Source organism: Temnothorax americanus, unplaced genomic scaffold (genome assembly GCF_048541705.1).
Source record: "Temnothorax americanus isolate GAGA-0224 unplaced genomic scaffold, ASM4854170v1 Scaffold5, whole genome shotgun sequence".
NCBI lineage: Eukaryota > Metazoa > Arthropoda > Insecta > Hymenoptera > Formicidae > Temnothorax > Temnothorax americanus.
Genome location: NW_027509657.1, coordinates 4,297,496 through 4,537,084, shown reverse-complemented (window position 1 = coordinate 4,537,084; position 239,589 = coordinate 4,297,496). Strand labels below are relative to the sequence as shown.

At 38.0% G+C, this 239,589-nt stretch overlaps 9 protein-coding genes and 1 long non-coding RNA gene across 20 annotated transcripts; 7 read left to right on the top strand and 3 right to left on the bottom strand.

The window, feature by feature from the left end:
- Nucleotides 1-1,676: 1,676 nt before the first annotated feature.
- On the bottom strand, nt 1,677-4,671 carry LOC143903773 (vesicle-associated membrane protein 3). 3 transcript variants are annotated; one of them, XM_077417666.1, is made up of 6 exons: nt 4,464-4,671; nt 4,180-4,226; nt 3,808-3,858; nt 2,898-3,130; nt 2,123-2,214; nt 1,677-1,832 (listed from the first exon to the last, which is right to left on the bottom strand). In XM_077417666.1, the coding sequence occupies exons 1-6, from the start codon at nt 4,527-4,529 to the stop codon at nt 1,818-1,820; spliced, it is 504 nt and encodes a 167-aa protein (XP_077273792.1). In that variant the 5' UTR covers nt 4,530-4,671; the 3' UTR covers nt 1,677-1,817. The 3 variants fall into 3 exon arrangements, with proteins under 3 accessions (XP_077273792.1, XP_077273793.1, XP_077273794.1); XM_077417667.1 differs by having other exon boundaries at nt 2,123-2,198; XM_077417668.1 differs by lacking the exon at nt 2,123-2,214 and having other exon boundaries at nt 4,464-4,670.
- Nucleotides 4,672-5,253: 582 nt separating this feature from the next.
- LOC143903758 (uncharacterized) lies at nt 5,254-48,955 on the bottom strand. Of its 3 annotated transcripts, none has more exons than XM_077417643.1 (8): nt 48,696-48,955; nt 46,480-47,747; nt 44,244-44,387; nt 35,886-36,063; nt 17,198-17,397; nt 14,170-14,282; nt 11,448-11,640; nt 5,254-11,095 (listed from the first exon to the last, which is right to left on the bottom strand). In XM_077417643.1, exons 2-8 carry the CDS (start codon nt 47,462-47,464, stop codon nt 10,824-10,826), a joined length of 2,085 nt encoding a protein of 694 aa, XP_077273769.1. In that variant the 5' UTR covers nt 47,465-47,747; nt 48,696-48,955; the 3' UTR covers nt 5,254-10,823. The 3 variants fall into 3 exon arrangements, with proteins under 3 accessions (XP_077273769.1, XP_077273772.1, XP_077273770.1); XM_077417646.1 differs by having other exon boundaries at nt 14,170-14,261; XM_077417644.1 differs by lacking the exon at nt 48,696-48,955 and adding an exon at nt 48,430-48,650.
- On the top strand, nt 27,991-30,616 carry LOC143903847 (uncharacterized). The gene is made up of 2 exons (XR_013258809.1): nt 27,991-28,151; nt 29,731-30,616. It is a non-coding gene; the product is annotated as an uncharacterized LOC143903847 (long non-coding RNA).
- Nucleotides 48,956-51,225: 2,270 nt separating the features above from the next.
- LOC143903716 (arrestin domain-containing protein 17-like) lies at nt 51,226-55,560 on the top strand. Its single transcript, XM_077417571.1, has 8 exons — nt 51,226-51,782; nt 52,832-52,987; nt 53,471-53,685; nt 53,829-54,017; nt 54,328-54,533; nt 54,665-54,852; nt 55,177-55,303; nt 55,386-55,560. Exons 1-8 carry the CDS (start codon nt 51,665-51,667, stop codon nt 55,393-55,395), a joined length of 1,209 nt encoding a protein of 402 aa, XP_077273697.1. The 5' UTR covers nt 51,226-51,664; the 3' UTR covers nt 55,396-55,560.
- A 1,174-nt stretch (nt 55,561-56,734) lies between these two features.
- LOC143903715 (arrestin domain-containing protein 17-like) lies at nt 56,735-62,157 on the top strand. The gene is made up of 8 exons (XM_077417570.1): nt 56,735-57,245; nt 59,300-59,455; nt 59,635-59,849; nt 59,977-60,162; nt 60,253-60,461; nt 60,673-60,914; nt 61,200-61,328; nt 61,397-62,157. The coding sequence occupies exons 1-8, from the start codon at nt 57,128-57,130 to the stop codon at nt 61,411-61,413; spliced, it is 1,272 nt and encodes a 423-aa protein (XP_077273696.1). The 5' UTR covers nt 56,735-57,127; the 3' UTR covers nt 61,414-62,157.
- A 1,185-nt stretch (nt 62,158-63,342) lies between these two features.
- On the bottom strand, nt 63,343-210,302 carry Lolal (longitudinals lacking protein-like). Of its 4 annotated transcripts, XM_077417579.1 has the most exons (5): nt 210,212-210,302; nt 164,046-164,092; nt 65,353-65,586; nt 65,043-65,256; nt 63,343-64,579 (listed from the first exon to the last, which is right to left on the bottom strand). In XM_077417579.1, exons 3-4 carry the CDS (start codon nt 65,539-65,541, stop codon nt 65,062-65,064), a joined length of 384 nt encoding a protein of 127 aa, XP_077273705.1. In that variant the 5' UTR covers nt 65,542-65,586; nt 164,046-164,092; nt 210,212-210,302; the 3' UTR covers nt 63,343-64,579; nt 65,043-65,061. The 4 variants fall into 4 exon arrangements, with proteins under 4 accessions (XP_077273705.1, XP_077273702.1, XP_077273703.1 ...); XM_077417576.1 differs by lacking the exons at nt 164,046-164,092; nt 210,212-210,302 and adding an exon at nt 66,276-66,433; XM_077417577.1 differs by lacking the exons at nt 164,046-164,092; nt 210,212-210,302 and adding an exon at nt 66,028-66,172.
- On the top strand, nt 66,454-177,519 carry LOC143903717 (cilia- and flagella-associated protein 276). Of its 3 annotated transcripts, XM_077417573.1 has the most exons (5): nt 66,454-66,653; nt 140,415-140,501; nt 174,492-174,709; nt 174,812-174,952; nt 175,041-177,519. In XM_077417573.1, exons 3-5 carry the CDS (start codon nt 174,503-174,505, stop codon nt 175,278-175,280), a joined length of 588 nt encoding a protein of 195 aa, XP_077273699.1. In that variant the 5' UTR covers nt 66,454-66,653; nt 140,415-140,501; nt 174,492-174,502; the 3' UTR covers nt 175,281-177,519. The 3 variants fall into 3 exon arrangements, with proteins under 3 accessions (XP_077273699.1, XP_077273698.1, XP_077273701.1); XM_077417572.1 differs by lacking the exons at nt 66,454-66,653; nt 140,415-140,501 and adding an exon at nt 165,172-165,250; XM_077417575.1 differs by lacking the exons at nt 66,454-66,653; nt 140,415-140,501 and adding an exon at nt 173,007-173,136.
- Nucleotides 69,605-73,320, top strand: LOC143903769 (CCAAT/enhancer-binding protein). The gene has a single exon (XM_077417661.1). The coding sequence runs from the start codon at nt 70,197-70,199 to the stop codon at nt 71,259-71,261; it is 1,065 nt and encodes a 354-aa protein (XP_077273787.1). The 5' UTR covers nt 69,605-70,196; the 3' UTR covers nt 71,262-73,320.
- Ptx1 (pituitary homeobox homolog Ptx1) lies at nt 194,801-226,960 on the top strand. Of its 2 annotated transcripts, none has more exons than XM_077417569.1 (4): nt 194,801-196,978; nt 208,735-208,929; nt 214,360-214,592; nt 226,148-226,960. In XM_077417569.1, the coding sequence occupies exons 1-4, from the start codon at nt 196,660-196,662 to the stop codon at nt 226,955-226,957; spliced, it is 1,557 nt and encodes a 518-aa protein (XP_077273695.1). In that variant the 5' UTR covers nt 194,801-196,659; the 3' UTR covers nt 226,958-226,960. The 2 variants fall into 2 exon arrangements, with proteins under 2 accessions (XP_077273695.1, XP_077273694.1); XM_077417568.1 differs by having other exon boundaries at nt 194,802-196,978; nt 214,342-214,592.
- A 233-nt stretch (nt 226,961-227,193) lies between these two features.
- On the top strand, nt 227,194-229,945 carry LOC143903719 (uncharacterized). The gene has a single exon (XM_077417580.1). It carries the CDS (start codon nt 227,198-227,200, stop codon nt 227,501-227,503), a length of 306 nt encoding a protein of 101 aa, XP_077273706.1. The 5' UTR covers nt 227,194-227,197; the 3' UTR covers nt 227,504-229,945.
- The last annotated feature ends 9,644 nt before the right edge of the window (nt 229,946-239,589 follow it).

Here is a 239,589-nt window from a genome sequence, read left to right as displayed (position 1 = left end):
ATGATTTTTTTAATTACTCACATTTTAATAACAGGAATGTACTGTTATGATATGTCACGTGTCACAGGATTAAAGTAACATAAAATCGTTTATCTAGTCTTTCTATACAGCTTAAAAGAAAGAAATAGGAATTTTACGCATCGTAAACTAATAATTGATAATATATTTAATATATTTTGCTGATCAGCATCAATCGGCAACATTAAGGTATTCAATAAACGTATCTTTAGTTACTGATAAAATAATATCTATATATATATAGTCACGATAAAATAAAAAATAAAAAAAATAATGAATGGTAGATCAGGAACATTGAAAACATTTTGTTCTCGTTTAATACAAATTTTGACGGCTGAGTAGTCTTCGATAAATTCAGAGGAAGATGATTAATTAAAACGTGCGTATCGTGTTGCTGATATGACAAGAGAATGCTCGTCACTGCGATTCATTTGGCGTAAACAATGATCACGATGAGCAAATCATTTATTTTCAACGGATCATAGGTCGTCTCGCACGCCTATCGCAATTTATAGGTCACACTATATAAAGCTTGTCACGTATAAAATTGCTCTATAAAATGATCGCTTTCCGTTGCGAAATTGTAAGCTTTTAATTCCGAGTGAAGTATTTTTCTTTATATTAATATATCCATATTTATTCAACGTCCTATTTTAATACAAAATGATGTTAATTAATACAAAAAGTTTGATTAAATTTGATTTTAGAAAGATACGTATTAAACCTTGAATTTTCTATACCACATTTTTTCTTCAAAAAGATAAAAATAAATAAGGAAAGATTAAATATTTGATATTAAATTTTTGATAATTTGATAAAAATTTATTAATATTAAGAGTATATAAAAAATACATAAAGTATAAATAAAAAATAACTCATGCGCGATATTATAACTGTTATCTCAAACAACGTGAATTCTGAAAAAGTCACTGCGCTTTATTTCAACTGATAGAAAGCAGTGAGTGAAAGACACGTACGAACACGTCATTACATTAATACATTTACGTCATTACATTCACGATTATATATATGTATAATTTCTTTGTATAAAGACGCAAGCCATAAGGTATATAGATATTAATCTTATTTACGTAATACACGTTAATATTTAAGCATGTATAAGCTCTACTTTGTGTCTCATAAAATGTGTATGTAAAATTATTACATTATAATAAATCATACAAATAAAAAAATATACAAGCTTGCTGGAACTTACCGACGCAGTATAATTACGCGTACGTGAAGTATGCCTGTTTGTTTCTCGATAAATACAATATGGAAAGATTACCGACACTTACATTATTCTACAATTTCCATTACAATTCGATATTGATCAGATTGTACAATTAACCTATTAATGCCGAAAAATATACGCAAAATTATGTTACGCATTAAGAATTTGTATTCAAAGAAAACACTTGTGTTAAGCAAAAAAGAAAAGCAAAAATAAGACAGAAGACATAATTTTATTATATCTATAAAAATCTAATAAGAATGTTAAAAATTATATATATACATTTTAATTCAAATTTACTGACACAAAGAATAAACTTGTGAGCAACATATCATCATCTTAATTTTAATCATTTGTTTGCATAAGATAAACATAGGCAGTAGTACAAGTTTTATGGTGACAAAATGTACAGAAACGACACATGTTTACACAAAAATAATAGAAGAGATATATTTATACAGAAAAACTTATATAACTACAATACTTATAATTGGTTCGTGAAAAGAAGGTCTCAATGTACAACATGTGCAACATGTATATTGGTAGTCTCTCAGTCAGGTGTATTTCACAATGATGGATACTGAAAAGAAAGAAAAAGATATTGCCGTTGTTTTTTGCATCGTAAATATATTAATGATGATTATGTGATGGAAATACAGCTATCAACGCAGAAAATGTGTAAGTAAAAAGAAGCGAGTGAAAACAGGAAGATTTAATAAATACGCGCAAAAAAATTGCAAGTGCAGAAGAGTACTGAGCAGTACAATAAAAATGAATTTTAATGACTTCCAAATAAACCCGCGGCTATTGTGGTTTTTGAACATAAACATTACTGCGCAGCGTTCAAGGAAAATGTGAAAGATCATGTACCTTAATTTGAATGATCGAGACTCGGAACATCATGCTTGCTATCTTAGAACCAGGTAAAGTACTATGATGTCCAGAACTGAAACCGACACGCGCTAATCTAACTAGATAACACTCCAAAAACTGATTGATTTTACGTTAATTTGACACTAACACTTCGAGACCTTGGTTTAAATACATAAGTAACAGCGTCATTTAAATTTAAATGGAGTTGTGTCAAATATATGTCGTAGTAAAAAAAATGGAATAGTACTAAATGGAACGAGTAAATAGTACGAAATCGAACGAGATAAAATAAAAAATAAAATTTTTTACTTAAAAATAAATAAAATAAATTTTTTTAATTAATAGAAATTTTTAAAACTGTGATGAAAATTCGCATTATAAAAAGTCATATTATAAAATTAAAATTACAAAATATATAGTTTTAGAAATCTAGGATTCACATTTGTGAGAAGCAAACATCTCATAAATTATTTTTAAAAATTTACAATCTATTTTATAAAAATACTCGTTCGTTTTCGAGCCACAAATAATCAGTTATTCTAATTAGTAATCATTAACAATTATATTGCACTATCTTATGCTAACAAATGTCATGAAGAAAAGAAAAACCAAAGGGCAAAACATGAATGAGCAAAACTATGTGCAAATTGCGAAGTACAAGAAAGCTTTAGAAGTAGTATGAGAAGAGATAAGACGTAGGACATTACATAACTTGTTCTGTTTTATCGTGCTGTTATCAGGTCTTATATAAATGCGCAGTACGATTTCTTACCAACAATGAAAAGTACGATGGTCACGGTGATGCTGATAATAATGAACCTCGATTTCACGTTCTGCAGCCACGCTCTCCGTTGCGCTCTCTTTGCGGTTTCTCTAAACTCATTTCCGGCCATGTTCAAACGATCGCTCGCCTCCTGTAAATCCTCCAGCCTCTCGCCGCGGTCCATTACTTTTTGGACATTATCCCGCATCACATCCTGCACCTCCTGAATCTGCAGCTTGACGCTTTAAATATAGACGTTTAAACCAATATCAATTACTTGCATCGATAATTCCGCACGCGACAATTTACATATAATATCCCACCGAATAATTAAACTAATTCAACAAATGTAAAGTTCAATTCAAGGCCAGTATAAACTTAAGCGTAGATGCATGTATAATAGTGACTACATTTTTCCATTTCTGGTTTGGTTCCTTGTGCATACAAAATATTCCTCTGTTGACGTGATTGAAACCGGTTTCGACCTTACTAAATGAATATTTATGGCCAATAATTTAGGAAGACCTTAGCGTTATCGACAATTCAATCACGTTCGTATTTGGCCATAAATTGACTTCTATAGTTCTATAGACAAGTCAATTATCATCCTACTTGATTAATTTTATTAATTTACTCTAATTCAACGAAATTGCATTTTAGCTACAAATATAATAATATTTAAATAATAGAATAATATTAGTTGTAAAAAATGTAATATAAAATAAATTATAATAAACACTTGTGTATAAATCATAAATAAAGTAATTTATAAATAAATAAAATGTGATTAAAATTACATTATACATAACACAACCGCCCGAAAGTTTTAAATTAAAATACATGTTGTGTCTTTAATACATTAATATTACTTTAATATATACACAAATTATTAAAATGTAAAAAATTTATCACCACTCACCTATCCATTTTGTGATCAACATTTTCATTTCCACTGGACGTGCTGGGTTGGCTGTAATTACATGTTCCACGTCAATGCATTGCAGAATTTCGGAAAAATATAGCAAGAGCCGAATAGGAATAGAGTAAACTATACATATCTACTTTTGTAGATATGTAAACTGATAATTTATATTAAAATGTAAAACTAGTTCATATCAAATGTCAAAGTGTCATAACAATTTTTATTATTTTGGTATTTTATCAAACATGTTTTTTATATTAATCTCTGTATAACTTTTTCCAAAAATTGGCGCTTGCAATATTTTTACAGAAATTTTTTTTAATTAACTGTAGCCGATTAATTGTAGCAGAAAAGAATTATCTATCTTACCTAAACAACATCTCCTCGAGATCACTGTCGTGTTCCAATAGCGCCTCCTGCGAAACAACAGTTCAAACATATGTCAGGTTTCCCGCCAAGCGTGACGTCATTTTCGAACGCTGCGTATTCCGCAGCCTTTGATGTATTGTATGTATAGCAGGCGTCATTAATGCCTTCCACCTGAAGCATAGTACATGTCACGTGCACTATAGAAATCCCAAGAACACAGCTATGAAGTAGGAAGGCATTAATGACGCCTTCTGTACACCGATGCGACGATGAGGAATACTCACTCTCTCATCTTTGCCCGCGGCTTCGAGGTCCTTTTTGGATAAGGTGCGTATACCGGGTGACAACATGCCCTTGGGAAAATGGGCCCGCGCGTTATTCGCGGCCTTTAAATGATCGATTCGCACACGCGGATGATATTTCGCGGCGATCAGAATTTAACCTTCCACGAATACTCGGCCATTTTGACAGAAGCCATTCTGTTTTACCGGCCTCGTGATAGGCGAACCGCGGATCAATATAGCGCAGAGGGCAGTATCGTGTAGCGATTTACACGTGTAATAAAACATAATTATTTTTCGTTAATATACCAAAATATTGTATATTTTAAGAGATAATAACCTTGAAATGCTTAAAAATGCGTATATATTGTTAAAAAACTTTTTTTTCTTTAAATAGTATTTCTAAATAATAATTTTATTATTAGAATTTCTAATAGTTCTAATATTAGTAATATTTTCAATAATTCTCTAGTAATAGTATTTTTAATAATTATTTTTAAATAATTATTTTTAAATAATAATTTCTAGATAATTTCCCATGTATGTATATATATATATATATATATATATATATATATATATATATATATATATATACAACACGATAAGTATTGAATAAATATGTATAGATTTTTTATCTTTTACATCTATTTTAATATTTTATACAAAAGCGTATATATATATAGTTATACATTAATCGACTTATAAAATATAATATGACAACGGTAGAATATGTATACGATTTAAAGAATAGCGCGAGACCTAAATTAAATTGTAAAGAAAACCAGAGCTATATCTCGCATATCGCTTTTATTTCGGCATAAACATTTAAATCTATAATAATTACAGATACATAGTGTAGCGCGAACAATAGAAAAATAATTTGATTGTCGTACGTATGGACGCGCAAGGGTTCGCAGAAAACTTTGCAATAAGGACTAATATTCTTTTTATAAATCTTGTGTGGATTTTCTGGAGAGATAATATTAAAAACAACTGCAACAGAAAAGCACAGTTTCTACAAAATTATACGACCGTGTATTAAATACTACAGTTTGGGAATATTCAGAAAATAATTTTCATGTTTATACATATATTAAAGAAGAACAGAAAACGATTATATTATAATAATCGTACGATCTTGAGGTTTGTTGAAAATGTCCATGTAAATTATCACTTTAGCATAATTAACAACCATGTCTTCAGAAATTAACAAATAGCACATTCAGCAATATCTGCACTCATCGGTATATATTACAAAAATGTAATGTACGACACATATTCGAAGTTTTCCAATAGAAATATTCTCTTATATAGTAAAAATCGGCACCATAGATGATAGACAAGATTATGACAAAGATAGAGTAGGGATATATATATATCTATACATATTTATAAAAATAGGCCAGCTTTGGCAGGGATATTCATGACGTTGTGAGGTACGTTTACAGTTATAATAATAATTTCGTGAAGTGACAAATGATATACCTATATACTTCGATATTATCGACTTATATTAATCGACTTATATTGTTAGTCTGTTTTTCACTTGCATGGCTTTCTTTGAGAATAAGAGATTGATACATTTTGCAAGATTGCATATTATGTGTTAAAATATAACTGAAAACTCTGGAAACTGTCCTTTGCCTTTGCATCGATACATAAATCATTGGAATCGAGTTTCCCTCTCTCAGTGCACGTTAACGTATTGTACTATACAGGTGGTTTTCCATTCGTAAGATTAATTCATTCTCAAAAAAACTATCGTATAAATGCAAAATCTCGTAAGTAATGGAAATTTGAATTAAACTTACTTAGACCAAATATCTCATACACTGTATTCAAAAATAATTGAATAATTTTTTGCAAAAAATTGATTCAATTTTGATAAATATAAAGGAAAAGTAAAAAAAATGTGCTTTAACCCGGAAATAATCATCTAGTTTTTTTGCGCAAACGCGTAATCACTCGATAGAGTGTCTTTTACACCTCAATTACAAATCACTATTATTAATTACATATTGTTGATTGTTCTACAATTTATTAGTATTTGAGATCATTATGTATATATATATTTACTTAATATTTTCTTTAAGAAGAGTAAGAAGAAATTAAAAAAATAGATATGAATTCTTAATCAAAGAAAACTATCGTGTTGAGCTTCATTTTCTCGCTGCTGGGATGTAAAAATCATCCCAGGATTATTTCCGGGCTAAAGGCTGGAAAATAATTCAATATTTTTAAAAATTATTTATTCTTAGTTAAATATAATAGTTTATAGTTCTCAAAATTTCAAAAACTATCTATGCAAACTAATAACTACCCGTTTCTCACATGGACAATCACAAATGCACATTCATCATCAGTCGACATGTACGAGCCTAGGACCACAGTAATCGAGAAAAGAAGAACGTACGCGATAGAGAGAACATCTAAACCTGAAGTTTAAAGTGCATTTCGTTACATATATCCGCCTATACTGTAATTTCTTCTGAACGTACTCCAAACATGAAACGTGACTCTTGATAGGAGTAGCCAGGTAGATCGATATGTGTGTAATATCATTTCACACTGCGTCTCTTCGATACGCATAACGTTATCGCTACGCAGTTGTAGATATACGCTTATCTCGAAATAATATGTCCGCTGGTGATAATTGTGACGTTTATATATGTATATATTTAAGTGTTTGTCAGAGACACTTGAGTCTCTGACATATGTCTTTACACATTCCTTAGGCCGCGTCTACTTGAACGCATTGTTTTCCATTAACAAGCGTGGCGAACGATAGGAATTATACGTCAAAATACGCATTTATCTTGAGAGGAAGATAAAAAGCGATATCGGATTGATATTACGTCAATAACCGAGACCGATATTACTTTATTAACGAAACATTCCAAACTACAAATTTTTATATATATGACAAGAAATCCAATAGATAAATTTTCCAATGTTTAATTATACTCAACAAGAGACTTTTAGAGTGTAGACATTCAAATCTCTGTTAAAAGGTTATACTAAAACAATTTACACATATAAACATGTAAAACATATATTACATAATTTATATTATTTACATATATAAATCTAAAACAAATATGTATAACATTTATAAATTAAAATGGAATTTATTTGCAGGTTGGAAGTATATAGCATTTATATAGCGAATCATAATAGTAAAATGTCTCGAGAAAAATGTGTTGTCACATTTTTCAAACTCGAGAGCTCGAGATGGTGAGACAAAGTCTTATTTGCTGCTGCACTTATCCTATTGAAGGAACCAATTCTTTAGAATCCTAAAGATAATAAATCGCATATACTAACTGAAGTTAGTGTAATAACAAACTGTAAGGAATTTAGATTTGTTACATGAACAATGATATAACTTCCGTTAACGAACTCCGATTAGCTGTTCGTATCTAGGTCATAGTCGTATTTATAATGTATATCCAGGCAGAGAATGAAAATTTAGGTAACAGCAGTAAATTAGAAGATAATACGGCGAAAGTGTGATCATCACACAACGAACAGTATTTTATTCTCTATGAGACATGTATCACGTACGATAGGTTACAATTTATAAAGTAGAAAGACGACCAGCGTCGCAATATATCGGACGAATCCTGCGTCCAATGAGTATTTTTTATATATAATAAATTATTATATATTATATATATCTATATATGTGTATGTATATATACATATAATATATATGATTTATACATAATTTAGCTGAATAAGTTATCAAATATCGTACAATCGCGTAATATTGCTATCAACAACGAAAAGCGATTTTTACTTTATCTCCTCATCCCTTCAGACTTAATTGATCAATTACGACGGACAATAGTACTTTTACGTAGAAATTGTGGATACGTTTATATAAATATTTGTTACCTCTTTTTATAAAACGCTAATACAACTATATACTTTAAGTCAAATATTATAAAGTTCATGCAAATTCGACTTAATAATTGAAGTATTCGTGTACAAATAACAGTAAACGACATTGTCGAATTAGACATTTAAGGATTAAGTTGGCTAGAAGTAATAGATAAAATAGTTCTTAAATTGTTTACCGTTATTTAAATTCGAATTTTATTTCTCTATCTGTATTTTTGCGATCCATGATATTCGACTATTAACGCGCGTGCAGATATCTCAAGAGAATTGCGTGAATACTGGTGATCGTTGACGCCATTAATTATGATACGTTTGTTTGCCAAATATTTACTAAATACGAATTTCAGTATACTCGACTTGATATATAAACGTTCGTGCTAATTAATATTTTAAGTATATATTCTGTATGTTTTACTCATCGTATACACACAATATTATTACGTGAATATATCTTACAAATTATTTGGCATTTATAAAACGGGATAATTTAATAACAAAATTGGGATCTGCAACTGGTAGTTAAAAAATTCGGTTAATTAATCATACCTTCTAAATCAAACTAAATTAACATTTTTTTCTAGAAATAAAGCAATTTTGTCGAGCATTAATAGTTTTCATCATTTCGCCAGTTCTGCGCTGTAGAGAGTAAGCTTTGTTTTGGAATATTGAGAAACATTTAGTCAGCGGATCACGTCGTTCAAAGCCGGCTTTATTCGCGAAATGCAATTATCGGAGCACCGCGCGGTAAGCATCGTAGAGAGTAACGCGTAGGACCGAGCGCACGTGCGACTCATTAGGCTCTAATAAATAATCAAATCGCTGCATTGCAGACTGACGGCGCGCCAAATTTACTTGCGCCGCTATTCGTCTCGCGCTTGTGAACGAAAGAGATTCCGTCTAAGATCGTTAATCTTAAATTCTAATTTCAAGATCGCGTGCACATACATACCATACATACACGTGCTAATACACACACACACACACACACACACACACACACACACACACACACACACACACACACACACACACACACACACACACACACACACACACACATATACACACACACACACACACACACCCACACACACACGCACGCACGCACGCACGCACGCACGCACGCACGCACGCACGCACGCACGCACGCACGCACGCACGCACGCACGCACGCACGCACGCACGCACGCACGCACACACACACACACACACACGCATGTTGCATCTTGTATTTGTAATCACGATAACGATATATTGATGATCGGCACTCATTTCGTGCTTAATCCGTTCTTGCCTATCTCCTGGACTGTCGGCTGAATGAGTAAAAAGAAGAAACGATGAAGAAACATCGGATGACGGCGAAGGTTAAACCGTTCGTGAGAACCTTTTTAATCCTTTAATCAGGTATATCCACCTGCGGCCTTTTTCCAGAGGCACGTTCTCAAGGAGTACGTTGATCGGGCATTACGGAGGTTTAGACTTTAATTTGTAATTTACTAACTCTCTCTCGGTAAACACAAACATAGACTTGTCTACTACAGAAAGTAATATTAAATACGAGAAAAGAAATTGACTCTCTAATATTATCGAATAGTCAATATTCTACCTTGTGCTTGTTTATTGCTAAAGAAATCGAATTATTTTATTATAAAAGTAAAAATATAAAATAATAATATAATAATACAATATTATTCAACAATTTTCTTATTATTACATAAATATTATATTTTTAAATATATCGGTAATTAAATAAATTCTTAGTATTAAAAACATGATATTCCTTGATAAATGCAGTAACACAAAAATTGCTTGATATTATTAAATTTAATCTCCTCCGTGTAATGTAAAAAATGAAAAAAAGATATATAATGAACACTTTTTTATTCTTTTGCATTCATTATCTCGCTGTAATGCCTGTTTAAAAAATTTTTATAATTAACAACACTCCGAGCCTCGCAAACGTTTTAAACGTGTGCCTTAAAAAAGATTTTTTTAATTAATAGCGTCCAGAGCGAAACCTTGCGAATATTTTAAACCGGTTCGAATTGACGCTCCGTTACCGCATGATAGAGATACCTACATCGCGTAATGTCAGAGCTGCTACGGGAACAAAAGTCCGCGCAGGATGACGAGCGGTGAACATGAGATACGTAGGTAGTAACAACGCACTCCTTAGAGGAACGCCGACACGCGTAATCAGTGCGCGAATCGTAAAATCGTTACGAACCTGTTAAAAAGGTCTCAGCCACGAGCTAACGCGACTCCGTAATATCCGCGTGGATGAGAAAAAAAATGAAAATGTCATGCAAAACCCTCGCGGCGAAGCGCCGCTTAGCTTCTCGATCTTGATTACCGTCATGTTTCCGTACGGTCGGGAATTGATTCTCGAGTGTAAAAGGGATCTCCCGCGTATTTCTTCACCGCCATCCCCTTTCCTTTCCATTAATGCGACACATTTCACAGTTTGTGCAGGTTTTCGCAGCTCTTGCTCTTGTTGTTGTTCAGGCATATCTTGTTAAGAATTTCTCTGGCAGTGATCAAGACGGTTTTGCTATTGTGCTCTTCTTTCAGTTTGCTCTTGCTACCCTGGCGTCGAAGCTTCTTTTCGCGGCTCTCTCTCAGACGGATTTGCTTCAGAACGCCGACCAGAAGCTCATCCACATTGTGCTTAAGCCCACTAGACGTTTCGATGAACTTGCACTCGCGCGACGTGGCCAAATGCTTTCCCTCTTTAACAACGATTGCAATTTCAAATTAGTCGAAATCGCACTGCAAAATACTAACAAGATTAACTGAATGTTCAATTATATTCGGTCAATTTTAAAACATTTTTTCAAGATCTAAATCTAATTGAACAAATTTAGCATTAATGCAATAAAAAACGACTTGCATTATTTTTAATTACAAATAATTTTGAGCTTTTGCGCAATTATTAAAGTATTATATAAATGTTATTTAATGGACATTAAACTTTTAATTTTTATTCTGTAGACAAAAAATTGTGAAAAATAGGAGAGTAAATAGAAACAGCATGAATTACATATATTATCTGCTATTTTGTTATTCGTACTATTGTTTTACCATTTGCCGAAATTATCCGGCTTCTAGCGAGGTCAGACTTGTTGCCAACGACGATGACCGTATGCTCCTGAGTGTAATGTTCTTGCCACAAGTAGTTGAGTATCTCTTCAGCCACTTGGAAGCTTGTACGTGAAACGATCGAATAAACCACGATGCAGGCATGTGGCTCGTACGTCGACAAAGAGTTTTCAACCTGAAGAATTTTCCAAAAGTTTTTCTATTTGCACTTAATCACGTAAAATTATATATAGATTGATATTAAATGCTTTATAAATACAAGGAGAATTTTATTCGTAATTTTCTTTTATAAACTTACAAATAAAATATAGGTATTCATAATGTGTTCTTTTTTTATTTTTACATTATTTTCTTAGAGAATTTCTGATAATCAAATACTAGCTGCGTCACAAATAATAAAAATTGCACGAATGTGTTCTCTTTTTCTTTGTACGTTCTTTTTCTAGAGAGAATAATTACTGATAATCGAATATTAGCGGCACGAATAATAAAAGTTGTCAGTTAGATTAGTCGTTCGCATGATGTAAGATAATTTGGAACACATTTGCGATTATATTGAAGAAAATGAACATCATTATAACTTTGACAATACATTCACCAGTTCTTGACAAGGAAAGAATGAAAAAGCGAGAAGATGTATGAGGCTTTAAAGTCTGACTGAGTTAAAACTTTGACCGAATAAAACTCCGTAATCGAGAAATAGTGCGATGAGTTGCAACTGCAGACTTCGTAGGCAGGAGAACAAAATCGATGCTAAAGTGCTTTAAATGTGGAAGAATTTTCATAAGTTTAATAGTACTGCGATTGTTGATTACACACATAAAGCATCGACGATAAATTCTGTTCAGTGAATTGTGGGGAAGAACTTTAAAGTAATCTAAAACTCTTGCACGTCATTTATAATTCCCATAGTATAAGTAACGTTTCGACAATTTAATTAGCTAATTAAAAACTATCTTCGAATGTTCTTCTCAATATTGCTACTTACAATATTCGTATCGTGCGTATTCTTTGCAAAAACAGCAAATTGTGCGAATACCAGTAACTTAGCAAATTTTATAAATGCGATATTAAGTTACAATTCTCGTCGACTGCTTCTACGACTTGGTACACGAAATTCGCATTATCGCACGCTGAGCAGACCTAGTCAAGTAGTTTAACAAATCCCGTGAGTGCCGAGCGGTTCAGATTTCAGATTAAGAAAGTCGATTTAACGTAAACTGGATGTCGAAGAATCTTTCAAAATGGATTTTACTCACTTCTATGACAGCAAACTTCGCGATAAAGCTAATCCCGTTTAAAACTGAATATTGATACGTATTTATAGACGTGCGCTTATAGTTAGCTTTATAGAAGTATATTTATTGATAGCATTATGATGTAAAAAAGTAGCAATATAATAAAAATATATCAACAATAAATTTCTTTAAAAAAGTTTTAACAACTTGATATAACGCTATGTAAAGGGAACGATGATTCTTCAATATCATTTTAATCACTTAATATATGTATATATATACATGGAAATTATAACTCATGAATAAAAACATAATTTTTTGGGAAGTTTTATCTCACGTATACTTTGAATGTAAATTATCAAAGTTCGTTAATAATTTCATATTCAATTGCATGGGTCATCAACAGATTAGAAATTAACAACACTAAATTGCTCTTTGAAAGCAATTAGCGAGCACTTCTTTTGTCTCAAATTGCTTGCAACTTCTTCTATGAGTTTCTTTGAATAAAGTACAGGACTGTAGCATATTTTATATTATTCTCCATCCTTTCCGTTTTTCTGAATTCTTCGTGATAGCTTCCAGCGATATTTAGACACATTGTAATTATCGGGTAACAATTACATTGTCGCGATAATACAAGGAATAATTAAAATATCCTGTCGCGAACAGCAAAATAGCTTTCACCAATGTACATAATTATAGCAGCTTTGATTTGCACACAGATGAGTATGATAATGACGCAGAGATATTACATATCTAATCTTAAATTTAATTGTGAATTAAAGGAATAATTTCAAGGAATTGAAATTATATTATAACGAAAATTATTTAAAAAATCTGCATGTGATAAATTTTAAGTTTGAGACTAAAACCAAGAAAAGGAATCTAAAACAAAAATTACTTTGCAATTATATTTTTCCACATACATACATACTTCATTTAATATTGTCAGTTTATATATAAAATAGTACACAAATAAAATTGATAATTGAAAAAAAAAGAAATGGATAAAAAGGATGGAAATGCAAATTATAAAACATGCTCAAAATTAGCATTTACATGATATAAAAATCTTCAAATGTCTTTCTACATTCGCATTTATAAACAAATTTATCATGTCAGACGAACTATATACAACTTACCGATCCGATAAAAATATTTTATGTTACACGAAGGGAATGTCTAAAATAGCCATTAAACTATTAAGACCATAGATATAGTTTAATATACCGGTAACCAATGTTTATTCAAAATTAAAATTGTGATAAATACAATGGCGTACAAGACCCTTATAAGCTGCATAAAGCTCGCTAAATTCATGCATTATGCGTGTATCACAGGTCCTGCACTTTATTACATAACTTTATTACGTAACTTTATTACGTAATTTAATTTAATAAATTTATATATAACACAATCACTAATCATTATTGTCTGTACAATATTCCAGGAAATTTAATACTTACGCTCATTTCCACATGTGGATGGTCAATGAAGATCATTTCTGATTCCTCGCTATCTAACAAAATGGAAACGGTTTTCTCGCCGAACTCGTCGTCTGCAATACAAAGGCGAAAGTCTGTGCTAAATGTTGTTGAATATTGTTAAACTCGTAAGTATTTACGGCCTGTAAGTACTCCATCCATAAACATTACACGCTCACTCTCAATCTTCGAGCATGTGCATAAATATGTATTTAAGAGTACATTATTATTCATCGTATGGTAATTCGATATCTCTAAATTAGATATGCTTCATTAATCAATAATAGTAATTAATATTGATGTTCAAATATTTTTCTTATTCAGTTAAAATTATCTGATTACTTTTAAAATTACTTTTCATCCATCAAATCTTATCTAATTTTTCAATATATTGTAAGGTTACAACATACAGTCTCGTTTTCGATATAAAAATTTTCTAAAATATATAATTACCTAACAACAAATATTCAAAAAGAAAAAAGAAAACGTACATCACATATATCTATGCACAGAGAGCATGATGTAATTGAATATAAACTTGAACTAGCAAGCTAAATTTTAAGGAGAAATGTTAAGTTAACTCAGTGGCTAATGCAATGTACAAACTCTGTAATTTATCGTGCAAAAGTTTGGACATTAGTAACGATATCAAACTATGGTCTTACATTTATAAATGCGCGCGTTGGTCACTTCTGAGAGATCTAAATCAACGAATTATTCGCGTAATCCGAAACATAATAGATTCTTGTATTAATCAAGCAGCATTAACGTATCGAGTATTTCAAAATACTTGCACATCCCTGAATAATTAAAAACTCATCTGTTGATCAAACGCGATATATGAAAAAATATATCCTCTTTAAAATAATCAATAAAAAGAATTATTGCTAATATATAACACAAATTTAATACATTATAACATTAAAAATTTTTGTATAAGAAATATGATTAGGACATATTAAAGTTGTATTTTAGAATTTGTTACCAACTTCTATATGTAATATATAAAATAATTTTCAATAATAGGTGTCGATTTCGCAAAATACAAATCAAAACTATGTGAAAAAAATTAATAAATATTTCCGTCCATAAATAAAAATGATTTTTGAGTGGCTGATGCGCTTTTTATTTACGTGACCTTAATTAATAAATAAATTAAAAACTATGGCACATGCGGAATGATAAAAATAACAGAACAGCTATGTGTATATATGAACGCGTTGCAAAATAAATAAATGTTAAAAACCATCAGTGTTCTGTGACGCCGCAATAAAACGCTACGAAAAAATTCGCTGTTGCAGTTTCACAAGAATATTATGATTCATTGATTTTTACTTTGCTAAAAACCGAATTGAAACTTCGCGCGATATATTATAACGCTTGCATTTGTTTTTTTTACATTAAAGTCCTTTCGTTGGAATGTTCGTCATATAATCATAAAAGTCAGATCCTGACAAATTTTTGGCCATTTTGGTATATATAGTATACATATGTTAGTATATTCTGTTTCCCCCTTTATAACATCTTTACCTCGAAAAAGTATATCCATCACTACCTGTCATTTTTTCTTCCCTTTTTCCCTCCCTGTGGCATTGTGAATTGAATTCATTTATGACAGACTATTTGAGGTATTTCGAGCGTAGAATAGAAGATAGATGAACATAAGAGAGAAAACGCTGTGTTTGGCAGAAGAGGTTGTGTAAATTTACTTTAGACGAAATAGTGAATGCAATAGAATGAATGCAACTGAACACGCGATTTCTGCTAAGTAAACGTTGAATTAAAGATAAAGCTAATTCTTCATCTTGGAAAAAATGTTTTCTGATAAATTAAAAGGATTAATCTATCTTCTTTTAATTACTACAATTTTTTTTAGTATTTAGTATTTTAAAATAAATTCAAGTTCAAAAATGGAACTTTTGAATAAATTTTCTTTAGAAAAAAGAAAAAAATATATACATAGTGCTTCTAAATCCCTTGCCCAATTTTCCTCAGTAACTAGTAAACAAAATTAAAAAGAAAAGAATCAACCCCAAGGAAAAGAAAGCAAAAAATTAGAAGACTAGCAAAAGACAAGAAAAAAAGGGTGCACATTACAAACTTGCACATTGCTTCCTCATTATTACAGCTCGCTACCATTGCTCCTATTTTATTTCGCTTATAAAGCTTCTTGAGGAAGCTTTTATTTTATTTAATGTATAATTATTAGTATTTATTTTTTTGGCTTCCTCATAGAGGAAGCTTTGTGAGCAAAGGGTTCTACTTGCACACTTAAAAACTATAAAGAAGCAATGTTCAATTTCTCAATATTTGCGGAAATTAGAGCAAATTTACCGAAATTTCTATAACTCCAGAACTAATCAACCAAATCTTAACGAATTATATATGAAATAGGGGTAGAAAAGACGGAAAATTATAATAAAATTAGAAATAGATCGATATCTCCAAATTTGCGGAAATTAAAGCATAAACAAACATTTCTGCAAATTCAAAATTTTATTAAAAAAGAACCCCTTGATTATTAGCAATTTTTATTAATTCTATTATATTCTTCAGTTTCTTCTACCCCTATTTCATATATAATTCGTTAAGATTTGGTTGATTAGTTCTGGAGTTATAGAAATTTCGGTAAATTTGGCACATACATACATACATACATACATACATACACACACACATACATACAGACAGACATTTTTTAAAACTGCAATTTTTCGACGTTTTAGAACATTCTAAACACATTCAGAAAAACAAAAAAAAATTTTTTTACGAAAACAAAGCTTCCTCTATGAGGAAGTAAAAAAGAACCCTTTAAAATTATTCCAATGCGTAGCCGTACTTCTGTGACACACTACGTATGGAATTATGACAAGTGTCGTAATGTAGAATTCCATACCAAAGATGTGGAATAATAATCAATCCTTTTAATGGAAACTAATCTTAGTTCCCACACGTTTTGTTAAAGGACATGTCGCGGCATTGTTGGTCGTGCGAGGGTGCACAGACTTACCTAGACTAGCGTCGTACGTGTTGATATACTCGCTCGTCATGAATTGCGAGACCAAAGCGGTCTTTCCCACTCCGGAATCTCCCAGCAAAACAACCCTGTACTTTGAAATACTTTCCTCGCCGTCGCTCTCGCTGCTAGCGCCTTGCCCGCTGCAGCAAGAACCTTCAAATGGCGATCTCTCGCCCGATACGTTGCTGTTTCTACAAGCAGAAAGAACAAATATTGAAAATTGCGATATATTTAATATTGATATAGAAAAGTTGCATATTTATTGCATATCTTTCCTTTACGTGTCTTATATAAATTTATCAGCAAATTTTTTTTGCAAATTTATAATTGCATGTATTCTTTTGTGTGTATATATATATATACGTAAATATGTTAAATAATAATTAAAACCAGTACAAAACCAATTTTTTATTTGTGATAATTTTGCGATAATCATTGCGAGATTTTTTTTTTCAAACCTCAGAATATTTATACACGTCTCTACGTGTATTCATTAATGTTTGTTACAACACGAACATATGCAGTATGCAAATTGCAGTTGTAAGGCCGAGTTTCACAAGTGTCGGTTAACTTTTAATCTTAGATTAACTCACTCTTCGTCTCCTTCTAACGTCCCCCTTAGAAAGAGACGAAGAGTGAGTTAATCTAAGATTAAAAGTTAACCGACACTTGTGAAACTGAGCCTAAATCGTATCCATCTGTCATAAGAATACTCGATTAAATATCGCGATTTTATATATAAATTAGAGAGGAAAGAATAAATTCCTTTTCCGAAAATTTTAAGGATCATCGTGTTATTCTTTATATCCATTCTCCGGGAGTCTTCACGGTTCTTGGAGCTCCGGCGAACTTGCATTTGCCTTGACGACAGCTTCGACGACGAAAGCGTACCATGATGATGACAGAACCTCATCTAATCAACAACGTGGGACAGGAGCTGCCGCAACAATCTTATTTCTGAAAGACGCTATGTCTTTTTCAAAACTGATTTGAAGACTACAAAAATTTCTCGCGACTCTTATCTTCAAAATTGTGTGTGTGTGATACATTGAAATAACAAAGTATATATATATACTTTGCGATTTTTGCAATAATTAATGAGATAATAAAAATCAGTGAATTAGCGTGCATCTGTGTGATTTGACGAAAAGACACAGCATCACACGACAATTACGGTTGATATTCGCGCGAGGCGAATGAGGCATTGGGAAGAGAGCATATACGTCTAGCAATCACAAATAATGCGTAACGGGCTGTTTTTTGTCGCTGAATCGCGCGAAAACACGCTTATTCGCGAATCTTATTTTTTAATTATTGCAAAAATTATTTTAAAATTTTTTGATTTAGTTTAATTGTCTAGGAGAGATAATCCGCGAATTATGAGACACCTTGTATATAAAACGTATTGGCTTTCGTTATTAGACGCCGTAATATAATACGTTTGGCATAACGTCGGTTTGACCAGTCGTACGATAAATACAGTTGGCGTAAGCCACTGACGTGCGTTATTGCGTTTACGTACATAGGATGCATGTAACGTCATTGTGCGAAGTGCGAACAATACCTCAACTTCGAGTGAGCTACCGGGTTTTGGCACGCTGTAATAATTATCGCGTTTCACCCGCCTGCCCGTGTACAATATCAATCTGCTGGATTTCGGCGTCCCATAATGGTCGACAAGCTGATCCAGCTTAACTTTGATAAGTTTGCAGATTACGAATGTCAACCATAATACTCGTACAGTAATGATACACAGTTGTTTGAATCAGACTAAAATTTTAACGCGGCATTGTGTGTGCCTGTACGTGTATATATATATATATATATAATATATATATATATAGAAAATTGAATATATTTAATATATAATCGCGATATATATACACTGCGATATACTTTATAAGTGTGTATCGCTTATCGATTATGCAATCACTGTCATTAATCACCATTACTCCACATAGCAGAGTAAAACGAAATGTAGAAAACCGTGGGCTTGGTTATCGTTAAATCGCTTGCTCGTTAACGTTGCGCACATGTGTATTCCGTTCTGCACGATAACTACCGTTACGTTTAAAATCAGACAAAGGTACAAAAATAAAGCGGAGCAAATGTATCACAGTTTCCACGCTGGACTATTTTCGTTAGTATTGTACGTATGCGCTTGTCTATAAAGAAAGTACAAAAATAGAATTAAAGATGTTAGTTATCGTTAGAAAGACTCTTGCTATAGCGATATCTTGCCCTTCGTTAAATCATTTATTTGAAGACTCGCAGAAATTTATCCTTTGATAGATTCAACTAACAATAAGATGAGTAATATTCACAAGCAAATAGACAATCATTGTTTATTACGTTCTTAGAATCTGATACAATTGTATATTTTTACTGTACGCTATATATATTCGAACATATATTTGAATAAAAATTCTACACAAGTATTGAAGTATTTGCAAATATTTGCTTAATTAATTGTTGTACAACACTCGACATATATATTTACATCAAAATTGCATCTTGCTGCGATACATATCTGTATAGTAATAAACGTGCATACCTTTGAAATTACTGGGTTTCTCTGCAATACGCAAAACATCGTGAACAATGTGATCAATTCAATTACTCTCTGTGAGCAATAATTAAAAAATTCCGTTTCTTTCATACAAGATATATGTAACAAAATATAGATATTTCAAGTTTGATCGATGCAACAAATGAAAATACTTTTAATGAATTTTTTCAAAGTGAAAGATTATATGCTACTTGCAAATATGATATAAAAATAACAAATCTCGAGATTTGTGCAAATGATTTCCAAGAAGATGTGTTCCCCGCTTTATTTTCTGCGATATCCAATTACGCGATTTACATGTAGACAGATCGAAAGATATCCACCACATCTTCAGAAGCTAACGAGACAAGCTCCCTACGTCCCTTTTATTCGTCACAGATGTTATTCCGGGCAAATGGATATTGTGTAATATCTCAAAGTCGCCCTCTCTTATCGTGATTCTCTCTAATGATCCTACCATAGGATCATATGACACGCTATTTGTAAAAAAATATCACGAAATCTTCAGATAAAATATACTTAATAAAAATAGATATAATCACGAATTAAAATTAAGCTTTAAAATTAAAATAAATTTTTGCTGCATAATTTCAAAACCGTTTGCTTTAAATATTCATTATTCGCTTCATGTTGTTGCTTCATTCTTTTCACGGACGGAATAAAACTTCCCCTAAATGACGTAGATTATGTCGAAAGACAATCTGTTTCAGTATAGGAAATGTTTAAATGTTATTTCAGCGAAATGTGAAAACATGCAATCGTCTTTCTAGACATCTTCACTTCAATGCATCCTCCAATATCTTTGCAATATATCTTTTCAAGGGCACAGCTGACACTCTATCTCTTTGTAAAAAATTAATTAAGGAAGGAAATGTAATTCCTCGGAAATTGATATATTAAAATTAAAACGCTGGAATTTTAGAATAAAACCTACTTTCGCAATAACGTTTTGAAAATTGCTTTGTAATTTATTATTTATTCTTTGTGAAGGATAACGTGCCTCTTGTTATAAAAGAGAGTTTCGCAAATTTAACAAAGAACGATATATATTTCAATTATTCGCAATTCACATTAAATCAAAGTCTAATATCGCTTCGGTGAAACATGAAAGCGATGCCTTTCCCGACATTTTTACAATATACATTTCCATCGTGGCATTAACGAAGATCGTGACTGGATCCCACGGAAAAACTTGGAATATCTAATAACATCAAGAATAATGATACGAAACTTTGGATAATTGACGGAAATCAAATCTCGCAGGCAACATGTCGACGGGATCGTTTACCACAGCTGCGGCATCAACATTTCCTACAATATATTTTAAAACCACCGAGTATGCTAAATATCCTCAATTCCCTTGTCACGGGACAAATGAAAACAAAATCAATCAAAAGGAAAAATTGCGAAGAAAAAAAATGTTACGTTATCAGATTATAATGTAAACGCCACGAGATAAAATTTAATAATGTGTTACTGGTTATTAGTTTTTTTATTATTATAAAATATACTTAAATACAGAAATCGTTCTAGATTGAATGAAGTATTTTTAAATGCGAATAAATAAAAGCAAGATGCATTCATAATTAATTATACAACCGGGTTACATGAATATTTACTCTTAATTCCAATACAATCAGAAGTAACGATTTCATCACGCACGAGACGACCGTAAAATAAAATCTACCATGATTTCCCGAGTGTATTTCATTTCGATGAATCCCATTTCGCTACGCGAAACAACGAATAGTTACAATAGCGATTGTCTCCTGGACTCCGACGCAAAACAAAAGAATTCATTTTTCTATTAGCGAAGCCACCAAACAAAAATGTCAGATTTATCGAGTGACGTTGAAAGTAAGTAAAAATGATTGAAATTCTCAAATTAAATTCGACCGGCCTTGAAATTCAATTAAAAATCATTGAATGAGACGTCCATTTCGCTTACAAAATAAGTTGATGCGAATTTTTTGTTCACGCTGATTTTTATCGAATACTATTCTGACACAGAATACAAATTTACACGGTATTTAATTGTTTCAGTTGTGATTTATGCTTTCAACTATTAGGATTATCGAATTTTATTTTTCACGTTGTAATAGAAATAATATTTGGATATTGGAATGCGTAATACGATAAAAAGCAGAAATTAAACTCTTCAAAATAAATTTAGATAAAAACTATTAGGAATGAAGTTTGTGAGCGCATTCTAAACTTCGTTAAAATTTTCTATTAATTTTGAAATAATTGCTTTCTGCAGAATTCGCTACATGTTGTTACAATCATAGATCGCGTACATACAAATCTGAACAACATTCGAGCAATAATTTATCATTGGTAGCGAAACTTAATGCTGTAACTAAAGGGGCACGCGATTTAGTATATAACGGCATTTCCCAGCTAAGCTCGCTGTTCCGTAACAATGGTATGATCTAAAAAGGTTATTACTATGGAATCCCCTGGGCCGAATGGGTCATACGATCGCTAACGTCCGTGACCCGAAAAGGGTCGTGCGATTGTCGAAATCCACGGTCTCGGAAGGTTACAGGTCGTTCCACGTCAAAAAGCAAGCACGAGCCGAACTTTCATGTCACGAACAACTTGTGTATCAAAAATATACACGCACGGGACAAAAACTGCGAATTTTTTTCGGCACGGCGCTGGACAAAATGTAACGGCAAAAGCTTTTCAAAATATCAAACGATTGATCCATTTTTTTTATCGAACGGTCTTCGAGTTCTTCCGCCCGACAACGCAAAGTGCATGATACGTGATTCGCGCGTTCGCGCGCGATAACAAATTATTTAAAAAATTGTATTCTCACGGACGTAGTCGAGCCCATGTTATACGTTCAACAAAAATAATAAGGCATTTATGAAAACGCGTTATGCGTAATTCAAGATGTAGATGGTAAAGAACATTGTTTCAACGTTTCTATTTTCTCTGGCGAAAAAAAGAGGAGCGTACCTTTGAGAATTCCATCATAACGCGGAAATGTTCATGCTCGGATTACAAATTGATTGTGCGCTCTCTACGCGTGTCGGATTAACTTCTTTTGATACATTATCCTTAATACGAACCAACTGTGAAAAATTTCTGCTCATTGTTGTTTTGTGTAAATACTATTAATTTTCATCTGTCTAAGGGACAAAGAAATGCGTAATGACATATTATTAAGTAAGTAGGAAGTAATTAATTATGTAAAAGATCCTCGCCGTTTGATATACGTCCTTAAAACAACCAGCGCCGTATTATCGGGCTGTTTTCTCATACAAGAAACGAGTATGGCTTTCAGTAGTTGCCGTAGGCGTCAAATTAATTATGACTTCTATAGGCATTGGCCACGCTCTCGATGCACTCCATGCACTGCATAACCTTTGACCCGCGGCTTGCATTAAGAGTTTTCGAGTATAAACCCGTATTTCAGCCAAGAACAATTTGCCATGGTAGCTGCATGCTATGCTTGGCACTCATGTAGAAGATATGTGTGCTGGAACATATTGACAGAGAGAGAGAGAGAGAGAGAGAGAGAGAGAGAGAGAGAGAGAGAGAGAGAGAGAGAGAGAGAGAGAGGGAGGGAGAGAGGGAGAGAGAGAGAGAGAGAGAGAGAGAGAGAGAGAGAGAGAGAGGGAGGGAGGGAGGGAGGGAGGGAGAGAGAGAAAGAGAACGAAGGAAAAGAAGAAAACAAGCACAAATATTTACCTCGTCTATTTAGAGAGGCGTGGAATCGCATCGGCAAGAACGGAAAATCTGTGCGATATTTTAAGCTTAGAAATGGAACGGAAGGAGCAGTTGCTAAAAAAAATTTCTTAAATTTCATTAATCCTGGTTATAGAAAAATCCTATTTACGTAAATAAATTTTATCTGGAGTATTTCACAAAATTTTAGCTTTATTTTCTCAATTTAAAAAAAATTAACTTACAATAATTAAAAGCTGATTTATATAAAATTTTGAATCTTTCATTGGAGACAGATCTTTTGTACCATGGTATCTTTTTGATAAAAAAAATATGCGCTCGAGATAAAGATATAAACTGCAAATATTCTCTCGTAAAATAAATATGTAAATAAATTATTCGGCTTGCATTTAAAAAAAATATGCTTCAAATATATTTGTGCATAAATTATTGCGGAATAATTAAGTTTGAATTATTAAATTTCCTTTTTTATTCAGCTAAAGCTATAAAGTTCTTTGAAAAAATATAAAAAGGAATTCCCTGGCATTCAAACGAAGGATTGATGAACGATTTCGACACGAAAGGCAGGTTAATAATAAACGATTTGGACGAGTAGAAGAATTTTCCGTGGAAGCGACTATAATAAAAATGTCTTTTAACGCTTTTTCAGTTAAAAATATTTCTTTTCCGCTTGCACATTTCGCACATACGTATACAACGAGCAAGCCAGCCGGTGCAATAAAACAGAGCTTACAACGAGCACCAACAATGTCGTAACTATTTTGAGAGTCGCACTAGCGATGTTACTCGCTTCGTTGTGAAGTTGGTGATGTTCACGAATCAAAAAAATTGTTTAAAATAATATTAAACAAAGTGGTAACAAAGAGCGAATTAAAATATCTTTAATTATCTTTGCGCACCGAAGAAGTTACAAAATATCGATGTGCTTTTTTTGAAAAATTTTGTCTGAAGCTACAACAGAATAACGGAAATATTGAAATTAGTAAATATGGAAATTAGAAAACAGCGAGAATGTAACAGAATTTCTAACAGAATTTCTGACCTTTAATAATACAGTTCTTGGAAAAAAAAATGAGGTTTGTCTTTCCTTGGAAACAGTTTTAAGAATACATTAACTGAGAGTTTATATTACAACTTCTCAATACTAATTACATTTTTTTTATAATACAAATAAGTCTGTATTTATCTATTTTCAGTGCTAAATTGTAAGATAACACATTGCTATATGGCGAGATAAGTCGAACAATTTATCATAGTGTTACTTGCAAATTTCGAGAGAAAATTCACAGTTAAATCTTAACGCGTCAAAAAATAATGGCTTGAATAATTATATTTGTCGACATTAGCCAACCACGGACGACCTCGAAACTCGTCGTCTGCGTCGTAGCGTTCTTTTGGACGAAATCCACAACGGATTCACTAAGTTAGAATCTCAGGATCTATCTGAGTCATCAATGACAATCGTCAGACGTGATGAGAAAATCAACGAAAAACGCGACGCTGAGTCATTCTTTCTTGGGAAAGAAGAAGGCTGATTATTAAATCTTAAATGGATGATGACTATTATTTCAGGAAGCCGTCTTAGAGTTCAATAATTCGTTAGAAATAGAAAATTGGGTAATAGAAATAATTACTGGGCAAATATCCAAGTTTTCCCGAACAAGAAAAAAAGAAGACGCGAGTCCGACTATTGATTCACCGGTGCCGAGAAAGCTGCGAACACGCGGTATGAATCAGTCTCCGGTTTGAGAAACGATTCTCACTCTCATTCGATAAAACGTACATTTCGCGCGAACAATAAGATTTCGTTCGAAAAAATTCAGTTATCGCCAAACGAACTATTTAAGATAATATTAAAAATTATTCTGCTTCTTCAAAAAGTCAAGTTTACCACAAAATGATAAAAACTTCGCAAAGTGTAAATTTATCATAATCGCATATTTCTCTTTTGCAGATTAAAAATTAAAAAAAAACTCTCTTTGTTAGAAACTGAACTTGACACTTTTCTTCGAGACATAATAATGCGTCGTTTTTGCAAAAAGAAAGATTTTCTTGAATAAAACATCATTCGCCGAGAACTTGGAGCGAACTTCGTCGAGAGTGTTTATAAGTCCGTCGAAATATGCGACAGGTATTCTCTTCGCAGCCGATAAAAGCACGCGGATAAAACTGTGAAGAAGAAAAGCAGTTTGTCATCGTCTCGGTGATGTTTATAGATATAATTTTTCGGAAAACCACTCGTTGCACGATATCTGCATCTGCATGCCGTTCAATTTTAAGCGCACCGAAACCGCCACCGTGTGAATAGAACATCTCACGGCTGTGAAAGCATTAGATCCGCAAACTCCGCGGGCGCAGTTTAATTCCCGTGGATTTGCCACAGTAATGGCCGTTTAGCACGCTGCCTTGCATTCCGTCGACCGACGACGCCGTCACATTTCGCCATTATTCAATGCAGCAGCATGGCTTATCCGCGAGCTTTCCTTTTGCGAAAAGCGTAACAACGCAGCGGCAAGTGTACGTTTGTTTATCGAAGTGATTCTTGCATACATCATATATGTGATACTAGCTTTTATAGCGTGTGCTTATACGCTCTTTTAAAGGTCTTCTAGTCTTTTATTTAAAAAAATATATTAAAATCTGTTATAGAAGAAGAATAGAAATTCTATTGGAAACGTTAAAGTTTAGAACTTTTCAACTTTCGTTGCAAAATTAACGCAAATAAGGCAAATTAATTAAATTTATTTAAAAACGTGTCTCTTTAAATTGTTTTAAACACATACAAAATTTATATTATAAAATAAATATGTCAATTCTAAAAACGTGATTAAAAATTATTAGATAGTACTAAATTATCGTTGCTAAATACAAAATGATCCATCTCTCTTACACACACACATTAGAGAATATCTATTGTTTAATGTTTAATAATTTCCTAAGATAACAATAATTTACGTACTTCATTAAATATTAGAGAGAAAAATACGAGATCATTTGCGTAATATGCTACCCCGAGCTTGATCCAAATTTCGACGAGGATTTTCTACGACGCAACACGTCGGCCTTCTATAGAAATCTACCCAATTTCTTGTGTGAGATTTCCTATTATGGGACAAGCGTAACCTTTCTCATGTTCCTTATTTATTGGTTGATTACTTTTACACAAAATGTTCCCCACGATATTTCCGTAACAATACAACGACTCCTAGCAACAGGACAGGGACTGTGTATTGACGATTTCACGAGGGAGCAAGCAAATCCTGGGCCGTACAAAAATAGACTGAGGTTTGTTGGCTTCAAATTGCAGCTTTGAACAGCTGAATTTAAGAATTCTCCGTTTCTGATATCTGGCTGACAATATATTGTTGCTACAACACATTATCTATCTTTTTCTTATTTTTGACATAAAAAATATTATTTATATTATATTATCAAGATATATATATATATACTATTATCGCAAAAGTATTTCAAGTGCTATGCGTATAAATTTTCATAAAAAGATTCGAGAATTTATTTTAATCTAACAAAAGATGTTATAAAATAATTTTAAAGCTTTTTGTGTTGTATAAAAATCCTCCTCTAGAATTATCCTATACAAGTTTACTATACCCATATCATGAAATGTGAAATATTGTATTATTCATTAATTATCGTGTATATCGTATAAAATTTATTATCATTCAAAAACCCGTTTTAATGTTTTATACTGGAAAACTGTTCATTTATTTGTTTTATTCGACCATTACGTTAATTATCAAAAATTGCGTTGGAGAATTGTGCAAAGAAAGAAAAAACGGAAAACTGCATAGTTTATAAGATACTCGAATAAATATGGATCAGGGTGAATGACTTATAAAAGAGAAATGAGGAATGAATAAAACTGCGTGCACATTAGCGTGATTCATATTTCGAACGGTCGCAGACGCCGCCGTACAGCTATCCCGTATTCTATTAGTAGCAGTAATGTCGATATGCATAATATATATGTTAGAATGGTACAGCAGAAAATGAAAATACAGAGAATGCATTACGAATCAAAATAAACACGCTAATAAGAATTGTCATTTAAAATACATTTTTATTTGTACATCTTATAGATTATTCATAATTATCCAGTAAGATAGATATAGAGACTATCGCGAATTGTTTTGACAAGATTTCACTTGCAATTTCACGTGCGGATAGCAATTATGTGAAATTAATTATGCAAAATGATGGCGACAAAAAGTTCAACAGATCGAGTTAGACGTGTCTCTTTATTTTTCTTCGATTACGTATTCTTGTCATATGTTATCGCTTTGGACGACGAATTCCATTTCGCGATTATTATTTCTGAAAACTCTGACGTGTAAGTGACCGACCGTCCGCGGCGCATCGTCGTCACAAAACGGGAAGAGCATTGACTCAGCATCGCATCTGCATTTCACACCACCACCGGCCGAGATTCCACGAATATTTTGCATCGTAATTTTTCACGTTTCCCCCGCTGCTTCAGCTCTCGCCACGTGATCATAGACTTTCCCTCTCCGCCACATCGTGCTACCAGTTTAGAATAACTCGAAGCTCCGAGCTTACGTTCTCACCACTCGCAATTTCGATCTCGGGTGATTCGCGTCATTGTCCCCGTGAGCCCGATCAAAGGCATCGAAAGCACCGTCATGGAAGTTGCCAAAGGTAATTTCGACGGACTGGAGTTTGTGCATTTGCCTTGAAGTGTCTTATTCAAATTGTTACAGCTGCGCTCAATTACTTCTCATCCAGTTTGCACTCTTATGCACTTTCAATTTGAAATATCTTCTGCGCTTCGTACTTAACATAGTTTAACTTTCGTAGAATTGAAATTAATGATTTTGTACTATCGAATCAAACGGATTTTCTAATTCACAATGGCATCTAATTCACAGAAGAAAAGTAACGTTGTATTAATGGCAATAACAGTAATCTAATTGAAAATAATCTTGTTAATTCAATAACAGTATTAATGAAACACAAATAACATTTTACTAACCCGGGAATAATTACTTGGGGTAATTTACACCATAGTAGCGAAAAAATAAAACTCAGTTACAAGTTCTTTACTGATCGAAAATTTAAACCTGTTTTTCTATTTCTCCTTACTCTTTTTTAAGAAAATATTAACTAAATCTATACATATGATGATCTCAAATACTAATAAATTGTAGAACAATCAACAATATGCAATTAATAATAGTGACTTTTAATTAGAGTCTTTTAAAGAGCACCTCCTGTGATGACCATTTACGCAAAAAAAATTAGGTAACTTTCCTGGGTTAAAATAAGGGCATGACGTATTTCATTAATATTTCATTAACAAGATTATTTTCAATTAGTTGCTGTTGCTAACATTATTTTTTTCCGTACATGCAATTTTAAGTTTATGCATAAAGATGAAGAAAATCGTAATCTCGGGTAATCAATGTAGCTTTCTTTGCCATACACAAATATATACCTATAGTAAAATTACGTATTTTATTTTTGTCTAAATAATTTTTGAATAGAATCTACCGCATTGTTTTAGCGTTGTTGTACTGTAATAGTTATTCATAATACGTCAAATTATTGGTAGCTATTTACAACACAACAGTTAGCCACATCTGATACGTTTATTTAACTAATGTTTATTTATTATAACATTTATTTCTAGAAATTCCCATTATTATTTGAAATTCATAACAGGTTATATTCTGTCTTCTCTCTCATTTCAACATAATATTAACTAAATTATTAACTTCAATCGAGATTAATTAAATGCGTTAATTGCAATGTGCTAAATATAGTATGTACACGGAGAGAATTTTCTCTTAAAAATTTACCCTGAAATCTCATGGTAGTTGCGGGACAACATGTACCACCAAGAATTTTATGCGAGCTATTCTGATTAATATCCACCATAATAAAAAATATTAATATCTATTACATTAAAATATAAAATATGTTTTTATTAATTTTATCTACTAAAATATATCTAGGAAATTTCAATAATTTTTCAAAATTTACCAATCTGATTGGTAATTTTTATCACGTTGTTTGTAAAATGTCGTTTGTATATTTTAAAAATTCCTTGGTTGCCATTTGCCAAGTTGTCCCAAGTTTGTAGTAAATTTAAGGGTAAAATATAACAAAAAATTCTCTCCGTGTAATAAACAAAATCGACCTCTCTCCAACACGAATTATTTAAAAATCTCTTTGAAGTTCGCAAAATCCAATCTACAAGAGTAATATGTTTTTTCAGTAAACGACTCGAGCAGCAGCCTCGTCGAGCAATCGATGAACGTAACATCGGCGACGAAATCCGTCTCGACATCGAAATCTGTGCAGAGCGTCCAGACAAAATCAGTCATGGAGTCGTCGACCTCAGTTAAATCCGTCACTGCCTCCTCTACCAGATCTCAACAATCGATGGAGTACGAGGAGTCGGTCGAGTACAGCGATTAGTGCCATTAAAGTAATGTGAATCCCTCTAATTAAAAAAAAAGACATCGACAAACGGGAAGAAAAATGTAACGGATTTCGGCTCGATTTGATTCGTCGTGTGTTCAAGGATTCATTCTCGGGCAAAAAGTAAACGTATCGTTTTGACGTCGCTTGATTCATCCAATTTCTCCTGCGGCAAGAAGGAATATTCGCATACCAAAAACGGCGGATTATTCGCAATGGTGAGCCTCAGTGGAGGATTAACGACGAAATTCCGGGTGCTGTTCTCCAATTCGACCTCGGGAATCAGGGTCGATGATCATGCGGGGATGAGAAAGTCGAACTGACGGGTCAAGGCGTCCACCCGACGGGATTGCGCACCGAAATAACGTGACCGCACCGCATGCACGCAGTCGCGCTATGCAATGATACGACGAGAAGAAATACGACGAGTCAGAAGAGACGGATGGAGCGGAAGAAATTGAAAACGTGCGCGCGAAGGAACGCTCGCAAATCTCTGGCCCTTATCCAATCGATGCGGTTCGCCGCCAAGTAGCAAACCCGCGCACCTTCCCTTCTTCTTCCGAGAATTTTCCCTAACCGGCCCACCGCCGCTCTCTACTCGAGTACGCAGATCGTTCACGGTCGCGTCTCGGCACCTCACTCGTTTATCTTTGTACAATAAAATTTGTAAGGCAATGATACACCGCGTTTGTTCATTAACCCTTTTCTCATTTTAATTACAGAATTTAAAAGTAACTCTCCAACCCCCCCCCCCCATTCGTGTAAGGCATAAATCAAAGACAAGGCATAAATTGCTCCAATTATTTCAGTGCGTATAGGCGTGAAATTTGTCTCTAAAATATGTATGTGCATACGTTTTAAATAAATTACTTGACGTAAATTAATTAATTAACGTAAAAAATATGAACTTAGCGCAAATTTTAAAAATGATCTTTAAACTTGAATTAATCGTTTCATCATGCATCAGTATGTAATTCAAGACTAATAGCAAAAAAATTAGAAAAATGATGACATTCGTCGAGTACCATGTATTGTTATAAGAAGAAAATAATCAAACATATTTAAATCTTTAAATTAATACACATGAAAATTGAAATGCACACTGCGTCAGAATTCTATACCGGTAACATTTTGCCATAAATGCAATAAAGCGTCTTGCAACATCAGCCAGCGATGCTAATGTTGAAAAAATTCCAGAAAAAAATCATCGTGAACAACTTTTACCTCATGTACCTCATGTACAGAATAACTAGAGTATCATAATTCTCATATCACTTCTCCATCTCATCGTACAATACTAAACTATAAGCTGGCACAGCTGCGCCTACGGCTTGACAGCAGGAGAAAGTACCGTGTTGACCAAGGAAATACGATTTAAGAGAAAAACGGATATCGATGATAGCACGGCGAACGAGGGCGAGCGATAAAGAAAAGTCGCCGGGTAAGTCCGCAGGGACACACACCCTCTATATAAGATTAAAAAAAGAAAAAGCTTCCAGTGCTCTGCGGGATGTACAATAAGCGGTGGTGAAAGTTTTGGAGCTGCGCAAACAATAAGTTCAACGTAACGTAACGTCTTCAGAATTCACAACAAGTAACTGCCTCGCATTGAACTGGGAGGGGGGGGGGAAGGGGATTGAGATCTTGACACGACGAACAGGGAATTTCAATATCCTGTCGCTCAGGCAAATAGAGCAAACATATACTTGTGAAGATATGGGATTTCACGGGGCGTTTCTGCATTTGCGGAGCACGAATCGAATGATCCGCAGGAAACATTTGCTTCTATGTCCTGTGAGTGAATTCCACGTTTTTCGCGATTAATATATCATCTTAAAAGTCCATACAAACTGCAAGAAAAGTGACATCTCTTCGATCATTTAATATTTATCGCATAGATGAATATTTTACACGTGATTTTAACTTCATGAATCTATGATTATATATTGGTCTACATGGTTATTCCAGCTAAAAATTATTGCTTTAAATATTTAATATTAATAAAGAATTTTTTTTAGTCTTCTCGACATATATTTATTCAATTTATACCATAACTTATATATATATATATATGAAACATGAGTCGTCAAATGCAAGTTATTATACAGGAAATGCCTACAAAAAAGATTCTCCAATATATATGTATAGGTATATACATACATATGTATATATATTTAAATATATCATATATAAATATATGTACATATATAACTTGAATCAAATCTATCTTCTCTCTTTCTTAATACACTCAATCATAAAAGCGTGACGCAGATTTAACCGAGATGAATCGCTTACGGGAATCCTCGCAAAAGCAGGTCACATACATCATCGAGGCACATACAATCTTCCAATATCCGTTCAGAAGTCCTGCGTGATGGAAAGAAATAGAAAGTGAATCGTCCGTGACTCGCCTTATTCCACGCGAGAGGTCATCTTTTACGTGACCAAATATTTGGATGACAGAAACGACAGATGTCATTTGAGAAGCTCGACACTTGCCTTAAGTTAATGCGTATAAAATATTCTCTGTAAGAATAGATCTTCGCGCCTGGGATATCTTAGCTAATTTCGTCGTAAGCTAGCTTCCACGGATTTCGAAATCCAATAAAGTTGTATCTAAATAGCGAATATGTACTCAAAAAATACTTCTTTTTCTGACTATATTGCAATTTTTTCCAATATTTACAATTATTTATTCACAGCATAATAAAACACACAAATAAAACATTGCGAGATAATTTTGTATACTTTGAACCTCGAAGGAAATCCGATGACAAGATATCTATCACCTGTTCTCGAATGCATGCATATATATATATAGTCAATCCGTCACAATACATCATAGCTGAACAAGATTGTTAGACGGGTATACGTAATAGAGACAAGATACATCAATTAAAGAAACATCCAATGAAGATGAGATCGATTTTTCCAGAATATCCAATAGCTTTGAAGCTTTCGTTCAAAATTGATTTCGTTAAAAATTTATCGATCCGAGAAGAAACACGAGAGTTAAGTAAGAATTTCGCTAATTGCAAATAGAACAATAACGCTCACTAACCTTATCCTTGTAAAAGCCATTTATCGAAGAACCGTTATCGCACTTTACTTGTAGCTTTATCGGCGTGCCGAAATGTTGCTGTACAATAAATATCCGCCCCAATGTGTACGTTTCTCTTATCGTGGGAATCAAGGGCGGATTACATTTCTTTCGGATATTTACGCCACATTATTTAGCGTAACTTTATTGGAATGCTGGATTCCGTAACTGAAAATCTAGATTTCTATCCTCCAATAAGAAATGTACGTGATATCAGCAAGGGCAGCTAAAATTCTGGAATAGTGAACCACAATCGTGTTTCTTATCATAAATTTTTAAAATATGATTTAGGAAATTTTTTTATGCTAATTTTTTGTGATAATAAAATATATATAAATTCTTAAATATAGTCCTTCTAGAGTTTTTGGAAGACTATTTTATGGTGATACCATTTATCACGTTAGATCTTTTTTCTGCATGCACATCAATATATAAAATGATATAAAACTGATACTGCCAGTCGAGAAGTAAAAGTATCTACATATATAAATCAATACACTCCGCTTTTCTCGGCAGCAGCTTTTAGCAACTTTACTTCGTCATCAATACCGTATGTTATCTATCGACCAACTCTCTATATTCGTGTAACCGATATGATGAATCGCGTACATTCATGCCTGATACGCCGGTGTAAATATAACCTGTGTAAAAATTTCAGGCGAAATTTTATATGCAAATGATTTATAACCAATTAAGTAAAATTTCTATTCTTCGACAATATGACAAATAGGCTCAACACTTTTAATTTTATATTACTTAAAAGACATTAAAGTTATATTATTACAAAATTTATTATTAATTCGTCATTATAACGAATGTAATAGAAAATTTATTTTCGTCACTGTTACTATCATTCTTTTAATTGCTTTATTTCACAAACAAGGTCAACTTTAAGTGATAAAAGACACGTGATAGGGGAAAGTTAACCCGAGAGATATCTCCTAGGAGGGATCACATCCTACATATTTTAAGCATCCAATGCGTCTTATGAAAAAAAACTACGGTCTTCGAGATTCTAAATTCCCGAGTAACATATTTATATTGTCACAGTGCCCGGCACGCATAAAAAGGTTTTCTCAATTCATATAGAAACGAGTTTGCGACCTTTTCAGTTGCATCTTATTTATGAGAGTTATTCCGTTGCCAATGCGATTCGCAAATAAAAATAATCTAGCAATAGACTAGACTCTACGTGCAATTTTCGCGTAACTTGGTAAAGCGGTCCGCTCTTGAACTCGCAACTCGCTTCGTTTCATTTACTAAATGGGGAGACATTAAAATTTGAGTGCCGGAGATTTATTATGAGAAACGTCGGTAATGATACTCGGGAAATAAGAAGCAAATTGATATGCGCACTTTAAGTGGAGTGATTAAAGTTAAATCGAATAAAAAGTTTATCGCAGAAGCAGCAATATGTTTATTTATTCTACTTCGCAAATTAAGTTCGTTAAAATTCTTATAGCGATGCATATGATTCATGGCGGAAACGCGTAAATTGATACTTCATTATAAAACTATTTTTATAAAATTTATATCAGAGTAATAAATTAATATTAACACAGAAACTTTTCGTTAATAAGTATTAATATAATTAACATTCTGCGGTTTCAGAAATAAAAGAATTACAATATAATTACGAAAATAAAATAAAGTTGCAATGATTAAAGTAAACTAAAAGTAAAGTAGGTTGTATACTGTTACTATAATATTAAAAGGCATGAAGAAACTTTGATTCGCCTCCTTTTGGCAAAAAAAAGAAGAAATTAGGCCTGCCTAACAAGATCTTGCAGAATTAAACTCCCCCAATACACCAACGCAAAGAATTTTCCTTCAACTTCGTTTCGCTTGCGTGCTTCCCCAAATTGGTAGATTCAAACAAAGAGAAGGGGAAAGAGAGTGAGAGAGACGAAGTCGGAGGATGCGGGAAAAAGTATTTGGAATAAAATATTTTGTCGAAGATGGTATCACGTATTTGAGATTATTATGTCTTATCATTATTATGTCACATCAATACCCTCCACGCTTTGAAGCTTCTCTTTGTCAACATATCTTCCTCTCCCTGTCGTTGATTTATTTTCTTTTTCCACGCACAGAAAAGCATACGAGACATTCTTCGTTTCGTTCAGCTTCCAAAATCAATATTGACGTGGAAACGAGGAGAAGTGCTCTGTTTTTAATGTAAATATTTGACTTTCCTACATCCAAAGTAATGGAACATGTGTGCGACAAATTTAAATATACATGTCCATTTTTTGCCAAGAATATTCGCCGGGAGATATTATATCGTAATCGTAAAATATAAAACGCGATCAAAAATGCTAAAGTAATATTATTTTTATAAAATGTTAAAATAGTTTGTGTAAACTTTTTCAACAATAGTTGAAAATGTTTGATAATGTTTACATTATCAAAATATTTATGTCTAAATCCAGCTTATGTAAACTAATTTATCTTGAGACAATAGTAGTGTTAGTAGAGATCAAGTTAAATATAGAATAAAACTTCAGAAGTCTATAAAAATTTTTGTAATTTTTTTTTCTTTTTTTTTAAACTTTACGCGAGATATATTGATAAGCTGATTATATAATTCTTACAATATAGATACAGTATTAATAACTGCGTCATGAAAGAACATGTTAAAAGATATCATCATCTTTAAGAGATGAGATTTAAGAGATATTATATGTTCTCATATTTCGAGCTGCATAAATATCCAGCTCTGTGTGGAGCTTAGAGGGAGCAGCGCACAGCGTGAGGGGAGCAAACGAGTAAAGTACAATTTAAAAGCTATAATGTTAATTTATTCCGTGCTTATTGACATCCTGAGGAATTACGGTCTGGCGACTCACCTGCTACTGTTGACGGACGTGTTGCTTCTGCTGCGTTTGGAAATGATGGAATCACCTCGATTTACGACACCCTTGTGAGTGATGCTGAACGTCCTGAGTCTATACAAGTCGTCGCTTTCCCGAGGATTGTACGCCTTTTCCGGTAAACTGTGCACACGAGGTCGTATGTGATTCGGCACTGTAAAACACAATAGAAAAAGAAATTAATTAAAAGAATTTTTAACAATATTACTTACAATATAAAATGTATATATAAAAGAGAAAATATGTTGAACTATTGTTAGCAATGAGTGTAATGACGCTTGATACATTAATAATTGCGTTCAGAGTATTTAATAATACCGCAGCGACAAATTCAAATTATATCAAGATCAAGATATATGATATGTATATCGAACTCTTCATAAAGAAAGAATAATTAATACATGTCTATATTTAATATTTATAGATATTTTTAATAATATAACTATAAATCTCTTTGTTTTTGTCACATCTTGTACGAATGCGCGTCTTGTACGAAAAATAATCGCGAATGATGTTCGTGATATGCCGATAATGGTAATTTTATCGATGTTTAAGAGTGATTACTAGGGAATAATCAAAAGCATATACAGCGGGGTTTGGTCCTTGCATGACAAACGGCTTCTGGTAGAATAACAATCAACGCTGATTGACCTATAAATTGATACACGTTGACAGCTAATCTGCGTCGCGTGTAGCAGACGGTACAGATGTAACTGTTGTAAAATCCGGCACTTAGCACAAAACGTACCTTTCCGTTCTATTCCACACCACGAGCTTGTCAATGCAATGCAATGTAATCACTTAGCTATAAGGCGAACACTTTGCCGGTGCACGTGACAGCGCCGACTTTTGTACGACGTTATTACGCCGCTATAACACGGCTAGATAAACGACAACCGATGGTATAGCTAAACCAATATCGCCCAGTTAAATATTCAATTCCATTACCGAGCGACATCAATTCAACGTCGAGCTGTATATTGCACAGCAATAATTTTAGTATGCAACTCGAGTGCTGTCATTATCGCACAATTACTGGCCAAACGGGAAAGGTAGATTTTCCTCGAAAAGATATTAATGATTAGCAAATTATTCAATGATTCGTTTGAAGGCTCTTCGCGTAATTCATTTTTCTGTATAATACATGACTGACACAACAGAGTATTAATACGTAAACGTGCAAACGGCAGCAGTAATACGAGTAATACCGAGAATAGAGAGAAAGTCAAGAAACGGAAGAGACAGACATACAAATGAGATGCCGTTTCCCGAGTCCATTTCCTTCCAAGGACTGCTATTTCACTTGAATAACGAAGACGAAGGGGGTCAACTGGAGTGAGCGACCACTCACCGTAATTTGTCATCCAAAAGTGTCGACGGATGATTAAACGGATGATTAAACGACGGAGAAAATTGTTGCTGTGGCTTCTTCAACGCAAGAAAAATTGTCGCGACGACACTCGACCATGAATCGTCGCGCAAATATCAACAAATGTTGTAACAAATGTGTAACGTGCGATTATGCATAATCAGTTATCTGTTATAATGAGCTACCCTAAATCCCGGATACAAACAATTTTGCAAATTATATATACCGATCGATACCTTTCCCCAAATAAACAAAATGCATAATTAACAAAGCGCGTAATTATTGAGTTCTTGGACGTGAAACATATGACAGTTTTCGAAACACATCGCTAACAATTTCCATATTAAATTGTACGATGTATTACTAACAATACATATATGCGAGAATACAAAATTAATTGCGAGGTACGCAAAAGCGCCATGGACATATATTCGCTATCCTCAGCCGAACGTAAATGTATTTTTAACAAAAAATCTAGTTACGACTTGAAATATTAAATCTCGCATTATAACTTTTTTGTAACTTTTCAACGTACTATATTTTAGATATCTCTGAAAATGCCTACCAAATTAAAATTCTGTTTGAAAAAAAGTTTGTCAGTTGAAGATCACTCGATGTTACACGGAGGCTAAAAATTTGCTCTCGCATACCTAAAGTTTAATTCACAAAAATCTCCAAGCTTTCATCAAAGATATTTCGCAAGTTACATTTGCAACTGAAGCACGTATTACTTTTTTCTTCAAGGCAATTAGCGCTTCAGCGCGAAATTCGATTCCAATTTAAAGAGTTCTTTGAATTATACAACCGAATGAACTAATCGAGACGCATTTCTCAGGGCTCGAGATCTCGTCCCTTTGTCAAGACCAACCGCTGGGTCAAGTAAATATACTCACGAGGAAGAATCGATCGGCGGCCGGCCCAGCTTCACAGGTATAATTAAACCGCCGCGCGCTTATGACCGAAAACGAGCTTGGTAGATTGCGTTTCCGACTTGTACGGCTTTCCGAATGAATGGTATCACGAGCCGGAAGAACCGACCTGGCGCAAGCGACGTCGGTCATTAGCGATTTTTAACGGAATGATTTACGGAACCGTTTGTTATCTTTACGGACCACGCAAGTTATCCGTTGTGTTACTCCCGACCTTATGCATTCTCGTTTATGCTTTTTTCTGCGCGGTATAAAAGTGACAAGAACAAAGCGATTAATATTAATAAGCGCAACTGGGTTATCCTGCTCATGGAAATAAGCTACTGACTTAAAATCTGCTTGCACTTTCACAACGGAAGCTGCTTGCTCGATTTACTTCGCGCTATTGGCAGCGTGTCAAGATATTTTCGATATTCTCGTTAACCAATAAACAGATATATTGAGTCAATAGTTGTTTCATATAGCATCTACTTTCTTAAAACATTGGGCCGAGATCACGCGATTAAGCCGGACAATGCAATATACATATATATTATTTTTTTTTAATTAAATGTTTCTGTTATTTAAAACTTACGTGTGTGCATGTTTTCGATCATAACATTATTTTCGGATTAATTTAAATTCATGCCCGTCGTTCCAACTGGATAAAATTATTCTGAGCAGGTATTTTGGTTCGTTTACCATCCAAGCTGTTCAAGCTTCTAATAATATCGCACTCATGAAACTCAAACTATAATGCCTGGAATTCTCGGCATTCATCCGACATAATATTTAAAAAATTAAGAGACTGCTCTAATCATACTAATCTGTACATCACGACAAAAAAATTCGTATTAAAAAAGCTGATATATATAACTCGTATTATTTTTTTAAATTTAAAATTATGCAAATAAAAGATTTATAAATTTTGCAACTTATAAAGAATAGTTTTTACTTTATGATTTTTAATGCAAGAAAAAATTACTTAAAAATATATCAAAATGATTTGGAAGAATATCTTTTGCAAGCAAATAATTTTCCTTAAACAGCTTTTATTTTAAATTACTATGTTTATAACAAAATTCATTGTATATGCGATCTGTTATATTTATTTTCAAGCATATACGCTGTGCTGCTCGCCGAAATATAAGTACTTTTATTTCAAGAAATTTCATCGTAACAACGACTTCATGTTTACAATTGCGCCGTGATATAATTTCCATACTTAACTTTGCAGATTTTGCTCAGCAACTTTATATCTGTGAAAATCGCATGCCACGCTTGTATGTATCAAAGCACTTCAACCATTAATTTAATTATAATCAACGAAACACTCAAGAAGTTCCGAGCCTCGACTGGCGGATCTAATTACATCAACAGCATTACTAAAAGTTAGCTTGTTCGAAAGTACTATAAACTTTTTGCCGGAATCAACTGTACACATTATATCCATGACAAGAAGTCTACAGGTTACGCGTGCTCAAATATAAATTAATCATATAATTAGCAAAATTAAGATTAAACATCACGCTCTATACATTCTCTGTTATTGAGATTAAAATATGTGTATGTCGCATTATTAATATTTATACCTATAATATGTAAACAAGATAAAAACTACATGCAGAGAAATCAAATATGGAAAATAAATGGAATAAAACGTTTTGACACACGTTTTTGTATTATATACTGAATTTCTGCAACAGTTCTGGTAAATCTTTAAAAGTTTCGAATAAATCAGTGATAAAATCAATAAAAATTTACCAATTTAATCACATTTTAGCGGTCAGGGTTTCGCATATTATATTTACGCTACCGAACTTTTGTTTCGTGGAAATTTAATCCGAAGAAGAGGGTTCGTGAAAAACATTGAATAATAGAACGGGTCTCGAAGGTAAGGGAATTAAGCGACAAAGGGGATAGAAAAAAATTCTCAAAGATTCTCACGTAGGAACGACAAATCTTCTTAAGATATTTTATTTGATTGTCCTCGTTGTTGAAAGAATTTTTTGCAATATGGAAAAATTCCCTATTTCCTGAAGAATGCGTGTATCCCTGATTTTTGGAAGTTTCACGCGCAAAGTTTTTACGTTCTTGAATTGATTTTAAAAATCTCTTAAGTCTACACGAATCATCGGAATAATATTATATGAGAGATCTCAATATTTCAGAAAATATTAGGACCTGTCATACGCACAAGACAGCCGATTCTTTGAATCTTTATGTCTTTTAAATATTAAATCTTCAAACTTTGTACTCAAATAAGTCTCCCTTAAGATTCACAATTCGGAAATTCTTAGATTACTCTTCAAGTTAGCATATTAAGCCTGTTTTATTAAAAACAAGAATTATACTGTAAATAAATGAAAATTCTGAGTAATCTTCCTGATAAATATAAAAAAAAAGATTTTTATTTTTATTATTTTGTCACTAATGTGTGTGTCAGCAATTTGTCTCATTCTATTATAACTTACAGTACAATATTGTTACAATATGGAAGCGTCACGCTGTTGGCACAAAATGTTTGCTAAACAAAGACAGCGAGGAGGTAATTGATTTCACGTTAATATAGCTGTTTTGGATACCTATAGATAATCTGACACAATTTCATGCAGTTTCCAAATTACACCAGGATGGATGGCATATTATTATCTAGTTGAAAAGGATCATCGGCGACAACTGCAGGCGTATAAAAAACACTCCGGGGATAAAACTCAATAAATTAAATTACTTTCAACAATTTAAAAAATTTTTAATCACTCGCGACTGTTAAATTGATAAGTGCGATAATGATTTATATTAATTGAAAAAGCACGCGGACATTAAAAGACACCGGTAGCTACCAAGGTAGATAAATAGTGAGATAAATCGTTATTTAGTGACGAATTAAAACGATTAATCGCGTGCAATCCGAAGAAAGTAATATTAGCGCGATTTGAACGTTTATTCGTAACACGTCACAATTCACGGAGTTGCCTAACGGCGAGGGATTTAACCAAGCAAAATTAATTTCGTACTTCGCTCACGTATATTAAACTCAATATTACTGCCTTAAACTTCGAATGCGGTGAGCGATTAATTAAAACATCGCGGACGGGGCGAGTGCAACGCGGGGTACACAACTTTTGCCACGGAAAATGAACTTTAGACTTTCAGATTACGCGTCCCGTCGTCGTTTTCTAATTGTAAGAGTGGAAACGCACGACGCGCGCTTTTCCGTCGCACTCGCCCTCGCGAGAAAAAGCCCGACGTTCGCATAAATGAATCTCTCCATTCTCCAAGAGAATTAGCCTCGGAAGTAGGTCACCTTTGGAGACTAATTCCACGACAGCTACGAGACAATCCCTTTATATCAACTTATTATGGCGTGAGTCTGTCGCATATGCGGTAGGCTCACAACGTTTCACACGTCTCACGTGCACACGTTCATTAATACGTAATTGCTTTACTTAGCCGCTGTTGGAACGGAGAGCATAACATGCACTAAGTTTACATTTACGAAATGTAGCATGAAGCTTCAGCATTTTAGTATCTTCATTAACTGCATCAAGGATTAGCGACCATAAAGACTACTTTAAGTTTTATGATATGAACGCGCGGGGGACAATAATAAAGCGATGAAACGCGTAAACGAGAATAAATATCGTATTAATTATCCGTCACGTCGCACTGTTACGTTGCGCCCCGTTCGGGATGCAAAATGATACAGCGACGAATAGAGGTAGTATGTCAAGGGTGATGGCGCGCTCTCTTTTTCTTTTTCTGTATCTCTCCTTGAATCCGCACAGTTGATAACAAGTGAACGGGAATATAAAATTTCAGGAGTATAGATCCATCGTGTATTATTATCGTAAATAAAAATAAAAGTCAGAAGTTTAAAAATTTATTTTAAATAAAATTTATTTCCGTGTAAAATTTAATACATCTACACGATATTTTTGTAAAATATATATATATAATGACATTGACTAGTGCGTTTAATCTAAAATATTGACAGCAAATTTATTAGCATGCAGTCATTGAAAAATAAGTAATGGATTCCAATCGATACGTCAAGCTATTCGCTCGCGAATAGATTAAAGCATCATTTTTAGCAATTACCCAAGTGTCCAATCAGCTTATCAACAGCTATAAACAATTTTATTATCTCGCGACAACTATCTGCGCGTTCAAATAGACAATTAAATCCGACTAAAATCTATTAATAAAATAAAATATCCTTAAAAATGTAAAAATTAATAATGTCCAAGGAATACAAATTTATCCAAGCACTGAAAATAATATAAGACATTAATTGGCCTAATGTATGAATATTATTATAATTTTATTAGTTACATTTATATATATTATAGTTATGCCTGCAAATGTTTCGAACTGTTTATACGTCGCAATTATCCATAAATGTATACCAACAGAAATGTCGTTAATCGACGTGCTGAACAAATATGCAGCCATGATTGATGCTGCAGATTACTCTACGTATTTGGATTTCAAACATAAAAGCTATTGTCAATCTCATATTGAACGAAATCAATTTAGTCGCTTTAAATATGAAGGTTGAGCTAGTTATTAGAAATCCGCGCGCACAGGATCCCACGGACTCTAAATCTGCTGTATACGTGTATATACGTAAATTAAAATATTGCAATTAATTATCCGTGCATATGAATTCGTCTTTTGTATTTTTGAAAATAACATCAAACATCAAACTTGATTGGATTTACATTGAGCGACGGTATACATCGTCGCACTCGTACCCAATGCCCTTAGTATTCGGAGTTCTGCAATTTTTCTACACGGGCTTATTATTGACGCACACGTTTGTCGCAAAACAAACTTTGTTCCATCAGCATAACAACCCGCTGTTGCCGACCTTGCCCCGACAAGCGACTATGCACATTCGAAGTTTTAACCAGGCCAAACGTAACTATCGACGTCAGCGCACTTTCGATAACGCTTTTATACGTATATACACGCAAAAAGTATGCCAAATGAAGTAACTCCCAAAAACTATCGCGAGCTATAGAAAATCGCGAAAATAGCTTCCATATAGCCAAAAAAATGAAACAAATCGCATAAAAAAATTCATGGAAGTTTTCTGTGTATATATAATAAGTAGAAAGATGTATACGTATAAAGAATTGTATTTCTTGCATTAAAAATATGAGCTTTCGAGATTTTTTCTGTTTACTAGCTATAAAATAGAAAGTATCTTAAATTTTGCTAAGAAGAAAACATGATATTAAAGATACTGAAGAAGATTGCGCAAGACAGAGAGATATTGTAATCATAATTAAGTAAAATAACAGCAAAGTTTCTTTGATGCAAAATAAATCTTTACCTTTTAAATTGTCTTATGCAATTTTTTGCCACGTAAGAAAACTAATTAGCAGACAACTTTCTCGTGGCTCTAGAATTTCTATATTATGTCTGACAGTAAATTTTTCACGTAAAGCGATGCCTTCTGCTTCTCTCTCCTTCTCATTCTTTCTTTTGCTTTCTTACAAATTATAGATCAAAGCAAATTTATTGTTATATATATATATATATATATATATATATATAATGTTAAATATTAAATAATTATATTCAATTAATATCATAATGGAAAGGTTAAGTTAAAAACAGATTTCAATGTAGCAATTGTAATAATGAGTAAGAAAGGTCAAGTTATTTACCTATAAAAGGTATATAATATAATGTATACTGTATATAACTATGTAACGCAACGTAACTGCTACACTTCAATATTTACCGTACCATATAATTATAATATCATAAATACCATGTTCAAATCTTTCTCTTTTGGACTGCATTACTTATAACTCATCATGATCGTTGCTTTATTTTTTTGAATTTTCGAAATTCGGAAATTGTTTTCCAAATTTTGAATTATGCAGCTACGAGAGCTGCATTCCGATATTCACTGTCAGTACTGAAAGTTTATATATTTTTCTATATTTTACGTCACATATACTATAGATTTTCAGTACTGACAGCTGCTGATAGTAAATATCGGGATGCAGCCATAAATATAATAATTGTAAACGTACTCACCTGGCAGTTCGAGAAAATTCGAAGTTCTTCGTTGCCGGCCCCTCGGATGGTTGCTGAAATTCAATGGCCCCACATCTTCATTGGTAACATTGGACGCGTTGGAGCACTGGCTATCGCGGGAGCCGCGTCTCGACGCCAAATAAGCTGCAACACACTCACGCACAAGAGCTTTGTGAAATGTCAGTCCAGTGAAAACGCACAACGCGCAATGTTTAAGCGAGATATAGTAAACTGCACCGCGATGCGCTATACCGTCTCTCTATATATATAGTTACATCAGCGTACGCGAATACGAATACGCGGATATATTGTCGGATGAGTTTGGCATTTGAAGAAACTCATCATCGTGCGTGTGCCCGTTAAACTTTCACGACTCGTAATTCGCAAACGCTCGGGAGAATAAATTTTTGATGAGGAAATTATGAGAATAGCGTTTCTTTTTGAATTGATCGTAAGGGGTGAATATATATATTCTTTTTTCATTTTGGTTGCCACGAAGAAATGGATATACTATGTACATATCATATATATATACATGGTAAACCTCAACGAAAACTTTTTACCTCGTTTTGTTTTGTTTTTGTAACCAACTGATTCATGCGAAATATGCCGAAACACGTCAGTTTTATTTTTAAGAGAGATGTATGATTATGATAAATTTAATCGTGCTACTTTATCCCCTTGATTAGGGTAACTATTATACCCTTTTAAAAATCTTAAATGGCAATAGGCATCGAGTGATACGTCATATTAAAGCTCTTTTAATTCTCTTTATAACCATGTTTCTTAAACGAGCTCCAGAATGTATACAATTTCATCGTAGCCCGATCAATCCAATCCAAATCTAATTTTCTTTCTGATAACCGAAATGAATAAAGTGATACATATAGGAACATAAATCAATCGGTATTTAAATAATATTTACAGTTATAACGCAAGGGACTGTAAATCTGTATATATACTGTTATTTACAATTTCACACGAGTGCCTCCCGATCATATTCCCACCCTCCTAATGAAAGTCGAATGAACAATGATTGAAGAGGAGATTAGAGGATTAAGTCTCAAGAGTATATCCCGCTTCTTCTATCCGGCATCATCTGCAGGGAATAGGAAGATCCAGAAAGGCAGAGAAAAGCAAAAAAACGCAGTAAAAGGAACTTTAGCAGGTGAAAAAAATAAAAATACTCAGAGAGTAACCTAAGGACCAGAAAGATTCAGAGAAGGTCTGAGAAAGGAGAGTGTCGAAATGGATGACGCCAAAGAGGGTGGGCCAGTTTCATTTGTCGCCTTTGCATGATGACGATCCGACAGATTCATGTCGAAAAGCAATTATCGGAGCCTCTTGCGCGCGTATGTGTGTGCGCGCACGTAAATTACGGGTGCGCTAAGCGCGTAAATTACAAAACCTTCATTATGTCCATATTAACGCGCGTTATGGATTTTCATCGATAGAAGAGCACTCGGTCGGATTAAAAGAGCAAATGACTCGTAGGCCACGAATTTCGCCGGGGCAAAATCCCAAATTTCGTTTCCATGAAGGCCAATTATCAGCGGCGCGTGTGCACGTGCCCGGGGTTATTCACGTGCCATACGGTCTGTCGCCGTATTTCTCATTTTCATCCGAATCGACCCGCATCCAAATTCCAAATCGCTCGCTATAACGGAAGAAACCTTTAATGCCCGCGATATTTTGCGCAGAAAATATCTTCTACAGCCGTGATATTACGAATCCGATCGCAAAATAATTTATATTGATTGGTCAAAAAAATTGCGTATTATTCAAATATTTTATATTATCATAACACGCTGTAATATTCGCTTGTAAATATAAATATTAACAATTAAAAAGTACAAAATTAATAACAAAAGGAACTTTAATTATAATAAAATAATAATCAATTTTTGAAATTATAGAAGTAATATAATAGCCAAAGAAGTTTTAATCGTTAAGAGGAAAACAATAAAGAGTTATATTAACAAGCTTGGAAATTTTAATGTAAAGGCATTAAACACTATTGCAGAATTACGAAGTTCGAAATACATTTTGTATGTTTAATTTAATACGCTTGACTACACAATAGCATTCTCAATCAACCGACCCTCGTCAAAAAAACAAACGTTTCTTGAAAACATCGATCGTCGTTTATTGCCTTAGGAGATGGAGGAGTATATAGATAGAAGATCCCGTTGTAAATAAAGAAAGAAGTGGTTCGTGAAGAAGAGAAAATACTCACCGAGACCGCCCTTCATCGAGCCTCTTCTTCTAGGGCTGGATAGCAGAGTGATCTCAGTCTCGGCATCAGCCATATCCGTCAGATCGCTGGTGGATCGTCGGGACATGTTCTTTTCGCCCTTTCTGTGTTTCGAGCGGCCGTTCGATCCCTCGCAGTGACCTCGACCAATCTCGTCCAGGCATCCTTGGCTCTTGTTGATGTGCCCACCTGTTTTTGCGTTTCTCGACCTATCGCCGGTTCCTTCGCCGGTTTTTTCCTGCATACCGGGGTGACTTTCCAGAGAAGGAGTCATCTCCGGGCTAACACTCTCGTAGCCCGCGATCTCTCTGCTGGCACTTACTTGAGTGAGTTCCGAGTTTCGACTCGCTTGCGGACTGGTCGCGTTGAGCGACGTCGGAGTTACAATCGTGGGCGACATAGGACTGTTCAGGGTCACCAAACCAATGGAATTCCTTCGCGAGGGATCGAAAAGCGGGCTTCTCGCGCTGTCGGACGACGGGTAACCGCATGACGAATTGACCGATCTACTGCGATCGGTCATCAATGACGAGGTCCTCGATGCCGGATAGCTCGCGGCCTGCCTCAAAGTCTTGCGCGGATCGCAAAACTGTAAGATGGGCGACTTGCGGCTGGGCGAGTGCAGTATCTCGCTGTTGGGAGTCTTGGGACACCTGGGACTCCGCGGTAGGCCCGGCGTGGCGCGGGAGTAGCAATTGGGACTCCTGGAGCCGCGCTGCTGTTCGTGCTCGTCGGCGCGCCCGAACTCGTCGAAGTCGAAGGTCGTGTTGGGTGTCTCCGGGCAGTACTCGGGCGGGAACTCGAAGACCAGCGGCGTACCGGGTGACTTGGCCAGCGATTGACCCTGAGTCGGGCTCCGCTGTTCGGCGATCGGCACCTGCTGCTGGAGGCGAGGAAGCGCCGGCAGCTGCCGCGGACTCCTCGGGGATTTGAGATGGATCGATTGTCCGGGACTGTTGGTTGCCATCTCCGCTACTGGGTCTCTGATGAATTTACCTGCCTCCCGGATCGCGTTATCTCGATTCAATGTGCCGACTGTTTATCGGGAGATGCCCCGCAGCTCCGTCATTCTCACGTCACCGAAACGACAATCGTTAGTTTTGAGGCTACGCCTGTAAATCGTCCTGTAATCGATTACAGCCACTCTTCTCATTTCAGCGGATCTTGCGACGGTTTCAATTTTGATGACAAGCTGTTGCGGGACAAGGTTGTTTGGTTTCGATTATCGCTTTGTATACGAATCTTCCCGACTGTCAAGCATGAGAATAGGATTTCGTTAAGAACTTGCGTTAAATTTTAGTCAAAAAACGCGTATAATTAAATTGTATAATTATCATAATAAAAGTTTTATATGCACATGTATAACACATATATGAAATTCTATAACCAGTAGCTTTTTACAAGAATCAGAATTAAAAAATAAAACAAAGAAGAGCTTTGGTACATATACTTATTTGAAAAATTCTCATTTTAATCTATTTGCACGTCTCGAAAATTTCAGCTTCTCTTACGTTAATTACAATTTAACTCGAACAGAATTAATTAAACGAAAAGTCACTTTCTCTTATATATTGAATCGAAGGCTGATTAATAATGGAACGATGAGGAACGATGCCACTGTGATATAGCACATGACCTATAACCGCGGGGTTAAAACGCACCTATGTCAAATTCACAATCGAGTGTTTGCGAAACGCGTACAATCGATCCAAATAAAACATAAAAAAGCATAAAGCACTTTCAATTATTACGCTCACCCTCTTTCCCTCTCTCACTGTTCGCTACTGAAGTCAAAACAAACTTATCAAACAATATTAATAATTCAACAGTGATGAGATAATAAGCTCATTTCTAAAAAATGGTCGAGAAAAACGATATGTCAAACAAACGTTTAAAAGCATTTTTCATTTCAATTAAATGGCAGTTACCCACTTGCTGCGAGAAGTTATCGGAAAATACTATCGCGATAAAAAATGTGGATCAACGAAATATCGCTCAGTCATCGAAAGCCATTTTCCACACGTCGCACAGCACGAACGATATTCATCTAGACGCAGCCTACCGTGTCTATTCGAATTAATGATTAGGAGATACAACACGCGGTGTATCGACGACATAAAGTAAACAGGTATACGACGCACGGGTATACGAGATTATTGGCCGAAGCCGTTACGCCAGTTAGCCAACTAGGGATTAACCTGTTGATCGTCGTTGTCACAAAGAGTGCCGTCACGCGTTGTCTAGCTGCGCCGAGTCGTCGAACGGTGATGCCGTGATGCATGAAACGACTTTAGCGGCGATATGGACATTCCGCTGTGATTGAGGAAAACTTCGAATCTCTAACAGGTAGGAACGTTTGTTGTATATCCGACCGAATTTGACGTCGTTGAGAAAAATGAAGCGTCGATGCCTCAAGATGCCACCTCGGCGATGGCCGGCGTGCTACTGAGGGGTTGCAATGTAGAAGCCACCCTCGCGCCCGCTTCGCATCGCCCGCGGACCACCCCTCCCGCATCATTACGATCCTGGGGGCTTTGTTACGCTCTCCGCACGTGCTCTTTCAATAGTTCACATTCGCCAGACGTTATAATTTTCATCGCATTCACTGGGCATTGAATTATACGTCGTGAAATATAATTTTCATCGAATCTTAGCGAGATCGAAATATCATATTTTTTATTAGTAGTTATCGTTATATAACAGTGAAATATTATAACGAATAGTACAAGATATATCACCAATATAACTTGTAATAATATCTTTTATTAAAATTACGATCGCGAAGCTATCTCGTATCTTTCTTCTATTTTCGCAAATATATACACTTTAGAAATGTTTTCTGTAGCATTTTTAATTTATAAGTTATATAATAAGTCAATAATTACACATTATATATCTTTGTAATTATTTATGTACCTATATATCTAATTTTTTACGTGGTAATACATATTGCTACTTATACACGCGATTAAATATCGAAATAAAAAATTGAAACATACCATGCCAGTCTTCGAGTCCGTAGCTAACTCTTTTCCCCGTCTATACGTGGTATTTCCTGTCGATAGCATCGAAACAATCTATCAAACGAAATTGCGTTTGTGTTTACGTCGAAGGATCCTACGGAGGCATTGCAAGTCTGATACAGCAGTGTCCAACAGGTAGACGTTTGGGTATGTGCAGGCACACGTTGCGGAATCTAATATTTGCCTCTGATGTTGGTCCAAACCCGTTTACCGAGTATAGCTCGCCCTTTAATCAGTAAGGCACTTTAGAGGCTTCGCGTGGAGGAATTTGATTTGACCTTCTCGTCAGTTTGTAACTTCGACACATCGACGATTAACATCATTTGGTATATCTATAGATACGTCAGTTTTCGACAAAGCTTCTAATTGTAGCAAAGAATCATATTTTAAGAATTTAAGTCTAACTTGTCAAATATGTATAAAATAATTAGTCACATAAAATAGAAAAAAAGAAAATAAAACAAATATTATAATTTCTTCACTGTGCAAATTTCGCTAAATTTATATATTTAGAAAATAACATAAAAATTTAATCAATTAAAAAAAAGATTAGAAAAGATATTCTAACAACGTTGCTTTGTTTTAATTTGTTGAAAAGTATAATTTATGTGAAACAACTTAAATAAGTAGTTAAAATTAAAAAAATTATTAATGTTACTTAGAAACATATATTGTCTTTTTCATTTAATTCAAGTATCATTCGAGTTTATGAAAAGCTAGTAGCGTCAGAGACCGCCAGATAGCAGACACATCCAATGAAAGTACCATGCAAAGATATTCACCATTCGAGCAATAAACATTTTCTTTCTTATATTTAGTTTGTAAATATTTATAAAATAAAACTTGTAACTAGAATTATAACTCAAAATCTTTTAGAAAGCTTATCTCTCGTACAATATTATGATATCAGAAATATATAGAGCGATAATACTATATTCCATGTTTGATATTTACCATGATACTTCCGTATTACTCAAGCCGATTCGAGCTTATCACAATTGAAGAACTAGTAATTTTAAATGCAATTTTAAAAGAATCTATAAATCGTAAATTATTTATTCATTCGTATCGATTAAGACAGCCAAATGCTTTCCAATTGTTTCCAAATGCTTTCCAATTGTTTATTTAATATACTTACATAAAGAGAGAGAGAGAGAGAGTCATAAAACGTACTACATATGATCAATTGAACAAATTGAAATATTTCTCTTCCTCTCGATAGTGAAGTAGTGATGTCTTTAAAATATTTATTAATTTGTGCTAAATAATCGAACGATACACAATGAAAATAGTTCGATTCTTTTAAGTGATTATTTGCAAAAAGGTATGGATGCATATGAACAAATTGATGTTATGTCTTCTTATTATCGAAATTAATAATCATCTGACGAATTGCTAAAGTGAAAAGCTATATAGTTATTTTACGTTTCATGTTGGCAGAAAACGAACGGATTCTAAAGTCACTGAATAATAAAACTGAAATGACGAAAAAAAAAGAATATTTATATATTTTAGAGACTTTCATTTTTGTTCCTAATTGGCGAATGATGCTTCTCCATAATTTTGCTATATGAATGTAAAGAATTTGCTACATAAAGTAGACATTTTCGATGACCAAACTATCCTGTTTTAGCCTGTGACAGTAAGCTATGTGTAACTTGCTATAGGAAAGGCTCATTCCAGTATGTTATATAATTCAATGTGTGGTTTTGGTGCGCAGTTTCTCGTAGCTCGTATCTCAGCTATGATCGAGCTTTAATCTCTGTGATACTCGATTCCTAAACGATATAATAAACCGTTAGATTCCATATAAAATTTGGCGTTTCCTCATTTTTATATCTGCTTCATTTATTTAAAAATGAGTTTGATAAAAATTATATTAAGTATAGTCACATCAAAAGAGATATTCGGAAATGTGATATTTTGAAGAAAATGATATCAACTGATCATGTAACTTGAAGATATAATTTTTATATCAAAGATATAATTTTATTCTTCTGGTGGGGAACGTCGATATGAAATCTCTTGACGTTTTTAAGTTCGTACATCGGTCACGTGTAGTCATCATGCGTAACGTCAACGTCGTCAACTCGATGACGGGGTGATGAGATCCCGACTGACAAGTGCATTAGTGCGACAGAAAAATGCCATCGTTGAACATTTTTCGCATTCAATTTGATCGCGCGGATGCTGTTTACATACCCGGCGAATGTGTCAGCGGCTTCGTTATTATCGATCTGGCAAACGAAAAACTTGCCGAAGGTAAATCATTTATTTAATTTTTTTAAAGATATATATATATATATATATATATATATATATATATATATCGATCGAATAAAGTCATCGCAAAATTTACACATGCCAATAACAATGCTTCATGTATAAAATCACAATAGAGTCGTTTTGCATCAGGTGTACTTTTCTATTTTTCTTTTTTTCTCCAATTTCAAGATAAATTATACATAAAATGTTTTTATACGAGAAAAAAGGTTAGTTGTCTCGCGGCAATATGATCCAAAATTTTATACTCTAAAAGTAAACGCGAAAACACTCGACTACTTGCGGTTAAGTTAAAAGGCTAAAAACTTTTGAAGAGTTCTGTCCTTCCCAGAACAAGTATCTATACAGATTATATCTGTATACGTGCCAGAAACCAGTCTCGGTAACATGTGGAATGAATGGCTTCGGAGCCGCACACAATTAAGTGCGTGCCGTGTACGTGTGGCACTTTCAGCTTTTGCCGATTGTAACACAATTTACATGAATCCAAATTCGAAACTTTAGAAATACCGCAATTTGTATTTGAAGACTTATGCTATCTGAACGGATGTAGAGATTATCAACTCACGGATTATCAGTGATAACAATGTAATGAATATGTTTGCAGAATATATCAGTCTTGGAATAGGATGATTTAATAACTCATCCAGAGTGATGAGATCATTCTTGTGATAACTTTTAAAATGTGAAATATCTTTTTCTGATATCGTTTATATGTACGACATAATAATAATAATAATAATAATAACATTATTACCAAGCATTTTTAAACCCTTTACACAGTCTATATTTTTAAAATACATAGTTTAAACGTAAATATTTAAATATGCTTGAACTAACAGCAAGATTTATATAAAGTCCATCATATTGAAAATAAATTGCAAACAAAATACATATATTGAAATGATTCCAATTGACTACCTGTATCTATTATACATATATTTTTTATATTACAAAAAGTATGGCTTTCTTAATTCTTCATTTAGTACGTAAAACTTTAAAATAATCATTAATCTTTGCTGTTGCAGAACTAAAATTATCGGCTAAGGGAGAGGCTAACGTCAGTTGGGATGAGGAATCGAGTTCGACAGATAGTAATGGAAATTCTACAACTACCACTACTACTTATAGGGCAAATGAAAAATATTTTAAATTGACAATTTCACTGTTAGAAAAATCGGAAGGTATCGTCTATTAAAAAATCATATATCACGACAATCAAAAAGTTCATTAAAATATGTTATTATATTATTATAGTATAATATATAATATAAGGATATATTATATACTTGCGCGCTAATGCTTGATTACTTTCTTTTAAAAATAAATATTTCTTATTCGTGGGTGCACCGCAATCGTGAATTCGCGTAATATAAATGTGCCGTGAATATGGTGTAACAATACAAAAATAAATATATTTATTATAAATATATAAATTAATGGAAATTAGAGTAACACAAATTAGAGTCCTAAAACATATTCATTTAAGTGTAAAATGGCTAAGATAGATACATTTTGCTATAATCCACGTAGAAAGGATATAGTTATTTGTGTAACAATTAAGTGCTTACGCACTACACGTAGCCTGCATAATGGGCTACTTTCCATGCACGTGTTACATAAAATTATATTTAGAGGCTATACATATCAGTTTTTATTAATTTCAGACGATGGAAAAGTGCATATTCCTGCAGGATTGAGTAGATATCCTTTCTGTATCCAATTACCCTGCGATTTACCATGCAGCTTCGAACACCATGTTGGTCATATCAGATATACGATAAAGGCGGTCATTGTTAGATCATGGCGATTCAATCACGAATGTAAAGCTGCATACACCGTAATTACAATCTACGACCTAAACATTCGTCGTGAACAATGTGTGAGTAAAATCGATATTTTAAATTCATATTATGATTTTATTACCTTCATATTCGGAAACCAGAATATACAAAAAAAAATAGCTATTTTATAGTCTCATTCAAACAATTGTATTGAAAATTAATAATGTATTATTTATATTAGATCGGCATAGATGATGAAGTAAACCAATCTTTCTCTTGCCTCTGCTGCGTCAGCGATGGTTCGATAAATGCGCATATTAAATTACCGATGACAGGATTCGTACCGGGACAATGGATTGAGGCAATCCTCGATTTAAGACATAACGCCACTATTACCGAATTACAGAAAATCTGCGTTAAATTACAGCAAGTAGGTTTGTAAATAATTTATGTAAATATATAATATATATTACTCTGGAAAATAAAGATCGGAGCGCAAATCGAATATAAGAGGAGAGTGACAGAAACATAAATGAAACTTCTTTGAAGCATAAATTGAAACTGCTGAACGTAAAAGAAGCATTTTAAAAGATAAACGTCTCTGTCATCCTTTTCCTTTACGCTTAACCTACGCTCCAATCTTTATTTTCGCCGAAGATATCTGAATCAATAGATTGGCCAAAATATAAATTTTATTCTATCCTACAATAATTATCAAATTTTAATTTCTTCTTATAAAGTCCCTTGAGTTCCGCGCGGATGCGCCCTTTGGTAAGAAAAAGAAGGATAAGGCAACTGTGGCAACTGTGCAAAAAATAACACCATTCGATAAACACGCTATCGCATTGCGTTTATTTATTCCACCGATACCACCTTCGGACCTGCAATTTTGCGATATAATTGATCTAAAATATATCCTCCGTATCGTCCTTCATAGTAAAAAAATGTACGTACATATCTCTCCAAAGCTCAGTAATAAACTAAATATATTGTAACTTTATACGATAATATTTTACGCGCTTGATGATCATTCAGTAACAATAGGATGATTTTGCATCAATTCTTTTCACTATAAAGGTATCGTAAGATCGTCAAAGAGTATCCGATTTTAATTGGAACAATACCGCTGCGGTTTATACCATCGGCGCCTGCAGCTTCATCTTCTTCAGATGTATTTCCATCTACATCGAAGAAAGAAGATGTGACTCCAGAATCTAATATTGTACCTTCTCCAAGTACACCATCGCTGAACGATTTTGTTGATGGTACGTAAAATACTCAATTGACAGATTCCACCGAACAATCTTTATCATATAGATAGTAATATTTGTTTTTTCCTTTTTAAATAATTTGTAAACGTAAAACATTTCTATGTTTTATTTTATTGATGAGAATACTGTTCTGTTTTAGAATAATTTAAGAAATATTTCTTTACACATTTGAATCGTAATCATATAAGATTATCTTACGCGCACACCACTATTAAAATTTCAAAATCTAATTCTTCGTTCGCGAAAATTATTACGAGACTTTGATCCAAACCTAAGAACTTGTCAAGGTAGATACAGATTAGATTCTTTTATATATAGCTCCTCCATCATATGAAGAATCCTTGTCGCACAGAGTGTCTTGCATCAGAGATCCGAAGGACTCTATATACGTGCATGGTGTTAACGAACCCTTTGCGCCTAAATATCCAGTCTTCAAATATTTCAAGTAAGGTGACTAATTGTAAGATGATTATACTAATTAAGTCTTATATGATTTCTATCTCGGCATGTATTATCAATACTTGCAGATCCTCCTGAGAAATAGGAAAGTCGTCTAAGTTGACAACATCGAATAAAAAATGATTACTATCGTTTTTAATTATTTCTAATTTAAACCGTGATTTGTTGATTTGTAATCGAGAAAAAAAAACATTCTAAAAAATAAAAGCTGCAAAGACTGAAAAAAATTCTCATAGTTTTTCAACTTTTATTTTTCGTAGAGAACGTACACTATTTCTGTATATATCGTATAAGAAGTGGTACGGTTCTAAAGAGAAATCGATTTTACGCTGTCTAACTTAGCACCATCAGCATAGTATCATACGAGTATGAAAACTTACAATTAATAGTAGTGTCAGAGGCCACCAGATAGCGAATGCTTACAATACGAATTCAACGAGACATTTATTGATGCACGTTAATCTCAGTTAATCTTGTGTTGGAGTAACTCACGTTACGCGCATAGAAGAATTCATTACCTGACGATATATCGCGCTGGATTACCTCCAATTACCCTTATTTGACAATCAATCGCCGAAAACGAGCAATCGCAGAGCCATTGCACAGCAATTACGGCACAGTCCTCAATCGTGGCTTAATAAACTCGCATAGAAATGTTCAACACGCGATGCAATCCCACGTAACATCGATTGACCATTTGGTAGGTCTGACGGATGACGAAAATACCTCATTTGAAAGTAGCGCGTTCTCATGGCGGTCCGACAAGGATTAAAGATACATCACTCGCGGCAGCAATGCGCTCCCAATGGGAGCGGGCGCGAATGCGCAATGCATTAAATTAGTCTCAGTCCTGTGGTTCAATTATCCGTTGTCATAACAGTTTATTGACAATCTGATTTAGACAGTCTTCGACGATTGATAATCTTCTCGTTATTATGGCAAAACGATAACGATAAAACTATGATGTAAAAAAAGAACAATGACGTATATTGTTACACATCATGCAACAGTAATTGGTTTCTCGCAATCCTCCGTCGTCATTTCGAAGAATTATATTTTTATCTAGCAACGTCACAAATGTAATGTGCAAAGTTACGCTCTGAACAATGTGACTCATGCTTTTAATAATTTAGAAACTAATTTCTTACGCGTGGAGCAAACTATTAAATGACTCAGCTGTTTAGAAAAAATTTCATATCGCGTGTTTCAATATTAAATAAATATAAAAATTGCGGTTAAAGTCTATCAAAATTTCTCACAGTAGACTCAGAATATAACATCTCGTTTTTCTTCAAATTCGTAGAAGCAATGTTTTCTAGCTTTTATACATAGAATATTCTTTCACTCGTCAGAGAGCTACTTTCTTCAATCATTAAAATAATATCACGATATACTATTTGTTTGTGCTACTCATTATTCCAATTTCCAATGATGAACGATTGTCCTCTAATTTCTAATAACGTCATCAATCTCTCGTCCGCACATTTTCTCCTGACGACGAAGACCCAGGGAGAAGAAGACTCCCACCACCACCGAACTATCATAAGGGATACATTGCACGCACCCCGATGACGTTCACAGTGAGGTGCTGATACGAACCAACCGCCCACGACTCTCGACGCCTGTTGGCGTCGTCGGCCTAGCGTCTAGCGAGTCAGACCACGCGATACCAAAGTCGTGAGAGAATTCGCGGTCGACGGACGTCCCGTCGGACCGGTTGTATCCAGTCGTGTTCCCCACTTCGGATCGCGTCGATCGCCCGACCTCGATCCTGCTTGATACAAAGCCGAGCTCTCATCACATTCCACGAATGCCGTCGCTCAGGACTTTTCGCATCGAGTTCGACCGGCCGGGCGCTACTTACGCGCCCGGCGATATCGTCACCGGCGACGTCATCGTCGACCTAGCCAGGGAGAAGACAATCCGAGGTAAATAAGCGTCCGGCACGTGGCTGGCACCGCTGGCCGCTGGCAGTGCTGACGGACACGCGGCTCGCAGTTCGCAGTATCGAGCGATCGCGCCGCCGGCCGCCGATGATGCCAGATGCCAGCGACGCCGCGACAAGAAAGAACGTCGGGCGCCAGCAAGCGCGTTCCCCAAGTATATGTGCGCGTATGTATGTACACGTGCGTAAAAATGCGTGTCAGTGCGAGAAACCAGGGCCGTGAAAAGAAGGCGCGAGCACACGGAGAAATTTAAATCGCTCGTGACGAACGAATTACTTCTTCTGAATATCGATTCCGGATAGAAGAAAACCGCAGAAACCGACGAGTTCGATCGAAGATCATTAAATAAAGTAATAAACACAAATATTAATTAGTGTCATGACATAAACAGATTTAAAAGGCTCGAAATCTTGCAATTTGGTAAACAAAAAGAATAGAAATAAACGAATCGAATTATTCTAACAATAAATGAAAATTGCTAATCATAACGAAAAGTGACAAATGCAGAAATTTCTAAATTACAATGCAGTTGTAGCAATAAGATGTAGTTAATTAAATATCACGTGTATTCGTAGAAATAGTTTCTATGTCGATATATTTGCTACCGATTTGACGACAAATATGCCCCCCTGGTATTTTTTATTTTTATAACAAAAGAACTATAACTATCGGAGAGATGATGTTCTCTTTCGTTGGTCGCTCGAATGTGCTAATTGTCCCTGTAAAATTCCTATACGGGTCCTGTCAGCCATAAAAACGTCTTTATCAAACTGACATCACTCGGAAACAAACGCCGAGACCACATGGACGAAACGTGACACGTCGAATGTTAACGCTTTCCGACCTGTGCTTCAATATTATTGACAACATTATGAAATTCTCTTCCGTGTCCAACCACTTTATAAAAATAAATTAACTAAACTGAATGAATGAAACCGATGCGAATGAAAGAAATGTCAGTTGGATAGACAGCTCAATTACCGATTCGTGTTATCGAGAACGACGTCCTGATAGTAAGCAAACAAAGATTCACTGAAGTTATCTCAGTCCCGTGTGCACTTTTTGAACGAAGTCATATATAATTATCAAAACGCATCGTACATTACGTGAGGAATAATAATATTAGAGTATATGCTGGAAAATATTTTTCGAATACTTTCTGTTACAAATACTGATATATATACATACATATATTCACGAACGGTAACAGAAAGTATTCTCTCTCTCTCTCTCTCTCTCTCTCTCTCTCTCTCTCTCTCTCTATATATATATATATATATATATATATATATATATATATAAAATTTATATAATAAGTTTGTAAAATGTGTAATCCTCACACCCCTACGCGTTTTTAGATGCCTTAAGTATACTTGGAACGTGCATTTTGCAATATACATTTCCAAAGTTGTAAACAATCTAAAAATAATTTATCGGAAGATGATTTTCGCGTGGCTGCGATCTGTTGAATCACCGAAAAAGAACGACGTACTTTGGAGCAATAATATGCGAAACGCCGTTTTTTTTCGCGACTATTTTTACGCATCAGCTGTAACTAGTTATGCAACACGCGTCCGTACCACATGCGAGTATTATTGATACGTTTGAAACGACATTGAACTTTGTATGAGGTAAAGCATTGTCACTATAATGCGCAAGCCTTTCCTGTATACCTTGTCTGTATACTAATTTACGTAAAAAATTAGTAGAACTTTTTTTTTACTCCAGCCGAAAGTTTCTTTTAAAAAGAATAATGAATATATATGTTCCAGGATTTCGAGAAATCATATATCATTTTTCGGAAATTGTCTAGAGTTATTTAAATCTATTTTATTTTTATTGTTAATTATCTTGCTTCTTTTAAATGTAAAAAAAAGAATAGATAATCAAATATTATTTCTTTCAATAATAATCGTGAGAAGATAAATAAATAAAAACAAAAAAAGAAATAGATTACATTACTTTTCAATATATTACATTTTACTACTAATAAAAAATATATAAAAATAAGGACACCGATATTTCTCTGTTCGCAGCACTGAAATTGTCAATAAAGGGAGAAGCTAATGTTAGCTGGGAGAGAAGAAGGACTACCAAGAATTCCCAAGGACGCAGTCACACCCACGTTGATCATTTCCGAGCAAGCGAACAGTATTTTAACCTGACTTATTACTTATTGGGAAGTGCAGCAGGTAACACTCACAATATTAATCTATTAGAAATAGATTAGCTACCTAAACATTTAAAAAGTACCTGTAGAAGAATATTACAATAAAATAATTAAATATGATTGCTCGATCAACTAGTTGCTGAAATCGATTAGATGGAACTTCTTGATTTATTAAATAAACGAGATATCATGGCATTTCAGGCAATGGAGAGGTACAGATGCCAGCGGGGTTTCATAGATATTCTTTTAATTTCTCACTGCCATATAATATACCATGCAGCTTCGAACATACGAACGGTCACATCCGGTACACGATGAAGGCCGTCATCGACAGACCATGGAGATTCGATCACGAGAGCAAAATTGCGTTTACCGTGGTCTCATCTTACGATTTGAACTCTCGCAGTCATCAGTGTGTAAGTGAAATCGCTACGCAAAGATCCATGTTTTTTTTTGCCTCTCTATTACGCAAAAATAACATCGAACTCCAAAATGAAGATATCGCCCGACGTCATCAAAATCGAATAATTTGTCTTTTATTAGGTCGGCGTAGATGAAGATGAGATGGAGAGTTTTTGTTGTTTCTGTTGTTTCGACTTGGGTTCGATGAAGATACGTATTAGAATACCGACGACGGGGTTCGTTCCGGGACAATCGATAGAGACTATGGTCAACCTCTATAATACTAGCAGTGTCAATGTGACGAAGATCTGCGTTAAACTTGAACGGGTAGGTATAAGCGCGTAACTATAGCGTAACAAATAAATTTCAATCGATAAAATAATTTTAATTTTTACTTTTTAATTTCTGTTCACGAAGTCATTAGAATTCCACGCGAAATCACCGTATAATACGACCAAGACGGATAAGGCGGTCGTAAAAGCCGATAAAAGTGTGGGACCATTCGGCCAACAAGCCGACATTACGTCACGATTACAGGTTCCGCCAATACCGCCATCCCAGTTGGAATGTTGCAGTATAATAGATCAGAAATATTCCTTGCGCGTTACAATTCACGTCTCTGGAGCGTATGTATACCCAAATAGTAGTAAAATAAAATGCTTAATTCATGCATGCAATTGTACATATGTTATAATCAGTTAAAATTTCGCTTTTTCAATTAAAATTCTTAAAAATTATTTTGTAATTACTTGCAATAAATGTTCCGCAATATATGGAAAATCGTAATTAAATTATATTGGTTAGTGATTTAAGAAATCGGTCCAATTCTTACGACAGGCATTGCAGCATCGTCAAGGTTTACCCGATCTTGATCGGAACAATTCCATTACAATCTACTATTACATCTGCATCCTATATGCAAACCGTGCAGCCTACAGCTCCTATAATACCCGATTATGATCCACCACCGCCGATGCCCACGTCTCCAGACTACGCACCACCAAACGTGCCCTATCCTGCGGCAATAGGTTTTACCTCTCCGAATCAACCCAGCACGTCGACTAACCCGTGGGACATACGTGAGTATTTTTGTTATTTTGTAAATAATTACTTTAGAAATTTTATATTCAATCTTGAAAATACATATTTGTATACATCGGCTTTATCGTATACCATGTAATTGAATATCGATTTTATTTTACTGTCTCCATTAGAAGTACAGTAACTCGGAGCTAAAAGAGAAAATATTTCCAATAATATTTTTGTTATAGAATAAAAAAAATTGAAATATATAATATTTTGTAAGACTTATATCGTAGAAATTTGATCTACAGAAATTTTAAGAAATTATTATCTTCATCTAGCACCACCATCGTACGAAGAATGTATGCAAAGAGCGGATAGCATCAAAGACGAAGACGAGTCAAATTACGTGCATGGTGCCAACGAACCCTTTGCACCGAGATACCCGGTCTTTAATTTCACACCGCCATGTAAGAATGGAACACTACTTGTTACTAAATCCATCGTTTATAACATTACATTTTTAATTTTTTCATAGATTCATCTGAAAAGTAAACAAAAACGAAATGCCTACCCTGGAAAATAAGCAGAAACAAGGTGGACGATACATCAAGTAGTAACTAATTAAGTTACTTCCACTCAACGTGTTTATGATGATGAAGAAGCAAGTCAGGAAATAAAAAAACTGATCAAATCAAGCTCTGATCGCTACTACCTCATATAGTAAATAGTATCTTATGTGAATGTTCAACTTTTTTAGTATATATTCAACTTTTTCAAGTATAAATTAATCACATATATATATATATATATATATATATATATATATATATATATATACACATATATACGTATTTTTATACTTTATATCACACTCTGCTTATATGATTACAAATGTATTATGCAGTTTTATGCGGAACAAATTACATATAATGTACAATGAAGAACATAATTTTGCGATACATATTTTGTATGCAATGTTTGTTTATAATAGCAGTTAATACACTAGAATGGTTTTAAGGAAGATCAAGGAACAGAGATGCGTAAGAATGGATACTTAAGAAGGAGCAATAAAGACAGTTATACAAAAAAATGGCATATTTACACAATTTATTTTATATCTCAACATCATATCATAATCATCATCGAGTCATATAATAGCAAAAGTAACGTTAATAAGGAGGGTTTCGAATTTCAGCTAGAATGGCAGGGATAACGGAAAAAAGAAGGGAGGGAGGGAAGAGAGATTCATCCGGCTAACTTGTGCAAACTAATCGACTTGGAATCGTGAACTTGGAGTCGTGAATACGAAAAATGCAATGTATGGAAGTCGGAGATAAAGCGAGAAACGTAACGAAAAAGGATATATATATATGTATATGTATGACGTAAATGATTTCGTGAATTTAGCGCGAACGGTCACTTCTATATGAGATTTTCTATTCTACAATAATTGTATCCCAAATTTACAGCATAGCAAATGTACATGGTATTATTATTCACATTCAGCCACCAAATGCCCGGTAAACATATCATTGTAGGAACTAAACCCATCCATTTCGACGCTTTTAACGCTGCTTTAAATACTGAGACTGAAGATCGGGTACCTATTACGCGATATTGCTATCGGATGATCGCGAAAGATGATGAAGCCTTCTGATGTTGAAAAAAGCTTGAACAATTGAACCTTCATTCCGAAAAGATGCCAAATATATGCAAACTATTACATCACAAATTTTGCTTTAATGCCGCTTGCACGAGAATGGTCCCGTTAATTATCAGAACTTATCAGGCATCGTTGAAATTTGTATGGAAGCCATTTACTTTTGATACAAAGTCAAGTTCCATAACAAGATCTGGACTTTATCGCGTAGAGTTCAAAGCATTCTTACGAACGACGAGTTCTTTTTGGTGGATCATTCTTACAAACGTAAGTACGATCAAGTCGGTCTCACGTATAATTCACAGAACCATCCGAAGCAAAATCGGTAGGAAACGATCGCTCTAGGGTTCGTAACATTCTGCGGTATATGACTGATCGATACGTAATGTCGATACGATCCTAAGTCGGCATTCAGTGTCCGTAAAAGTTCACTCGTGCTAATTCGGTATATAATCCAAATGAAAGTTGGAATAAATTCATATTAGGCACAAGGACGATTAACTCACAAGGAAAAACTCACGAAACACTAGAGAATTTCTTAATATGTAATTACAAGAGACAGCAAAGTCAGGAATTACGAGCGCGAACTTATCTAACGATGAACGCAATTGACGAAAACTTGTATTGTAGCAAAGTAAAGTTTAAAAGTAATAAAACAGTGAATTCTCTATAATAATAGTAAAATACTTGATTATAGAGGAAAAACACGGCGTTTGTAAAATCAATTTTTATATCCCTGACTCGACAATGTTTCCTGACTTTCTTCCTAGACTTTTCCGAGCGTCCTGATTGTTCGGGAGGGAAAAGGAACTGTGCGCTCCGACTTTACAAAAATTTACTTCGCTTATATTACAATAACCTTCCCTCAATTTAAGACATTCAACCCTTAATATATTATTATCATAAATAAATTTGGTCTATATCGGTAATATTGTGAATACGCCGGTACAAATACTGGCAGTATTTGGTTAAGTAAAAATCATGATCACTAGAAGAGGTAACTTGTACGGGATTGATTATGGTATTACAATTTCTTTCCTAATCTCGTATTTCCTTCCTTTTCATTCTATTTTTTTTTTTACATTTTACATGAATGCAAAAGAGCAGTATTCCAATATCGCAAAATTGACAAAAGAGAAGGATGTAAACGCGCACGTTACTACTTCCAGTAAACCTGATTTGACATTCTTCAAATGATTTGCCGGGGGTTTCGCAAATCTATCCACGATAGAAGCCGAACGTTTCGATTGAGGTCCAACGAAATACTTTCGTTAATTATCATTATCATTTACTTAGCATTTTGCACGTAATTTAGTACGATACAAAATCGTTAATGCCCTGTAGGATCGATTTCCTAAAGAGAAATCTCCATAATCACATCCCTGATATAACCTGCGAAAATTGATAATGAAAATAGCATAGATATTTGCAGAAAAAGAGATTTTCATATTTTAACATGTACAAATGAGTTACGTTATAACTGACACGCAACAAATAAACGAGAGAGATAACGCTACTTCGTGAATAGATCCACTAAATATAATCGATAGGGGAGTGCTATGAGTCAGGTAGATCGGCTTAAAAAAAAAACGGGTGTTGTGTAACAGGTGTTGTCAACATTTCCAACTTGATCCACCAAGACTGCCCCGGTCAGCATGCATTGTAAACTATCGCGACCCACTTATTCGCGATGATTCGTTTTAAAAAAATAATCAATGTTGTTGTTATTGTTGCCACAATATGGCATAATGGGTTCAAGACAAACATCAACATCATTTCTCTACTTGCATGTATGTGTACATACTATCAATACAACCGTTAACATTAACTGAGAATAAGAAAAAGGCATTATTTTACATCGTCACCGCGTGTTGATCCAAGTCATGAACCGAAGGACACCGAGTTGTGCACACGCAGTGTTTCAACTTTTTTTTATACATATGTCTCTATATATTTATAATGTATGTTGTGTCGTGTGTTTATGTTGCGTGGTATGTGTTTTACTCAATCACTTTACATTATTACACTGTTCTTTCAGTCCACACACTTTTCAAATACCTGCAAAGGAAAATTCACATTTTTGCTCCATTTGCATTTTTAAGTAAACAATTCTTATACTATGCATAAAAAATGATGATGTTGATAAATTGTGGAATTGTATTTATCGAAATTGTCAGCTCTTATTATGTACGTTCAACGCGCACGTGGCAGCGTGTAAATCAAAAGTTACATATGCATATATGTATTATATTCGCTCCAAGAATATAAATAGATTTTTGCACAATCAATAACTGACCAATGAACTCTCATGCGGCAACGCCGAAATCAATAATGTTACTAAAGAAATATTGCATTTATTGAATGATCTCTTTTTCTTTTATCTAATATATATAAATATCCTATTAAAAGATGAAATCACCAAACATACTTATAAAGTAAATGTCGCAATAAAATAATAGATTTAGAAGGAATATTTTGTCAAATTCATCTAGAGTTAAAAAAGCAAAAATTTAAAGCGTACCGTATTTATGTGCGTATCTTTAACCTTCTCTCTTAATGGCACCGGGAGCTTCAGCCAGTCCTTTAACTTTAAGCCGGTCTGCTGTTTTGAGAAATGCTGGCAGCTGATCTTGGGAAACGTTTACCTCACCTGCATACATGAATTCTAGGATGGCTTGTAGATGGCTGTACGCAACGTCCTTTAAAATTATAATTGGATGTTTGGACGGATTTTCCTGTCAAAAAGAAAAATTTAATTAGTTTAACTAGACAAAGTCTATATCGATCACTATCGATATCGGGCAATGGTAATATCACTATTAATGCATTACCTCTAATAAAGATTTGAAGTAAGGACTACAGGCGGACAGGACCATTTTATGCGCTTTGCACGTCTGACCATCGCAAGCCAATGTCACATCCGTGAAGCTTTTCTCATCTCGCAGGTGTTTGAACGACGACACCATGTTCGACTGGAAGTCATTCCACTTGAGAAAAAACTGTTGTTGCTCTCCCGCCATTGTGAATGCTGGAATTGCCCTATAACTCTTGCGTGATTGTGCAGTCTGCAAGCAACATTACAAATGGGACATCAGTCAACTTGGCAAAACAAATCGGTGCTGCCTAAGCTGCCTACGTTCGCGTACATTCGCGCAATATAAATTCGGTGGAAATCAAGAAACATGAAATAAGAATAAAACAAGAACAAAAGGATCAAGGAAAAGATCGCGGGTTACCGGAGGTAAATAAAAAATACAGCGACGCTCGCGAAGAAACCTACACCAATTACGTCACAATAAACGCGGAGTCTCGACGAGAGGACGAAGTTCGCGGGAGCGCGCGGGCGGAGAGTCGGGACTCTTTGTAGGTTAAGCCTCGAAGGATGCCACGGCGAGAGCGAGGCAACGGTAACGCGGAGTCGGCCCGCGAAGCGGAGCGGAGCGGAGCGTAATCGTCTCGGCGACGAGCGAATTAGCGCGTACGGCCGTGCGCCGTGACGGATGTACCCGGGTTTACTCCGGATCGTCGTCGTCGTCGTCGTCGTCACAACATGGCCAAACGCGTGCACGCGTCCGTCGGGTGGTCTCGCGTCAAGAGAGGCGCACACGGGTGTCTCCGACACACACAACACACGATCCGCAAAACACAGGGGGGGCCAGGCGGGATCGAACGCGCGAGAGATGCCGCGAGGGACGACGACGACGAGCCTCTCGCGCAACACGGCGTGCACGCGCTTTGCTCTCTCTCTCCTTACTTCGCGCCGTCGACGGGCCGCCGAATCCTGGACGAGACGACGACGTGGCTGACGAACCAGCACCCTTGCGCCGCACAGGAGGGGAACACGGGAGCGAAAAATATATAACGTAGCGCCAAAAACTTTTTGCGCGGCCACCACGAATTTTTTGTTGTGGCTAATATCACGGCGAGGAAAATTCGACTGGACTCGAGTCTTTCCGGCGGCGGTCGGTCGGTCACCCCCCCCCCTCCCGCGTAAACGCAGTATACCGACCCCGACCGAAGTTGCCTCGTGGACGTGCTAACAGATGGCACGACCGGAACCTGTTTGCGGGCGCGTGGCGTTGCGCTTGCGAGCCGATCGACTTGCCAGCTGACTTCAAACTTCGAACGATCGGTAAGCGTTCCGTGCTGATGATTTCTTACAATTTCACGAAAAAGAATCTTAAAATTAAATGAGACTTGGTCGATTCTCTTTCCCTTTGTGGAGGCAAAACTGCAAAGGAGCAAAAAATTGATTAACTTTAACCAGCGTTTAGAAAGTGATTCTTATACACGCTTTTTATTTGACAGCGATATTGTTATTATTATTATACTTAAAATTCGTTTATTATTTAATTAATTTCCGATATGCAAAAAGATATAACGTCTATTTATAAATTTATAGAAAATATTTATAAACTTGTAGGTTTTATAGGATCTCTTTTGATCCTATAAATTTAAAAAAATTGTTAAAATGTTAAATTGGAATAAATTATAATATTTTAATGCTAGCAGTAACGGATTATATAGCTTGCAAGAAAGATACAATTAACGAATTATATAATACGTAACGAAGTATGTGATGCACTTTACTTTTCAAAAAGTATACTATATTCATAATTAATTATTAATGATTTATCGGAAATTAAAGGCCATTGCACGTAACAAAGTTTTAGTTATAATCGTAAGGCCGTAAGGAAATAGACCACGCACAGTCGATTATTCTCGCGCTTGAAGAATAATCGAATGTGCGTGGTCTATTTTCTTACGGCCTTACGATTAAAACTAAAACTTTGTTACGTGCAATGGCCTTAATAAATTATATTAAATTAATTTGATAATTCCTTACGTCAAAAAGAGATATATACAGAATCAGGAATGTTTTCATTTAGAAAGAGGAGAATATGGGCACAGAACAAAATATATGTAAAAAAATTGAAAAGAGAGGAAGGGATATAGAAGATAACGTATCGTTTACAGGTTTCTTATTTCCGTTTCATCATCCACCATTACATAATACGCTTAATGATACATATATATAACATGAATTAGAGCGCGTAAAGCGCTTAATTAGTGATTCCGCGAGAGGATGTTAATTAATGCGATCTCGGTGTCAATTGCGCGCAAAAGTCGCTTCTGGTATTTTTTTCCCCATGCCTCGATAGCGCCAAGATTATCGACGCAAGCGAGTCACTGATATGCATAGAAACTCGTCGTTCACAATCCGCGGGCGATTAATATACGTCAGCGTGCGCTGGTTCGTATAGACGTAGATCAACGCACGCCTAACTACGCTGCGCGCACGATGTTAAGATAAAAAAATCTGCGTTGATAAACAATCGAAACATGACGCAACAACGATTCGTCTATTCGTGAGGACGCGAAACTATTCGTCGGGCTCGATCGCGACACATCTCGCGCGGAAAATCCCACCGGAACTCCTTCCTGCACAAATTATTCGTCAGATTATATGCTGATCTGTCATTAGTGATCTAATAAATAAAACCGAAAGAGGATAAATATTTAAAAAAAATATGGAAAGTTCTAGGAAAACGAGGATAAATGTTTTGAAGCTACGGCAGAGTCGAGCAGAGTGATAAGCAGGTAATGAACGTTAAAACATAAATAAGGAAATATAAAACTTGTTCTAATCTAAAATAATAAAATCTCGGAAAATGGAGAGATATGGTCGAAATAATCGTTTACTGGTCTAATTTGAAGTGAAGCACTGGACCGTTAGTTAAAGTTTTAATCAAGATTTATGATGAAGAGCACGTTATTGTCTCATCATAAATCTTGATTAAAACTTTATTAACAGTCCACAATCATATAATCCTTTTAGGAACTTATTTTATCATTGCTATTCAATAATTCTCGGATATTTGCATACCTCGTTCAGATGCATTTTAAGCAATTAAAGCTACTTGTAACGATAACAAAAATCATTTCACAAAATCTCTAAAAATCTCGACAAGAGAGCAAGTATAACGGCAGAAGATTTTGAATTGATTACTGCCGATTGCGCAATATCGTGCAAACGATGACAATTTCCTGTCGCCTGCAACAGGGTGCTCTCAAAAATAAATACCGAGCGTCGTGATAGGCGCCACGTGACATATACAAAGTCGTTACTTCGCGACGCGTGATGCATGGCTGCATTAATAAGTAAATATAAAAAACAAAATATTAACTTAAGTTGACGGAAGTTCATGAATGGCAATTAGATATACATGATGGTCTCGTATATCCGGAATTTTAATGTCTAATTTAAATTCGATTATTATCGGTTCGGACAATTCATACAGCGACTGACATCCCAAATGACCTGATGAACAACCTGATGACCCACGACAGCTAATTGTTCGAGCGGGAAAATCCGCGCACCCATCGCGAATAAAAGGATGGCCGCCTATCGTACGCACGCGGCGCGGCGTCGCGTCGCCGCGAGAATCATCAAGCGCCGGAAAACTCCCCGCACGGAGCCGTGACGGGACCGACCGCAGTGTGTCAGGACACGAGGGATGGCGAGAAAACGAAGAAAAGAGAGGAAAAAAAAGACGCGCCGCTCGAGGGAACCGCGGGAGTGAAGGGGAAAAAAAGACGGCCGAAATGCGTCGGAAACGGAGAGGGAAATGTGGGAAAAGGATGGGAACCGGAGAGGAGCGAGAGAAAGAGAGAGAGAGAGAGAGAGAGAGAGAGAGAGAGAGAGAGAGAGAGAGAGAGAGAGAGAGAGAGAGAGAGAGAGAGAGAGGCGTGCGCGGATAACGGACAGGAAAAGCGAGAGTGAGAAAGAGTGAGAAAAAGAGAAAGAGAAAGAAAACGGGGCCCGGAGGAGGACAAGGAGCCGGGCGACCGGAGGACCGGAGAATGGCGGAGAAGTGGGAGCTACAGCTAACTCGTGAGCGAGGAGCGAGCGCCGCGGCGGGAGGAGGAGCGCGGTGGACGCTCCGCGGTCGGTCCCTCCGCGAGAGGACTATAGGAGGCGAGAGCACGGAGCGGAATGAGCGGAGGGAAGCGCGACGTCGCGGGCGCAAGCGCAATGAGGCGCGCCACATTGAAAGCTTGCGACATGCCGCCGAGGCGCTCAGTCGCGCGCCAACTCTCGAGTGGGTTTGTTGCTGCCGCATCGAGTTCTCCCCTTTACTCCCGAGCTCCACGTAGCGGTCTCCTTCCGTGTGTACTCCGAGTGGGCCAAGATCGCACGGAGAAGTACCGACTGTGCGCGTGGGCGTGAGTAAGCCGCGTTGACGCGGAGCGGACGACGAGAGTTGAAATAACGTCCACTGGACGAAAAACGTGTGACCGTCGCGTCCTCGGGATCTCGGAATATATAATCCGGGGGGACCATTGAGTAAGTATTTGGAACAGTGTCAAAAACCGCGACGCGCGCCTTCGAGGAAACGAGATCCGTTTGTTATCCATGACGGTGACGGTGTGACGGCGATAGATACCGAAGAGTATCTCGTCTCCTCATCTCCTGCCGGCTCGTCTTGGACGACGTAGTTACGCGCTACGACGGCCGAAGGAGAGGGAGATAGTTAGTAATAGAAGCACACAGAGCGAGGCGAGAACGACAACGCGCAGATCGACGGTTTCTACGCACAAACGGACGCGGATTGGTACAGGTGGTCGCGGTGAAGTCGCGAAAGGATTCCCATCTGCGATGTGCGCGTGAGCGATGGCGTCACCAGTCATGTACGATTCGGCGGCCCATCAGGCCCAGGCCCAGGGTACGGCTGATCTGAAGAAGTCCCAGGTGCTCAACAACAACACCAGCAATCAGAACAACAATAACGCCGCGACGAACAATAACAATTCCGCGCTGCAGATCAACCACAATCACAATCATCAGCAGCAGCAGAACAGCGCGGTGGTGAAGCAGGTCTCCGGCAGCAAGGCGAGCTTGCATCAGCAATACGCCGAGCACTGCGCCGCCGCCGGCGAGCTTACCGATCTCAATGCCCCCGAGATTTCGCTGGATCTCCAAAATCTGATCGACGACAACCAGTTCGGCGAGGGTTTGCTGGACATGCTCGGTACCAATAGCGCCATGAAGCACGTCAGGACGGGCGGCTATCCGCGCACGACACTCGCCTACATGCCGCAGCCGGTGCACAGCGGCGCGACCTACCATCAGAGCAGCAACAGTTGCAGCGACAGTAACAGCTCGAGTTCGGAGTCGCCCAGTATCAAGGAGGAACCGTTGGATCCGACGGACTACAGACGCCACTGCCCTCAGTATCCGCCCGCCGGTTACAGCCCGGTGACGAACAACCCGTTCGCTAACGGTGGCCAGACCTTCACCACCTTGACGCCGTCCACGATATCGGCCGGTCATCCAGGCGCGCCGGTCCATCAGCCACCGCCACGGGGTAACCCCATGAAGGGACCGGTAATGGCCCATCAGCATCACAACGCCGCGAACGTCGCCAGGAAGCAGACCAAGGCCATCGACAAGGCGAGCGACGAGTACAGACGACGGCGGGAGAGGAATAACATCGCCGTGAGGAAGAGCCGCGAGAAGGCGAAGGTGCGATCGCGCGAGACCGAGGAGAAGGTCAAGCTGCTGGTGAAAGACAACGATCAACTGAAGAAAAGGATCGAGATCCTCAACGAGGAACTCAACGTGCTCAGGTCGCTCTTCAACACCGGCATCAACGTCGGCGTCGTACCTGAGCAACTGCACCGCGAGATCTCCAGGCATCTCGACCAGTTCCAGCAGCACGCGTGTGGACCCATGTAGCAGCAGCAGCAGCAGGAGCAGCAGCAGCAGTGCAGCACAGACATTGCCGCGCAATTCGAGATGACACCGTCTTCCGACGACATTGTCGTTGACTCGCGTCCCTGGGCTATCAAGCCGCTCCGATTGTGAGACGAAGTTAGTCGCGTCTTCCGCTTCCTCCCGCGTCTCCCCGCAACATCGCGTATGTACATCTCCGAGGAGAAGCCGTCTTTCGTTCTCCCAGTCTCCCTCTCGCTTGCTCATTCTCATCTTTTCCTACCTCTCATTTTCCTCCTCTTTTCGGCTTCTACGTCGTCCTTTATATCTCACTCGGCTCGGAGCGGCGCGCGAGGCGAACGCACGTGCATGCGTGCGTGCGTCGTCGTCGTTGCGTCGAGAGAGCCGTGAAGGCGCGAACGTGGGAGGAAGAAGGAGGGAGTCGACGAATCGCGTAGGAGGGCGAGCGAGAAGAGCAAGCTACTCCACGCGAGCTTACGACGACCGAGGAACGTCGGCGTGGTTCACGTAAGAACTTCACATTTCGTTGAAAGAGAAGTGCAACTGCCCGCGGTACACGAGCAGCCCTTTGCTCCGGAGTGTCGTTTGGACGCTGAAAAAAAAACGCGAAAGGGACGCGAACGTCGATAAATAAAAACAATAAATGACGTGAGGAATCAATCGCGTGATCCGCAAGCAAGTCATCGTGTCGCGATCTCCCGAGATAATGTCGAGAATCCGACGAAGGATGCGAAAAAGACAGTCCAATTGTTATCTTTCATCTTTTTTCGTCATTTGCGTTATTTCTTCTTGGTACCTTACTTCCTTACTTAATTAATACCGTCTTCTTCCCTCTTAGCACTCATGGACTAAATAAGTAAGACTGGGTGATCCATCGATTTCGAGTCGCCGTCGAGTCCCCGTCGGTGGGCACGAAAGATCGCGACACGTGGGCAAGCCCCGAACGTTACGAACAAATCGTATCTCGATGCGATTCACGCGAGAGAATCCTCACTTTAGTTGTATATTATGTTTCGTACCACACGTAAACGATACACGGACACACGTACACCTAACGCATCTCCAACGCGAAAGACACGTATACACGGCGCTGTATTTAGGATTCGGTTCTTAGATAATGTTAAATTAATGAACTTAGGTTATCACTCTCCAATTACCAAGTACCTAAAAAAAAGAGTCATATCGAAACACGATGATCTGTATCAACGTGGCTCGCATCAACAATCGTGCATCAATGAGACATCCATCTTCTCTCGATACGTATTCGCTGCCCGTACTCGTTGTGTTCGACGAAGCATGGCCAAGCCAACACAGCCGAGCACTTTATCCACGCTCTTGTATTTTATAGTTCTAAATAATTTTATTATTATTATATTTGAGATGTATGTACATAAAAAGCTAATATATTTTGTTAGAAGAGAATCAGAGAGAGAGAGAGAGGGAGAGAAAGAGGGAGAGAGAAAGAGAGCATGAGAGAGAGAGAGAGAGAGAGAGAGAGAGAGAGAGAGAGAGAGAGAGAGAAACTGCCGGAAAGACTGGGGAATCAAGCGGATTGTATACATGCGTGCGTGTGTAAGCCCGTATAACGTGCGTACACGTGTATATATGTGACATCGCGTGCGCGAATGCGTCAGGAGAGACGAATTGTTGTAATTGCATATTTTATTTTATTAGCGACGAGAGTGAAACCGAGATATTCGAGCGGAAGAGTCGGAGAAATCATACGTGAATGGTCGATACAAGCGCTCAGTCGCATTAAGCAGGTTTCATCTTCGCGATGTCAGCTCGTAACGCAAAAATCCGATGCCAGCGACAACAGTCAGCAGCCGGTGTGCACCGTGCGGTCGCGCATATCGTTAACGTGCATGCGCGCACGTTACTTGCGAGCGATTTAATTATTTGCGAGGGAAAACGTACGACCGCATGCAACTGGTGTGAATGCGAGAGAGACGTTACGCACACGTGCCTTAGGTGTATGACTGACGTATGACGTTAGGGTATAAAATTACCTGTCACGGTTGTCTTCTTGTCTATGCACAAATATATTTTGATATGAAACGTATATATACGTAACGCGCCTGCCTCTGTTTCTTTCCTTATCTCTACGCGTCGCCTCGCCTCCCCCGCACTTCCCCCCCCCGTGTCTTCCTCCCGCTCGTGAATTTAATTCCTTATATGACGTACTTAAGACTTTGATGCATAAAGCTGCTTTTCCACGACTGATAACGTTCTCGCGATGTAATCCCGGAATTTAAAGAACTATATGCAGAACTTTTCCGTTACTGTCGACTTATCGTGCTCTACGCTATATATGTTACAAAGTACAAATACATTACATTTATTTATCGTGCGATACACAAATGTAAACATCAATTTCGTTCTCCATCGTAAATCATTAAGTATCACGTTTCGTCTTTGAAGGATTCCTTAAACATACACGCTATCATTACTTTATACTTATATATATCTTCAAATTTTTTGCCAGTCCGTTTTTACACATTGTAAGATTCAAGAATGAAGAAGATATTTACTCAAAATTACGCTGCGTTTAGGGAAAAAATAATGTCATAAATTAATGTCAAAAAATGAAGAAAATCGCATTATAAAATCATCAACTTGTTCAGGTATAAAAAAAAAGTATAAGATTCAAACTTCAAAAGTATCACGAGATAAGGAAACGAACTCGCGCTCGTTATCACTGATAACGTTCTGACCTGAGATTAACGGCGTCGTGTATGCGGTCAAGGCAAAGAGCGAGTCCCGTCGAAGGGATATTTCCACGAGTCCGTATAACCAGTCATTGATCTGCCGAAAAAATCCATCGGCATTCGCCCCTAACGTACACACAGAGTGGACGTATGGCAAGCGATCGGAGCAATGGCGCGCGAATCCATCGCGGCGAGTGAGTCACGAGATAAGTTTGTTGTTAGTCAGATTAAATAGATTAGCACCATTGTGACGAGCGTGACGCGCGTTGTAGCGAGCCCCGCGGAACAGGATACAGCGTTCCACGCGTGTATGTATACGCGCGGGCGCACGTGCCCGCGTCTCGAATCGTACGCACGCAAACGATGCGCACGAGACGCATAAGGAAGCGCATCGCCCGCGTGGCATAATTGACGAAACGAGTTTTTCACGTCGCGATGCAAAATCGGTGATGTCTAATATTTATAATACTTCGTCTGTATTAATTGAGAAGTAATTTAATTTAATGTTTAAACTAATACGGAAGTTGAATGGAGAACCTCTAAATGTGTTGAAATAAAATGCTGCTCTTTAAATGACGCTTCAAGTACTGATTGTATAGACATAGGACAAACGTTCGGGGCATCGTATCAGTTTTATATTTATATAATATATGCATTCTTTCACTTCATCGTATTAAAGATAAAAATGAGACAGTAATGAATGAAAAAGTAAAACTTCATAAAAGTAAATCAATAAAAACTTACAATATAAGATATATTGATATATTAAATATATAATATGCATATACACCATATCAAGCAACTCGATACTCGCTTTTCGGTTTTGCTATCGAGAATTATTTCTAGGGAATAAATCTCTCGGGCTTTGTTGTGCCTTAATCGTGCACGGCCTCGCGTGAACTCGGCGGCTTGGTTTGATGATCGTGGACAATTTATCGCATTTCTACGTGATACAATGCAGAGAATTGTGTTGTATGTATGCACGCGACAACATTGCCCGGCGCAGACTGCACGAGTACGCGAAGAATAAAAATGAAATGTCAAGACGGAATACTTCCGAAGAATTGGAATTGACATTGATGCAAAAGAACGTATATTGCCAAGAAGACGTAGCACAGGATTTTAAAACGATTTAAACGTCGAAAACAGCAGATGGCAATGCAAAGAGAAGTATATTTTTCATAAGACACACATTACCTGACGGTCAACATAAATTTAATTAAAATTATTTTTTATAAAGATATTTCAATTACGAATAAAATGGCAGTTCTTTTTTGCTGAGGTTAGTCAGCTCGTATCATATCTCTGTTAATTTTCGAAAGCTAGACAGCTATCATCCTGAGATCGAGAAGCATTTTGCCAACTTGATCTTATCAAGTGTGTAATACCATTTAAATGATTCATTACTACATTAAATCGCCGATAAACAAAGTATATCAGTATAACAGCGTAATATTTTTACAGATTTGGGATATTTAAGAAGAAATATCAACTTATATTTAGAAGAACTTTGATATCAATACATAAACTAATATTAATTATTTTTCTAGAATTTTAGACAATTTTTAAATTTATGATAATGCGCTGGCAGGTGAATGGCGGGTAATCGTGTAACGCGACTGTAAGTGAATGAACACTGCTCCGTAATAACATTCTTTATGGATTAGGCACGCATCTAGTGGAATTAATTTTATCTTTATCCGGCAAGAATACTAAATGTATATCTGTACCTATACAATTCCGAGCAATCTAATCCCCTCTATAAACTTGTGCTGAACCAGTCATAAGTTACTTTTTTAATATCGCAAACATGCATATTTCCGTCAAAGACACATGTTTGATTAATAAGATAGATAAGTCTTTCAATATCTTGTAATAATTTTTTCACAATCATTGAAATAACCTGCGTAACATTAATTTTGTAAGTGTCTATCATTTTAAAGAGAAATATTTGCGAAATATAACATTTATAGGGTTTAAAGACACGAGAAGGTCGAGAAGTATTCAAATTTAAATTATAATTTGAAAATTACAGAAAAAACGAAAAGTAGTCACCGACATAGATTATGGCATTCTTCAATCTAATCCGATTTCTTTGCCATGTATTGACGCCATAGCTTCCGTAAGAAAGTCTTTTAATCGACTTTCTAGAAAATAGATGCATCTATTCTCAAATAGAGATTCGATAACTTTTTAGATAAAGTTTTTTTCCTCTTAAAAATTCTGTCAAGGGTCTAAAGTCCAAAGGGATAAAAGTCTAAAAATGCTGAATAGGGAACAACAATCCACTTCAATCTATTTATATTGACATCCATGGAATCTGATAAATACACATATCATCTGATACAGTTGATTTTAGAACATTTGTTTACCAATACTGATATTTATAAAATAATATCCCGTACAATAATGCGCCGACCATCACGATTTAGGGCATAAGTGAATAAGCGTATCAACTTGGCCAGCATTCTTTCTCGTTATCAATATTCTCCGCTGGGAATATGATTCGTTCTCGACATTTTTGCTCTTCTTCAAAGACCTTTATACTCCGTTTATACATTGTATATGCATGCTTATGTCCGACAATGTTTCTTTGCCATACTATATTTTTAGGATTTGGTAAATTTTCGAAGGTTTTAGTCCTCCACTGGTAAAAATTTTATAATAATTCTACATTATTCTACTTTTGGATAAATTTCTGCTTCACTCATATTTGTTACTTCTCCGAATTACATGCTAACGGCTCCGATTGGTTCAAAATCAATATACATTTCAGAGCACAACGTGATAGATAGACAGCTTCTGTGGCGTATGCCTCATGATTTAGGCGTGTGATTTAAATTATAATTTAAATTTGAAAACTCCTCGTATTGCAGATATAATCTTAAGCTATTGTGTACTTATGAATATAGATTATCTCGCAGTCTCGAAACGGTGTCAAATGGATTAAACACGCTTTACCTACAACATTTTCCGATGTCCAACTACTTCTATAGTAGCGCCTGTTTTGTTTGCCGCGTTAAATTTCTGACATAATGCGCCAAGTTTTGACGCCGAGGTGTCTGCGTGCACGTGTCGCCGACGATTCCAATTTTAGATGCAAGCTATATTCCAGCATTCTTGCACGGTACGTCTATACTTTTCGAGCATGCCTATACAAATTGAGCAACAACTTCCGATATCACCGAGACAGTCGATTATGCGAGCATTTCGACATTGCAAATTAATGAATTACAACTTTGTGTCCGATAAAATTTATTAACCAGGAAATGTCAAAATTTAAAAAAGACAAATTACTTGGGAGAAAGAGAAAAAGATTCGTTTTGCGTTTCATATTTTAACGCATCGAAGTCCATTTAATTTAAATTTTGTTTATCGAATAATAGTACAATATTATGTACGATTGTTTATTTGCTAATTTTTCTTTCATCTTAAACAAAATATAAGACAAGAACAAAACTAACTCCCTTGCGCGTGTGATATAATATCTGCCACTAGTACTTATTATCAGCGCTTTATCAGTATTATCGACTTCGCTTAATTCCTCATGCTGACGCAGCAAGATGAGCTTCCGTCTATATTTTCCAAGGCGATCATTATAATGCCACCTTTTCATGTTACAATTTTGTCTAATTTATCACAGTTGTTAGCACAAATCGTATTTATTTTTTTACTTACACCTTACTTTGTTACAGATAGCGTTTATACATATCTATTATACATATCTATTTAATATATATTATAGCAAACTTAATTATTGTAATAATTAATTGGAATAAATCTATTAATTCTAATCACATTCTTTGACATATCTCTGCACCACGCAAACTTACATATAGCATATATTAGCAGTAATGTAATATGGAAGATTCTATTTGTGCCGGATGTTCCTTAGCTGCACTCCTATTATCATCCTGGCTTTTTGTTCTACCTTCGGTGGCGTAGCGCCAGTTCGAATTATGAGAGAGGCAGCAGTTGCTAATTTACACTAACATTATCATTCGCTTCTGTCCGTAGAAATTAAGTACCGGTGTCATCTCAGTTTATCTTTCACAGATGTCGCATTTTGTGGGAAATAGCGAGCAGATTTCCGTTACGATTGGAAATAAAGATACGAAGAAAATAGCATTCGTGATAAAATACTTAGTAAACTCGCGGCCAAATTAAGATAGACGTTGAAACTCGCGATAGTTTTTTTTTTTTTTAACCGTTCTTAAGACCGGATACTATTAGGATATTTACAAATTAACGATTTGTAAAACCGTATAAAATGTATTTAAAATTAAGCTTAGGATCGAGAATCGGTCACTTTAAAGTCATTGTAAAAAAAAGGAAAGCCAAACGAATATTTCTTCCATTCGTTACTTATCATCGTCGAAGGTGAGCACGAAAAAAGTGGCCCGTTAAAGGCGCGCCGCCAGCAACTCGATACTCCGTTTTCCCGGCCATGTTTATAGAGTTACCTGCGTTCCTATCCTCCTATTCGCTCGACCGCCTGGTCTCTATTCTGGCTGCGACGTTATATGGGTTAGGGCCAACTCTGCCAAGACCGCCCCGCACCCACGCGCGCCCGCGCCCGATTCTCTCTTTTTGCACGCACACGAACGCGCGAACGAACATGCGTTCCGCGAGCGGCGCGGCGTCGCGAAGCTGTTGTATGCAACGCGAACACGAACTCGCACTTGATCCGCTAAAACCGTTCGCGCATCCCCCGAAAGTTTAGCGAAACTTCGACGCTAATACAGCTGGTGACATTGAGCCGGTGTTTTCGCATCTCGAGCCAGACTCGCGAGATAATCGTGTGTGTGTGTGTGCAGCGGAAACGGTCACCGAATTAATCGCCTCGCATCATCGTAATAATTGCTGGTATTTATGACAGCATGTATGATCTATTAACTTCAGCTATTAATATCCACGGATAATCAAACATCGTTTATTATCAACTATTAAGACATCACGTATATACAGGACAACCTAAAATAAACCTACGTGATACCACCATGGTGTAAATATATAAGGTGAAGTATTTTCCTACGGATGCACAGTGGATGGCCGCATGGCAAAAATTTAATTGGCTTTTGATTAGCTGCTTCAACCGGTTTCAGCCGCCATTATGCGCAATACTTCACCTTATGTATTTATACCATGCATGATACCTGAAAGATTATAAAAAACCAAAGAAAAGAAAACAAGAATAGAAAAAAAAGAGAAAGAAAGTCAGCATTTTAAATCAAATTGTCGAAAAAAATGGTGCTCTTGTATAGATAGAACCTATATATACAAAAGATCGAGATATATTAACTATTCTATATATTAAACACGTTAAATTTTTGTAAAAACGACAAGCAAGGAATTAAAAATTAATTGAATCATGGAAAGTGAAATTTCGTAGACTGCAGTTTCGTAGAAATGTATATACAATTGTAACTCTCGAAGCATATAGTAAATGTTTAGATTTATAGATCTTTCTAGCGCCTCTAGTCTGTTGTTTTCAAACACATACCTACTGTCCAGCAGCGTTTTAAAATAAAATATTAGTGTAAGTAAAATTAAGATTTAAAATAATGTCTTATTTGATTGTCGTATTCGAATAAAATAATGTGTGTGACACATTGTTAATAACTGCTTAAATATGTGAATAATTATACAAGTACTATAATAGAGAAAAATATAAGAAATAATGTAATTATAATGGGATGTTAACATTATGTTATAATAAAACGTTGAGAATTAAGAATGTCATTTTTCTTATTTTTTCCGACTGATTTTAATTAAAAATATTTAATTAAGTGTTAATTAACGCTCGCGCGCGAAAAATTATTTTCATCCTTTTCGATTGCTGTATAATATCACAAGTTAGATGGAAAAGCATCTAACCCGGAGTTAAAAAGGGTCCGCCGTTGATCGGCGCGACTCAGCGCCAGCGAACACGATGTGGGTGTGACCTGGTTTGCGAGAGTTTCACTTTCCTGTAACATCGTTGCACGGAGGAGGTAAGGAGGATTCGACCCCAGAGTTACGTCATGCATTGTTATGCCGGCCGTAACGGCTCGTAGTCGTACGTGCGGAACTCCGCGGGAATGAAAATCAGCGAGAGAGACGAGAAAGACCGCCTCGTATCCCGCGCGAATCGATCGTCGTCGATCGATAGACTCCGGCAATCTTTTATAACGTTATATTGTCACGTAAAACGTACATTCCGATCGGTATTGTTCGGGCAACAACCGTAGCTTCAAACATGTGTTAGAAATCTTCTCTTAAGAGTCGAACGCGAAGATATAATAATAGATTTTAAAGTATTATCGGTAATTCTTTGATGTATTATTGTAATCTTAATTTTAATTAAAAATTAAGGATTGTATTGTATATAATTACCAAAAAATAAAAAATTATCGTCAATTGCAAAATAAAAATTGAGAGATACACACACACACACACACAAGAAATTATATATATTATATATATACAATATATTGTATATATATTGTAAATATATTGTATATATATAATATATATAATTTCTTGTGTGTGTGTGTGTGTGTGTGTGTGTGTGTGTGTGTGTGTGTGTGTGTGTGTGTGTGTGTGTGTGTGTGTGTGTGTGTGTGTGTGTGTGTGTGTGTGTGTGTGTGTGTGTGTGTGTGTGTGTGTGTGTGTGTGTGTGTGTGTGTGTGTGTGTGTGTGTGTGTGTGTGTGTGTGTGTGTGTGTGTGTGTGTGTGTGTGTGTGTGTGTGTGTGTGTGTGTGTATCTCTCAATTTTTATTTTGCAATTGACGATAATTTTATATATATATATCTAGTTGAATTTGTATATAAAATCTTATAATTATTACAACTTACTTATTCAGGAATCCGACACTTTGTCGAATTCTCATCTTCAAGTCAAATTTTCTATATATGGATGCATTTCGACGATAACTCAACTGTTATTTTAATTCGGCAGGCATGATAAGACTCGTGTCGAACTTGGGATGCGTAATGCGTGGTGCTTGTATAATGTACCGGCGCGTGGGTACGCGTATATCCTCGCTACGATCTTCGAGTGTCGGACTGGCAAGTATATAAAAGAGCGTTCTAGCGTGCGACCTATATTCCACGCCTGCATCGCTATATTAGACGCGTACGACGCATCAGGGACGCGCCTGAAAGCGTCTCTCTCTCTCTTTCTCTTTCACTCTTTTTTTCACCTGCTGCGAATCAAACCTAAATTTGAGGGGCAATAAAAATTCCTCCTTTGTCCGCTTTCATGTGTTATACGTTTTAGTTCCTGTTAGATTATACACGATTTATTTACGAACATTTATAAATAACCCAGCACACACGGAAATGATATTTATAAGTCAAAAACTTGATTTTGTTTTAATTTATTGGTTGTTTCTTTCTATAATAAACATTAATAAAATAAATAAAATTCATAAAAAATAAAACAAAAGCAAATTTAAAACTTCAATTTATGTGTAGATCAATGCAAATTTAAAAATTTATTATTCTGACATTTGGCGATGTTTATATGTCTGCCCCATGGATATTGTTGTGAATAATTTCAGGCTATTTTTCATCAATTTCAAAAATAAAATACCAATCTAAGAAGAATTTTTAATAATTCAAGATAAAAGTGTACGATATAGGTACGTTCGCGGCGCGTATTCGACGCGGCATAACATCCGGACGACGAGAACGATGGTCCGTCATAAGCGCATATATTTATAGTGAATTATGCATACGCGTGAATAATGACGCATTCACTTCCCACGAGAAGAGAAGTGAGGACCGGGTCGGTCGATCGGCGCGTATGAAATTCGAACGTGCAGCCAAACTCATCCCACGAACGGACACGCGCGCGTGACAGCACGCGTGCACGCACGATGTGCATTTACGCGAGGAAGTCGGAGGATTTATTTTCGTCGCGGCCGCTTCCAAACGCGCATCACCCACTCGTTCTCGATGAACCGCCCCGCAGCCACTCTAAAGGCCACACACCAGTTTCTTTATACGGTCGTTTACACTTCGGGACAACGCAACGGTAAAATGGTACGGGCGCTGCCTAAAAGTCAATGAAGGCCACTTCCGCGTTCGTAATCTTACGCCCGTAATGCGTCACAATCCAGTCTTGTGATACGCATACATACTCGCGGCAATCTAGGAGATAATGCTCGACGTAATAAAGAAGCTAATTTTTTATATTGCAAGATCGTGTTTTCGGTATCTTCTTTCGAAACAGGAGTGCGTATATGTGCGCTAAAAATATTTAAAAAAATATATGAAAAGGCTATATTTGTATATAACAAAATATGCTCATATATACTTTCGCATAAATATTTATATAAACTATGCCTTTCCAGTAAACTAAAATACAATTTTAAATTTAATATTTTATTAAAATTCTTGTAGAATATTCACGCATATCTGTTTCATTTATATTGTAAAATTTGTTTCAACAAATATTTTTTAAGACTATATATATTTAGTTTGAGCGGATCTGCGTGTATCAAATAGGTACGCCGAGAGATGAGAAAATCCAGTGTCCTTAATTAAACATAATTAAGCAGACTACAATTACAGCTGCTGCGCAATCTGGATAATCAGTACGAGAACATTCCGAAGATACGCAAATCGCGCTGTATATAAAAAGGTTAACGAGAGTGTTCTCATGAGTGGATTATGCCACGCAGCGCCTAGTTAACGCCGCATAAATCTAGCGTGACTTGTGTAGCTCTCTGTGAATTGATGAGGGTATACGATCATTCGGCGTGTCATCACCGTAAAACTTCGATCCACACGCGTGGGAACGCGTCAGCGTAAAACAGGAAATGGAAAGGACTCATTGAAAAAATGCGACAAATTCATAATTTGTTATGCGCCTTTCAATTACATGTGTTTTCACGACCATAGACTAATAATAATTTGTCATTGATCTGACTAATAGAAAATATGTTAGATTTATTTTCGTGAAAAAGAATTTGAAAATTTTTATCTCAATCTTCACTTTTTTACTTCTCAATGCGAAGTTTATAAACCTCTCATTCTTGCACTAAATATTTTATGAAAGAAAAGGTCCGTCAATGGAATATCTCAAAAGCTATCCTCAAAGATATACATAGGATCTGTTTTCTATTGCTGCACTCTAATTCAGAATTTTCCTTCCAATGTGGAGTAAAAAAGATAAACTGTGAGCTAGTTCAGCAATACAACCCATGATGATCGTCGGGTAAGGATATACCTGATGCATAATTTTAAAAAGCGATATGCATATCGAGTGATCGGTTCGATCGGCAGGGCGATCCGCGCGGGCACGACAGCGCGATATTAATAACCAAGCCAAGAAAGAAACGCGACGATTCCGTACACCATATGGCCAACCTAAATTCTAAGAGTCGGGCGTAACTAACATAACCGCCGAGATAACCTACATAAAGCAGAGATATTAGTCGTGATTGGACTAATGATGACACTCATTCTTAGTTTAGCTAATATCCAAAATTGTTAACAAAATGTGTTAGATTTTTTTTTTTTCGAGAAAGAGAACCTGGAAAATTTTTATCTATCTATCGGGAATATCTAACTGGAGAATCGAGATAACGACATTTTCTACGTCATATAGTAAGCTAAAATGATAATCCAACGGGACAAAAGTGTTTCTTTTTTTTTTCGAAGATTAGTATTTCTTGAAATAAGTTATTTCGTTTTTTAAAAGAGAGACGGTAAATAATTTGCTTTCTAAGAAACATTCGTGCGTAAAGTTGCATTACAACAATTGCCCGAACAGACCTTGAATACCATTCCGCAAAACATTAAATCATTGCTCTGACAGCACAGTAACAATAATGTAACAACAAAGGAATATTCCGTTGATATTGAGAAGCGCAGTAAAACTTTAAATGAAATAAATGGAGAAAGGTATATCTCTTTTTAGCTGATGTATTAACAAATCTCGTAATAATTTGTTGATAATGTCGCTGTACTAAGCCAAACATTGACGATTTTTAATTATTAAATTTTTAGATTATGAAACTTAGGAATACCTATATATGAAAAATCTGCTATACGAGATGCAACCGTAATCTTAACAGCACATTATTCTCTCTCGTTGGCCATTCTTATTATTTAAAAATAGATGCCCCGTGAAATAGATGCCTGTTTCATGCATATAACATTTTTAAAATAACAACAGTTTTATTTTATTTTTCACAGGTATTTAGAAAATAATTTACAAGAAAATATCACATGCTTATGTCACTGTAAAAGACCAATATTTTTGTTGGCTCTGGAAAGAAAAATGATAAATGTATTTCTTTTGTGTTCACGATAGGAATAATTTTTATATTTAATTATAAGATTATATGATCTGATTTGACTTGCAATTGATGACGACTTACTTTCATTAACTAGCAAGACGAGCCGAGCGTTCAACTAAATTTTGAAAATAAAAGAAAAGAACAAAACAAACAGAAAAGTTATATCTTCAAGGAATAAAATTTCTCTTATGATTTGTTGTATTCTAAAACGAAAAAAAATTAAATTTTTAAATATACGATTAAAAATCAGAAATAATAGAATTTTACTTTTCTTAGACGTGTATGCAATTATAAGACGTCATCTTTTTTATATCTGGCGGCGTGTTTATTTTTTATTTCGAAACGCTTGTGAACAATTTATTTTAACAAAATTGCCACTTTTGCCTAGCTAGGTTTTGTAATTTTGGCCCACTGTGCCGGCTTCAATGCGCTGGCTGCGCGAATAAGACGAATCGCTTTTACGATCGAAGAGCATGCATTTCTTTTAAACCGATTGAAAAATCCTAAAATACGCCGTGCACTATTCCTCTATACGACTGTCGACGGTGCGCAGTCGGCGTCCTCTCGCAGTCGGACGATCGCGGTCTCTCGACTCCTCTCATTAAATCACAAATGAATGACATTAGCGGTGCTATAACATCGTACTACTATTACTGTGACGGGTATTACGTGTCACGAGGCGCGCGAGCGTTCTCTCTCGCCTTTTCTCTGCCTCTGCCTCTCTCTCTCTCTCTCTCTCTCTCTCTCTCTCTCTCTCTCTCTCTCTCTCTCTCTCTCTCTCGCTTCCTCTCTAGCCGCGCCACTCTCTCTTTCCATCTCCCTTCTCCTTCTCTTCCTCCTCCTCCTTCTCTAGAAACGCTCTTACTGTTGCACGCAAGGAATCAGGTCACTGCGCTGCAAGAAAGCAAAAGCCGCGGCTACACGAGAGAGCGCGGATTAGTATTATCGAATATATACCTATATCCTCCGGAAAGGGACGATGACTAAGGCGCCGTTTCGACAGAACTTTCGCGTATGCACACGCGATCGCGCCGCGTCGCGCCGCGCCGAGCCGAGCCGAGCCAAGCCACGCCGAGCCGCGCTGACGGTGCAACGAGTACGCATTCGTACTGCATTCGTCGCCTCGTGTGTGGAAACTTTATCGGTCACCGCACCGTGCGTGAAATACGGGCTCGTAATTACCTATCTTCATTTTCCTTTCATCGGTCGGGCGCCAGTTTTTGGAGAGATATACGGACATTCGAAAAATAGACACCTCGCGGCGAAGGCGAAGCTATTTTAGCTATTAAGTCAACTTTACTAAGCCGTTTATCATTGTTTTCTTAGAGCTTCCTAACGATTAGACTGACTGTCTATTTTGACATATATCCACTACGCTTCTACAAAAATTTCTATAAAATTTTTCATACTCCGTACAATGTAGCTATTAGCTGTAAAAACTTTTGATAGATACGATTAAATCAGAAGTAGACTAAATCGCGCGATCAGCTGATGTACTCTGCGGATAGGAAGCGAGAGAGAGAGAGAGAGAGAGAGAGAGAGAGAGAGAGAGAGAGAGAGAGAGATTGATTGATTGATTGATTGATTGGTGATAAGTATATTTATGCCCAAGCATAGCTACAGCAGGGCAAAGATAGCAAAATATGGTAATACACAAGATAAAGATACAGTGACACGCAACTTAACTTTAACGCAACTTAATACTAGAAAAGCGCAAAGAAAGAGAGAGAGAGAGAGAGAGAGAGAGAGAGAGAGAGAGAGAAAAGGGTCGTTCGCGCGGGTCATGGTTCAATTATTGTATGACGCTACTCGTACGGTGCTGCGTTTGCACGCACACGGTCATCCCAAATGCTAATGGCATTCTTCGAGTACCTTTCGCTCGCACCGTGTATTCCGTGTTACTTTGCACGCGCTTTTCTCACACGTTTCGTAACACGCTGGGATATGCATCCATTTGTCATTCGAACATCTCGACGATTACAACGGTATCTTGTAACGTCGTTGCAGTTAGTAAACTATTCGATATTGCGGAATAATCTAAATATACATTTGGATGCTCCAAACATGCGGAAAGAGAATCTCCTTATTAAAAAAATATTATTTTATAGCTGCTTTTGCAGTTGCAGGAATTACGGCGTGCGTTCGTCAGACGGCGATGTTTTAACTATAGAAAGTGAAAACGAACGTTTAGCTTCATTTATTATGTTAGTTTAATCACGCAAAGTTAGGATATCGCTTTCGCATAATTAATCCTTATACTATAACCAATAACTATATCGTGTGTAAGTGGTAAAGATCTTTACGAGTGCAGAGAGTTAATTACAGCATAAACTGACCATCTTGAGCGCATGCTAAACAAGTTTCTTAAGCGTGTATACATTTGATATTCTATACGCGCGCGCGCGCGAGCAGGTAAAAATTCGGATAATATTTAAATTCTTTATGTTAACCTATCATCTATCTATTTAACATTCTCGCCACAAATATATAAAAACAAGTAAATTTTTTGGCGTGACCGGCATCGAACGACTGTTCACTCGCGCGTCAATCATTTGAATTTGTTTGTCGATCAAAAAATGCGACCTTTTGGCCTTTCATAAACACTTTCACCGTTTGGCTACCTTATATCGAATTATCACGTTGTTATTTATAAAAGTAATCATTGTCTCGCGCGTATCTTACGAGACGCACGTACGCGCACGAATCGCGTTGCAATATAAATTACAAGCAACTGTGTGAAGAAGAAGAACCACGTAAGAGAACCAACGTATTTTCGCTACGGGGATACTGCGAAATCATTGATGAGATGGGGTCAGTAAAAGTGGGGCCGCTAAGACACGGGTCGCGGTTCAATGTCGTTTAGCTATACGCGTCGTAAATGCATAATTTGCGACGATACCGATCGTGCGTAACACGCTTCACTAGGTGAGAGAGCGAAAGGAATAGAAAAGGAAAGATAGAGAGCGGAAGAGAGGGAGAGAGAGATCGCACTTCATTATTCTCCAACTATCTTATTCTACGGATCGCAGCGTTAATCGTTTGAAAGAAATGTACGTCAAATTTTGTCAATCTTCTTAAAATAGATTCCACTAAAACGTAGAAAAATTCTGTAAAATTTCTTAAAAGAAGGAGAATTACCTCATCACTCGCGATGATTTGTATCCTCAATATACATTGAGAGAAAGCAGAATCTATAATTAGGGGGAATTAAAATTCGAATAATAATATAAAACGCGGCATACCGTGAAATATAATGTGTTGAAAGAGCTTAAATTATTCAATTAAAAGAAGAAAAAACGCCTACAGTTCGGGGAAATCAGTCGACTTATTGCTTAACTATTGTGAATTAATGACGATTAAATTGAATAGATAATTCCGAAGTATCAGAGAAAAGCTAAAAAATCTCTGTGATATAAAATAAGAATTTGATATACCCAACTGTATTCAAATGTTCCGAGGCAATGCCGGATGCGTGCATGAATATATGCGGGTCGGCCACTCTGCCGCGCGAACACTTTAATTAATTAGAGAATTAAAGCAATTGTACCGTAACGGCCTGCCGCGTTCTTACTTTCGCAAAGTCACGACTCGCGTAATCGACTCGCTGTCGCTGACGCTGTTTCAATTAAGCGCTGTACCGCACATTTTCGAGTGTTCGTGTTTCTCATCCTTTCACCTTTCCCTCCGCTCGCATTGTGATTTACATTTCGAAAAAAAAAGGAATGTGAAGTTCGTCGAGCGAGGACGAGTGCGATTTTCCTTCTCAAGGTTTTTTTTGGACAAGTGATGAAATTGAATGAATTTGAAGATTCATACATCTCTACATACATATACGCCAGCTTATGACTTAAAAATGTACGAAAAAATGTTTCGTGTATACGTAACGTTATCTTTCGGTGAGTCACGGAATACAAATTTAATATACAAACAGGACAGGAAATCGAAAAGGAGATTTTTATACTTTTTACATATACAGACTAGCCGTACGTTGCCATTTGCACCGCATGGCACTTTACCTAATGACAAGGAGCAAATTGCATTCACTGCGCCGCATGGCTTATGGAAAATAAATACCATCAAGAGTATACGATTTCACACAGTATATAGCACTTTTCGCGAAATCAATTCTGGGCATAAACCGATCGCATTATTTTTAAATTATTACGGACGTTTGCGTAATAACACTTATGATAATGCACAGTTGCAATTTTCTTCTTTTTATATATTCGTAATTGTCCGTTAAAAAAAAAATTTTACACGAGAAACGTTAGTAAAAAATTTGAAAAAAAAAATTACTTTATATCCTGCTTTCGCAATTCAATGTGATTATAAATCAAAAAAGCTTAATCCCGTCGAGTCGACAGTTTTCTATTCAAGAACGACAGTCAAATATTCTTTTATGGTTCATCGAACTGTCGATCAACGAATGACAAGGTTATCATTTTTCTTCGTGCCGTTTAAAAAAAAAAACATGGAATTTTTGTCGATTATAAAAACAAATTATCATGATCAAACAAATTAAATAATGTAAATTTTGATATATGAAATATATAACAAAAACGATTATCAGTATTAATATATATATTTCATATAATGATTCCTGAACGAGGCTGAAACGACAAAAACGATTGCATATAATATCCGACTGTATGCGGACGAGCGTAAAATATATTTTAATAGAATCGTTAATGAACGTCTCGAGCGACGTAGGCCTATTCCTTCCTGGATTCCACATGCGAGGACGAGAGAGTCTCATCCTTGGAGCCTGATGCCAGATCTTCCTCGAGCGTTTATGTCAAGTCACGGCGATGGCACGAGGCCCGTCGCTTTGTTCCTGTACGTTCGAGCCTGTAGAATGGCCGTGCCACTTTTTTTCCTTAGCCCTGCTACTCGTCAGCAAATAGCAGTCGTTCCATTTTCTCGGTCTTATGCGATTAGCTTGTACTCGACGATTCGCGCGCGGCGAGGACATCGAATTGCATTATTCTTCTCTCTGTTCACATAATATCAAAATCGCGCGGGTAAACAATATCGATTGTTTAAAGAGATACTGATTAGTTCTACGAACTTACGATTGTTCTAGATTTATATACCTAATACATATACTCCATGCGCTTCTCGTTAGGATAAAACTACGTATAATTCATACATGATTATATTGCGATAAAGATTTGTATGTATAAATTATGTCTGTATTATATGTATTAAAGTGATCTCTCATCAATACATTTGTCAGTTTATAAATTTGAATAATATTATTTCAAGTTTCAGAAACAATGTCAAAGATGATACAATAATAACAATTTTGCGTAATTTCAAGTTTAGTAAACTTCGTTCGTATGAATCAATTCTTATCGATGTGAAACAGAAGAGAACCGGTACTGATTGTTACTTTATAAAGAATAACAAAAAATAAACAATTTTGAAGTAAAAAATTATAAAGGCAATGAAAAATCAAGAAAAGTTAAGCAATTTATTTTCTTTGCATTTTTTTTAATCTCTTTGCATAAATATCAGCCTTCAAGTTAGATTCGAGTTCTTAGCACTTTTATTGCTGCTTGGAAATTCAAGTCAAAATCCAAAGCAATAAGTATGTTTTTTTTTTAATTATATATATGTATTAAATATATTTAAAACCATAAATTAAAATTATCTGGGATTAATGTAATTTGATAAAGAAAGTTATGGATTCGTATGCTCGCCGTACACAAAGTATTAATAGTCGAAGGTAAAGAAATCGCACGTCATATCTGAAGTTGCACCCGCAATGGCTCACGTTCTCGCTCCGGAGTCCCTAAGCGTCAATAAACTATTCGCAGCGAATAATTGTAGATTCGTGTGGACACTGAGATTGAGTCGCGCGGAAGTAGAGGAGGAAAGAAAATCCGAAAGAGGCCGGTCTGTTATTACCGTTGCCGAGATTTGCAGCACTGGCGTTAATCACGCGCCTGCAATGCTCGCTCGCTCGCTCGCTCGCGCGATCGCGAGCTCCACGCGCAATTATTTATAATCAAAAGGATAGGTCGGGTTACGATAGTAGCGATACGCGGGTCTACAATTGACTCGCGATAATGACGACGACGAGTGGCGACGACGATGACGACGACGACAACGGTGGCAGCGGCGCGATCATAATAATTATTGCATAATGAATGCCGGAGTAGTTCTACCCACTGGCAGACGCGGTAGCCGGCCACTTTCCTTTTTCAGTGGCCTAGATCATCCCTGTCTTCCTCTCTCAGAGCCGCAGAAACGGCGTGGCTTCGTTACCTTTTACTCTCAGTTTCACCGATTTGTATACTCAACAGCGTAAGAACTTATATACGATCTATATATGCTGCTTAAACTCAGCCGCGTATTGTTCTTCGAATAAAATAAAAAGTCCGAATGGTTATATTCAAACTAATTGTATACATCGGGAATAACACAACACATACGTGCGCGCACATTAGGGATATTCTAATTTATAACTTCAAAACTTCTTACGATATAATAAAAAAATTTTCATATATATTTTTCATATAAATATTATTTACAGACGTAATTAATTCCATTTAACACTAATTAGTTGTCAAATAGTATAATTTCAGAATCATACATCAGTATATTAATTACCAGTCTACATATGTCACATATTCTTATGACTATTTAATGATAAAGTGGTATTGCAAATTAGAACATTTCAGATTTATGGCCTGAAACACTGCTCTTGCTTGTAGATTTCAATTGCACGAACACGAAAGTGACAACAAAAAATTATTAGGTACTCACGATATTTCACGGAAAAGATATTTGGATAGACAAAATCGACTTTCGGTGCCATGGACCGTAAAAGAACCGGCATTCTCCAGTTTTACACATGTACAATTGTACAAGTTTTATGCATGCGATGAAACCAGTACTAAGGGATCAAGGTTCAAGTGACGTCGTACATTCACTCTCATCCACGTGTGCTGGCATAGGTACTTCGCACGCATGTGTACCTAGGCGTGTACGCACACGCATACGTGTGTGCGTACGCCTTCTACGCCGTCGAAGTCTCGGGGGAATGCTAATGCATGCCTCATAGCGGCCGCTTGTAGCAACAGCGACTCTCCAATGAGAGCTTCCGGTCGCGCATTGGTTTCAATGAAAAATCATACCGACGAACAGCGAGGTTTTCTCTCGCAAATAATATCGTCAGTGACGTTTACTATGATCATATTTTTCGCTTTATTATCGCGCTTTCAGCGATCGATTTAAGGCTACGAAATCGACGTTTTCTGTTGCACAAGAAATCTAATCATCGTACGTAAGCTTATACGCAAATATGTTAGAGAGATAGTATAAGAGATAATTTTTTTCTTATTAACATCGATTCATTAAGGGTTCTGATTCGAGTAAGTTTTCTTTAAACGTGAACTTGACGTGTAAAAAGTGCTTGACGCACGTACGTCACAAATAGCCAGGTTGAAAAAGGTTGAAGTCACAAAGGGAGTGTCATACAAAATTCTACCTATATTACATCACGCTAAATATTACTCCGTATATCGTTGGCAGGAAAGGAAAAGGCACGTTACACAATGTAACCATCAAGCTCAAAGAAGGAACCACACCGACACATGTGCCAATAATGTCAGGTGTTTTGTCGCTTTTATCACGCATGAACAGTAATAGATACGTGATGGTAACTGGTGTTTTGTAAATCGGGCAAGATGAAGTCACGACACATTGCACTGGCGTGCGTCTACCTCAGGAAAGCTCTCCTCGCTTTGCAAAATTGAAGTAATTTATTTCACGCAAAGCGACGTCAATGATCAACCAATACAGTTCAATTCAGCAAGCAAAAATTTTCCTGACGTTTCGCCTTAAATAAAATTAACTTAAAATAAATGTTTATAAAATGATTTTTTAAATATTTCAAATATTTCTGCTAAGAAAATAATTCACGTTAACTGTGTGTGTGCGCGTGTGTGATAACAAGTGCGTTAAAATCTCTTAATACAATCAGAAATTGCCAGGATCAGCGGTTAAATGTATTCAAGCAACGAGTACGATTTAAAAACATTCATCGTCGACCTCGATCCCGCGTCGATTTCGTTCTGCTTTATTTGTCTTGTCTGATCGGCAAACAGTTCTATCATCGTTCTCGAAAGATAAAAGTATATAACAAGCAGAAGGACATTGTCCGAAGCTTTCGTTAGGGAACGTTAACAGGGTCGTCGAAAGCAAATAATCTCGTTTTTAATCGCTGAACCGTCATTGTTACTTCGGGAATTTGCTGAAACAGGAGTATTGTTACTCCTTTAAAACGAGTTGCAAACGCAGTAAAGCTGACCTTTCCATAAGACAAGATAGCAATCCCGCGTATATACAATGTACAGAAAAGTTCTTTGAAGTTTCTCTCATCTGCAAAATTCTTTTGGAAATGACCTTTTTTTAAGCGAAACTTTAATTTTACATAATCTCTCTAATAATAAATCCGAGGTGTCCTTAAAAATGAAGCCTCATATCAAGATCCTGCCTATGATAAAGACCGCTCAAATTTAAATCTGTATAGGGTTTCCAAGAGAGCTCGAGACAAGAGTAAACTTTTTCGGGGACGTAAACTCTTCTTTCATCTACTACTCGTGCGGCTTCACGATCGTTATAAGTAACGGCGCGACGAGGAGGTTGCTCGCGCTAGAACGAAGAATAGTTTCGGCTCATCCTTTCCCCGGGTCCCCGCGGTTCTCCGCGGCGCCGGCGGTTTGAGAAGTGGGTCAGCGTTAGATACGAGGGAGCGAGGCGCGTAGGAGAGCAGCGTGGCTCGGCGCGGCGGCTTCGCGCGAGCGTTGGTAGGACGGACGAGCAACCTTCGCGATCGCTCCGACACGGTTCTTCCCGTTCTCGCGGCTGCTCGGAGCTTTAGTTAACTTCCAGATAAGGGTCATTCGCGCTGATCACGTCCATGTCACGATCCACACGCCCTTTCGACTTGCAGCATTTGAGACTAATCGACAATTTCATGAATTTCAAAAAATAGTTAAGACCCGATGCTACCTGCTATCTTTTAAAAGTATCGATAATTATAGCTATAAAAGTACCTTCCGGATATTTAACAGATTTGAAAATTCAGGTATTGATTCTAATATTACTGTAGTACTATATACAGTTTGATAGTAATATCAAACTACTATAATACTAAACTATAATTCAATAATATTTTAATATGAGTATAATAAAGATATAAAATATATAGCCGAAATTATAAAATGTCGATATCTCGATGTTATTTTCAATTGCCTCATATAATAATCGTCTTTTTGCATTCTTTTTCTTAGTTGAAGTTAAAAAGTATAAGAGCACTGACAGAATGCCAAATTATGCGAGTAAAAAGATATCCGAAAGCTTTTTGACATTGCGCACATATAGGTAAGTTCAGTAAAGCTAGCTGCATAGATATACAGAATCGAAACTCATCCTACTGAAAAAGACTAATATGTCTTTGTTGCCTATTCAAACTAAATACTCTTTATACTTAAATATAGATATTTTTCAAATTAATTTAAGTTATTTTATCTTATGTAAAGAAAACATATAAGTAGCTGTAACAGATGAAAGTTGGATTAACAATACACGTAACAAAGTTAATAGACACAAAATATTTTCTTCGACAAACAGATAAAAACCACAGTTACACAGATCAGATTAAATAAAATCATCGCGAAGATATGTAACGATAGGATATTCGTTGATTGTAGGTTTTTTTTGCTACCGGCCAATCATTGTCTTACTTTTACACTTTCATTTGCTATTTTCTTCCTCTAGCTTCTACGTGCCGCAATTTACGATCGTTGAAACATTTATTTGAGCCGCGAAGCAGTAAATTGCTCGATGGCCTTCCGTCACCCTTACTCATATGCTTTCATTTCCCTAGCTAGATCAACCAATATATTCCTTTTACCACTATTAAACCGCTTAAGCATAACACGATACACTTTACATTTATTTATTAATTGCCGCTACGTTTCTCGAGCTCATAAAATCGATAATCAACAATCAATTATTGAAAAATTATCTTTATATGCTATAAATTTTTCACATCGAGTATTTCAAGCGATTCAACGGTTTTAATCATTTGTAAATTCGTCAATCTTTTTATTTTGTATATATGCAAAGATATATAACTTTTAACTTTTAAACTTCGTTTATAAATCTTATTCGGTTAATTCTACGCGTAATGCGCAATATCATTCGAAAAAATTTTCCAAGAATTTTATCCGCGCTGATGATACGTTTGTAAATGATAGTATTAATCCTACGCATAATGCGTAATATATCATTCGAAAAAATTTTCCAAGAATTTTATCCGCGCTGACGATACGTTTGTAAATGACAGCATATCAAAGACTCCTCTGCAAATCACGGGTCGACGTACGATTTTTCCTATCACGAATCTGTGGCATGAATTTTAATTACTGCGCAGTGGCCGCCGGATTAGACTCGTTCGCATGAGAAAAAGACGGAGATCTACGTCAATATAGGGATGAATGAGAAAGATATCTCTCGACAGAGGAATAAAGATGATAAGAACTCGCGTGCGCGCATTTATCATAAGTGATGCGATCACATATGCGTCGTACGACCCAAACTGCTTTCAGGCGATATTTTATTTACTTAATAAAATTTACTTATTTTTTTTTTTTTTTTTTTGAATCAAATAATTTGAGTCAATGCTCTGCATGTCTGTATATCCAAATCTTGTATTAGAAAATATTGATTGGCAGATACAAAAATATAACCGGTGCGTAAACTGACAAACGACATAAGATAGTGGTATGCATAAATAATAGATAACGGTATGCATATTGATAATAGAAACATATATCAAACACTTCTAAATTGTTGTAATTTCACATTGCGATATTATATAACACATTGAAAACAACTTCTAATTAATTCTTATCGATGTAAAAATATGAATCCATCCTACATTAAAAATATATTTTTCCAGCCATAACTTGATACGTCGATCTCGCACTTGTGCGTAAATTTTTCATGCAATGTACATCTCGTAGACATAAATGGTCATTGACGTCATGATGATAATTATATATTGCGCGTTGTCTCGGAAAAAAACCCGAAAACGATATCTAAACTTCAATCATAAACTTCTTAGATCGAGACTGCAACTTTGTACTTCGTCCGCGCGGGTATATATCACGGAGTCAATTTCCTCGCACGTACGATCACTTCTATTTAATGCATTGCTGCCAATTTGCAGCACGATATTGTCACGACCTCGACAAACTTGCACACGTATCGAAAATGGTAACCCAGAAATGCCTGAGAATTTATACAAGTTATGAACATTATCTGTCACAATGTGACTAAGCGCGATAAAATCACAAATGCACAACAGTCTCTTAATGTTTTCTTAATTAATAAGTTTTTTTTTATATAATGATTCATGTGCAGTTTGATTGTCTATAAATAAATAAATTACATTTCGCCCACGAATTGAATTGTTAACATGCATCGCTTATTTCAATAAATCGTTATTCTTATTCGTTTTTTTCGTACACATTTCCTTTACAAAAATTTGAGAAGCAAGTTATCATTTCCTTTTTTCAAAATGACATAATTATTATGACGTCAATAAACATTCATATCTATGTAAAAAATATTTTGTATAAAAAATTTACGCATAAGCATTAGGTTATATATCATATCATAATAAGAAAATATATTTCTGATAGGTTTGATATATACTTAGGATAGCTACATATTTATATATCTATTGATAAAAATTAATTAAATTGAACTATTTTTAATATTATATTTTTATATTATTTTACTACAATATATATATATATATATATATATATATATATATATATATATCGCAATAATTATTAAAATACCATCAAAACTATGTGTTAAAATTTATTGTTATAATGCATCGCATGATTCTGATGTAAATCCAATTTTTATTTGCAATTATCGTATTTTTCATATTTATAGTATAATACCTTTATGTTTATGTGATTTGTCAAGTACACATTACATTTCTAAAATATTTACTAACATACAGAAAGAAGTATTTCCATCTAATTGAAAAATTCCCTATCACTCTTAAACGAAAAATATATTCAAGGAACGATAAAAGTGCCTAATGTGTTCCTTCATAATCATCAATATGCATGGGCTTAATGGGCTTATCGCTAATAATTAAGACTCCGGGTAACTTATTCTTTGACCGCTCTTCTCGGCCTTTATTATTTACGCTGCTCGATATATGATATACGAGGTCCGAAAGATACGCGATAATTTTTCTCGTTCTCGAGAACAGGATCGCGATATCTCCATAAACGTACATGTAGATCGTAAATTTATCGTCCCCGGACAAGGCGGCATGAGTTCGGAAGGTTATCAAAGAAAATCTCGTTCTTGTTCTCGAATATCGAAATGATGTAACACAGAAATATTCAATAGTCAGATCACTTTCAATCGCACAGATATAAGTAATTGATCCTTCAATTGTTATATTAAATTTTTATTTTCGATATGTAAAATTTATTTTTAAAATTATAAATAAAAATAAAATAATACAGTGTAAAAAAATTAATTATTGTAATAAAATCGATGGCAGCAATAATAAGCATCAAAGAGCTAATTGCTATTTATCAAATAAGATTAGCATCAAGAAAACAAGATTCGCAATTATGCACACATATGTTATCATACAAAAATCATGTAAGCAGCTACTTCCAACATTTGTTTAATCGTTACGTTATGTTTGTAACACGTGTGGATAAACATAATTCAGCTGCTTTTAATACAAATGATAAATTTTAGCACATTCAAATATATAATAAAAATATCACACACTTTTTCCCTTTTTATTGATTATTTTTATATACTTTTTATATATAATCAAATAAAAAGCATTGCTATAAAAAAACTTAGAATAAAATTGAATATATCGATCTCTACTTGTTAGAAGAAGTTGACAATATGGCGGTATCGTGTATCCTGCATATAAAAATTCGAGAAAACGAACACAAACGCCCTATCACTTGTTAACCTCCCGCTCTACGTACCGAATATCATACAGATTACCGCACTATCGCCAAAGACTTACTCATTAAGCTGTAGCTGCAAAAATATTATCAATGGTGCGCATATATGATGCATAAGAGATGTGACGTACAAAAAAGAAAAAAATAAACAGCGACGCAAAAATGCGTAATATATCAAATAATCACGAAAAGTAAGGAGAGAAACGGAGAAAAAGATTTAATCATTTTTTTAAACAAATTTTCTAAAATAAAATAATATAAAAATAAATAAATAATAAAAATATTAAAATATAAATATAATAAATCACTATACAGTTATAAGAAAAAAAGTAAGTATCAAATTCGACAGATTTTGATAATATAATTCAATAATTTAGAAATTAGCATACTGACATTTTTGCGAAGAGTGATCGCGTCAGTTGAACTGCAATAATCACCTCGGTTGAATGATTTACCAAAGATAGGCAGAATATTCATTGACGGAGATATTCTGCAGTGAATTAATCATCGCGCGAAAATTGCGTAGATTTAATCGTACGTTGACTAGCAATATTTATCTGCTTCTTCTGATATATTTTAGTAAATAATTCGTATATTTGAAATACATCAACATATCTAAGTGAGAAAATATCCATTTTCATAATCCTTTATTTTTTCTTAGAGATTAATGTAAAAATATATCTTAAATAAGTCAATAAATAAATAAATACCAATTAATTAATTGTAAAAACATGTCTTTGACGAATTATGAGTTTATTCATTATGGAGAGATATTATTACATAAAGAGCCTACAACAGCCTAAACAAACCCTTGTTTTTTGTTTACAAGTATCAGGTATTTATGAGGAGACTAAAGAATCCTAACTGCTGGCAATGCAAGTGAATTAACGCGGGACGATACTAATTACAGGGACGAGATTTAATTACATAAAACGCAGTCATGAATACGCGTGGATACATCATGAGCGTGATTTCCAACGGATTCCTATTGGGCTACAAGCGACATGCTGAACTCACGCGTACACGCTTTTGTACACGCGTCCAATGCGTGTACACATACGTGCACATATATATACGCCTGGCCTGCTTGGGCCGTTATTCGCGCGTGCGGACGCGCATGGCCCGCAAGGTCGCGCAATGTTGCATCGCGAACTGCATTACGTGTACGCACATAGCTCGCATTGCGCACCGTTCTCTCGCACTCTCTCCTTCTTCCTTTCACTCGAGGCCTCCTCCTCTCCCTTTCTCTCTCATTCTCTATCTTTCTTTCTCCGTTGCGTACGTTCTTTTCTCTCATCGAACCTCCTTCTCACTCTGATTTTTTTACATCGTCTTTCTTGCGCCATACTGCATTTCCGGTGCTATGCTCATTTTCTTCACGGCTTCTTGTTTGGCTTACGGTTTTTGCTATTCTCTGGCTTTCGCGGATTTACTTGTGCTTTCGCCTTTTTCAGAGGATAAATCTTCACCCTTCGAAGATTCACATTTATGTGACATGATAGTGATCAACAAAGAACTAGAAATCCGCTCAACTTCGCGCTATTTAAGTTTCTTTAGATTTTGTGAAAAACCGGCATGACACATATGGAAATTTTAGCCAGCGTAATAAACGAACGATTGAAAAATACAATATCAGTCGCAGCTGTATCTCGCAGCCGGGTTTAATATGCCGAGGAGTTACACGTGCCTGTTAGCGCACGTGCTGGAAAATTGGAACTGGATATAAGAGGAACTATCACCGCTTAGATCTGCACAGTTAAATATCCGGTTTGGAAATTTATTCGTATTTAATCATATGCGATGATACTCAAGAAGCACGCGCAAATCGGTTCTACAATAAAATTAAAAATAAAAAAAATAATAATGCTATAAAAAGAACACATAGTAACGGAACAAATTCTCTTTAACGATTCCGATTAACTATATCTAGCACTTTTTAATCCTAAATATTCAAAAGTTCCCAAGGTCTTATAAAACTGAGAGATATATGCAAGTGATAAAATAAATATAAATATAAATTGCCTGCTTATTATAATATATTCATAGCTTGAATAGCCTAATATAACGTACCATCATTAAAAAAAAATTTTTCTTTTATTAAATATCAAATAACTTCTATATATATACGACCTCTCCCATTCATTTCAAGATATGTCAATGTCAATGTTAATTATTTTTTATATGAAATCAAGGGAGATTTACCGTTTAACCTCTTTGCTATTTCCGTGGATGAGAAAATTAAGAGAAATCGTTACCCAGAGTTTCCCTATAAAAAATAAACGCTTTAAAGGATCTAAAGTCGATCCTCGGCACGGATAAGCACACGCGCGCGGAAATACGAGGTGTCACAATACAGAAAGTTGATAGCGCGTTTCTCGGGCCGTGTATAGCGTCAGCTTGATAAAAAAAGGAACTGCATGTGCCGAAAGTGACTCATCGAATTAAGAGCTGTAGGTGCAGCGAGGTCGTTGACTCGCGACGTCGTTGATGACCGGACAGCGACGTTGATCACCTGTCGCGTTTCTCGGACGGCGTATACCGATAACGACTTTTGCGATTATGGTTCTCTGCCGCCCGCCGCGTCATCTGATTGTGAGCGCGCATCGGCGCGCGATATCGATTAAAAAGTCGTCGCGCCCAAAGCAGACACGACCACTGAAAAACAGCTTAATTCTATAACCTATACGATTGATTTATGTGAATCACTGAGTTTTTCAGTAAGCGAATATTTATAAGTAATGCAGAGATATATTCATCTTTTTCTCTTCGATTCTTATTCTAATGACCTTGAATCATCTTAAATTTAATATAAAACATCTTTCCATATTTCAAGAATCTACGTTTAAATTATTGATTTTTGCTTTCATAAAACTATCAGATCCTTCTTTCTCTTTTTCTTTCTTTCTCTTCTTTTTTTTTTTTTTTTTTTGAAAGAAACTTTCCATTACACAACTTATAGTGCTTAAAGAAAAGAAGACCAATGGGACCATTTGGGAATACTACCCTTCTTGCATGTTTCCTTTCTAATAAGAAAAAAGTTGCTTAGAAGATGAGTAAATTATTTTAAAGGACTTAATCCCTCTAGCTTACATACAGCTTTACAGGTAGAACTAAAGCGCGGTGTTGAACGTAATCTACTTAATAGAAAATAGTTGTTGATGGCCCGATACGATAACATTGCAATTAGAAAATATAATTGAAACAAATAACCGTATATACTTGACACACGTTTCAATGAATGTCAGAATAAACTTGCGATAAAGAGATATCTAAGAAAGAAATGTATCGTTACAGTTCGATCGAGGCACGATAAGACACGTGTGTAAGAATTTCGCCTTACTTTTGATATCACATCGTGCGTTATCGCGGACGGTCGAATCTTTTCGCTGATAATGTCGTGTCCGAGAGTCTAGCGTCTACGAATTGATCGCGCGCGACGGAGCAAACGTGCACCGACACCGGCGGTGTCGGACGACCCACGTACTGGCCCACGTGTCTCTTCTATCGTGTCCGTAATTCAGCCATCGCCTCTAACGATAATTACTTGACGAGATCTTTCGCCGTCGCGAAATCGCGGATCTGTCGATGACATCACTGCCATAAGACCAGAGTTGTGTATAATGGCTATATCATGTCTCGTACGAAAGACATCTATTCAAAGCAATAGAAAAAATGTTGTAGAAAGCTACATTATTACTTGTCGTAATAGTTTAACAACAAATCTTCTATAATTATACGAAAAATCTTGATAATTAAGCCTAGAATATAAAGAATTTAGAAGAACAAAATGTGCTTGAATTCACGCGTGAGTGAAAAGGTTTTGTTAACCAGAGTTCAGAATCTTAGTTAAACAAAGCCTCTTTATATATATTCAACAGTTTATATAGTATATATATAATTACAAATTATATTGACGTCCTGACTTTTTTAGTTTATAAAGAATCGAATCTAAATATTTATAGAGAATACATTGTTGAAAAAACCTCGTAGATTAAATACAAAAGACGTTGTATTATACATATGGGTCGTATACCATTTTAACGTATAATATATTTAACTGATATCAGTTTTCTCTCTCAGAGTGTCATAGCATGCGTCACGTGTTGAGATAATAAATAATTGCCTGGTAGAGTTATTCGGATAATTACCATATATTTATGAATGGTTCCGCGACTTCGCGTTACTTCGAACGTTGTCTCAATCAACGACTTCGATTTCGATACGCGACATGTCCGTCTCATTGCATTTTGTATAATTAAGCTGCGATACATCGCGCATAATTGTTGCGCGTCTGATCAATCACACTGCAGCCTCGCGAGGTAGAGCGTTAGGAAAGGATTTGTTCACATTCGACACTGGCGTGACGACTTCGCGTACACGTGTGCGCATAATTAGAAAAAAACACACGTGCGTGAATAATTGAAAACGCAAATATAATACGATTGCTGCGGAGATAATGGTCGGAGATATCGAATATGTATTCGAAACATGGTTAACGTACCGACTCGCAATTGATTCCATTGCGGTTCGTGTCGCTATCGATGTCGCATCTGGCCATTAATCGTAATTCGGATGGTAATGCGTCGCGGCCACGATGACTATCGATTCACAGTAACTGAGCATATTGAAGCATTCGATTCCTACTCGTGTCATCCGATAAAATATGTGTTTTACGAACTTGAGAAGTTGTTTCTGTTGGTTGTCCGTTGTGACAATCATATTTCACATCCTACTTGTTTCTCCATTTTAACGAGCATTTTTTTAACCGTCTTGTCATCACATATATCTGTGTCATATTAAAACTCGAAGAGTGTTATTAAGTTAATAGAGGAACAAGTGTTCTTATTTAAAATAATCTTTAGTGTAAAACGTACCCAAAGCATTATAAAAATTTTGATATCAAAATTATAAATCATTAAAATTATTAAAAATTTCGATGTAATTAAGTCAGCATGATTGTTAACGAAAATAATTAATTTCCATTTTAAGCAATTCTTGCTTTATTCTTACACACAATCACACAGATACATACTTTAAATAAAAAATATAAGGTTTTTTTTTTTTCATTCTTGTTATGCAGAATCAATTAGAAATTTTACAGCCACTTTACTATCAAAAAGGATATTGGGACAATCGCGAGATGCAATTCGAGCTAAGTTTCCCCGTCATCCTTTATGCATGCACGCGAGAACCTGCGCATCTCTGAATATCACGCTGCACGAGCGGATGTGGAAAATGCATACGTCGATTATCTTTATAAAATGATTATCCTTATCGTATCCTTTCGTCGCGGAGTACACTGACTTCTCAAGAGCGACGGTGCGCCGGTAGTTGTTCACCTGTTGCGCGCGACGCAACGATAGCTGAACAAACACATTTAAAACCGTCCCGACGGCAGATTAGCACCGATGTACGAGTCATTCCTTTTCCGTGAAAACCGCGTCGCGACAGTTTACTGCACTTTCGGCCAGCGATAACGACGACAGCGATTATTCACGGGAAAAATCAATGATAGGAAGCGGGACGACCGTTCGTCCTTTAATCCAAGAATAAATATGCGCGATCTTTGGGGATATAAATAATCTCCCGCGAGATGTATATAACTTATTTCCCGCCTATAAGTCATTACCATTACTATAATCCACACAGCATAGACTTTTTGCTATTTAACGTCAAAAAAACAAAATGCATAATGACTAAATTTGAATTTAAGCTGCCATAATATAGTTTTACAGAATAAAGTTTTTTCACAAAACCATTTTACAAAGATAAATTACAAAGAAATAAGTATTATATGCGAGGATATTGCAATAATTATATCAATTTTGCCGGCATTTAGCAGAAATTTACGCAACAGTGAATATTCAATTAATTTGTACATTGATTTAATTCTAGCATGTATATACCGAAGAAAGAAAGATTAATGGTTGATAATGCTGCACGTGCCGCAAAGTTTTAATTTTATACAGAGCATGAATCCGTAATATTATTGTAATAAAAATCGGCGATATACGAAACGTTATAGCGAAAAACGATAGATCGCCTGTCGCGAAACCGTAAGTATTAATAAGTGGAGAAGTTTCGCGCAATTTACGCCGGGACGCGCGCGCGTGTTGTAACGAAACGAACAACCATGATGCAGTATTCGCGGAGATTCTTAACCACAGAATCGTCCCTGTGACTAATGGCGGAAACTGCAACCACGAGCTGCAAATCAGAAAAGCGGCATCGAACGTTGCGCGATTATCGACCGCATTTTCGTTTAAACGGCCGCACGTGCACGCATTTTACATGAGTCGCGACAATATTGAAAGCTGACGTCGCATTGTGTTACACACAGATTTGCTGACTCCTTATTTTTTAAAGTAAATATCGACTGATCTGATTTCGCTTGAGTGTCGTATCGATGAACTCGAATAGATATGTTGTATCTCTCGTATTATATTAAAATGCCTGAAAAGTCGCATCGCTATAAATGTTTATCTTAATTTACGGAATTATCGGATTATTATTCAATTAACCCACAATCGAAGCTACTGATATCATAGTCTGTGGTTTTCTGTTAGAAAAAATTTTTTTTTCTTCAGATAATCGGGAAATTTCCCAACATTCGACGTAAATATTGTACTTCCACGCATTCACTTCCTTCATCCTACCACATATAATGGAAAATTTAATCTCAAACCTAAGAAAGAGATTTTATATTAGCTGAAGATATACCAAAGTCCACAACGATATGATGCAGCCATAATGAAAGTATTTTTCTCTCTAAAAATATTTGTATAAATATACTATAGTCGTTTTAATTATTATGTTTTTAATTCATTTTTAATCTAAAATATCTTATAATTTCCACAAATTTGAATTTTTATTTTTAGAATATTTTTTCATAACTCTCTATAATATGTAATAAACATACATATTGCAATAAATATAGAAATGCTGTCGATTTTTATCACGGTATCTTTGTTTGTTTAAAAAAAAAAGTTGGGATAAACCAAGAATTTAACAATTTTTTAATTTCTTGACAAGTTCAGAATTTATTTCCTTTTTTTGGGCACCTGGCCAATCTTTTTGTTATGTCAGAGTGTCTGTTCAAAATGTAGAATTACTTTTATTTATCGAACGACTTGTATCGCTCGCGCGAACGTACGTAGATATGTGCGTCGTTGTCGCGCACGTGTCACGCGGTAGCTCATGAATGAACTCCGGCGGCACATAAATGCCGCCGCGCCACAAGGCTATTTTTAAGCGGTGCTCAGACGATTATCAGTGATTCCTATACGATAGCCGAGTACTTATCGTATGTGCAGTACTCCCGACTTTGCGATCTGCGTGACTAAGAGAAAACAAAGAGAAGCCCCTCTCTCTCTCAGCGAAAGCTCTGCGTCCTATCATAAAAATGACAAAATTTATTTGATATTTATTCGTTGCGCGGTGTCTTATTGTTTATCGGTAGCGATTACCCCCTCGCTAGGTGTCCCCCAGGTAGAAAACAATTCCTCGACACTCATCGATAGAGAGAATACTCGTGACGATGATTCATATCACTATTCATATCACTATATGATATATATCGATTCCAAATATACCTATACGTATTAATTATTGTAATATTTGTGATATAAATCAATATAATACTAAAATATTAAGCATTGAAAATTGTAATAAAATATAAAAAATGGATTAAGTTGGAAATTAAAAATTAAAAAATGTCTCTAATTAAAATATTCTTGCCTGCTTTTAAATATTAAACTGTATGCCAACTCTAATTAAGTTAAATCTCATCGTTTCAAGAATCTGGCATTTACCCAAAATTCTTCAAACCATATGGATGCATCCCGAACATGTCTGACAGATTGACGGATGTGTAAAGCAGGGTCCACATTATCGAGCAGAACCGCGAGCCGAACTTCGCCGCGAACCGATCATGCGTCCACATTATCGAGCCGAACCGCGAGCCGAACTTCGTCGCGAGCCGATCATGCGTCCACATTGTCGAGCCAACGGGCTCGCGCGAGGCTCGCGAACCTCGAATCGAACATCAGTGCGAACCATCGCGTACTCACCCCACGAATTTACAAGGATTTTGATGATACGCGGTTTGGCTCGCAGTGTCCCACCAAAAGTCGGTATTTCGACGAAACATCAAAAGATGCTATTTATGATCAGATTACACGCTTTGTCGGGTGGTAGACTGGTAGTTAAGCTTCGAGCTAGACAAATAATGACAAAAAACAAAAAATGAACGATGAAAGAAAACGTGAGTAATTGCCCAGTCGCTGTATTTGATTCTATCCACGTATGTGCAGTCTACACGTCTACTGATAGACAAAATGGAATGGTCTGATAAAAAATGTTTAAAATTAATTAGTGATTATGAGCAGAAAAGATTATTATATACGGGACGCTAAAAATCCCGAACATTATAACAATTAAAAAAATGCATATTTATATTTACAATCGTATTTTTAACGTTGCAATATATATTATAAATTTATTGCGTATTTATCATAGATTTAGAGTATGTGTTTATGCAATATTAAATATAGTTGTAACCACTCTAAATATATAGTTTTATGGTTTGAAAAGGAATTAAGCTTTGAATACAAGAAAATAATAAAAGCACGCATATGTATACACATATTTAGTCGTCTTTTCCTGTTTTCATACTTTTTTTATAAGAAGAAATAAGTAAAGAACTCGAATGTGATAGTGACATGTGATAGTGACAAAAAGATGACGACATTATATTGGCATCTCTGCAAAAAGAAAAAGCAAAAATAAAAAAAGTATGGAAACAGGAAAAGAGGTGAGTGAATATATGTATATGTGCTTTTATTATTTTTCTGTATTCAAAACTTAATTCCTTTTCAAACCATAAAACAAAATTTAGAATTAATATTGCATAAACATACTCTAAACCTGTGATAAATACGCAATAAATTTATAATATATATATGCAATGTTAAAAAATACGATTGTAAATATAAATATGCATTTTGCATACATGTATTAAGAATTTATATAAATTTTATTATAAATTTCAATACGAGATTTAACTCCAAAAAATTTTAACTCATGTTCGCGGTTCGCGATGGAGTTCGATTTGAGGTTCGTCTGCAAGTTCTGCTCGAGATTCGGTTCGGGGCTCGGTTCGCGGTTTGGCTCGATAATGTGGACCCTCCTTAACACAGATCCAGAAAAAAAAAATAATCCGTGAGTCGATCGTTGAATCCACGAGATGATAAAAACACAATCCAATTCGATTGAGATTTCGTTGAACGGGGATTACCTAATTCATTTATACGTTGGTCAATCGTGTTGCATAATGATAAGCTTCGTGGCCCAAAAGTCGCCACACGGCAGAACGGTGAAACTCGGTGAAACCACGACCGCTCTAGCCGGCCCCGATCGCGCGGGATCATGGAAATAGTCAAACTATAAGCGGCCAAAACGCGGTGCCATTGCGTACAATGCGACACCGTAGAAAAAAGAAGTGGACTCTGATAAAATAGCCGCGACCGCGTTGACTGTACTTTCACTAGATTAAGCTCGCCGCACCGGACCTCTCTTTCGCTCTCGTTCTCTCTCTCTCTCTCTCTCTTTCTCTCTCTCGTCGGGCCCGACGAAGAGCGGCGCGGGGCACCGTGACGATCCGCATCAGCGTGTATCACGCTTTTTCGCACCAGTTTCTTTTTGCGCGACACGAGTGACTCAGTGATCCATGTCGAGCCAGAGAAAGATAATGTGAAGAAAGAGATTGAGCGCACTTTATTTTACGCTACAATTAATCATGGATCGCAATAATTGAATTTGGGTAACAGTATGATCATGCTGGAATCTCTCAGTTTGAATAAAAGAAACAGCATTGTAATTTATGTCGATGAGTTGCAGAAAGCAACTTTTTACCTTTAAGAAAAAAATATGAGAAATAAATGTGTGCGAGAAAAGGTATGTTAATTTCTATATTATTGATTCATATCTGATAAATCGTCTGTGTTGTAAAGAAAGAAAAGAATTTATCTCAAAAAATCGTGTTTACGTACACACATACGTATGCCAGACATCTCTAAAATACGATAAACTTGATCGGTTCATCAGAATTTCTGCAGGTCCCGCGCAGTTTTTCATCATTATTCGCAAACTTCGCAGTATCACTATGTTATAGCCAGTGAAATGCGATAAGATAGGATGTACGCATGTCCCTTTGTTGACTGATCACATAGGCTTCGCGGGGATTTCTATAGTGGACGTACGGGATTATCGAATTAATCAACGTTCCACTTGCATGACATTTCGTTGAATTAATCTCATCGATACGAATAGATTTATGTATGTTCAGAGAGAGTAATTAAGGAATCGTTAAAACGTCATTGGGGCTTTCCTCTTTCGTACTCTTTCACCTTCACTTTTGCTTTCTCATGCGGAATTATCACAATTGCAGCGGATAATATCCATTATGGATATATCTCACTTCTGCGAAATGTGAATAACGAACATACTTAAAATGTCATTAATGATATGATGAAATTTCCATTTTATATACGTCTTACACATTTTAAAATATAATAATTTACTTTTGAAAAACTCATGCGTCTCTAATTGGATAACATTTCTATTTTATATCATAGAACCTCTTACTACAATTTACAGAACATTACATGTATAAATTTGTTTGTGAATCTAATAGGAGGGTTAATTATTCATGAAGAAGTACACCATTTAATTAATTTTCATAAAATTGAAATAACTGAATAGTAATGATAACATTTCACTTTCATGTCGTCGAACCTCTCACTATAATTTTCGGAACATAGTACATGTATAAATTTGTTTGTAAATCTAATAGGAGGTTAATTATTCATGAGCAAATACCATTTAACTAATTTTTGTGAAACTGAGATAACTGAATAATAATGAAACTACCTTCGACTTTAAGTACACAAGATTTAGTGCTGCTGGACCGCAAATATAAATATGGCTATGCATATAGTTCTTCATTTCCAAGTATGAGATGAGATACAGTGACGAAATGACAGATAAATATTTTCTTATAAATATGAGATTAATTCGGGTAAATGAAAACATTCTAACAATAAGCTCAATCAAAGCTTTTATACTGCCCCTTTGTTTATAAATGGATTATTTTCTGATATCGGATTTTAATAGCAAAAAAAGGTTCGGAATACATCTAAATTTTTATTTAACATTGTAAATTTTGTTACAATTATTTCTAGAATGTAAAAAATAAGCTATATTAATGAATATTTCACAAATTGCACTATGTTTATTGCAATAAACCGCACTATTGAACTTTATGCATAGTGAAAAAAAGAATATAGTATAAACATAAAAAAAATGTTAATGCTAGTTCTTAAATTTTCCGTTACAATAAAACCGCAGATAAATATATTTAAATGAAAAAAATGAGAAAACATCAACAAAGAAAAAGTTCTAGTATTATATATATAAAATTATTTCCTTATAAAAAAGATTATGTTAACAAGTTAAAATAATTTATAATCTAAATTAGAATAGATATAGTACCTATGTTAGCTATTCATCCATTTATAGATTTTTAAATATCACTTTTTCAAAAAAAAAAAGGAACGTAAAATTTCTGAAGTTGAGAAGATTCGTCACCGCGCGCGCACGGTGCGTCGCGTTTAAGCGAAGCGAGGCGAAGCCAGGAAAAGTAAGAAGCTCGCGCGAGCGGAGGAGAAGCGTGCACTGCTTCTGCCTCCGCCGTTATGTAACCGAACGATTCTCGGAGCCAGCAGCAGCCGAGCGACGCGCGAGAGTGAGGTCAATTTGTGCGGAGCCCATCGCGTGCACGTATATAGGCACGTACACACGCAAGCCACGTGTACACGCGCGAACGAACGCGCGTGTATTCGTCGAACGTTAGAAGACGAGAGTGAGCTGGAATCAGGCGTAGAGCGTGAAAGTGAAGCGGCCGACGCGTACGCGTATGTGTACGGTCATGCGTGCGTGCGTGCGTACGTGCGCGTGTTCGTGTGCGTCTCTCTATATGCGCGCGTACGTGTAACGTACAAGACTGGCGCACGTGCACATGCGAGTCATGAAAGTGTATGAGCGAACGGATCTGCGTGGAGCGAGAGCCAAGATCGATTTACACCATTCACCAAGTCGGCATCACCGTTATCGAGGAAGAATAAGGAAAAATAAGAAGGAAGATAATTTATTAAGAGTAATCCCGACACTCTAAAGAGTTTTGGGAATAATTCATCATAAGTGAGATTATTAATGCCCATGTTTAAAAAAAAAGTGGTGTGAGAGTATGTTTTATAGCGTTATTTTCCTCTGCGTCAGCGGCGTGCTGAATAATTGAAAAGTTATATTGAAAAAAAGTATTAACGCAACAAATTAATTAATTAATATAATGTATCTTCCTATAAGAAATAATATGAAAGCAAATTAATGAATCTCTGCTACTATAGTAACCGGCTTGGTCTCTCAATAATATTTATTAAAATTTGAATATTTTCCATTTTAAAAATATATTTAAAAATAGATTAAACACAAAACATTTTTTTGGAATTTGTAATTATCGCAACCGTTGCATTGCTATGATAATAAGTTTCGCTACCAGAACACGGAACTGTTGTTGTTCGCCGATTACCGCGCGCTCCGTAAACAAAAGATATCAGAAAAGAGACGCGGAAGACAAAGGAGAGACAGGGCGGGAAGCCCGGCGAAGACGAGAGAAGACGTAGCTCCGAGGAGGAACGCGCAAGTAGGAACGAGTAGGTGAATCGCCGCGGAGCCGTGTACGGCGTGGCGCGGCGCGGCGTGGGGTTGCGCCGGTAAGTGTGCCAAGGTGCACTTCTCGAGAAAGCCGGACCGGCCGGACCGCTACCGCGCCGCGCCGCGCCGCGCCATGCTCCGGCTATCGCCGGCCGCCACGGATTCGGTCCTACTCCATCCGTGCCGCGCCGCGCCGCGCTAACGAGCGCGATTAGGGATGCCTGCGATGCCTGGATAATATCCGTTTTCCTGTTTTCGAATGTACCGAAAATTTTCAGCAAACCTATGCCGATACACGTGTAATTATATACCTCTGATTATATCGACAACGAGCGATTACATAATGTATCACGTCGGGAAAAATGCCCAGTATACTTTGCAATATAAATATATCATTATAATTATATATCCTTATAAAATAAATTATATATGAATAATATGCAAATTCTTTCTTCTTTATTGATTTTTTTTAATCGTTTTTTTCTTGATGGTTATATATCGTTACCCCTACTCTTTCAAGACACAAGCTTCAATTTTTATCTTGTATAGTACTCTCTGCAATAATTCATTCGTTATCGCAATGTATAACTTCGAAAAGCTAAGCAAGTAAACATAGCGAACGTTTGAACGAATATCTTTCGACGGAGATATAACGGTGACACCTGCGACGTCTCGTAAGCGTCTTCGAGAACTTAGGCAATAAAATGTAGCAGTAAAAGTGACCGGTCGGAGAAATTGATTGAGGCAGTTGCGATAATGAAGATAATAACACGAACGTAATAATAAAGTTGATTGAACGTTATTAGCAGAAACACTAGGAAAGCTGCCGTAACGAAGAGAATACAACGAAAGACGCAACGGCGCCTTGAATCGAACGCGAGTACGGCCGTAAAAGAGTAATGCGTCACTTAATGCGAACAATGGATGCACGTATCTGTCTGCAATATGCAATTCGCCGGTATAATACATATGTCACGTCACACGTTTTCGATCCGTCAACAGCGATAATTAGGAAGCGCTTGGACCTATCACGATGCTAAATTAATTGACCGAACTTCTAAATTAATCGTCGTGTCCTTACGGTTCGCCAGTTCGAAGATATCGTTGCACGGCCTGCACGGGAATCCGGTGGCGAGTAATTTCACCCCACTCTGCAATACGATCGTAAGTCGTATCTGCTATATAATTGCGAGTTTCGTGCTGCACAAGCATAAAAATGCCAATCGCGTTGCAGTTGCTGACGTAAATCGAAATTGCGGTATTCCCACTTGTTGACCACTTGTTTCTCGAGATATTTAAAAAAGAATCAGTCCCTAATACAGGTAGTTATTTGTAGTCATGATTAAATCCTGGGAAAAAGGAACAAAATGCAGGAGAGGCCATTGTCAGTATTATACAAATTTTTAACAGCCCTATGTGAATATATCATATCTTTCCCTTCTACGAAATAAGAATCACGATGACAACATCACCGGAAACAAAATGCCGCTGCGTAATTGCACGCATGCTCAAACTATATGTATCGAAATGATGCCATAGAGGAAAACACATCGACCGCAGATCGAGAACGGGATTCCGACCGATGTCGATTTTTTTTTATCATGAAAAAGATGGCTCACGGGATGATCCGCTTTAATCGTTTCGTAGAGTTAGAATAAAAATAGAAAGAAGATATATATTTACATAAATGTTTCATAAAATCTTAAATGCACGACGTTTCAAGACCTTTTCTGAAATTTCTATTTATTGTTTTGCACAAAGATTGAACAATGTACAACAATAAACGTCAAAAGAAAAAGACACAAGCATGTTTCTAAAAATAAAATATAATAAAAGTGATAATTTTGTTCCTTTATATGAGAAAGGTCGATATCAAGGTAATCATTACCATTCAATATAACTCGTTTTTATTCATCCAGGGGACTTTCGATTATAAACGACGACTTACTGCCATCGTTAACGGCGACAAAAGAACCCGACAATAGCCAGAAATGACATAGAATACGAACGTCGAGAGAAGAGCGAGAAGAGAAGACAAGAGCGGAGGAAGCTGCACTGACCGCAGACTTGGAAACAAAACTTCCGTTGCAAACAAATGCCACTCAATTCCTGAAGTACATCCTCGAGAGTTGATTCCCTTTCATAGCCATTCAGAACCAATTTTACACACAACACTATTTCCCACAACATCTTAAGATAATATTACATTGATTCAATTCAGAAAATTATTGCGAAGCTATAACGATTGATTTTATTGTTGAAAAATCATAATTATCCACTTTATCCGAGAAATCTCAAATGTACCGCTGGTACTTTAAAAGAAAAGAGAGAGAGAGAGCCTCTCCATTTGTTGCAACAGACGCGCAAAATGTGGGAAGAAACTGCAAGAGACCAATTGGAACCGCAGGGATTTCCGTTCCGGTTAAACGACTACAAACTCGATTCTCTCTAAATATAACGACAGCCCGATCGTCAGTTTCGCTTTCCTGATGGTCGAGAGAATCCGTGATAATCCTCTATGATGGCCTAGGCCATCATGTTGACCGTTCGTTCCTTCTGACGGGCCCCTACACGCCCTATACGTATAGGCGCAGACGATGGATGCATGTATACGCACACACGTGCACCTGTACGCGCGCCGAATATAGATGCCAGTATTGAGGGCACTCGCCCTAATAATAGAAACCGAGAAAATTTTTAGCCCTTGATGCCGGCCGGCGGCCGCGTCGCTCCGTAGGGATCCGATTTGGATCTGAGGAACATGTGGAGATAGGTGGCGACGTAGACGAAAGTTTGAATGAGAACATGCCCACAGTTTCCATGCGGAAACTGGAAGAAAGATTGGTGTCGCCGCGATGCAGAGTGACATGCCAGATGTAAATACAATCTTTATAATAGTGTAGATTTTGGTATTGTAACCAACTTGTTTGAAGATTCGAACGAAACTGTTAAAATATAATAATTTTAATCAAACTATAGGCATAACATAAGTTTAAGATTCTAACTAGCCAGACCTATTAAAGCATTAATCTGTCAAGAAATATATCATAATTATCTCTCCTAATAAACTGAATTCTTATATCACGTGCGAACATTAATCACCATTTACTGTTCTTTCAGAAATGTTAAATTATTATCTTAAAATAAATATGTAATAACTGCTTCTCTTATTTTCATTGTTGCGAATGTGTAAACTTTCATATTAGCTTTGATTAACTCGATTGCGATTATATCACATTGCACGTTGCGATATATAATTTCCTGAATATATTAAAGATTATAAAAAATGATAACTATATATACGTAAGCCGTATAACTATATAGCTTAATATTTAATGCCAGAATATCGATGTATTTTTTTCCCGATAAATTTTTTGTGATTTTAAGAATAATTGAATTTACATATATTTGAGTTTTGAATTTATATCTGATATTATTATTTATGAAAATTGGCATATAAATTATTATTATATGATAGAAAATCGATTAAAGATTATTAACCGTTATCCCTTTCTCTGACAAATTAATTTTATAATTATCGTCTTTTTCACTTTGTTATCCTTATTTCAGATAACTTAGCCCGATGCTATTGTATATATATATGTATATATGTGTATGGCGCCAGTATAGCAGTACCTATCTTCTTTTTATCACTCTGACACGATATATGTATGTCATGATAAGGTATTTCGAAAAATTCACTGATTTTCGGTATATTTATAAATATGATTCTTTATGTATTTATGAATACATATAAACCAAATATAAGATATTCGGTGTATTTATTTATATCTTATATAAATACACAGCGTTAGCTAAATAAATACACCAAAGATTATTGAATTCTTTTACATAAGACTACCTTTACTATTAAGTCCTCTCGTTTTAAAGTTTTAAACGATGAAATATTATTCATCTATATGATATGCACAATAATGCAAATTTTTCATTTAAACGACTAATGATGATTTAGAATAACTTTTAATATTGTCGATACTATTAACAATTTTTTCGATTTTTTTAGTTTCAAATTATGGCGACTGAAAATGCTATTTCATATATATATATATATATATATATATATAAACATTAATATAAAAATTTTCAAAAAAAAGACATGTTTATTACCTATTTTTTTTCAACATAAATCTTTTTTAAAAAAGTGCTAATTTTGACTGATCTTTCGTTTATAATTTATTGTTAATGCATAATAATTATTACATATTCATATATGTATAGATACATATATGTCTTAGAAGCATAAAGATATCAAATATATTACAAACCAATTATAAAATGCATAAAAACACGAAAAACTGTAAAAAGATAGGTATCGAACACTATATGTAACACGGAGTTCAATATTTTCTTTTACTACTAATAGCTAGAAGATTATTAGTTGTCAGAGACCAGAGAAATCATACATCAAATAGCGTTGTGTAAATTGACTCGTACATCGATATTAAATTTCCTCGAAACTCACTGACAAAATGAGTCGATTGACCTCCCCTTTGATAATTTTTCAATAATTTACCCGATTAAAAATATCAAATTCTCACCTGCGTCGTTTATTTTGGCTCCAGAGAAATACACAAAACGATAAGATAAAGATAGTAGTAAGTAAGAAAATAAGATAACTGAATGATGATGTTATAGGGCTGACGACGCCATTCTTTCAATTAATCAATGTCATTCAACGAAAAATGCGATCTCCAATTTTTTACAAAATAGCATTATTAATTTATCATTTAGGAACTTATTCTTTATACAATGTAGATTTATTAGTAATAAAAATTTACTATTAATCCCAAATTTTAATTCTGAAATGTTTGTTTGCCATAAATTCCATTGCAATTGTTTACTATAAATTCGAATTAATATTTTTAAACTTTTTGTCTCAGAACGGAATGACGGATCGACGGGAAAATATAATTTGCGCTAAGCACTAATTGTAAGGTGATCGCATGGTCGTTTAATTGGGATACGAGCCACGCGCGCTTGGGCCCTCGCTTGGGCCAAAAGACCTCGTCGTCTATTCATAGTCGTACTAGAACTAGATTCGAGGGTGCCGCTGACTTTGATCCAAAGCCTCGTTCCGGCTCGTATATACACGGCTATCATTCCTTTTTGTTACGGCTCTGTCAACGAAGACATAGCTCACCTGTAAGCCAAACCACCGAGTAATTATACGCCCATAGATCATTCATGCTCATACATTATTTCTTACGCGTGTGCTGCTCGTAGATAACCAGGATTCGGAACTGATTTCAATTAAAAATTCGCCGAACAAAATTTGTTAAGTTCAGATAACATTTTCTCATAATATAATGTTGACATAAGAAAGAGATAATTCTATACAACATTATTATAATTTATTAAAGACATGCAGATTTTAAGAATTATCAAAACACCACAGACGCGCGCTATACATATATTAGAAGTTACAGCGTAAAGATAATAAAAATTTGTTTTAAAAATTTTGTTTTTAAAAGACGTTTAAAATTTAAATGTTTTATATCTAAAGTTTAAAATTTTTTGAAACTTAAAATACAAAAAATTTAATTTTGTAATTTAAAAATTTTTTTTCCAACTTTTTTAGAAATGACTAGTTTTTAACATACAAAATTTTTTAAACTATAATTTAAATTTCTAAATTTAAAATTTAAATTCTAAAATTACAGTCTTAAAATTTGGAATTTTTTAATCCTAGCATTAAAAATTTTTAAATTAAAAAAATGTTAATTTTTATTTTTAAAGTTAAAATTATAAATTTTATAAATTAAAAAAATTAGATATATTATACGTATACTAGAATTATACAACGTCCAGCATTTGCTAATCACTGATTAGTAATCAGTATCAATTTACACAAATTTCTTCAAATTATTACTCTGCTCTTCCCTTAGATTTAGTTCATTATTGCTGAAAATATTATTTTCCACCATGAGTCCTGGATACGTATAAGTGAATAACTGAATAGAATGAGATTTTACAGGTCGGTAGCTTTATAAAAAAAATTTCTAACGATCTTTGCGTCGTTCTTGTGGTGAGCGTCGATTACGACGTGATACGATCTCTCCAAACGACAATGGCCGGTCGTGCTGAGCCTGAATGACTAGTTTTTAAAACAGGCCGAACACACAACGAGAGAGCCGCGCGTTAGCCCTTTCATCGGCCGATCGGCGAGTGCGCGAGAGAGTAAATGAGCCAGCTATAATTCACTTTCTCGTCCTTGATCGTCCCGGCGAGGCACAAAAGCGTCCCGCAAGTTCCGGCTGCCGGCAAACGCGGATTTCGTGAATCATGAGTCCACGATCATGGACGAATCGGATGGATCGACGATGATCAGACGAACCAGCGTGACCAAAGTGGGTCGTGCCTTTGAGATCATTATACGATACGATGACAATGCTTCACAACCGTTTTTGATTGATGATCAGCTTGTTGAAACGCGGATGTAAAAAGAAGACAATTGTTGGTAGAATTACAAAAGTTATTATAAAATACAATACATACATAAAGTAATATTTACTAACTTTTCATTCAAATTAACTCGTCGATTATAACTTAAATAACTGATTCTTTGATTAATTCAAAAATAGTTTTGTCTTAATTGATATATTGAGATATGAGAGTTGAAATTTTGAATTATAAAATTAAGGCTCGATTATAATCGTGAAATCTTATGCTTTGACTTGGCCACCCGTATTACGGCTCTTATAATTAGCATTCTTACAAAGTGGTTTTGCCAAGTTTATTAGAGATCTTTTAGATCTTCCTCTATTGTGAGTCATAGATTTTGCGGATTTTCATAGAATATGCATACAAAAACCGAGATAATGTTACCGTTACTGTTAATTATTTTCCTTTCACCAGAAGACGTTTGATCGCCGAATTATGCGATCAAGGTCGTTGAATAGTACTTCCGTAATAACTTTTGGTGATTTTAAAATAAGTGCTTAAAAATCGTCAATAATTATGGAAAAAGTTTGGACACAGAAGTTAAAAGGGATAATATTATTTGTCAAGAGCATTTAATATTTATATTAGTTTTTCAAGACTAATCGAGATCGTAAAATAAAGAAATTTTGGTTTTAATAAATGTGATACCGAATGTGTTACTGAAAAAGAAAAAAATAGGAATTGACAATCGGAATATGAGGAAGAAGTTGAAACTGTTCTTCGAATTTTGCTTTCATAAAACGAACGATCTCCAGAAGTTGGAGTTACGTATGATATTTTATAACTTAGTATTAACAATATTATATAAGAAAAATATTAAAAATTAAAAATAGATTTATGAGCAATATTGCTAATTACATAAATATTTTACATAAACACACTTCATATAAATCATCATAGAAAGTTGAGAGTGAATCTTCCGCGGAAAGTATTTTTATATTTGCATCTGGGATAAAGTAAACAATCTGTGTACAGCTAGAAGCTCGAAAAGAACTGAGCATACGACAACAAACCCTGGACGAGCTGAAATAATCGCTCGCGCGCTAAATTTACTCGCGATCACCTAAGCAATTCGAGGGTCAAGGGATACCATTCAAGTATTTCCAATTAAGTCACCCTCAGCAAATGAAACCCTTGTGACAAGTCAATCGTCACCGATATCCGAAGCTGCTTGAAGTTACACGCACGAAAGTGAAGCTGCGTATGCTATGCTACGAACGTTGGAAATTAGAAGAAACCTAGCACGCACGGCGACCGAGTGACGAGGAAAAACGTGACGCAGAAGGAGGAATGTTTTTTTCATTAGCACACATATGACAGAACAGTTCACACAGATTGTTCATTGTAACATTTATTGCTTATTAATGTCGGCGTAGTCAAAGGATTGTAGATATGGTATGTTAGTTTAGTATACATATATACATTTAAACAGAGATGGAAAAAAAGATGAACAAGAAAGAAGAAAACAATTAACAAAAAAATTATTTTACAGAAAAAGAGAAGAAAAAGAAAATATATAGAAAAAAGAAGAGTGGCAAAGAGGAAAAGATAAGAACAAAAAAAAGATAAGGTAGAAAAAAGAAAAATAAGAGGAAGATATGAAAACACGAAGTAAAGAGTCGTGCTCGACAGGGAAACGAAAGAAAGGCGGGCGAGCCAATGAAAGAGCACGCGTGAGCGAGCGTGCAATGCATTTCCATAATTTCTAATTAGTAATCAGTCGGTAGCTGCGCGCCTACTTTGCCTTCACCTCATCAACGTCGCTCCGCTCCGCGCCGCGCCGCGCGGTGCCAGTCGGGGAGAGAACTAACTCGCCTAAGGTACGCAGGTACGAAAACATATGCACACACGTAACACGCGCGCGTGTACGCGCACGTAGGCACGTATCGGCGCGGCGGCGGCGGCGACAGCGGTGGCGAGGAAGGCGCCCGCGTACGCGTGTACACGCGTGTGTGGGTGAACACGACGGTGGCGGCGCAGACCATGCCTGACCAGTGTGCCACTTTCACTGGTCCGTATTTGGGTCATCGCATCCACCTCGCCTGCCTCTCTTGTTGCTTTTCTGGAGGGGTTGTTGGAAAGGATCCGCTCCGCGCGATTACCGCGCCGCGTCGCAGCTGTTCGCGCGCCGCATTCGTGGAAGGCGCTTCCTTCCAAAGTGCAGAGGACGAATCGTCCTCCGCTGCGTGGATCCGCGCCTTGCCGCCGGACTACGCTCCCACCTGATGTTGCTCCGCGCCGCGCGTGTTTTACGCACATCGGAAAAGATGGTGACCCGGAGGAAAGCAACCCTCGAGAGTACGCGCGGATTAAGCTCAAATCCCACAGCCCATGGAATTTTTATTTGCTTATCTATATTTATATGCGATACCTTCGTAAATTTGATAATAATTATCTTCGCTTTTTACAGCAGTCCGATGTAAAAAAAAAGAAAAGTAAAAATCTGAAGATTATTTTTCGTAATTTCATGGTGTTATTTATTAAATTTTCTTTGATTCTCTGAATTTACTGGATATTATTTATATAATAGAAAAAATTGTTCACATAAAAACTGTGATTATAATTTTGTGACTTTTAAACGCTATCGACGCACGATTTGAAGTGAAAGAAGTTAAACACGCAACGCATTTGAACAATCAACTTTGAGCGAAGAACACAACCAAGTGCACATTCGCTTCTCACCTGAAAGACCGCGCTTAAATTATCGCCAATTATATAGTTACTTCGCATTATGACGCTGTCTATATAACATCCGACAGTGTGCATGCTCCGCTTTTCTCCGAAGTTAATTCACTTATGCAAAAGTCGATCGATATGTGTATACGTCGCACACGGACGCAGCAAAAGCGCACGAACGCAATAATAATGCAATTGCGGCGTAATCGTGCGTTATTATTAGCGCTCAGTGGCTCCGTTGAAAGGAAAGAGAGGACATAAATCTTTAATGATCGTGATTGGAGGCACTCTTAAACCTTGCTCGCGTAGACACCATTAGAGCCAGATCGCAAGAGGACGACTATAAATCTTGACTGGAACATAATTGCCATAAAGGGAACGCTGCAGCGACGCACATGTATGCATTCGAAAAAAAAATAGATAGCTGTTTATTATAATTTGCGCTAAGGAATTGCGCGCGATTTCATCGTAGGTTTAATTCTTCAAGCTCTGGATAATGTACGTGATTCGTCCGCTCTAACGTCCACATTCGAATAAGTAAAGTCCATATTTTCATCGAGCAGTTATGCAATTCGCTTCTCGCGGCCTATCTCTTCTTTATACGCCGCTAAATATGCGGCGATCTCTATCTGATACACACCGTATCATTATGCATTATAACGATATCGCAGTTTTTATATTGGAAACTAAAGCTCGAACTCACATGTTGAATATTATCATTAGCGTTCAAGTTTGCATTATCATGATCTTGCCTGTATCCTTGATAAACCCCGATAAACTTGAATAGAATTCATTATTTTCTGAGATAAATTAATCAGCTCATAATTCGTTCATTACTTATAACTCAAAGCTTCATCAGCTATCGGACATAAGCTTCCCGATAAATCGTTTATATAAATATAAACACGCGAATGAACTTCGTGACTCCAAAAGGGAAACCGACCTCGAAGAAAATTTCCCCGTAATCGAATCGACAATCTCCCCGCTCCCTCCATTCACGCCTCATTGCCAATATATCAACGCATTCATTACCCAGAAAAGCCGTGGGCCACCGATGGACTTTGCGGCCGGTGCACGACGAGGCCGTAAGAAACGCAGACTCGTGCCGGCGAGCCTTTTGCGAATTCCCGAGGCGTTCTAAGTCCACGGTATTATCGCATCAAAATTAAATATACAGATTAGGACTAAGATCGTGTTGAATAACATCAAACATCGTTGAATAACATCGTTGAAATAACATCTCTTCATTACATTAATTATACTTCAGATGTTTCAAAGATAACGCAGAAGAAAATATCATCGATTAATAATTTTACATTAACCGTCTTGTATAAATGATATTATATAATACTGTAATATTCTCTTTCTTCATATAATCTTAAGACATATATTAATTGGTTTCATTGATTCTATAATTAATTTATCGTGAAGTAAACTTGTTTTCTCTTTACAACGAATGACGTCTACATCAGCTCCGGTGTGTTACTTTCGGAAATAATCCGTCGAAAGTATCGAAAATACCGGAGGTAATTTCGTCGACGGACGGGTGAAAGTACCGATACTCTGTTAAATTTAAGCATCCCTACTAAAATCGTGATACTATTATACTCCGTCGAGACGTCCTCTCCACCACGGCGCGGTGGTGCAGGCGGCGCAGAATCGTGTGGTTCTCCCATTTACCCAGTTCCCCTTGCTCGCTCGCGCGCACGAACGTACCTTGGTTATGTAACCAAGTGAAAGTGGCACAAGCACCGCCGTCGAGCAGGCACCGGCGACTCGCAAACAGCCGCACCATCCATCGTGGTACTACTACTACTATTACTACTACGATGCCACCTCCGGCACCCATCCGACCGACCGACCGACCGACCAGAGATACGATCCCGCTTCACGACTGTATCCTATCATCCTATAGAGATTGCGTCGCATCTCAAAATTCTACCCCGCCTATATCCACGTCAAGATACTCTTATTTTGCGACTCGGTTTACCATCGCCTTTGGCCCAAAATGCAATTGTCCGACGCTGCACTCTTATTTGATTAATGTAGGTGTCACGTCTAATCGTCGTTTTGCGGCTGTGTACAACGTTTTATTTCAATTAAAGTATGTAACTATGCATATCATAGATACAGCAATATGTTATGGATTCGTGTCAATGTCGATTAAAATTGAAATCGGCGTATTTAACACTAAACGCAATACCTCGTCCCGTTGCGTAGATTACTATAAATATTCCTCGAACTTATGATTAAATGTGGCAATTCTTTTTAATGAATTATGTGTTTGTTGTGTGAAAATAAAAAATGAAGAAAGAGAAAAATTTATATATGATAGATTAATATATTCGTAAATAGAATGCTCAAGCAGGAAATGATGCAATACGCAACTATTATGGCAAACTAGAGGCATTAATATTCGTGTCACAATTTAATGTTTATGATGTCTCGATTCTTTTGCTTATTTTCTTATTTACGAATCTGTTATAACATCTACACACCTTTATTCGTTACTAATGCTTCTCATAATCATTTCTCATAATCACGCTCTTACTTAGTCGTTATTTTGATAACATTTCTTCATTTCAATATCATTCCATTTCATTCAGTCGAGAAAGATTATGTGATTGAGATTTAATGAGGTTCGAGAAATCTGTATGACATTGTCCGACGAAAAATTAAACCATTAACGTTTAATAATTCTATGATTATTATAAAATAATACAAAAATTATTTTGAAATATTTTTACAAAAACAATTCAAAAATATCGTTGCATCGGCAAAGAAACGTTAATTTATTAAATCATCATTCACTAAATAAAATTCATACCGTTAAATACCAAGATTAGAAAAAATAAAAAAAAAATTTGTAAAAATAACAAAATTGCGCAAATGTAAGAATTGTCTGTAAAAACGTCAATCGCACAATTACACCGTAGACCATCGAGGATCAACCGCAACCCGCGGTTTCTTCGGCAATTTCTTCCCAAAGGCCGACCGACCACTGCGCCGCGGGTACAAACGAGTCTCTCTTTGCATTCTCGGCCGAAGTGGAAAAACATTTCGTGGTCGTGCGTATAGTCGACTTCCAGTGTAAACAGACAGTGGCGTAATAGGTTTCTCAGCTGGGTTTGGCTCGAGCGACTATCGAGGTGGATGTGTCGGGCGCTACCGCGCCGGACCCGCGAGAGCAAAAGGAATTTGTTGTTTCGTCGCAAGAATGTAGGAAAAGAGGAAAGGGTAATCGTGCGATTAGTTATGTATTTTCACCGCCAAGTATGAAATGTCTCATTCCTGCGCTTATTCATAAACAACAGAGATTGAAAAATCTTTGAGAAATTAACTTGATAACTGATACAAAAAAAAATAAAAAATAAAATAAAAAATCTAAAGAAATCAAAACTCATATATAACATATCCAAATACTGATAATTTCGCGAGAAGAAAAGCTCATAAAGCAACTACATGTACCGAGCAGTTTCATTAATTTTATAAATTATTTTATTTAATTTTTATTATTTTATTTTTATTAATATTAACACAATTAATATCTGTTGCAAGTTTTATTTTTTCTTTGGAAATATAAATAAAAAATGAGCTTTTGCTATTCTATCTACATACATCGAACACGTATATAAGTCCAGTTCTTATTCTTATTCTTCTTACTATTTTTTAATTAGATTGTACCTTGCTTCAACTTTCGTCAGATGTTTATTGCACCCGTGTGCTATATTCGCTAAGCCCAAATAATTGTGCAAATTAATCATCCCTGCGAGTTAGATTCTAATTAATTAAGTCATATTGCAGCAAAGACATTTCGTCCTAAAGCGAGTAATGAAACTCTATGAAATTATTGCTCTAGATATCGATGTTCGTTCGATTGTATGACACATTGAACATTGGTGAGAATGGGAAAAAGAGAGATAGAGAGAACGCGATCGAGCGATTCGCGAGATTGTAGATATCGAGATCCGGTGTGTGCAGATCTCTCGACTGTCTATCGGATATCTCCTCTAGAAACGAGAGAACATATTTCAGAAGCCGCATGCCCCCCCCCCCCGGATAAATCGAACATAATCGTGCCGTGGAACCGGTTACGTTAACGGTGCTGTAATAATAATGTGCAAAATGTACGCATACACGACAGCAAAGGTCGTTTGTATTATACAAACGATAAGAATGATGTCACCGAGGCGCAGTTTACGTTTAGAAATCAACAAGTTTTATCCAAACACAAACTTAAATCTGAATAATCAGTCAGCACATATGTCAGCAGATATCTACCATTTACTTTCGAGTAAATAAAATAACTGTTATTTTTTATCAAAGATATTTCAAAGAACTAATGTCTTGTGAAGTTGTCAAAAAGACATTTTTAAGATAATTTATGTCCTAATTTGTGACATTTTTAAAACATTATTTTAAGATATCTTTAATACGTCTTACTTTATATCACTTTTAGATACATTAAAATAAAAATTATAACAAGAAAAAAAGACAAACGAGAAGCTAGTTTGCTTGAGAGATAAATCCAATACATAAATAAATATTTACATAACTTTGATAATGATCTGATATCTATTAATAAAAATCAATTTTTCCCGTTAGCAAAATTATGTAAGTATTAAATCATTGATATACCAATTTATTAATTCCATGAGCTGTTGTTTCGTATTTTTCTTTTTGTTAACGCGTTTTCGAACAGCTTTGCCTTTTAATATTAAATAATACAAAATTTCTGAGAGTCAGATTAATTAAACAGTAAACGTTTATGTAGACTATACGTTAAGATTTTTAACTGCCAAAAATTCATAGACGAACTGTCTTTCTCCGGCTGAAGATTGTGATCGCATTTATCCGCGACGATCCGTTTAGGAGAAAGATCGTCAGCACGCGCATCGTCTATCGTTCGCCATCTTTCCCGGGAAGGAGTAATGATGCGGCGAGTCATCATGCACCCTATTTACCGACGTCGTGCTGCACCACGCCGCGACACACCGCCGGCTCACGAACTCCAGTTATATAACCGCTTAATTACTCTGCCCCATTTTCGTGAGGCATTGTCTCGATGGGGGCACTTACTTTCGAACCTCGCGCCGCGCCGTCAAGCGAAGCGCTTAGGAATTTAGGAGCGATTGCGGCCGCACGACCGCACTCTCGACGGCCACATTGCGTAACATTCCATATACTTGCGCATTTCGTTTTCCTTTTCTTGCCTTTTTTCCGACTGCTAGCCAAAGTAATCGGAAATACACAGGGATCCTATTCCTCTCTCTCCCCTTCTCCGTTTACTTATCCTGTTGCAAAATGTCGCGTAAACTACTTCCTGGCGGAATTCATGCAACGCATCGAGGAAGTGCGGTCGTTATAGTTCCGACGCGTCAATATCTTATCCGGAAATATTAATCTGACATATTTCCTGACCGGTTGCAATTGGTGTGAATTTCTTCCATAAAAGCTTTCGAAAATCTACCGGTAACTAAGACTTTTTTAGGAGAAAGTTACCTAAATTATATCTCATCAATTTCTTTATTAATAAATATAATTAGTATCAATTAATAAATTAGTAGATATCAAATAAGAAATATAACAAAATATATTAATTAATATGATTTTGGCAACTCTTTCCTACATCAATAAATTGTTGATTTTGCACGTAGATAATATAAAAGATAAAGTGATAAAAATCAAATTTAAAAAAAAAATATATAAATGTTTTTCTAAATTGAAAATTGTCAAAAATTGATATGTCAAAATTTTATATGCAATGAGACACTTATGTTTGTTGTAAAATTTCAACCCGTAACCACGCGCAACTTAAATTTCAGAAAAATATTAAACTGGAAACGTATATAAACTACATATTACATCTTATTCCGGATTTTAATTTGCGATCTATAGTCGCATCTCTGATAATATTTCATAAAGTCAATTAAAAGGTCATCTCGCATGCAAAGTTAATGGCTTGTTTATCCGCGTTGTCAACACCGACAAAAGAATATATAAAATGGCTATAATGTCGCTGAATGATATGACAGAGATTTCCAAGAAGATACTCGGGAGATCTACGAAATAGTTCTATAAGGTTTCGCGCGGGGAGAATATGTGACGGTCAACGATTATAAATAGAGACACCCGTCACATCCTGCGAGGATCTGTCTGCACGTTTCGTCCCCAGGAAAGTCGGGCGTGGGTGATTATCGTTGATTCATCCTGCGGTTTACGAATCGACGGAGTAGGTATCCGCGCGCGGAAGGAAGACCTGATTCACTTTCAGGCGGTGCGGTTTACTTCCGAGTAATAACTATGTGTGTTCCTACCGTTGTAAATGTCTGCGTATAATCGAAATCTCTCTGCTTCGTTGTTTCCTATCGCTGCGTCATTATCGGACGACGTCGAGATGATTAACGATGTCGTTGACGAAGCGATCGCTTAACCGCTCGATCTAACCTTTTCCTGTTCGATCTGCATCGCACGAGAGGTCAATGATGTTCAAAACCTTTACGGATATGACGCGCGCGTTCACGGAGATAATTTTAATCCGAAGTAAATTACAAAGATAATTCATATCGAATGTCAAGAGAGTGCTAAATATAATTGCAATCTTTAAGAGATTAACGTGATATCTCAGTTCAGTTACTTATATGTAAAGCAAACTTTGGTTATAATTCACGTTTACAATTTTTTTTGCATTATATTTAATAATCTTTGGTTTTTATTATGAAGATATATCAATAAGTTTATATATTTTTTATTTTTTATCAAAAATTAAAAAAGTGCCCACTAGTCTCGGTTGATTCGCTTTATCGCTACGAAGCGATAAAGTGTTTTCTCTGAAAGACACTAGTTTTTAACTACTCCTATTGCAGTCTGAACGCGGTATAATTAAAACAAGCGCGCTATGTATATGAGGATGATAATTAGGCTTAACCGCAAACAACACGCGTTTTAATTTGTACGCATTGGTATTTCAAGCAGTCACTGCAGGTTTACGATCGCGAGCGCGTATCCACTCGCCAATCACCGCCTTTCGCGGAGAGGGATAACGTTTAATTGAGTACACTTCGCCGTGATTAACATGAATATTGACCGGGATCGCACGGGCTCTCGCATTTGAGCGCTCGGCAATAAACGTGATTGCGGAATTGCTCGACGTGCCGACGTGCCGCCGCCGCGCCGCGCCGCGCCGCGCCGCTGTAGAGCTCGATTTACCGTTTCGTCTATCGCTCGGCAAATCAGTCATTTCAGAGACGACGTGATTTTCGAAAATCGAGATAAATAAAATATGTTTAAAAACTGTAAACCGATTTTTTTTCCAAGTTTTCAATGAATGTACCTAATGATTTCCCTCAACAGCCTTGACTTCTCGCGGTCAAGAGACATTAATCATTGAAAAAATGACGAAGATAATAAATCTTTTAGATGTATGGAACGTTGCATCTCAACGAGACAACTGTCACCAATTTGTTTTATTCATGATACATTCATCTTTAACAAATTAATATAATTTAAGTTAACGTCTGAGAATTATTAGTTGATACTTATCGTCAGTAATCACAAATACCGTTAACAGTTTCAATTTTATGGTATGATGTAAGATTATTTTACTCACGCGACGTCGAAGGGCACACTATGCTAATTATCTTATCGCACTCTACATTTCTGTTATCCTGACATAAATCGCGTTAACTATGTGTGACTCAGCCGTATACGATCGAATAATGCATTCTAAATTAAAAAAAAATTCATTATTATTCGTGATTTTTATTAACAATCGCCTTGAAAGGTCACCCCTTTACCACCCTGTCATAATACTGAAATGTAACGATGTACTTTTACTTCATTTACGTCAAAATAAAGTCGCTGGAAGTCGTCCTTCAACATAAAGTATATCGGAAAGAAATATGCAATTTGTTCATCGAAAACTAATTAAAATAACTTTGGGGCTTAGATAAGTCGGATAAAGTGTAATACAAGGATAGCGAGTTGCGTCTAGTCATAAATAAATGTAATGTGTAGATGGATGAGTAAAGATAAGAAAAAAAAATATAAACCAAGTCCCTTCTTGGCTGTAAACGCTGAAGTAATAAATTCTATACAATTAAAATAACTTTAATCAAAAAGCATGATAATTGATAGAATACAGAACTATATAATAATATGACGATAATAACATCCTTAATTAATTTAATCTAGTTCACATGTTATTTTAAAATTTTTCTCAACCTAATAAATAAATATTGCTAAAAAATAATTAAATAATTCACTTTGCGATGGAATCCTCGCAGAGTATGATATTTCATAAGAATTATTGTAATAACATCGACTGCAATGCAGGCCGCGGATCGCTCCTTTCGCGCTGCGCTCGCGAGGAATCGCCGGAGGTCGAGGCCCAGAGGATCGTAAACGGACGTACCGAAAGCGAAAATCGATTATCTGACGATCGGGGAGAGGAGAGGAGAGGAGAGAAGGGGAGAGCAGAGACCCGATAACCGATGACTAAGCGTGAGGAACGCAGTCGCGATCGATGGTCGACCAGTCCTGCTCTCTGAGCTTAGGCAAATCGCCGAAGTAGGCTGTTATTTAACGATTTTAGTGAAACGTTCGCATTATACAATCGGCCTAGATCCCGGAGTCACGGAGCGTCACGGATCGTGAACGCTGCCAAGCCAGTCGCGACGATTGCCTTCACCACGGAGAGCACAGACACCCCGTTTCGTCCTTTCCCCCCGTCGCACCATGCATCTAATCCCCTCGCGTCAGCGTATATCTGCGAGTTAACACGTGCACAGGCGACTTTTTACGTGGAAAAACTCATTTCCCTGGAAACTGCCGTTAGAATGGTCATTTTTTTTCTTCGCGACCTTTGACGTCTAACTTAATTAGATATACTTATGCCTATATGCTTTTTACTCCGAATGAAAGGTAAAAACATTTTACTGTGTCTTTGTCATGTTTACCGCTTGGAAAATGATTACAAAAAAATAGATAAAGATGTAAGCAACTAAATTATATTTTTTAGGAGAACTTTTGAAATACTTGCAACCATAGCAGCTCTTCATTCTTTATTCATTTCAACTATTAATTACTTTTTATTATTATTATATGTATCGCACCTATAAATGTAACTATTCTATTTAATCATCATATTCTTCCAACTTCTTCACTAAAAACGACAAAACTGTTCTCGATTCGACAGTCTCTCTTTCATACGGCGACTGCCCATACATGTATACACATACTCATTCATGCATCCTCACACATACAGCTAATTATACAATACTGTATATCCCCATTCATTTCCATCTTCCATGTCCATGGAAAGAAACGTCGCCGATCCCACGGCAGAGAGACGAAGTCCCACAAGTCGACAGTAAAAAGTATTTGGAAAGTGACAGCGACGTATTCATTTCCGGCCCTTAAAAGTTCTCCACTTCAATGAATCGTCGACTTACTATCCCCGAAGAAACCTTACATTTTTATTTTAACACTTCTCGGACTGGAATTGAAAGTACTTGCACCTATATGTGCAAAACAATTTCAAAATAAGCTCGTGAAAATTTTGAAAAAAGCTGAAAATGCGGAGAAAAAAAAGAATCCTTAAACACTCACGTACATACAAGTCTGTATTTTACGTAGAGAAACCAATCTGAAACTGATTTTTCTATCAGTAAACATTTGAAATTAAATATTCTTTTCCACAATTTTTTTTCAATAAATATACCTTTTCGAGTTTTATTAAAGTTTGCTCAAAATTGAATAAAAAATAAATGTATGATGTTTATTTCTTCTTTTAAATTTAATTCATGAGTTGTAATATTTGCGATCGCTTGGAATAAAAAATGCTTCTTTTTAAAATGTAACTCAAAATGTAGTTACATTGTACTAAAGTCGCATCGTAATGCGATCCCATCATCCCCGTAATACCGCCTGACAACGACGAACGTCGCGAACAAGCTTCCTTTTTCGGCGATTTCCTTCTCCCTGCCGCGATCACGCAAACGTCGCAAACGATCGACTCGTATTTTTTCATTCCTTACAAACCGCCGCGCCGTATCTAAACGGTCGCCTGTCGAAGTGTATCCGGTTTCTGCGAAACGGACGCGAGCTGCTCCGACGACCCATTTACCCGAAATTCCCCGCGGCTGCTTCTTCTATTAAGAGAAGGAGAGAGAGAGAGAGAGAGAGAGAGAGAACTAGAACCGGGTTCGTAGGTAGATGTTACGCAACGTCTAAGCGACATCGAAAGCGTCCACTTCTTCGAAGACGTCTTCGATGATGCGCGAGCGGAGTGGCTATGAAAGGGAGAGTGTGGTCGACACACTTTCCAATTTTTCACTTTTCACGTTTTCAGTGATTACGAACAAAAATCAATAAAATGCAAAGATACATGGAAAGCAATACTTTTTTAACCGAGCCTTGACATTTATCGGTATCTTTAACACTCAATAGAGTCATTGCTTTCTTCAAGATGCATATTTATAATTTTTTTTAATGCGCTAAAATAATTAAATAAAAAATGATACGCTTGTAATACCAATGAATAATTTGCGAGAAAATAAGCAACTATTACGATAGAAGTAATAAATGATGGAAATCTTATTTGGATGAATCTTATATTTTATCGCTTTTTTTTTAAGCGTATCTCAAAGTACGGGAAGTCTTGCCAGACGTCTACCATATCGTAGGAAGGATTTGTTCACATTGCATAACTCATGCTTAGCTAGCAAATAACAGCGCGATACAATGTGACAGTTTACTCTACTCCGCAAGAATATACAGTGCTTTAAATGATCACGTTTAATTTGCACTCGGTAGACCCGGTGACACACTTAAGCCGACGCGCGACTCCGCGCGGGAAACCCGTACCGCAGGGAAAGTATAATATAACAAGACGACGAAACCGGTAACCCGTTATCGATCCGTAATAACCCAACGTTACGTCGCCGATGATGATGACGACGATGTCCGCGACACGCGCGCTTGAGGCCAATAACACATTTCGCCGCACGTGCATGGTATTTAAACGCTTCGTGCGTAGGACGAATTTTTTTAATACGCAGAACGGTTGCTCGTCGAGGTTAATCCTGTGTCGAAATTTGTTTTTGACTGTTGAAATATCGTCAGGAAATCGGGTCCATTTGGAACGCGCGATTGTTCATTACTGACCTGCGAAAGTATGTGCATAAATCATTTACACTCCGTATGACGAAGACGTAAAGAAATCTGTGAGATTTATCAATCTATTTTTCTTGAAAAATTTCTTATTAAAATTATTATTGCTTGGTAGGCGGAAAAATCGAATTAATGAATAACTAAGAGATACTTGTGTTATTATATTCTCTCATCGGCGTCTCGAAGATACCGCGAATATTCACGTACTTGACGAAGCGATCTGACGCCTTAATTTTTCTAATTAATAAAACGTTAGTGAAGATTTTTCTCTACATACACGATACTCTACTCTCGGTCACGTTATTTTCGTGGTAGTCCCACGAATTCGGGAAATGCAATTTCTAACTCTTGTGTCACGGCGCGTAAATTGAAGAGGCATTTCTCCGCATCTCGCAGGATTAAGCATTACCGATGCGTGTCAGTGGGTCTCCACGATGTTACATCAGCCACCGCGCCGCGCCGGAGGATTCACTTCCGTCGGCCTCAGCGACTGTTGCGCTCGACAGGAATGCCGGCCATCGAGTTCGCCGGTTACGTGAATCGCGCTCCGACACACTTCTCCCTCGCTTCTCTCTTATCTTCGCTTATCTAACATCTTTGCCAACAATTACGGAAGTTACCTACATTGCTTTAACAAAATGAGGTATATAATGGCTGGATATATCTCCCCGCTATATGAGTTCGGCTTACTAATCTCGACTCCGTTATAGACAAATGAAATGTAATCGGTACATGTTTTCCTTTTTTATTTGCACGATTCTAGGATATTAATATCAGCTTTATTCTGTGCCTGTTAATTGCAATCCCATGCATATTTCTTACTTGTCTGCATGATACATTTATATAGATCACGCAGACTTCATCACGCACTTCATTATCGTACTTAAAATTTTGAAAAGAAGAAATGTTGCGCATCTTATGAGAGAAATTTCACAGATCATTATCATAGGCACGACAGAGTACATATTCTTGCATAATAGATCATAAATAGGGTCATTATCGTAGACGAGAGGAAAGATAACAAATACAGGCAAACGTCAAATGGCATCTAATAAATCTCATGACAATTAATACGATAGAGAATATCTGCCTGCCCGTTTGCGTACAGAGTTTCACTTTCCTTCTCGTTGACTCGCTTCCGTCGGCTATTTTTATACCTCACGTATCTTACTCGCACGATTCCTCTGTACACCGTCGCGATACATGGCCATCCCCGGTGGTGAAAGTTCAAATTTTCGAGGGTCACGGATGTGCCGGGACCAACTTTCGTGGGCCGCGTCACGTAAAAAACTCTCACGTAGCTTCGTAGATCTCACGTAGATTCAGCGATCCAGCGGTATGACAAACGCACGCGCGCGCATGGTCGCGATCTATTTATGTGAAAATAGCAGGTACGCGTGTGGGACACGCGCGGGAACAGATCGAGTTGTTGGGACAAGCAACAGGTGGTCGAGAAATCAGGTTTTCCATTGATGGCGCTACTAGAAGTTGCTACTGGACACGATATATAAACTATATTCGAAGAGAGAGAGAGAGGCAAAAGTGTTACATGCGCCCCGTTTGTAAAATTTATTAAGTCGAAAATAGGCTCAAAAGTTTTTCTGGAAAAAAATTCTTCAATTACTCTCTTAACGTAGATTTTTACTAAAGTTACAAAATAAAAAAGGGTCATTATTTCCTAATTCTCTAAATCTCAAGATGTCACTTTTAAAATTATAATATATAAAATTTATTTGCTAGAGGATCTTTTAAATAAAGATCCTTATAAAACTGGTATATACCTGATGTCTACCTCGTAAACAGATTTTGGCGCGCGCACGCGAAACGTGCGTGAATTTCAGCATGAATGGATTCTAAAGGAACGGTTCGTTCGTTAAAAACTGTCGCACCTACGCTGCGCACATATATATATATTCGCCAATGCCGTGGCGATCGAGGCTGCAGTTTAGAACGCTAAAAAGGCGATACGAACGAGGACGCATATTCGGCGGCGAAGTTGGCTCTTTCAAAAACGAAAGTCTCGAACTCCTCGCGTATTCCAGGCTCGTGTCGGCCCGCGAGTTTCACCGAACACTCGCTACGTGTGCTATGTCTAGCACGGACGACCATGAGAGCCTGAAATTCGAGAGGAGAAACAAGGCGTGAGAACGACGAAACGGCGAAGGGAGAAGAAACGAGTTAGGACGGCCCAGGAAAACGTTAGATAACAATGTTGCGATAACCGCGATACAGGTCAATGAATCAAATCGGCACTATGGATGATCGTGGAAAGGATCCGTCAGTTCTTGTTTGACGGCACAAAGTTTATGATAAAATTTACGATAATTGATTCGACAAATTCGACAAATTGCAATTGGATTTTATAGAGACAGGTAATTGAGAAAGTTGCCCAAAGAAAAATTATAGTAGACGACTCAGGTTTAAGGAATGTTGCTATTAGGTAACTCTGCGAATTCCAACCTTGGAGTAATACGAATAACTGCGTAGCTTCCAAAGTTTCAATCTCTAGCCTGTTTGCTATTAAGATTTTTCCGTTCCTACTTTGCCGTTCCTACGTTGCGATTCAACTTGACGCATTGTTCCATACCATTTAGTCTTTTTTTTTTGCTGAAATAACGTTTTACGCTATTTTAGCTTGACTCGAGAGCAACGCAAGCTGACCGTAGGTGATGGATCGGACTACGAGTGGCGCATTGCTATCCTCCACCGCGGCTGCAACGTATATACATCGACGTCGTCGACAAACGCTAGACGAGACCAGGCCAACTTCCCGATGGCCGCGGAGCGTACCGTCGAACACTGAAAAAGTGAAACTCAGCTCGCTGCGCGTGTAACCTAGAAACGGGAAAGCGGTGCTCAACTCTGCGGGCACCCGTACGTTCGACGCTCGTCGCGACCGACGTCGACGGCGACGACGCAATAGATCGACGCGTACATCTTATCGCGACACGCGTTTTCCTAACGCGACCTAAGCCGGCGCGACCCGTCAGAGAAAAAAAGATGCAGGTATCGACCTGCCACCGTGCCCGATAACGCGCGCTCCGGGATTTGCTCGCGATGTAATACGGAATGTAATACGGATGTAAGCCGAACAATTCAACAATTTTATGTATCTTTAAACGTAAATAAAATATCTATTTTTGGAAAAATAGATTTCTAATAGTTTTGTCAAAGCTGAAAAGATGAGCGTTTCAAAATACAATAGGGTCTTAAAGAGTTATGGGCCGTAAAAAAATAATTGCTTCGCGTGTCGTTTGAAAGTAATGATACGACTGAAATAAATCAAAAAATATATACTTTCTTCCGAAATTAGAGACATCCAGTTATCCTAGATGCCCAACTAAGAATTAGTCAGATTCTCTCACGTGTAATCCCCTGTCATTAAAGAAACGCGATAACTCGTCCCCGCGCATGCACAGGCAAGGAAGCGTACCGCAATCAGCCCAGGCATGCCGCTTCGCGCCCGCGGGAATAGAAAAAAAAGGGCAACGTGTATTTTGTTATAGCGTCGGGTCTAACGGGACCGCGCTCGGAGATAATCAAAGGTGCGCGCGCGTGACGCGATGCGGTGAAGAGGCAAGAGCTGGTACCGGTTGAGAGCCGTTTCTGTGTACCCGCGGTTTAGCTAGGCGAGCATAATGCGCGAGCGTATGTACATATGAACGCGCGTATGTGTGTACATATGCATGTACCAAGCGCTCAGGATAGGACAGGACAGGACAGGACAGGATGGAGTACTTAGTCAGTGAAAGTGGCGAGTAGCGCGCCGAGTAGTCGGGCTCCGGGCGACTGCAGCACTAAAGGATCAAGGCCGGCCGCTTAGGCGACGACTACGGAACGCACGATAATAAGACGTTCGCGTTCTCCATACCGTGTTTTCTAGACGTTCGCCGTCGCTGCCGATATATCGGCCCACGGAAGCTGAAAGCCACTGAATGCTGACTGCCGCCGCACTCGTGCTGCTCGGAGATCGGGCCCCGGAGATACACGGACGGATCGAGTCGCGAAGTCTGGGAAGTCTCAGACGGATGAACGGCCGTCCGTCGCGAGCCGTTTGCGTAATTCCTTGCTTGAATGATGAAGCACTCGGCCCAATCTCAGTCGAGCAATGAAAGTCGAGAACGGTAGAGAGAAGTTTGCGCCGGAGTAAAGATTGCTTTCAGAATAGTCCTAAAAAGCGGTAGGCAAGACATAAAGAGAAAAAAAAAGAAAGAAGTGAAAATTCTGGAATACAAATTAGTGTTAATAATATTTGCTTAGATGCTCTTACTTTCTTAAACCGTAGATGAAACCTGAATCCTAAGTCTATATATCTACAATATGAAATTACTTCTGCTGAAGCATTAAAAGTGACGTTTCTCTCTCTCTCTCTCTCTCGCTCTCTCTCTCTCTCTCTCTCTCTCTCTCTCTCTCTCTCTCTCTCTCTCTCTCTCTCTCTCGCTGCGGTAGGAAAATCAAATATACCAGTGGTGGTACTTCATCATGTTTCCTTAAGATCAACATAATTTTATTGCAAATATTATCTAAATTATTCTTAATTCTTGACATACAAGCGCGCCATACTATTATGTACCCTTTTATCAAGTTCTCTCTGGCTCGTAAGTACGCTGTCATCCGAAAGGATGTACCGCCGGTCTGTGTCGCAACAAAAATGACGGTAAAGCAGCCCAGTTCTGAACATTAAGTGCGTTCATAAACGACAGTCCGCTCCGCGGGAGACCGCCGCTTGTCATAAATCCCCCATGAATCGACTGTTTGCGACCGATTCCGTTTTATTGCGATTGCACCTCGATAGAGCGAGTCCGCTTTCAAAGACGAAGGCTGTTTAAGAGATTAAGGACTCTCGTGAAACACGCCGCGTGAAACGCTCGTGAGGGGTTAACTCTCGCACTCCTGAGACTCAATAGGTAATAGACGTCCACAGTCGTGAATTACTGCATTATTAGTTTCACAGATATTGTTGCTTGCGGTTCGACTCGCTAGACAATATGTTCTGCAATATTCTTATGCACAATATAAATGATATAAACAGAAATCAACTTATGGACTATTAGAAATTGAGCTTCCAGGTTGTAAATAGATAACAAAAGCTTATATATGCTCCTATCTAATTTATAATAAACTATGATGATGTATAAATAGAATTTTAATTTAAAGCTTGAATATTTAATGCTTGAATTTACAAGTTATAATAAAATTTATCGTTTAAGTAAAAATTAAAAACGAGATATTAAATTAATGGTAGCATTCGTAGATTTGTTTAGTCAAGTAGTCTGATTATTTTATATTTATCTCTTTAAATCTCTCAAACATGTAATGTTATATCTCCTATTTAATAATAATGTTTTTATTATTCATTTAAATGGTAATCGTATGCGAAACTGTCGTCGCGCACAAAGCATTCGTAGGTGGCTACTCGCGCAACAGTCCCTACGATCACTTAAAAAAAAAAAATGTCGATCTTGCTCGTGGTCTCGAGTCACGATCAAATGATCGTCCCGATCGGGGAGACCTTCTTCTCGCCCCCGTTCCACACCTAAGAACGCCCACGTCGTGTTCTCTCGCGCGTATCTACGTACGCGCGCACGCACGTACGACACGCTCACGTTCGGCGTGAGAATTTAGCGCTGCACGCACCACTCCCTGATTTCCTACGCATTTTACTATTTCTATTGGTATGATCGGGGTACGACGCGATACGCTTGACAAGCGCCATAACGCGAAAACCATCGACTTTTCTCACGAAAAAAGATAGCTTTTCGGTACGATATAGTACATATATTTCATATGCATCATTATATATTTAATATGATAATTTTTAGAAGATATTCTCCATTATTTATATTTTTTAACAGAATTAAGTAATATTATTAATGCCAAAATAAATATTTTTACATTAATTATGATTTTCTAATCAATCATTTCTAATCAATATTCTAATCTCTAATCAATCATTTTTACTCCCTTTATAACATGCCATGCAGTTGCATATAAAGCAAGTTGGTAAATTACATTTTTGTCGTCATTTGCTCTGGTTCTGTTAAGAGCTATCATGTATCTGATGGCTATTAAAAATAAAAAATACTCTTGTACGTTGAACCTTTGCGTTGTTAGAGATATTCATCAAACTACCAGTCATTCATCATAATGTAGAACGCGCGACGCATAATATTAAACCGTGGTTTTATTTATGTTTTTCTTCTTGAATGAACGAAGGCTGAATACATTCACTCTAACAAAGCCGAAGGCTATCGACTTGCGAATTGAAGAATAGATGCTAATGTACGTGTCATTTGTGCAGAGCGTTTACATACACGAACGAAATTCTTTTTGGGACTCTACTTAATCTAAAATATGTACGTAAATTATATAGACTGTACAAATTAATATAAAGACGCAAAACATACAGTCCATATAATTTACGATATCAACACGAATTACATAGCAGATAAATATGGTCAGATCTTTTTGAAGAGAAACAGCAAAGCTTGTACGTTGTCTTCTCAAATTTCTATCCTATTTCATATCTCTATTTTCCTCATATTAATCATGGCGCGACGTGACATCCACGATACGAGCGTACACCGTTAACTTTAAGGGATCATACAGACCAAAGTCGAAGGCGTCGACGTGACGCGCGTGTTATCGTAACGCACGTTTATCCGTTGGTGGTGCATTGTAAGAGGACTCTTAAGACCCTTACACAATGCCAGGCAATAGGAACAGGGAACAGAAATCAGAAGTCTTGTATCAATGCAGAATTGACGGTGACACAGGCAATAGACAGAAAACTTCTTTCATGTTGGAAATTATTTGCCTATTGCCTGTTGCCGACCAATTATAGCGTTTGAATTCTTTAAGTTGTATTAATAAATTTTTGGTTGATTCCTGTTCTTATTGCTTGTTGCCTGGCATTGTGCGAGGGCCTTTAAAGTACACGCGGTGTCACGCACACACGCATCCACGAGCGTGCACGCGTGCACTCGTGCATTCGCTCGTGTTCGAACGAACGGTAGCGGCCGCGCCAAAGATCACGATCAGAGAGCGCGCTTTTTCTCTCCGAAGTCGCCAAGGCCGTCGCCGTCTTCTCTCGCGGTCTTTCGTAGGAGGAACGATCGTACGTGACCTATGCGAAAAGATAGCATCCGGGGCGAGAGAATCGCGGAGAAGCAATCGATCTGCGTCGAGGCGCGACTGTTGAGCAACACCCGAAGTGGCGCATGCCGGCGGAAATGCGCATAAAACAACATTTCCTGCTCTCCCTACCTCTTCACAGCCTTTTTTATCACTAAGGAGTTATGTCACTTGTAATTATTAAGAATATTGTACATTGTATCTCTGTGTTCTTCGAGTATAAGACTTAGATAGTATTAATACTTAACTAAATACCTATTAGCTTCAAAGAAGGAGCTTGAGTAAACTGTCATACTATTTGTAAGACACGTAGGGGACCGACGAAATATACACAAGAATTAATTATCTACATTATAACGATCAACTTGTAGACGGAAATTCGATTTCCACGGGAATAACGCGTGATACAGATAAACGCGTTCACTCACCTGGCACTACGAAAGAGAAAACTCTGTCAATAAATTAGTCATTAAATTATAGTCCGCGCACCCGTATTTATCTGTACAGAAACTTATACAATAAACTAACATAATAGAAAAGCTTCCGTAAAAAAAATAAATTGTAAACAAAAAATAGTGCACGACCTGTGATGGTAAGACAAATTTTCCGTTTCGTGACTTCTTCGAAGATCTAACATAACAAATCTACGATATGCTTCGTACGAGTATTATATCAATCATAACAAATGCAACCCTTGATTTTCAAATAATAATCAACAATTTGAACGAAGCTATACAGGAAGTGGCTCGATTTCTTTCATTATTTAACGCGGATGTTCGGTTTACATCATTCGCCTTTCTCTCACCACGGATGATTCATCGGCGCTAATCGCCGGGAGTGAACTGAGAGCGCGAGTTCGCCTTTACGCCTCACAATAGGAGAGAGTGACGTCGGCGGTAATCAGAGGGCACCGGACACGGGTGGACCGACCGGCGCGGAAACAGAGCGGTATTCACGAATGAGTACGCGTAAGTTTGTTTCGCGCGCGTATGTGGGTTGGGTTAGGCCTAACAGCTGTTTCGCGAGGCCCTGACCTTGCTTTGCTCACGGCGACGTGTGTATGTACGGCCTACGCCGAACGGACAAGCCAGCCAATCAGCCGCACAGTCAGTCAGTCAGTCAGTCAGTCAGTCAATCAGCCAGCCAGCCAGCCAGCCAGCCAGCCAGTCAGTCAGTTAGTTAGTCAGTCGGACCAAGCAGTTAGGCAAGCGAACGACTTCTCGCAATCGACGTCGCTGACCTACGGGGCTTACGATTTACTAGCGAGACAAAAGCTCTGCAATCTCGCTTGCATCTCGCTAGCGCAATCAGCGTGGCGCTGACTGACGCGTGTTACGTGATTACGTTCATTCAATGAATACACTCGGATGAAGCGTCCTTATACAAATCAAGTCAAATGTCACTTGAAGCTATTTCGCTTTCTATCGAATAAATTTTATTTCTACGCTACTTGTACTTTAACTAGAGAAGAATTTCAAATAAAAATATGTATTCAAAAAAGTAATACAGATCGCTAAACCTTTAATTTGTTCATACTTGACAACTGCATAAAGTATACTGCAGTTATTGTATGATTTCCTTAAAATATTATACATTACGCGTACTTAGAAACGCACGAGTTTAATATCAAAATAAAAGTAGATTGATAAGCGGATTGATTGCATTCGAGAGCTATTGTTAGGCTATAGTCCTTTCGAATAAATCATCTTTGTCTGACTCCCACGGCGAAATTGAGACGAGTGATTTCATTTAAATGCTTCACTCTGTGTATTGCGATCAAGTTGCAGTGTAAGCGACGTGATCATAGACGTGAATCGCTCTAGAGCGCTCTAGAGAGGCGCCACGTTTGTGCAAATATACACTCTCGTTGTTTATACGTTCACCGTCGCATTTATATTTAGTATCCATTAATCGTCCAAACGCATTGTCGAATTTCAAACTAACGACTGCCGATACGTTAGTGCGCACTCGACGAAAACTGAAGTTGTAAACATTTGTTTTTGGCACATAAAGATGTTAAGAATGTACGTATAGACAGATTACAAGTCGTAGAATTAATATCATCGTAATATAGCGTTTATCAGAATATATGATATAGAACAAAATATTCAAAAATCTTGAAATGCGATTGCTAAATCATATGCCAAGTTGTACGAGAAAAAACACGAAACTTATATCTAATAGCTTGTGCTTCTAATGGGTAATTACTTGCATTCTTTCTAAAATTAGTATACTGATAAATAAGTTTGCAAGTTAAAAAAAGTAAAATATTATATTTAATAGAAAATATAATGCCTTGTATGGTAATAATTTTTCGTTAGTTTCCATCAAGCGCGTACATGTCTGATCGGATATATTGGGAACGACACCTGTGGTTAGACTGCTGATAAATCAGCGATTTCCCATGGCAGAGTGTATTCTCGTGAGGATGTGGCATTTCGATCGGCGTTAGAACGGTGCCGGGTATTATTGGTATCCAGCTGCCAATGGACCGATCGCGTAAACTCTCACGATGGATTCATGAGTAGTTTCACGATGAGACTTGCTTTCAACAAAACAACTTTCCTTACGATGGATTGATCGATCGTCAAGTATAACGCTCGCGGCGATTAATTCAGCTGCGATTTGGCATTAGCATTTAACGCAAGAAGAAATATTTATTAAGTCTCTAAATAATACAACATTTTTGACAAATAAAAGATATTTTTGAGATTGGATGCATCTATAATTTGAAATTAGAGGTGCAAAAATAATATCGTCAATTTATTAAGATTTGACTTGACGCAATTAGTGGAAACAAAATTTTATATGATAGACAAGTTTTCATTTAAACTAATATATTCATGTATATTACGATGTATAAAAAGATTTTCTAACAGTATGTGTCATTGTTTCCAGAATACGTCAGCGTTTATCTGCTAAGTCATCGCGTCTGTTTATCCTGGAGCTGTCTCTCGGCCATCGTTCCTTCTTGATTCTTCAAACGTAAGTGATAATTCATTCATATTAAATTTCTGCGTCGATGAAACTATCTTCGCGTAACAGCGATACCGTAATGATTTATTATAGAAGAAACGTGATGGAGATTATCACATTATATCTTTCTGCGTTTCTGGGAAGCGATCGATCGTTGACACGAGCGAGACTAAATAAGCGGAGAATGTTTAGAGAAAACTTCCGTGCAATAACCATATACATATAATAGCCGTATGATAACCGATTGTGCGGGCAATTAAAGACTCGGCGAGGTGCGCTTTTAGAGGCGTAGAAATCGTAGGTGTGTCAGGGCAGTGATGCAAAGCGACCGACGCATTTTCTATTACGCATCGGCTTAACGTGGATATAGTCTACGTCGGCGATGATTTTCTTCGGTCGATTGTATTCGCAAATGAACGCGCGTCTACCGAGATATGCAGTATATACATCTACAAGGAATCGGCGGGTAATACCCGAGAGTGTCGAACTGTCTGAGCCGACGTGTGTGTGCGCACGTCCCACGCATGTAGCCGCATTTATTACTCGGCAGCTCGATATCCTATTTCATTGCCGAAGAATTTTTTCCGGCTTGTTACAAAACCATTAACTGCATTAACTGCATTAACTGCAGTAGTCTGTAGTCTTCGTAAAATCTCAACTTGCGATAAGAAATTTGCAATAAGAGTAATTCTTTTGTATGAAATGCAGATGTTTAAGATTCGAGCCAATGATTTAATGATAAATTTTTTAACAAATTTGGAGTATATTTTCCTTTAAAGAAAAGTATTTTTTTACGCTGTTTATGATAGAGTCATTATTGTGAATTTCTAAGATTTTAATAAAAAGAAAATGAAACGAAAGAGAGGAAGGGGGTTTATTATTTACCTGTCGCGCCATTTAAAGGTATCATAAAGTGGTTAGTGATTTTTATCACACATATGGGATTCACATTAACCTCAGGTTAATATTCGCGTGCGAAAATGCGTATCGTTGCTTTATTATATTACGGCGGGATTTCCTTCAAGTTTGCTCGAGGTCATGGCTTTGTATGCATTATTATGCAATGATATCGTTTTGACATCAGTGCTAATTTAGCGGGGATTCCTTGATGTTAATTTTTCTCGAGAATTTCCACGAGAATATGCTGCGTGCACTATGATTTTTTCACACATTAATCAATGTTGTCTTTATGGTTTTGAATACCAACGAGATAAAGATTCTTTGCAATTTCTTACAATATGAATCAATTAAAAAAAATACAATATAAAATAAAGTATATGAAAAGACGTCTATGAAAATATACCAATATGAAAATAACCGTAAAAATTACGATTTAAAAATTAACATAAAAATTATTTTAGACTATAATTGAAAAAGAGATTCCTCAAGTTTATTTCCGTTATCTATACAAAATCTAATTTAATACTTATACGAAACATTCGTAATTAATCTAATGTAAGCCAAAATTAAATTATTTTAACTTTTTAGACATAATGATGGATAATATTAAATTCTAAAAAATTTTGACTCGTGATAGAGCTTATTTGTGGAAAAAACGATACCGATGTCGCTTTCAACAGCAAAAATATCAATGACACGCCATCAACCGCTTCCAGTTATTTGATGATAAAAATAGCTCTGCGAAATTTAATCGTACTCACGAATATATAATCGGTAAATCGTCGCGTCACGTAAAATCACGTTGTTGCTTCCGACCGAGAAAAACATCGTCGAGAGAATATCAAGAGACGGTAGTGTCTCACGCCAAGTATACGCGCGGAGCAAGACCGACCGTGACTCTTTTACGCGACGCGACGAGTTGCGAGTATAGAAAGACGTCATATCTCCAATGACTATATATAGGATATCCCTGAATTAGTCAAACTATGAATCGCCAATCTTTGGGACTGTATTATACTTATTATGGAAATGAGAAAAGTAGATCATAGGTCCAAAAATTATTCCAGTCCGAGTTTCCAACAACACTTTTGTTTGTAGTAAAAATTTTTGTAAAACTACCAAGTTTGACGATTTATTTTACGGATACTCTGCATAATATCTATAGAATAATACCATCTGTAACGTTGAAGCACCGTTACCTTGCAGTTTGGAACACTTTTGACGTATTCTTTTCTTGGAATGAACCGGGTCAATTCCCATTCTACTTTTGGTCAATATTACCGTAACGTCACGTAGAACGACACGCAACCCGTGGAAGGCAAAATATACGAGATATATCTAACGACGAAATAGCGCCTCGCAACCGGTTACACTGATAGAGGGACGATAGCGAGGACGAGCATAGTCGCGGGTCAGATCGTTACCCATGACCTTAGCGAGTTGGTATCGCTCCACGTGCGGCGGCCGATCGAACGACTCAAGGACTCCTGCCGTCCTGTACGCCGAGATATCTGATAGCATATCCGTTATAGCGATAGCGCGCGCATTGGATTCAATATGGTACGCGTGGTATAAGATGCGCGTCAGCGGAATGGTTTGTCGCGCGAAAAAGCTACCTTAAGCGTCAACCACGACTCCGCGACGACGACTTTCTCACAGTTCGCACGTGCATCCGTGACTCGAGAAGTTTATTTAGAACCGAAGTATATTAATGACCAATGTGCTGTTTAATGTACAGGGAATCGTATAAACGAAAATTTCACAACAGTGCGTTCGTCAAGTTCGTGTAGTTTCATACTCTCATCGTCTGCTAGCTTGGTATCGCATTACGGACAGTCTTGACATAAAAGAAACTAAATTTTTGAAGACACCACATTCGCATTTATGCATAAAGGAACTTAATGTAAACGATTAAAATTTTTTAATTCTGCACTTTTATTCTGCCAAAAAATCTAGGAAAGATTTACAAAATATATGCAAATGTGCTTTTCCATATTAATATCGATAATTTATGTAGAAAGTCAAACATGTTTTCAAATTACATCTTTTATCCGACAATGTATAGAGAATCGAAGGGATAGACGCTAGTCTAGGTATAACATCCTAAGATTAAGTAGATGTCCAGGCCATCTTTTGATGAAGGCTCGATTCGATTCGACGTCTCGTAATATCTACCTGGTGGACAAAATCTATCTCTTCCGGATAGGGCTGGCGAGCGCGGTGCAAGGCGCGTGTTCTCTCCTAGGGTCGACGACCGCGACCGACCAGCTAGGAATTTGGTGCAGGTGAGGCCCAATGGGAGGAACCGCCTTCTCTCTGTGTCGGCAATGGCCCGCAAGAGGGATCATGTCTGCTCGTTTGCTTGTCCTCTTGTGTACTCTTGCGGGCCAATGACCTGTCGTGTGCACCTTGTACAAACGCTGACTTCCGTCAACTGACCGCGTACGATGCGCATGATTTCTTGCACATACCTGACTGCCCCGTTCACTTTACTCTACGATCACATTCAACGTGGGTGAAACAACAGAAACTATCTCTGATATTTCTAGATAACTTTAAATAACGTACGCCTTCCACTTGGTAAGTTAAGAAATGTGTGTAATATACCTTTATCTATAATAATAACTGATTGATTGACGTTTTCCTTAAAGATGTTAAAGAAAATAGAATACAACTCACTTTTATGGATCAACCAGTAAATAGTATCAACAGATACTATTGCTGCCTTATTCTATTCTGCTACTCTATTTGTATCAGGTATACCTAGAGTAAGCATGCATGAACGTTCGTTTGTCTAAGAACATAATTCTCAGTATACGACTGTATATAGCAAGGTGATAAATATTGCGGGTTGAAAATCGAATTGGAAGAATAATGTTTCTTCGGCATCCTTTGTGATTCCTTTGTTCGTATATAGATTCCCGCGGTGAATCAGACGAACTCTTGGCCGAAGAAAATAGGGAAAGGGTCGACGGCCCTATTTCGCTCGAAGTCAAATATCTCGAAAGAGCCGGACCGCTTCCGCCTCGTTTTATAAAAGAAAAAAAGAGATGTAAAATAACACGGTACGGGCTGGGAACCCTAATCAAAAGGCGGATTTGGGGCTGGCGGACGCCTCAGTTTTCGTACTGCCGTTTTGGGTTCTGGGTGCTTGCCAATTTGAGTCCGGCATAAATAAACGCGTTTCCGTGTGGGTGATATCCGTGCATGCGCGCGCGCGCGCACGTGATGGTATCGCGCGCGTCTTGGCGAACGGAACGTCTCCTTAAGGTCAGACGAGCACGAAACACTCCCGAAGAATTACGCTCGCTTCTTTTCATCCATGCCAGATTTAATTCTCGATCATGCGAGAAGGACCCTCTCTTCGTGGAAGGCGACGAGAAGTCGGGAAAAATGCGGAAGAGAGCGTACGCCACGGTGTGATAATTATTTATAGCCCTCAACGATAAAATAACTATATGTTCGTGTGCGATTCGAGAAGGCGTACATTTCGTACTGCGTCTTTTGAATTCGAGATCGATATCGGTTTTGAGGCAAAAGCGGGTCTTGGGGCGATCAAATGCATATTTAATGAAAGTCAAATAAACCAAACACACTTGATATATGATTTGGATTTATTTTACATTTTGTACATATATATTGAGAAAGAGGAAAACAAAAAAGAAACAAACAATATAGGTACTTTCATGGAACTTTCTTTAGAATTATACATTTTTCATCGATTTTTCATGTTGCTAAAAAATCTAAAATATACTAAAAAGTAAAATTATTTTTTTCAAATAAATCGTGCGTTTGTGCTCATAAATTAGATTATTTGTTTTCTAATGTAAAATGTAACTAGAATCGATGCATTTTGAAAAGATCATTTTCTCTGCACAATAATTCCAGAAAATTTGAATCTGCTTGAAAGAACATTGCATTTCTTGGTTACACAAGCTTTGATGTTTTAATGTACATAAATGAAAAAGAAGAACTAATTTGGGTAGGATCTACTAAAGTTTCTCCACTAGATATAAAAAGTGTGTCAATAGATCTCTCATTAGTAGTCTAGCCCATGCTATTAGTCTAAGAAAATTTTTGATCGAGGAGAGTTCTAATATTAATAACTTATATTATTTGTTTGCGATTTCTTCAATAGACGCTATTTTTTCCACGATGTCTGACCTACGATAACATGTAAAAAATTGTATATACGCACGATGAAGAAAGAAGAAAAAAAACAGCGAAGTTTGCAGTGTAGTATAATTTATTTTCGTTAAGTCTAAACATAGACTTGTAAGATAAAAAATGATCACGTACGTCGTGTCTGTTTTCAGCTCATGCAAATTCCCTCGACTATTATTTTTCGAGATGTTCTCGAATTTATATAGTTTATATATCCTAGAAAAATAGGATTTTATACTGACAATGAGCATATGTATTCACAAATTTAATAGAAATATTAGAAAAATCATACGTGCAATGCGCTTTCCATGTATAACCGCGATACAAAATAAAAAATATTTTTCGAAAGATTCGTAAACCCAAATAAATAAGATTTTTGTCACATTCATATAAAAAAAAAATAGTATCTTATTTTGTTAAAAATATTGTGATGTATCGATTTATATGGATAAAGACCTAAAGCGAGACAGAAAACGATAGTTTATAAATAATTCTATTATAGAAACCTGATTTTTTTACAACCGGACTCGAACTCCTATCAATAATCTTGCATTTACGATCTTTTCGTTGCGATTAATGTTCCGCAATCGAGCGAGTTGTTGATCGCGCTAGGAAAAATACGACGGTCGACGCTTTCGCGCCGCTGAAAACCAAGGACGTCGATAGTCGATGCCTCCCGTATTTGATGATTTCGATGTCTAAAGGCTGCAATTGTGTGCGAACTAATTATTCTGCCGCTTAATTAATGAAAATTTATTAAATAAATTCGGCGCGTTCTAAAATACCGAAATGATCAAAATGCATAAACACCTACGTATATTTAACAAACCTTATTGACGCCTTAGCATATCCATAATGACATCGTTTTTTTCATACCTTATCTCATGAAAACATCGAGCAGTGAATCTAAATAGTTAAATTATTTTTGTGCGTAGTAAGTTCTTATCATTAATTTCTTTTAAATTTTCATTTTTTATTAGTGATATCCATTCCTAAGCCGATACCGGCATGCAAGGCATCATTGAGAGCCGCTGCAGGAACGAGGCTTCCTAAACAATGCTCGACTCACTTTCACTTCGTACGTCCCCACTGCCATGCCGCTTAGCGTCGCCGCGTCGTCATCGTCATCGTCGGCGTCATAATCGCTTGATTACGCGCCAAGTGTAACATGCTTTCGATAACGATTAATTACAAAGGAAAATGCGCGCAATTGCCTTGACGTAATACATACGGTAAAAGGATGCGAGTTTGTTTTATTTTAACAATGTCGCATCGACAAGACACTTAAACACTTTCTTACATTGGAAAGATATGCGTATATAGCTTTGCAATAGCTAATATATTTTTAGCACAGGCGGCTTTTATAGATACAATCCTATGATGACATCGATAGAGTTTTCACAAGTTTATACTCTTCTAATGTGTAAGTACTTTCTATTGTTTAATAAAATGATGATCTGTTCAATTTATTCAATATAATTATGTGGTATATATATATCTATATGTGGTATATATAACTTATACTGTGTTAATATAATATATATATTCAGTTATTATAATAAGTGTAAAAATATGTCGTTACTTTGAAGTTGTCAGTAAGCATCGATTTGGCAATTAAACGTAAATATTATTTAGTATAAATAATTCACTACAAAGTTATAACAAAATTGCTATAATATGTTGCTCAATATAGTTATTCATGAATATTCATCTTCGCTACGCTAAAAAAAGCAAAGATGGATACGGTGTTTGTGGAACGCGATCGAGATTTGCAAGCAATGCGCAATTAACGGCAACATCATTAACCTTTCCGATTGAAATATTCATCATGCATTACCTAGCACAATGAAAAACAGATTCCGACAACGAAGCACATGATGGAATAGAAACAAACGTAGTCACAGAAGAATGATTATATTGAAGAACAATCGTATACCCCGCAAAAAAAAGTAGGTATTTTCACGAACAAAAATCTGTATTTTTAATTATAGATCGTTGATGCTGATCGAGAAAGAATAATAATCAAAATTTTATCTCTCACCGAATTTCCTATCAAATATGTTATTTGTCTGCAAATTCGTCTAATTCTAAGAATCGACGGACGAGAAGGATGATCATACGAACGGAACATCCTGCAGTGAAGATCGTAAGTCCACCGAACGGGGAATAAAGCTAGCCCATCGCCGCCGCGCGCCGGCGGCGCCGTGCCGTCGTCGACGCGAAACGTGAACGGAGGTATAGAGAGCGCGAAAGATGAAGAAAATGATAGAAATTCCCATGCGACTCCGCACGACGGAGAACAGGGCGGCCGGCGGATTATAAGAAATATCTGGCGCCATTTCGCAAGCTGCCTCCGCCGGATTTGCAACGTCGCTCATTGTTGCGCGAACTTTTGTCTTTTGTCGAGCGTCGTCTCCTACGAGGCGCCGATTGGCGGGCGCAACTAGATCGGGCCTGGGAAGATTGCAAAAGCAGGAATTCTTAGCGGCCGGCCAACAATGGAACGGTCGCGATCGTCGAATCCGTTCCAGATTCGCGCGCCCGGGAGACAGCGCGGTCCGCGAACGTTCGCGCGACTCGCCGCTAATTACCGCAATTATATTAGCTCGTCGCGCTTTGCGCGTCGCAGTTTCGACCACCGGTCCCTCTTGATTTTAACGCGATAACACGACCGAGAATGCGGACATGATTAAAACGCGACGGTCGATGTGACGCGACGTCAAAACGCTAAATATTTATCTCGAAATCGTGCGTATAAACATCGTTAAGAAAACATCAAGGTTTATGAGAAGTGTTTCTCAAAAAAATTAATTGTTTTGATATTTCTTAATATATAACTTAATAAATATTATGTTTTAATAGATATCTTAATAAATATTATGGTATCTAATAAGTTTATATTTTTGTGTCTATTGCTAATCTAAATTGATAAAAATAAAGACGTAAAATATAAAAAATATCAAGTAATATTTTATATTTTATATCTTTTATAGATGTATTTCTTAAATGTACCTGTGTATTTTATGAGTTACAAAGCAGAATTTATAAGATAAATAATTTTACCTTCATTCTTACAATAAATTTCTTATTTCTCTTTTTAATTTCAAAAATTCTACTTTTTGATGCAAATCTAACAACAAGTCATCTCAGCATTTTTGAGTATATTTCGAGAGCAAAGAAGTCTACGACTGCGTGCCCTTTCTTTTAATTATTTTATCTTTCTAAGCACACACGACACCATGTATATCGAGAGATGTCTAGCTGTTATCAGATTATCTATAGCTCGATTCTCGCGGCGCGGCGGCGCTCTTTTCGCCCCCTGTTTCCTTTGTTTATCCGCTATAATACTGTACGGCGTTTTGTCCCGGTTACTCTAGCGGAATGGTGTCAGTTACATAAGGACTCCTGCCGTGCCCAGAAGTATCGGAGGGGTTGCTGGAGAGGGAGATTGTCCGTCTTGGAGGGGATAAACCGAGAAAAGGAGAGAGAGGACTCTCGGCGAGCGAGCAAAAAGGACCATACGTGTTAGAAAGAGAGGCACGAAATAGGGAACGAAGGAAAGGAGTGAGAAAAAGAGAGATCAGAGAGAATCCGCTCTATAAGGGGGGGGGGAGATCCAATGAACGAGAAGACCGGACGAAAATCCACCAATCACAATCTGGTACCGCCATAGCACTTTTTAAGAACCACTGTGAGAGGGGCGAAGAGGTGAAAAAAGTGAAAGTTTGAGCCAACGCTACGAGCAGTCCCTCCCTCTTTGTTAAACCCCCGCCCTTCACTTTTCCCTACCACAATCGATGTTAGTTTTTCCTTCTCTTCATCTCCTTCGCTCGACATTCGCTTGATTTTTTTTTTAGGGCTTAGAAATTCTAGATGGTCGCCATGGTGGGCCCTTAATTTCTTCCTCGAAAATAAGACTTATATTTTGTTCTAGGTGTACTTTCTATCTAATGTTAATTCCTTTCACGTTAGCTAGAGCATTTCATTACATGATTTTCACAAGCTAACGTACTATTTTTGAGTATAACATCTTTAAAACATGATGCTTTGACACGTGATTGTTTGTCTTGTTCTTTTTTTCCCCCAGAATTATGTAATATATATAAGATTATTTTTAACTATTTAAAACTCGCATTGACAATTTGAATCCCTGCTTTTTCGGAATAATAAATTTCAAATAATAATAAATATCGTGTTTTCTTATAGAATCAGAATATAATATTACGAATTTTTTTATAAATTTGAAAGAAAAATTAATATTGTAATAACGAATTACAAATTACTCATATGAATTGTGAAATTACTCATACTATTCATTGTAAAAAGATCATATAAATTTTTTATTAAAAAATGACAGAAAACATCGTGAAAAAAGCAAAAAAATCGTCGTTATTTTTAAAGCTTCCTACATGATAATGCAATAATTTTTTAGATTCATAAAAATTAACTTCGATGGCGTTATGTCATCCGGTTATATCAACGTGCGACGCGTTCAAATCTTTTCCACGTAGAAGATTTCCCATATTACGCAGCTTACGCAGCGAACGATTCAACGATACCAAAAATACCAAAAATGGTCAAATTTCACCGCGTAGGAGATCATAAAAACGATGATACGTTCTCTATATGCGTGCCTTTCCCTTTCTCAAAGCGAGGTCATCCGAGCGAAATCGAGTAACGAGATCAGCGCCAACCTACTTCCGGCAGACATACGGGTTACTCAGTAACCGCGACGTGCGAACTGTTTGTTCCTGTCAGCCGAGTGACTTCTCGACGAAGTCTCGGGCATCGTCAGCGAGGCAGAGCGCGACGAAGCGAACGAACGACCGGGCACTCCGGCGCGGCGCGGCGCGGTGCGGCGCGGCGCCCTCGATTTCACTTTCATTACGAGGCCGGCGCGAAGCGCTTCGCTTACGCTCATTCACTCTCGTTCGTACGTACGTACGTCGTACATACGTATATATACGTACATATGCTCCGAGACGTGTACAACGAGTACGCGTGTACTTAACCCCGTGCGAATGTTTTATTTTTTATCACGACCTCGTTATCGCTCGTAAAAATAGAAACCGATGGCGACGATACGACGACGTGCTCCGGGGAAAAACCCACTCATCGAAAACCGAATCTCTTTCAAGAATATAAGTTCTAAAAATCTAGAATCTTCTTCTCGTATCTCGTAATCGAAATATGAGCGAACCATGGCATAGAGATTTAATAACATAGAAATACAGAAGTAGTTTGATAAAAAAATTGATGTTCTGTTCTTTAGTTTGTTTTTTATCATTGTCCTCATATGGGAGATTTCGTGGATTAAAACGTTGAGAAAAAGAATAATTAAGAAGAAGGAAGAGAATTTCACATTGTTAAAAACATTTTAAGAACAGAGTTGGGAGCGATTATCTATTCCACTTCCTAATATTTTCAGTCAGGCGTTATTGGAACATGCCGTTGAAAATTGTATTCGCAGCGAATGGCAAAGAATGCTAACAAGCGGCTAAAATTTCCCTAATTATGGGAAAAGTCAGAACCGTCATAGGCCATAATGCATTCGGGGCATGCCATTAACAGCTGGCGAGTGCCCTTCTATTTTCGTAGTAGAAAGGCACTTTGTGGGTTAATGGCGCGCGCTGAATTCTAAACAGTGCTTAGGGCATGCCGATTACGCGATCGTGCACCGTTGATGCGCCAACATTGATGCTTAAAGGTTGTAGTGTCAACAAAGTTATATATTACTTTAGCGCACTATCCAAAATTTATTCGATTAAATTGTATTGTTTTGAAAATATATAAATTCCAATTACCGCCTTTAATAATTACAAAATTAATTACAATTCTTAGTTTTCTTCGATGATTTATAAATAATGATACAGCATATAAATATTTATTTATGCACAATTAATGACTAAAAGAAATTTTATTTTTAAGTTTGCATATAGAGTTAGTTCATTTAAATATAAATAAATATAATAAAAATAATTGTGTACGTTATTTACGGATTTGCTTAACCTATTTCTTCATAATGATAGTAGCATCATCTGTCGATGTTATTACATTCTTTTCACGATTTCATTCCTGCGTACCGTAAAATTTTACAATCATCATTGAGGGTAATATGCGATGAATAACAGTTCTTTACTAGCATGCTGAAAGTGGCACTTTTCGCCAAGTCATCTAAACATTACTAACGTAATATCATCAAATTCGCAAGTGTCGTAACCTAATTGCAGATAGAAATTTTGTGCCAACTTCTATATTAAATTAAGTTCGAAGAAAGCTAATACTATCGAGGTAACTTATGACATTATGTATAATATTATAATACTTTCTATATATAATACAAATATAAATATAGTTTAATATCTCCAACGATTTTTAATTATTTTCTTGAAAAATTTTGAAGATCTTCAAATACAGCACGATATCAATTCACAATATCAAGTGCCGTTAATGTAAATGTATGTATAAATACAAAAAAGAGTGTTATAATTCACCAAAATATGCTTTTAGTTTGAAACATATTTCCCCACGAGAACAACATTTTCCATTATCGCAAGCTGTAAAGAAACTGGCATTCCTTCCTTCAATTTAATAAAACGAATTTACGCGGTATATCATTAAAAGATAATAAAAAAGATTATTTCTCGATAACACATTTAAGTATTTATTCACAAGGCATTATAAAATCATTATAGAAACGTATATCTTATATAATAAGAAGCATATATCTCTTATGTTCGAGTTCGATATTGATTTTTTGCTTTTTTTTACTACATGTTCCAATAGTTTAATACATATCAGAAAAAAATATTATGACTCATATCTAATTTGACAGTAAAAATTTGTTTATCCTGAAAGTTAACAATTTTCTTAAACAAATAAATAATTCTACAGAACATTTGTCGTGGATGTAAATAAAACAGTAAAACATCTAATTTTGTTCGTTGTACGAAGTACGTATTATGTGGGGGAGCAAAAAAATAATTTTTAATCTTGAAACCAGAAATAACTACTAACTTAACGAACGGAATTTTTATCAGTATATTTAGAGAGCAATTTCGATTTTTTTGCGCATTATCTTCAGATAAAAACAAATTGTTACGGTGCACGAAGTTTCTGTTATCAAAAGTAGTCGCAGTATAATCCTAGAATAATCTTTGAAAAAACTATTGGAACGGAAATTGTTTCGAGTAAACTGAGCGCTGAGCGACTTTACTAGCAATGTATCTATTTTTTAATACTCCGCATAAAAAAAACTAATCTTGCATATAAATATGTTATTATATTTAATTATGCAACGAGAGCAATTATATGAACCTGATGTGATATTCTATAACATTTAAAACGTGAACAATGTTAATTAATTTACTTATAAATTTCTAAATATGACGTAACGACTAAACACAAAGTAATCGAGACATCATTGTATGGAAACATGGCGCTAGCGGATGAATTTATTAAAGCTTTTATCCGGTGTGAACTCCCGATGCCGCCATTGTATTATCAATGGCAACGCATTTGTTTTGAATGGAAATACCCATCATAAGTTTCGAATGCTCATGTTGGAAAAGTGTCGGTCCCATTTACGATATCATATGAATAATGGAAATAAAAAGATTAATATAGTAAAAACCAAATTAATATCTTGCTAATCTAGATATTCTGTAATAATGAAAATTCTCTAATATTATGTAAGAAATTTGGATGCAAAAGTTATGCCATCGAGAAATTAAAAAATGACGAGTCAAGAATCGTCGAAAAAAAAAATTCCGGAATGAATAGATCTTGTAAGGAGCGAAGGAGGCAATTGTTGATTTTTTTAAATTCAGTAAATTAGAATTCGCGAGCATCACAGACAGGATTCGCTCAGTTTCTTAATAGCCACTTAAATTTTGGTATTCAAATTTTACTAAAAACATCTGATTAGCTTGAAATTGATATCAAATGTCGGGTGTCATCTCTGGAATTACTATACTGAAACCTTGGACAGCAGTGAACCGGACTAGAGAGTCGGGACTTTTTCTAATAAAATCAACAAGATCCATGCCTAATACGGCATACCGACGATAGGAATGGAAAGGGAGGGAGGGGAGTTTCGAGAAACCGTCGGCGTCGCGAGGGATCCGACATAATCGGTGAAAGTAACGTGCCCACTACCTTGGCCTTAGGTTAGCGGATAAAACGAAGTACAAACCGGCATCCCGGCTAGCGTGCGCCATAACGGGGCACGTAACGTAACGTCGTCGTGTCACTTTTACCGTGAACGCATGCTCCACATACGCGCCCGCCCCAATCGAAGTGGGTTGGCTCGTAGATGCTATTCGCTTCGGGCGACGGCGTATATTTCGTTCGAAAACGAAGGCCAAGGCTGTCGTCGTCGTCGTCGTCGTCAAAATGGCACGTTGCGACGGCATTTCCGTTATGGAATCCTCCACTGTCGCGCGTATTTTGCAGTGTCTTTTTATAGAAATATGCTATCTTTAATCCTATGATTGCTGATAGCATACTAGCAGATAAGTATTATAACTAAGACAGAAAAGAAATAAGAAGTCATACTTGAGAAGATCAAACTTATTGTTAGTAGCTCTCCGCTTTTTTAATCGAACTTTTGAAAAACCACGGTAATAAGATAGAAATAAAATGTATAATATCGCCAGAAATAAGAAGTAAATCAATATATCTTTTATACTAATAAAGCATTGTAAACTTCTTATTGTTATAGTCACAATCCGTCGCATCCTATACTGTCTGACTGATACGGCTGCTAGTACTAATTGAAAATCGCCTCGTTCGAATTCTTATATATCCAGAAAGAGCAACCCGATGCACACGCGACCGCGTGCATGATATTTACAACTATAACATCGACAAGTCGCTAGTAATGCCGTAACCTTGACTCTGGCTAGCCAAGCAGCTGGCTGCTAGGCCAGGAATAAGCTCGATGCGCGGTTACCATGTTGCGCTGCTAATATTAGCGTACGCAGCCGTATGTACTACGAGTGACCGAATGACCGAGCTCGTGTGTTGGTTGCATCCGTCTCGCGATTTCCTTCTCGAAGATCGCAGAAAATACTGACAAAGAGCAATCGGGCGAGAGCAGTCTCGAAAAGAAAGGATGCAAAAAACGGTTTATTACGACCGATATACGAGAAAAAACCATACTAAATGCAAAAATTCTTTTAGATATGTGTATTATACTATTTTAATCATATAGATAATAAAAAGGTGTGGTACACTCAACATGCCAGTGTGTATTTGTGATTTAAAACACATTGTATATTAAGAAATAACATGTAAAATAGAAATAAAAATCTTAAAAATAAGTTTTCTGAAATAAAGTAAAATATGTAATCCTATGAAGCTACCACAAAGTTCATGAATTGATGACTCAGACTCAGTTATCAGGTACAACAATGCACGTAAAGTCACACATAGCATTAGAGTATTCATATTAGCACATGTCACTAGGTTGCATACATAACAAACTGATCCAGTTACATAATATACGTGCGATTTATAGCGCCTCATTAGCATTACAAAGAACGCAAGAAATAAGAATCATTATCTACCGTTTGATAGCAAAAAATATTTTCTCCGATCATAATATTTGCAGACGCTCCAAGAAAATTAATGCACAATAGTTTTGTTTCCGTTTGGAACGGTTTGGAATAAAACAAGTCGCGGGCAACTGATGTAATGGAATATAACTTATACATATTGATTATATACGTAAACGCTTATGTTTCACGAATGGAATCGTCGGAAGGTCAAAGGACGTCGCGTCTGATGCCGACCGACGGAATAATCTGCTAATTATATATTGTCTCTTAAGCTACACGTAATCTGTCGCTCATTAAGAGCAAGGGGCAAGTGTTTTTTTCGATCACTTCTGTTTCACGCCTAGAATGAAAATTACGTGATTGCAAATTTGTCTGAATTTATTCAAATAGAAAGTCAAAATTCGCGAAAAATCAATACGTATATATTTCTTGTGAAACCAAGTATATCATTATCATGCAATGCACATTCGTCCCGTTTATTAAATGTATTTACCGAAACGATCATTTCCTACAAGAAAGAATCTGATTGAAAACCATTGTAATGTTTTTCGACACAGTTATTTTCCACGGTTATTTTCAACGAATAAGTGCTGTCGCAATCAATCCGTTATAGAATTGGACGTTGAATGAACCATCTACGTTAAAAGATACCATTTTATCAGCCAAATTATACAATATTTCGTGACATGATAGGTCAGTCATGAACAATGAATGTTACCACGAAGTGAACCGATAGGCATGTAATCTTTTTGTGTTTGCAAATGACTCACGTACGAGACTTATTAGTATACAAACGTCTCTAAGCGACTGATTAAAAAATGATCATATTTTATCATAACTATGATATTTACGTAGATTTTTATATGATTTACAAGTTTACGCTTAAAAGCTTATTCGCGATATATAAATTTATAGAGTTACCCGGAGTCAACCGAAGCTTACGCGTATGAAACGAAATATTTTAAGAATTGCATCAGATGTCTCTTTCATTTCTTGCATACATCGAAGATGTTCTGAGTTATGCCGACTCAAAGTAGATAAGTGAAATATGACACAATGACAAATCACTTTATGGTAAATTAGATTAAATAATTACATAGCCTGCAATTACAAAATAATGTCCAATTCTGTTGAAAAAAAAAACATAATATTTCAAAAAATTTTGATTGGATCAAAACGTATGCATATATCGAGTTTTGCCAATAGACGCTACAACATATTATTTCGTATTATCACAAAAACTTATCCCGTTACGCCAATTTGAACTACGTCGCAAATGTGTCTCTCGGACCAGAAACGGACGGCTGATGCAACTTAAAGAATACTACAGGGACATCGATGCGCGCAACCGACATGCGCGAAGAGATATCGCCATGCGGGACGCAGAGACAAAGATTGATCCGAGAGGGCCCCGCGGAGTCCCGCAACGCAATACGGCGCCTTCGTCGTAGATCAACTTCTCGCGACGGTTTTATAACGCGAGGAATTTATCGCCGACGAAGTTATCGCTGACGACCGCGGCGACAAGGCAACAGGCGAGGAAGGGAAGCATCTCGCGTGATTACAAACGCCAAAGAAAGCGAAAAGAAGCAAAAATACGAAACGATAACCCACGGGGGGTCGCGTTATTACTAGAAGCTACTGACTACTGACGCAATGGAAATAAGCGATAGACGTCGCAGGGGGTCCGCGTGGATCGTTGTTATTGCTGTTTTCCACTTTGCCCGTTGCCCCTGCCCCCTACGAGCGCACCCCGCACCATATCGGGACCCCCTATATCGACCGATAACAACTCGTCGCCTCTGAACCCCTTTCTTCCATCGAGATCACGCAACATGCGTGTAACGTGGCTGTAGAATTATCGTGGATCGACGTCAAACGTCTCGTGTTCGATCTGACGTTCGATGATGAAATTTCAATGCCTAATTACTCGCCTGTTGTCGCAGTGAATTCGGAAATAAGGTCCCGTAAAGAAAAAAAATATAGGTTAGATATCGCATTCCATCGGGATATTCCTTGCGCAAAACGTTATCAGCATGATAAAATATGAAGCTAATAAAACGTTTAAAACGTTTGAAGTATAATAGCATTTATTAAATTTCTTTTCTTTCTAATCTTGAATATATAGAAAGCAAGAAATTATGCAAACATGGCGCACTTAAAAGTGATAAAAAAGATTTAGGTGCAATTTAAATAATATACACTATAATAATATATACTAGTCAAAATCAATTCCATGTTTATATCACTTGTTTTTCTTTGTACAATGCGACTCAACTAGTTGTTGCAATACACTGATGACAATAACTCAACGTTTCTCTGCTGTTATTCCGATGTAGATAATATATATTTTCCCGGCACTGCGATAATCCGTAATATCAGTTTAATTTATCCCGAACGTATACGTTATTATACAATAACACAATGCAATAACACTTCGGCAATATCGTATTATGAGATTTCCGCTATAAAAATTTATGTGCGTCAGGATGTATTATCTGTGATACAATATGCCGCACGCGACATTAATCTATATACATCATAACTGTAACACGCAAGCGAAAATAAAGATATCAATCCCTGGAGAACAACTTGTTATATTATCTTCTCAATATCCCCTTTTCCATTATCCCTAATAACATATATAGTATAATATAACATATAGCTATGATGCACTATATACGATAAAATTATTGTCTTCAGTAATCATATTTTTTTTAACATTGCGCGAACACCGTGTTTTTGGAGCACTCACCCTAGGACTTTTAAGACTAAAGAGTTTTTTAAAGCGTTTCTGTGTTACAAAAAATCATGTATCATCTCTAAAGTTTCAAAAAGTGATTTCTATACTTACGTAAGGCTGGAACTGTTGCAATTTTTTTTCTTAAGTGTTGCAACGTCAAGAGAAAACTGCAAAATACGAAAAATCGACTGTACCTTAAAAGGCCCACGGTGTCCGCGCAGTGTTTATCAATAGTAGATCAACATCACATTTTAAGCTCATTTATATTAACATTAAATTATTTTCGAGCATTATTTATTGTACAATTAAAATAATAGGTAATTAAATATCTTTGTAATACATTGTATATGCATAATAAATTAATCTCATTATATATAATAATTATATATAATTGACGCGTATGTAATTAAGCTGATATCTCAGAAGTGTCTAAACGTCGTTCAGTTGGCATAAGGAAAAACAGTCATAAAGATGCAACGGTATTTTGTGGATAAAAAATAAAATGATAGTCTCTCTCATACTTTCGATAACCCTTATCCGCGGTGCATGATAACTTTTCAGCCTGAACACAATTAATATCACTACTCTACACTATTCTTTTATATCGCGCACTTTTTTCACGTCTGCACTTGTATCTTCACGTCACGCCTTGACCCAAAGCATCGATAGCGAATCCATCCGGCGATTATGCGTGAGCAACGACCAATAAATTCCAGAAATTTTCGAGTAATAACCGACGAATTTTAGAATAAACCAACTATGGCAATTTGTGGCAGTTATAAATATACGATATATACCGTTTATTTACGCGACGATTAATATTAAACTTCCTTGTGAATGTTGTTCTTTGTCGAGACTTTCAACTTCTGTAAGAGTGAAGTACCAGAGTAATTCAAGATATAACTTCCCAAGAAGATCACTTGTAGAACGAAATTAATTTAATAAATAAATTAGAGATATTTTAACTTGAAAAATGAAAATAATTCATTCAAATAAGTCATTCTTTTATTTGACAAATAATAAGGATCTAAACTTCTAAACGAATATCGATACGAATGATGAAATCAAAACTAATAAACGTAATTTCATTAATTTATCATATTCTTCTTTCTTTCATTTTTAAGCAATATTGCTTTATAAATATACGCTTACTAATTTTGTCGCAGAATATTTTTCTTTATAAATATGTTAATCAGAGGCAAATGTAGGTCAATCGAATTCCTTGGAAGCCTTGGATTCACATTGAAATGGAAAGTTGGCAGAATTTAACCGTTCCGTATACCCAATGTAATTATTCCGAGAATGTTCGTCCACGTAAACGATGACCATACAAATTCCAGAGAACCGAAAGACCCCCCTTTCCTCCTTGATTTACCCCCCTTATTCGAATCGCTCGTGTCCACTTCGATCAAAGTAGGTTACGATTCTTGCAGTTTCCTCGTAAAACCCCCTACGTGCATGCTAGCACACCTACTTTTATAAGACCCACTCCGTGCCCACGTGCTTCCCCCTCGTGCAGTGTAGGCGCACGTTCGTGAGTGAATCCAGTGTGACGAGTCAGCACTGGCCAGGATTTCGACATAAATCCCGAGGTATTCCCTGATGTGGCTACCGCTAATCGGCCACAGCTACTTCGCGTCATCGTCACTTCGATTGTCTTTGATGTTTAAATATAATTGTGAATACGAAGATTGTATATTTTCTTCTCCTATCGTTATTTCACCCTTATACGGTGTCGTATACCCTCTGGTATGCGACAAACCAGGGATTTCTTTAAATCTTTTCCATATTTTTATTTAGAATAGTTTTTAAAACAAAAAAAATGTATTTTTTTTTGGTGAAAGAAATAAATGTTCCATCCTTATAACCTGATTACTTGTGATACTAGTAAACTAAAATTTTAACAAGTGACCTACATATTTCTTCCAAGATGTTTTGTAGCAAAAATAAAAATTAATATGATTAAAACCGATGTAAATAATTACTTCATTACATCGTCATCATCTAGCGCTAATTCTATATATACATCTTATTTTTCCCCACTTGCCCATTTAGACTTTACTCAGATTTTACTTGAAAAATATGTATGTCAGATATAAGTATATCTGATCTTCGTCTTCGCGAAGTGGAGCAAAGCGTAAATACCGTAAATGTATGTAACCGCTAGTCGTGTAGGTAAGTAGCGCGCGCATTATCTAACAATTCTAACAAACCGCGGCTTACGCGAGAGCGAGCACACGAGAGCCGCGGCGGGCGCTTCGCGACGAAAGGGAAATTCTGCCTTTTGCCCCGCTTCGCGAGATCACGATGCGGTTCCGGTCGTTGATCCTAAGTATTCTCCCGCCCGTAGTAGAGCCCGAGCGATCAGCTGCAGTTTACCCGCCCCGCGTGTGCCCGGCCAGCGCGGCGCGGTACGGCGCGGCCGCGCGTTGCTGCTACTACTACTCTCGGCTTCACCGCTCACCTTCACCTCGTCTCTTACTCAACGATCGTGCGCGGGCCCTCGAGTCTCTCTACCCCCGTTGCGTAATCGCCGCGCACAATCATTACCGAGTCGAATCGTCACTCGAGCGGAATAAGTGCGCAGAGAGCCGAAGCCGGTGCGTTACGAGCGTACCGCCGTCGTCGGGTGCGAAGTTCACGATGGTCAAAATGAACGCTCGCCATTTGAAGCGGACAACAAGATTTCGAGCTGCTCAATTGAAAGTTTTTTTTATGTTCGACGTTATTTAGGCAACAGAATACCTACAAGTTTTTTATCGCCAGTTGTAATGGCAGTATCTTTGTGCGTTCAGAACGTTCGAGAAAATATCGCTTATAGAGTTTTAGAGAACTTTCTTTTTTTAAATGACGAAAAAGATGCCGCAATATGAAGGATAGAACTAGCACGTACCAGCTAGACACGTGCGTGCACGATAAGATTCAGTTAAAGTACTTTAAGCGCATAAAATTAGCGCTAACATATCTAATTCGTACAGTCTGAAATACTTTGTCATGTGACGAATCATCACGCGAAACGAAGCGTGTTGAAAATATTTCACGTGACAGCAAACATTGCACTATCTCCCGATTGTCGACTTAAAAAATAGCTCTTCCTGTTGTTTGCAATTTTCGAAAATTGCGCGGCGTGTTTGCTCGCTTATGCGACTCAGGGTTAAGATCGTGTCGATACCGGAAAGCGACGTCGGCGTCGTGCGCTTATCGGGGCTCGTTTAAGTGCCAACTGTCAAGGACCCGGCCTTATCATTTTTCCGCGTGTTAGGCGGCTCATTAGGCTCGCTCGTTCCGACAGAAAATATCAGTGTTTTCACGTTCTCGACTTTTTTCGCGTGTTTCCACCGCTGTCGCCGTCGACGGCGACAGTCACGTCCTTGCGCGGAGTGAACGTTGAACCCTGGCGACGAGAAACGGCCAGCACAGCCTCTCGACATCTCGCGTTTCCCGTGAATCATCCGTCGCTCGTGTATGCAGAGTCGGTATCTAAAACCGATTGCTGTTTATTCGTTCCGGGTCTCGATAAAATAACAAAATAAGGCGAAACACGCGCGCTATTATGACAGAGAAATATTCTTTGTAATTTTTCCCTGAAATTCCTTGAAGCTGATTTGAAATTCATTTGAAGTAATAGTATAGAAGTGAGTAAGTGAGAGAGAGAAAGAAAGAGAGAGAGAGAATCATCTCATTAATCTGTCAAAACTCTTATTCTTTGATATAAAAATAAATGTGCACGCAAAGTCATGAATTAATATGAGATAAATATTTTATACTTGAACCTCTCTAGAAGAGATATTATCGCGTTATAATATTGTATTCCGTTGTTTTGTATCTTAGATTTGAAGAAGCTGCTGAGACACGAGTGACTGTAACCCTATCAACGTAGTTTTGAGTCTTGAGTCAACCTACGCAAGAGAAGTGTTGATCTCTCTCGCACAAAAAAGCAGCAAGGGGTTGGGATTTTAACGTGACAAAAGTACTGTGATGTACAAAAACATGTTTTGATCGTGGCCTACATGGTATCAATATCATCAAACGCTTTCTCATTTGCTCTCTGCGCGATGCCATATTATGTTTTTCTTTGAGAGGTCACGACATCCCCTTAAATAACATACGCTCAAAGATGCGCGCTCTTCATTATTTTTATTATCTTTCCGTTTACTCGTATTTAATTCTCAACCATCAGAATTAATATGTTAATGTGTAATACATAGAAAAATATTTCTATACGTACATGTTTCTTTAATATGTACATAGGGGGGAACGCGTTTCTCTCTAATAAATAAATGAAGGAAAGATAGCTACATATATGTAAGTTATAAAAGAACAAAAAAGCAAATTTTAGTAATGCATTGACTTATAAGTTGCCTAACCGCAATAATTAATATTAGATTCAATTACTCTTAAAAAAAAAGAGAAAAAACAATTTTCCTTTTCTAATACATTATTTTTATATAGACAGATTTATGAAATTAGACAGATTTCGATGGAAAAAATACAAGCCCTACCAGAGAACGGCGAACTGTTCACCAAAGTTAGTAACGTCTAACTGTCGATGTAATGTGGTCTAAGCGTGTAAATTTAGCTAAACAAAACGGTTTTTAGACTCTCCATTATATATGGCACAAATTCGCGACCCAGCAAAATAAATCACACGTCAAAACGGATCGTTCAACTCAATATTGCCGGATTTTATTAACGCACGTGAAAAAACGAAGAAGCGATCAATGAATCGGCAGATAATTTTTTTTTATTTATGAACGTTCTCGAATTATCGAAATCTCGCATACGTGGTACCCATCGACCCCGTTGCGACCCTCGAAATCCGATAACACATCTGATTTGTCGAGCATTTTATAGTTGGAACATTAGTATCTCTGGGGATTCCACGATATCTTTTCAATTTAATGTGATTATATATAATTAATGCGAGATATCTATCAATTAAATAATCAATAAGATTAATCATGACGATAATTGCTTCATTAGAATCTGAATATTTCAACGTGCACTGCACCTGTGACAAAACTGATCGAAATGTCGATAGTTTAAACTATATCTAAAATGAGGGATATATAGAAAAAAAATTACACTCTTTGAATAAGTCACACTAATAATTGATTTTTAAAAGTTAAATACTTATATGAAAATACTTATAAAAATAGATAAAAAAAACTATTAACTAAAACGCCAAAAAAAGGTTATAAAATATTATTTTAACATAAAAAATCAAATAAATCCTCTCTGTCTTATTTTTATTATCGGAAAAAAAATTTCTTTAAAAAAAGTTAAATTTATATTATTTATATTTATTTAAAAAACTTTTTATTTTTTTCCTTATAAAATTTTTATTGATTTCTTCGTTTTTAATAAATAGTTCAAAAATCTAACAATTATCGATACGTCCTAACAATCGATAATGATGACGATGATGAGGAAAACGTGACGGCCGGGGCGCCTTATATAGTTATCGTTATCAGCGCGTTCTCTGCTGACAAACATCGGTTAGTTGCCCCGCGTGAAAATACATACAATTGTTATCGTGGCGTACGAGAATAACGACGTTTATGGGTGGTACGATGGCAGCGTCGACCAATGGAATCCGTTGTCGTGGTGCCTTACCCCCGTACACGTGACCCCCGTACACAAGCCGCTACTACGTCATTATCACGACTGACCCCGCAGGGGCAAAATAATACGTGATATTTAATAACGTGTTGCGGCCGAAACATGCCAACATATTTTTTTGTGCACGCGCTATCGAAATGTGACGTGCCCTCGTGGGCCGATTATCTCGACGTGTCATAAATCACCCGATACGTGGACCGCCAGCTTCGCCTTCACGTGGCACGGCGACTTAGGGATGATTAAAATACTTGCGATTTATATGACCCAGATCACGCGTCAAATATAATTAATATTAATTTTTATAAACTGGATATGACTAAAAAGATAAAGAGATTCGACAAAAATATATATAAATTTATCGCTGAGTATTCGTAAATCACAAATTTTTTATCTATCTCATATTTTATGCTTTTTGTCTTTTTTATAAGTCGGATATAAGTAGATTTATATAGCTGAATATGAATTCAGGAATATCAAAATTAAAAATACTTGTATGATACTGTAAATATTTCTAGGTAAACGCTATATTAACTAATATTTTAGTTAAAGATAGATAGAACTCACCGACTGAACGAAGTTCCAAAAAGAAGTTTCTTCAAATCATTGGGAAGCTGAAACATCAAAAGAAAGTAGATATTAAAATAAAGCAATTATACACACACAATTAAATGTTCTACTAATTTTTAATAATTTAACACATTTTATACTATTGGGAATTATTTAAAATGAAAGTAGAAATGTCCTGAATACAGATACCGCCATCATACAAAACTGCTTTGAAATGATTCGAACACCAAAGAGGCGAAGCCGATAAAGTTGAAATCATTTATAAACTCTGCTTGATAATATGTATATTTTTAGTAATAATGAGATAAAATAATAAACAATTTTGTTAAACTCAAAAAATGTATGGTAACATTAATCTCTTCCTTCTTTATAAATTTCAAATAGAGAATATAATGAATTACAAAATAAAGTAACAAAAATAAAAAAAATTTTGCAATATGTAATTGTTTCAATTGGATATTATTTCATAATTTTATAGAATATTGCTACTCTCTAAATCTGAATCAGTGACTATTCAGAGAGTATACTATATTAAAGAGTATACTAATTAAATACTATTTACATTTTAATATTTTCTCAGCATTCTCATATCTAAATTCAATATTTTTTTAATGCAAAAAATTTTTGTATTTCTTACATATTCTTTCTGTTATAAAAAATATTTAATAATTTTCATCAATATAAAGTATTAAATCTGTTTCTTCATGTATGCGTTGTGATACCAACGGTTGGTCATGTCAATATCATCTGGTATATCTAGACTCCCAGAATCAACTTTGATACACATATGAATACTTATCTACCATTTTAGATTCGTAATATCTTGCTAATATATGAAATCACGCTCCATTCTGAATACTTTCCTGATACTTTCAAGTTACCGATTGAGTACAAGCACCGAGTCACGGTACTTCAAGCATTCTCAGACAGATAAGTTCAACATACTCGCGTTCTGGATTTAAATGTTATCTACTGCAGTTCTTTTCGAGTCACCGGAGTCATGGAAGTGGCGAAAAGATGGAGCGTGGAAAGATATTTCAAGGCTCTTCATCAGAGTAATATCGACATAACTCTACGTCCGTATAACGTAAATGTTTCCGCTCGTTACCAAGGAAACTATTCTTTCGAGCATTTTCAGTGTGTTTCGTGCAGAACAAGTCGTGGCACACAAACGTCAAAAATTATCTTTCTCGCTTGCAAAGGTAAAATTTATAACTTTTCACTATAGCTTGATATCTCGTTTTTTCGCGAAACAAACAATCAACTTATTTATTTATTTATCATCAATTTTTAAAACATTCACATAAATTTTTCTTGATTTTACTTTAATTTAAAAAATGAGAAATAACGTGGTGTATATAATATTCTGAAACTAAAACTGACGGAAAATTTTTACAGCAAACAATTATACTATATATATTTTCTCTTGTATATATGTGTCGTGTGTTTGTGTGTGTTACGTGTGTTTTAAAACTACGTAAAGCTATAAAGCTAAACAAAGAAATTCACGATTATTAAGTTGAATCAGGCTCATGTAGTACTTCTTAACAATAACATTGTTCTCTTAAATCTAATTTTTCATTTTTCGAAAGCAAAACAAAAACCTAAAACTCTTGCAAAAGTTATTATGCAAAAGTTATGTCTTACCTATCCGACAAGTTAATTTTCATACCAAACCAAAAGCTCTGTTTTTATTGTACGCCATCGCGAGAAAATCTAGAGATTGACGCACTTTTCGATTTGCACGCGTCATCAAATAGCATCATTACATGGCAGAGCCAAAAACGAATTTATCGGCAACGATCGTATTCCTTATCGCGACTGCCGGGGGCATACAAGTCCCACAGGTGAAATGATCAAAGTTCGCTAGGTGCCGTGCCACTCGTGCCTGTCCTCGTCAATTTACACGTAATATGTCACGTACAAGGTACGGAATTGCTGCGGGGCGTCTTTGATCTTGTAGCTCACCCGGCCCCTTCGAACCCCGCCGTGCCCCTGTCCACCTTCCGAAAACCTACCCATGGAGTCACGCGCCACGTATATGCGACAAGGCGGGGATGGCGAAATCCAATTTTATTATTTGGACGCTTAGACGCAGCCGAATTACACGATTCTACGCGTAACGCGAAATTTGCCCTTTCGAGCGTATTACGAATAAGATACAAAATATTCTTGCTCCTTGCAAGAAAATCTCAATTTGTATATCGAATGCTCTTCTTATTCGTACAATGCTTCGTACAAATAAAAGTAGAACATGTACTCTTTACAGTTAAAAATAATTATTTAACCATGAAAATATAATTATAGTATAGGTACATTTTATACTTTTTATTATTGATATATATTTATATTTCTTTTAATTTCTTATATCCAAAATAAATGATTTATATGTGTGTTTATCTTTTTAGGTATTTACTTCGACAAAAACATACGTATAGTATTTATTTTATTTGTATTTTTTAATTCACGCTTGTTGCATATATTTTTTAGAATTTTCTCGACTACAGTATTGTTTTTTATCTCTAAAGAAAAATATGTTAAATACAGAAAAAAGAATAGTAAAAAATATTGTGGAAGAGCTAGCTTGTATAATAAGATCGCACATCTTCTCATACTCTTGCATTAACGAATTCAAGATTCAATGAAGACTTTCAATCCTTTAACGAAGATTTGAAAATGCACTGTGTCTAAAATCTAGATAAGAGGAGCAGAGTGAAAACACGGAAAAAAATCGTAGAAGAGCGCGAGTCCGACTTACCGATTCGTACTTGCAGCGGTCATAGATCATTCTATTGTGCTAAAGGGGGTGTGTACACACATTATAACAGAAGCATAATGGCGATCGCCAATGTGTACACAACAGCGGGAACGGCGGCGACACAGAATGTGCGGTGTTTGGTCTCCATTAATTTCGGATCGACTGCAGGCCACCTATCTCTCTTTTTTTTATGAAGCCCATATGTCTGCCGTGCGTCGCGTCCCCATTGCTCATTTGTCAGTTCGCAATCTGCCGCTCCGTTGCGATTTGATGGCGACAGTCAAAACACGCCAACATGTTTTTCAGCAAATGGCAAACGCAATGCGTTCCCCGAATCTTGAAATTTCAAGTGTCAGCGAGGGATAAAATGGCATTTTCATCGCGCGAAATCGTGAGAGCACGTTTTTCGTTCGCTCTTTTTACATTCGTGAATTCTTCTCGCATTTATAAATCATTCTATATAATGGACTATTATAGTATATTGTATATAACTATTTATATAACTATTGTATATAACTCGTTCGACATGTTTAACATGTATACCTATTGACATATTACTAATCGCGCAAAGAATTAAGTCTCTTAAGTACTAATTATTTCAAATGTTTATGATAGTCACAAGGTATCATGAAATACAGTACCTATATTGTTAATTTATTCTATTCTTAAAGAGATTCTGCAGGAAAACATAGAGAACCACCAATGACAGTAGTTGATAAATAAAACTCAAAATTGCTTCTATAGACGTTTTAATTTTAACCACGCACGTAGTATATGTATACGAGTAACGTATACTCTACTTTTCCTAAAGTAACATCCAAAATTCTCTCAATAATGAGAATAAAACGATATATCCGATATATTTCCCCTCGATATCAATAAGTCAATGAAGCATCGGACCGTATCATCATCTCGCGGGCGAGAGATCGCGTAATGTACGAACAGTGACGTAGAAAATTGCGGTGCTATTCTACGAGAAGAGCCGGGGATGGGTGTTACAGCGAAGGCAGGGTTGGCAGGAAATACCGAAAGGGCGAGAAGGGTGCGGGCATCCCCACGGCGCGTATAATATCAATGGACGATGGCTGGGTGGCGATGATCGCGTCACATTAGCAGTCGAGCGTTCTATGAGCCACTGCCACATCGCGCGACATATATGTATAAAGACCCGGTGCATATATATACGACATGGTGCATATATATACGATATATATATATACTATATGTATGTATATATATATTGGTGGTGGCGATGTCACCCCAACGGCGCGAGGCGCCTTCAGATGTAAAATAAACGACACCTAATTATATGCGGCCCGTCTGCGTGAAAAAGGCCGGCCGACGGAAGGACCCCGCAAGTGCGTGCGAAGGTGGCCGCCTGCTTAATGGGATTACAAAATTACAATTTAGATTGATCGCCCAACACGACGATATTTATGACCTACGGAGCGGGAGTGCTCGTGGATATTTCGATATTGTTTCCGCCGTATCGATACCTCGCTACCGTTCAACTCCTCTCACGCCAGATAACGTCCGCAAAATTTATGACGGCTCTTTAAACGCAATTTCTTTTGTTTCTCACTGTGACAAAGGCAGTTTGTTTTACATCATTTTTTATTTCAAGTATTTCGATTAAAGATTGAAAGACACTTTAATTATATCGTTTGTTCGCTAGAATTTGCGAAAGCGTGATAAGATCCTTTCTGGTATTGATATTTTAGCTTTGATATTAAGTGGTATCGACGTTTAATACTAAACATTCCCTTTTCCCTATTAACACTTTTAATGCAGTTCAAGAGAAAGTGCAAACACACACACACACACACACACACATCTTTTGCTACCGAATTTAATAATTTCCTGCGCATTCACGCAAAAATCTCGCTACATATAGTGACGACTTCGACATATGGATGTAGCTCGTAATATATGGAGGTGTCTGCGTGACAACGCTCGTATTTTTTTTCCCCAGCTTCGTGGGCTGCCAAGGGGGTGGCTCGCCGTGGGTGTGCCGGCGGGCGATGATTAATTAGCGTTTGATGAATATGTATGAGAGAAAGGCGACCGCGACTCTGACGTATGTATATACCTGCGCGCGAGCACGCGCGTATTATATGCGTATACGCTACGTTGTCAGTTACATCCCTCGCGTTACAATAACGCCCAACCCCCTTCGCATACCTCGTTTCAACCCCCGACCGCCGTCGCTCTGCGTTTCACCTCGACGGATTCTGCGAGTTCTCCGTGAGCTGTTTAACGATTCGTTCCCCATGCGAGGTAACGCCGGTTAACGTTGCGCGATGATCTACGTTGTCTCTATAAATTTACATGAAAAAAAATCACATCACCAAGGAAAAAAAAACGTTAGAAAATAATGTCGTTACATATCACGACGAGGTTTACTACTTCCGATTATTAAAATAATATCTATAAATCTCTATGATAATATAACAAAGACCAAGTGTGTTAGATATCTAGATACTAATCACAGAAATATTTTTTACATTAATATATATGTACCTTCATAATTATTTATAAACAAAAATATATATTTGATATTTTTTACTATACACATATAAGTACGGGAATACGTCATGCAATTATGTTAAGTGCAATATATCGTATTATTTCACTCTGAAAATAATTTAGTAATCATTGCAATTAAAAATTAGAGAGTATCGTGCTTTCTGTTACGCATGTGTTTGAAGCGGTGGATTAAAAACTCTCTACTTCGATATGAATATTTCCGATCGAATAAGCATTCGACGGACATTCGTCGGCGAGATACGCGTTGTTTTCGCATCGGGGCGAAATATCGGGCGCGAGTGGCGGGCGGGAGGGGACCGAGGGGTTTAGATTTCGCCAAAACGCGAGGCTGAAAGGCAGCGCGGCGCGCGGATTGTTCGCGCCGCGAGGAGAACAATGCAAACAATGGCCGGGACGCTAGCGCTGCGGTGAGCCCGGGCTTACGCGGCGAATACAATTACATTATGAACCCGATTACCATTTAAATGGAAACAAACGTGAAATGCTAAAATACACCGGCAAGCCCGCGCGACGCACGAAACTGCGCAAGCACCCCCCTCGATCATCGGTATGCAAATTGTGCACGAGCATTGTATACGGAATGTTCCGCACTTACCGAAAAATATTTCACGCACGGATTCTTTGATGAACGCGCGAATCAAGTTTTTCCTTGGCAATAATAATGCTCAACTAATTCCACTTATACAGCAAGATTATTTTTCTTTCAAGCAAAAATCTATCGCGCGGTAATTTATATTAATTTATGTCAATTACCAATTGTAAATTATAATTGTTCATAGCGGTCCAATTTTTTTAAACGAAAATAAACGCAATATTTCTTTTGTAATCATAATCATACTAAATCGCGGCGCGCATGAAGAACAAGTTGGCTACGCGATGTGATAGATCGTAAGACAAAACGTTTAACGTGACCTATCGGCACCCCGACTCTAATTATTATGCACTTAATTTCCTAATGAAGCGCATCGAGCGAGGGTCGTGGAAAACGGCGCGCTCGTGCACCGATTTCACGGGCCACCTGTCGCACCGACGCCTCATCCGCCCTATTCGTTTTGTCGCATCGGTCACGCAGGGTGTAAGACATTATTCTACACCGAGGGTAGTGGACTGTACCGTGGAAACTAACTCTGACTTATCTGCGAAAATCATAAATGGAAATTCTGTTTTCGCTGCGATCTAATTTCTTACTAAATGTATGCCAGTCGTTTCCTTTAATATTTCTTTTTTGTATTAAAAAAAAAAATCTTATATCTTCAGAAAGTAAAACATCTTCGATTTTAGAATAAAAAGCATATGCTTAAACATGTGATGAACCTTCCAAATTAATACACGTAAATATCCATGATCATGCATACACATATCTAGTGTATGTTGACGGGAGGAAGATGTCAATAAGCGATTGAAATTATCAAGTTCATGATACGAGATACGTAATCACTATTGTAAAAAATTCAAATCTACGACCACAGGTTTCATAGTATATAATATGTAAAAGTCAAATATTTGATTTATGACTTTTGACGGCATTTAAAAATGTTATTCTGGATTTCGAATTAATGCACGCTTATTGGAAAGTGTCGTTTGGTTGACTTACTTTGAATGTTTCCCGACAAAACATATAATCTTTCCCGATTTTCGTCGTCATCATCTTCTGCCGCCGTCGTTCAAACACAATGCCAGGAAAACAACAAATATGTCAGATTGCGAGGAAACAAAGGGAAGCGCGCCTGGTGTCGGAACGCCCCTTAGACTCGATCGATTAGAAGTGTCCACCTTCTCAGGAGTGAACTGCTCGCGCCACCAGTTCAACCAATTCGATCACCCTTTTTTTCTCCCAGTTCGACACCCAATTCGATCGATCTTTCGAACGGGAGACGCCAGTCGACAACCAAGCTGGAACGACCGTGGAAAAAAATTAAGTGGGAGTAAGAGATGTTGACAAATCTCGACGACCACTCTTTCTCGACGCAGCGTCATCGTGGAACAGACGGTCGTCGACAAAAAGGGGGCGACTAGGGGGGTAGGTGGATCTCTCCCTTAGATAGATAGGTAGGTGCGGTCAGTGTCACGGGGGCTCACAAAGCCTGACCGCCGGTAGGGGCATTCAAATGGTAATCGGCTCGCGCGTCTAACGTACACCGACGCGCCCTACCCAACCCGACGTTTCAAGGGGGTGCGAGAGCGGGCGCACCCCTCGGCACACAGTCGAGCACATTCGCACCAGAATCAAGCCAAATATTGGCAATATCATCCCCTGGCATTGTCCCTCGCCGCGACCTGCCTCCTGCCGTCGCCGTCGGTGGGAAACGATGTCCATTTGAATGCGCGATTCCATTACCGATGCCGGTATATCGGCCCGAGAATATTACCGGATTAGGATTTAAAGGGAATCTCGGCACAATCGTAGGAACTCGGTCATTTCTGCGGAATACGCCGCGTATTGCTGCAGGGTGCGATAGTAAACACGTAAAGTCGCAAAAGTAAAAAGACAGGTTCGCACTTTTTCTTTTTTTTTGTTGTCGCTTATAACGTCACAAGTAATTCCAACGTTAAAAAACTAAAGAATATAAAGATAGCGTAATTTGAAAAATCTAATATATATACAAATATTATAAATATTTCATACAATTAAACACACCATTTTTCAAATAAAATACAGTATATTATATGTTGAATTTTTTAATTAAATTTATTTGCATACATATCATAAAAACAAATCCCTCTTTTGTATATATAATGTGAATAAAATGTTATAAAAATTACGTTCTAAAATTATTTCTTTTTAATTAGCGGAACTAATGCGACTGTAATATCACCAATATCGATAACGTAAGATAATCTACTCTTCCGAAAATTACGGTTATTACCGCAATCACCTATCTTGCTTAATTAGCGTCATTTCGGTCGCGTACACTTGATGCGCTTATGATAGTCGGCGATAATCCGGTTCAGGTCGTTGCGCCGATTATCTCGTAAAACGCACTACCGGGATTCACCGTCCGGACGAACGGACGGACGGACGGACGGACGGATGCGTCCGTTTGACGTTCACGAACAGATCTGTACGATTCGCGATCGCTGTTGATTCAGGGTGTGCAACGTCGCACGTGCGCCAGTGTAGACGCACGCAAAGCTCCCGCAACCCGAACTTCAGCACGCGCCACGATTACGCGATTACGCGATTACGCGTGTCGTCTCCCCATCGTACAGCCCGGGCTGACGCCCCGAAGGAGAGAGAGGTCGAACAAGCAATGACGCGGAAGATGATTCGCTCCCTCATATCATCCGCGAGGAGCGAATCTACGCTATATATAAACCAGCATCTGCCGAGAAAAAAAAGGGGCGCCACTTTTTCGTCGTATTTGAGGTCTATTTAATAATCTATCTAATAATATCATCGTTCAATCCCAACGATATTTACGGCTAACAAATGTAAGAGTGATGCATTATCCTTTGTAGCAATATCTTCAATATAATCTTCAATATATAATCAAAATATCTTCAATTTTTCTAAAAATTTAAATTGGCAAGTTCACGTAAAATAAAAAATTGGTAATAGTTTATCTATAATTAATAATATAATAAAATAATCCCTACCAACGAGTGTATAGTATTATTTTCTTTTTACGTGTCTCAGAATCCAAGACGCAAGGATATACGTATAAAATGGCATGCGTACGTAACTGGCCGGGATTTTGCGGGGTCGCCTACGCAGCACAGCGGGAATTAAAGGACAGGCAGGAGGGAGTGATACGTACCGTCGGCACGAGTCGACACGTGGCGGTAGCGCTTTATACAAACAGCATTATGCACGCTCGCGCTAACATAAATTACTACGGGTTTAATATTGGACGTCGGCGTTGGCCCCGTGGCCGACCACCTCCTGAGCAAAATACGTTAAATGCGGGAAGAGCCCGGATGCGCGCAACCGCGATTCGCGATTTCTCGGTTTACTCGACGAATTCCACCAGGATCTGATACCGAGCACGCAAATAGCAATAATTACACGCATTGTATTTCAATAAGATTATGCATCAAACTGGTAGAGAATCGTTTTGACAAGAACCCGTAAACTAAGAAATATCTTCACGTTTAAGTAGCTTCAGATTTAGTTTCGGTGTCATTTCTCTCTGCGACTTTCTTTCTAAACTATCGCTTAGTTCAGAACTATGCATTAGTATACCTCAAACTGCTACAAATCGGTTTAAACTTATTGAATTTAATTATTCCGTTTACATTTATATATCCTTTCTAATGAAAACTTATTTCTGCCGGATATGACGTTAACCGACCAACGACTTAATTCGAATAAGCGCGAAAGGAAAGGCGTATGAATGGTATTATTCGTGAAAAGCCTCGGCCGAATTTCATAGAAGATCCTTTCACGACGCGAAAGCGTCCATGAAAGACTTCGGGAAACTTTGAGCCTAGGAAATATCCAAATACCACCGCGAAAGCGAGAACGAGCGGAAGAAACGATAAGTGGACACCCCGTGGAGAGTGATACGATGCAGGCCGTTCGCATGGGTTAAAGTCGGTTTCGTTTATGGACGAGGATCGAAATTCACGCGAGCCGCGTATCAACTCGAGTGTTGCTCCCTGCGGCGGAGTCGCGTCTTAATCCCGAAGAAACAGACCGCGAGACCGGATGCGGCCTCTTGAATCCCGAACGGATTGGCATTGTTTGCTGTAGATTTATATGAAATGAGAGTGTTATCGTATAAGAAGAAAACAACGCTTATATAAGAATAAAAACATAACGAACACATCCGTTTTGATTAATTAAAAAAATTTTTTAAAAAGTATGAATTAAAATATTAGAACAATGTTAAAACTGATATGAAAATAAGGCATACAGAAATAAATTCGAGATAAAAATAATAATGTACCGATTCTTTCTACTTCTTGCTTTTAATCGCAAGTAAAAAATTTTCTGAAGAGAATTTAACTTGTTAATTGAAATCTCTGAAACATATGAATTGCTATGCGTTTTAGATCTCTTTGCATACTTCTCTCGGTAAGCTAGTCGAACGATTCACTGACAGAGGACTTCACTCTTAACTCGCAACGACATTAAGATTACAGCATGTTTCGATTAGAAAATTGACTCGTACATATATTTTACGATGTTGGTATAGGTCGCGCTATAATGGCCCAGGCATTCTACGTTCGAAATCCTTATCCTGTGCCGGATATCTCCCGGGAAGGAGCGTGGATATCGCGCGGACCTGTGTTGGGAGATAAAGTCTCGCCGTCGGATAGAAACTGGAACGTCAAATTGAGCGCTCACGAGCGTCTCTTCGCTCATCACACCCTGAACAGCATCCGCAGAGATCGTCGACTCATTAGACCGCAGGTTTGATATTCGATATTGACGATATTGAAAGTAAAACTTTGTATATTGCGTCAACTTTTGTTGACACAGACCTACATAATACACATACACCTGCTTTTACAGGTTCCGCATGACGCCCTTGACCTAGCATTAAACAGCGTTTACGCTCACAGTCGAGACACTTTGGTTTCGAAAATGTACGTGCCCATCCAGCCAGAGACGCTCGGCAGAGAAACTTGGCGTGTCTTGCGAAACGAGATTAAGGTACTTTGAATTACGCAAATGCATCATTCAACAATATAAAATCTCAATATGAAAAATAAATGGATATGTTTGAACATTTTTATTATAGATTTTACCAGAACCACCTAAACCAGATAGACCGAGGCACGTGAGCGGTCATCCGGACGAGGAACTTAAATCGGTAGTTCGGGTACCTTTATCGGCGGATAAATCGAGGTGTCATAGCGGGCCAACTTTACCGCGCAGAATTCATCCGAGCAGCGTGAAATTAAATATCGAGGGTCCTCATATGGACCAATCGAATCCCGGATACAGTCGCAAAATCGACGGAACTTTTTACAGTATTTAAACACGGATTTGGACGGTGTTTGAGCGGCACGCTTGGAGAACGTTCGGATTAAACTGAAACCTGCAATTCGCCGAATGAAGCGCCCGCTTTTACAAATACCATTATCGCTATTGGCATAATCTGGCGAGATTTACGTTTTGGAACACTTCGAGAAGCAGCGAATTGTCAACGTGACTGTAACGTAGACACGAAATTGATCGTATTAGAAGGCTTCTGTACATCGCGAAGACAGATATGATTAAATCGCGTCAATCGTCGCCATTATTTCGCAGCGTGACAAAGTATCCGATTATCCTATCTATCTATGCCAATCTGATCATGTTGACAAATTTAACCAGTGGCTCACGAGCTTGCCTCGGTTATCGCGAGCAGAGATCTCCCGATTGCCGGCTCTCGCATTTTCGCCCCTTTGACAGTTCGAGGAGCAGGCGGCTCGAAGATCGGCAGGCGCGCGTGAGTCAGTGCGCACCAAGTTCTCACTGCTCGACTCGGCACGGCAGTGAGCTGAAGGGACAGAATGTCCCATTACCCGGGTAATCCTTGTTTGTAATAAACCAGCGCCCCGCTGCCAGCTCGGGGTGACAGCGGAGCCACCCTCGCCGAGGGCTCGCGCGAAGGAGGAGTCATCTCCGCACGCATATGCTCCTCATGAAATATCATTTATGTTTCTCACCCCGCGCGCAAACGTCTATCTTGCGACCCGTTTGACCCGGCTCGCAACCCTCCGACACCCTCTCTCCACGCCAGGCAGCCGGAGTAAGCAGCACGATCCTTATACATACGTCTAATCCGACCATGATTGCCCCGCCAACCGCCTCGTCACGAAAACTCCACCTCGGCTATGAGATGTAGTATACGCTATCCTTCCTCTTTCCTCTGTCTGACCCCATTCTCCTAGCTCTTTTAAAACGCTTTTTGACGAACCTCGCAACGGCGCGAGGTGATGAATTTTCACGCTCGCGCGCGCGTTCAACTTTCCTTCATCATTTTTGTATTAAAAGTTAACAGAATTTTTGCTCTATCATGGATGTATTACGATCTACGTCGAATTTGTTATCTGGACTTATTATACAGTTTTGCGTGACACCATATGGATACGTCGTTTGTCGTTTGTGATTGTTTCGATTAATCGTATATATAAAACTGGGTGGTCTCGATAATAGTAATTTTACTGTGGATTATGTCGCGGAGCGAGTCTATTGACGTGGATCCTTTTTCCGTCCCAGTATAATGAAGAGAGGCTATAAGGGTAGAACGATCTCAGACGGTCGTCAGGCAACGAGTGAGGTTACCAGCCAATTACTTGGCTGAACGATTTTATTTGTATTTAATTCTTATTTAATTTACTTTTTACGGTCGCGCGTGCGCATATAGTTTTTCCATTGCCATTAAAGAAATGGAAAGCTTCTTCGTCATTGCAAATTAACGACCGGTCGCGATCTATTCCGTCGAACGCAATCAACTGCATTAGTATCTGACGGTAGAATTTGCCCTTCATAAAAACGTCAAACTGCGTATACATATGAGCAGCTACAGCTCATTCTGTAATAAAGCTGATCAAATTGAAATCAAAAACCGATACGATTAGGTCAAATCATTTTAAATCTTTAAAAATTAATTTGGATCGGCACAGCATTATTTTAAAAGATACATTCACACAAGTAATAACTGAGCAATGATGCTACTGATGTATACCACATTTGAACTGATTCCGCTCTATCTATTCGATTCTTTTACGCGTATATACGCTTTTCCAGAAGGAAATTCTGCGTGAAAGTCGAGAGCAAAGTCGCATTGATCCCTCCAGGATGAAGCTGTTATTCCACTGAACTTGTTACGTTATATTTATCAGCGCGGTGCACACTGGCACTACCCGTCGGGTTTTATCGTTCCTTTCGGATTTCGTTCTTCCACCGTTGTTTCAGCTAAATAGACAAAGCCGCAAATGACACAGCGAATAATAAGCAACACATTAAATTAACCAAACGTCACATATGATGTAATTTCCATTTTAATCCATTGCTTCTCTAGAATTGGTAAAACACATTTTCTAATTCCATATATATTATGCATAAAGGAATTATATATTATGCAGAATATAAATAACAATTCTGAGAATGCGCTAACAAATATTTTGACATTAATCAATAGAAAAAATATTTCAAAATTTTTTCATAAACTATGACTTTTTAATTAATTCTATAAAATGGCTTTTTATCTTTCACGATTCTTTGATCGTTCCGCAACTTTGTATACTTAACTCTTAATTTTTATATAAGTTTATCTATAATAATGTATATTTAAGTCAAACTTTCATTTTTGCATTTTAATATATATTAATCAAAATAAATTTAATATAAAATATCAATAAAAAACTTATGATATTCAATTAAATAGCGTGCAATCCTATAAAATTAATCCTTAGTTTATTTGCCGTTTCTCAGCCTTCACTGACGACAGAAAGAGAGGGGAAGACTTTCTAAAGGCCTACGAAGGGGTGGCGATTTAAAAAGCTTATTTTCTCATTTTGGTTCAATATGGTTGCACGTGCAAGCATGTAGCATGTAGTGTTTACTCAATGTTTTAAAATTATTTTAAAACAACTTGTCCCTAAGGGAAAAGGGGTATCTGGTGATGCGTGAGTGTCAAAGTTGATATTACGCCTCGTGTGATTTCGAATGCGGTGGGAACAAACGGGAAACGTTCGTCGTGTTATCATTTCTCGTACACGAGCTTTAAAGGATACCAAACCAGCCGAGCAAGAGAATCAGCGTCACTGGAAATATATTTCAGGAATGCCGTTTTCGCGTCGATTTACGAAACATATTACTAGCCAAATATTACTAGTTCACAGAAGTGACATTACGAATTCTTTCCTCCTCTCTTTCTCTCAAAATAATTCCAAATGTTCCTACAGTACCCAATATCATAAAGATATTAATGATTTTAAAACATAAAGATAGAACGAAACAATTTAATGGCATTTGATGCCTTTTGACAAGCGCCAAACACATCGCCTTTAGTATATATATACATTTCTCTTAATCTCGAAATAAAAAGAATGGAATAAATTTTAGTGCCGCGCGCAGCCTCCACTTTTTCTTGATGTTCCGCGAATGGGCAGACCGAGGCGGTGAGGGAAAGAAGAGGAGGAAGGCGGATTAAAACGCGGGGCGAAAAAAGGCGTCTAAACGATGGTGGAAGGTCAAGCCTGAGATTACGACAGACCCGTGCGACGTTTGCTCGTTAATTAGGGAGTTCTAATTATAGTAAATGCGTGAGCCCCGGACGCAGTGGTGGCGCGGAGAGATCGTGCCACGGCGGAAGCTCCGGGGATCAAAATGCAACCCTCCGCGAACGAGCCAAGATTACCTTCGAGGGTCCTCGGGCGCTTCCCTCGCTAAGGCTCGACCCACAACCTGCGCGACGACGACCGTTCTCCGCATTTCCCTTCTGCCTCTGCTCAATCTATTCACCGCCCCCCTCCCCCCTCGCGTCTCCTCAGCCATGCTCTCAGATATCATCTAAAATAACAACGTCCTATAGGAGCGCGCCCGGGCGGATAGATTTTACTGCTGGTGGTGTATAACAAATGGATTAGTATTTCAGTAGATGTCTAATCCCCTCTCATTGCGGCTCCGGAGATTATTTCGATTATCCGGACCTGATTTTAGTTAATTAACGCGCTCTCTCCCCCGCCTACTTCGAAGACCAGGTCCGATCTTCTCGTTAAATCTTCCTTAAATTTATCTTTGATCGTCACATTTCATTGCAATTACCATCAAATATAATATTTACACGCGCGCCTATTAAAGATAATATATCTTTTTATATGACAAGTAAATAATTGTGAGTAAATATGAATGTCATGAAACTAAAACTGGACCACATTATTAGCTTATTTTTATACAATTACATTTGTTTCCACGTGCATGTTGTATAAGTTTAGAACAAAATATTAAAGTATAATTTTGATATAATTTATATAATAATGCGCTGTGAACTTCTTTACGAAGATCAAGATTAATCCCACTTAATAAAATCATTTGATATGAATGCAAGAACGAGAATGCAAGGTGCACAGACGAGAGATTAAATTATAAGTACTTTTACGATACTGCCGATTATTTATATCCAGAATTTCGAGATTGTCTGTCGTAGGGCGATCGCATCCACTTACAGCCGCGAAAAGGGCAAATATCGGTGTAGAATCCGCGAGTGAGAAACGTGACGGGACGACAGCACACAACGGCGGTATACATGTACGCCGATACGATCCCCGGCGCCGTCGACACGTGGGAACGCGGACACGCGTCCTCGTCGCCCCTATGTGCGTACCCCGACGTGCCGCAACTCCGAGGGTTGTTTCTGCCATCTCGACTCTCTCGAATATTCGCGATACATCTCCGATCATGCAAATTGTTAGCGAGAGGCTGCAGCTACGATTAATTACAATAAATCGCGATATTTTATATACCTAAAGCCGGTTTCGCTCAAACGATTTATAGTATAACATATATACACTATGTTAATATTAAACAAATATGCGATAAAAATACGTAGAAGTAAAATGTTTTATCTTATTCTAATATATTATTTTATTCAATTTTTAAATCTATTTTTTTTGTATCACTTTAATTGAAATATTTTGTATAATACCTATATAAAACATTTTTGGACGTTTTGCTAAATCTACGAGTATTTTCAATATAGTAGGGATTCGTACGCGCGAATAAAATCGCGAGGTATTTCGTTTCCAACCGCCGCAGTGAGAAACGCGTTTCGACGGAGATTGCCGTCATCCCCTGCGCGTTTTCACCCCTAAAGGTTTCCCTACGGTCGCCGGCGGGGAGCGCACGTCGCGTCGACTCACAGACGTGGAAAATCTGACGGATGCGAATACGCGACGCGTATAACATATCTATAGGTCGCACACGTATGGCATTCGGAGAAGCGGACAAGTAACAATTACCGTAGTCGCGAGGGTAACTGACGTACGTCAAGGTCGTCAAAGTGAGCCCACTTCTTATCAAACGATTACGGTTAATGATACGTGGCATAGGAGGATCAAAGGTTAATTAAGAATCGGCTGCTAAAACAGATTCGGCAAATAAAAAACGAGACATAATGAAATGTAAGAATAAAACGTAATAATAAAAAATTAAAAAAAGACTGTTGCTCGAATTTCAAACTTTATTAATTTTCATGATAAACATTAAAAAAAATAATATCTCTACCTCTACTGTCGGATGATAAGCAAATTCAACTCGTTAAAATTTTTTTAATGCAAATATAAATCGTTGATTATATTATTTCATATTAAAAACTAAAAATGTAATTTAATTTTTATTACTTTGAAATCGTAAATGTGTATTCTTTTAACTCGACGAGATGCATGAGGCTTGTAGAGATTAATCTTTTTATTTACTTTTACTTATGTCTCACAGCTTGAATCTATCACCTTATTATCATCACTAATATTATCTTTCAAAATAAATGTGATTATTTAAAACCAATTTTTTTTTATCCAGCTGTTAACTTTAATGGTTATAAATTATTTAACAATAAGTGTATTCTAAATTGTTCCAATATATTGCATGAGAATTTTATATCATAATAGATTAATCATACGCTCATGACTGCCTGTCTCGTCTACTTCAGAATGGAAGACGAAATAGGTGCTTTTTTTTATCTTTTATAATCTTATCATTATAATCGTTGTCATCTGACTCGCGATTATCGAAAGTGCAGGAAAAAACGTCATTCGTACATCTGTGTGTCGTAACTATTTAGCATTTATTGTATCTTATTGGTAGAACATAATTTTATCTATAATATATGCGTCCACAAGAAAATCCAAAAAATCCTAAATAAAAAGTGAAATATAGGGTCTCTTAGATCACTTAAGATATCCTCTATTATACTTCTCTCAAATTAATATGTTAGAAAATGATATGATGATTGATCCAATGTTGAGATATGAATACCTATTTAATTATTAACAATACAAAATAAAAGAATTCAATGATAAAAATTAGTTAAAAATAATCTGAGGTAATATTACCTCATATAATATAATACCTTATTTTCTATTTTAAAAAAATTTAGACACGGTTAGCGAAAAAATTTGCGGAACAGAGAAATTATGAAAATTTCGATGGCGTAACATCCAACGTGATCATCTTGGCGGACCGTCATTTATAATGACACATACAAATATCACGGAAACTAGCCCCGGCCAAAAACAAGATTAAAGATAAAAAAAAAGTTACGGCGCCGTAGAATTTACCTAAAACGCCGAGTGTTTGGAAGTCGCCGAGAGGATTGCTCGCGTTTAATCGTTTCTCGTATTTACGTTAACCCAAGAGAGACGATAGTGTCGGGAGGGGTTCGTTTGCTCGTGCCGAACAACAGACGATAAGGTTTTATGAGCCGTCAGTCATAGACGAGACGAGCCGCCGCGCCGCGCGTCGTTCAACTCGCAGTGAATCGCTCGCGTCACGTCGCCGGATGTGTCGGTGCAGGTTCGCCACCGAAGTCGTTGCAAAAATAAAAGCCAATCAGAGAAGGATCGTTGCGCGATTACGAAAGGGGCCATCTCAAATTCCCACTAAACGACAGTTTTATTGCCCGAAGAATTACGGGTATTCTTCCCATTGTAGATGCACCATTTATTAAATGATAATTTTTCACAAAAAGCAAATTTGCCCCGCCCCAAATTGTCTTAAAATTACCAAAATAGCTTTGTTTTTTGAGACAAACAATCGTCTATAGCACGGATCGCGAATATTAAGTATGTCACTTTTTGACGTATACATATACGCGATATCAAAATCTCCCTCAATATAACAAAGTTGCCAAGGCCTTGTGCTCTCAAGAGAATTAATTATCTAAATATAAGACACCGCAAACGGATCGTGACTAGCCGTATTTTGACCGTATGTGCGATATCGATACCTCTCATTCAACCTATAAAGTATATTTATAACGTTTTAGATTATTTAAAATACTGAGACTTCAAAATTCTTGATATTCCATCATCGTTGTACCAAAAATATATTACTATTTTTTACATTAATTTGCGTCGTACGTAGTAGAATTAACAAAAATGTTCACTCCACGATATGGAAATTAAGAAAGAAAGAAATTTTCAGAAAAATTCAGATTACTCCGATAGACGGTATACTTTCGGAATGATATCAGTATGATATCGATATATGATTTCGGTATGATGTTGTAACGCTCAGGTTCTAGAAAACGCCTAAATATATCGTCTATAAATAGGTCTTAACGATTCTATCGAGTACGCGCAACATCTTCGAGCAATTACGTCGGTTGCCAATAGCGGTGGCTTGATTTTGATAAATGAGACCGAGGGTGGTCCCGACGCTCGCGGAAGTTTAAGGAACCGATGGTATGGTTCGCATGGAGGAACCGCGGGAGGAAACCGAGCGTGAGACTCTTCTTTTCGGTAGGATGCCGGCAAAAGGTGCGGGGCTGCGCGTCGAGAGGGGGTGACGTCGGACGGGGGTGTCGTTCATCATTTCATTGCCGGGGCGAACGAGAATATTCATAGACTGCCGCCACCCCTGCACCCTTGCAGCGTCGGAATGACAGAGAGATGCAAAGAGAGAACTAAAAAAAAAGGAACGGGCGAGCGATGTAGAAGGAGAGAAAGAGAATGGAAAGGGCCGTGATATATGAGCGCGTAGTAGAACACGTGGCTCGTTTCACACCTTCTTACAATCTTTGTTCCTACTGTCTTCGTGGAAAGAACTTATCTTTATGTCGGTCCTTGAACGTATACTCGCGTCGCACGAACGGAGCACGCGGCCACACGCGATATAATATTCGAAAAAATGCTGCATTTATTGTCGTATTTTGATCATAGAATTTATTTAATGATAAATTTCACAAAGTATATCTATATTATATCTCGAATGACATTTTAATACAAGCCATTACTTATATTATTAAATAAAAATATTCCAATTTTATATTAAATGTGTTGCAGTTTTCAAAATTTCTATGCTATCAACACATTGTACTTAATTTTCTGCAAATTTTTCGACTATCTAATTAAAATCTATATAATTTTAAAAGAACAAACGTGAGATTTGATCCTAACTATAATAATTATAATTTCGGCCGTTTGAGAATTAACTCCGACTGATGTGCGACACGATTACCTGGAGCGTCGGAAAATTCAAGCGCGAGCTCTTAGCTTTTAAGGTATTTATAGGAACATTATCATTCGCGCAGATAGGAAGGGGATAATTATTTTAGGCAGGCGCTGCTTAATCCAGGCCACGGTGGGAAAATAATTTGCGATATCACCTAAGCCATTATAAGTTATGCGGAGCTTCAGGCCAAATGAATTTTCCGCGGGTAGACGTACAATGCTTTTCCAGTCATTATTATCTACATGAGAGATTAGCCGTGGTTCGCGGCAAAACTCCGTTTCCAAAGTCGCCTAAAATCCTGTAATGATATATTATTGACGCACCCTATACGCTTGTTCGTGAAGTCTCGCGTAGAGATCTGTAGAAGAAGTAATAAACGTTTTCCGACCGTCGACCGAGTGGTAAATCGAGCAGGGACAAAATTCGGGAGCGCGACTTAAAGAAATATCGTTATGCATGGCCGTTTGCACCGACTAATTTTAAGCAACTTAAATATCACGACTTAATATCAACGCTGATTAGTGATTGTGTCTACTACAATTAATATCAAATCTTAATTGCGTAATTGCTGGTTATGCAAGCGATGGGCGGTAACATTTAGCTCAGACTGTAAATTATTATGTACATCTATCATTTTTAACCTCAATCCTGATGTGTATTTGAAAGAAAACACTTTTTAAAGATCAAAATACAAAATTGGATCATATTGGTTTATCAATCTCCGAATAATTTTTGTCTGTATAAAAATCACATCTGTTATTATTATAGCTTCGTGTTTAGTAGTACTGCATTAATTTTCCTCCCTCTCTCTCTCTCTCTCTCTGTTTTTAAGATAAAATGTATGAAAGTATTTGGATTAATCAGTTTTAAAGATAATCAAGACAAATTAATTGTATCAGAATCACATACAAGAAGATTCGCTTAAGGGTCAGTATGACCCTTAGAGTAGGGTTTTTTCCAGCTGAATTTCAAGCAAGTACGGGACACTTCGTGATATTCCTCGCGAACATCGAGCTGTAAATTGAGAACGATGCAACGGTGATGGTTCATTGGTCGCTTCACCTGTCGCTTGCACTTCACCTCACGTCCGGCATCCGGCGACGTGGAGCTGTCCGGCCGCGGGCCGTACCTGGCGCGTTTACTGAAAACAATGCTATAGATGTGTCTATCCGGTCCGAATTACGTGCACGTAACGTGAACCCATGGGTCACTGCATCGTGAAATTTCTGGCGGCTGGCTGGCGAAAGAGGAGACGTGGCTCGAGGCTCCGCGACAATGAAACGTGCGAGGAACAATAGGTGGAAACGGGAGTATCGACGAGAGATGTACGAAGTGGATCTTCCTCCGCACTGTGTCCGCCGGCGGGTGAGCAAGACGAAGAGCTGCCATGTTGGCCGACGCCAAAGGCACCGCCCCGGACTCGCGTTTCCATTGGTCGTCGGCTCGTTGTTCCGGAGTACGGGGAATGAAGGGAGGACTGCAGGGTATCCTCTCTTCAGCTTCACCTACGCTCCCCGCCGCGAGACTCCCCGGTCGCGTGTGTGCGCGAGACGCGATGTAACAGCGCGGTAGGTGTGGGTGCGTGAGTATCGACGCAACTGCAGACGTGTGCGTGGCCGGTGGATACGGTGTGTGCGTTGTATCGACGTACACGATACGCGCCGCACACGCTCGCGCATTGAGTAATTTTCGAGAAGGACCGAAGAACTCTCCTTCTCTCGCTTCCTTGAGGCCAAATCGAGGGCAAGAAAGCGTCCCTCGGACTGGATAGATCGTAATTTCAAGTATATTTTGCGGCCTGACGGGTCGTCCGGAAGACTACGGTGGAGACCACCGGCTGGATTATGGAAGATTTCTTCAATTTCGGTGGTGCTCGATGTTATTTCGTAAACTTGAAGCCAGATAGGCAAGAGATGGAAGAGCAGGGAAAGCGAAAAGAAATGTAATAATTTTTAGATTCGATTATTGTGTAGTGTAAACGAAATAATAGATCACAAGATAGATATCTTAGAATAGTTAGGTCAATTATTTATATAGTTAGAATCTATCAATATAATCAGAATAATTGCAAAATAAGGATAATGTTGTAACGATTTAATAGAATTGTAGCAACTCCTTTTTTATATATTTTTAACCATGTGTATAATGAACTACTATTACTCATATTTTTACTAATTTTATATATAATTACTATTATCTTTAACGTTAGGAATATAATAACTACGATACAACAGATAGTCCGATTGATTTTATCAATATTATGTATCAAATTTTCAATTTCGATATTGATCTTTGATCGGCTGTTGTGTTTTCCATGCACACAATCATGGGGAAGATATCTTTATTGCCGAGCCGTCGGCGCGAAAGAAGATAATTCGTACAATCGTTAATGTTTACCATCCGTGTACATTTATTATCTCCATTGGTCATTAAACACGACCAATATGCGTGCTGTCCGCTTTCATTAGGATTAGTCACGCACGAGTCTCGAACATTTGCCAATAATAAAAAGGGAAAAAAAACATTTGCTTATCTTGCACGCCTCTCTTTATCCACGTAATCCCTTGCAGCACGCATTGAGCCACGGAACACAATCGCGACAATAATTTTTATCGCGACATTCGTTAAGGCAGTCTACCCATTTTGCTTTCGTTAAATTATTATTTCGTCCCGTTGTCTTCTACATATTAATATTTAAAATTAAAAATTAAACACAAGGCATTGTTGCTCTTTTTTAAAGAAAATTCGACGCTGGATTTCTCGAGGAATAAAAATTATTTCCATTTTTAACTAATAATTTAAAACCTAATAGAGGATAAAAAATTGAATGATTTCATGTTCGATATAAGAACAAAGATCGAGAGATTAAAAAATATATCTGCTTCTTTGAATAAAACATTTTTGTGGACTAAGACAGGTAAATCGCGAGTGTGAAAAGCAATACGAAAGGAGATAGAAGAAGGAATATATAGGTAGCTATAACCGGCCAAAGAAGGAGTCGCGATAACTGTGGCGGTGGCGGAGCAGAGACTTCTTTGTGATTGAAAATTGATGGAGTGGAATCAAGGGGGCTGAAAGAGGTCGGCTAAGGGAATGACGGTGCTCGCGGTTCATTTATCAAAACACGCAAAAGGGTGACGCCGTTTACACGTGCGCGTTGAATTTCAAAGTAACAGAGAAAGAGAAAGAGAGAGAGAGAGAGAGAGAGAGAGAGAGAGAGAGTTTCATAGCGGAGAAAATAGAGTTTTACGTTCCGTATGTCGCAGCAATAAAATAGTAATTACGATCCGAGAGAGAGAGAGAGAGAGAGAGAGAGAGAGAGAGAGAGAGAGAGACTTCTGCATACATATGAATAAATTACTATTTTGCAATGTGTCTTTTACATATATGTATAAACGTATCATACATGTGTTGCGGAGATGCATCACGCATGGTTAGAATAATGCAGCACAAAATTTTGTGTTTTAAATATAATTAACGTGAAATCCATTTGGGCAAAGAGTCAACATGTTTGTATAACATCGTCTATATATGTTTGTTAAATTATACGAGGTAGAATAACGGGAAGCGTAAACGATTATTTTTTTTAAAAAGAGCTAACTCGAGGAAGTCGAAACACAGGGATCAGAGGATAGCGATGTCAAGCTTGTTGGGAATCGAATCCCGTGCTACGTATTTAAAGAAGCGCGAAACAAATCCGCGAACGAAATCGTCTGCTCCATTGAAAGCTCGTTAACGGGATCGTCGCTCGTAATGTCGCTAAGCCGCACTATCGCCGAAAGGCTGACCGAGTAAGAAGCCAAGTTTTCGCCTACTTTCCGTCCATCTTAAACAGGATTAACCTTAAACTGGGAGAATAATCCTCGCCGTATAATTGAGCAGTGAGTGGCATAGTTGCAAAGAGCCGATCGATTTATCGCATCGCGAGTTATGATATATTCCGCCGGTCTTTTTTTTTCAATTAACTGATTTAATCGCGGCTCATATTCTTATATCTTGACTAAAATAGTTTTCATAATAAATAACCTGTAGAGATAACGCAATATTTCAGAGATTATAAGTTTAATATTAAATCTTTTTCAGATGTCCCCCAAGTTCTTATAATTCGTTTTTAACTAATTTCTTCGTAATTATTCATTAATTTTTACATTGATATTAAAAAATGATCTATTCTTATTTTTTCTTATGTATTTATATATTATACGTTTTTTGATATGAAACGTTTCACCCGTAAAACTTAATCATAAAACTCAAAAACTACATGCTTTCCCAAAACTAGGTATATTTCGTTTCACAGATGAAAAAGACGTATCGGTGATCGCGAGTTTTTTAACAAGACAAGACATGAAGCGTTCCTCGATATAGAGTTCGTCCGGCGAATTACAATCCACCACCACTAACGTGGCGCAGCATCCCCTTCTACGTTGCCGGCTTGCCCCGCTCTTCGTACCCCACGCCGACGGACGAGAACGAGGGGGTACGATCCGCTCCGCCCAGCCACGTGACTACAGTGTCGACTGGCGGGGATGATGATAGGAAACCGAGAGGGGTGATTTGGACCGAGGAGCTTCCCCTCTGCCGCACCCCTGCTCGCTGCTCTAACCCTCTCTCTTTTCTCCTCGGTCGGCTTCTCGACGACTTTATGCCTCATAAAAATGATATAAAATTTGTAAAGACGGCGCGCTGTAACGACCGAACGGCTTGGCCGTATGGAGTGGGAGCGAGTAAAGGGGGTGAGTCAAGGGAGAAAGGAAAACGCACGAGCGCCTGGGGAGCGAAAAGGAAGAACGGCTAGCACCAGTAGTAAACGAAATCGAAACAGAGAGCAACCCCGAGGTACTGCTGTTCTTGACGGCAATCGATATGATTCCTTCGTACGAGAATAAACTCAGGACGGTTCGAGGAATGCGACGATACACGCGTAAAAAAGCACACGTGCCTCCTTCGTTCACTTGGTCAAAATGTAATCAAAAGATGCATCTCTCAATGTGGAAAAATTAAAATTATTTTGGAGTTATCGTGGGATGACGAGTGTCGTTCGCTGACATTTGTTCGAATTAATGGCGAAAAGATTCCGCCCGAAGATAAACTATCGGCGCGTCGGATGGACACGTTTTACAATCGAGATAGATATAGATTAGCCGTTTTTATCGTGCAGGTCGGTCGGCCGATAGAAGACAAAACCGATTGAAGATGTAAATTATTGCGTATCTTTCAGTGCAGACGTGTCGCTTTAAATTGCAGGTGCAACGGCCCAAATTTCATTGCGTAAACAGCATTAGTATCAATTTATGCGATAATTTTTTCAAGAAAATTTTAGTTATAAGATTATGGGTCTGTTTTCTATTGCTGAACTGGCTGTACTAGTTCAGAGTTTATCTTTTTCCTTCCAATGTGGAGTAAAAAATATAAACTCTGAACTATAGTGCAGCCAGTGTTCAGCAATAGGAAACAAACACTTAGTTATCTATTTGTGTATACTGGAAACTTAATTAGATCGTAATAGCCCTATGAGCGTTTGGAGACTTCTGTTACAGAAACATTTATTTCGAATTAGTTAATAAGAAATTTTTTTAATTTTTCTTAAAAAATCATTTTTTATTTTATTACACATTACTTGATCAACCTTGAACCCTCATGCATTTGGCGGCCATGTCAAGGCGGATAAAACTGACTAATCGGCAAATCGATTACCCCTGCAATAAGCATCACGAGATACGTATCGTTCTGGGAATGGCGATAAGAAAGGGTCGAAAGAATGCGAACTCTGCCTGCTTCGAGACTTCTTTGTTGAGATTCGGCGATGGAGTAGGTAAATGCAAGCACAAAGAAGGATGTTATCGCGGCGGTAGATACGAATCTCAAAAACGATATTTCGCACCGAGTATCGATTGTTTGCGCCACCAGCACGTTTTACTATCGCTAGTAAAACACGAGCGGAGTCATGTCGGCGGTGACAATTGATCTGCTCTCTTGCGGTCATAGAAACGCTTCGTGCCGCCCATTGGATCCTTTACGGCGATCCCATCGACCGGCTTATTCCGTCTATCTTGCCGATACATTTCAAATATAAACCATCCATCTTTCCATCCGAGAGATATAAAGAAACGAAAGTGAGTCTTCGCTCATTCATGGAATAAGAGATATTCAAACTATAGAGTTCAATGTAATAGAAATTTTGGATTTCCTAAATTTGAGAAATAAATCTTGTAAAGCCGCAAAGATTAAGTTTAAATTACTGGCGTTTTAAAACTAATTTTGTAAAAAGAGATAAAAAGTCGGTGACAGTACTGTTGCATTGATAAAATCTTTTAATTTTTACCTTTGATTTATAACTTAAAAAAAATAAGATGTTAAAATAAAGATTTGCAGAAATGTAGAAAATTAATATTTCAAAATCTTGAAAAATCTATTTATCGATTTCATTTCAATACCGCAATTCAAGCATTGGTGCCGAAAGCAATCTATTGTATCAATTAATAAACCACGACAAAAACCAATCACCAATGACCAATATCGAAAGTCGAGTAGGCGTGTCCTTAAAAGATTCCGTACTTGCGTAAGAAAAATTATATCTCTACAAATTGCGTAGCTTCGAAAGAAATAAAGATTTTATATGCAAGATATTAATGTATTTTTAATCAAAACAATATCTTATTCATCGGTCAATAGAAATGTTTAGAGTACATAATAGCAATTACTTGCATCATGAAATGAGTAAGCGTATGCATCCCTTTTTTGTTGAAATAATATTAAATGCTAATATATATACATATATGTGAATATTAAGAATAGTATAAAACTACAAGACATCTATTCTTTTTATATGCAATTATACACAATATATTTTAGCATTTCAAAGTTTTAAAGTAAATGCAATATGTAACGTAACGTAATATATATGTAAATCCTTTCATTTTTTATTTAAAAACGTTTTGCTTCCAAATTTATTTTCACATATCTATGTCAATCGCATATTTTGTACATTGCAAATTAAACGATATTTGCATATAATATAACTGAGTTCTTTTTATGTTTTTAGCGTTTTTTGCGTCGCGTCGCAAAATAATCGACTGACAGGTAATATTTAACGTCAGACGTGTGTGCTTGCGAGTCGAGTTCTCGTCGTTAAAACGAGCAACCGGCCGCTTGTAGCTGATAAACGTATATCTTATCCTTTTATGGCATCCCGGCAATAACTTAGTTTATGGTTGTCGCCGATATTGAGCAAATGACAAGTACAAATAATAATCACGCGTATGATGCGGCGTAGTAATTAGAATTATGAGTGATAATTAGATAATGCGAGGCCTTGTTTTTAGCGGCTTGTAAAACCGGACGATAAGATTCTGCAATTTCAGCTTTATGCGCGTAAATAACTACCGTCAATATTTATTACATGTCAATAGCCAAAGTTTGCTGATCGAAACATGCATACGTCATTTTCGCAAGTTTGATTACGTAAATTTGATTTTAAAGATCGACCTCAGGAAGATGCGTCAAATTATTCCAGCGTCTTTCTATAAATTTATCTCAAGTCTTTTTCTCATCGCATATCCATAATTAAATATTTATTTAACTACATTATTTACGTGTGTAGTATTGCACGCAAAATAAGTTTGCACAACAAGACTGCCGTAATAAGTACATCATACAGAATAAGATACTATCAGTACTTTAAAGTATAAGTTTATGGCCATTTTCTCAAAAAACACTTTATATATATATATATATGTGTATCGATTTCAAGATATGCAGTAGATTCGCGATAGAGAAAAATAGCGCCGACAACATGTCGCGCGAAGTTTAACCGTCGATAGAACGAGCCGATTATCGAATCCCAGTCAGAGTTGAACGTCGATCGAAAGAGATCAATAGCGAATAGCGAATAGCGAGTGCGATCGTGTGCGACAGCCTCGACGTTGAGGCCTGCAGCCGCAAAGCCGTGCCGCGACTCTCCTATATACAGAGATAATCCGTAATCCTTCAATTATTATTGAATTACAATAATTATGGCCGGACGTATAATACAAACGTCCGATTCTCCCGATCGTTTCTATCGTGTATCGGCCAAAATGGCGCGTTGCAAAGTTCTACTTGTTAATTTATCTTGCTACAGTTATATATAAATAGACATGACTTTATGTCGCGGATCATATTGTGCGTTGACTATTTCTACTGCATTCAATAAATACGATATTTTGCCAAGCATGTTTCATTTGTTCATCTTTTAATTTATGTATGCCATAATATAATACGCATTATGAAATATTACTATCATAGTTTTTCATAGAACGATATTAAGTTGTCGATACGTCCGACAGAACTGTCGAAATGCCAATACTGAAATACGCTTCTCACGCCCGGCATAAGACATCGCCGATGTACAAGGGTATAGGTAGGTGAAAAAGATGAAGGAGAGATGAAGAAAGATACACACACACATTATTCTCTAGAACTAGGAGAAGCCACATTTCTCATTCGAAGCCAGTGTCCATCCCCGATCATCATCTTCGACTTTAATTTACCGAGGTAGAGTGGTTTCCACATTTCGGCCGCGACATCGTACTCGCTGTACGTTGCTCATATAACTCGGATGGTCGCTTCAAAAATCAGAAGACACCCTGGTGAACACGTCCCACCCCGCATCCGCATCCTATGTAACCCACTCTCTCGTTCTCTCTCCCCCCCCTTTCCCTCTCTCTCTCTCTCTCTCTCTCTCTCTCTCTCTCTCTCTCTCTCTCTCTCTCTCTCTCTCTCTCTCTCTCTCTTTCTCTCTTGCTTCTGTCCCACCAAACCGAGTCGCGCCAATGTGGTGCTCCCACTCTAGCTCTGAACTCTGGGAAGTCACACGCACACACCGGCAAATAACGCCCACGCGGCCTGCACGGTAGGCGTGGCCATCTTGTCATTTGTCTCCTCTACTTTCCCCGAGGCGTTAGGGGATCCCCGGGATGGCGCTCTGTTCCTAGCTTGACGTATGTACTGCCGCTACAACCCCCGTTTTCGTATCGCGCTCTTCGTTTTCCACGCGCCCGCCGCGTTCTCTTCCATCGAGTGCTTTAGAGTCGCGTTTCCTCTTCCTTTTCACCCTTCTACCATCTGTACCGCCGATAGTTACTCTTTCCGTTTTCCTTTTCGTCCTTCCTGCGTCGGTTTTATTTTTCTTCCACATATTTTCTCTCCTCTCACTCTCTCTGTCTCTCTCTCTCTCTCTCTCGCTCTCCCTTTCTCGGAAGATGCTTCCATCCCCCGCCCTATTCGTTGCGTAACAACTTCTTGACGCCAGTCACGACGTCCACGGTTCCCTTTACTGACGACGATTCTCTTACGAGGATCACGCGCGGCCGACTTCGTCTCTGACCCTTCCGGACCTTGTTTCCCGCCGTAATAAGAACGAGTTGGACGCCGTCATGTCTACGAAGTAGTCACCGAGAAACTTGTAGGTTATTCGGTTGACGCAATACCACTCGATATACAGGGAATGGACGAGATACTAAACATAGTTTGCAATTCGGTCAAACCAAAAAACCAGTTGTCGAACGTAGCTAATCTTTCTATCTTTCCTCTCTCTACTTCGTTACTTTTTCAAATTTTAACTATGTAAAATTCCAAACGTTATGTAAAAATATATGGCATCGATAAACTTAGACTTTGTGACATTTAAATAGTGAAAAAAAAGCGATTAATGTATTTAAATCGTTGCCTGTGTTACATTCAAGATCATTTGCAATGTACATGCATATACTAATATTATTTGATATGGTAAAGTTGGCAATAACAATAAATTTTGAATTCTCAGATCAATCGCGCATGAATGTTGCACGACCAATATCGTATCGTTTGACAGTATAGATCAAGCAATCGGGAATTCGCTTTTCCTTGAAAACGCTCGCACATCCGCAGTCGTAAACTCCTTGCGTTCGAGGCACACCTCTCGAAATCGAATGGTACACCCAATACAGATGACTCCAGACGTCACCGCAGACCGATATTTGCTCCGACTGATAAGCCGTGCGATAACTACGTACTAGCAATTCCGATTTTGAATAGAGAACCGCCGCAAACTTCATTTTTGGTTTTATGAGACGCACGATATAGTAAAGTTGAATAGAAAGCGCGAACCGAAACAGAATAATTTGCGAATAATATTACCAATGAAAAAAATAATAAAAATACCAAGTATTATTCGTAACTGATATGCCAACAAATTTCAGCGCTTCAAACCACAAATGATTGTTAAAAATAAAATTTGTAAACCAAGTTGTAATAAAATGTCCTGATGCTTCTCCTCCACTTTATTCTCATCTTCATGAATCGCGCAAGAGAAACGGCAAGATTGACTTCTCGCAACAGCGCAAGGATGCCCAGACTATTTCCTCTCCACTGTTTTATTTGCACGTGAGGTGTTCAGGTAAACAAACGGTAATATAGCTATGTATTTCTTACGGAGGCGAAAGGTAATCGCCGATACTACTCCGACGGTGGTGGGATCGCGATCTCGCGTGGTCAAGGCGCTACAAGGTCGACCACGAGAGAAACAACAAACAATAATCGTCGTAGTACGGCAAGATCCACAAGATCGCCGGTAGAGTTCAAGAGAAAAGAGGAAACACCACGTGTGCGTGTGCGTTCGCTCGAAGGAACAAGCACGCCGACCACCGTCGCTACCGTAGGAGGGGCAACTCCGGGTCAAAGGTGGGGTTAAAATCCGAAGGTAGGGATGGACCGAAAGGGATGCGCGTCGGTGACACTGAACGTTAACCGGTGTAACCGCCTCGGGGAGCAATGCAACGAAAAGAGACGCGAAAGATCGTGGCGGCGTGGAAAATTCTATTATAACGATAATATTACAGTAATATTATAGCAAGATGGCTGAAAATGAAGACAGGCGAAAAGAGAACAATGACGAACTTAGGCACCTAAAGAGAGTTGCTATTACTGCAGACTAAACCTCACATACGAGACGGGAATTCGGAGCTAGAGATCGCGCGGGCAACGAAATGCGATAGGAAAGAAACGCCATGCGATTCTGGAAGAAGGGATGCCGTGCGAGAGAAAGACGTGTGGAGGGGCTGGTCGGAAGAAGCGCGGAGGAGGGACAAGACAAGACGACGGTGTGTAAGAGATCGCGAGGGAGCGGACGAGAACCCGCGTTACGTGGACAAGGATGCACACGACTGAAGCGGGAGGATACGAGCCGCGAACAAACGGCACCGAGAGAGATGCGTTCGGGATGTGGCGAGTCGAGGGAGGAAAAGAGCGAGCGCGGCAACGCGAGCACAGGCGTGAGAGATCGTGCCAAGGGGAGCGAGCGACACACCACGAGTACGAGCGAGATGTGCTAGGTGGGGAGTCTGCTCCGGGTGCGGAGGCAAAGAGAGAAGGAACGGATGGAGGGGAGTAAGAGCGAGCGAGCCGGAGGGAGAGGCGCAGTCAGACAGTCAGGCAGGCCGCCCGGCAAGCAAGGAAGGCAGGCAGGCAGGCAGGCAGGCAGGCAGGCAGGCAACCAGACAGACAGGCAGCCAGGCAAGCAAGCTAGCAGGCAGCCAGTGCACCAGCCAAGACCACTAGATCCGCTCGGCTTACCGACTTAGAGACTTAAGCCGGCAGGCAGTCCGAAAGGCTCAACCGGCTAAGCCTGGCGGACCCACCTACCAACCGACTTACGCGGCGCTAGTCACTACGACGCGTTTCATCTACCGGCGGGAAAATCAGGATACACCGCTGCGACCGGCGGTACCGCCGCCGCCGCCGCCTTCTTATATTTTCCTGCATCGCCGTGTCCCGCTCCGCACTTCTCCTCTCTGACGTACGTTAAGGGCGGAGGTGACGAGTAGTGACGAGTGCTGCGTGATCATCATCATCGACGCGCTCGTCCCGACGACGACGACGGCGACGACGTCGACGTCGTTGCCCGCGGCCGCGGCGTTCGACGACGGTCGCGGGTAGGAGACCTCGCCGTTCTCGTACCGCGCGCCTGTAAATCGCGTGTAAACACTCACGTCGTGGATTTCCGGAGTGAAAGACGAAAATTTGGAAGTGATGATAATATAGATCGTCGTGGTGTCCACAGGGGTGCCACGTTCACGCGTCGGGTGCGTCAAATTATCGGCGTAACTTTGATTAGTGACAGAAGCCGGTGGATGTTGGTGAACGACTCGCCGAAGAGAGTGGGTGACACGGGAGTGATGATCAACGTAGTGCTAGATATATTGCAGGGGACCTTGCTTACGTCTTGTCCGTCAACCGTCTTAACGTAGTGACTCCGAATCGTCGACAAACCTGCCCTACGAACGTTTACGACAGAACTCACGCGGAGAACGTAAGAGCATGAAGAAGAATCGCGACAAATCGTGAATACTTATAACGACCGACTCCATCAAAGAGAAAGAAATATAGCAAAAGTTTAAAAGATAAAAACGGTGGAAGAGCAAGAGAGGTAGAAAAATTCACCTACCTCAGGTGGAAGATGTTTATGAGGATGATAGTACTTAAGTAGTTTAACCTACTTAAAAACGACGTATTTTATAACTCTTAGCTTTTTTTCTTACGTAACACGACGACATTGAACCGACGGTTATCTGATTTATCAAGCCTCCGTGTCATAGCGCGCGTCGTCCATGTGAGTCCCACGTTGTTTTTTCGGAATCTTTCGGAGTCTCGCGTGAATTCGCGACGTCCACGTATTCCCGTCGGTCGATCTTGGATATCGAGTACGCGCTTATTTCGTTGCCGACGCTAAAGAAAACCGGAGCGTCAGCGAAGTGCCGACGGCATGACGAACGCGCTGTGACCGTCTCTGGTAGAATCGCACGAGTATAATTCTCTGACAAACCTATGTCAAAAAAATCTATCGATCTCATTACTGACTACGTCGACAACCGTCGCGCATCATATTCTTGACAGAAACTTCGACGGGACCCGATACGTCAAAATTCTCGTGAGACAAGTACTCTCTTCGAAAGAAAGCTGATGTTTTTAAGCTGGTAATCGCCTCTAAAAAACAATCACGCAGATTCTTATTGACGACGTGTACTCCAATCTACGGGACAGAGAGAACGCTTGAATGTGTCCTTAGAAGGAAGAAGCGGACAAACCGGCGTGATCGCGCTGATTCGCGGCCTCTCGCGGGCCAGGTTGATCGTGTCACCGAGTCGTAAGGAACAGTCAACACGACGTTAACTTTCTACAGTATGGAGCGGGGCGGCGGGGCCGGGGGGAGCCTCGAACTCGCCGGTGGCGGCGGCGGTGGCGGCGGAGGCGGCGGTGGTGGCGGCGGCGGCAACGCGGATCTGTGTCTACAGGACCTCGTGATCGGGCCTACGAGCGGCCTCTCGGTGCAGCATCACCAGCACGCGGTTGCGGCGACCGCCTCTATGGCCGGCCTACACGGCGACCATCTTCAGGGCGCGATGCACCATCACGATCTCCACGGTAATTCGCATCACGACACCTCGATGCTACACAACTCCAGCCACCAGCTGCACCACGAACCGTTAGAGAAACTTAAACGTGGTGAGTCGTTTACAATACTAAAGGCTACCCGGCGCTCGTCATTCTCGTTTTATCGTGACAAATTTAACGCGATCAGAAGTTTATGCGCGATTTGCTTACGGATCATGTATCATCCGTCTAATATATTTAGGGACAAACACGATATTTGCACGATATTTCAGATTTAATTTGTGTCTATTGTTGCAGACATATTTTATAGCTTTTTAATTGCTAGGTTTCATCGCTGTTAAGCGAGATAAAACAAAAAGTTATTATTTAACACAGAATCAAATAAACTTCAATTACAAAAAAAAGGATATAAATGTAATTTTTTTCGTAGAGCAATAGATCTACTTTAATATACCTGTACATAAATCCTCAAAAATAATTAATACAGTTAGCATATGCTATCAAGATTGAATAAATTTTTATCTAAAATTGCTTTACACCTACTCTTAGAATGTGATAACTACGGCAATTTTTCAATTCAGCACAATAATATATATCTATATAATAAAGATATTGTTTAAAGTTCAATAAGGTTTAATATGTAATAGCAATCGAAATGTGTGTGGTGTGTGTGGGTGTTGCTGCGTAAAATGAATATAACTTGCAACAAATCGAGAGAATCGCATTCTATAAGATCATGAAAAGATTAAGTTTGATAATGTCGCGGTAAAGTAGCTTCGCGAATGAGTTCGGTAATTACAATCGACGTGTTCTCTCTTGTGTATCGACAAGATATGAGGTTTGCTTTTTCCACTGTCGGCGCATCGCACGTTATCGCGATATAATCGCATGTAGCTGACTTGTCGCCTGATTTTATTGTTGGCGATACTATCGATCCTCGTTTATTCGCGCGATAAGTATCCGACGTTTTTCCTGACTTTGTGCCGCGCGAAAGCTGCATTATCGTGCATCTCCGCCAAAATCTCATATCACGGATGTGTCATTCGCAAAATAAGATTGATACGTGTGACATTGCACAAAAGTAGGAAACTTTCTTTATTCGCCGTCGTTCGCCATACAAATACCGCGACAAACAAACAGACACGCAACACGCAAACAATCGGAGTCAATGAAATAATTCGGCGAGGAAAACGGAAACGTTTGATGTTCGATCGGCGTAATTCAACGCGACGAATCGCGATGTGACGCACGATCTGAAATATTCAATTACATATGCTACGTCGCCGATAAATCTCGATAAGAAGGCAAAATTTAATATATTACGTCTCCCCCGTTGCGCTTTTATCGAACGATCTGTAATTCAGATGCATTTATTGCAAACACTCCCACTCTTGCAGAAAAAAATCAAATGAATATTATTTCCGTTGTGACCGACCAATCATAATCTATCATGTTATCGTATACGTAAGCAAAACTCTCAAACAATGATAATCGTGCGGTAGATAAGTATAGGTATATAACTATTAAGGAAATTAAAAAGGAGAAATCAATAAACGGATTTCCGTGCGTTAGCTAGAGACGAACTATTTGAAGCTCGATTTTTTCTTTTTTTCTTTCTTTCTTTCCAATCGTAATATCAATATCAGAAGAGACTCTTGTCTGATGAAACGACGTTGATTCTTGTCAAGTGCCAGACGAGCACAGATAAAAGTTTAGTACGAATAGCTTTGATAAGCACCGCTCCCGTTGTGTTATTCTATATCTTCACGGTACGAAGCACCAGATAAAACTTCGTATCCATTGAGTGGTAATGCGCCGTCGCCGAAAACCTAAAAACTCGAGAGTACACGCTTTATATACATATACCTAGCTTTACCGGAGATAAATTATTTAAACACTGTCTATTATTAAAATGTATTATTTTCCACGGCCCGACATAAATACTTTCGTTGAATATATTATTTCATGTTATTTGAGATTTTTTTTTCTCACATTACCCTCTCTTACTCTTCTGTTACAAATTCGTAAAATACTTAATTTCAGATACAAATAAAACTACATTTATATATGTAAGACCCGAAATGCTTCTTTACACCGCAAAATTTTGATCGAGGACGTTCGTTGGGAATGTTCGTCGAAACGGATGAATCGAAGTCAAGTTTCATAACTCTAGTCGTTTATTGTAATGTAGTGTCATTCGAGCGACGGACGATTTCAGTCGCACGTACGACGATCGTCGAAGACGACGAAGACGATCCTCTCTCGTGGCAGCGCCACCACCTGTTTTGTGATTCATTAACTCACCGGCTTATCGGGATAAGGTAGACTTATCCGGGGCTCGAACCCGACACTGCGGCTAAACCCGATCTTATTCCAATGGCATCCTACCTATCCCCATTTCGGTTCCAGTCCTAGACTCGCGCGCCAACGGCTCCCACCATTTAGGATCGCGGGTACTCTAAGAAGAGCTTCATTTTTCTCCTGAGTGTATCGAATTTTCCCCGCTCGCTTTTCCGACAATAAATCGTGCTCGCGTCTACATATGTATGTAAATGGATTCCACGAGAATCGTAGAATCCAAATCCGTGTGTTTCGATTTATGAATCCGTTCGGAGGATAAAACTTGATTATATGTAAATTCACGTTAAATTTTACGATTAGAAAAATTACTCACAACTTATTTCCCAAAGGATTATGCAATGTCAATGATTTTTCATTTAACTGCCCTATCATTATTCGAGCTCACTTTCGCATTATTTGTCGTCGCGCTTGATCGGTCAACAGGTAGAACATTGATAAATTCGAGGCGGTCGCGGGCGAATTAAAATTTCTATCGTGAACGCTACCCCACATATTATTGTCATTAATATCGCGGCGGGATTACGCGAGCTCTATTAATATCGGCACGTCGGCGTCGATGGAAATTAATGCCAGCGTCGACCGCGATAAAAGCAATGCCGGCCCTCTAATGAAAATGATGATGCGGAAATAGCGACGCCCGATCGGGCGATCGGATCGAGATAGCGAGCGAAAATTCGACGGGAAGAATCGCTGCGGAAAATCTCTTTTCCCCGTTCAGCCGACGGGAGGCTCAATATTTTGTCAACAGGGCGGCATACGGTCGGCTGCGATCTGCGCAGCCCCCGTTAGTCATTAACTACCCCTTTATTATCGCGCGGCCTTGCGATCGAGCTAGCAGATGCGTCGAAGTCCACCCTTGCTGCACCCCCCGGACTAATGGTGTTGACAAATTGCTCGGCTAGCCTCTAGTCTCCCCGGAGAATGCGCCCGCAAAAGTCTCCTCGCCGCAAACTTATGGGCGTTTAAACGCGAAATTGAACCGCGACTCGCCCCGCAGATCGTGATTCCTCCATATACGGGAACTTTGTCGTGCAGCGATCTTAAACGGAACTTGGAATTCCCGTCGAACTCCGAACGTTGTAAAAAGCGAGATATCACATCTCTTGAAACTTGAAACTCTGTTTCATCGAGAAACGCATTTGTAGTTCGTATTTAAAATCTCAATAATAATAACGTCTAGCTTGTTATATGCGTATTACGTAGTATAAGTATGAAATATAATATTGTATCTGTATAAGTAACATATCCACTTGTAAAGTTACTTTAAACCACGCAAACTCGAAAAAGTTTTATTAGTAATGACAAGTATTAATAATATATCTATGTATAATATCAATTTTGAATTATATATAATAGGACAATTAGCGGATGTATTCCTTTTGTATTCTACACGAATGCTTCTTTGAATCGTTCACGATCGGCGGGCACGATCGAGTCTTTCGATGAGCCGCGCTGATGTTCCGCTTCGATTTTCTCGATCAGCCAGCCAATCGTGGCGATCCTTTAAGCGCCGGGGACCAAACTGGTGGGATCAACATAGAAATGAACTGATTTCCTTCCCATTATCTCAGCTGCTGCGGTAAGGCAGGTCCCTGTCTACCTCAACAACGAGGTTTTGTGTACTCAGTGGGTTCCGACCGCCATCGGCTGGGGTAGGCTCATTCCCGAGGGTTGTCTCACCGACAAAATTCTTGTACGTGCCGATGTGTGAGAACTGAGCGGTAACCAGAGAATTGTAACATATGTCACGATTGACATTAAAACAGGTGCTACCGTTATAACTAGAGGTTATATATTAATGAGTCTAAAATACTTTTATATTGTTACTCCTAATCAATTAAATTCTATTTTTTACTGCAATTTAATTTGACATATTCATTCAATATATATTTCTAACGTGTTATTTATCTTTATTAATTTTTATTTTATTTTATTATAATTTAACTCAATTGCGGTTGTCGAAAAATTTAGAGATTATCTTTAAAAAAAAATTCTTCAGAAAGACGATACGACTCGATTTTTCAAAAATCTTACAGGGGGAGAAAAAATATGTCGTGCTGAGTTCACAATTTCTCATTGTAATAGGATGATCATTCCCGATCGTCCGTTCCCGGCGTCTCTTCTCAAATTCTGACACCAGAGTTTTCGGAAAGCGCCAGGCAGTCTGTTTCATTCAGTAGAATTTTTCCGAAATATCCTCGTCACGCCCCCAAAGGAGCCACTCGTGCTCAAGTTACTCATTGGTTCCATGTGCTTTCCCCACGCGTCAAGATGAAACTAAACAAATTGCTTGACAAGCGATAACGAACCCCATCCGCAGAATCGCTCCCGACGTTTCTGTGTCAGACAAACAAACTAATCGGTTGTACGGCCCTCGTGATTCTCTCTATCGCGAGGGAATAGATCTCCACGTATAGGACAAAACACTCTAGGATAATCTCTCTTGAGCACTTTATACACAATTAAGTGATTTCAAACACACCGTGAGTCGCTAATATCATCAAAAATTGTAAAAGTATACCTTCGATGCGAACAGATATTACAACGAAGAGAGAATTGCGTATTAAAATTTGCATTAAAAAAATATACTAAAGAATTTAAATATCTATTGGAATCTCGGTTTGCATTTTTTATCTATATCTTCCAGCGATAGAGCCCCACTAATGAAATTCATCGACGTGACGCGGCGCACGAGTGTCTTTATGTATTTATAGGCAGAGTGATTTTAAGACTCCGGATACAAAATACTTTGCTCCGGTGACGCATAGCGCCCGGTTGCGGTTGACTAATAAACGACTTCCTAAGGAAGCCAAGGATTAGGAGATTAGAGGCGGAGACCCAGCGGCGGACTAGGACTTTCTCTCGCCCGAGCAGAGGCTGCTGGGGCCCGCAGGTGCTCTCACCATGTTGTCGTACCTCAACCCCTGACGTAACCCCGACGTTCCTCCTGTTACGGTGATCGCACGCTTTAGTAATTATTGGACTCACGGCTGCGCTCGTCCGTCATTTGAGAAACGCTATCCCCTATACGTGACACATTTTGGTTTTCTCAGAATCGGGGGGAAAAAACGCGCGTTTGTCAAGAAAAGATTTGTGTCTTGTCTTTATCAAGAGAATAAAAATATAACAGGTTAATAAAAGAAACAATCAAGAGAAAATTGATTAACTCCAAACGATGAGAATTAATTTAAAAGTTATAGTTTAACACAAAGAATATTTTACTTGTGCTTGTTTGAGTTATTATGCGTTATGTGTATTGAGATATTGAACATTAATTTCATATCAGTAGAACATTTTCGGATCTAATAAAAGTACGACAGCGTAAGAAAATTTCGATGATCGAGCTATTTCATGTGACTTTTCAAGCACTTCGCAGCTGCGTGACACGTATATTTCACCAACCCTCATAACCCCCCTTTATAGTCGAATTACGTCGCGCCATAGTTCACTAAACACGTACAATTTTTGTGCCACGCGTCACGTATTCATGCTCACCTTTTCATGTTCGCTGAGCGTAAAATGATCTAAGCTTGGAGAAAAACATATTGATAGTTCTATCAGAACAAGCCATATTTATAAAATATAGTTTACATAAATAAATATTTACGTAAACGAATATTGAGATTAATAATTCGTTAACATCCGATTTCTTTATAACAAAGAATATTCTTTATAGTTATTTATATATAAGCTGTCATATGTGTGCACTCGCACTGTGTGTAGTCGTCACGGATAACATTAATCATTTCCAAGATATGGAGACATTTCTGTTCGATTACGGCAATAAATTAATAGCACCAGAATGTCAATTCGCCAAATATCTCTTGATCGATACCGCGTATATTGATGCGAGCTTTATTATCGCGCGCGACTAAAACTTACGGGTGATGAAAGCAGCGGCACGCTGTTAATTTTGTATCGGAGATCGGACTACAATGGCCTAAATCATAATCCACGGCTTTTATAGTTTCCACGGCTTAACGTCGGTGTGTACAGTTATCACGGTCCGGATTATACTTGCGCGTGTGTGTCGAAAAATTAACGAAATTGCATTATTTACTCGCGTACAGACAAATATTAATTTTCCATTATAGCAACCACGTAAAAATAAAATTGCATAATATCGAAACTGCATTTTCATTATAGTTATTAAGACAGAATTTGTTCGTAACGTAATTGTAAAAATTAATTGACTAATTATTTATCTTCTCTCTCGTTATTACAATATATTAAGTAAATTATTTCACATCAATCTCTAGATTATATATTATAATAACGATGATCACTCTATATGAAGAATGCTTGTAGGTGTTACTGCTGCGATTTTTATGCGAATTTCCTGAAACCCCCCGGTTATTCAGAAGGTCTTGAGCACACGACGTCGGCCGACAGAGAGTTCACCGTAACATCGCGATATCGACGAAAGGGCGTAAGTCGACTTAGCCCGAGCGCAAACTCGGACATGGCCGAGGTCATGGGATCGGAACGAGAGAGTCGATGGGGCTAAATGGAACGGGATGAAAACGGTGCGCGGCGGCTTCGCCGCTGCAATCGTCGCTGTCGCTCGTCGTCTTCGTCGTCGACGACGACGACGGCGTTCTCGACGCATGCACAGCCGCCCCGTAAAATCCGTGCGGATTAGCGGTCCACTAATATATCCCGCGGGCATAAAAACGCGCGCGACGAGGCAGTTGAGATATTCGTTCCCGTCGTCGTCTCCCCTGCTCTCGCGCTCGCAAGGGACGGGCCCGGTTTGTCTTTGGCATAAAATAACTTGAAGCGCGGGGAAAAGTAATAAATTTGTGAGTTACAACCTGTGTCTCTCCCTCTAGTTACCATCCCTCTTCCCTCCTCACTCGACATCCTAACTCTCGCTTTTCTTTATTCCGTCCGCTCGGCCGTACGTTGCGGTTCCTTTCTCCCCTTGTCATCTATACGTTTTCATGGACCGAATTTCGGCTTCTTCCCTTCTGTGTGAAAACACGTGCGAACCGACGCAACGCGACACTTGGAAAGAATCCGAGGCGCGCCTCGCGCCTCTCTATTTTTCTTTCAGCCTCGAAAATGACAAAATTAAGAGAACTCTAGCTTTTTTTATATGAATAAAGCTACTTTACCCTTCTCATTATGTCAAGTTCGTTTTACATTCATTTATGTATATTCGTCAATAAACCGAAATTGTATTCATATTCGTATTATGCCTCGCATATTTTTGACAGATGTCCGACGTATGAAACAGTCTTCGCTTGCGTTGCGTCGGCGGGAAGAAAGGTCCATATTGTTTCGACGTTTTCAGGTCGAGGGATCAATATATGATCTCTCTCTCTCTCTCTTCGAGAAACGAAATGCTCGAGCGCGTGAACAGGATCGGGGGTGTCGAACGTGTTTGACAGGGCGGGGTGAAGAGTGTCGAGGCCACATTCCGCCCTCTCGGGATCCTCTCTCGTATCCGCGGTAACTCCGCCACGAATCCATGGTGGTCGCCGGCGGACAAGTACACAGCCGTCAAACGATACGACATCTTAAGCCTCCGAGAACTCCGCAGGGGATCTCGTGGGAACGTGCGCGCTAGACACGAGGAAAGTGTATCCATGAACAACACCCTGGAAAATCATTGCGCCACGTCTCGCACGTTGTTTGTTTATTATTGTCACTCGCGTAAAAATATTCGCAACTTCTACTCGCACTTGTCACATCGTATTCGAGTTCTATCCTCGATGTTCGATTATTCAAAAAATCAATTGAATTTGATTATTCGATAGCTAGGAATTTTAGAAATTTTTTGTTAAACAATTCAATTTAATACAAAAACTGCGCATTCAAATTATCGACATATTTGAAAATACAGAGTATTTGCACGATATTAATTATTGTGGTAAAAAGGCGTGCTTACAAAGAGACGAAGTCTAATAAAAATTTGATAGAGTCGTCAAAGATACAAAATCTTATATATATATGCATCTTGCGACACATTGAAGCGTGAGAAATGACAGTCTATAAATTTTACTTAGCGAGTAGGTCGCTCGAGTATATAGTATTAGTCAGATCACGATGTAGATTATGTGATTAACTCTAATCTTGAAATAATATACAAGCAGCGGTGTGTAGGAGATTCTGTCGGTATACATTATCTTTATCGAAACGAGGAAGGCGAACGTATCCCTCAGTTAACATTTAAATACCTTCGCGGTAAACAGATGAAAATCCTCAAACTCTCTGGAATCGCGTGTTTTATTTAACTAAGAAATCCGAGAAAAAGCAAAATATAAAAGAATACAAATATTTTAATTTATGTAATTTACGTTGTCACGTCTATTTATTTTTCGAAAATTATAGTAATACTTAAATGTTAGCCGTAATCTTTAAATCGTTTAGAAATCATTATGTTCTTACTCATCAAGACGGCATCAACGATGTGGCGATAATGTTTTAACAACGTTTGTCTTTCTTTGGGCAGCGAACAGGTTGCTCACATTGCCCCATTGACAAATTCTTTTGAACACGTGGTTATTCCAGTATGCCCATTCCACAGGAAAACGCTTTTCATATACATATAATAGGAACACGTGTTTTGTGAATCACATGTGACTATCTAGTAATCGATCTGTCTAATGAAATCTACACGCCAATATCAAAAGCATTCTTGGGTCGTTTTCCGGATAAATTCAGTCCCGTTGAGCTGTGCATAAATTCGGAAATAAATTTCAAGAGACACTAGCATTTCCGCGATGCACAGCACAGCTATATACTTCGTCTCGTTCGAAATTGCACCGCATTTTGCGTCTTGCATAATCCCGTTGTCGACACGGCTCATCCGCTCTCGCATTTCGTCGGCCGGCGAATTAATCACAAATTCCGGCAGACGAGTCGCAATTTCGCGATTCGCATTCGCGTATTTATACGATACTCATGTCATACTCATGCAAGAAAACATTGCAATGAGCTCTAAACACAAACCGCTTATGTGTGAAACGCAAAGAAAGAAAAAATATAAATTATATAGAAAGAATGTTAAGACTCGTTTTAACAAATTGTATCTCGAGTTGTATTATTATGCGTTGTGGATTTAAACCAGTTTCTAAATATACCTCAAACATACCTTACGCTATAACCATTACGAATAAGATCATTTCCGCCGCCTTTAACATCGAGATCCGAACCTACCGAAATTACATCGGTTTCAATCTCCGCTACCAAAGCGATAAATAACAGTAATGATTGTATAAACATACATGATGCAGCAGTAGCGAACGCGTGACAAGTATCTGCACGCATGATCGCGCGACGGTGTCCAAAGCGAAATTGATTTATACGATGCGAAGTCGCGATATTCGTCAATATCAATATTCCACGGCGATTTTCACCACGTTCCCCTCCCCCCCCCCGTAGATATTTCTCTACGAATTTATAGTCGAGCTATAAATACAGAATGCCCCCGAGAGAAATCTGTCGGTCTTTGCAGAGAACACGATATTCGCACTCGATTTTTAATATAAAAAGTTATGTCAACGTAGTTGCGTAAATTCAGAACATAAATCGCAAAGCAGTTGCTATTATCAAATATTAAAGTTTTTCTTTGGTAAATTGGCATTAACACTTTTATACGATGTCACATCTTTGGACGCGTGCGTTTCCACGAGAATTTCAACAACTTCCGCGAGAAGAATTTTATTCTTATTTATTCTATCTGGAATTATATTATATTATTAAATGTTTAAAATAATATTAATCATATATAATATATATTTTTTATTTATAGATATTTATTTTTTTGAAAATTTTATGTTGTAATCGGACTATATATTTTATAAAGAGTTGCGTATTTCTCGGACTTTGTTACTTCCCAGAACTCATGCCGAAATTAATCTTGGCAATCAAAATGTTAACACAGAGGTATCAACACTTGAAAAAAAAAAATTTGACACCGTCAACAACTGTTTGGGGCACGTCCGTCAACAGCTTCGACGATTTCCTCAATTACGCCGCGCATTCGTAACTCGCAAACATGTAAATTAGTACTACAGAGAACGCACGTCCGCTAAAATATCGTACACGCCGACAAGTACGTCTTCCGTTGCCAAAAAAATGTTACGCGTGTATTTGCGCGCGTGTACACCGAAACGGTGCCGTGATAAACTGTACTGAGTTGTCTACCGAGATGTCATACCTTCGCTCGAGATAGGCGCGAGTGAAAACTTGACCCAACTTTCTACGAACCATCTTATTTTTATTTATTATTACGTCTTTCTATCTTGATAGCCACTTTTATTATCAATTTTAGAACTATTTAATTATTTTGAGATGAAAGAAGACAAACTAGTTCGAAGGAAGATTAATTAAAATTGGTATAATATTTAAAAAACGCATAACACACACAACCATAAAATATAAAATATAAAATATAATCGTGTTAGAAATCGTTGGTGAATAAGAATGCTAAAGTTTTTCTATTAAATTAAAAATTATTTTGGTTTAAACGAGTATTTTTTCGTACATAAAATCATTCAACTACTAGGGTCTTACCTTTTTGCACAACAGTCAAAGATAATTAATTTGAAATCTTTAGTATAAGTATACTTGAGTATATACTTAACACCGCCGAAAATATCGCACAAAAAGTCTCTTTTATTTCGTACGAACACGTGTGCCCCGCGCGCGGTATCGAGGTAGAATGACACACGCGTCTTCGTGGTTCGTAGCAGGCTCCGCGGCACTAAATCAGCCCGAGTTATGCGCCGACTAATTGTGAACTATGTCCCTCCTCTTTGCCGCTCCCGTGGAAACCAAATATAACTAAACGGAGCGAAACTAAACGACCGAGCCGATTAACTTTTTAGCCCGCCCCGCATGGCTTCGCACGCACACACGGACACGCGGACACGTACGTAAGGAGCACACATCGACGACGAAAGGAGCGTGGAAAGGAGCAGTGGAGAATCCGTCTTTGTCTTTTTATCGCGTCTACTTCGTCGGTGGATAAATAGTCGTTGATCGAGGGGCAGCTCGCCGCAGGGAGACATAACTTTTATTTGGGTGGGCGAGGTGACACGCGCGATTATTAATTGACCCATTCACGCGACATGTGCATTGCTATTATGAGAAATTGCAATCTAAAATTTCTAAAACGGTTGTGTTTCGTTGATAAACATAATTAAAAAATTTCTTGAGAGTGAAATTTATTTTTTATCTATTTGGCATAAAAGACAATGTTTTTTTTTACTGGATTATTCGATATTGCATTGCAACTAACGGTGCTATTAACGATAAAAGTCTATGCAACATTAATTGCCCAATCATTATTAACTTATCGTTAGCTATTTGTCTTGATTAAATCTGAAATGGCAGTATATCATTCGTTACGTCGCGATATCGTGCACGAATGACTTAGCGGAACTTAGCGAAAAGGAACCCTCCCATTTTAACGTGCGCGGCTGCAGCCAAGAATAAATAAGGATTACCGTGCGCCTAGACGACGTTGCAAGAGGGTGTGATGTGTTTTGCAGTCTGGGCACAGAGTGACTTCGGGGACGAAACCAACGGGGGTCTCGCGAGGCTCGACGCGGGTCACGGCGCTCACACCCCCGGTGGTAGCACGCCTAGTACACCGGGGGCGACCCCCACGACACCCTCCGGTGGATACTCCACCGGGCAGCCAAGGAACCGTACGAACGCAACTCACAGGCCAGATATTCGAAAAGGTACGTTTCGACCGTGCAAGAATAATATAAAAAATGTAATCTTTCTTCAATTTGTACATATTAAAATTCCATTGGGTGGAAAATCATAATTTAATTCCACCGTATTGAAGAGCGAGTGCGCTATCCGCGCGCATAAAAAAAATTTAATATTTTTCGTATCGGTTATTATTAGCACACGTCATTATCGTTACCAATTGTATTAAATTGTGTCAAATTTTATTAATTTAACACGCTTTTCTACAAACAATATAAAATATGTGACAGCTCGTATATATCCACAAGCACACGTAATTCAAAGTTCGACATTAGATTCGGTAACAGGAGAGGGGTACGTTATTTGCTCGAATCAAAATTTAGGTTCAAATTCAAAGAGGGAGAAGATATACCATTCGGACGCCATTTTCTATCGCGTTTACACGGAGTTCTGAAACGAATGCGCGGAATGGTGGATAGCGACGAGTGGGCGGAAAAGGTCGCTTACGTTTGTTTGCACGTTTGTTCGGCACTTAGCTGGACTGGAACACTCTCACCCGCGCCCCAAATCCCCGCAAATTGAAATATCTCCCGGAGTCTTATATTCCCGGTTAACAACAAACCTCCGCCGCGGATCTCACTTCGTCCGTTCTAATATCGGCGGTAGATAGAGTCGTCGGTTTACCGCGCATATGCCTCTCGCTAGAGTCCATCGTACTTTTGTGACAAGACGCGCGGTACTTGCGTAAATATGAGCGAATTTCACCTCGTTCAATAAAAATCAAACACATAAAAAAAACGGAATTTCTAAAGGCATCCGATTATCCAAAATTTCAAATAGATCAATAAATATTACTTTGTACCTAATATTTCACCTATGCGAAAGAACAATTCACAATACCAATTTAATACCAATTTAATATACCAATTTAATAAATAATTAAATTTATATTTCATCTCAAGTTAAAGTAATGGATCTATATATGAATATTGTATTAGATATGCATAAAAGAGATGCAAATAAATGTACATGAATGTATCGAGACGTTTAAAAAAATATGACAGACAAATATAACATTTTATAGATCCATTATAAGTTAACGCTGTTCAATTCTGGAATATGTAAGTTCAAGCGCGCGAATGTTATATACAAATTTAATCAATTAAAATTAGACCATTGATAATTTCGATATTTTTTAAATCAGGATTTTCAAATTTAATCAAGCTCCAGAATATTAAGATAGTTATGAAACATTATATAAGGAAGATTATTACTTATAGTTTTTACTATATATAATTTATCACTCACCTACACGATGCGCAGGAGTAGAGTTGTAACTGCATCTCGTAACACGCAACACTTGCTCGCGAGACACGGTCCTGACATTAATCACCACGTAACGCGCACATTACGTTAAACCGCGACGGGAGGATAATACTTAGGAAAAAAGTATTATCGCGCGAAACTACAATCCGTTCAACACTCACGCTGTCTCGTAAATAAGCACGACGGACGAATTTTCAACGGCGGAGGGTTTCAACAAATGAGCAATATGTACGAACGGCGAATTTATGCTACGCGCACAGTTGATCAAATAATTAATCCCGTACTAAAATATGAAAGTAATTACGATTCACACACACACTAATTCGCGTCGCGACACCAGTCGACTCGGAGTCGATCCGTTTCGTACTCACATCGTTTCATTCATTAACGATAAAAAAAATTTGTAAATGACCCTAGCATGATTCAATTTACAAAATTGAGTTAATAGTTCATTAAGATACGACGGATCGAAAATATATAATATAATCGAAATTCAATATTATAATTACACAAAAGCGCGTAATGCATCGCGAGATAGTATATTCAACTCTATATTAATAAGCGTTATATTAAAAAGAATTATTGCCCGCAAAAAAACATTACGACGAAACGATTGCTCTTATAACTCCTATCTATTTTGCTCTGGTTTGGCGAAATATGCGCACGTGCTTCGATAAGTAACCATCGTTTTACGTTTACAAGGTATTAATCGCGAGATTGAAACCGTGTACGCTAATAAACGTATTCCTATAACAATAAATAATGATCGCGTCTAGCGTCTTTCAGTACTCGTCGCGTTCGCATCTCCGAAAGTTTGCAACACAGCATACGGATTTCTGGTATCACTGCGTGCTCGACGCGAACCGACCGAACGTTATGATATACTTAATTTCACGCGCATTTACTACGGGGCGAAAGATGTTCCCCCGCGCGTAATTAACTCGCGTTCCGCGAAATCGAAACTCGAAATCCGCTATTGCGCTGCAGCGACGCGATAGAACGCGATACTTCGACGCCGTTTCCGAACGTCGCCATACGCGTTGATCACGATCGTACTACACGATTTACATATACATATACGCATCGAGACGATTGCCCATTGATTCCGGATACTCCGGACACTCGCGTACGCCGCGCAAAACTTCCTCTCGACAGGCAAAATGGAGCGAATGAGAAGCGCGGAGCAGGCGCGACACGACTTCGGACTCGCGCGGATATAACGCGACTGCGATGTCTTCTACGAAAGATTTGGAAAGATCGCGGGGAAGCGGGACGGGTCCGTTCCTTTCAGAAAAGCCGAGCGAAATAATCAAAAACAATAACCGCCGTCTATATCAAAAGCACAGCACTCCGAGCCGTTTATTTATACGCGAGATTTATTTTCGACAGATAAAAAGATGCGATCGTGCAAACTCACTCGCGTCTCGCGTGTCGTCGAACGAGAACACCTGAAATCCGCCATCCGCCATATGCAATGCTCCGAAGAGGAGAGTAAATTGCGTCGCGGCCACGCGGCCGCCTTCGGACTCGGAACGTCGCAAGACGCGTTAATCGCGGCCACCTGCACCATCAGAACACTCGAGACGATCGTCCGCGCTCGATTCGACACTCCCGACACTCGTTCGCACGCGAGATTCACATCCGGCGGATAAAGAGACGCGAAAAGCACGCGGCCGCCGCCCGCCGCTGCGCCGCTACGCGATCGGAATGAACATAGCCGCTAGCCGCGTTAATAAATATCGGAAGAAGAGGGGGGGGGGAGATGCTTCGTCAACCGTTCACGCCGCGAGCGGCGCGCCGCGCTTCGCCCCGCTCGATTCTTGAATTCGCGAGAGAAACGGTATGTACTTATACGCAAATTTTGTTCTTACAGAAACGTTGCAAGTTGATCGATTAAAAGCCACGCGATAGCCAACCGGCTTGCAACTTTTCTGTAAGAGCAGAATCATCGCATACGTTTCTCTTGGGAATAAATTCGAGAATCGACTGGTTTCCATACGCGAAAACGAGTAAACTCGTTTCCAAAGAATGAGTTATATATGTATACTGGGTCGAGAAAAATAACGCTTTTTAATACATTCAAAACGGATTAACTCATTTTTCCACAATGTTAAAACACCGCGTATGAATTTCGCGTTATAATCGCGCGAGAGCGGCATATCGACTCGCTGTTATTAGCCACGAATCACACGTTTCGCGTTTCTGCCCGTCGCACTCATCGCCGGGGCGAAAAACAGTTTCCGTTTATATATTATTTGTATTTCGTACTTTTCGTAGGAAGAAATTGAAGACGGAGCTTAAAAAGCGTCGCTCGCGAGCCGTCGGCCGTCGCTGTATTGCCGTATAATTGCTCGCCGAGTCGCCGAGCCAGCCGCGAGGTTGTTTACGTTTTTTAGGCTCGGGCCGCTCGGCTTTCTATTTCCTAGAAGACGCTCGACTCGACGCGGCGTACACTTCCCCCACTCCCCCACTCTTTCCAAAAATTTTTCCTATTGCCATAGACGCGAAGACGCGGTCAGTATTAGTGCGAATTCGAGACTGCGTGCGGCCTGCTCCGCGTTTTACGTGTTCTCTAAACTATCGATATATCGATCGTGAATCTTGCGTGTGAACGAGTGTCGGAATCTAGCGACGGGCGATCTTCTCGGTACATTGTGTGTGGAAATCCGTACGATCGACTATTAACATGTTTCTTAATGATCGTAAGCGACGTTAAATTAATTGATTTATCGCGTAGAATACAACGGATTTAACAAGTTGTCTCATTTAACCCAAGCGAATTGGCAAATTTATGTCTCTTTGCTCGCCGAGAGTGCGAGAACCTCGTATCGAAGTAATGTATCTTTAATCTATCGTCGTTGTGCGTATATCGGATTTTGAAAATTTCCGTTTCACGCGCAGATGAATTTGCGAGTCGCGAAGATTGCTCTCTTGATAAGCTCTCCCCGGGTTCGTTCCGAGACAATATACACTTTTTCCGTACGATTGACGTGTTTCTCCGCGTTCGCAAGTGGCGTCGAACTGCGTCGAATTAATTGATTTGTCTGGTTGATTGATTGATCTGGCTATTCGTATATATTATTCTATTATATTTTCAACACAAAGATGCTAGATAAATTATATTTAAATTAATAACAATTTCAGAGTGTAATACTAATTTAAGATATAATCAAAAATCTGAGTATTATTGTTAAATAAATAATTATTGCCCGTAAATATTAAATAAAATAATTTCTGATTCCTATCTGCTATATACTTCGATGTTTGCTTTAAAACTTTAAACGAATAAATTATGCGAGATATAATCCGTGTTTCGATAAATAATAATTGCTTATGTTTAACGATTTGTTAACCGTGGGATATCGGATATGATTAAATAAAAAATCGTAATTTTAATAAATCAAAGACATCATAGAAATATGGCAATTTACTTTGTATTAAAATCACATAATTTTGCTTTTCGTCTAATGTAAATTAATTTCTATTTTTTTATTAAAACGAACTTTATTTCTTTCTTCAAAATTAGACTTAACGTTAAGTTTAATCATTCTTTCTTAGTTAAAATTAATTATTCAAGTTTTTATCTAAAAAATGATTAAATAATTTATAATTTATAGATTGAAATATGTCATTAATAATCGAATTAATAATCTGTTAATTGTTACATGAATATAGTAACAATGTATAAGAAACTAAGAGATAAACTCAACTGAGCAGTAAAAATCAATATCACCTGAACTGTGAAAATTAATAACAGATATATAGCAAATTAATACGCAGTTATGGGCCGAAGTGCACAAACTTTACGCGAAATCGTCAGCAAACTAATAATTTATAATTTAAAAATTATTGTAACTTTGACTTATTTTCGTGTTAATATATTTTATTCTAATTAATCTGCAGACTACGCTATTCAAATTTGTACGGTATTTGCTTTAGAGATATCTCTTTATCATTTCTAAATGTATATCGGTTAATTACCTGAAAACGAAGATTACACTGTCAATATTTCTTCGATATTCTTCCGCGGAATTTAGAGATAATTTATGAGTCCTACATTTGAAACGCTATTGACGGTCTCGTCGAAGATATGATACCTTAACACTTTTCAGGTGTACGAACACCACCAGAAGTGAAACACGAATTGGGTGCTGGTGGTGTCGTTTCTCCTGGAGTGGTCGGAGTCAACGATACCGACGACAAGGATGGTAAGAAGAACAAGAGGCAAAGGCGGCAAAGGACGCACTTTACGCAGCATCAGCTTCAAAATCTGGAGATGACGTTTATGAGGAACCGGTATCCAGACATGTCAACCAGAGAAGAGATAGCTTGCTGTACGAATCTTACGGAAGCTCGAGTCAGGGTAAGAGAATTGATAACATTACCGCTTTACATTGAAGTTTAAATTTCATCGCGCGTTAGAATCATCATAAATAAGTATCTAATTATTCGAGATGCACTTGTATGAGAAATGCATCTCGAATAATAAAACAACGATTCGAATAGTGACTAAATGCAAACTTTTGCTTGTTATAATTAAGCCTCAAAGATTTCAGATTCATTTAATAACTCATTTTAGTAATTTAAGTTATTTAATGAAATAATAAAAATGATTATAGATATAATTAATAAATCGATAGGAAATAATAGAAATAATTCAGATTTAATTTTGTTTCAATAATTGATGTAATCAATTCTAATTCAGTCGATCGACTCGCGCGTGTGCCCGCGAAACATTAACGACTCGAGAATTGTTTTCTTAAGAATCCGCCTCGGAAAAACGAAAAATATAACAGCAACATTGGAACGACGCCTAAAAATTTGAGCTCGCGACGAATGAAGCGGTAACGGACGCTCACAATGGGTGCATTGAAGCATCGAGATATCGATTACAAAGGCAACAATCTGCTGACCACGGATGATAATCCCTTGCATTAGTCAAGCATACGGTTTTTACAAGATAAAGACGAAAATGATCAGATGTTTTAGACGTTAGTAAACGTTAATTAGTCAATGTTTCTATTTAAAACATTTTGCTAACAGTTTTTATACTTATTCCGTATATAAACCTATATTGAGAAAAAAAAAATATAATCAAACTATGAAATAAATATTATAAACTTGAAATTAATATCATACTATTATACACGTGGTAGCACTACTAAAGAAACATCATGCTTACACGTAATAAAATCTATGTATAACTAAGCTAAGAATTCTAAACTCTAATAGAAATTTATAATAAGGATTTCGTATGCAATCGCGTTTTGTCTGATTCAAAACGATTTTACTGCAACATTTTACCGCAACAACCCCAAACACGACAAGCGATTATGATATTTCTCCTCCGGTACTTTTCTAAAATTGTAAAAAAAGGCGATGAAATGACGTCGAAGAAACTAGACCGTTAGAAAGTTCGCAAATCCGTAAGCACTGTTATAAATCCTCCGCGACTTGATTCGCGAACAAACGACGGATCGCGCGCAGTCCAAGTCCGAGTGACTTCGAAACGGATCAAGCGAGCGGCCAGACATGCTCTTTGAAATCCCGGTGGCCAGCTTGCGTTTCATCGGGACGTTCCGGCGAGAGTGGTCGGCATCGCGAGACGGCAAAAGCGCGGAAGAAGTGTGCGTGAAAAAGGCACAGCGCAGAGGAGGAGGACACGGAGCGGGGGGAGGGAGGTGGAAGAGAGTGGGCAGATAGGAGGTCACATGGGGAAAGAGGTGAGAGTGCCGCGCGCAAGCCGCAGGGGAGGCTTTGCGCCGGTAAGCCCTGGTGGATTTATAGAACCACATATAGCGTGGTACGGTGTTCCCGCCACGGTGCTATACGCCATGTACCAAAACGCTGCAGATCCCCCGGCCGTCGCTCGTTCGCAAACTGTAACGCCATTATGGAGGCATTCTTCATTTTAAACCTGCCTTGGCGCGCGTTTACTTCAAGTGCGAAAGACATCCCTCTACGCGACCCTCATTAGCTCAGAGTTTAATTCGTATTCCGTTTGTCGTAACGGAAAATAATAGAACTGTACTCTAAAGAAGCCCACGCGTATTCAAGTTACATTATAGGAGCTTCCAGTAAAACGGAGGCTAACATTTTTTATAAAAGCCTAGCGAATTGTTTACAAATTGGAGAAACCTTGAAATTTTATATTCAAGTAGTATTTTACGAATTTTATCGCGCACTAACTTTAAAATTCGTTTCCTCAGCGCGTAACATAACGTCATAGAAATCCCTGGTGCCGGATAAAAGATCCGAAAACGTCATATTGAAGAGAAGAACGGAGAGAAAGGCAACGAAGAGTCGACGACGAGAGGAACTGGACGAGAGAGGCAGAGTGGAGAGAGAGAGAGAGAGAGAGAGAGAGAGAGAGAGAGAGAGAGAGAGAGAGAGAGAGAGAGAGAGAAGGGAAACAACGAGAGAGAGAGGTCGAGCGCGAAGCCGGGTACAGTTATCTGCAAAGAGGCAGGCGTATGTTTCGGTCGGTGGCAGCAGAGCGCGGCTGTCCGAGATAATCCGCCGGTGATTAAGACCATAAATCCATCGGCGGATTAGTATGGTTGCACCGCACGCCTCGCGGCGGCGCTCTGGCTGGTGCACGAGAGTCGCTCTGTGCTCCAGTCTCCAGTGGCAGTGCGCTGCCTCTGTCTTTCTTTCTCTATTCCCTATGTCTCTCCTTCTCACTCGCTCTCTTTCTGTTCTCTATCCAATTCCCACTCTTTCCCCCCCCTCTCTCTCTCTCTCTCTCTCTCGCTTACTCTGGCGCGCAATCATCCACCCTCCTGGACCCCTGATTGCGGCGCAACCGACACACATCCAGTGTCTGTATATCTCAGCCTGATTCGGAGGGCGAAGGGGTTGCGCGAACGAGAGGGATCGGGAGAAAGGGGAGGGGGAGAGACAGAGAGAATGAGAGCGGGAGAGAGGAGCTTACACACCATGGGAATGGGAAATGGGACGCCGCGGAATATAGGTGGACACTAACCGGTATGAGAGTGAGGATTACCGAGTGTCATCCGTATTCGGCCGGGTTAGCGGCTGTCAGCGGCCAATGCTATCGCTATATATCAATTATTACCTTTAGCCTCGCCGCACAACGCTCGGCTGCATTCCGGTACACACACTCTGTTACACCGCGAATGCATCGCCCGCCTACCCGCCGTATCTCGTTCGCATCACACGGACCGATTTGCATCGCGACACATCGTATGCAAACGCGCCGCGCGACCGCGCCTCTCGCACATCTCCGATTCAACCCGCGCTTCCACAGTTACGCGGATTTAACGTCGAATCCGTGGCAGTTGCTGGTTGCCTGGCTTCACCGTTCTGATGGCATCGCCAGCTCGTAAGTTCTGGTGAACGCAAAAAGTACTGCGTTGTCTTGGGCTTTCGGTGCGAAGCAACGATTAACGGAGAAATAGATGGTAGTAGTGTTCATATGTACAGTGGGTGAATCGTAGCAATAATACTTGTAGAATAAATATAACGAGTTGTGCTATTAATGTAGTAACGTTAAAGTTGGTATAACGAATGGATAATAATGACACTCACGTAATGAATGATTTTATAAATAGCTCTTTCATGTACCAAGCGATATAGTTTATATGTGTACACATTAGATAAACCAAATTAAATTAAGCATAATTATAATAAAAATTTCGTGATTCAAAAAATCTCTTTTTCATATGAAGAATTTAGAATAAAAAGATAAAATAAATCTAGATTTATATATATATGATATATGATTACTTTAACAATAAGATTTCACTTTAGATGTGTCACTGTATGTTTAAAGAAAAAACTGGATATAAATACTCTAAAAGCGTCAGCTACCTAAGCATCTAGTGCTTATTCGTAGGTGGTAAACATATGTTTAACATGATATACGATAAATTAACGGTCAGATTCAATTTAACGTTAGGCGTCATAAGTTTTTATCCCGCAAAAGGCTCCCTTCAGCTCCAGCTTCGGCTTTAGAGCGGGTCGAAGCAGAGATACGATCGGCTTTACGGTAATGTCCGAGAGTGGCCGTTTTCAAGTTAATATCACGTTGAACGAGATGAAAAATGGCAAAGGGCGAATTGCGCGTACTCTGCAAGCGAATCAGGATTCGACTCGGCGGCAGTTAATCTTCTATCGGGTATTGTATTTTTGGTACAAAGCATTGCAATGCGTTCCGCAATTTTGTCGCAAAACGCTGGAGTTTTTAAATATTTTTTAAAAATTCAGTACTTTGATCGAGTGTAGTAAAATATTTATATCAAGTGAATATTAATCGTAAACAAATCTGGGAAAATAACACAAGTTTGCAAATAAAATAATTGTTTTATTATTTTGAACCAGACAAGATATTTTTTTATAGATTTTTCAAGATAAAAACGATGCTGCAAGCCATTTCACCAATATATCAGGTTTTCGAGATAATTGAAGTTTAATGCATTAAAAATGACTTTTTTGTGATATTTAAAATTCTTTTGTAAGAACAGTGAACAGTTATCTTGAAATTCTTATCAAAAGTCATGAATATATTGTCTATTCCCTGTAAAATGTTTTTATTTTCGTATCTTACTTTTCAGCCATGGTATTTATGCATTAAGCTTTAATTATCTCGAAAACTTGACGTGCTGGTGAAATTTTAACTTATGTGGCATCGTTTTCAGCATTCAATAATTTATGAGAAACACCTTGTCTGCTTTAAAATAATTTTTTGTTGTAAAATTGTGTAATTTTAAATATGTTCATAGTAATATATTAGATATTTATTTTGTCATTTGGTATGTCAAAATTTTGCAAACCGGAACAATCTTACGTGCATGCATCAATTTTTCCTGGTAATCTTACGCAGTTGATATTTTTAATCTCGCAAGACCAGGGTCAAAGTCGGGGACTGCACAGATTTTCGGATAATGAATTGAAATCAATTAATCATTCTTCCGGTGCTGGTGATTTATCGCGATAAGAAATGTTTTCTAGGTTTTAACGGTCAGTGATCTTGGATTCGCAGAAGGTTTATTCGATAGATATGTACGTCGCAAAATAAAATCGTTACGCTTGGTTGTTCATGAACGCTATAGCGAAGTAAAAAGTACGCGATGAGACATAAATTTATTCGAAGGAAAATAAGATAAATGCATTAAGGAATAAAAATGTATGTTCGTTAATAAAATATAACGCGGACATCTCTTTTTTCACACAATAAAATTAACGATTTAAAATTTAGAAATTAATCAATACATAAAAACTAAGTGAAAATCTAAAGTAATAATGGAAATAAAATATTATTTGCATGATAATTATATGTGTCTCTCCTAAGTTATTATTTATTGATGCATCCGTTGACAATTCGTTCACTTGAACGAAAGAAAACAAGGAGAATGGACTGCGTAATCCTGGCACGCTTCATGATAAATTCGTACGGGCACTCTTATGCCGATATCGCGGAAGAGTCGCGACCTAACGGAGTCGGATGTAGCTAAACGAATAAAAAAAAAGAAGGAACGGAAAAAAAAGTGTATTTAACTGGAAACGAATCGACGGTGAACGCGGGCAATGAGCCGTAACTATTTATAAATTACAAAGAAATGGAGAAGCCTCGAGAGCTAGTAGGACGGGGACGGCGGCATTAAAAATCACGTGTTCCGCTTGAGCTCATAATCTCGTATAATCTTTTGCAAAGTTGTTAATACTCGCGGCTTACGGGTGTTAATTTAATATCCATACAGGTACGCCGACATTGAATATCCGAATCCCACCGGCTGTGCAGCTGTTACGGTCCACCAGCACAACGATAAAAAAATCCATAAAACTACTCACTCTGTGGGAGAGATAGAGAGAGAGAGAAAGAGAAAGCCCAGCTTCCCATTCCGCGTCGTGCGCGTCGGTTCGTACGCCGTTTGTATCGTTCAGCGCCGCCCTCCGCGACACTTTAACACGAACGATTTCTCGTTTCCGTCGGCTGTATCCTTCCGATCTGCGTGGATACTGCAAAGCACAATAAAACACAAGACTGAAACATAAGTAGTCCAAATAGGAAAACTTTCAACATAAATTCCTACTCAACTTCTTGATTCTCAGTTTTCAACTCTGAAACTGTCAGTTCTCAAAAACACTTTTTGGGCTCATTGCTTACTCTCATAGTTATCGATATATATATATAAGATTGTATTATAATAAATAAATTAATATTTCTCAATTTGATTTGAGTACACCGATATATTGGGGTTAAAATGATCGACATAAAAGAGAAATATCAAGAGAGAGAATATCCACATATATAAAATTCCTTTCCTCTCCAGACTGAGGAACAACATCAACTATTCCGATCTTAAAAGTTGTTGATATACGCGTAAACGGGGTTCGTTGTCGCAAACGTGACGAATTTTATTCGTATCCACTCCTGATGGCCGATGGTTTGCCGTGTTTGCTGCGTGCAGTTCACCGATCCTACCCTCGAACATATACGCGTTCGCACCGACCATCACGTATGCACGGTAGCGTATGCAACGATACAAACGCAGCCGTGTCCCGTTTCCCCTGTGTCGGACGTGGCCATTCTCACTGATCCATCTCGGCGTTATAGCGAGATTTATGGAGACGCCACTGTTGGAACCTGAGACTGTGGCCGGGTGTGGAGGACATGGGAAGAGGTAAGGAAGAGGACGCGAAGAGAAGGAGCAACGACCAGAAGACGGAGAGTGTATTTCGCGTGCGGGAACGTGTGTAGGCATGTACATGTGGAGCCGCAGAAAAAAAGAGAAAGATCTGTTCAGGACAAGAGAGGGAAAAAAGAGGATCAAAGCTGAGATAGAAAGAAATATTGTACGGAGGAAGCGAGAGAAGAAACGAGAAGAGAGAAGGGTGAAAGGGAAGGAGAATCATCCTGGCGGCCATGATGGTCGCGGTAAGCGAGTCTGCCATAAGCGAGCAGCTGTCTTCTTCGTGTACCGAAAGTTTATTTATTTTCTCGGAGAAAATGAAGCACTTAAAAATTATTAGGATGTTTGGCATAACTATGAGTGGGATTAATTGGTTCTGAGGGAATGGCAGGGCGCTCAAGAATATCGACAGAAATTAGTAGCCCCGTGAACTTTTCCCTCGGCTCCGGGCAAGACACGGCGCTCGAGCGAGAGAAAGCGGATGTTGTTATAAATCGCGGACGGTGTCGCGAGAGCTTTCGCAAAGAGATGTAGGAGTAGTTCAAAGTTACGAGTGGCGAACCGCTTATTCCCGACAGACAAAGGTTTCCACCTTCGCGCCACCGTCAAATCCCCGCGAAGCCCCGGATATCCGGCGGTATACTTCACGGAATTTACTTTTAACGAAGTGGTGTCGCGCCGCCGCCGTCGTGTTTTCGGCGCGTAACTACCGACGTCATCGCACCTGTTTGTTCACCGCGGTAATTGCTTGCGCTTTTCGTTACGACAATCATGATTTTTGTAACCTGACGCAGCACATTTAAGTCAGATAATGATGGAATAGAGGCTATTTGAATAGCAACGATAATGCGAGCAATGTTAATAATGAATATTCAATAACGTCGATGATGTATACGATATAATATATGACGCGTAATGTTAAATTTTGGAAAGTAAATGTAAAAAATAAACTTTCGGAATTGACATATTAAACGTATTAAAAATTTCATGATATATACTTTTATTAAATATTAAATAGCTATGCGTCATTAATCAAAGGATAAAGCAGGATTATAATTCTTAATTTTCCAATGCATATTTTTGACTAAATATTCCAGTACATATGTACAACTTATTTCGTACAATTCATACAGTTACAAAATTTTCTAGTAGGTAATATTTAGAAATTATTATTTGTAAGATAAAAATTTCCAATTAACTGTAAAACCGCCGATAATGCGAAAACTTGGAAATTCCTGCAAAGATTTGAAAAAAAAAAAAACAAACATTCAACAAAGAGAAGAAAGAGATAAAACACGGGTTAAAACTAATTCACAGTACAATAAAAGTGGAGAAGAGAAATGGGAAACATCGAGATAACGTTCACGAGACAAACGAGAAAGGCGCGTCGAATTATGGATAGGCGAAAGGAACAACGAACGAGACGTAGAGAGAGAATGAGAAAGCGAGTCTGCGGCGTAAAATCCTCGCGAAGCCCTCGGATATCCGTCGGCTCCTTCACGGAATTTATTTTTAATGAAGTGGCGCTTTCGCACGCGCGCTGGTCCTCGCAAGATTTTCGGGAAACTTGCCACGAATCCTCAACGGCAACGTTCCTCCTCGAACTATTCTCTGTCCCTTTCCTTCTAATAAGAAGACACGGGGGAGCAAAACAAGGGTGGTAAAGCAAGGTTAAGAAAGAGGATCGACCGAGGAACACAACGGTGAACGTAAGGGTAGCCTCCATGCTTTTCCACTTTTTCGGGAAGTCCCTTTTCCAGGAACACAAGACAACGCGCGTGCATGGCCAGGATAGTTTCGCGAGTTTCGAGAGGTCGTAGGTGTGCGATACGTCGGGAAACGGAGTCGGAGGGATGGTGGATAATATAATGATGGCGTCGGCTGGGCGAGGAGGGGCGGGGCTACGAGGGGATCAATATTATCCTCCTCCACCTCCACCTCCGTTTCCTCGTCTATGCGTCTCTCTTTCGCTCTCACTCTCTCTTTCACTCTCTGTCTCTCCCTGTCTCTCTACACCCACGACTAACCTTCCCTCAGACTCCCCCTCGAGTTTCCCCTCCGGCGCGGCCACCATCGCCATCTCCACCCTACGAATGTCAGGTTTCTCTCCCTTCTACCGTCTCTCTACAGCCTCCTCCTTTAGCTCGTCCTTCGGTTTCTCTCTCCTTCCTCCTTCATCTTGTAAAGGATGCGAACTCGTACGAATTCACGCGAACGTTTCGCACGGAATGAACGAGATCGTTAATCTAGACGTATAAAAACGTAAAGAAATTGCACGCTAGGTCGAGAGATTTATATTTTTGGTGTTTACGTGTCGCAAATGGTACTTAAAAATTTCTTACACGTTATAACATGCTAATGTGGAGTGAAAGAATGTTATATAGGCTCTAATTATAATTTGTACTCGAATATAATTTATTATCGATAAGGCTTGTCAATCCAGATTTATGCGTATATGTATAGATTTGTGGCGAATGCGGCCATTTGCTTTCGACTCTGACAGTCTCGATATTCACCATAATTTTTGTTCTAAAATATACGATATATACATGAAGGCTATTCTAAGGCTACTGATCTATTTGACAAAAAATATTTTACAGAAAGAGACGGGAAGTAGCTATTTATTTTATATAAGTCGAAAGGTGAACAATAGATATAAATTGGTATTTTAAAAGTTAATTTTATCAATAAACAGCAATTTCAAGCTTCGAGAATTTAATTGTAAATTTATTGCGGGCGTATTTGTAAACAACGATATAATTTGGTGCTATAAAACGATGCCTCGGTCCGATAGGATATCGTTTGAAAACCGTTCCGCTTAAATAGGCCTTACTCAAGAGCCGGGCTCCGGTAAGACTCTCGGCTGTAAGACTCTCTTGACCGAGGAACTAACGGCGCAGCGTGGCGCGCAACTTCTGAGCGCAATGGAACAAATCGCGGTTACCCAGAAAGCCCGGAGCCCGATGTTAAGTCACGGGATTACCGCGGACGGGCCGGTGCGGTGTTCGAGGGTGTCTATGTAGCACGTAGACGTATGTGCGGCGCGGAAGACGACTGTAGGGAAGAGCGACGCCGACGATGGAATGGGACAGGACAGGAGGGGCCGTAGGGGGTGTGATTGATGAGGCATCCCCGGTCACGGTCTCATTACATTTATATAAGCTTTCGTAGATTGAGCCGAACGTGCGCGCGACCGGGAGGAAGAAAGAGAGCGAATGGAGGCTTACACGGTGGCGAGGGGTCGTGATTTGATGAGATTTTATTGCCCGAATGATGTGACGCGACCATTGTTCTCCGAGTTGGTTGCCAGGCGGAAAACAATGGATTCGATTTATCGCGTCAACTGGACTACCCCCGAAATCGTACACGTCAACGTTTCCAACGTCATTGAGAATCGGTCCGACGCACTTTAATGACATATAATTTTTAGCTCATTAAAAATTACCAATGCGACTGCGGCAAACGCGCAGCTTTGCGTGAAAACAGATTTTATGTATCGCAGCTCGTTGCGTCAATATTTTGTGGATATTCGTCAAATTGGATTGGAAATAGCTATTAATGAGATTAACATAATATACCGATTAATTATGTCATAAATTATTATTGGAATGCGATATACGCGTTGTTTATATATTTATGTCACAAACGCGATTCCTCTCACGATTCGCAGATCATTTGGTCAATAGCTGATGGAATCCAGTCAGAACGATAGAGTTTTCACTCGAGTTTCGAGCGTACGTTTCGTCGACGAGTTTATGAATCAGCAGCATTAAGATTCTCCTGGTCATTCCAGATGGCTTCAGTCGAGATTTCGCGACGCTGTTAAACTTTATGGGCGCGGCATCTTGTGTGTACACGGTGCGCCTTTGCGCGAGAGAGTTTATTGATTCTCGAGTCGCGGCATCTTTCGCCCGCCGTACCATTCTGTCCTATCGAATTTACTCCCTCCTGGCTTATCGTCGTCGCCCGTAGTGTCGTGGCTACCGGGCCGCTTCGTAAAATTCAATGATGTTTCTCGTGCGGCTTACCGATATGCGGAAAAAATACGCATCTATATACGTAAATCTTCCGCGAGGATATGATCAAAGATTAACCATTCTTTATCGGCAAAAAAAACGATAATAACATATTGATATCGTATACTAACTGTGATATTAATGACAACAGGAATATATAATATCTATAATAAAAACAATTGTTTCTTATAAAGAAAATCGTTATAAAGTTATGTAAGTTAATGAGCAAGAATTTATTAAAAAATTCCAACTATGTTTTATATATCTATCCGCCGTTATTGTCTCATTAAGATTATTCCGTTCGGTTATACAATGAAAATTACTAGCAAATTTGGACTGTTACGCGACGTTTCGAGAATAATCGTCGAGAGGAAGGAACATTATTCTTCATTAGCTAGTCTTCCGCCCCCACTTTCAATGACCCGTCGCGCCTCTTAGCGTTTCCACGGCGTGATCGTAAGGCCATCCATCTTACGGAGTATTCCGCCGACCTCCTTCAACATTGCTTCGCTTAGTATCCTTCCCTCCTTTCTTCCTATCTTGCTCTCCCTCGGCTACCCTCTCCTCGTCGAATACTTACGCCACGACCCTTCGTATTTCGCATTTTCCCGCCCCCTTGCCTTACAGTTACGCGAGAGCGACGTGTATCTGAGCGCAACCACCCGTATAATTGTTCGGGGGTGAGCAGGGACGCAGGCGGGCGTCGTCAAGAAAGAGAGACGACATAATCGAAGGACGTCGGGTAGGTAGGTAGGTAGGTTTGAAGGGCGAGAGAGCGAAGGGCCGCCTTGAATTAACGCCGTCATATTTCAGGATGGAGGAGCTCGCCGGGGTTTTCTTGCTATTTGTCTCGAGATTCACCTACCGTCTACCACGGAGCGGAACCGCCGCCCGTTGCTTTCTTCGTTGCGTTCGTGACTAATAACCTGTGTTGTGCGAACGCTCGCGAAATCTGGCGAAACACTACACGCATCGTTGTGCTACACGCTTCCCTCCTTTTCTCAATATACGAGCTATACATATACGTTAAAAACGAAATCTGTAGGGTATATATAGCATTTGTATGTCATAAAAGAATCACAGGGTCTCTTTTTTAAAATGCTGGTTATTCTAAAAATAGAAATAGGGAATATCGAAGAAAAGATAACCGATATTCTTTTATTAAAAATTTCTCAAATAATATTCTATATATGTATTGTAGTTAATAGACACATTTTTCTCGCAACGCTCCGTTTGTCTGTTTCTAGGTCTGGTTCAAGAATAGGCGGGCGAAATGGCGGAAGAAGGAGCGTAACGCGATGAACGCCGTCGCGCAGGCCGCGGTGGATTTCAAGTCGGGCTTCAGTACAGCCAACCTGAACGGCTTTATCGCCCAACCGTTCCCGGACCCCGACACCCTCTACAGCTCGTATAGCACGTACAACAATTGGGCCAAAGTGCCGTCGCCTTTGAGCGGCAAGAGTTTTCCCTGGATGAATACTCTGGGCTCAGTCGTGCCTGCAGCATCGCATCATCACCATCACGCTCAGGTCAGCCCAGTGAATCCCTTTAACGCCGCAGCGACGTCGGTCGCGGGCAGCCACGTGAGCGGCATGTCGGTTTCGGTCGGCCAGGCGGCCACGTCCATGTTACCGGGCATGGGTTCCGGTCTCGGTGTCGCGAGCTCGCCGGTCGCCGCGTCCGGCGCGGCGTGTCCGTACGCGGCGCCGGCGGCGCCGCATCATCCATATGGACCGCCGGTCTATACGCCCCACCATCGATCGCCCGAATCCTGCACGGTGATGACATCGAGTAGCATCGCTTCGCTACGAATGAAAGCGAAACAGCACAGCAGCGGTTACGGCGGCAGTGGCGGTGGTTCTTTCGCAGGCGGTACCACGGGCGGTACCACGGCCGGAAGTATAAGTCCCGTAAGCTCAAGAGCGTCCTCCGTTGGCGGCGGCGGCGGCGGCGGCAGTTTGAGCGCCTGTCAGTACGCGTTGACAACAGCGTCCGGAGCGAACCCTCATTCCCCGGGTGGTCCCGAGGCGCACGCCACCGCCAGGGCCCAGGTCTGAGGCGAAGCGGGGGCTACGTCTAGCCCCCATCGTCACAACGTAGCGAATCCGAATTCCGGGAGTTCCCTCAGTGGCGGCGGTAATCAAGTGGTACCGCCATCTGCCGCTGCGGCGGCCACGGTGTCAGGTCAGCCGAGCGACAATCAGCTCAGATCGCAAGAGTGACCCAGGCCTAGGTCCGCCGCCTCGCCGACGTTATCGTCGACGCCCTCGTCGACGACCTCGCATCCGCATTATCTCATGTACGACGAGGACGGGGCCGCGGCGGACCAAAAAATGGAAGTGGACGAGCGAGGTGTTATCGAGACGAGTAACATGGTGAATCCCGAACAGGTTGTAGCTGCCACCGCCGGTGGTATTGGCGTGGGAGTTGGTATCGGTGTAGGGGGACCGGGTACGGCCACTGGAAGTGGTACCGGACTGACTGGTTACTGGCAACATGCGACTACCGCTACCGGCTATTGGCCATCGTTATTCGACTGTTGGACGACGCCGCCGATCGCGTCCGGTTCGCAGACGCTGTCTCTGCCGCGGGATGACGATTGAGGCCAGTAGAATTTTATTGACCACTCACGTTGGCGTTGTCCTAATTCCCCCAATTTATCGCGATATCTCGTTTCGTTTCATTAAATATCAAATGTTTTGATATCTAAGCGAATATAGCGGAGATACCAGATTTATATGGATGTCTCTGCCGAGAACCACACGAAAATAATTTAGTTGTCGTAAATTAAAAAATATATGTAACCAAAACGGCTTCTTCACATGCCTTTATAGAATTTATAAAGGTACAAAATTATTTACATTGTGTTAATCAGTAATCGATTGCAATTGAACATGTAATGCAAATTTTGAATTTCACTGACAACTAATAATCTTCGATTTTGGGATCTTCGCGAAAATTGAGGGTAAGGAAAAAGGGTAAAGAATTAGTGTCTATCACGATGAAAGAATTGACAGAACTTACAGTTGAAAATATTTGATTACATATTGTAAATAACGATTATGCGAACAATTGACTACGTCGGGCACGATCGGCAAACTATAAGTTCAGTGAGTTCGGTGAAATCGCATTTATTCCTCGAGACAGATAACAGTTAATGGAGTACAAAAGTTAAACTTTCGCCGCGATAAAAAGTATGTTTAATCTCCCCACCCCTTATTTTCCTTTTAGGAATTTTATTTTGACAAATATATTCATTTGTTCGAATACGATGCTAAATATGCATCGCGATAACAAAATAATATTATTTCGCTGAAAAAAACGAGAAGCATATTTCTTCGTGTGATGTAAATGCGCTAATTGTGTACGAAGCATGTTTTATTTAATAATTTTTTTTTTCGATACGATATAAAATGTGGGGTGGGGTTAATTTCTAAGAACGACGGCGCTAATAAAGATCCCATGCGGATCACGTACTCACTATTCTGTAGATATATGTATAGTAGAACGCCGGCTCCTTTACGCCGAGCGTAACTGTATACCAAAAAATTGTTACATTGTAATGACGATAATAACGATTATTCAGCAGAATATTAAAATATTATAGGCTATAAGTAAGCGGATTTATGCGTTGTACAGTGTATGGAACAAAGAGCATTCGATTAGGCGTACGTTATAAATCTGAATTAGTATTGTCGAATAATTACTAAAACAATATTCACAGTATCCTCGCGCGGCGCGTACAATTGGATTTTTCAAGTCCGTCGATTTCTCTTCCTCTTCCTCTCTTATCGTTCCAACGACGGTGTTTATCTTATACGTATATACCCTTGATTGTGTAACTAGAGAGGCGTTAACATAACCAACGAAAATGTCCTATTTTTATAAGTAGCTTATTATTTGATAGACCACGCGTTGTGAGAAAACAAAACCAAAGTTAAACCCAAAAAATATCACGTATGTATAGTAATTATGCCGCGCGTCGAGGCCACGGAGATAATTGTATAAATTATTACGCATAACGGGGGAGTGTGGTGGTATGTCGGGGAGATTTTGACGGGGTGAAACGCGACGATGAGACACGAGGCGAACCGATCGACTTCGGAAGTCGACAGCGAGCGGCCGATATCGCCATAGAGCTCGAAGGCATAGTCATGTAAGATAGGCGTATAAGAAACGACCGCTATTTTGTATGAATCCCAATGTCGTACAAATGTTCGTCGTAATCACATATCCCAGTCCCTGCGGTGAGTGATTCGTAACGTCACGCAGAATGTTCTTCATTCCCGTTTGTCACCTCACTCGCTACGTGTAAACGTTCCTACTGGGCGATATTGAGCGCCGTAAAAGGCCCCGTTTGTAATCTAGTCACAATAAAAACCAATTCTATTCTAAAGCAACGCCTCGGAAACTATATCCCCTACCCGCGCGAGAGTTCGCCGATAAGATTACGATTTTTATTCCGTGTGTCGACTCTTTTATAAACTATAGCTATTTCTTGATTATTTTAAGATCGGTCTCTTTACATTTAGTGAATGTCTCATAAAGTTAGATAAAAATTGTTATGTTCGCATCGAAGGTCAAAGCAGAGGTATGGAAATATATTTCTCTAATGCTTCGCGTGTTGTCATATTACGGAATAGGAGGCTTCATTTCAAATGGGGAGATGTTGGGCAATGAATGCCGATACATGATCGTGCTATTTATAGGTAGTTAGTTATGCGCCCCTCGGACATTGAGGGAGCATCGATAACCTACGCGGAGTTCACATGCATGCCGAGCGTGTAACGTATTGCATTACGGTGGTCGGGACGTGGCGATAAATTATGCACCCTCGGCTGGCACGCGAGCAGGGTCGATCGTACGCTGGCTCCCAACCACCCTCGTGTGCTAAACTAAACTAAACGTATATTACAATGATCGTGGCGCCGTTAATGGCGTAGCAGTTATAAGATGTTGCACAACCCGTATGTTTCCCTATTATGTGCTATATCGCGTACGACAGTCGCACATTAAGAAACCCGCCGGCTTTATTACGATCCAATGAATAGTAACAAAAATTTATGCGTTAATTATATTAATTAAATTGATTACATTTAATATATATATAATTTATATTATTGCCACAATATAGTAGATATATATGGTCTTACTTATTGTCGTCAGTTTTATAGTGTTTTATAGTTATATACGTATATAATTAAAATACGTTATCGGTATTTTTTCAAGATCTCGGCAAGATCTCATCGCGCTGCTTAAAATTCCTCTTAATTGTATAAGTCCAATGTACAAAGAGCGTTTTATCTCTCCGCCAATTTATCTTCTTCCGTAATCTTATCACTCGTGTACGGCGCACGACACTTTCCTCAAAAATCTCCGAGCGTACTCCTTTAAAACTTCGTTATATCATTTATTGCCAGAAAGATTTCATAAAGAGCTTTTTTTCTTTATATATATGTATATACTTTTCCAATATTTGAATGATATATTAATAAAAAATCATTTTCTCTCGACCATATACTTCTATTTCTGATTTTACGTTAAAAGAGAGAATATAACTTTGTCGCGTACATTTAATTAAATTATCGGACGCGGTATCGGTTTGGTATTTCGATGAAATTTTTGACCGCGTGAGACACTACACACACATCTCGTGAAAAGAAATGAAAAGGGGAGTCTTTTCTCTACCAGGCGTCCTACTTTTTTCTCGCCTCGTTCCGTAACAACGAGGCTATACCCCGCCTCTTCACCGGTCTCCAATTCAGAGCAGGTAATTCGGTTCTCGTCCGCCTCCGTGCATCCCCGACCGAACATTTGAATACGGACGAGCTCCAGCGAGACGTAGCAGGAAAACGAGAGACGGGAGAGATGGGAAGAGATGGAACGAAGTAGGCTGGGATAGGGTGGGCCGCCCAACCCTGCCACCCACGTTTCCCCGACGCCGAAATGACCTTCGCCAGTAAAAAGACGTGCCGGGACCGTCATCGTCTTCGTCGGCTTACGAACAGTCACCGTAACTCCCGAAACTTCTCTCGACGGAGTGAAAGCGCGTGGACGACGCGGGACGAGGTGGAGGAAGCGGAGGGTTTGTGGACCGTCACGGCGGGACGAATCGCGAGAGGGCGAAATACGCAAAGACGCAGACGGGCCCGTTGAGATTCGAGGATTTATCCGCGAAATAAAATCCGATACAGCCTCGTGAATATGTTGTTCTTGCTCACGACGCGCTTGCTCTCCCATGGGCGGGCGCGATCTTTTCCCCTGCGCCGCGCCGAGACGCCGCTATATCCGACATACGTACCCTCGACTCGGGCAGACAAATATTGCGGATCGGCACGTCACCGTAATTCCCCTCGACATTCTTACGATTACGGAATTACGCCAGATTTACGATAACCTATTGATATCAGTTTAAGATCCGTGATTCGATAGGTCATGTCAAGAAATATGAAACAAATGCTTTTAGCAGAAGCAAAAATGCCTTTAAGATACGAGTACCTCGACAATAGCAATTTTTTTATAAATAGATTTCTGTTCTTGTTCTTTGTGTGACAATTATTTCTATGATTATTTCCCAAGGATTAACGTCGATACATCTCGGTTATTAGTTGGAACGAGCGTTTTACCGAGACTCGTCACCTTTCACGTTTGTACGTGCCGTAAAGTTTGCGCGGATCACGCGCTCAAAATATCAGGCGTCTGAGTAAGATAAAATGGCAATTAACATTAACTTGAGCAACGTGTCTCGCGAAGGGTAATAAAGATACCGAGCTGCGTATCTGCGCCATCATCGCAACCTTATCTCACGCATTGGCGTAACCAACATATTTGGCAGGTTTTGCAAGAACTCCGCACCTTCGTTATTATCTCGTGTCGTCAACTCATGTAACCAAGGTCAGTAATTCATCCAAAGTAAGAGGCAATATTGGTCAAAAAATATTAACGACATTACAATGCTAACAATCAATTAAATACCGGCTTTTAAAATTCTAAAAAACTTGCTTGTCTTTATTTATCAAAAAGAATATTTTTCATCTATTTTTTCATGTTTAAATATGACCGACGTTAATCGTAAAATGTTGAATTTTAAATATAATTCCTGCGTGACGTTATTCTTTTCCGCTTCTCTGTACTTATTGTAGTCCATTGTGCAAACTATTGCACGATACTATATCGTGCATATACCATATAGAGTAGATCTCAGGTATGGTGTTATTTATTGCCGGTACGCGAGCTGTCGCCCGTAGTGCCGTCGGCTCGAATCAAGCGAGCCGTTCTCGAGTTCAACTTACTTTCGAAGTTGCTTCGACTGGCTCGTTCTTGTACCGAGAAACTCATTAGTGCGAAAATAAATGTGTTCTGTATTCTAGTAAATTGGATGGACAAGTTTTCTATGAAAGACTAATGCAATAAGTACGGCTGATGTTTGTTATAAAATCGTTATTCAATTTGTAAAACTTACTTTTTGCAAAATGCCTTTTTATATCGTGAATATTTTAAATTAGTGAATTTTCTTTTATTATATTTCTGTTGAAACTTGAAAATCTTTTTATTGACACACAAGTTAAATATTATATATTAATATATGTGTCAATAATATTTTTCTATTATTGCGCATATTTTTTCTTTATATTGATTTGCGTTTTTTAATTTTTATTTAAAAATTTTTAAATCGTGCAAGAAACAGAGAATAACAGAAAAGATTTTAATAGAAATTATTACGTTAAAGTCAAAACCTTTCGCTGAATGATATCTAGAAAATGATAATGAGGTTTACAGATCATTTTATCGCGGACAAATAAGAACAATGAATATATGTATAAAAGACCATAACTATCATTTAAAAAGTAAAAAGAATTTGTTTTGAATAATCAGCACTTTAATAAATTATTTTTTCGCTCTGTTTTAAGTGCTGTAACATCTGGAAGCCGACGTCGATCGGTCCATTTGGCGTTGATTGTTTTCGCGCATAGCAATCAGTAAGAGTGCGAAACGTTGTACTTACGTATGCACGCTGCCATAAAATCGAACTGTACTCGCATTTTCTCTCGAACGAAACTCTCGAGCGGCCCGACACCTGCTCAAGTGATGAAATGAATACGACACGTTCCATCTGTAAAAAATAATAAGTCCTTTTTCATTGCTCTAAATTTAAACAGTATAAATAAATTATATTAATCATAATATTTTTGAAATTCTAACACGGTAATAGCGATAAAAATTACAATTATGAGACACATCTATTAATTAATTAATTACATTTAAAAAGAATTTTGTAAAGGGATATGAAAAAGATTTTTTATTTTTCTGAAAATTTCACGAGTTAAGAGACATTCAAAGCTGAGAGATTTCTCACTTCTTTAAAAAAAAATAAATTTTAGTCTTTTTTTAAGAATATATATGCGAGTTTTACTAGCAGTTTTGTAATTAATGTTTGTTTCAAGAATAAGAAGAACGCGCTCTGATTATTAAAAATATTTTTCTATGCAAACTGAAAGTACATTGTCAAAATGCGTTTGTGGTTACGTTAACGGTTCGGATCGCCGGTAAGTGTTGTAGCACGCCTATAAAGTTGGTACGTCGCGAAGACCATGCATAGATGCATATATAAGGATCAGCGAGGGTATTACATAATGCATCACCGCGATTCTCTCCTACCCCCATTGTGTGCGTGTGTGTCTATCCGGCGTATACGGCATCGACTAACGTGTTTCAAATGGAGCCCTTTGTGGCTGCGGCGTCGGCGTCGAGATTGAATATAAACGCGGGAATATATATATAAGAAGCCATTTTATCACGCTTCCCGTTGAGCTTTTACTCTAGTGAAATTGAGGGCTTAGGGCGGGGGCTTAGAGAATTGGGAGAATTCTTCCTCGGCTTCGTTTGCCGCGAAAATGAAATGACGTTGCTTCGTCGGGGAGAGAACCGCTCCGCGTTTCTGCCCACGTTTAATTCTTATGGTAATCGTTAGCCACGCGCCTTCCGAATATTCTAGCTCAGCCCGACGTTGCTTCGGTAAAAGCGAAGCGTTTTGCGAATCTCATGGAAATAAGCGCACGTTGAAATTTGCTGGTGCTTAACGAAGAAACGCTCTTAAAATATGGAGGACAAACCGTGTTGATCTGGGGACAAATCGAATTGAATTATATTACTTTCGCGGATGGTGAATCGAACCATTCCTCAGAGAGTATTCTTTGTTAATCTTTAATTATAAATCTTATTCAAATAATTTGAGAAACATGGATCATTTCGAAACGTCTGACGTTTCGTTCGTAAATTATATATATTTTACTGTGTACCGAGTGTTAAATCGCGGAATTCCGTAGCACAAGTCCCGTGATGTCCTCGGTAGCGACGGCGACGCAGGAGAAAAGGTCGAGTGTCAGGATAAAAAGAACGCGCGCATTCGACGAGCACGCACAAAACGGTGTCGTTAAACGCGACTGACGCATCATGATTCAACGTTCCGTCGTGGAAGAGGATTCGAAACGGAGAGCCTGCACCTGCAGGGCACTTTGAAGTAAGGTAGGTAATCCCTGCTCGCACGACGGCGACTAAGCCTCCATGATTTAGAAGCTCTTGGAGTATTTTAAGAGTCCCCTTTGCTCTGCCACCCCCGAAAACAGCCGCTCGTATGAGCGCGTTCCGGCTTGTGTTTAGAAATGCAACACTGTCCACCGTTGTCTTGACTTGGCTAATCTTCCCATAGTTATGCTATCGCTTTGTCGCGTTCTCAGTATCTGTATGTTATGTCTTAATCTCTGACACGCGCGAGAGGATAAGTTGCCATTCAAAAAGCGAAAGTCGTTTCAAAAGTCAAATTTTAACTTTTCAGCAATGTCGACTTATAAATAAAAATTAAGTTTACACGTTTGTTGTATTCGTATTTCTAAAACAAATTCATGTTATAGAAAAGAATAACAAAACCGCCTAATTTTATATTTGTACAGGTAATCATAAACCCATGACAATATCTGTACATAAAATATCATGAGAAATTGCATTATTTATTTAATTACATAAATATATTTTTAAAAACTCATATGTGTCCAATGAAAATAGAGTATATAAAAAGTAAGTAGTTAATATATAATAATTTTTCAAAGTCGGAAAACACAAAACATAATTATTTAATCCATAATCCTTGCAGACACACAAGACGAAGTAAAATATGTGTGCAATTATTATTACCATGTTAATTAATATTTATACATAACGAAATCGATCATCTCTTTACTTTGATTTGTTCGAGAGAGAACAGCGATGAATAAAGGTAAAATTACTTTATGGAAGAGCAATAATAAAATTTACTCGCCAAGCGAGCGTGAAGCCGGGAGCAAACGATTCTGGAAGCGTGTATGCCAAAACCAACTCGTCGTGGAAGGCAGCTCGGGTAAAGAAAAACGAAGAGGGTTGCCGCGGGATATCGTGAGAGAGAAACGAGGGAAACCTTGGCCATCCTCTGGCAATGGCCCTCTTCAGCGACGTACCTCGAGAGCAGGCTAACCTCCTGGGCTACCACCTTTTCCAACCTAGCAACTACCCTCCGCCCTTCCCTTTTCTCGCTCGTTGAATCTAATTACATCCGCCAAGACCTACCCGCCCCACAGAGTGAGCGGAAACTTACGGGAAGTACGGGAGAGACGGAAGGAGGGACCAGGAGGACCAGAGCGAGGGAGAAAGAGATTGGACCCAGGAGATAGGGAGTAATGGAGAGAGAAAGCAGAGGGAGAACGAGAAACAGAGAGAGAGAGAGAGAGAGAGAGAGAGAGAAGCGAAGAGAGGGTGAGCGTAGAGAAGCAGAGCGTTGCCAGGCGACGGGAGCCATCTTGGAGGGTTGCAGCCACTAATGGCCTAATGAATTTAATGGAGGCTCCCCGATATAGAGTAGCAGGAGAACCAAGGTGGAGAATAACGGAGGCGAAAGAAGAGAAAAGGAAGAGACTGAGTTTAGAAAGAGAAGAGTGTAAGTCGCCGTCGTCGTCGTCATCGTTGTCCCCGTCGTCGTCGACACTCCTTGCGCTTCTAATTCTCCCCGGTGTCGGTGAACACCGAAACCAACGAACTCTTGGTAAAAGTCCAACGGAGAAACGTAGAGAAAAAAAAACGGTGGTGGAAAAACAGCAAGCAGGTAGGAAAAGAGAGGGGAAAGAAAATCGTCGGTTTTCCGGACTGCCGAGCGCGACGCGGGGGTGGTGCATTAACCGAGCGTAGCATTCGGAAAGCCGAGAATGCGGTCTACCTCTTGGATTTTCGCAATTAAGTAAAAAACGAGCGTCTGTCTGTCGCTCGTAGGAAAAAGCGACGACTTGTGCCGTGCTTTCTCGCAAAAATCGAGGATAACGAGTAGGATAACAATTAACAAATAGAAGAGATGGATAAAAAACAGCAGCTGTTATAAGTATATATTTTTCATAAATGTAAAAGAGCAATTATTTCTAGTTATTACGAAATTTTGATTATATTACGAGTTGCAAACCATAATTATGCACATGTGTTTTGCACGGTCAAGTTATGGGTATCGGTTATATCGAGGGTTATATACTATCGAAGCTTGATTAAATTAATTATCGTCGCTGCATTGTCGACGTCTCTCACATATAATGTCGGCGAATGCTACCATAAGCCTGTTTCCTCGCAAGGCAACTCGAGAGATTCGAGAGATTGATCGCCGCGTGCCTCGCTCACGCGTGCGCGTGGTGCATCGCGATGCCGGCGGCAAGAGAGTAATTCCGCGTTAAAAAGAAGGAAAATATAGGCCGCGACACGCGAGTGTCGTTTGCCGGTACGTGCGTGGCGAACGATCCGAGAAGGCGAAAAAGTAATAACGGTTACAGGTGGCTTTTAAACCCGTCTCTCGATCCACTCGGCCTCCGCTCGCGAAGAGAATGAGGGCGGGAAAGAGTTAACTTTATTAATTATTTTTAATTTTATCCGGCCTTCCCTCCACTTTGACATCAATAAGCGAGAAGATGGACAAATTAGGGGATGCGACCACGGCTGAATTGCTATTGACGAACAAACCCCTCGCGCACGCGCTCGAATTCTCTTTTAGTCTGCGCGAAATTAACAGAAGTAAACGAACTTCTAAGATTCTAGATTCAACTGCGAGAATACTATCTGACGCATTTATTGCCACTAAACAGTTTCTCGCTTTGACATAAGATTGCATGCGTTAGAAAATAATTTCTGATAAGATTGCGTATGCGATATGAAAAATGTATGCCGGAATTGCAAGAACTATTCGTTTAATTATCCTATCGCAGTAGGATTTAATGCAGTAAAAAAAAATAAGCGCAAGATTTTCGGTATATTTTAATTTTGTTTTCAAAAATATCGCAAAAATATTTTTTAACAATTTTTGCATAAATTTTTACGTTCAGTTTTACATTCAATTTGGCACACATGTAAAAAAAACTTAACTTCTATTAGAAATAAAGCAGTTTAAAGTACTAGAATTAATTATATAATCAAAAATATTATTGCGATACGCATATGTATTAACAGCATACAATATGAATTATATGCTAATAAATTAATAAGAAAATCAGGCAGAAATATTATTTAAAAAATTCGCGATATTTGATTACTTCAGAATAATACCAAAAGTATATATACATACACAGTAAAAAATTTAATGTCAATGAAAGTCCACTCTAAATTTTGTGTTAAAATAACTCATTCATCGTGTTATTTTTTACATTTAGAAATGTAAAATGTCGATATAACATTTCTAAATGTATAAAAAAATAACACGATGAATGAGTTATTTTAACACAAAATTTAGAGTGGACTTCCATTGACATTAAATTTTTTACAGCGTATATATCTTATGTTTAATACAGTTAAATTAGCGAAAATGGCAATGCATATATATATGTAACAGTGACATCCCGCTAACGGTAAAATCAATAAGACATCGGGCTTCATTTAACAATGAAGACACGCAGAAAACGGCGTGCTATAAGTGCTGCGTAAACACCGCGCCAACGTAATTGAAGCGGTACGGAGAAAAAGCGCGGCGATTCTCGTCGTTCTTCTATATCTATGTCGACGTGGCGTAGGTTACAACTGTACGTTATATATAGTTTCCTATCTTTACAATAATCTCATATCGTATGCGCCAGTTATCGGTGTGCAAACAACCCTTTCGAGGGGACCACGCGCGCACGTGTTTCACTCGAGATTTATCTGATTCGTGCTGCGCGTATATGCGCGTGAGCCTCGTCTCTATTGCCGCTTCGCTCGCTCGTACGTCGTACGTTGCAACCACGATCTTGTGAGCTCAATCAGCGTAATTGTGATACGGGAGTGAATTATGATATTGAAGTGTCTCGTCCGGTTTTAATCTCAGTCTTTCAATAAGAAATATGAAATCGTTAGAAAATTACCAAAGATAAAATAATTATTTGTTCAATCTGTAAAAAGTAACGATTATACCCGATTATACATTAACCGAAAATCGATAAAGAATGTCGATCACTAATATAAGATAGATTTATCATATATTTACAAAAATATCGATAGCTTAATGTAAAAAAATTGCGATTAAAATTGCAATCGAAAAACTAATAATTTTTGCGTTATTATTATGCCACCTATTATAAATTTAAATTAGAGAACAAATTAAATATTCAATTTCAAAAATGCAGTGCAAAATTCAATTACATAAAAAAGTAGACTCGATATTCGACTCGGTCATATCAAGTATCATTTTCGAACCGCTGCAAAATGAATCGGATAAAAATAAGACGCGTCACCCGCGAGACCGAGGAAAATCGGTCGACGCGTTCGCCGAGTTAGGAATGAATGAAAGAGTCGGTGGCCCAGGGAAAATAGGGCGACGGGAGGTCCCTCGAGCAGATGAGACAGAATTGAATGGACGTCACGAAGGTACCGGATAAGGTGGCGAGCGGAAGAAAGAGAACGCGGGAGAGGCGAGAAAAAGTGGAAAATGTGATAGAAGTAAAATCAAGAACGAGAGAGGAGGAGAGGGCAAATGAGCAGACAACGAAAGAGAGACAGAGAGAGAGAGAGAGAGAGAGAGAGGGAGACGAAAAAGGACCACGGGGAATACACGCGGACGATGAGACGAGACCGGATGAGATGAGATGATAGTGTTGCATGTAAGCGCGTGCGCGTACCGACTCAATAAACATCCGTGGAAGCCTCGGTAAGACTCGGGCCGCGCTCTGGATTACCGCCGGTGCTACTTCCCTTTATTTTCCCGGACGCAACGCCCACACCCCTTTCACTCTCTTTTCCTTCCTACGTCCTTCTCGTTTACCCCTGTCGTGTCGTTTCCGTCGCGTTACTTCCCTTTCACGCGATCCTTCTTTACCCGCCCGTCATCCGTTCTCCGTTTCTCTCTTTAACCCGCGCGCCATGTTGCTATTTTTCTCTCCCGCTCACACACGCCATTGTCCTTTTCGACCTCTTTCTCCATTTCGTTCTTGACCCGCCTCCACCCACGATTCCCTTTAGTGGAACAGATGGAGACTCGTCACTCTCGAACTGTCTCCCTGCTTCGAATTGTTATTCTCTCGGACGAAATGGAAACTCCCGGTATTCTATTCCCGGCTCCCGTACACTCGCGAAACTGAGCTTCCGGATAATCCACTGATTTGTCCTGTAATCACGAGCCACCGGCCGTCGTCAATTTGATGCCACAGTATTCGACGAGTCGCAA

Excerpts from the sequence above, each read along its gene's own strand:
- Ptx1 (XM_077417568.1), top strand. The coding sequence starts at position 196,660 with ATGGAGCGGGGCGGCGGGGCCGGGGGGAGCCTCGAACTCGCCGGTGGC. Across the intron at positions 196,979-208,734 it reads ACCGTTAGAGAAACTTAAAC|TCTGGGCACAGAGTGACTTC; the intron begins GTGGTGAGTCGT and ends TGTGTTTTGCAG. Across the intron at positions 208,930-214,341 it reads CAGGCCAGATATTCGAAAAG|GTGTACGAACACCACCAGAA; the intron begins GTACGTTTCGAC and ends AACACTTTTCAG.
- LOC143903716 (XM_077417571.1), top strand. The coding sequence starts at position 51,665 with ATGCCATCGTTGAACATTTTTCGCATTCAATTTGATCGCGCGGATGCT. Across the intron at positions 52,988-53,470 it reads ACTGTTAGAAAAATCGGAAG|ACGATGGAAAAGTGCATATT; the intron begins GTATCGTCTATT and ends TATTAATTTCAG. Across the intron at positions 53,686-53,828 it reads ACATTCGTCGTGAACAATGT|ATCGGCATAGATGATGAAGT; the intron begins GTGAGTAAAATC and ends TATTTATATTAG.
- LOC143903717 (XM_077417573.1), top strand. The coding sequence starts at position 174,503 with ATGGCCCAGGCATTCTACGTTCGAAATCCTTATCCTGTGCCGGATATC. Across the intron at positions 174,710-174,811 it reads GTCGACTCATTAGACCGCAG|GTTCCGCATGACGCCCTTGA; the intron begins GTTTGATATTCG and ends CTGCTTTTACAG. Across the intron at positions 174,953-175,040 it reads TCTTGCGAAACGAGATTAAG|ATTTTACCAGAACCACCTAA; the intron begins GTACTTTGAATT and ends TTTTTATTATAG.
- LOC143903769 (XM_077417661.1), top strand. The coding sequence starts at position 70,197 with ATGGCGTCACCAGTCATGTACGATTCGGCGGCCCATCAGGCCCAGGCC.
- LOC143903758 (XM_077417643.1), bottom strand. The coding sequence starts at position 47,464 with ATGGCAACCAACAGTCCCGGACAATCGATCCATCTCAAATCCCCGAGG. Across the intron at positions 14,283-17,197 it reads CACGTACGACGCTAGTCTAG|ACTTTCGCCTTTGTATTGCA; the intron begins GTAAGTCTGTGC and ends CATTTAGCACAG. Across the intron at positions 11,096-11,447 it reads CCGGATAATTTCGGCAAATG|AGGGAAAGCATTTGGCCACG; the intron begins GTAAAACAATAG and ends TCGTTGTTAAAG.
- LOC143903719 (XM_077417580.1), top strand. The coding sequence starts at position 227,198 with ATGTACGACGAGGACGGGGCCGCGGCGGACCAAAAAATGGAAGTGGAC.
- LOC143903715 (XM_077417570.1), top strand. The coding sequence starts at position 57,128 with ATGCCGTCGCTCAGGACTTTTCGCATCGAGTTCGACCGGCCGGGCGCT. Across the intron at positions 57,246-59,299 it reads CAGGGAGAAGACAATCCGAG|CACTGAAATTGTCAATAAAG; the intron begins GTAAATAAGCGT and ends CTCTGTTCGCAG. Across the intron at positions 59,850-59,976 it reads ACTCTCGCAGTCATCAGTGT|GTCGGCGTAGATGAAGATGA; the intron begins GTAAGTGAAATC and ends GTCTTTTATTAG.
- Lolal (XM_077417579.1), bottom strand. The coding sequence starts at position 65,541 with ATGGCGGGAGAGCAACAACAGTTTTTTCTCAAGTGGAATGACTTCCAG. Across the intron at positions 65,257-65,352 it reads ACTTCAAATCTTTATTAGAG|GAAAATCCGTCCAAACATCC; the intron begins GTAATGCATTAA and ends TCTTTTTGACAG.
- LOC143903773 (XM_077417666.1), bottom strand. The coding sequence starts at position 4,529 with ATGTTGTCACCCGGTATACGCACCTTATCCAAAAAGGACCTCGAAGCC. Across the intron at positions 4,227-4,463 it reads CCGCGGGCAAAGATGAGAGA|GAGGCGCTATTGGAACACGA; the intron begins GTGAGTATTCCT and ends GTTGTTTCGCAG. Across the intron at positions 3,859-4,179 it reads CTCGAGGAGATGTTGTTTAG|CCAACCCAGCACGTCCAGTG; the intron begins GTAAGATAGATA and ends ATGTAATTACAG.